This window comes from Magallana gigas, chromosome 9, assembly GCF_963853765.1.
Source record: "Magallana gigas chromosome 9, xbMagGiga1.1, whole genome shotgun sequence".
NCBI lineage: Eukaryota > Metazoa > Mollusca > Bivalvia > Ostreida > Ostreidae > Magallana > Magallana gigas.
The window spans coordinates 5,132,425-5,355,205 of record NC_088861.1 but is presented as its reverse complement, the minus strand read 5'-3'; the positions used below and the strand labels follow the sequence as shown (position 1 = coordinate 5,355,205).

At 32.5% G+C, this 222,781-nt stretch overlaps 7 protein-coding genes, 5 long non-coding RNA genes and 1 pseudogene across 17 annotated transcripts; 6 read left to right on the top strand and 7 right to left on the bottom strand.

Annotated features, from left to right (window-relative positions):
• Positions 1–6,901: 6,901 nt before the first annotated feature.
• On the bottom strand, positions 6,902–10,092 carry LOC117692169 (cyclic GMP-AMP synthase-like receptor 2). The gene is made up of 2 exons (XM_034479272.2): positions 9,694–10,092; positions 6,902–9,505 (listed from the first exon to the last, which is right to left on the bottom strand). Exon 2 carries the CDS (start codon positions 9,377–9,379, stop codon positions 7,769–7,771), a length of 1,611 nt encoding a protein of 536 aa, XP_034335163.2. The 5' UTR covers positions 9,380–9,505; positions 9,694–10,092; the 3' UTR covers positions 6,902–7,768.
• Positions 10,093–12,511: 2,419 nt separating this feature from the next.
• On the bottom strand, positions 12,512–14,755 carry LOC105334210 (cyclic GMP-AMP synthase-like receptor 2). 2 transcript variants are annotated; one of them, XM_011437574.4, is made up of 2 exons: positions 14,649–14,755; positions 12,512–14,360 (listed from the first exon to the last, which is right to left on the bottom strand). In XM_011437574.4, the coding sequence occupies exon 2, from the start codon at positions 14,343–14,345 to the stop codon at positions 12,744–12,746; it is 1,602 nt and encodes a 533-aa protein (XP_011435876.3). In that variant the 5' UTR covers positions 14,346–14,360; positions 14,649–14,755; the 3' UTR covers positions 12,512–12,743. The 2 variants fall into 2 exon arrangements, with proteins under 2 accessions (XP_011435876.3, XP_034335156.2); XM_034479265.2 differs by having other exon boundaries at positions 12,512–14,354; positions 14,649–14,719.
• Positions 14,756–16,630: 1,875 nt separating this feature from the next.
• LOC117685368 (synapse-associated protein 1) lies at positions 16,631–32,658 on the bottom strand. Of its 2 annotated transcripts, XM_034459722.2 has the most exons (9): positions 32,285–32,658; positions 30,930–31,012; positions 29,658–29,804; positions 29,089–29,228; positions 28,073–28,164; positions 27,387–27,449; positions 19,081–19,266; positions 17,876–17,947; positions 16,631–17,155 (listed from the first exon to the last, which is right to left on the bottom strand). In XM_034459722.2, exons 1-9 carry the CDS (start codon positions 32,547–32,549, stop codon positions 17,013–17,015), a joined length of 1,191 nt encoding a protein of 396 aa, XP_034315613.2. In that variant the 5' UTR covers positions 32,550–32,658; the 3' UTR covers positions 16,631–17,012. The 2 variants fall into 2 exon arrangements, with proteins under 2 accessions (XP_034315613.2, XP_034315614.2); XM_034459723.2 differs by lacking the exon at positions 17,876–17,947 and having other exon boundaries at positions 32,285–32,657.
• Positions 32,659–32,877: 219 nt separating this feature from the next.
• Positions 32,878–39,066, top strand: LOC105334213 (proteasome assembly chaperone 1). Its single transcript, XM_011437577.4, has 6 exons — positions 32,878–33,015; positions 36,184–36,293; positions 36,620–36,831; positions 37,077–37,275; positions 37,668–37,804; positions 38,082–39,066. The coding sequence occupies exons 1-6, from the start codon at positions 32,927–32,929 to the stop codon at positions 38,154–38,156; spliced, it is 822 nt and encodes a 273-aa protein (XP_011435879.3). The 5' UTR covers positions 32,878–32,926; the 3' UTR covers positions 38,157–39,066.
• Positions 39,067–39,994: 928 nt separating this feature from the next.
• LOC117692166 (uncharacterized) lies at positions 39,995–122,606 on the bottom strand. Its single transcript, XR_010709006.1, has 4 exons — positions 122,587–122,606; positions 41,187–41,251; positions 40,881–41,033; positions 39,995–40,479 (listed from the first exon to the last, which is right to left on the bottom strand). It is a non-coding gene; the product is annotated as an uncharacterized lncRNA (long non-coding RNA).
• On the bottom strand, positions 46,419–47,987 carry LOC136271607 (tigger transposable element-derived protein 4-like; annotated as a pseudogene).
• Positions 62,416–75,159, top strand: LOC136271622 (uncharacterized). Its single transcript, XM_066072003.1, has 5 exons — positions 62,416–62,608; positions 67,574–68,361; positions 72,757–72,964; positions 74,687–74,800; positions 74,951–75,159. Exons 2-5 carry the CDS (start codon positions 68,299–68,301, stop codon positions 75,043–75,045), a joined length of 480 nt encoding a protein of 159 aa, XP_065928075.1. The 5' UTR covers positions 62,416–62,608; positions 67,574–68,298; the 3' UTR covers positions 75,046–75,159.
• Positions 122,607–128,599: 5,993 nt separating the features above from the next.
• On the bottom strand, positions 128,600–129,791 carry LOC105334208 (uncharacterized). The gene is made up of 3 exons (XR_010709046.1): positions 129,371–129,791; positions 129,173–129,234; positions 128,600–128,769 (listed from the first exon to the last, which is right to left on the bottom strand). It is a non-coding gene; the product is annotated as an uncharacterized lncRNA (long non-coding RNA).
• Positions 129,792–132,472: 2,681 nt separating this feature from the next.
• On the top strand, positions 132,473–141,320 carry LOC117692164 (uncharacterized). 4 transcript variants are annotated; one of them, XR_010709485.1, is made up of 8 exons: positions 132,473–132,839; positions 133,084–133,145; positions 133,313–133,465; positions 134,546–137,523; positions 138,074–138,135; positions 138,335–138,487; positions 140,285–140,389; positions 140,510–141,319. It is a non-coding gene; the product is annotated as an uncharacterized lncRNA (long non-coding RNA). The 4 variants fall into 4 exon arrangements; XR_010709486.1 differs by lacking the exon at positions 140,285–140,389 and having other exon boundaries at positions 140,510–141,320; XR_010709487.1 differs by having other exon boundaries at positions 133,313–133,444; positions 140,285–141,319.
• A 5,280-nt stretch (positions 141,321–146,600) lies between these two features.
• Positions 146,601–149,021, top strand: LOC117692163 (uncharacterized). The gene is made up of 4 exons (XR_010709760.1): positions 146,601–146,730; positions 148,267–148,328; positions 148,508–148,660; positions 148,755–149,021. It is a non-coding gene; the product is annotated as an uncharacterized lncRNA (long non-coding RNA).
• Positions 149,022–152,439: 3,418 nt separating this feature from the next.
• On the top strand, positions 152,440–153,654 carry LOC117685371 (uncharacterized). The gene is made up of 3 exons (XR_010709837.1): positions 152,440–152,532; positions 152,772–152,833; positions 153,257–153,654. It is a non-coding gene; the product is annotated as an uncharacterized lncRNA (long non-coding RNA).
• Positions 153,655–168,906: 15,252 nt separating this feature from the next.
• Positions 168,907–215,391, bottom strand: LOC117685375 (uncharacterized). The gene is made up of 17 exons (XM_066071989.1): positions 215,308–215,391; positions 209,911–209,986; positions 208,664–208,727; positions 208,220–208,384; positions 207,966–208,060; positions 205,100–205,315; positions 204,355–204,570; positions 194,551–194,763; positions 191,704–191,919; positions 191,189–191,404; positions 179,639–179,836; positions 179,203–179,418; positions 178,484–178,684; positions 176,008–176,047; positions 175,518–175,923; positions 175,258–175,436; positions 168,907–172,131 (listed from the first exon to the last, which is right to left on the bottom strand). Exons 2-17 carry the CDS (start codon positions 209,937–209,939, stop codon positions 170,701–170,703), a joined length of 4,101 nt encoding a protein of 1,366 aa, XP_065928061.1. The 5' UTR covers positions 209,940–209,986; positions 215,308–215,391; the 3' UTR covers positions 168,907–170,700.
• Positions 215,392–219,161: 3,770 nt separating this feature from the next.
• LOC136271426 (uncharacterized) lies at positions 219,162–220,358 on the top strand. The gene is made up of 2 exons (XM_066071451.1): positions 219,162–219,723; positions 219,862–220,358. Exons 1-2 carry the CDS (start codon positions 219,162–219,164, stop codon positions 220,356–220,358), a joined length of 1,059 nt encoding a protein of 352 aa, XP_065927523.1.
• Positions 220,359–222,781: the final 2,423 nt, after the last annotated feature.

Here is a 222,781-nt window from a genome sequence, read left to right as displayed (position 1 = left end):
TCCTATACTTACGTGGGATGCTATTGGGCTTTATGATTAGTATAATACATCATTTATTAAGTAATCTTCTTTTACTATGGGATCAGTCTTCACGGCATAAATGGATAGAAAGGAGTCACAAAACCATTTCAAAATGTCTGTGCCAAAGCTATTGTTTTTGAAACAATAATTCCTTAATACGGTACAGCTCTGTCTGTCTGTCTGTCTGTCTGTCTGTCTGTCTGTCTCTCTCTCTCTCTCTCTCTCTCTCTCTCTCTCTCTCTCTCTCTCTCTCTCTCTCTCTCTCTCTCTCTCTCTCTCTCTCTCTCTCTCTCTCTCTCTCTGTTTCTTTCTTTATTTTCCCTAAAATAGTGGTGATGCAATTCAGCATTACGTTTCTATGCATAATTTGTTAAGTACGAATTAATTGCTTGAAAAAGTACAGCACAAAAAAACCCTAAGTATATCTTGAACTTCGTATTACGAATTGAACGATATCCCATTGTTTACTATTGCTGTTGATAGTATGCATGAATTAAGATCATACGTTTTAGTAAAACAATCAAAAAACACTCGTGTTCCTACAAAAACACTCACGTCCTGGCTAAACCCATTGTAAAAGTGACCTTGAACATTTCACTCCGTTGTAAAAAAAAAAAAATCAATGAACGAATGTTATTCTCTGTTTTCCATTTAATTTGATTTTTTTATGCAGCAAACACTGTAGCAACCTCTAATGATACAATATCCACTAATTATATCAAGCTCCATTTGCGGTCAGAATCCTAACCATTAAAACCATTAAAAATAGTGTTTATCTAGTCGTCCAATTTCAACAAAGTTCACATCCTCTTATGATATAATGAATAAAATAAAAACGCAAAATAAGTACATCGTTGACCTTTAACGATAAAATATTTAATTTATTAGCGGATGAATTTCAACCATCAATGATACAATTACATGTATGTATGAACCAGTACAATTTTAAACACATGCATTTTTACATGTCCCTTTGTCTATTTCTCTGTTTGCTAAAAAGAATTAATAGATAAATCATTTGATCAGTTTCTAATCTGCTTTCCCCTTTCTTTTGGTTTAATAAAATTTAATCTCCTATGCACATTTTTATAAGACCCATGATGTCTTACACGTCTGCAAACACATACCTTTTAGCTTTACGTAACAGAGGATGCAGAACTGCATACCGGTTCTATCAAAACAGTGCTATTTTTTCACACATAATTGTTACAGTTATGGTTGAAGTCTCTCTACCAGGCAAAATCAATGCAAAATCCGACCAAACACTTGGTTTTATGCAATATATAAAATACATGTATATCACTATTGGTCAACGATGTACTTACTTGGAATTATCTATTTTTGAATAATATATACAATACTCTTTAAAGTGGACAAAGAGGCATGCAAATTGCATGCTTTCAAAACGGCACTAGTTCATACATAAAATTGTATCACCTATGGTCAAAGTCCATCAACAAAAACAATAAAAATTTTTTTATCGTCAATGGTTAACGACATACTTGCGTTTTCATTTCATATTATTAGTGGGTGTGAATTTTGACCATTAGTGATATGGAATCGGCAAAATCCAAAACCAATCATGTATGGCATAATATTATGGGAATTTGGAGGATAATTCCTGATATAATAACCTTTGAGTTTGCCTGGTGGAAGGAAGAAACTCGTTAAGTTTGAAATCAATCCATTTAGTTTTGAGGTGGGGCTCAAATTAAAGTTTATTCAACCATGTTTGGAATATCGCCTTGAAAAATGCTGAAACTCTCTGTATCAATTTACTTTGTTAATTCTTAATGTTAAATAAACAAAAAAAAATCAACGTTTAGCTCAAATCGAAAATTAAAATTAAACATTAACGGACTTTTAAGTTCGGAAATTCAATCTCTAAATACAATCTTTTGTTAAAAACAAAACGCTGAAAAACCAATATATTCAGAATCAGATAGCAAAATGTAAAAGTTGTGTTTTTTTCCCGTATCATTCGTGCAAGCTGGTAGGTTTAGAGTTTTGTAGCAGAAAACTTTGGCAATTGAATAGATGAACTGATATTAATTGTATAGATCTAACTCAACCTCATATTACTATTGATTTACCAAGATGTATTGCCGAGTAAAACAAAGTAGAACAAACTATCAGTTAATCTCGAGTCTGAATATTGCATGTTTAACACTGCACAATGTCATATGTACTCTCATATAATGGAAGATAAAAATGATGATAGACAAAGAAAGCTCTGATCAATAATTTATACTGTTTTTTACAGTAACCACAAAAACAGCAAATTCGACACCCTGTTTTACCGAATATTCTAGACGACCAATATCTTTTTTAGCAGGATTTTGTCACTAACTACGCAGCCGGCACAATTTATGTACAGAGATAATCTTAATGACCTTTTGCACCTATTAAAATTAGGATACTTGCAGATGTTACGTGCTACAATGTAATAGACATGGCTCCATGAACGTACCTTAAATGTTTGACCTTGCACTTTTAACTCTTAACGCCTTAGTTTACTTTATGACAAATACATACATGTATAAACTGGTATATACAATTGTGAGGAAAAACTTTGTTATGTTTTCTCCGTCCTCACAACGTAGAAATATGATGTATGAATGAGACATATACACTGTAACGATAAAACTTTAATTCAGTATGTTGTAATGCACGCTACATTGCCATCGCCATATTTGGGAATGTATGATTGCCGAATCTATTGCAAAACAAAACAAACAGCATGTATATCTTATTACCTCCACAGATACACAAGCTTTCTGGAGAATTTCTGCTCACACGATAGAATACGTGATAAGCGGCACAGTTGAGTATTTCCAATTGACTCAAGTGCGTAAACAAGTTTATTTCCTCATAGTGATACTACACATAAGAGCCTTCACCCTTGAACAAGATATGTGTTTTCTGTCGCTAGACATGTTAAAGGTTATCGACATATTTTTACATGTAGTCTTTGTTTACATGGTATAATTCGGTATATATCTGAATTTGACATGACTGGTTTTTATTCTAAAATAATAAAATAAAGAATACACATTTACATTGTGTTAAGATTGTTTCACTATAAGTTTAAAAACGTTACTAAATGAATACTGTTAGCAATGCATTGATAATGACGCATTTATTGATACTTGAAAACCTATAATTCTGGAATTTAAAATTACTTTATTTGTAAAGGAAAACGAAATAGGAATATTTGAGAACTGGGCCAATTACTAGACAGGATGTTTTTAAGACAAGAATACTTGACCATAAAATTCGTACATACCATTAAGCTCTCACACTTTTTTGTAATTTGTCATTTGTACACTATCTAGTATAAACTTAGTGCTTCAAAACAAATCCCCCCCTCCCCCCCCCCACCCCCCCACACACACATTTACACACCCTTGTCACACACATATCGATACATAGAGACTAACAGCTAGGCAAAAGGATGTAGAAAATATTGCATAAAAGGTACTCAGAGTTGTTTCGCTTATTCAAAGAATAAATTCATGCTATTCTGGAATAGAGAAAGTTTAAAAGTATGAACTACTTGGACTACTTTACATAATCACTGCAAAGAAGATCTGACACAACTAAAGGAAAACAAATTATGTTTAAATGTAGGACATTTCATTTCTAAAAGAACCTTTTTAACAAGAGCTTGGATTTTGGCTAGTTGTGTCAATCGGCAATGTGACGTAGGCCTGTCTATTTCATTGCTGGCTACTCAGTCATGACTCTGATTTGTCTGGCTTTTGAGCAAAGACTACGCAATCGGTGTATATTTCGCTTCAAACCAGCGTCATTTTAACTTTGTTTTGACGCAAGAAATAGATAGTTACATCTTACTGAAAGTCCAAGTCCTTGTTTAAATGGTTCTCGAGCATCATTATGACCAAGGACGTATTATAATGGAACTGTGGCCGACATGTTTTCTGACAATAAATACTTACTGAATAAAACTATTATGCATTATACCAAATGAGGAATAAACCTGTGTAAGATAGATCTTATTATTTAACCGGAAGCTTCTTGAGATATGTTTTTAACAAGACAAGGAAACATTAACACTTGAGAGACACGAACAGTCTGTCTGACACAACCTTGTACTTGTTTTTCCCTGTCTGATCACTGCAGTGGTATTAACGTCACCATATGTGACCTCGAACTTGATATTGAGAATAAAAAGGAAGTTCAATGGTAAAAAATATACCTATTAAAGTGGGGTATACAAATAGTGCTGTCATTTATAGCAGAAAAAAAATTAAAATTACACAAGACTAATGTGTGCAAAAGCATATTACATTGCGTACACTACATTGTTAAACGATAAACACTGTTTATTCAAATCAAAATATTAAGAGCAAATTTTCACAATTGAGTTGACAAAGAACATAGGGAAAATCTGGTTTATTGCATTTGGATCATTGAGCCTATCACAAAGTAAAATAAACTGTTATACGAAAATTACCTTTTTGCATATACACTGTATTTATTGAAGTTTGCTTGATGCAGATAAAAAATGATGAAAAAAACCCAACTATCAGTTATAGACAAATTATTTACATATTTTGAACAAAGAGGTAAAAAATGAGTCGAAATACCTTAATTGACTGCGTGTAGTGATTATCAAATTTATATGGTTCCAGACATTAGGAAAAATGTTCCAGCTTTACCTTGCTAAATTACATTTACATTCTTACGCTTTATAAGTAATTTAAAAAAGAGAAGAAAATTTATATTTTTTGGTCAAACAACAAGAGGTATACATAGGCCGTTGAAACTTTTATATTCAAAGAATGCGCTGTACATGTTAAAATCGCAGGTACGTAAATTGATCTTTGATGAACTTTGACAAAATACATGTACCAAAAAATAAAAATGAAAGAAAATTCTATTGAGCAAAGTGGCATTGCCCAGTTGATAAAATAAATTTTGAACTGAATGTGGTTCAAAGATTATTTAAGACACCAGCAAGGTTTAACATTTACCATTAACTATGATTGTAACCATGTTTAAAACATACGTGCATTTTATGAGACTGAAAATAACAATGACCATGAAGATATGTTGCGCAATACCACTGTAAGAAGTAGGTCGACATAAATGCCAAAAAATGACAGTGTATAAATATGAAAAGGTAGAATAAAATACACGACTTTAAGTAAACTCGAATGATAAAGTATGTATGCATGTAAAATGTTCACTGACAGATTAATAAGATACGCCATTGCCCTCAAACTTTATTTGGTCTTTATATAAGACAGGTGGATAAAGCTTTTCTCTTTGTAAGTCAACAATATAGACGTTTTAATATAAACGTTTTTTTCTCATATTTTTATTAAATATGTGAACTAAAAAGCAAATATACTTATTTAAAGAAGTCTAAACTCTAAGTGAAAAATCTTAATTTAAATGTAATACTATACAGACCACACCTTGATTTAACAAAATGTAACTGAAAAAAAATGAAAAAGAGTTAATAGATATAATAATTCAATACAATACAGACCACACCTTGATTTAAGAAAATGTAAGTGAAACAGGAAAATAATAAAAAAAATAATATATGTAAATATATCACCTTAATTGTTTTTGGTTTAATTATTAATAGATTTACATATGATTAAAAACAATTTTAACACACCTGGTAGATTTAACATGCTAGATATATATATGGTAGTGGTGCAGTGAAGGTAACTCTATATTGTGATAAAGCAACGGAATCATTAATCAATATGTTTTTAATGCATAAAAGCAAATGGAGCAAAAACACTATACACAGTAGAAGTGTTTTTATATAAGACAAAATGTAATCCAAATGAATGAACCTAATTTTGGTTGTTTTGTATTCCAGGAAACTTCTGAGAATGATTGATCAATTCATATGCAAATTCTATCACAAACATGTAGCAAAATGTCCTTCTTATATTATTTATGAAGCTCTATTTATCTGTTATAAGTTATAAACACATGTCATTGTGTACTTTAATGAGTTTTTGCGTCATACGGATTGGACATTTTAGCGCCATTTAAATGACTTGAAGGATATATATATATATATATATATATATATATATATATATATATATATATATATATATACACAAATGAAAATGTATGACATCAACTTGAAAGGTACGGGTATTACAATCACTATTATGTATATTTGTCGTTACCAGTATAGGATATGCTTTTGTTTATTGACAATGGTTTAAAACAGCTCATTTCGAAAAAAAAAATATGGAAAAACAATAGCAAAAATAGTAAACAAGATGTCTACATTCTTATAGTTATTTGTTATGTTTACCAAAAGTTAAGAAAAAGATTAGTTTTGATATTTGCGATCTGAAATTGTTAAAATGTTACTATTTGATAAAATTATGTCAAATTTTCCTTCTTTCGTATGTGTTTATTACTGTCGCCTCCTTTTCCTTAATTTACCTGTGGCTCTTAAATAAAGTTCATTTGTATTTTGTAGAATTTAAAGCATTGTGAATTCACATTAAGATGCAAAGGACATCAAATTGATGCTAATTTGTTCTTGTGAGATATGTTTTTGAGCAAAAATAAAAACGCCCTCCATTCAACGACATAATCTGAATACACCTATTTCGAAATGAAAGGATCACCGTGCATTCATGTGGTTTTCCTTTTTTCTCGACAAATGTTACATCAAAAACATACTTTATGAATTAGAAATCGATGTATAATTCCTTGTTTTGATTTAAAACCTATGTTCAGTAAAAGTTATCAACATTACAAAAATGGAAATAAAAAATATATCTGTAACCTTCTAGTATTCAATACAATAGATAAAATCAAAATTCTAAGAAAATGATATAATTTTTTTTTGGGGGGGGGGGGGGGGTGAAATTTTTATTTTATTTTACCCATCATTTATAATTATACAACTAGATACACAAATTTTTCATAAAAGTCATATTAAATATATCATGTACAGTTAAGTTTCACATTAACTTTATAAAAAAACATGTATAAATAAAATGTTGTTTTAGTCGTTGGCGTAAGAAACACATAAAACATGGAATCTTGTGTACAGTTCACATACATGGATTTTTCAAGTTGGGGATGTTTACAGTTTTTAAATATTAGGTACAATGCTAAAATTTAGACTGATTTAATGATATGACTGTTTTAAATACAAGTGCTATCTCCACAAAGCTAAATCTTCCTCATTGTTGGAAAACATATTTCTAAATTAAACGTACAGATGGTGTCATATAAGTCAAAAGAGTGTGAAAGCTTAATGGATTTATTTTTAAAAAATCATTTTGTTACGGTGCTGGTTTTATATCAATCAATAGTTTCACGATCTAACGTTTTGTCGCATACATCTTAACTTTTTATGGTAACATTTTGTAAAGAAACTCACATTTTAATGCTCGAATTGATCCAAATTGCATAATTACAGTAAGTAATGGTGCAATGAGAAAGCGATGCAGAGCATGACATTTAATGTTTTGATTCGCACATTATTAGCATCAAATTACTATCAACGCTACTATAAATCTGTCAAGCCTTGTTAACAACATGATATTGATAATTCTTAAGACGTTCGTGCTTATCAACAGAAAAATCTGAATATCAATTTCATACAAAAATTAAATATCAATATTATTTTCTGGTATATGATTAAAAGATTAAACACCTTTTTGTAACGTGTAATATTACAAGTAAATAGAAGAATTAAAAGAAAAACATTGCACCATTGACTGGTTTACATCACACAACAGTAAGTTTTGTCCGCTGTCATTGGTTGTTGCTCCAAGTGTTTTAAGTAACTTTTGCAGCAATCAAAGCTCTCATCCTCTTTGAGTTGACAAGTCACATAATTCAAAAAACACCTTTCTGCTTTACTGTCTTCGATTTCAACGACAGCAGACAGGACAAGTTTGGCCAACGTTTCCTTTTCCGAAGTACATTTTCTTGACAAAAAATGAACATGTTTTGCAGTTCTTACTGCCTCCTTGTAATTTTCACTCTTTATATATTTTACCATAATACTTATAGAACATGGTCTTAGTACCTCCTTTAGAGTGAGATCAAAATTACGAAGTTCACAATAGAAATCCATGTCATAAATCACAGGAGAAAATATAGATGTATAATCTAATTTTACACCAATTTCCTCTACATATTTATGGTCAAAAAATGCCAATAATTGATCGAGTGGTTTAGATCGAATCTCAGTCAATTCCACCTCTAGAGTGGTAAGTTCTTCTTCAGTCAAATAATCAATTAGATTGTTTTCAGGAATGAAAAAGCTAGGAATGTTACCTTTCCTAACACATTTTATCAAGATATCCAAAAAGTATAGGATACATGATCCCATATTATCTCTCCAATGCGTCGCATGTATCCTTTCACACACATGAAAAAAGACCGTTTTCATGTGATATGACGACAGCAATTCTAATTTCTTTAATTTATGGTGGTAGAGAACTTTGATAGCAATGTACGCTTGCTTCTGAAAATCCGTCAAAGCTTCCCTAGCAATGAGCCGCTCAGATGTCGCAAATGATATTCTCCATTCATCTCTCCGTTTATCACCAACAACTGCTCTGTGATGAACGGGGACAATATGACAGCCTCCTTCGATGATCCTTTTCATCAGATCTCCTTTAAGCCATGGCCAATTATTTGTTTTAAATCTTTCTTTGAAAGAGTTTGCTGTTGGAGGCCACTCTTGACATGGCAAAGCAAGTACTTTGTCTAATGGTAAAGATTTTCCGTTTATACGTCTGTCAGAAGCGGACACTGGTATGGTCAATGCTGGACCATTTATTTGAATCATGCCAACATATTCCTCCCTGTCTGTATGATGCAATGCAAAATTCATCAAAGACATCTCTCGGTCGTGGTATACATCGGATAGAGAGGATTTAGGTCGGTAAAGCCGGGCGTATCCTGGGTGAATATTATTTGTCTCTGCTAATGCGAAAAAATCCCAAGGAAAAAGTTCTCTAACATCATAAGTGATCATCAATTGATGCCTTTTCGATTCATCAAATGTAATAGTGAACTGATTCATCACTTGCAAGATGTCTAAGTCTGACAACTGCAAAGATCGCGAGCCTTTATCGGTTACTTCAACCAAGTCTGGCATGTTAAGACCTTCTGAGGTGCTACCAACTGCAACAGGGGTGATGTCTTCATACGCGCTGATCTCCTGTTTCTCTTCAAAAGCTTTGTCGAATTCAACAATTTTGTGTCCATCCACCACAGAAAGCGGTATTATGTTTTGAATTATGTATGAAAAATGTAACATTGAAAGGCCAGATGCATCATCTGATTCTGTTGGTTTGAACTGCATGTTAGTGCCCATCATTGTTGCTTACTCCTTCATAAATCAATACAAGTATTGCATTTGGTAGAAAAAACTGTCTACTGAATTGTATTGTGATATCGATGTGTATGTGTTATAGTAAATACTTCATATGCATCCCCTGATAATCTTGAAAGTAAGAAGAAATCGAATGATAGACATGACGACTACATTGTACATGAAGATGTAGTACATGTACATATGACTGATCGTAAGTATAACCTCAGATATTTAACAACACAAAACTTTCAGTTCTGTTATAAAAATGGAATGATAAAATAAAATATATTGTTTAGGATGGAGATTATGAAACGTACCTCAAACTGGTTAAAATTATCACCTTAGATGTACAACAAGAGGAAAACATGTCGGGAAATCTAATAGCGGAAGTTTTAAACCACTTTAACTTTGCAAAATATTTAAATTTCATTAATTACATTTCATCAAAATTGCTTTAAGGCTGAATTAATTTTGATGTCATATGAGTGAAATGTTGATATATTTCACGTCGCTAAAATAAAAAAAAATGTAATTTTCTTTCAATTTCCCGCCTGTTTAAACGTCTATGAATTGTCAAAAAGCACAAAAATATCAAATGTTTAGCAAACCTTCCACAAAAATTGCCAACAATATCGGTTGCCTTCCATTCAAAGACACTGTGAGCTTGATACGTTAATTCATATGCATCGTCTTTCGCAGTACAAATACTGGTATACACGAAACATTGGTTCTCGTCAAATTATTATTAATGAACTAGTTATATATCTGTAGATAAAATAATTAATCTATTCCTTGTACCCTCATATTTCTCTTGTTTTGCAAGAAAAAAACTCCTCGGTTTTTAAAAACTTTGTTATTGTCCATATGAATTACGATTTACAAGACTAAACAATATAAAGGAAGAATTACATAGTGACAAAACGGTTCACGGTAATATAAAAGGTGGTATGGGACACCTCCATATTGTGACGTACACATCTACTTTCAAACGAAAGAAACAATAAAATCAAGTATTATTTTTTTCTTTTCAAAACGTGTTACTTAAAAGCGAAGCGCAATTAGTTAGAACCTTAATAATTAAGTCATAGTTCATTTGTCAAAACACCGTATATAGTTAGCTGATTTGGTTACATTTATTGTAATTTTTAATAGCAAAGTAGCCCGAGTTATGTATTATACATATAGTTTTCATACAGTGATAAAAGGCGATGTAGATCAATATTTATACTTGGTTTAATCACGTGTACCGTCCTTGGAGAAAACATCGTGCAGATAGATAATTTTCATAATCTATATAACCAACTGTTTGAAATCGGTATAAATAGAAGAGAGTGATTGATAGAACGACTTGTATACCGTTTTAAATGCATGGACTTATTGTTCAAGATGCATAGTTTTATCACAAATCTAAGCATTGACAATCTTAAAAAGATTTTTCCCTATACATTCCCATGCACTGACCTTGTTGCTCATTAACTACCCTGAATCACGATTGGTCAATTAAAATTCTGAACTATATATGTAAAATATTCTAATCTATAGGGTCAAAGGTCTTGAGAAGCAGAATTTGAAAGATGTGTCTTTTTTGAAATAATGCGTTCAACTATGTACCCTTAATTGTACCCAGTTAGTTACAGTGTAGTGTCACCTTTCAAATAAATAGCAATATCAGGGTGCTTGTCCGAGGTTCAGTCAAATATAATGAAGACTGTTGCCATAGTTTTTGTTCTTTACGTCAAGGTGCCACTAAATTTGATAGATATAATTCAGCAATTAAGTCAATCGAATTAAAATTACCAAAAAAATGAATAATTATATTTTTATAGTTATCTAAAATTTAATACTGAAAAAATTAAATTTGCAAAAAATATCGAGTAACAAAGTACGTCAAAGTGTTTTGTCATACAAACAAGAAACCATACATAGTAAAGAGTCATTTTTCCACAGATTGGACCTTAAACCAAATAAACTGTAAACCTCAAACTGAATATGGTATTTATATTCTATATACCAAATTATATTAGAACATATTATCTCCTTTAACAAAAATCATTTTACAGAAGATTGATAGCCTTTACTGAAATTGACTAAAACATATTGCATTCCCAGACGTCAAGGAGCAACCTATCTAAAAACAACCATATCAAAAGTTGTAGATATTGTATTTTGGACGCCAAACAGAACATAAGAAGATAATGAATTGGCAGTAGATATTGTCATAAAAGTTAGTAATATTAATGTAATATGATGAATAATGTTAAACTACTGTGAACAAAAGAAAAATCACTATAAAATGCATCTAAGAACGAACTTATGACTTTTAAACAAGGAGTTGTAGTATATAGTTTAATCCATATATACAGGTAGAAAGAGACCAAGTTTAAAATGTAGATATGGTATCAAAAAGGCGCTAAAATACGTCGTTTTGGTGTGGTGTCAAGTTTTTGACTTCACGTAATCCTTGGTTAAAGACAAGATGCTTTTGAGATCGGGTAACTAAAATATATACCCTTTGATGAAATGATTTGAAATAAATAGACGTGCACGAATATGTAAGTTATAACTTTCCTGAAAAAAAAATGGGTGGCTATATTTCTGAGGATTGACCCTCGAATAATCATTTTATCAAGGGTATCATTTTACTTCTTTAAGTAAAAAAAAGTGTTTAGATATTTTTCTTTATTCCTTATATCTACCCATCTCAGGGCCCCAAATACTGTTTAAGGTGTCACGATTTGCAGACGAAGAATCTATCCTTTATTAGAATGCTTCCAATAATTTATCGCAAAATGAAGTATTGTAGATCTTGAGATGAATAGTCTGAAAGATTCGTAGGGATTCATACGTTGAACGTTGCAGATTTCCAAAGGCACCATTACCAGTCGTGGGGTCATGGTCTGGACCATTTAGGATACACAGAATATTAGAATAATTGCATAGATACATGGATTTCACTAACTGTGTTTGGTAGTCATTACAAAGATTTATAAATTTATATTTTTGATTTAGAACTTTGAATTTACTGAAGGTCGGGAGAAGACTGGATCTCCTAAGGTACAATTTAAAGTACTTCATAACGCTTTGATTTTAATATAGAAACTCTATAGTCCGATATTCACATTTTGAAAAAAAAAGTTTTAAAAAGATAAGTTAATTCTCTGTGTCAAGATTGGTTGAAATCGACCAACTAATGGCTCCAGAAAAAAATACAAAAGGATAGACAGACGGACAAATGGTGACAAGAGACTTACAGTAGGCTTGCAGTAGAATGAGCTTAACCCGAAGAATGTAATTGTATTACGTGTTTGATACAGAGTGATGTTATAATAATACTTTTCAATCTAAAATATTAATCAAATCATATGAATTACATCACACAACAGTAAGATTTGTTCATTTCTTGTTGCTCCAAGTATCTAAGGTAACTTTTGCAGCAATCAAAGGCGTCTTCCTCTTCAAACTTTTCTATCAGGTACCTGAAAAAATCCAATACTATTGCCCTATTTTCAATTTCGAGGGCTGCAGACAAGACAAATTTGGCCAGCGCTTCCTTCTCCGAAGCACATTTTCTATTTAGAAAATGAACATGCTTTGCGGTCATAATTGCCTCCTTGTAATTGCCACTTTCTATATAGTTTACCATTATCCTTATAGAACATGGTCTGAGAACCTCCTTTAGAGACAGATCGAAATTACGAAGTTCACAATAGAATTCCATGTCAGAAATCACAGGAGAAAATATATCTCTATAATCTAATTTTACCCCTATCTCTTCTAAATATTTATTGTCAAAAAATGCCAATAATTGATCAAGTGGTTTTGTTCTAATGTCAGTCACTTCCTTTTCCAGAATTGTTAGTTCTTCTTCTGTTAAATAGTCAATTAGATTGTTTTCAGGAATAAAAAAGCTAGGAATGTTTCCTTTCCTAACACATTCAATCAAAACATAAAAAAAATACAACATACAAGTTCCCATATTTTCTCTCCAAGACTTTGTATTTATCCTTTCACAAGCAAAAAAGAAGACTGTTTTCATGTGGTATGACGACAACAGGTCTAATTTCTTTAATTTCTGATGGTAGATAATTTTAATAGCAATGTATGCTTGTCTCTGAAAATCCGTGAGAGCTTCCCTGGCAATGAGCCGCTCAGATGTCGCAAATGATATTCTCCATTCTTCTTTACATCTTGTTTCAATAGCTAATCTGTGGTGAACGGGAACAATATGGCAGCCACATTCAATAATCTTTTTCAGCAGACCTTTTTGAATCCAGTCATTATCTTTGAACCTTTCTTTGAAAGAGTTTGCCGTTGGAGGCCACTCTTGACATGGCATAGCGAGTACTTTGTCTAAAGGTAAAGGTTTTCCGTTCATTCTTCTGTCAGAAAAGGACACCGGTATTGTCAAGGCCGGACCATTTACTTCTATCATGTCTACAAATTCCCTTGAATTTCTTTCGAAATGATCCATTCTAAACCTCAGCAAGAGCATCTCTCGATCTTGATATTCGTCAAACAGAGTGGTATTTGATCGGTTGAGCCTGACGTAACCTGGGTGAATACCATTTGTTTCTGCCAACGCGAAGAACTCCCAAGGAAAAAGTTCCTTGATACCATTTGTGTATCTCAACAATGGCTTCTCCGATTCATTAAATGTAATTGTGTACTGATTCAGCACTTGCAAGATGTCGAGGTCGGACAAATCCAAAGATCTGGAGCCTGTATCAGTTATTTCGATAAAGTTTGGCATGTTGAGACCTTCTGAGGTGCTGCCCACTGCAACAGGGATGATGTCTTCAAACATGCCGACTTCTTGATTCTCTTCTAATGCTTTGTCAAATTCAGCTATTTTATTTCTATCTAACACAGAAAGCGGTATCAGGTTTTGGACAATGTATGAGAAATGTAATGTAGATAGAGCTGAGACATCATCAAACTCTCGGCACGTAAACTGGTGACCAGTGTCCATCGTGGATGTCTACATCTTTAAAGATTAATACAAGTAATGCATTATTGTAAAACGTCGAATGGATTGTATTATGATAGACGTTTAGCAAAGTATAATGAACGTTTATACTAGTATACTATCTACATTTGTAGATAACCTTGGACTAGTTTGTACTATTACGATTCAGCTTTAATATCTATAACATGTGACCAAACCAAAAGTAGAAGTGCCCAAAAATCATATTATCATATTGACCTAGTCTTTGTTTAGAAATTGTACGATCAAAACATGCAAAATCCCCAAAAAAGATTTTAACAAACGTACCTAAAACTGTATAAAATATCACTATTAATGTGCATCAAGCATAAAACAACATCCGGGGAGCTGAGAGCGGAAGTTTCGAACCACTTGAACCTCGCGCAAAAATAGTTTAAATTGATTAATAAAAATCATTATCCGTAAAGGCAATCTAAATACATGCCATAAAGCTGAAATACGATATGTCTATTTATGTCACGGTGGAAGAACTAGAAAAAGAGCCACGTGTGAGCATGGGTCTCTAAAGATTTTTTACTGTTTTATTTTCTTTTGGGTATTCAGACGACTATAAATCTGCGAAAGTTCGACGTTTTGCATCATATCCATCTAGGGTACATTGCCGAGACACAAAGACGATTTGGGTGTAGTACAACATATTTTGAAATTTCGCTGATTTGGTAGACATGTAACCAATCGTCGATTACATTATGAGGGAATCAGATTTTTCTATTATATATTGTTATACTTTCATGTTAAATACTGAAATCTGATTGGTTAAGACGCAGTTAATAATATTTACTATTACCCTCAGCGTTAGCAACGCACTTGGCAACGGGTAACATTAAAAAATGTTACATGCGCGAAAATTATGCGCGTACGGTTCGCTGTAGAATTCACGTTATTCCTATATAAAAGCAGTAAAATTTTCTTAAAAATTTTAAAAAAGACATTCAGTATAACAAAATAAATAGTGCCTGTTTGGGAGGATAACAGTTGAAATTGACACCCCTCGAAAACCATTGTCAACCTCCGCTTCGCGTCGGTTGACAATGGTTTTCTCGGGGTGTCAATTTCAACTGTTACCCTCCCAAACAGGCACTATTTATATAATAATAGTTAAAAAAAATCTTCAAAGAATCCCATTTCTCCAAAAAAAAGAATCAGTTTTAAAATATCTTTAAAACCAAACAATGGATCCCTGTACATGTGAAGAGAGCACTCAGTGTAACCCATATCTTATAATTAACGGCGGAGAACTATATCCAATGACCCGATTTCATTGATGTTCGATGGTTAGACGATTTTATCTTTGATTACGCGACTTTGTGTGGGCTAGCAATGAACCAAAAATATTAAAGGGCAAAATATTGTATTGCTCTCTATCAGTACATTGTATCATAAACATATCAGATCAGCTAGGGTAATTTGCTATTCATTTAGAAATCTCTGGAAAGGAGACCGATATGCAGAGCTATGCCATTCAGTCATATTTTGGTTAAGTATCGGCCATATTTGTTGTGTTGACTGAATGACAAAGCTTTAACCTTGGTAAAATTAAGTGAAACCACTTTTACCGTGAATATAGTACTATATCAAATCATAAATTTCCTGGAAAACTTTGTGAGCCATATTGAACAACTAATTGGAAATTTAACAAATTGCTCTAATGAGAGACATATCTCTTAAAATGTTTATGAAAACCAAAAAAACCTCTCCCGCCACCGGATGCTCTTTATTCGGTTCTGATATTGTACTTCAAGCGTGAAGTGTGTGAAATTTAAGCAAATTGCTAATAAATTAGCCTGTTTACTAATCATAATGCGTTCTTTTCTTAAAAACCAATTAAACTCTTCCTTGCCTGGGTATAGCTCTAGTTAAAACGCAAAATATTGATTCTTCGAGTCAGTGTTTAATAGTTATTAATAATTTGTTTTTGTCTCACAATTTTCCACTACCCGAGAGGCATCGTTAAACCTTGAAATCATACGTTTCATCATTTATGAGGTTTAGACCTCGAGTATATTTTATTTCTAGGACAAGGCTCTTAAGAGATATAATTGAATATCTAAAAACAAAAAGCGGGGCTGCTGTTTTCCTGATAAAAGTACAAACATTAACCTAATTCTTCACACAGTTGGCTTCTGGAAAGAATGTGCATACTGGGATACTTTCTATAATGCAAGTGGAGAATAACCGCATACGTATATTCATGCAATATATCACAAAGAATATACGTCAATCTTCTTTCTGACATACAGTAAAAAAGGTTTTGTTAGCATTAGTTTTATTTAACAAAAATTTACAAATAAATATCTGTACAGGTAACAAATCAGAGCAATTATTTCCAATTCATGGTAATAATAATCGAATTCAACACACTACATTATTTAGAGTCATTCACCAATGAAAGCATAGAAATAACACTTTCATAACAAATAGCATAATGAATGAAACAAAAAAAACAGGAATAACTTTATGTATATTTCTATCCTCTTCTAAAATGATTTCCATAGAAGATTATGTATCCATATGCAGAATATTTCAGAGCTTTGACATATGTTATAAATGTACATGTATATCCAGTTAATATTAGTTTTATCTGTTGCAGATAAACTGGTCCCCCAAAAGCCACATAAACTGGTGTTTTCATCACTTGGCGTCCGTTTCTTCCTCCTCTAACTGTTGTAGAATCTCGTTCTCGATATCAGCGTCATCAACATTATCGTCGACCATTTCGTAATCTTGTAGTTCCTGCTGGAGCTCTTTCTCCCATTGTGGAATCCCCTCAGTGTCTGAAAAATAAAGAAATATCCCATCACGTGACAGTCCTGCTACATATATATATGAACGTTAGTCAATATGATACTTAAAGCCATAGCATGTACTACAATAGTGTAAAAAGTAAATAGATAAAGTGAAATTTAGATGTACGTGTATTAGAAAAATATTAGTGGTTCCACACAACACCTATAGATGAGCAATAAATATACTAATATACACAAGTAGCTTTTGAATTGGTCTATAGGATTTTGAGTACACAAATGCTTAGTACAACAAGCCATTACTTTTTTATAAATCGTCGATTCTCTTATGTGATAGTGTTTCTAAATACAGTTAGTTGCCGTCTGCAGCTGTTAACTATCGTTATCGTACGACAGTTCATCAAATTAAATTAAAACTTTATTTATATGGCAGTGTTTAGTAAAATTAAAAATTGCTGTAAATATATATGTGCGTTATACACCCTTAACAGCTGCCAATGTATAACGTTCTCATTTAAAGATTTCTTAGCTTACCAAGGATAATATATGATTTTTTAACAATTCTCGAAGCGATTCAAAAATAAATGATATGTGTATTAATGTTGTTAATTTGCAAACTACCAAAAAAAAAAAAAAGATAAAAAAAAAGACAAAAAAACTACATGAACATGATCAAGCAAGCAAGGATACAAAGCTGCATGCATTATCCTTCACCGGAAATATGTTTATGAATGGTCACGTGGTTCTTACTGGGGTTTAGATCGTTCTCATAACAAACTCTCCAGTAGTTCCGTTCATAGGGTTTACGACAACTCTCCTCCCCTTAAAATTAAAAAAAAAAATGGAAAAAATGAACTTTATCAGGACCCCTCATAAAGCGTTTTTTACTATTCATACGATAATCTTAATAGCTTAGGGATTTGTAAAGCATGCAGGCAACAAAATTCAGGCTTTTCAAGGACATGAACAGGCACAAAACGATGATGCATGGAGAAAGACATTAAAATCACTACAGAGTAAAAAAAAAACATTTAAAATTTCATAATTAGCTTTTCGACGATTTTTCGCTGATTTTTATAAAGATCTATAAAAAAAGAGTCTATAAAAGTCGCCATTAAGGAAGATTTTAAAATCAGATAAGATGTGAGCAAACGCCTCACGAGTGCATAGACCTAGCAGTATTAGTAAATATAAAGAGAAAACTGATAATAAAAAGTTAACTGAATAGTGAAATCGATTATGACAGTTAAAATGCAGACTTATTAAATATTACATACTAAGATGCCTTCTTCATCTAATGATTTATACATCTTCAAGTGAATTCTAAGCTACGCTTCTCAACTAAACATATTTTACATGTCTTTATCCGTTGTAAATATCTGGTACTTGCAAAGTTTTTTTTAAAAAAAATTATCAGGATATAGTTTGCTTTTATCATTTTCTTCAAATATTCATTTCTACACCCAACGTTGTATATTGACCCTTTTCAGTACCTATCAGATCCTGTTTTTTTAACGGATAAACTACAAAAACATGAATTATTCAATGCGATAACTAATCATCTTATAAAGAACATTGCGTATATATTTTTGCTCTCCATTTTGAAATGACGTGAATGCACATTTTCATATATAAATATTTGAAAAAGAGAAAGGAAACTATAGCAACTTACTGAGAAAACTAAATGATGTAAAGAAATAATCAAGGAGAGTATAAGGCTTTATCACCAGAATTTCAAAACCCTAAAATTCTGTATATAATATTTAACTATTTACTTCTCTGCTGATTTTATTTCTGTAAAAACATCAAAGGTTTTTTGGGGGGGTTACAGAATATGGCAAATCCAAGTTTCAAGACTATCAATAAACAAGAAACCAATTCCCCAAAAATAACACGGAAGATTCAGCAACAAGACCCAGAACCAAGCAACAAGCCTCCCCCGGGGGTTGACCTACCCTCGTCTTTCTCTGTTTTGGTCTCGGCTTTGTTGTCATCCACCCCGAGCATCTGCATCTCCTTCTTCAGATCTTCCTGACTAATATCGTCCGCCTGGAAGCTGTCACTCACAAACTCGTTCTCATTTGGACTGCTCGGGGCAAAGTCTTCCTCCTTGGCGCCTTGGTTTGACGACTTTGACAAGTCTGAAATTCAATTAATTTATTCTCTCAAAACCATATAAATGGAACAAAAGGTGCATGTTATATAAACATACAATATAAACATACACTGCATTTACTTATATACAGTCTGGAAGAACAGAACTAAATCATAATGTGTGTGGAGAACAGACAATTTCAGAAATATAACTCTTGATTTAAAAGTATTGTAAGTATCAAATAGCTGATCTAAATTTTTTTGGCGATTTTAAAACAAAAATATATAAATCGAATTCAAGTCAACTATCAAATGCATTGTCGCTAGTGTTTTAAGGTAAATGAAATCGCTTTCACTTTTACGTGATTGTATAAAAAAGGGAATCTATTATTCTTTTATTCCATTTAAATGCTTTCATTTAGATAAATTACTTCGTTCGTTAAAAGTCCCACTTTATCCTTATTAAAAAAAAGTAAAAAAGAATGTTATTCAAAACTAGACCATCGAGCTTACATAAATGGAAGGTATAAGTAGAAGCTATTGCTCCTAAAACGGGATTCACTCTGGTAGCATGTCAACAAGTTAGGTCAAGTGGTTTTATTTCTCATTACAAAGCAATTGATAATATGCGCAATACTTTGTATAAATATAGAATTTGCTATTAATAAAAGACCTTGAGTACACACTATTTTGTAAAAATAGCTGTTAAACATCTATGTATGTAAGAATGCAAGGTCTGACAAATAAGTCCACATTGATCTGGCAATATTCCAGGGTTGAACAAAAAAGAAATGCATGTTAAGCATGCGACAAAAAGATATCTGTGTCTGAACAAGCAATATTATGTAATCGCACAGTGCTTATTATATTCAATAAACAAAGAGGAAATTGGCCTTGCTGTCTGGCTGCCTAACATACTGTCTGTGAAAAAATACCAAAAATAATTTTTAAAAGATGGACCAGTTATCGAACACATATATTGATATAGAAGAAAAATATTGCTTCGTTGCACTCATGTGGGTATCAAACTTGTCAATAAAAAAATGTTCTTCTAGATGTAGATCTATGTAAAATAAGTGTCTAGTCATAGAAGGTCTGGCATAGAATCCATGAATTTTCTCTCAAGAAAATGGCAAGATTTCATGAACCCACGCATACATGATGAAGTGCATTGTAAATCCTTTTTCTCTACGTGACTCTTTTCATAAGGAAAGGCATAGGGTGACGGGGTAGGCAAGCATTAAGAGGGATAAGGAGCTTAAGATTTTTCACCCGTGCACACAATGGATAATTTTGTTTTATTTGGGTCATTTCGGATTCAAATGAGGTCACTCTCTATTCGGCTGACTGAGTTTTAAAATTTGTAAACAAGCAGGAATGTTACACCGCGACCTAAAACTTTATCACTGTTGTCAAACAAAACTTTGTAACAAGGCCAACCCCCTTAATATCGAACCCCTCGAAATTTCCACTTGGCACATATAAAGGAGACCCATCGAAAGTTCTTTTTGGCACGCTTTGAAAAGCAAACCTTGGGTATTGATCTCTGTGTGTGCTACTGTAAATAAACACTTCAAAAAGACTAAAAGTGCATAAAAAGATTAAAATATTCGATTTTAAAGATGGTCAAATATTGATTTCAACTTTACTTTGTTTTCTTTGTTACGCCAAAAAAAATGAATAAAAGATTTTATCTTTTACAGAAAGTGTACAAAGTACATGTGACTGCAAATAAACAATGTACCCCGATAAGTTATTATGAAAAATTCTAAATATTGATGCATTATTTTTTTTTTAAATTCATATTATACATGTAATTCAGATCTACATAAATTAGGAAGGTTGCACTTGCTGGTATATGGCCTCGATAAAGAAGAGGCACCCTTACAAAAGATTAGATAGAAGAGGAAATAAACAATGGAACGTGCTTAACGGCATAGTACAGTTCGCGCTCGTGCTCTCCTACATATATTTTTGTTGGACTACTTAAAATGGTCAACAATTCAAAACGCATCAGGATAAAATTTGTCATGAATAAACAGCCCCCATCCCCACTTCTCTTTTTCGTTAAGTGTCAAATAACTTGAATATACCAGCACAGAGATTTAGATCCCCCACATTGGAGATTCAAAATATGCAGTGGAGTACACAATTTAACACAAATATACTCATGTAACGCAAATTAACTTATGAAGTTGAGGAACAATTTGTCTAAATGCTCGTATATCGGTTTTTTTGTACTGCAGTACAAATAAGTATAAAGTATAATTTACTCTTTTTGGGGGGGGGGGGGGGGGGTGGTTCAATATAAACGCAACGTTTTCTTTCATATGCATCGTAGGAGAAATGGAACCACACATATATACCAAGAGGCATAACCTTTATTCCAGTACGCGTCACGCAGGGTAATGTTCCTTACAAATACCTCTTCCCAGACTTCAATTATTACATTCTATAGCCAAGAATTAGTGAAAACATGTGGGTGTAAGATGCCCTAGCAGTTCTTCCGAAGTGCAATTTTGTTTTGAATAAACTGCCAAAAACGCCAAGCCGCAAACTTAAAACATTGACCTGTTGCGTTTGCCAATGCAATCAAAATGCAAAGTCAGCCATCAGAAGAGACTTCAAAATGTCACTCAACGCGACCGGTTACGTAACAGTGCCAGGCGAGCGTCTGAAGTACAGAACGTTGCCATGTGATATAATCGCTGCATATTCTCTTACATCAGCGTTTAGTTTCCGCATGAAATTGACTATACATGTGATCGATGCACATTTTGGGTGAGATGAAACTAACAATGCAGCCGACAGCAGAAGGGAATGACTCATAGCTATAGTTGACAGCAGACGATTTCCTGCTGCATGTAACGCAATAGCAATTAATGCCTCTGCATCAAATGATCCAATCTCATATTACTAAACTAATACTCTATTTGCTTGTCCATTTTTACTCGATCAATTGGACGCTGTTTTTAATTTACACAAAACGGGGTATAATTAGGCTATAAGATACAATAGAGGCATAACTTTACTACAAAATGAAAATATCGATGGAGATTACTAAGCAAGCTTTTAATATCTAATATTAATTTGTTTTAAAATCATTTAAAAAACATAGGTAATCACAGATTACAAAGCTCACCGAGACGAGGCATCACCCTAATGAGACCACCTTTATCATATTATATGAAAATCATACTTTATGATCTTGGATATTCATGGATTCTGTTTTGACACAAAATCATATATCATCTGTTAAAAAATTGTATGATAATCATATGTTCATATATTAATCAATATAATAATATAAAATTGAATATTGCATCCTATCATACTTACAATATATATCATATAATACAATAAAATACTGTAATAAACAAAGATGATATTGTAAATATGAAATGACATTGTATTGTGTTACACCTTATTGTATTTGATCACATAATAATTTAATTATAGTTGTAACGCGCTTTCTGATTGGCTAAAAAATTATTTTATATCGTATAAAGAATGTTGCCTACGTCATAGTAAGAATAACGTCAAAAACGTATCAATACGCCTGACGTTACGTTTGAATTTTGTACAGTTTTACGTCATTTTAAAGGTCAAATGACCGTTTTCATCTACAATGAAGAGTAAAAAAATTAAATTATAAGCAATGAATTCAATATTTATTAGTTTTATACGATATAAAATGGTTTGAAACAGTTTACGCTTTTTTATAAACCGCTTCGCGGTTTATAAAGCGTAAACTGTCCCAAACCATTTTATATCGTATAAAACAAAAAAATATTGAATTCATTCCTTAAATACAACATTATTATATATAATACAATATTGTATTATATGAAACAATATCATATTACATAATACATCATAACATTGAAACATATGATATTATATTGTATAATAAAGTATGATATATTGTATTGTATGATATTGTATAATATTTGATAATTAATATGATATTGTATCATATGATACAGTATAATTTGATATAACATTGTATCATATCATGACAAATGATACAATATTATGTGATAAAGTAAAATATTATATAATACAATATTACACATACATATTGTATAATATGATACAATAATATATCATATTAACCAATATCATATTATACAATATCGTATGATACGATAATATATAATATTACAATATCGGAAAATACATTTTTGCGTGATGTAATTGTAAATTACAGAAACCAACATCATATTATACAATATCGTATGATACAATATAATATTGTATCATAATATACAATACTATACAAAACAATATCATGATACAATATCATATCATAAAATATCAAAAAATTGATACAATATCATATCGTATCATATACCTTTTTACAATATAACATATGATATTATATTGTATCATATTAAACAAAAGTGTTTCATATCATACAATACTTTATCATAGGAATCATGTTATATCATTTAACTGTTCCAAAAAAACTAAACCTCATCCAGCATCCGAAACCTATGGCTCAGATTCAGCATTCAAGTCCGTCAGGTGCATCAGTATACATAAGACGCATCTCCATGCAAGTTTGGTGAAGTTCAGACCAGTAATAAGTAAGATCTCATCATCAGAGGGCACTAGCAATTAAAACTTAACCTGCTCCAGCATCCCCAACCTATGGCTCAGATTCAACATCCATGCCTGTCAGGTGCATCTGTATCATAAGACACACCATCCATTCAAGTTTGGTGAAGTAAGGACCTGTAATAACTAAGATATATTTTTTAGCATCCTTGATAATGGAGATCAAGCTCTGCACCTGAATCTTCCTCTCTGATTCATTCATATTACAGTTAAGTCAACTATGCAAGTTTGAAATAGTACTATCATCTATTAAGCATGTGACCTGTTCCAAAAAACTTAACCATATCCAGCATCTGAAACCTATGGCTCAGACTCAGCATTCAAGCCTGTCAGGTGCATCAGTATCATAAGACGCACCATCCATGGAAGTCTGGTGAAGTTAGGACAAACAATAACTAAGATATAATCATCAGAGGGCACATGTTTCAAAAACTTTAACCAGCTCTAAAAACCTTAACCTCCTCCAGCATCCGAAACCTATGGCTCAGATTCAGCATTCAAGCCTGTCTGGTGCATCAGTATCATAAGACGCACCATCCATAGAAGTCTGGTGAAGTTAGGACCAGTAGTAACTAAGATATCATCATCAGAGGGACCTGCAACAAAAACTTTAACCAGCTCTAAAAACCTTAACCTCCTTCAGCATCTGTAACCTATGGCTCAGATTCAGCACCCAAGCCTGCCTGGTGCATCAGTATCATAAGACACACCATCCATGCAAGTTTGGTGAAGTATGGACCAGCAGTAACTTAGATATTGCTATCAAAGGGCACCTGCAACAAAAACTTTAACCTGCTCCAAAAACCTTAACCTCCTCCAGCATCTGAAACCTATAGCTCAGATTCAGCACTCAAGCCTGTCTGGTGCATCAGTATCATAAGACACACCATCCATTCAAGTTTGGTGAAGTACGGACCTGCAGTAACTTAGATATTGCTATCAAAGGGCACCTGCAACAAAAACTTGAACCTGGTCCAACAACCTTAACCTCCTCCAGCATCTGAAATTTAGGACTCAGATTCAGCATCCAAGTCTTTCAAGTCCATAAGTAGGTCCAGATGCATCATCCATGCAAGTTTGGTGAAGATAGGACAAGTATTAGCTTAGATACAGGACCTGCAACAAAAACTTTAACCAGGTCCGGACGCCGACGCCGACGCCGACGCCGAGGGTATAGCATAAGCTCCCCCTGACTTCGTCTCGGTGAGCTAAAAATATTCAGACACCTTTACAAAGAATTCTTTTATAAACATGCAAAAAATATAGGGCAAAATTTCTCGTATGAAAAAAAAAAAAGACAAAGAGAGATTTGCAATTCCTGAATATCCCAAAAAACATACAATTGTTTCAGAGTTTCGATTTTACATGACTGTATACATGTATAGTTATTTCTAAATAAAATTAGGTCTCTGTTAACCATATCGAGCAATGATATGTATGATATGATGCTGGCTATAAATCAATATTCGCAACACATGTTGCTGAGACCCCATGTGACAGTTAGTCATCCTCACATGGTTTAATATAACAATGTTTCTTCATATTTTTTTTGTTATCAAGAAGTTAAATTGCGCAGCCACAAACTAAATGTAAGACAATGTATAACTATTTCCCGAAAATAAAAAAAATAGAACACTTGGCAGAGTTTCTCCAAGGTCTCTTAGGAAATCTAAAGAAAAACAAAATGCAAATGAATAAAATTTTGTCCTTAAACTGGTTACATATAGATTGTTAACACACTGTAACTTATGATTGCTTGTCAAAAGAGACCGTTAAGGAAACTGGCATACTGATATTATTTTTAAGCAATTAAGAGATTAAGATACATGTATATTCATGCCCTGTAATATATTTAGCATTCTTTCACTTTGATGTGCCTTTCAAGCAACCAAAATCTCTCTCTCTCTCTCTCTCTCTCTCTCTCTCTCTCTCTCTCTCTCTCTCTCTCTCTACATTTTCAAATCATTTCACTTTCAGAAATCATGAATGACATGGGTCAGCACAGGTATGCAAAACAATATAAAGCCTCACATCCTTGAAATTGCAAGAATTATCAGTGAAGGGGTACAGAAATATGTCAAGGATAGGTTCTTTATGTTCTTGTATATATCATTGCATCGAAGTTCAACAAAATGTACGCCAACTCAAACAGCCAAACGCCCAAAGACACCAAATTGATTTTTCTCACCTTTTTTTAAGATGGAAATTAATAGATTTTTTCTTTGTTATTTGTTTATCTGTGAAGAAAGCCTGTACACAAAGATTATAAAACAAGTTCTGCTGCACTTTAAGATTAAAATTAGGTCATTTAATCATAATGCAACTCTTAAAAACACAAAAGTAATCTGAGCACTGGGGATAAAACTGGATTCTCAAAGCAATACTGAAAGCTGAGTCATTTCTTTATGGCTGGCAACTTAGTAATTATCTTGGCTTTGCTTGTCACATTTTCTTCGACTGAGGTACAAACGCTTGTTATCAAGACAAAGGTATGCTTATTGCATAATTCTCTCTCAGGGAAAATTATCTTACATAAAGTTTTTTTTTTCCTTTTGCACAGGAAGTTGTTATGTAACAAAATGCTTTGACATATCTCTCGTCATACAACTTACAAGAGCATAAATTGTGAAGTCCAGATACAATTGGGTCTTCATTTATAAGGAAGACAGGATATTTTAACAGAATGTTTAAAGCTAATATAAGATGAATCCTCTTTATAAGACTTTATAAAGATGTCAAGTTGTATGCAAGAACTTGTGCTGATTGAGAGGAATAACCAATTACACCAAATTTCAAATGGGGAAAATTTACTTCATCTACAACCTCTAATAATACCGTACATATCTGTAGAACGCACTTGTCCGTAGAATTTGTCAATAATAAGTTTTTTTTAATACTCTGCCAGTGCTAACCCCTAAAATGTGACAGAAGATATTAATATGTCCATATTACCAGGTAATATGCCTTAGATAACAAACTAGTTGATTTAAATACAAAATTGTAAAAAGCATTCGACTGTATCACAGTTTATTCCATTTAAAAAAAATCGTGCATGAATACCAAATAAACATGTATTAGAGATGAGATCTTCCAAGGCATATTCAATGCAAAACGCATTGCATTTTTATTCAAATATTAAAACCATATCAACACTTTAAATTGTCACCTTATATTATTATATCAACAGGCTGTCATACCCGGTAATACACTGTATAACAGTATACCTCCTTAGTCTGTACAGTTTTTTTAAAATGATCATTTCAGAGTGCAGCTTTGTTCCAGACTGCCTATTCTTAGTTGACAAATTTCAAAACACTTTAATACACATGGATTATTTTTTTTTTAGCAATACCAAAACATACATTCAAATCTTATAGCATAACACACTATTACAACATTGCCTATCAATTTATCCATGGATAACTTCCGCTATGGAGGACTAATTTTTTTGGAAGAAGATTTTTCTTTCCAGCAAGGTGGTAAAGAGACAGTCAAAGATGGATAACTCTAACAAAAATCGGCTACAATAAAATTTAAACATACTGACCTTTCTCTTGACTTCCTGTTGATGACCGCCGCGATCCATCACTTGATTTCTCTCCTGTACTTCCTGTAATGACATCACAAAGACTTTATACTAACAAAGTATTTTCTTTAATATATCTACTGATACAATTTTAAAATAACTGAACAGTCTTTAATCTTTAGCCCTAACAATTAATTTGTTATCAATCAAATTGTCTTTGTTTAATGTTCAAAACTGATTTTAAAATAAACCAAAATTTTAAAATGAAATAAAATAAAATTGATAATTAAATATTGTTGTTTTTCATTTTTTTAAAAAAAAAAGGTTATTAAATTTTGAATATGATAACGCCAGATAAAAAAAGAGTTGATCACTTGAAACATCAATATCTCTTGTACGATTGTAATGTCGAAGTGAGTTGGACATTCCCACCACTGTTTCCCCATTTATTTTAACCTCTTTATCTTAAATCTTTAGATACATGTACCTCAAAAGGTTTTTTCCCCTTGAGTTCCAAAGAGTTCAATATATTTATAAATTAATGTATCAAGATATATATTTTAGGTATAATGTAATGTCGAAGTGACTTGGAAATTCAAGCCACTGTTTCTCCATTTATTTTTACCTTTTTATCTCATATCTGTGGATATCTCAAAAAAAGTTCAATATATTTCTACATTTATGTATCAAGTATCTATTTTGCACACCTGTTTCTTGAGCCAGTGATGTGAGTTGTGTAGACTGTTTGATGAGTGACACTCTGTAGAAATAATTCCTCCAAAATGCCTCTTCTTTGATTCTGAAAACAATTGATGAAAATTTTCATTAATCATAATATACATCAAAAAATAAAAAGATGGAAAAGATGAATTCAAGTTAAAGGTATGTATATATATGTTGATTTCAACTTCATTGAAATTTAAGGCCAAGAAGGTGATGAAACTTTAATCTATTACTGTCTTAGAGGCTATGATAACATGGACCATACATGTATTACTGTCTTCTTAGAGGCTAAGCTAACAAAGACTGTAATACAGATGTATTACAGTTTACTCTATTCGAACATTTTCAAAATTGAGTACACCTTTTTGCAATTGCATGGCAAAAAAGGAGTGATAATTTAGATCAAAATACACGTATTCTCAGTATGACATCAAAGTCTCTTAAATTCCACTGCATCGCTAGTATTTAGATGTATAATGTCACCAAAACACACTAAATTTGCTACATGAAGTTGCTGAACGTGTTGTTCTTTTACATAACAAAATATATTTATTTAAAATATTTTACAGGGATACAAGTTTTACAAAAGTTTGCATAACTATTTAATATAAGAAAAATAAAATTGCAATTTGCAAAAATTTTCCTGAAAAATCTATTTGAGAAAATGCATATCAATATCAATTGATTTACTATTGCAATATTTCTAAGGATAGTTTTTTTTCTTTCACAAGATGCACATCTATTTCCTAAAAGGAAGATAATCTTTTTTTGACATGGCCTCAAAAAAATAAATCCCAAAATCTAGGTTGCATTTAATCAGTACATATAGAAACTTAAACTGATATCAAATTTTCATGAAATTCTCTGTCACAGAAATGAATAATGTCCCTTATCCTTAAAGGAAAGGAATTTTAATTTTCATGCAAAGGTACCCACTGTAAAATAATTATGAAATTTGAGTAAAATAATTCAACATGTGTAAAATGAAAAAAATACATACTGTTTTGGGACCAACTCAAATCTCATTTTATTTAGGTTTTCGTCTTCCTGTAGTGTTGCCATGGCAACAGGAAACATGCTTTCAAAATCAAACTGGAACTGTACACCAGCGGGAGGGTTTCTCAGGAAATTTCTCTTGTCCTGTAGTAAGAAAACAAAGAAAAGTTCTTGAGACAATTCCATTGTTATGTGGTTGTTCAAGGGGCTTTTCTGTAGATTGATGAAGATTCAAACACAAATATTGCAACAGATGTGCTGTTAAATACTATAATTACTTGTTTGTGTTTACACTGAAGATGCAAAAATTGTTTTGCTTTTTGATATGACAGTGTCCTTTTGATGGCAGTTAAGATTTTAATAAAATTTACCATAAATGCTACAAGGTAAAGACAAAACCGACCTACAATGTATATCATTAATGCTACCTGTTCAGTTATACATTTCTCAATGCCATTTCTCTTTGCAACCAACTTTATACTTATGCCATTACATAAACTGCTTACTATGTGGCACATATGTGTGTGAGAGAGAGAGAGAGAGAGAGAGAGAGAGAGAGAGAGAGAGTCTCACCTGTGACAGTGCCAGTATCTGGGCCTTCATGCTCTCCTCCTCGTTGTAGCCCACCCATGGAGGCACTGCTGCCTCGGCCTGTTTGGATTTCTCTTTCTTCTCTGTCACAAACTTCTCCTGTTCCTTGCTGAAGTCTCCAAGGAAGGTCTGAAAATAACATTTCTCATCAATAATTCCATTTCTACAAATCATAAATGTAGTTTTTTGTATGAACTATTTTGTGCAGAGTGCAGAACATGTGTGCCACCTTTTCATCAATTCAATAGAACTACCATTTTATTCAGTCATACTCATAATAAATGAAAAATAGGCTATAAAAATACAGGACTTTTGTTTAAGAGATATATGTACCGTACATTCACATGAGCTTCTTTGATTTTGAGATAAATTTTATATTTCCACACTTGATCAGTAGGAGATAAGTTCATACAAATCATAATTTTATCAAAACTTGACATCTAAAATTTCATTTATATGCATTTAAATGAAGCAAAAAAATTTTCTGATTTCATCTTTCCATAGCTAGTGAACAAAAGCTCAGAGAAAACCACTAAATTGAAAACACTTCTAAGAATTGAATTAAATGGGGAGTAGACTATCATAATAGTTTAGTTGAACAATTATGACTTTACCCTTTTTTTCATGCATTTCAAAACAAATTTAAAAAGATTGTAAACTTTTGGTATGATGCATCTATCTACTATATGTATCAAAACAAGACGAAGATGACCATGAAATATACATGCATTGATTACAAAGCACAACGTGGAGTTGTGCAAATGTTGTTAATTTCTATCAGCTGATAAGTGAATAATCAACGATGAGACAGACCAGCCTATCTTAAATTATTGTTTGACACTACATGCACTAAATACTCAAACTCCAGTACATCTTGTTTTAAAACTGGCTCTATATTTGCTCAAATTACATTGCTAGGTAACTGCTTACACTACATGCTTATAATCAAGAGAAAACATTAATAAAGTTTACGTACACTTTCCAATTGTCAACAAAACATTCATGAAGGGAAAAATAGATGGTTTCAAGTACTTAAGCTTCTCATTGACATTTTTAAAAATCTTTCTGGGGTGGAGTCAATCGAGGAAAGGCATAGTTTTGAGAATTCAAGCTTCTAAAACATGACAGACATTTTTTTTTTATTTCTTAGAAGGTGGAGTCAATTCGCTTAGGTAAGAAGGGAGTGAAAATGTGAGAATGGCCACTAGCTCCTTCTGTATTCATTACTTAATAATTACATCGTTATTGTATTACCTTGTCTTCCACCTCTTTACTAATCTGCTTTGCTTTTTCCACCACAGTCTTCCCGGCTGTTTTACTAAATGAATACAAGTAACCTGAAAAATAAAATTTAAGATCTTATTTTAGAACAAACTATGCCTAAAAAAAAATTTGAAAACCTTAATTTAGAACAAAGTATGATATTACTGAAGACCGAGCACAAAAATAATAGGTCAAGCAGACAAATTATTACATTACCAGTACATGTAATTTGTTCGATATTATATGTTTTCTTCTTTTTTATCAATGCCATGTCAATGCTGAACAATATGTACCATAAATTGTTTGGCTTTGAATAAGGATATATGATCAGGATACATGAATGTACTGGTATTCTTGAATTTACCCACTATCTATTAACTTGACTTCACATCTGATGAAACTGGTCAGGGCTAAGGCATAATATGTATATAATAATTATACGAACCTCAGTAGTCAATAGATTTTGCATTTTTGTTTATAAAAAAATATCTATCATATAACAGATATCTGTATTAATAAGTAATAATTAAAAACATTGAATTTTAATGTTTACCAAAATTTAGAAATGAAATTAGTTGTATCAGATGACAATAGAACCAATAAAAACAAGTCACACCCCCCCCCCTTTCCAAAACAAAAATTTCGTCCAAGAACCCCCTCCCCATAATCTCAAATACATGTACTTTGATGTAAGAGAAGTCTTCAGTCTTTCTCAAGCTGGTTGAAAGATTTGCATGAAATGTTTTGCACATGGCTTCTTTACTGCCAGAGGCAATTTGTATTGATAGAGTTAGGTTATGTTAATGGTGTTGTTAAACACAATGTGTATTTGACATAAAAACAGTGCAAAGAATGTTGAACACTATTCTACCAATTAAAAATTATGAAATATATTTGAAAACATCGATTTTCATGTCTGAGTTGTGTGTATTTCTGACATATGATGTCACAACCTTGTAGAAACAGGATAATGTATTGGTCAACAATAAACGTCACGCATGAATGAACGTGAACAACCTAATGTAAACAAACACAATTTATACCTTCTTAGAAAGGAGTTACAAAAAAGGGAATGATTATGAATGACAAAATGATAAATGATAATAATTGACAAATATGGATATCAAATGGGAATTACATATGCTAATTTTAAGAATATACCCATGATGTAATCAACACCCCCCCCCCCCCATCAAAGTAAATGACGGTGTGAGGTACAAGTTGAAACAAACAATTAGGCCCCCCTTCTCCCATTCCCAAGTAATTGATATTCATGTATTATTTGGGGTTGGGGTGATATTGCATAATCCTTATGTGTTAAATTAGAAGTGCGAGGTTGGACTTACTCCCCCATTGCTTTGCTGTGTTAATGGCAGCAGCCGAGGCGTCCTCTAGTGTCTTCTCCAATGAATCCTCCTCCTCTTCTTTCTTTTCTTCTTGCCCACCACCTGTTTCAGAAGAGTTGTCGGACTTAGGTTTAGAGTCTTTTGTTTGTTCACTCTCAGATGACGGGGCTATTTTCTCTTTAGATTCTTCATTTATCGCGTTTTCCTTCTCCTCTTCTTCTTTATTGTTCACAACTCCAAACCAATTACTGACAGAGCTAAACATTGCTCTGAAAATAGACTTGCCCGACCAAAGTTTTACGCAGCTCTTGTCTGTATGTTATGATTTTTTTCTTAACCTGCTGTTATTTCCGGAAGTGATGTATATTTATAAATATTTCAATCTTGGTGATTAGAGCGTTTAGGAAAGTTTACATTAGATAACTCAACAACTTTTCATTCTTAAATTTTAGAATCATTATTAAAACTAATTCTGTACGTTTATTATATATAGATTGTTGAATATTATATTTTTTAAATTTTTTGTATCATTTAGAATGTCAGTGCCCTCAAGAAAACTCTTTTATTTTTTAAAAGTGTATTCGTTGAAGTACGGGTTAACAAAACAATGTTAAGCACCAAATTTACATCGATCATTAGAAGATGGCAACTTTTTTTGGTGAAATTTTGCCAGTCATTTCTAGGGCAGTCGATGATGATGACGACGACGAATCTTTTGAAAATTTGGAGACGTAAGTAATGGAGTATGATATGAAAAACTGAAAAATTAAAGTAAAACATTCAACACATGTAGACATTCACATGTGCTGCAATTCGAATTTCCTCAGTATTGTTTACCAGTTGGCAAGTCGAGTTGTTGTAAAACTTGCATTCTTTTGGCTGTCATCAACTGATAAATTTTTCTTTTTTCGAAAAAATAGTTCACAATAGTATATTAGACTTAAAATTCTTGGAAAAACAATGCTGTAACGGTGCCTCACTACACCCTGACAGGGGTTGAAATATTCCAGGAAAACTCACTAGCCCAGGGGCTACTAGTCAGTAAAAAATTACTAGCCCAAAGCTGAAATCAGCTAGCCAAACCATTTTAAGATGCAAAAAAAAATATATGTATAACACAATTACAGCTGTTTAATTCATTTTGAAATAAATTCTTCTCAGAGATAACACATTTTATGTTTAAACTTTATTCATATCAAAATACAGTTCTGAATCCCCTGATTTGCTAGCCCGATGGACTATCAGTTGGTAAAAATGAGCATGCCCAAGTTTTAAACTGACTAGCCCCGGGCGTCGGGCTACCATATATTTCAATCCCTGCCTGAAATAGTTTCTCAAATCAGCAGAAAATTCCTTGATTATGATAGAAAGCATGATGGATAAGAAGTATATATGTCAAATGGACGGAAAAATGAGATAATTTTAGATAAAAATTGATATTTTCAAAAACATGAACAAAAGCCCCAGGCGGATTCGAACTTATGATTTGCAGTTCACAAGTCTGATACTTTAACCACTGAGCTAAGATGATATACATCTAAATCGATTGATACAAACAGTTTAACAAAACATTTAAATCGCCATCTTGTGATGTAGTGTCTTAAAAAGTACTATAAGTCTCGGTGTAGTGAAGTACCTTAAGTTATAATTGTTATTCTAAACTGCTGAAATCTGATTTTGTAATTTGTTTTTTTTCCTAAGCATATACATGTATAAGCATGCCAGAGACTTATATAGCATACTTAGAATATACATCTCTGGTATACTTACTTCCTATAAGATATCTCCTTATTTTGTTTCTTATGACGAATCTCTTCTCAATACTCAGTCATATGCATCTTGTTGTATAATATGTAAATTCACATCCATGGACAGTAAATGTCTAAGCAAAAATAAATTGTAAGATTTATAATATAAATTTCTTGATCATTATTCTTTTGAAATATGATATGCTGGTTTTAAATCAAATAAATCTTTTATATAACTTGTCAAAGATATTAATTTTATTATCAATAACTAAACTGTATGCAGGGAAATATTCCCCCCTTTACATTGTATTTTTTTGCCCCTTTTGCCCTCGTTGTCAGTGGGCAAATCTTAGCATCTTAGTATGGGTGAATTCCAATGTTTCAAATCTCTCCTGCGAAACTGTTTGCAAGTGTAGAAGGGAAAAAATTAAACAGGGTGCAGAATTTTCTATAATATATTCTTTTCAACATTCTGCAGGTCAAAAATTGGAGGATGTATAGAGTAAAAGAAGCATTATTTAACACTCACACTTGTTTTTGACAGTGTTTTTAAAAATTTGTTCACATTGAAAAGCCTATGCAAAGGACTGAAATCATAGCACACACTGTACTTGATCTCTGCTTCATTTCAGTACTATGATCTACAGTCCCTGAAACGCTTTATTTTCCCATTTTCTGTGCTTTCACCACGCGCTGTGTGCATTCACCGTGCATTCTTTTTGCGCTCTCCACTCTACTCTGATTGCGCTCACAGTTAAATTCACAAAGCGCTCATCATGCGCTCACTGCATGTGCATTCACAAAGCGTTCATATTGCACTTACCGTTCATTCAGCGTTTACTTATCATTCAGTCTGTTTTAATTTATTATCATTCGGAATTCCAAAGTAAAAGGATCGGTCTTTGCGAGTCACAACAAAATGAGAATAGAACGCATGCGTAAAGGTGTTACACATCAGAAACATCATATATCTAATGAAAAAAATGTAATTAAGGCTTACCTGTTTGTTTACATAATTGTGAACACTCCGCATACAATTTAATATTTCCGATGCACAGGTAATTAAGTTACTTTATTCTGAAGATTTTTTGTTTTATGCATCAATTAGACATTTTCATTATTACATTATTCAATGATTCGTTGATAATGTTATCATTGTTTAAAATTTTGTTTTATTTTACTCTTATTCGTCAATATAAATGGTATTCCTAAATATGTATGGCATGGTATAGGATATGATAGGATAGAGATTATTTTCAAGATAGGATGTAGGATACAGGATGTAGGATAGGATTGTTTTGTTAACTTTCACGGTAGCAGTCCTGTACATGTAGTTTATTTGTTATTTTTTTCCAGATTACTGACAAAATACAATGTAAGGATAACTCCCGAGGTACTCCGAATAAATCATTCATCTTGCGTTTACAAAGTGTTCACATATCGTTCAGGGTGCATTCACCATTCACTTTGCGCTCCATTTGCGCTCTGCTTTCCCTCATCATTCACCGTTCATAAACGCTCAACGAATTCCGTTCAGCGTTTGCTCAGAGTGCGCTCACCATTCGCTCAGCATTCGATCACCATTCAGTTGGGAAAGTAGAACGTTTCAGGAACTGTAAGACAGTACATCTGTATAAGTATGACAAAAAAAAAAAAAAATGAACAGACAGAACCAACAGATTATTTTTTGTTTTGTACGATTGGCTGGTTCACCACACCTTTATTTCATAAATTACACCAGGTCATATTATTACAATGTAGTTTCAAAAGTTTAATTTCCGTTTTGTTAAAATAGTTGTTATGAAATTCTGAAGAGATATATATTTTAGCATATTAGCTAGATTACGATGGTCTTTATTTTATAAAGTCCAATATCTGACCCCATTTTTGTTAGTCATTAAATATTATGCTATCACATACATATCTTAATATATAAAATAAAATCAAATTTAGAATATATTGTTAGTCATCTTATACAACATATGTACTAAAATGATATAACATTTTCAAATATAGTCAAATTTCTTCTCTCTCTATAAGAAGAGACAGGTGATAAAAGTGTAGAGTTACATGTAAAAAAGTACCTATTCTTAATTGATTAAAATTTGAATACTAGAACTTGTGAAAATTAAAAATCAATGATCCATTTAGGTATGTAAAAATCAAATGGAAAAAAGAAGCCCAGGAAGAAATGGAATTGACTAACGATAAGAAACTCCAGGCGAATGCATTTGTGTTAGCTGTTGGACCGGCAGCTACAGGTAACTAAACTTACTTTGCTTTTTTTTCAACATACTTGATACTAGCTAGCATGTGCTAAGCTCTAATAACAAATGTAAGGTAGGGGTCTTTATCTATACATGTGATTTAGAAGAAAATGGATTTTTTTGGGTTTCATTTTATCTATATGATAGATAAAAATTTTTTTTTTGAATTATATACCAGATCAGGTAATATATACAATGTATGGATACTAAAAAAAATAGGATAAACTCTTTTACTTTTAATTAGGTCATAAAATAAATATTATTGTTTATGCCAGGATGTATGTTCAATATATCAATTTTGTATTGTTAATATTGAATAGGTTTTACACAGACCTATGTAACACACAAAAACTACGAGATTATTGGGGCTATGTTCTGTGGCATGAAAGAAGATGATGTCAACACGTTTGGTCAAATGTCTCCAACAGACAAAACGTGCTACATTTACAGAAAATGTGATTATCCGAGTGCTCTGGTCTGCGAGTGTAATTATGACATAAGGCCAGAGTATGCCCATTCTTTTGTTAACCAGGTAGGTAGATTTCACTGTTCAGCTTTTGTACCTACAGAAACATACACATGTACTGGTTTTTTCAGAAATCCCATTAATTAATATAGAATCAAATATTTTTACTGCAATTTTTAAAAACTCTGTATTGTTACATGTAATGTTGTAGTGACTGCAGCTGTGTGGAGTATGAAAACATTGAACAATATTACCATGATTTAATGAAAACTCATTGCTCCTTTCTTACTAAAATCTTTCATTTGTCACAGTTGATGTCTTGCCTTAATCTCTGTGAAGGACATGTTGTGATATTTGGTTCAACATTTACCAGTGAATACAAATCGGATGTCCCAACATCAGATATGAACCCGCCTTTTATGAGGGCCTTGAAGACAGCTTCTTTCCTCGGAACTCCAATGGCTCCCTATCTGGAGCAGCCAAATGTCGCAACTGGCCTCCCTGCCCAAAGTAATTAACATTGGTTTATGGAAGAAAATTAAGTTTTCTCTTGATTCTGTAAACACAAAAATATTTGATGTTTGACTTCTTTCAGAACCTTTATCAATCAAATTAGATCCCTAGTGAAGTTTTCTTAATATGATATTAAATCCCCACAATACAATATTGGATCTAAATTTTATTCCCAAATAAATTTCTACATTTATATGAACTTTTTTTTTATGAAATGTGAACCATTTTCATGTTATTTTTTTCCAAGAATAAGCATTGATATAGATTCTTGAATGCTATTTATCATGTATTTCTATGATGAGATAATTAGGTAATAAAACTGAGAAAAATGAACTAGCATTTTACATTAATCAGTTTTAATGGTTTCTCTCTCTCTCTCTCTTTTTCAGTGTTGACCTACTGTCACATTCACAAACTGAACGCTGTGTTGTACATGTGTTACACAGACTCCATCCATCTGGACTTTGCCACTCTGAAAACCTTTCAGCCCCTCATTGAATCTACACCTGTTAAATATATGCGCGAGGTAAGAGGATCAAATTTTAAGTGCAAACTGATTGACTATGTTCATTTCCTATAAAATGTAATCCAAATAGCCACAAGAGATCATGATATAATTTGTCTAATCTTGTATTTAGGAATGATTGGTTTGATTTTTAGGAAAATAAGGTTTTAAATATTTATGTATAGAGTCTTTGTTTTTTCTTACAAGTTTCAGTGTGTTTTTATGATTATGACGATTTAAACAAGTACATGCAGTTTAGAAAATAGTTATTAAAGATCTATGAATTTTTTTGTTGTAGGAAAATAAAAAGGCTAGTGAAACCCTAAAGAAAATTGTGGACTTGCATACAAAGCACAGTACTCTTTACATGTAGTGAAATTCAACCTAAACCCTTTGCCTTCTGTGTACATCCCTGGCACTGTGACTCTTCTTACCTTGAATGTGTTCACCCCCCGTCTTACCCTGAAGCAGCCATCACTGCGTGTGAGGTATATGTGTGTATACCATTTGTGTTGAGATTTGACCCTGCAGGAGCTGCGATCTAATTGGCTTTGTGCCACTAGATAATAGGAAAGATAGCATTAGATGTATACTTTTACAATATGGTTAAACTCGGTTATAGCCAAGTCCTAGGGACCAAGGATTTACTTCGTTATATCCGTAATTCGTTATATCTGTATAACGAATTCGTAATTACAACTGTAGTGAATTTACTTTATACATGTTTTCTTTCCCCAGACATCAATTTTGCTAATTGAGGCTTAGAATTAAAATACATTATTTTGATACCTTTAATAATGAGATTGTAAATTGAAGAATTTATGAGAAAAAAAATTTCATTCAAACCATTATTTCAAATGGTAGTGCAAACTTTTTAAAACTGTAAAGAAATTTGTTATTAAAGTGTTAAACATCATTATTCACCTCTACAGGACTCAAAATCAGTTCGCTCTATCTGTGAATTTGTTATATATGAATTCGTTATAACTGTAAAATTTTGTAAAGATTTGTTAAGAATTTTTACAGGGACTCAAAAAAACTTCACTATATCTGAGATTTTGCTATGTGTTTTACTTTGTACTAAACAAGTTTTACTATATTATTTTCAGTTCAGAGGTATTTATTGTAATTGTATGACATCTGCTATGAATTTGAAAAGCGATATGAATTGGTTTTTAATTGGGATTAAATTTATGCAGTTTTTTGTAATTTCTCAACTTAAATGTAAATTATTTTGAAAGAGGTTAACCAAGAAATAGACATCCGTTTGTTCACTATCAACATATACATTGTACATATTAATAAATTTTAATATGAGTCTTACTTATTTCTGATGTATTTATTTATATTTTTGTATACAATCATATTATTTTTTGGATACATGTACATGCAGTAAAATATGATTATCTGATAAAGTTGAATTTAAAAATCTTTTATTTAAAAGATTTTTTTAGTAACAAGTGTGCATTTAAAACACTTATCTTATCATAATTGATAGACTATCTGACCACAAAATTTATTTTTCTGTACCATTTTACTACCATATTTGATTCATTTTTTTAAAAAAAATCACTACAGCAGAAAAATGCTGCTCTTGATCCTTTTGATATAAAATCAAAACACCGATCCATTTGCTATATAAGCCTTTGTAATTTCTACGGATAATCTGATTGGAAAAATGTCATTGTCGGTTAATCTGATACGATTTCTGTCGGCCGATCAAATATCAGTTAACGTTTTTACACCTCTTCCACCATGTCCACACCTCGTGTATAACCTCTCACTGTGTAAACAGCTTGGCACGTGCCTAAAACTTGCAAATAACGGTGCTTCAGTGAATGTCTGTGACAAGCTTCTTGCGAATAGTGATGATGATTTATGACTCACTGGCGTCTTGGCTTTATGTTGATCTAAATCTACTTACATCTGAACCCAGAAGTCACAAATTGACTTAAGTACATGTAACTATTAAATTTAACACCAGAGATGTATTCATACTAGTATGTAGGTCCCAGTTAACACCTATCAAAATTCGTTATGCCTTTATCAAAGCTAAATGTATCTATACATCAATACAAGCCCAAAAGCCAGCCTTGTTCCGATATTGTGTAAATTAGCACCTCATGTGGGGCACGGCTTTTGAGTCTTCAGACATTTTTGTACAAAAAGTGTGCATATACACATATTAGAATACAAAACCATCACATTAAAGAGAGTAAACAATATGAACAATATATTTATAAAGTTCATTTTTTTCCAAATGATTTAAATCATTAAATTCAATATAATTTCATTGCATATACACACTGTACATTTATACATTGGCAAAAAAACCCACAGAGATCTATAAATAATGATAAATGAGTGCATTCACAAAATTAACAATTTTCGTGTTTCCCCAGCCATTGACACTTAATTAAGCTACTTCTACTGATTTTGGTTAATATAAGTAGCATCATTATTAGGTGTGTATATTTGGTGCCTTGGTAAAGTACCGTTTTCATGAAGATCCTCAATAACAGACTCTATATAATGTACGCGCTTTCTCAATTTGCGGACAAACCGCTTTCTGTTCAGAATTGTAACAATGACGAAGGAAATCAAAACTAGAAAGAATCCTGATGACGTCACTATTCCAATGATGATTGGGTCTAGTTTTATTGTATCAGGCTGATCACCCTTGGATTCTTTTTCCCCTAAAAAATTGAATTAAAACTTAAGCTATAATATGTGCAAAATATAACCGATTCATATTGTTACCATTAATAATTTTCATTCTTTGTTTTTGAAAATCTTGCCTATGAATACAAGTGCAATTTTTTCATAAAAAGGCTACATTTAAAAGATCTTTTTGCCGAAAAACAAAAGCTAGAATTTTTTTTCTGGTAATCTACATGTAGTATTATGGTACATGTATGTTATAAGAATTACTGTAAAGCAATTCTAGTATAATTGTTCTATTGTACACAAAGAATCATACCAAACATAGCATTAAAAAAATAAATAGCATACATCATGCTGTACAATTAAGATTGTATGTATAATGCATATTTTAATATGTAAACTGTACCATCCATTACACATAGCTCTAGTGTACCTATGCTTGTGATTGTACCAGTTGTCGGGCAACCAAAGGTCGAATTGCACGTCTCATTCCCACAATGAGAGCAATCGTGTTGGCATTCTTTTCCATAATTTGGATATCTGCATGGACTGCTACAGTTATTTCCAAAGTAACCAATAGGACAATCTATCAAAAACAATTCGGATATTATGTCTTCAGTCAACAATTTTAATTTGATTACGTGTAGGATGGTTATGAGAACAGGAATTCGTATACTTATTAGGGTAAACTTGCAGAGAATATTTCTTCATGAAAAGTATTATATTTACTGCAGCCGACCTATGCATTCGTTGTTACGTTGGATCCAAACGCAATCGGTCTTGCAATTATCCTGTTTTTCATGCCTATAATAGATTTAAATATCTAATTCTATTAACATTTACTTATTTACTAGGAACTTCCCTAATTTGATTTCATTCTTCAAATAGTTAGTTACACTGTATTATTTTTTAAAATATGTATCAAAATTATCATGTTGAAATCTGTACTTTTCTTACCTTCTGCACTTGTAAGTTTTGCAGAACGTTATGTTGCAAAGAAGAAAAATGAAACGAACACATTGATACTTCATTGCATCCATGATAAAATTAATTTCCGTAAACCATGTGATTTGCAATGCATGAACTATAAATATCACCAGAGGATGGAAACAAAATGCATGCATGTGTATGGAAACAAGGAAGAAACTTGATATTACACAATATACAGCTAATTAGCTGAATATTTTAAATGTACATGTAAACTAATGCAAATAGCATTTAATAGTGCGTGTATCTGAACTTATTAATAAGTTCTACTCCACTGTCTGATGATTCATTCAGATACATGCACTATTAAATGCCATTTGCAATTCGCATTAGTTTACATGTACGTAAAAAAGATATAAATCAATGAAAAGAGAACGATACAGGAAGTATCATTGACAGCTAGACTGTATGTTATACTTCGTACATAATGTGTAATTAAATGCGCCGATCCAAATGCATGGAGTACAAACTAAAAAACAAACGCAACATGTAGTAGAGAATCCGGGCAGTATAGAATTGAATGCTTCATTCAAAACATTAATTGGTTTTTTTTTGGTTCATTCTTTATTCACTAAAGGCTTTACAGTCCATCAGTATTCATAGTATTCATGAAGATCCACACATGTAAACAAATGGAACAGGATAATACACAAAATACTTAAATTAAGGTAACATCATTTTGTAATTTTAAACTTTTACTAGTCCGATGTATTTGTATAGTTTTCAAGATTGTTTAGATGTTATGCATTATCTGAGCTTAAAAGCCGTATATTAGATTTGACCATTGAAGGTCATCTTCTTAGGCATCGCGGCATCTTGTTTCCTTGGTTTCTTAACTTGATAATATGGAAAAGAATGTTGTAGCAATATATATACATGTATTTAACATTACGTTGGCTTTTTATGTAACAATATTAATTTGTGACATTTCACAGGCTTTATCATATTTAATTATGGAATTTCATTTTCAATAAATAAAAAAAAACCCAAAAAACTTTCAGATGTTTATCGGGACGCAGTTCTCGTTTAAGGTCCTCCAAATTCCATGAATTCTGTAGTACAGATGATAGAATGTTGATGTCTTTTTGGTATCAGACATGTACAGTGCTGTAACGTATATCTTTGATGTCTGTTAAAATACAACATATACAGTTGTGGTTCAAACACATATTGTTAGGATGTTCAAACTATCTTGGTCCTCGGCTTCATCCGTAGCGTCATTGTACCCTCGGCAACTCATTCGATCGGCATTACTTGAAACACCTAAATATATATATATATATATATATATATATATATATATATATATATATATATATATATATATATATATATATATATATATACACACACACACACACACACACACAGCCTACTCCGGATATATTGAAATTCAGGGGACCATGCAAATTATTTCAATATATCCGTATTTCAATATAAGCGAAATTGACTGACGTGAAGCCGCCATTTTTGAAGGTTCAATCCCGATGTAAGCATAGAAAACCAAACCTGAACAAATTATTAGAGCATCATTTATCTATTACAATAAACGGATTACATTGAACATTAGTCCTTGAAAGTTTGTTTAAAATTATATCCGAAAGTTTTGTAAGTTTCGTTTTATTACTATCTTAAACCTCATTTTAATCTCGGATCGCATTCTTTTACGTTTTAGAAAAACGTTAGAGAAAAATCACCACACTCAAACGCTTCAAATATTGCTGAACGCTGCTTGTATATCATCGTAAGTGTACACGCGATAATCTCAAAATCCTTAGCTATTTCGAATTTAGGCTTTGTTCTTTCATCAATAGCCATAACTATATAGTTTGTATTTAGCGTCCGGAGATAAGGTGTTTCTTTTCCGTGGGGTTTCCATATTATTGTTAAATAGTTAAATATCGATATCTCGAAGTTCGGGGGACAACGGAAAAACTACGAGATATCCGGGTGTTCGAGATATCCGAAGTCGAAATTCTTCGACTCCATTAGCGTTTTTAGCTCACCTGAGCTGAAAGCTCAAGTGAGCTATTCTGATCACATTTTGTCCGTCGTCCGTCTGTCCGTCTGTCCGTCCGTCTGTCTGTCCGTCTGTAAACTTTTTACATTTTGAACTTCTTCTCTAAAACTGCTTATCCAATTTCAACCAAATTTGGCACAAAACATCCTTATGGGAGGGCAAATATAAATTGCAAAAATAAAAGTCCGATCTGTATTCAAAGCGGAGAAAACCTTGAAACTGTAGAAAAAGGGGGGTGCATTTTAAAAATCTTCTTCTCAAGAACTACCGAGGCAAATTCAACGTAGTTTGGCATAAATTATCCTTATGGGAAGGAAAATATAAATTGCAAAAATTAAGGGGTAATTTTGTTTCAAATCTAAGTTATTACGAAAATAATAATAAAGGAAAGGCGTGTTTCAATCAGTTTAATAGCATCGGGCTCGGCATCCGATTAAATGGGTAGGCAAGACTTGGCCTGGGCAAAACAAAAGATCGGCAGTTATTAATCTGCCAATCTCATTAAAATTTCAGGATATTTGATGGACTAGTATATTTGTATTCGCTGTAGATATTGCTGCAAAATAATGCGTATTTGGAATTGACGATTGCCGATCTGCCCCGGCATTTATTTTGCCACGGCCCGGGTTTGCATACCCATTTTACCCAGACTCGTATTCCATACTTCTAAAACGAGCTTCTTTGTTTAAAGCAGCCATGACATTATACGAAAAAGGGTCGATCTGACTATGATGAATTTGCTTGTTGTGCAACAGTTCGCGTATGAAGGGAAATTTTGAAACATGAAAAATATATTGGTGCCGATTTTGTGAAGTAAATTGAGGCTAAATATTTCAATGCGTTGACAGTTTTCACACATGACGTTGGTGTTAGCTTGTTCTGATTTTCGTTTCGTTTTCATTATTTATGCTTTGTAACCTGGAAACTATCGTCTGTATTTCGTGATTTTTACGTATCAAATCAAACAGAGACTTCGGTAAATCAAACAGTTACGTTAACTGTTTACCTGCGCAAATTAAGCAAAATCTGATGTAAGGGTACTGAAATACAATTCATTCTATCGGTAATTCGGCATTATCTTTTGCGTAATGGTAGATTAATGCAATAGGTTTTGTTGAGATGCTCGACATTTTCTCTAGTTTATTCAGTTTAAATAGAGTTTGATATCGCTTACGGAAATATGTAGGTATATACATGTATATATATAATTCATTATACATGTAGTGCATGTTTCTTGTGTTTAATTGTTTACAATTTCTATTTACTAACCATATTTGAGTGTTAAGCTTCGAATTATAAGCAAGATACAGAGATTTGCCCACAATTCTATGTTTGTACACAGATCTTAAAAGCTAAAGATTAAAAAAGTAAAAAAAAAATTGTCAATATTTATTACGAAAATTTTCAAAATCTGTTCTTATTGAATTGTAAACTTAACCTTTTTAGCTCACCTGAGGATGGGGCCACAATGGGGGGGGGGGGGGTCGAAGTTTAACAAGTGAATATATAGATTAAATCTTTAGAAATCTTCTTCTCAGAAACTAATCGGCCAGGAAAGCTGAAACTTGTGTGGAAGCATCCTCAGGTAGTGTAGATTCAAAGATGTGAAAAACATGACCCCTGGGGGTAGGGTGGGGCCACAATGGAGGGTCGAAGTTTAACATATGAATATAAAAAGTAAATCTTTAAAAATCTTCTTCTCAGAAACTAATCGGCCAGGAAAGCTGACACTTGTGTGGATGCATCCTTAGGTAGTGAAGATTCAAATTTGTGAAAATCATGACCCCCAGGGGTAGGGTGGGGCCACAATGGGGGATCGACGTTTTACATAGGAATCCACAGTAAATCTTTAAAAATCTTCTTCTCAGAAACTATTCAGCCAGGAAAGCTGACACTTGTGTGGATGCATCCTCAGGTAGTGTAAATTCAAAGATGTGAAAATCATGACCCCCGGGGGTAGGGTGGGGCCACAATGGGGGATCGAATTTTAACATATGATTATATACAGTAAATCTTTAAAAATCTTCTTCTCAGAAACTAATTAGCCAGGAAAGCTAAAACTTGTGTGGAAGCATCCTCAGGTAGTGTTGATTCAAATTTGTGAAAATCATGACCCCTGGGGGTAAGTTTGGGCCACAATGGGAGGTCGATGTTTTACATAGGAATAAACAGAGTTATTCTTTAAAAATCTTCTTCTCAGAAACTAATCAGCCAGGAAAGCTGAAACTTGTGTGAAAGCATCCTCAGGTAGTGTAGATTCAAAGTTGTGAAAATAATGATCCCTAGGGGTAGGGTGGGGCCACAATGGGGGGGGGGGGTGTCAAAGTTTAACAAAGGAATATATAGGGCAAATCTTTAAAAACTAATCAGCCAGATGATTCTTTATAATTGTTAAGATTTTGGCCCCAGGACAATTCTTTGGCCTCACGAGAAGGTTCAGAGTTTGATGTACGTTTATATCCCATATATAAAATATTGTTACGGATCTTTTTTAGAACTGCAATACTCAACATATGATATGGCTATAAAATCATCCTGTTAGAAAAAGGACTAATGATTATAAACATAAGAATATCCAGGGGAAAATGGATTTTATTTATACAGGATTTACATGAATTATTGTACATTGTCCAGATAGTTTGTATTATGACTCCATTGAGCTGATTTTATCATACCTATTGTTCCTCAGGTGAGCGATGTGGCCCATGGGCCTCTTGTTGTTTTTGTCCTGACATGTTAACACAGGAAGTTCTTATATGCACTATAATTTGAGAACCGGTATGAACGGAAAAAAAAGACGGAATATTGAAACGATGTTTTATTTATAGACATTTATAGACATTGCACATATACACTTAAATAAGAATTTATATGAAACGTTACAATTATTTTAAATAACAGTTAATCAAACATACAAGCATAATGTACATGTATACAACTTTTCAGAATATAAATAAATCACGTTCACACGATTGTCAAATCACATAACACACATGATGATATTATGGAACATTGTCAGTCTTTAATTCACATCGCGATCATTGGCACAGTCACTGAGGAGCGCGTGAGGGTACTCTGTACTAAAACAGATGCACGTACTTGTGCTGAAGTCACTCGTCGATGTATCTTCTGATAGCTGGGAAGCAGGTCCTCTGTGTCTTCTGTCATCTCGATCCAGTCTTGAATTACTTCGAGGGCGGCGTCGACTTTCTGTAGAGTAGGCTTCTTCTTTGGTGGCTCCGTGGGTTCTGATACTTCTTCTTCTGCTTCTTTGTGTCTAGCTGCGATGATGTTGTCCACGATGTCTTTATCTGAGACTGCTTCTGTCGTTATCACTGTCTCGTCGATCTGGGCGTAGTCATCAAACGGCACACGAAGGCGGAGGGCGGCTAGGGGGATGTCATCTTCTGGATCTTCCTCATCGCTGTCAGGGGAATCTGCATGCTCATTGGTGGCGGCACTTACGAAGTTGGCGTGACGGAAGCAGTTTTTGATGGTCTTCTCTGTGACTCTGTCCCAGGCTTGGTATAGCATCCGTAATGCGTCGAGTACTGTTATCTGTAGTTCTTTGTTTCTTTCGATGGACTTTAGCTGCTTCATGATGACGAGCTTTCGGTAGTGGATCTTCAAATTCTGGATGATGCCCTGGTCCATAGGCTGGGTCTTGCTGGTGGTATTCGGCGGCAGGAAGAACAGGGTGATGGCTTTCAAGTCTTTAACCTTGGGGTGGGCGGGGCAGTTGTCAACGATCATGGCGACTTCTCTTTTCTGTCTCTGGAAGCGGCGGTCAAGCTGCTTCAGCCATGCGGTGAAGAGCTCAGACGTGATCCAAGCTTTCTTGTTGGCTTCGTATGCTGTCGGTAGGGTTTTGATGCCTTTAAAGCATCGCGGCTTCTTTGACTTCCCGATTACGAGAAGTGGCAGTTTTTCATTACCTGACATGTTTGAACACACCATAACAGTAACACGCTCTTTACTGTTCTTACCGCCGTGACAATCTACCCCTTTAAACTCGAGAGTTTTATCGGGGAGAAGACGGAAAAACAACCCAGTTTCATCTGCATTGAAGATGTCACTGGGACTGTATTCCGCCAAGATGGTCTGAAGGCTTGAGGCCCAAGCTTTCATAGCATCAGTACCATCGGCAACGCTTAAAGGTGATGCTGTGACGCTCCTTGAAGCGCTCCAGCCACCCAGTAGTACACTTAAAATCATCACCAAGCTGAGAAGCGAACTCCTGCGCTTTGGCGATGAGTAGGGGCCCGGAGACTGGCACGTTCTGGTCCCTGGCTGTCCTGAACCACTGGAGGACGGCTTCTTCTGGATCTTTGTAGGCTGCTGTCCTCATTTTCTTCCTCTGGGGTCCGAAGGTGCTCTGCTCATATGCTTCTTTGATCTTTTGGGCATTCTTTATCCACGTTGACAGGCTGTTGGGGGGATCTCGTATTTCTTGGCGATGACCGCTTTACTTTCTATACTTCTTTCGACATCGGCAATGGCTTGAAACTTTGTTTCAATGGTGTGGGTCTTTAGCTTGCGCTTCCGCTCGGGAGTGGGGAGCTTGTCTTTGCTATGTTGAGACATGTTGTTGAATGATGTACAGAATTCTGTACCATCTTTTATAGCCAAAGACAAATGTGTTAATTGTTTAGTTTTTGTTCACATTAGAAATAAAATTTGTTATATTTGTATCAGCGCGTTGGTAATTTATCATGATTTAGTGTGTGTTATTAAATATATTTTTGGTATATTATTCATTAAGTAGAAGTTCACTTTGATCATGCATCGATATCGATTACATGTATACGATAATTTACGCTGCGCTATTTGGTAATTGAGTGACCGTGAACTTGTTTGCTTTATAAGTAGCGTGCATAATTATTCATATTATCGGTAATGTTAGGGGTGCTTACTTTTGGGAGCTGTGAACTTGTTTGTTTTATCAATCACCGGAGTATATACCCAAGCTGTTATAACAATTACCGTGTCATCGATAGCTGCACTGGCTAAGCGTGGAGTTAATAGACTATCAGTCTTGAGAAAAGGTGTGAATTACCGCGGGCGAGAATAACGAGGACACGACATGCGGGGTGCGATTAGCAGACCGGAAAATTGACTTCACTTCGAGATAACCCAGGTAAAATTTGTTATTGGGACCGTAAACATACTTCGACATAAGCGGGGTATTCAAGATAACCGTATTCGAGATATCAGTAGTTTTTTAAATCATATATATAGGGAAAACGGCCGGGCCGGCGGCCGACTTCGACATAACCGGGGTATTCGAGATATCCCATGTTCGAGATACCGATATTTACCTGATTTATCAATTCAAATGCATATTGTATCACAAATATGTAGCAAAATGTCCTTCTTTTATTATTTATGAAGCTCTATTTATCTGAACAAGTTATAAACACATGTCATTGTGTACTTTAATGAGTTCTTGCGTCATACAGATTGGACATTTTAGCGCCATTTAAATGACTTGAAGGATATATATATATATATATATATATATATATATATATATATATATATATATATATATATATATATATATATATATATATATATATAACTTCACGTGGGACGGATGTAGGGATCTTCAATGTGCATAATTGCCTACCTATGAAGAAACGATGCTCAAAGTAAACTGACATAAAACCTACCAATTTACGATTTAACTTAGTTTTGATAAATTTTATACTGAAAGACTGGGGCGTAAACGATGGCATACTGATTTCACTTCATCTGTTGTGTGCATTGAGGAAAATTTCGAATACGAAATTGAGGATTATTTATACTAAGTGAAGATGCAATATACATGTATTGTGTTTTGTTGTACTTTCATGTTAAATACTGAAATCTGATTGGTTTAGACGCAGTTGATAATCTGTTCTATTACCCTCAGCGTAAGCAACGCACTTAGCAACGGGTCACATTACGAATTGTTACATGCGCGAAAATCATGCGCGTACGGTTCGCCTTAGAATTCACGTTATTCCTATCTAGAAGCAGTGATGTTTTCTTTAAAATTAAGACATTCTGTATAACAAAATAAATAGTGCCTGTTTGGGAGGATAACAGTTGAAAATGACACCCCGAGAAAACCATTGTCAACCGACGCGAAGCGTATATTGGGACAAACGGAGTGAGGGGGAGTATAGTAGGAAGGGCTTTCTGTATTTTGCATCTTTTTAAAAAAAATTTGATGCAATACACTGACTAGCTGAAGGAGAAAAATGTACCTCCATTGTACTTGCGCTCCTGTATTTAAGAACTTTCAAATGTTTACACAAATACCATGAAAATTCTGATCCAAAATTCAATCTTTCGAGTTATCTAGAGTGTGAGATAAAGTAAGATACAATGTACATGTATATTTAGTTGAAAGGTCAAATGAAACAATTTTTTAAAACTTTGAATTATCTTCATAAACTAAAAGCTTAATTTAATAGAATATTAACAGTTTGTAGTAAATTTACATTTTGTCATTACTGAGAAATCTACACAAAAACTTTTGCACTTACAGTTCTTTTTTTCAGTGTTTGCTCTATTAATGTAAAGTTTTGTAGATACGATCACGTTTCTGTTTGTAGACGAGTGACTGTATTTGACTTAGTTTTAACCAGTAGTTGATTAGTAGAAATACACACTTTTTATCCTATAATAACCTTTGCTGTAATTATGGAGAAATCTGATGCTTAAGGAGACTTTATACAGGCTTTATACATGCACCGAGTGTTTATTACAATTTTCAATAGAAGACCACAAAACATATACTTATAAAATATTAAAAAGATAGGTATTTAAAAAAAAAATTAAATATTTTTTCGTGTTTCTGTAAAAGAATTTTTAAAAAGTTGACCATTAAGAAATTAAGCGAATTTTTTTTTTCATATGAAGGATATTTCCTTCAGACACATAAAAAAATATAACACTTCATAACATTCAAAAATTTTATCATTGCAATTTTTTTTTGTATTTCCCCAAAACATAATTTTTCATATCTTCTTACTCTGTTGACAAATCATCTGAAAAATCTATTTGATGTTATAAGAAAATGTATTTTAATAAATGTGACCTAAAAATTGAATGAAAATCATTGCAAATAAACACCAAACATTTTTTAAAAATTTATTTGGTATGAAAGTTTCTCAGGTAGAAGTTATCGTTCCTTAGTCTCAGGGCCCAAACACATTGGGGACTTTTCAATTTTTAAGTTGAATATTTCCTAAATATTGTGTTGGAATGATAAATACATACATATTTCATTTTAGGCATATATAAGTAACTATATTCGCTTTAATGCAAAACTAAGTCAAATAAATAAAGGGGAAAATTAACTCATACGATCTGTGTATCCTAACCAGAGAGAAATTCAAAGCAAGGTAAAAATTTTAAAATCCCAGCGGGATTCGAACTCATGATGTGCCGGTCCTTAAAGGTAGCTCGCGGGTTTACCTGCTTGTGAGAAAACCTACCTTGAAAATTTGTCCACGTGATCCATAGGTTTTATAGTTTTATTTCTAAAATTTATTTAAGATTCGTCTGCGCGGTAATAATGTTATTGTGTTTCAAATACAGTGTCATTGATAAAATCAAGCAACGCCATTTCAATGAAATATATAGTAAAATGCACATTTTAACCGAGAAACGCATTACAAAACTATGCTCCATACTTTTAAACGATTCAGACGAAATTAATCATACTCAACACAAAAACAGAGGAGATAACTATGAATCAATTCATGAAAAAATATCAGTATGTGTTCTCGGCCAATTTTTGGCAAAAAAACTTTAAAGATTTAAAAGTTTTCTCAAAACCTTATATTTTCATTACGACGTTAGCCTGACGTCATCATTTCCTTACTTCTTAGAACACCAAAACTGGAATGCATTTATTGACAAGACTAGCTGTTTAACACATTTTAGAACATGTAAATGCTTATTAGACATTATTGTGAATGTTATCAAATGCAGTTAATGTAAGGCTGTAAAGATACAGAAAATTGCTATTTTTGTTTTTATGAAACTCTGAGTCAATCAATGCAAAAATAAAATGCTAGGCAACAACTGACATTATAAGTAAGTAATCGAATAAAACAGTTATCTCAAGTCAAAAGAAATTTAAGAATTTAATCGGTAGTACAGATAATTACGGAAATTATAATTGTAAAAAAAAGCGAAGTTAATGCATTCATTCTATTTTAAAACATGACTTTAAATGGAAGAGTTCTAACGCAAACTCATTCTTTATCTTTATAGAACAAAATGTGACAATGTATGTGACATCTTTAAATTTTCAGCACTTGATATTATAAATCTCTGTATAAACAGTCATAAACCGCATATATAAGCTTTTTAAGATATTATCTTTTATACTTCTAAATATCTCATTTGTCATTTTAAAAAAAAATTATGAGTTTACTATGACGGTCGACTCTTTACATCGATTCCTATTGTGACGTCAGCAAACCCGCGAGCTACGTTTTTTAAACCCTCTAACCCACTGCGCTACGCTATAAGATGACCATAATGGGAAAGAAAGTATTTATAAAATTATATTTGATTTTATTGATTATTTCCATAAATAATACGACACCACATAAAGGTGACATATACCACCTTACATGTTAATGTGAATTTTCTAATTATCAAATTAAATCTATTCATTTAACATTTTTTCAAAAGAGCGACCCCCATACAATTTGCCTCAGTTTAAATCAGCCAGTACCAGAATTGCATGCTTCCAGATTTACTTTTTTGCGTACTGCGTCATCAAAAACTGGTGTATAGAGCCACCTTAAACTAATAAATGCCTTTCACTGCTTTAGAAAAATATGCACCGTACAAAGGAAAAACTAGTAGGCTAATTGTTCGAGAACAATTAGAGGTCTTTCCACCTAATATTTTAATGAATTGCTAGATTGCTCTATAAGATTTACAAAACATTACTATACCTATGATATATGTTGTACTATAAAATGGGAAAACCACAAGGCCATTAATTGATAAATGGTTTTAGAAGAGATTTTTTATTTTTATTATTATCAAGCCATTTTTTTTTTAAATTCCATGTTGTATATAACGGTAAAGATTTATCTAATTACTTTTCTGAATTTTTTTCCACTTACTATGAACAAAACTGAGCCAAGTGAATATTCTTTACACAATCGTATAAACAGTAAAGCTAACAATAGAAGAGAGTGTTCTACAGGCTAGCTGTCTTTGTACAAAATGAATAACAAGTTCCACCTGAGTAACCACAGGACTTGATGTGATACCTGGCTGACCCAATTGAATACCTTATTGCGCAATCCAGCAAGCTATTGAAACCCTTACTATAATTCTGTATTTCAAATGATATGAAAATTCATTAATTAAAAGACTTCTAAATGACGTTGACCTTTGACCTTTATGTCATTTTGTTTGGCCAAGGTAGACGCTTCTATTCCAAGTGGTCCGAAGTCTGTACGACAAATAATAAAAAAGTTGGAAATGATTTTATAGAAAATTAAAAACTTTCAGGGGGAATAACTACTAGAAGAGGGCCTCAGATCCTTTCGGTATGAATATAGATTGAAGAACCCTCTAAGTATACTGAATACATTGGTAAAAGTTCCAAGTCTTCATCTCTTATGGTTTCAGAGGAGTAGCGATAACAAGCATTTCGTACAATAGGGGCTATAACTCTGTAATTATTCAAAGGTATGAGCCAAGGGGCTATATTTTAAAATGTCTTAAGATGTCCTACTACATCCATAAAAATGTTTTTCTCTACCACCCTAAACAAAAGAGATATAAAAACTCGTTAATTAACAGCTTCTCAAATGACCTTGACCTTTGACCTTTATGTCATTTTGTTCGGCCAAGGTAGACTCTTCCATCCCAAGTGGTCCGAAGTCTCTATGATAAATAATAAAAAAGTTGGAAGTGATTTTATGGAAATTTAAATACTTTCAGGGGCAATAACTACTACAAGGGGGCCTCAAATCCTTTTGGTATGAATAGATTGAAGAACCATCTAAGTGTAATGAAGACATTGGTAAAAGTTCCAAATCCGTATCTCTTATGGTTTCAGAGGAGTAGCGATAACAAGCATTTTCTTCTCAAAGGGCAATAACTCTGTAAGTTCTGGGTGTTCTTTGACACAGGGTCAATTGGTACCATAACTTTTAATGAGCAATTACATAAAGTTTAAATTGTTGGGATAACTCTAATAATAAAAAAGCCACCCCGAGCTAAATAGAAAAAAAGAAGAAGAAGAAAAAAAACCATAAAGAAAACAAGAGGTCTTTCACCTGAAAGGTGGAAAGACCTAACTAGTCGTTTTGAATGTAGACTTTAACTTTACAAAGCTAATACTAGTATCTGTCTGTCTGTCTATCGACTCTAAAGTCCGATGGACACGCCAAAGTCCGATTGTCTGTGCTAAAGTCCGATGGCCTGCCACGCCAAAGTCCGATGCTGTCTGAATACGTTTGTTCTTCACATCATTGCTGAAATCACGACAGGTACCGACAGCTGAAGAAGTAAAACAGGCCATCAATCTCTTAAGAACTGGAAACCCCCAGGGATCGACCACGTTTGTGCAGAAATGATGAAAGCTGGGTAAGTGCCAATACCTAAACTTTTAACTGATATCCGACAAACCATTTGGCAGACAGAAACAGCACCCGGGCCCGTTTCTCAAAAAGGCCTACGTCCAGGCGTAAGCTTAGTCCGGACTAAATCAGGGACTAAACCTCAAAAGAGGACCAAGTTGCGTTTCACAAAAAGGCGGAAACTTAGTCGGGAGTAAATTTGGGTTTAAGTCTACGCCTTCTATTGGGTAGGCGTAAGTCCTTAGTCTGTGCACAAAAATGGCGAGTGTTTTGTTTTTAAGGCAAAATAAACAGAGAATTTTAATTTTTGGTTTGTTTTACGTGTTATTAAGGGTAAACATTCTCATTTATTGAAATATTTGTACATATACGTATAACTTTCAAAAATACCTATTGTTCGATAACTGTTCCTATTTCTAAATAAATTAAGATTAAATCAATTTGATAATTAAGTAATGGGCTTACCTTATTTAAAACGCGTGTAATATACATTACTACTCGTTAATGAAATCTAATTTAAGTATGAAGAATTAAAGATGGGTATACCCCGATAAATGATATAAACACAATAATTAAAAAGATGCTATAATTCTAAATTAAACATGTATTCCCCAACAAGATAGACGTATACATAAGTACGAATAGATTATTGATTTTTAAATCAATACTCAGTAAGCATATAGACTAGAATTTAGAACCATTTTAACAAGGCCTTGGACTTTCGGTAGGATGTAGCTTTCTATTTCTTGCGTCAAAACAAGTTAAAAATGACGCTGACTTCAAGTGAAATATACACAGTTGTGTAGTTTTAGCTTAAAAGCCAGACAAATTGTGTCGACTTCAAAGAGCCATGGCTGCGTAGCCAGCGATGTAATAGACTGGCCTACGTCACATTGCAGTTTGACACAACTACTCAAAGTCCAAGCTCTTGTTAAAATAGTTCTAATGTTTCTAATCAAATTTGAACCTATGAAACGAAACTGATTTCAAAATATTGAGAATACTCCTTTGAATACGAGCAACGCAAAACGTTTACAGTTGTAATTTGTCCTTGTGTGTGGTTGTATGTTCTTTACCTATATAACTTATAACTTTACAACACATATGTATTCTCATTTTCATTTCTTTTACTCCTACATGTAGTACATGTATTTTTATAAAACCGCATGAAAGCTACATGTAATTTTGTTTATGAACTCGCAGTTATATACAATTAATTTTTGTTTGTTACATCAATTTTACATCTATTGACAAGCGTTTTTCAAGATTTTCGAAGATTCTAAAATTTCGCATGCACACCTAGAATTTTTGAAAATCAAATTCATTAATCTTATTAATTCTAGGATTAAGTGATCAATTGCCTTCATATTAAACATCGATTGTAATTCTTTTAAATAGGTATGGTTTACATGTACTATCGATGATCTTCGTGCATATGCATATGTGCTATTTATTTTTATCATTTACCTGAATTGATCTTTATTTACTGGAGTTCATGATAGTTTTGTTTCATCATATTTAAGATGTATGTATATCAAGGGATGTTTTTTTTTATTTCGAAGTCGTCGACTTGCAATACAAAAGCGTTGTTCTAGCAGTTTTACAACAGTGTGAATTATTTACACATTTAACTAGCTTGCATTTGTCATACTTATTATATAAACAATTGTATACACCCCCACCCCAATAACCCAAAGCAGATAGTGAAAAAAGTAAAACTCAAATGTACTTGTTAAAACCGCTAAGATGCAAAATGTCTTATCCGGAGGGGGTAGGGGATTTTTAGATGCCTTTTCCATTAAACTTTTAGAAACCTTTTATTTATATAACTTTCTTCAGATAGGTAGGGCGATCTTAGATGACTGCTTTTATATCTATATTTTAATCAATATACTGTATAAGGGTTATTTTCGTCCCGTGTAACTTCCGCCCCTCTACACTTGCAAACAGCTTCGCTCTGTCGTGAATTCGCCAAGTCACAGTTGTTACTTAAATTACTTAATATTAGACAGTAAAAATCAACAAGTCTTAAATTTGCCCGCTGACAACGAGGGTTGAATGATTGAAAATTAAACGGGGGCGAATAATTCCCTTTATACTTACAGTATATACTACCTTCAACCCCCCCCCCCTCCCAAAAAACCCCCCAAAAACAAAACAATCAATCCATTAAACCAAAAACAGGAAAGGGAGTTGGGGAGACCCCGGCCTCAAATGTTGATTATTCCTGTCTTGTTAATTGTTGACAATATCTTTCAAAACTATTATCATTTGAATCGCAGAAAATCAAGAATCGTTTCCATGCATGGCATTGTCTACATTCTTTCGATATTGGAACAAATGATGGAACTTTTCTTCCTTCTGTAGACATGGACAAGGTTCATGTAATGTTATTTATGCAGTAGATATTTTCGATTTCAGTTTGTTGCTGTTTATAACTCATGGTCATTTTATTTTATATAAATAATATAGTGATATGGTATAAAAGAATCAAGCCTTATCCCAGCATTTGAAAGTGTCTAAATATCTATATGAAGCATGACTTATCATTCTGCAGATTTATGCGGGCACATCTATACTGTACCCTGTCCCTGTATTCTATAAATATTTGAAGTTTACACGAACATTGGAGTTAATTTCTATGGATTGTTTCGTTCAATTAATATGTACGATTGTGTCTCAATATCATCTATCATGCATTTAATTGTCATATATTTGGTTTCTGAAACCTTTTAAATATGCCTCTTTCATATCAACTGTTTTTCCCTAAAATTTCATTATGTTATGAAGTGTATAGGCATTTGTTCTACTCTCATTTATATAAACTGTTATGAACAACTTGAACTATGCACATTCAGTGGTAAAGTATAACATGCGTACTTTCGGGTACTACTTTCGGGTTTTTTTGTAAGAAAGTTTTGGGTGTCAGAAAAAATACTTGCAACAGTGCAGTTTATTATGAAGTAGGTATATTTCCATTAGAAATTTTCAGGAAACAAAAAAATTTTAAATACTGGTTTAAATTAAGAAACAGTAAAAACTGTATTTTAAAAGCATGCTACGAAGACATGGTGAAAAATAATGACATATGGATTTCAAATATTAGGAAAGAATTGTCCATCTTAGGCTTAGCCGATTTATATCAAAGTACTATGAAAGAGTCTGTTATTTTAGATATTATATTTAATAGAATGTGTGATGTCTTTAAACAAAAAGTTGTTAACGATATAAGCAATGCATCAAAATGTATATTATATAAACATGTTGTTGATCATTTTTGTTTACAAGTTTACCTAAAGAAACCAATTCATGTAAAATATCGTAAATTAATTACACGCTTACGGTTGTCCTCACATGACTTAAAGATTGAAACAGGGAGGTATGGTAATTTAACACGTGATTGTCGAAAATGTGAATCTTGCAACTTAAATGTAATTGAAGATGAGTTCCATTTTTTACTTATTTGTCCATCACTTTGTAGTTTAAGAGATAAGTATATTAAAAAATACTACTCCCGAAAACCAAGTGTCTATAAAGTTATACAGTTATTATCTACCTCTAATACTAAAGAACTGTGTAATTTAGGTAAATATCTATATTATGCAAACAAGCAACGAACTCTCCATGTGAATTATCCAAAGTGATTATGTACACTTTGTTTTTCTTACTGTTTATTTAATATGTATATGTTCATATGTATAACCTATGAGACATTTGTCTCTTGGAATAAAGAACTTGAACTACATGTACTATGAATTGGAAAATTGATCATAGCCTCAAAGCAAAACAAAATACGATATGCGCATGCTTAGTGCTCAGCGGCGATGTCTAAGTTCTTCGACACTTACGCCTCTTTCATATTGGCGTAACTTCGTTAGCATGGTTAGTTGGACTAACTTAGGCCCAGATTTACGCCTTTTTGAGAAACGGGCCCTTGGGGCTCGGTTCATAAAGGGTCTTACGCCCAGACTTAGCGCTACGCCGTTGTAAATACGGGACTAGTTCGAATATTTGCGTTTCAAATTTATCATCTAAGGTGAGATATACATCTACTTTAAATAACGTATATGAAAAACAAGGTGCCTTTCTCTTCTTGACATACCTTTCACAAAACATTCAAAACATATTCATGTTACATGTAATCAAAGGCCTTCATATTACATTCATAAGTTGCATTTTACAATTTTGCATTATATTTTCTTTTCTACAACATTTACCCTGGACAAGTTAACATCACATTTAGAAATAACTTTACCTTCATAAATTATTCAGGAAAACGTATGTGTTGAGTCACGTTATGTCCGCCGTCACGTTATGTCCGCCGTCACGATATGTCCGCCACTTTTTTGAAAAAATCGTCACGTTATGTCCGCCATCACGAAATGTCCGCCACTTTTTTTTAACATCGTCACATTATGTCCGCCTCCTTATAAATTTCATTATTTTTACTTTTAATCGCCATTTAAAGTTCGATGTTACGAAATATTCGTCTATCTTAAACATAAATAATCTTTATGTCCACCGTCACTGAACATATTTGCCAATAATTTTAATCAATAAGAGCGTCACATTATGTCCGCACTGAACATACTCGCCATTAATTTTAATCAACAAGAGCGTCACATTATGTCCGCACTGATGAAGGTACTCTTAAAAAAACTGATCGTGTTTTAAAATTAAATTTGTCGGCTTTGTAATGTGTTTATTTTTACTTTAAGATTAAAAGATAAAGATTTTTCGAAAAGCTACCTCTTAACAGCAATCAGAACATGTCTGACAACGGCCAAAAATGGCACACCCATCAAGTTACAAAATCTCGAATTCCTAATAAAAACAAAAAAATCATTTCATAACATTTAAGACACCAACGTCTGCCATCAGGTCCATGTACGACGTAATACAGATTTGGTCATATATTTATCCTTATAACTATTAGTAATATTTATTTAAACGTACATTCCTGTTGGCAGACATTTTGTCACGTTCTTTCACAATATTCAGCGTGGGCATAATACGATTTCTTTAAATTTTAAATGCGCAGCGTACATAATGTAAAGACTTTTAGAAACAAGGCAACCTTTTTTAATTGCGGACATTAGGTTTCGACATACAATTAGGTAGGCGGACATTTTGAACAACGTTCACAATGTTTAGCGTGGTCATAATACGATTTCTTTAAAATTTCAGTGGCGGACATAATGTTACGACGATTAAAAAATAGCACTTTTTAAATGGCGGATATAGTGTTACGACTTACGATTGAAACATACATTTGTGTTAGGGATGTTATGCCATTTTTTTTTTCAATGTTAGCTTTGTCATTATATAATCCCAATAAAAATATAACGGCGGACATAATATTACGACTTTTGGAAAAAATGTGAATATTTGAAATTGCTTATATAATGCTATGACATACATTACAGTCGGCGGACATTATACCACAATTTTTAGCGTGGTCATAATCATTTATGATTTCTTCAAAAGTTAATGCGGCGTAACTTTAAAAATAGGATAACACTTTTTTATGTCGGACATAACGACTTATGGTTTAAACATGCATTCATGATGGCGGACATTATACCACAATTTATAACGTGGGCATTCAAACGATTTTTTTTTTCAATTTATAGGCGACAAACAAAAATTTACGACTTTTTAAAGAAACAAGTGATCATTTTTTTTATTGGCAGACATAATGGTGCGACACATTTCCTGTTTGCAGACATGCATAATTTTTCACAGATTTTAGCGAGGACAGAATACGTTTTCTCCAAAAGTTAAAGCGGCGGACATTATAAAGCGACATTTAGAAAATTGGAGTGCACTAAATAATGTCGGACATAAGGTTTAAACATGCATTCCTGTTTGCGGACATTTTGTCCAGATTTTTCACAATTTTTAAGCGTGTGCATCGTGTGCGTTAAACGAACTAATAGTCTATATAATGCGGCGTGCATAATGTTCCGACTTACGATTTGAACGTGCATTACTATGTGCAGACATTATGCAATAAATTTTCGCGTCGGACATGATACGATCTTTCTGAATTTTTGACGGACATACGTTTCAACGTTATGAGATAGTGTGTACATTTATGTATATTGTTTAATACGATCAATGTAAATTATAAAATAAAGTGTATACATGCATATAATTCTCATTCTGAAAATAATTTCAGATCAATAAATGGCAAACATAATATAACACAATGGGATAGCAAATATTATATTTAGAAATAATAGAGAGAGTAGTGTGTTCAAAACTGGTGGCGGACATTAGCCCATACATTTTCCAAAAACAATGCTGACATTTTTAGCGACGTGCATGCATTTAATACAATTTCTCTGAAATTTGAAGGCGGCGGACATATGGTAATGACTTTTGGGGGAATATACGGAATTTTTGTAAAGGCGGACATAACGATGATTTTTTTCGAAAAAAGTGGCGCACATTTCGTGATGGCGGACATAACGTGACGATTTATTCAAAAAGGTGGCGGACATTTCCTGATGGCGGACATAACGTGACGATTTTTTCAAAAAAGTGGCGGACATTTCGTGATGGCGGACATAACGTGACGATTTTTTCAAAAAAGTGGCGGACATATCGTGACGGCGGACATAACGTGACGGCGGACATAACGTGACTCAACACGTATGTTTCCCGAGAAAACAGCTACTATTTTTTGGCTGTAATTTATATATGAACAGTATAAAATATTTTTATGACTTACGATGTATGTACTGGTAGGTGCATTAATATTGAATGCAAATGTTACTGAAAATCGAAGCCGATTAAACTCACAATCTTAATTTGTGATTCTCTTTTTAAAGTCAAAATATATTATTGATACTTGGTTCTTAGCTACAATAATAAAAACACATTCAAGTTAAGACAAATTTGCAATTAAATCTGATTTGATTTATACACTAGCTTAAAATATTTTTAATACTTGATATACAGAATTGTCCCTTGGAAAATGAAACTTATTATAAAACATACTCATGTATAATAATTTATCATATTGCGCTAAAATACAAAACATCGCGAAATGACTGAAAACAGAAATGCATTAATTTTGCTTTAGAACCTTTTTGAAATGTGCAATGCAAAAGACCGACAAAGGTCCGGAATTTGGATGTTAACACAAAATTTACAATATGACAACTTGTAAATTGACAACGACCCAGTATGATAATAAATATGATAAAATAAATAAATTAACATATATTTTTTGGACTTGCTTATTATTTGAAATGAAATATTGATAATATTGAGCACATTACACAAGTCATGTACTTCAACCAAAATAATGCCGAGTAAGGACCCGCGTTTTGGCTAAGTGGGAATAAACCCAAGCTGGGCCGGTAAATATACATGTATACTGTATAACTATAGTATATTCTATGTTATTTGCAAGGACTCACAGTTTCACACCTTTCTTTGTGATACACACTTCAAAGACTATATGGTTGACAACACCAGCATGCAGAATAAATGTAAATATGTCACTTGTTAAAAAGCTTGTCTTAGTGAAATGTTTATATTCTTTCTGGATATCCCCCCCTTTTTTTTAAACAATGTAACTCACAGTTTATCCAAAAAAACTCATGGAAATAATCTTAATTATGAATTTACTTTGGATTATCTTACTTAACTCTCTCAGGTAAGGAATGCCAATATAGATCAGCAGTAATTTTTAAATACATTGTCAAGCAAATTTTTTATATGAATTACCATTAAAAATTATTTTACCAAAAGATGTGAATAAACCTGCAATATATATGTCATAAGAAATAGATATTTCTATTTTGTACATATTTTAAAAAATGCACCTACAATATTGATTGATTTTAATAATCATGTGGTTTTTAAGCCCATTAAGACTATACAAGTAAGAATATGACTTTATAGACAATTTACTTCCTGCAAAAACTAGTACTTACATGCATATCAAATAAAGAGAAATGACCCACCTAGAAATTAAAACTAAAATCAAGTTTTATTATCCATAACAGATAATATCAATATTAAAAACTGGAAAGAGGAAATAAAGATTGAAAAATGGAATGGCATTCAGTCATTATGTTACCATTGTACCCTCTGTACCCTCTTTACCTTGGTAACCTACAAGTATCTTTGGTAATTTGCTACTTTCATTTCCCAATGCTTTTAAACTGTACCCTTTTTGTTACCCCTTTCTCCTTAAAGATATAGGAAGAGTACATTTCGGGTACAAAAGTATCACCTCAAAACATAGTCCTAAATTCTGGCCCTATACATGTATGTAATTTCCGGTACTAGCTCATTGCCTTATATGGGCATACTACACTCATGACCATATAAGGCAAGGAAATCGTAAAACCCACCGAGCCTTCAGTTTATTGGCACACTGTTTTAGAGACTTTCAACTCTAGTGGTTGACTTCTACAGTATACAGAATGAAAATAAAATCAAAATGGACAACCATGGTGTTAGAGTTTTAGGTATCAGAAAGCTGGGCTATGCAAGGACACTTTAACAGAGACGACGCTAACAGAGGTAGATATACATGCACAGTCAGTTATGTACCTTTGTTAAACAATATTCCTTTCTACATCTTGATTATATAATTGGATTTTTAAAAACAGAAATTATACTTGTGAAGATTTGCCTTACGTAAAAGTACACAAACTTACTGCTACAAATACAGGTCACTTCCGGGTAGCCTATGCCTAGTCCGAATCAGAAGCCAGATCGGCAAAAGACACAAGTAAGATATAATCATTTGTGAATATTTTCTATTCTAATAAACATGCAATTCTATCTAACCGTGAACAATTTCTGTGCTATCTACCCATGGTGAACAGTCATCGAAACTTTCCACCAACGACATTGTGGTAGTGGTAAAATCCGAATCTCTACGTAAAAGCAAAGTCCAATAACTCTTTAAATTGTTTATCATCAAAAAAATCTGCATTGTCGATCAATAACGTTTTCTTCGGTATAATACAATATGCTAAACTCGTCAATATTTTAACAACCGTTGGAATAGTATTTTAGTAACTTTAAACGTTATGCTTAATGATTTCGTGAATGAACTTGTAAACAAGTCACGATTCATAGGCGTCGGAAGCAAATTGAAAGTGGGGGGGCTATACTAATCCTCAGAAATATTGAGAAAAAAGTAATTCCCAAAATCATGGAAATCCTAATCCGGGGGGGGGGGGGGGGGGGGGGCTATACTTCCAAAAAAACAATTACTTAACCAATTTTTTTTTTTCCAAAATCATGAAATTCCTAATCCGTGGGGGGGGGGGGGGGGGGTATGCTTCTGACTCTAACTTCTCAATCTTTCAAGGTAAATTAGGAACGATAATCTTTCCTGCGAAAAAAGTGGGGGGGGGCTGAACCCTCTATCATGCTATGTTTCTAATGGTTAGGTATAACTTTGCAAAAAAAGTGGGGGGGGGGGGGGCTAAGCCCCCCCTAGCCCCCCCCCCCGGTTCCGACGCCTATGCGATTAAATGTATGTTTTTGTTCACGCGATGCATTAATTTATTTAAGGACCTTTTTATAATTTTTGAATTGTTCGGTTTTGCCTTAAAAATGTTTCTGAAATAGATTCCTAGCCTAGGTGAGTGAAATTTATACCCGTACCCTCACATAAGATATATTATCGTGAACTACTTTAGACTTTTAATTAGCACTACAGAAAAGTTTCAACTTAATGGTTTGACTGACTCTTGTCCAATCAGATCGTAGTATGCAGCGATGAGACATTGAGAGAGAGAGAGAGAGAGAGAGAGAGAGAGAGAGAGAGAGAGAGAGAGAGAGAGAGAGCATCCAAGATTCACTGTACCGATTTTTTCAGAAACTGCCCTTGAGAAACTTTGAAATACAAATAATAATATTCTAAATAAAGTATGCCGGATTTTTCTAGAATTAAACATAGTCATTTTGCTAGTAGAGACATCGGTTAAGGATGTGACTGCGATTGTGCAAACTGTCAACAACGATCACGGATGTATATGCAGCAAGGGTAAAAAATCTTACTATGCACTATCTGACATTGGATCAGAATATCTTATTCTTAATGACACTGTCCCACCTTTATTAACGCATAGATTTCCCGTCAATTCTCTATGGATTCATCTTCGCTAGCCAAGGGTTTTTGGTCCACTTCGCTCCCCATAAACCCTTGGCAGGTCTCATTACGAAAGCTCGGTGATGCGGTGCATGTGGCGCTATCTAGCGAGCAACTTGAGTTGCGCCCATTGTATATTTAGCATTTTTACCGAATGATTTTACGGGTAATATGGACACTCTACATAATATAGATACAACTTGAAAACATGATGACTAGCAAGAATCAGATCATGACATAATTAACGATGCGTTCGTTCGATCTTCCTGAACTATGTAAATCAGACATATTTGAATCACTCTTTAAAATTACTCTTCCATAGGATATTATGTCGATTGGACCGTAATACACTGCCAATAACATTTTTCTGACCCTGTTGATGTCATTTTCACTTGAAATATCAAACAAGTTAAGGGCAATTCTTTTGACATTATATATCAATCCTACAAATTTACAATTTGATCATTACCTACAAAATTGGTTGGACTATAGAAGCTTTCCAAAGAAGAGTTCCTAGTAAGAATTGTTAGAAAGGAAGTTGAATAATCTCACGAAACACATATAGAGTGACGCGTGTGTAATGATCCTGACGTTCTTTAGAAAATTTTGCTCCAAAAGTTCACCTGCCTGAATATGGAAACTACCTACAAACCGCAACGAAATTAGCTTATGTAAATCCGTTTTTTTCCCTCTCTTTATCTCTTTTGTACTTTCTTATTCTGAATTTTTGTTATTTTTGTGTATATATTACGTTATAATCTCCCCGGGAAGGCAAACAGTATGCATGAAGAAAAAAAAACCCCCAAACAATCTCTTATTCACTGTCAATGCCTGTCTGATATGGCCGATATACAGACAGGTGATCAGTAATCTAAAGGGCCGTGTGGTGGCCGCGCCCATTGGCTGCTTAAATTATCGCTAACACAGAATTTAAATGTCCCAGGGAACCCAGAACAGATCATCGAGTGCAGAACAGTTACAAGTGTTTGCATATGGACAGTTATCAGTTTCTCGAGTTTTCTTCGAGTATCCCACACATAACATATGTACATATATTCCCTTTTTAATATTTTTGTTTCATCGAAGTATTAAATATTTCACGTACATGTACGCACAAAATTTTCTACATTTTCACACATAATGCTATTTCATTTTTGGGACGTTTACATTGTACCCTTATAATACAAATTGTAGCATTAATTCGGGTAAAAACCATGTTTTGCATGGTTAGTTTACATTTTCCCGTTATTAAGAAATTGCTGTCGACGTTCAAATAAATTTTGATCAATCTTATTTTAGAATATACCTGTAATACAGACCTTAATTTATTACTTATGATGATTTGTTCATCTGCATCACCTATAATTTACTCCATTAACTTTCTCTTTTTCTTCTCTCTCTCTCTTATTCAAGTTACGAGCTGATTGGCTTAACTTCCTCTAAAAATGATCTGATTGGACAAGGGTCTGTAAAAACATTACGCTAAACTTTTATGTCTATTAAAAGCTTAGTTCAGTGTATGTCATCATGCAAGAAAAGTATGTGAGTATGCAAAAAAAGTATGTCAACATACAAGATAATGATATCGACACGCAAGTTATCATTGACAATATATTAATAGAGCCTGTTTTCAAATTGACTTATTTCAATCTTATTAAAATATACTTATAAAGTTGCTCCTTAAGAATCCGTTTGACATGTGACTTCTAACATGCCAAAATGCAACTTTTTTTTTATCGGTATTCAACTTATTTATGTATATGTATTTTGATATGCGAGTTAAAATATTATGTTGGCATGTAACTACTTGATGTCAATGTTCGAAATAATTATGTTAAAATGTAGCATATTTTTATCAACATGCAGCTTATGAAAGTAATGGCATATTTCTGTATACATTATGTCAACATGCAAGATAATTATATCGAATGTAGGATAATCATGACAACATAATTATATTGATATTCAAAAAATTCGAAAATTAATCACATACAAATTTGTAAAATATCTATAAACAAATATAAAGTATTGCCAACATATTATTTTTTTAACATGCAAGATGCGTTTCAATATTAATGACAACGTACGATACATTTATGTCGACTTGCGCGTTTTTTATGACATGCAATTTTTTTTCATTCAAGATATATTTCGACACGCAACGCGAGATATTTATTGTCAACTTGCAGCTTATTTAAAAATGTGAAAATGCAACATAATTATGTTGAATTTAACGTATTTATTGTATAAAAAAATGGATTAAAATCAACTTTGAGAAACTTACGAGTTCTTCTCTATGGTGGCATACTTCTACCAAATATGTCGACATGTGAGATAATTATGTTGACATGCAACATAACTATATTGATAGGCAAGACAATTGCAATCACATAAAAATTATTTAAAACCTAAATAAAGAATCAAATATCGCCCACATGTGACCACCAACATGATATATGCTATTCATTAGTGCTGACCTGAGAGATAAATATTTTGACATGTAACTTATTTAATCTGACATGCAACTTAATTATGTTGACATGCAACTTAATTATGTTGATATGCAACTTCATAATGCTGAAGTGCACCAACTAAGTTAAGTTGATATGCAAGATGAATATGTTACATTGTAACGTGCAACTAATTAATGTGGACATCCGACATTTTATAACGACATGCAACGGTGTTATATTGAAATTCGATATCAGTATGTTGACAATATCTTGTTGACAATAATAAGTTGAACGTAAACATATTTATATCGCATATCAACATACGTTTGTTGTTTGTAAACATAAATAAGTTTATTGTTGACATAAATAATTTGCATGCCAAAATATTTTTCTTGCATGTCAACATAATTAATTTGCAAGTCAACATGAATAAAAAGGATGCCAATATAAATAAATTGCATGCCAACATACTTATCTCGTATGTCAAAAAGAACAAGTTGCATGTTAACTCTTATATAAGTAGCATCAAGCATGTAGATGATATTTGAGATTTTTGAATGTTTTAGTATTCTTGTATGATTGCATTTTCTTGCATGTCAACATAGTTATGTTTCATATATGTTTTATATGTCGACATATTTGATATAAAAATTAATTGCACTACTGAAAATTGAATTACCTGTATTTATCGAATGCTTGCAAATTTGAAACTTCACATAAATTAATTGAAGAGTTTATATAAAAATCATCGCCGAGTCATATGCTACAATGACATATACATGAAAAGACTATTACTTAGAAAAGCGGTCTGCCTTTGGACCTCTTGTATATATTCTTGCTACATTTGTATCTATACCTTAAAAAGCATTGTTTTGGATTGTTGTTCAATGTATTCGTAAATAATGTATGCTTATTGAACTCTTTTAGGCTTCAATAGCTGAAGAAAAGAAGAATTCTATCAAGAATGATCACAGTGTCAAGTTGGAAATCGGCTACTACAGTCACATTTGCTTACCGCCATTAAATCTACAGATCACTGATTTTTCATAACATCAACAAAGTTGCTTACTGACATCTATCATATGTTTTAAGATTTAACGGTCAAATGAAGTTGTACGAAACTTTGACAACAATGTCAATTAATTTGCATCGAAAGCAATGTGATGAACAAGCTAGTAAGTGACTTAAAAATTTTTTTAAACTAATCACAGATAGTTAATAAATGTTAATATTTTTTAAAACTGATTTTAAATCACTACTTGGCGTGAACGGATGTACAGCCTACATTGACCACACTAGGATAAAAACCCGGTCAGGAATATTGTGGTTGATACTGGAATTCTAACCTTTCAAAAAGAGTTGTTGATATTTTACACATTTTTCTGAAGTGATTCTAGCAATACCAGACGTCAAGAAAATGAAGAGACCAAACGTCGGTGATTTTATTCCTAAAAAAATCCCTTTTTTATTGTGAATTATAAAAAAATCAAGAAATTCTCAAAAACTCTTCTGACGAACAATTTATTCGATCTTCAAAAAAAAAAAAAACCAAAAAAAAAACCAACCAAAAAACCCCAAAAAACCAACAAACCAACAAACCAACAAACAATAAACAAACAAAAACAAGGGCGAGCGACATACCCAGGGAAGTTATGGACATCAACCTACTACTCAAGATAATGTGTTTCATAGCACCATGGTATAGTGCATCAATGGTAAGCAAAGTTCATATCAAAAGATATCCTTAAGGTGGTATGGGACACCTGTTAATATACATGTGGATGAAAGTACATTATAATCAAAATGTTTTCACCAATTTAGAAATTTCAAATTTTACATTTCTAACCAAAAACATGTTTTTTTTTAAATTTGTGAAAAGGTAAAAGCTATAAAAGACATATCGGGATTCGAACGCACGAATAAGTTAACGCTAGTTAACACTAAAACCCATTGCGCTACAATTTTAGGTAATATTTTTGGGAAAGAAACAATTTATAAAATTACTATTGTTTTTATTGTTTATTTCAATAAGAAATACAGTACCGATCACACCCAACAAAACACCAGAGTAAACCCCAACTAAACCCCGGGTTTACTTGGGGATTACTCTCGGTGTACCTTATGAAAATTTGGGTCCAAAAGGGGTTTTTCTTGGGGTTTACTCTTGATTTACTTTGAGTTTCCTCGGGAATTGCTTTTGGGGTCAACTGTACAAACTGAATTGAGAAGCAGAACCGTCCTTTATCTTACCATCTTACTGCCTGTAATTCCCACCCCTTGTATATTCCGAATACACATGTAGCGTCTGCTTTCAGGGAAGTACCTCTGATCGGGATTTACTATCTGTGTCCAATCTGGATTTAATCTTGGTTCACTCTAGTAAACCCGGAGTAAACCCAGGGTTTAGTTTGGGGTTTACTTTCTGTTAGGTCGCGTCTGATCAGTACTGTACGTCACAATATGGTATATACAACCTTAAATTGTAGAAATTAAAAAAATGTAAAATAATGTAACTTAATTGTTTCTACGAGGGAATGATTGATTGAACGAATGATTAATTGGTCGATTCAAAACAAACCGGGGCTGTGATCAAAATACTTCACTTATATACGTTATTCAAGAGTGGGAGCAAATTGAATCGAACACAGGCACGTAACATCGGGGGGGGGGGGGGGGGGGCAGGGGGGGACCTGCCCCCCCCTTTTATGGGACCATGTAAAAATTTAAATTGACAATAAGGAAATAATCATTGAAATTATTGAAGTTAAAGGTGTACTACCCCCCCCCCCCCCCCCCCCCAACGGATTAGAATTTTCAGAATTTTGGAAAGTAACCTCCCCCTCCTTTTTTTTTTTGCTTGTTAAGATTTTTTTGATGAGTCTGGCCCCCCACTTTCAAAAACGATGCTACGTGCCTGGAACAAATGTTTATATATTGAATGTTAATCGAGTTAAGTAGATGACATTTTTTCTCTAAGAAATATTCCATTTTGGAAGAACACTTTACTGTTAAACAGTATACAGTTATTTGATACTTGAGCAGTTAATAGACCAGAATATTTTTCCCGAGGTGCAGGGAACAGCTCAGTATGATCTATTGCCCGAGGCAACGGCTAAGGGCAATAGATCATACTGAGCTGTTCCCTGCACCAAGGGAAAAAATTCTGGTCTATTGACTGTTCAAGCATTAAATAATTGTTTTATTGCCTAATTTCTTTTTTAGTTTTCTTGGTTTACAATTTGCATATTGCAGATGGTTTTCGTGCCATTATGCAATAAACTAAGATTTTTTTTCATCTTTTACATGCACCAAACTTGTTGCATGCATTACAACATCTCAACTTAATATTAGTTTACACAAAGAAGGAAGAGTCTTCAACCCAGTAGATTTTAAATAGTTTTTGACGTTATATGGGGCTTTAAAACTGTTGATTAATTGATACTCCATTTTGATAACATTGAATTTGGTTTCACCAAGTACTAAAAACAGCGTCTATGTAAAGGAATATACATTCCATGAGAAAGGATGTAACATTATAACATACACGCGTTCTGATATACGTTGCCGGTCCAATAGATCACAGTCTATTGACCGGCGGTCCAATAGATCGCAGTCTATTGACCGGCAGTCTGATAGATCACAGTCTATTGACTGGCGGTCCAATAGATCGCAGTCTATTGACCGGCAGTTCAAAATAGACGCAAATATTTAATTTGTAATAAAACAACAAAATCCCTTTGATTAGGTAATAAAAACCAATAAACATGCGCACTTGGAAATATACCATATGTAAAACTATTTGGTCAGACAAGATATATTCAATACTCCAATACAATAACATAAGAAAGGAGGAAAAGGTCCTTATGGATAAAATGTTATTTCTCGAAAATCAATAAGATTTTTTAAAGTAAAATATTCTTAAAATTAATCCGATTTCATAATCATCATTATTCATTCAAAGGCAGGGATGGTATCCATAAAGTTTAAATAAGTCTCGATCAGGCTTGACCACGATTGCGAAAAAATGTAATAAATTAATAACCGATTACATAGCGGAATTTCGTGTGATCGATTATTAATCGATTGCTCTCATTTTGTCCTGTAATCGATCACTTAATGTAACATGTAATCCAATAATAATCGATTATTTCGGTTTTTAGCTCACCTGAGCTTAAAGCTCAAGTAAGCTTTTCTGATCACATTTTGTCCGTCTGTCCGTCCGTCCGTCTGTAAATTTTCACATTTTGAACTTCTTCTCTAAAACCACCCGGCCGATTTCAACCCAATTTGGCTCAAAGGACCCTTATGGTAAGATGAATATAAATTTTGGTTGATCATTAAAAATGTTTTGCTAATGGGATGGTATGCTGTAACTACTCTCTGAGGCTCCCTTCTTATTCGATGAATTATATGGAATCTACACCAATTTTGAAACTATAGTTTTTCAGACACGAGTTAATAAAAACCGCGTCTTTAAAACAGTTTCAATAGTGCTGACACATTACTTTTACGGGGATAAATGCATTATCGCTAATCTTAAGAAAATATTTCAGCGGAAAATCATCTTGGTTTGTTGCCATTTGTTGTTCTTGAATAAAGATGAAAATAATGGGTTGGCCTTAGTAAAATAGAGTGATATGCCTGTCAATACATCGATTATAATAGCTCTTTAACATATCACGTGACAACATTTTTCAATCGAGTGTATTCATCGATCAAGTTAGTAAGTTTATAAAACGTCACATGAGTTCACGTCAGTTGAACATCAATCGTTTATTGATGGTAAAGACCGATTAATTTTTTTTAATGTTTTTGATTTGAGCAAGTTCCTCTTTCACATATAGGAATTTTTACAATAAAATACAATAAAGAGTAAGTAGTTGAAGAAGAAAATGTACCTATATGCTCATATATTTTGATCACTTTATAAAGTTGGGGGGGGGGGGGGGCAGAACTAAAATAAAGGGAATTGGAAGTTTACAGTGTACCCCTACAAAAAATTTAGTTGAATATCATCTTGCATAAGATCTTCTTGCGGTACAAATGGCATTTCATAAAGGTATTAAGTCAAAGATTAAGTGTATATAACAATAAGTGTAAAATTTGGATACTTTACAGTATTAATTTTTTGTTATTCTATCGAGGGGCCATATGGCACAACATCCTTTGAACGCCCATATCAAGCCAATTTTGCTCAGGTGAGCGATGTGGCCACATGGGCCTCTTGTATAGTTTAAAGGGTATTTTCATTATGAATGGTATGAAAATTTGAGACTTTATGCTTCAATCTAGATTAGATAATAATCATAATTTCTACTGTTCATACCAAATCAAATGTCAAATTATGTGCAATATAGAAAGATCAGTCTTATAAATTATATAAAAGATTTTTTTCTGGAATTTTACGAAACCGGGCGAAATCTTAACCTTGCACCTAAATAATCGAAAAAGTAATTAAAATTACACTGAACATTTGAGCTGTAATCGACTTAATAACAATTAATCGAAAATCTCTTCGATTACTTGAAAAAAAGTAATCATTATACTCGATTACGATTACTCGATTACGATTGCCCCATGCCTGATCTCGATCTTACTTTGTCATATATGCATTTGCTTAAAATGAGAATTGGATCAAAGGTAAGTTAGTTTAAGTAAACAAGGTAGGTACACCACAAGGCTCAGTAATAAGAGTGTAGAGTGGGTACTGAAGACCTTGATTTTTTATGTTCAAAAACCAAAGACATTGTTCAAGACGTTGTTTGTATATGTTACATTTAGCTACACGTGTATACTTACAACTAGCTTTTGATAAATCTTGCACACTGTCGGGTACGTCTTTTTTCTCACTCAATATAATTGTTTTATCCGAGTAAATACATCATTTGTTCAATCACATACCTAATTTTGCTTGAACAAACATATCATATTTGTCGAAATAGATGCCATGTTTGTCTAAAAAACGATATGTATTTTATCCACTGGTCCTTTCCGGTGGTTAACGAAACATTTGTTTACTTGGAGACAATCCAATCGGCCACCTATATTTTAGTCTAATTTATGATTAATGTAATTGTGAAATGTGAAGGTATATGCTTTTTTTTTTACAGATGACAAAAGAGCCGGGTCACGTATGTGCAGAAACTGAGAACATTGTATCAAGTTGTCATGTAGCCAGTGAACTTGATCAAAAAATGATTCCAAGAAAATGCTCCGAAGTATGTGGGGATTTTGAAGGACTTTACGAATATCACTGCATGCGAGATTCTCTAAAAACAAACTTTATTGCAATATGTGCTATCCCCAAGCGACTATTTGGTAATTAGATCTATAATTTTGATTAAGTTACTGAGTATATATTATTACTTATTAGGTTTGTTACTGACTAACTACAGAAATATATCGGGTTGATTAGTCGCTTGGACGGCGAGGCAAATATATCGGGTTGATAAGTCTCATAGACTCGCCGTCCATGAGACTGATCAAACCGATATATTTCTGTAGCCAATCAATAACAAACCTTATTACAGAAATATATCGGGTTGATTAGTCTCATTCGCCTCGCCGTCTGTGAGACTGATCAACCCGATATGTTTCAGTAACAAACCTAAGTGTTTTGATTTTCCGAGGACTATCAAAAGAGACAATTATTTTACAAGAAGCGATGGTTTTTTTAAAAAAATTCATTCATTAAAGTGGTTTGCATCTCGTCCAATTTAAATCGATCTCTTCAAAATCTCACCTTTGAAATAGTCTTTGAAAATCTTTGCACCCTTGTTCTTTTTTAATGTTTTGTTGCTCTTTAATTTAAAAAAAGACCCAGCCTCTTGCTTCAACGCCTCAGTGACTTAGTTTTTGAAGATTTTTCAGTGTAATCGACATCATATTTCTACAACCAACTATTGATTTAAAGTGAATTTTGTCAAAATTACAAAAATGAAGGAAAACAAATAAGTCTTCAGTATTTCGATATAAGTGATTAAGCTCTACGATAAAAATATTTAGAGATAAAAAAGATTTCAAAGAAGGTCTATTTTAGTTAAACTTTACATTAAAACAGTTATATTAATCTCCGAAACGACGTACTAAATTATATTGCACAAGGTCAAAATAACCGCATAACACATCATCTAAAATGGATAAAAAAAATATCAATTCATGTCTTGTAAAGAACAGTCTCAAAAGCTTTGTAATAGAAATCAAATCGTACGAGATAAATAGAACATCTATATATAAATGAGTAATTTTGAATTGTTTTATCCAACTAATTGAAAAAATGTTATATACACAAGTTTATCCCGTTGGATAATGCAAATATATAATCACACAATATAGATAAAATTATCTTGAAGGATAAACTACCCAAATTTGACGAATAAGTTCTCTGAAGAAAAGAGCAAAATACTGATTCCCATCTGTGTGTTCGAGGCTACAAAGCCCACACAGTGCTATCTGCAATTGAGGAGATATCATAATTATCATTTAAACACACAAACAAACAAGGAAACCCTTTTGCAATACAAAAAGAAAAAAGTATAGAAGGGTTCCCCTTGTCCCAACTTATTACCCCATCCTCACGACTTTAAAAAATGAACTTTCCATTCTTTATATTAACGAAAGAATGCACACACACAAGCGTATATGGATAATCAGCTATTCCTTCTGTGTAACGAGTGTAAAACTTTGTCGACATTATCATAGTTTAGTACATGTATTTTAAATAACTTCCTTATGGTTATTATGAATAATTCAGATCATGATTCAGAGATAGATGTAAACATGAACAATAAATTGCTTTTCTTAGGTGTTTCATAGGGCTTTGTTGCTACATTGAAGCTAGCATTGCAGAAAAATGATTTTTTCTGCAATGTTAGCTACATGTACCTTCACACCTCCATGAAACTTAAGTGCATAATTAGCTACATTTGTCAGTAATGAATTTTGTTGTTTTGGGATGCTAATGTCTACTATACTGTTGTAAAAATTTGTAGATATTCACACGATTAGAACAATCGGATAATTCAAATATTGTTAATGCAGATTATTGTCCTGAGTATGATAGAAAAGGCAAGCGAATCCAAATGGACATGACTACCACCTGCAACACACCCCATACCTCACAGAGATACTACAACTCTTCAGACATCTCATTCTGTAAGTGTAAAAATTTGGAATGCTGTAGAAATCCTCAGATTAAGACACAGAAATAAAGTGATAGATGGAGAGGAAGAAATAGAGATGATGAAATTTAGATATAATACTGTTTAAAAAATCTTAATAATTGCGATGTCTATTTTTATGTAGGTGATCCTAAAAGATGCCTCAAATTAATTGAAAAAAGAGTAAATACTACTGGAACAAACATACCAAAAGAAGTTCCACCTAACAATGAAGGGTAAATAAATATTCATACAGAAGACACATCCTTATTTTCAATATTTGTATTGCACTTCTTTTTTCAATTTTCTCATCAATTGCAGGGGTAATCACCAGAACTGGATTTCCCAGAATTGGTATTATGTACTTATTCCATCAGTTCTTGGTGTTGTGTGTAAAATTCCGTAAAATTTTATGCAGAAAGAATTCAACAATAGATAAAGGTAAGAAAAGAAGGAAACTTCTGGAGGAGAACAACCTAATAAACAAAAGATGAGCAATCATCGAGAACATGAGGAGGAATAAACTTTTTACCTTCACATGCCAATTAAATGTGGATGAAAACTAGTGTAAATTAAACTCTAATTTGAGATACTTAATGGGGAATTTTACAAACAACGTTTGTGATTTTATTTTTGAACTGTACTGGAACTGTACAGTATGACAGTATAACATCTTTAATGTATCAATACAATTCCTTATTGCAATGGCAGCGCGCAGCAGGGTAATTCATGGAAATTCATGCGCATTGTATGTGTCCAAAATGCATAGTCTTGTTTTTAAAACACGTTATTAATAAGAAAACTAAAAAAGATAGACAATTTCTCGAAATTAAAAAAAAAAGAAACAAAATACCAACACTTTTGACAAAACGTATCGCGAAAGCTTTTACTTTGACGCTGTTTGGTTTTTTGTTTACTTTTGAATATGTGCTATTTATAGTAACATTGGTGATTTGCCTGCCTACAGCCAGAACTCTGCTCAGCAGAGCCCGACTTAAAACCAACTTGAAAAAAATTTCCGATCGGGTTCGATAATTCTGTATTACTCAAAAATGTATAAGCTTTCATAAAATTATAAATTTCTTCATAAAATCACTCTAATAATTTCATTCAAATTAATAATTATTTATACCATATAGATATATCAATCGCAACGTTTTACTGGGTTCCCGCCTTCTATACTCTTACGCATGCGTATTTACTATAAACAAAACACATGCAGGGCTCGTGAAGATTCTCCTGGACATGTTTGTTGATAGAAATATGTCTTTTCTACTTCTCTCGGGTAATAATTGTTCAACGTTTTTAAAATAACCAGAATTATTATTTTGTAATCATGTATTTTGCGTTTGTATCACATGTGTTGCCTCAACTTAAATTCATTTTGAAAGTGGGGCCCCTTGAGAGGTTATTTGACATATTTATTGGTAAACCATTTATAAATTATCGGAGAAGTGATGATGTGTTCCGTTTAGAGAGTCCCTTTTACACAATATTCCATGATGACTGTAGTCGGGCGAATATCTTGTAGTTTTCAGCACGTGTCAATTACTATCAAGAAAAATTCACGTGGTACAAATAAACGATATAGGAATAATCCGGTTTGTACATGTACGACCCTTAGAATTCTGGAAGCTCATAATTACATTAACTATGTATGTTAAAGGAATTTTTATGTACTTCAACTGTCACAATCACTGTTATATCTTGCTTCCTAACGATACTATGGGTAATTCTGATATTAAACACACATGCTGTTTTTAGCTGTACTGTCTCTTTAATCTGGATGTAAAAATCTTTTGATATGATTTTTCTACACGTGATGTTAAGCAGCATTTTTGTAGGTTGTGGGAAACAACATCTCCATACAAGATTCTTGAATTAATTCAACATAGAACAGTTTTCTTTACTTAAATCATTTATAGTCACTAAGAAATACGACGAAAGATGATTGGCAAGTTTTAATTGCTTGTGTGTGTACTGCATCTTACATTGTAAAATCATTGCAGCAAGTTAATTGCTTGTATTGGTAGAAAGTTGAGCAACTTTCCTTTACGGGCCTAATTTGTCCAAAAAGTTGTCTTCCTCAAAGGTGCTTGGGTAAAATATCAAACATTGTACATCTTATAATGTCACAATATGTAAAATATACATACGTTTGTAATCTAACCACTTATCAATATGCAAGTCAATCAAAACTAAATGAAATGCAGCCTGCGCATGAGCTAGCCTGGTTCCTGTGCGTAATGGGTAGCTCAGGGAACCAGGCTAGCACACCTTTATCTGAATCGGGATCGGGATTCCGTGCCATATGCACACATAAGTTCAAAGGCGCTGTAATTGTAAAGTTGTCAGGTAAACAGTACAGAAACAAAGTATTCCTTTTAAAGAAATGATTGGCATGTGATATGAACTATCAGTGTTATGAAATAAGTTAATGTTATGCCGAAACTACAACATGCATCAAATAACATAATTTGCAATGTTTTGTTGTTTTCCGAATACACATGTAACTTTACTTTTATAGTAGGCGAGGCTAGAGAACTTCCCGATTAAATTTTTTAAGCATTTAAGTATGATTGAATAATTATGTCGCTGTACAAAAGAAAAATGCATCAAAATATGAAATTTTTAATTTACACCAAGCTGTCACTGCATAGTAAACAAAGTAGTGCGAATCGTAATGTGTGCGCAAATAGTAGAATTCACCGAATGCCTGATAATATACATGCAAACTTAATTCATAGATAGATCATAATAGTTTTTAGAAGTATAAACCCTTTAAGTTCTGAGATAAAAAGTCAGGGTTATACATACATGTATACGTAATACAACGTACAAATTAAGAGGTTAAAAGCAGAGGGCTAGAGTCGGTGGAATCTCTCATAATCTTAAGGCTTTCACGTTTTCGTTGGAAACACATGCGAATGGTCCACGTATTGTAGTCCTTTTTTAAAGGACAGCAACTTGTAATTCAAATAAATCTAACATATATTTTTTCGGCTTGTAATTCCCACAGATATTCAGATACAATATTACTATCTTGTATTTGTTAGTTTCATATCATATACAACTAACAAAAACAGGAAAGTAACGAACTTTTATATATGTTCAGTTTGGAGGTGCTTTTATGAAACTCAAGAAACTAAAAATCCTTTTAACAAAATTTTTCTAGGGAATATGTGTTCATTATTTATAAAAACCCTAATATATTCGACAAGTATGCAGTCAAAAACATTGTTTATGAAATAAAATAGTTTTTGGCAAACTGTGGATCTGTATATTTTGTTAGGGTTATCTTTCTTTTTATGTGCAATCGTAGCGGTAGAAGATTTAGTGTTATGTGAATTGATTAAAGAGCTCATTTTCAGACTTGAGTGTAGAGGGCGCAAAGATTGTGCGGAAGAAAAAGAAACTTCCACTTTTACACATTGTTTATTAGAAAAAAGAATGTAATTAAAAAATCAGTATTTTGATAAGGGGCATGAAGTCCCACATCTTTGGTGGGCTCTGTACATTAGTAAATGTATGTTTATTTATATTATTATTATTGACTGTATTTACCACTGCTCATTTTATATCGTTGAAGTAATAAATGGCATTTTCACAAAAACCTATAATTTGTTATCATATCACAACAAACGGATAACACACATTGTAGATAAAAATCACGTTTTGTATTTTCTACTTATCGTCGGAAAGTACGGTATATAATAATATTCTTATTTCATTTACTGACATATATAGTACGTGGTAACATAGAGTGTAATAATTTAAAATCGAACTCGGCAATATATTTCTTAATATTTTTTTCTTTTTTACAATTGTTCTGATTTACAATGTATTTATTCAATTGACACAATACAATACATTAACAGTTAGTTTAAACTGATCTGTTTTTTGCGTTCTTGTAAACATTGATGAAAAGAAATCAAAATGGACGGGTTTCTATAAATAAAAAAACCCCGCAGTTTTGTACACAGAATATTTAATAATGTCCAAAAAAAATTGGAGAAACCAATAATAATTGTTGTTTTTTTTTTTGGCTATTGGTACTTTGCGGAACGGAACGGAACCAGTTAAGAGGCCCCAAATGGGGAAACAGATTTTTTCTTAAACGTCATTATTTCAATTTAACTTATCGTAAATGGAAAGTTGTTTTTCAAATTTTGATGTTTTAATGAACTGTGTATTACATAAAATATGCTACTCATTGCTCTTTAAGTCATTACACGCTTCTTTCCCGAGAAAACCTAAAGTCACTAGTTGTTTTAAGATGTTTGATTGACACTGTAAATATAAAGTTGAGGTTTAAACCAAACTCAAATAATCTGTGTGTGTAACCTCGATGAAAATTACTTAAGTAATTTTTCTTCTGAACAGATTTCTTCTGATTCCGTTCCGTTCCGCAAAATACCAATACCCGTGTGGATATTGGTATTTAACGGAACGGAACGCAATCTGTCAAACTTTTTAAATAAAGGAAAATATCATAACAACTTCTCGCCGTTCCTTGAATTTTTTATCAGATTCTTTAGAGATGAATGAGGCAAGCTTTCAAATCAATTCAGTCATCTTGTGTATGTGCTGATTAATTTCAGCGTTTGTGTGCGTGTGTTGTATACAAAAACAACTCTTATTTCATTGTTTTATCAATTTTATATCATTGTCACGGCAGAACTAACTAGTTTAATAACTAAGCTAGCAAAACACAATGCTTATATCAAGTAGAATTCATATCATACCAAGCTCATTCGCAGTGCAGGGATAATATCCATAACAATACTTGATAGTCTTATTTGAAATAAATTTGAATGAATGATCATATATAACAAATGTTGTTACCATACTTGTAAATAATTTTCTTTTTTTATTCCGTTCCGTTCCGCAAAATACCATTACCCGTGTGGATATTGGTATTTAATGGAACGGAACGGAATCTTTTAAAAATTTCAAATATAAAATATATCATAACAACTACTCGCCGTTTGTTATTCTATGTTCTTTTTGGATAAATGACGCAAACCAACAAATTATTTCATCAATTCAAACATTTTGCGTAAATGCATATCATTCCGGCATTTGTGTGCTTGTGTTATGTACAACGTCAATTTTAATTTAATTTATAATCCAGTATATGTTATTTACACGGTTGATCTTACAAGTTTGTTAATCAAGCTAATAAAACACAATGTATATCCCATATTAAGAAGAATTCTAAAATATACAATGCACATTCGCAAGGAAAAAGTTAAATATTCAGTACTTACCTTACATGTACTTCTGAATAAGTTTCCTCTGATTCCGTTCCGTTCCGCAAAATACCATTACCCGTGTGGATATTGGTATTTAACGGAACGGAACTGAATTTTTCAAAATTTTTAAAATGTGAAACATATCTTTAAAAAGGCAACATTGATTCATTATATAATAAATTATTTGATTTTTTTTTTAGGAAGAATTAGCTAGTTGGTTAATTAAGCTAGCGAGAGACAATGTTTACATCAGGTAGAAGTTTATATCAAATCCATTTGCAGGGATATTATTATTTTTAAAAATGAATACTTGATAGCCTTATGAGTGGGCTGACTTATTAAGTTGGGATTAAACTTCAATTGCGCTTCCGTAAATTGGAATTCTGGGAAGGAATTAGACAGTCCTTGTTAGAGAAACTCGAAGATTCTAGGTCAAACTGGATATCCTTGTTTTGAAAGACTGCCCATAACTATCGTCTGCATTCACGGGCCGGAGTCTTCGGAATCATAGTGAGATTGGAGAGAAAATGCATTGGTAGTAGTTTGCGACAGGACCATGAAAATCAGAGAGCAATCTTGCAAATTACAATTTTAAGTAATAAGTAGATTTGCAATCGTACAATGTAAGTACTTTGCTATAATATAAGCTTCTCTCCGCACATATGCATACAGTCATAAAAATAAGCGTACAAACTAAAAATACACTTGCCTATTATCATTGTTCTGAAAACTACATAACCCATATTTAAATAGATTGTGTATTCACGTTTGACCTAAAATAATATTCCGCTGGCTGACTTTCTTAACTTTGTTTTTGAAAAGCTAACATAAATAGCTTCTTTGTTATACATTGAAATGAATAATTATATAACAAATGTTGTTACCATACTTTTGAATAGTTTTCTTATGATTCCGTTCCGCAAAATACCATTACCCGTGTGGATATTATTATTTAACGGAACGGAACGGAATCTTAAAAAAAAATTAAATAATGAAAATGTCATAACAACAACTCGCCGATTCTATTTTGGGATATAAGAAGCAAGCTAACAAACCATTTCATTAATATAAAATTATAAATATCTTGTGTGCTTATCTTGTGTACGATGTTAACTTTTATTTCTGTTATGTCTGGTGCATATCTTATTTTGATTACTACATGTATTTTGTACGAAAGATTTTCTGTACGACTTGTTTGTCTTTGGATGGAGTACTACGCCATATTGATATTTCTAAACGCTCGATAACTACAGTTTTTTGTAAGCCTTGAATTCCACTGTGTAAGTGTTTTGACTGTTATAATTATGCATTATTAATCTTCTAGTGATGTAATTTACCTTTGTCGTTATTGTCAACTATGCTTAGTTTTGCATATCTTTGTTACCGATGGATTTTAGTTTACCATGTGCTTCAAGGATGGAGCGCCATTTTGTCGATAAACATTTAAACTTGATAATTACGTACTGTCAGTTTAATAAAGTCAATTGATTACGGTTTTAACTCATTATTTTCTATTCAATTTATGAATTTATTTATAGAATATATTTAATATATGTTGCATTACTTAATTCTATGTGAAAGGTTTATTTAATTGTTTTTTCTATGGAAACCAATACCTGTCATTTATATTTGTATTTTGTTTATTATAGATTCTTATCGCATTGCAGTTATCTGTCAATTGAAATCTTTAAGAGCAATTCTCTGGAAGCATTTAAACACTTGTACAGGAGGTTCGGCACGCATAGTCACCGATTTTTCTCAAATTTTAATATGATGCATATTATCATATACCTATCATAAAAACACCAAAAGTTGGTGGCTAGGCAACTCTGTTACCATGGATACACTTACCCATCATTCTCAGCACAAAATGGTCTTGATTTTTACTGAAGAACACACTTTTTAGCTCACCTGAGCTGAAAGCTCAAGTGAGCTATTCTGATCACATTTTGTCCGTCGTCCATCTGTCCGTCTGTAAACTTTTTACATTTTGAACTTCTTCTCTAAAACTGCTTATCCAATTTCAACCAAATTTGGCACAAAGAATCCTTATGGGAGGGCGAATATAAATTGCAAAAATTAAAGTCCGATCTGTATTCAAAGCGGAGAAAACCTTGAAACTGTAGAAAAAGGGGGGTGCATTTTTAAAAATCTTCTTCTCAAGAACTACCGAGGCAAATACAACGTAGTTTAGCATAAATTATCCTTATGGGAAGGAAAATATAAATTGCAAAAATTAAGGGTGTAATTTTGTTTTAAATCGAAGTTATTACGAAAATAATAATAAAGGAAAGGCGTGTTTCAATCGGGCTCGGCATCCGGTAAAATGGGTAAGCAAGACTTGGCCTGGGCAAAACAAAAGATTGGCAGTTATTAATCTGCCAATCTCATTAAAATTTCAGGATATTTGATGGACTAGTATATTTGTATTCGCTGTAGATATTGCTGCAAAATAATGCGTATTTGGAATTGACGATTGCCGATCTGCCCCGGCATTTATTTTGCCACGGCCCGGGTTTGCATACCCATTTTACCAAGACTCGTATTCCATACTTCTAAAACGAGGTTCTTTGTTTAAAGCAGCCATGACATTAAACGAAAAAGGGTCGATCTGACTATGATGAATTTGCTTGTTGTGCAACAGTTCGCGTATGAAGGGAAGTTTTGAAACATGAAAAAATATATTGGTGCCGATTTTGTGAAGTAAATTGAGGCTAAATATTTCAATGCGTTGACAGTTTTCACACATGACGTTGGTGTTAGCTTGTTCTGATTTTCGTTTCGTTTTCATTATTTATGCTTTGTAACCTGGAAACTATCGTCTGTATTTCGTGATTTTTACGTATCAAATTAATCAGAGACTTCGGTAAATCAAACAGTTACGTTAACTGTTTACCTGCGCAAATTAAGCAAAATCTGATGTAGGGGTACTGAAATACAATTCATTCTATCGGTAATTCGGCATTATCTTTTGCGTAATGGTAGATTAATGCAATAGGTTTTGTTGAGATGCTCGGCATTTTCTCTAGTTTATTCAGTTTGAATAGAGTTTGATATCGCTTACGGAAATATGTAGGTATATCCATGTATATATATATGATTCATTTCGAAAAAATAAATTGTGTTCTTTATTTGTTATACATGTAGTGCATCTTGTTTACAATTTCTATTTACTAACCATATTTGAGTGTTAAGCTTCGAATTATAAGCAAGATACAGAGATTTGCTCACAATTCTATGTTTGTACACAGATCTTAAAAGCTAAAGATTAAAAAAGTATAAAAAATTGTAAATATTTATTACGAAAATTTTCAAAATCTGTTCTTCCAGAAACCCACTTATTGAATTGTAAACTTAACCTTTTTAGCTCACCTGAGGATGGGGCCACAATGGGGGGTCGAAGTTTAACATGAATATATAGAGTAACTCTTTAGAAATCTTCTTCTCAGAAACTAATCGGCCAGGAAAGCTGAAACTTGTGTGGAAGCATCCTCAGGTAGTGTAGATTCAAAGATGTGAAAATCATGACCCCTGGGGGTAGGGTGGGGCCACAATGGAGTGTCGAAGTTTAACATAGGAATATAAAAAGTAATTCTTTAAAAATCTTCTTCTCAGAAACTAATCGGCCAGGAAAGCTGACACTTGTGTGGATGCATCCTTAGGTAGTGAAGATTCAAATTTGTGAAAATCATGACCCCCGAGGATAGGGTGGGGCCACAATAGGGGATCGACGTTTTACATAGGAATATATACAGTAAATCTTTAAAAATCTTCTTCTCAGAAACTAATCAGACAGGAAAGCTGACACTTGTGTGGATGCATCCTCAGGTAGTGTAAATTTTAAAGTTGTGAAAATCATGACCCCGGGGGTAGGGTTGGGCCACAATGGGGGATCGAAGTTTAACATAGGAATATATAGGGTAAATCTTTAAAAATCTTCTTCTCAGAAACTAAATCGCCGGCAAAGCTGGAACTTGTGTGGAAGCATCCTCAGGTAGTGTAGATTCAAAGTTGTGAAAATCATGACCCCTGGGGATAGGTTGGGGCCACAATGGGGGATCGATGTTTTACATAGGAATAAACAGAGTTATTCTTTAAAAATCTTCTTCTCAGAAACTAATCAGCCAGGAAAGCTGAAACTTGTGTGAAAGCATCCTCAGGTAGTGTAGATTCAAAGTTGTGAAAATAATGATCCCCAGGGGTAGGGTGGGGCCGCAATGGGGGGGGGGGGTCAAAGTTTAACAAAGGAATATATAGGGTAAATCTTTAAAAATCTTCTCAGAAATTAATCAGCCAGATGATTCTTTATAATTGTTAAGACTTTGGCCCCAGGACAATTCTTTGGCCTCACGAGAAGGTTCAGAGTTTGATGTACGTTTATATCCCATATATAAACTATTGTTAGGGATCTTTTTTAGATCTGCAATACTCAACATATGATATGACTATAAAATCATCCTGTTAGAAAAGGGACTAATGATTATAAACATAAGAATATCCAGGGGAAAATGGATTTTATTTATACAGGATTTACATGAATTATTGTACTTTGTCCAGATAGTTTGTATTATGACTCCATTGAGCTGATTTTATCATACTGCTTGTTCCTCAGGTGAGCGATGTGGCCCATGGGCCTCTTGTTCAGCTTAAATATTTCAATTAGATTAGTTTGTGATAAATCTTCATCAATCTCTCAAAGCATCACATCTAAACTATTGAATAATACATTAATCAAATCAAAGTATTTATTTTTCTTTATTGCACCAAGGGCTTAAAAGTACTTGGTTAACGACTTTGTAAAAAACCTAGAAATGAGGCAGTTTTGGTGATGTCCTGTAAATTCTTGCAGACAGGTTGAAGCAAACCGATATCAATCCTGAATTGACTGGGTCTTCTGTTATCAGAAACAATCAAAACATGATGGGGAAGTAACCTCAAAATTGTTGTTTCCTTGGAAACAAAAGTGTATTTTGACAACTTTCAAACTTCATAAAACCCTTACTATGGTTCATTTATGTGTAAATTATGTCCTTTTGAGAAAAAATATGTGAATATTTAAATGTGCAATAAATTGAGAGTTTTTGTAATATTGGTTTACAAATTATCGAATCTAGGTTAGATATGTAAACAATCGTTACCATGGAAACATGATAAACTATTTCGTTCAATTCTCTGTATAATAGACGGTTTATGTCTTTGTATCTCGTTTCATTATGTAACGATTACCAAACTTTGATGAAAAAAAGGAGAGCATATTTTATCAAACTTATGTTTTAGCTCATCTGAGCTGAAAGCTTTTTGGAGGGCATCCGTCTCTGTCTGTCCGTCCATCTGTGAACTTTCCACATTTTAGCTTTTTCTCCAGAACCACAAAGCCAATTCTAACCAAACTTTGCACAAATGATCCAAAAGTTCAGGGGGTTCAAATTTGTTAGAATAAGGGTAACACTCTCTTTCAGGGGGGGGGGGTGATAAAGGACTAAACATCTGCTATGATCTTAACACTTGACCTTGAAATTGGTTCAAGGTCACTGCACACATTTTACATTAAAAGTTCTGTTTATGAAAAGTAAGAGCCAGACAGAGCTTAAAGGAGAGTGTATATGCTTAGAATTTTTTAGAGTAATCTGATATGACCTTCATTAGATCGACAGATGTTTGGATGGATGAATGTACAGACAAACAGATCACTATAGGTCAGATACAGAGCACGACCCTTATTTATAATTATTAAAAATGTGTTGACATTCTTTAAAAATCTTCTTAAAAATCATTTGACTAAAAAAGCTTAAACTTGTGTGGAAGCATCCTTGGGTAGCGTAGACTCAAGTTTGTTTAAATTATAAAATCCTAGGAGTAGGGTGAGTCCACAATCAGAGGGGGTGAATTTTTTCATAGAAATAAAAAGAAAAAATTCAAAATGTTCTTCTCGAGAAAATAATTTTTGACGTTTAAAATGAGAATATGCGCAGAAAATTTTAAAGATCTTTTCTAAACAAGAATTACTTTACTAACTTGTCAAGATACAGTGTTCTAATTTCATCAGAGTTATGGATTCAGTTGATTAGGTGAGCCATGAGGCCCTCAGGCCTCTTGTTTGGATAACTGATTGCTTTGGTAATATTTTATTATATGGTAAAAAAGATCATAATATTATGCCCAGATAGAAAAACCTGATTTAGAAGCTCTACATCAGGGCATTCAATCTACAGTTTTTGAGATGTATCAAAACAAAACTTTAGACAAGGAAACCTATCGGTTTTTAAGCACAAATAAAAATGTCAATTTGAAATGTGGGAGTCTGTATTTGCTCCCTAAAATACATAAAATAAGCAAACAAGTGCTTGATGCACTTTTAAAAGGCCAATGCAGCCTCCGAAAAATTCCACCTGGTCGACCAATTATCTCTCAATGCGGCACATCAACGGAAAATATATGTCACTACTGTGATCATATCCTTGTGCCCATCGTTCAGAAACAGAATTCTTACATCAAAGACACGTCTGATTTTATACTAAAATTTGAATCTCTGATTGTACCTGAAAATGCCATCTTAGTTACTTATGACGTTATTAGCATGTACACCAACATGGGATTTGATGAATTACTGCATTCTGTCGAGAAAGCATATTTAGCAGACAATTCTAGTCTCGAATTACCTCGACCTTGCAGTTCTGATCTGATCTTTTTTCTCAGATGCATACTTGAAAACAATTTTTTTGAGTTTAACGGAAAATATTACAAACAAATTATAGGCGCGGCTATGGGGGCATGCCCGTCACCAGAAATTACAGATATACGCACGGGCGTCGGAAGCAAATTGAAAGTGGGGGGGGGGGGGGGGGGGGCTAGACTAATCCTCAGAAATATTGAGAAAAAAGTAATTCCCAAATCCATGGAAATGCTAACCCGGGGGGAGTATACCTATACTTCCAAAAAAAAAATTCCTTACCAAATCCCCCCCCCCCAAAATCATGAAATTCCTAATCCGTAGGGGGGGGGGGGGGGGGGTTAGTATGCTTCTGAATCCAACTTATCAATCTCTCAAGGTAAATTTAGCAACAATAATCTTTCCTGCGAGAAAAAGTGGGGGGGGGGGCCTGAACCCTCTATCATGCTATGTTTCTAATGGTTAGGTATAACTTTGCAAAAAAAGTGTGTGGGGGGGGGGGGGCTAAGCCCCCCCTAGCCCCCCCCCCCCCCCCCCGGTTCCGACGCCTATGATACGTATGAAAGACATCACGAATGATGTAATTTCTAAATTTCAACATGCCGACAAACTTATCTATCACGGCAGATATAGAGATGACGGCGTTATTTTATTTAATGGAAGCCCGGATGAAATTAAAGAATTTTTTGACATAGGTAACTCTTGTCATAAATATCTGAAATTTACTTATGAATTATCTCACACCAGTGTCAATTTCTTAGACACGACCATATACAAAGGAACAAGATTCTCAGACAGCCAGCGATTAGACATTCGCTCATATATCAAACTTACTAACAGCTTCCAATACCAGCACATACAAAGTGCTCATAGCTCATCAGTTTTCAAGGGCCTAATTAAAGGAGAATGTACCAGACATCTGAGAAATACTAGCGATCAGGCTGTATTATATAAATAGTGCCTGTTTGGGAGGGTAACAGTTGAAATTGACACCCCGAGAAAACCATTGTCAACCGACGCGAAGCGGAGGTTGACAATGGTTTTCGAGGGGTGTCAATTTCAACTGTTATCCTCCCAAACAGGCACTATTTATTTTGTTATACTGAATGTCTTTTTTAAAATTTTTAAGAAAATTTTACTGCTTTTATATAGGTATAACGTGAATTCTACAGCGAACCGTACGCGCATAATTTTCGCGCATGTAACATTTTTTAATGTTACCCGTTGCCAAGTGCGTTGCTAACGCTGAGGGTAATAGTAAATATTATTAACTGCGTCTTAACCAATCAGATTTCAGTATTTAACATGAAAGTATAACAATACTAAATATTTTCAACGATTTCAAAACTCATCTCGAAAAAACAGGTTACAAACAATCAGAAATTGAATCTATTATGCAAAAAACTCTTTCTGCAAATAGAATGGATCTTCTCAATAAACAAAAGAAAAAAAAAACACTAAAAAGGCTGGACCGAACGTTTTGGTGAGCAAATTTACCCATGTATTAAAGGGTTAAGGAAACGACTTATGAAATACTGGGATAACATACAACATGACGAAGTATGCAAAAAAATATTCACAACACCTCCTATGGTTGCATACAGGAAACACAACAATATAGGTGATCTAATCATTAGATCCAAATTAAAACCAAATGAAGTTCAAAGAGATTAATTGGTTTATGCATAAGGTGAACCCCTGACGAGGCGGGCCTTATTACAATTCAAAAATGACATGTGCTATTAATACCGCCGAAACACTCTTAACTAACTATGACATATAAGCAATTGACCAAATGCTTCATTAAGAGTGTCGGGTTCTAATAAGTTTAAGACATGTCTGGATGTTAGGATGTCGTCGTATTTTTGCACTTTTTCCCTTGGCATTGGTTTTCTAGGTGTTAGTGTTCATCCTTATCATTTCAAGCTGTCCAGTATGTCATCTGTAGTCTTCTGTCAATTAGAAACTTTCTGGCCAGCTACTGGTAACCTATAGAAAGGATTGCAGGAAATTAAACACATACTTGACTTGGGTTAACTCAAGATAACATCACATAAAGATTTAAGCTTCGATAAACATCGTGGTTAAAATAAAAGAAAATCATAACATTTAATTTTAACAGCTTGATTAATCTTATTATTAAACCGAAAATCGACTAATATTCCCGAAAATCGATTGACATTATTAGACATCTATTTTACAATTATTTTACCAAACAGTGAAATTATTGTGCCTCTACTGTACAGTGCTATTGTAACCTACTGTACCGCGCTGTAAACAAGAACTGTCTTCGACGGTACTCCATTGAGCAACATTGTACATATACACAGACCAGGGCTGCATTTTACAAAAGAACTTATGACAAAGTCTTAAATATTTTCAGTCTCATCGAAAAATCTTAAATGAACAACATTTTTATAAAACCATTTATTTACAAGTGTTTTGCTTTTCATTTTTATATTTTGAAGCTATCAGAATAAACAATTTAAAATAACTTCGTGATTAATTAGAATTCATTAATTTGGTCGCAAGTCATAAGTTTTTTGGTAAAATGCAGCCCTGGTCTGTGTATATGTACAGTGTACCCTACTGTTCCCCACACAGTACGGTGAAATTGACTAACACTGTACTCCATGGTACGGGTACTAATTAGGATTGTAACCCAGTGTTTGACACTAAACAGGGTACTGACCAACGCTGTATTATACTGTACCATGCAGTCTCTTATACTGTCATACAGACCCTGAAACGTGCTACTACACCTCTAAAACGAACCGTACCGTTCCGTGCAAGAAACGAACCGTACCGTTCACAAAACGAAACGTACCGTTCACAAAGCGTACCGTACCGTTCACAAAACGAACCGTACCGTTCACAAAGCGAACCGTACCGTGCAAAAAGCGTGCAAGATAATTTATGCAAGACCCGCCTCCAGACGGACAAAAAAGCGTACCGTACCGTGCAATAAGCGTGCAACTTCCATATACGGTTTACTGACCTAATGTCTTTCGATGAATACGGACGGAGATTATCGCTGACCAGATAAGTTCAATATTTTTCTAATTTTTTATACGGGATTAGATAACACATACTAAGATTTAAAACTGTTATTCTTATTAAACAGTAACAAAAATATTTCCTTTCCAAGACCGTAATCATTTCTTTGCTTTTCGACAAAACTTGCATCCCTAATTTCTTAAACATTGTAAACTATTAACGTTCACACAATTCGTGGTTATACTATTTTGATTATTTTTATGAAATGTTTGAAACATTGGGTACATACTGGACTTTACATAGCTTTAAGTGATTCTCAAGAGAGAGAGAGAGAGAGAGAGAGAGAGAGAGAGAGAGAGAGATCTCGTTAATCGAAACGTTAAAAAAGTAGCGTATGTTTAGAAATATATATATACACTATGGCTAAACAAGGGTTGAAATATATATATAATTTTATATCCTTTTTAAATTAAAAAAAAATGTCGACTTAAATTACGCAGACCCAGAAAATGTAAATGACAACCACATATTACCGGTGACTCGAGTGATTTGTTCTTGAGCTATTTATGTACCAATAATTAAACAAAAAAATCACTCATACATGTATGATAAATTGTAAATAAATACATGTACAAAATCTTAATAAATTAAATGCAAGCATTGAACGGGAAAAAGTACACGCATTCCATAAAATAACTTTCAACTTTATTTCCCGCATAGCTGGTAATGGCGTCGTGATTTCACCTGAACAAAAATCACTCGTGCGAAACACATGTACAGAAGCTGATCTTTGGTTCTATACACAATAGGTGTTATTGTCTTTCTTTGGTTTTTAGCAGTTATTGTACTTTACAACTAACTCTGTATATTTGGACGCTTAAACAGGTGTACACGAGATGCCGGTATTCACACCTTTCCACGGACATCTGTTAGGTTACTCATCACAATCTGTCGTGTGTATAGTCTGAATATATCTTACTTCTACTTTGTTAGATTCATGGCTTTTCTTAATCTCTAAAAAATAAAAGAACTATCCGTAGGTATGGACACAAACAACTACACGTAAGACTATCGGCGCGGGGGACAATTCAGCGACTCTATACATGCGGGATTTTCACATATTGCGATAAAAATATCATTTACCGGGTACATTAATGTACCAAAAAAAAAATGATTAATTACATCATAAATAGTTGAATGAGATAACAAGTACATGTAAGCACAAACACAGCTCTTTTAAAATTTATTTTCAATCTAATATGTGTGATGTATAATAGCGTCGAAATTTTAATCGTCGAGATGAATCTATACGTACATCGTCTACTGTACAAACTTTTAGTCATTGTGTTGAAATCGTTGTGAAAACCATTAGTCTTAAATAAATGAATTCAATTCATACAAATAAAAATCTAATAATTCCAAATGGTTTGCACACAATCACATACACCCTCAGAGAGAGAGAGAGAGAGAGAGAGAGAGAGAGAGAGAGAGAGAGAGAGAGAGAGAGAGAGAACTTGTGTGTTGATTATAATACTTAAATTTAAGTTTTATCACGGAACTTTATATTATTTCGCTATAGGTTTCTATAGTTGGTAATTTTAGCGGGATTTTATCTCAGGACTCCACGTGCTTCGCCTGTCAATCAGTTTAAGTAATATGGTTTACGGTGTGACCGTTGGGGCGAGCGCAGAAGGAACCACACATCTGTCATCATTGTTAAATGCAACCCGTGGACTTGCCCTAACCAAAAAACTTTGGCTTTGTCTCGAAAACTTTTACCGCCGCAAGGAACCCGAAATTATTAAACTTTTATTCCAATGGCCCCTTCCTAATCTTATACACTTAAACAAACTACCACTGAGCATTAATAAAATGTTAAACAGACTTACATGTTATTTCTCATTTTGTTCCTTGTTGTAACCCGTGTTTTAATTATTTTCCTCAGTGACATTAATTTTGTTTTAAATCTTTTTAATTTTTGTACGCTATATAAGCGTTGTAGACATGTGCCCTCACCCCTTTCTTAGTGTGTGATATCCAATATTATTTGACCACATATGCAACTATATAACAAATACATGTACCGGTAGATATTTTAACAGTTTAATTCTTTTCATTTATCTATTCATTACAAAATGACGTGGCTGCACGTAGATCTAATAATGATTAGACTTTTCTTTCTTAATAATTTTTTGTCACCTACCTAACGTATGCACATATGATTGGATCAATATGACAATAAATTTAGCATGGAACTTGCATGTGTATTTACTAAGCAAAAAAAAATAAAAATCATCAAAACAAAACTAATCAGCCAAAGAGTCACCGTTAACACTGATACTGAGTACTTCCTACATGATCCAGTACATATGCTTGATCCACCTCTAAATGTATCGCGGGAAATTAAAACGTGAGATCTTTGTGACGTCATAGTTAACATTCTTTTGCGCTCGACAGTTTTCGGACAAATTCGGAGAAGGAAATGACGTCATATGTCAGCAAAAGTTCAGTTTATGTGTTGTTTACTGTAATGTTTTTAGAAGGATTTTTTTTTATTGATAAATGAAAATGATGTATGCGATGTAGAGGTAAGAATTTTCCGTAGAAACACTTTCTGTTCCACCATGTTGCTATGCACCGCAAAGGATCATTGGGATAGTAGAACGTTTTCACGTGGCCTCATAAAATTTTCTTTGAACAATGTGCGGATTTCAACTCGAATTTCCTCCGTTCGTACACGTTGTCTATGGAGCTGCGCCGCCTCGCTGCGCTCGCTATAACAGTACAGATCACGCCATGCGCCGCGTGCTACTTGGCTCTTCCTATATGGCTAGAAGAAAATTATCGAATGAAACGTTTTTGTTTTATGTTTTCTAAAATCCCTATTGAAAAGCGTGTTCCTATTTTAAATTATTCAACAATAATTTCTCTCCGATTTCATGATTATAATTCATGTACTGGCGATAAGAGCCTTTTTCCCTCGCTGTCGTATTATTTTTGTTACTAGATAAATTCTTACATATTCATCACTTTTAACATTCATTTGTTGATTACCGGGTATTTTTTCGTGTCCTGTTTACAACAAGTATGTGTGTAAAAAGGTAAATAAAATATAAACAGGTTATTTAGCATTTGAAAAACGTCAGCTAAATTGCATGCATACAGTGAAGAGCGGACACTTGTTCAACAGAATGATAAATATCGCCATTATATAAATAAAAGTTATTGACTTATTGTGTATATCCAGTTGTGCACATATATAGTTTAACGGAAAAACAAAAACTAATAGTCAATTTTGACTATAATACACGCGATCTTAGTTCAGATACAAGAGGCGATGACGGTTTAGATGTAGGCATTATCTTTGTATACAAACAAGTGGCGAAAATCATAGAGTCAATATTTAAATGAATAAAACTTCGTGTCAAAAAACTATATAACAGTTGATTTCAAGATTTCTTATCTGAAATTCATTGTTTATCCTATCATTAATTTTACATCGTCTATTCACTAGGGCAATCGGCGATCGGCAATAGTACTACAGTAGTACGCAATGAAGAATGATCATACGAATTATGAATAATAACAACTAGCCGAGAATCAAGACAACGATAAAGGAAACTAAAAAAATATCGGAATAAAGTCGGGGCAATTTATCATAGCAATTTTAAATGGATTAGAAGTATTTAATGACTTCAACTCAAGTACTTATATAGAATTAAAAACTTAAGATGCTTTGTAAAATTATCGACAGCTGGCTGAATTAACAAAAATATATCGGATTAAAGTCAAACAGTTCTTTTAACCTATCTTAATGATTACATTAATCTAAATTAAATACTTATATTAACAGACTGATCAAAATTAAAATTACCCCCGCTTCCCGGTTGTCAATGAGTGCACGGTTCACGCAACGTGTCAAAAACGGGGGAACGGATGGTCGTTATGATTTTAAAAAGATCGATTGAAATACTTTTGTAATATATCATATAAAAAAAAAGAAAAATTCTTGTCATAATTACCACCTTGCTGAAGTAGATCGGGAAAAAATCAAACAAAATTATATCGAGAAAAATCAAAGCGTTCACGCCACGCGTACGTCATTAATAAAGCGCGCAAACCGTTCACAAAGCGTGCAGCTATTTTTAGCAAAGCGTACCGTGCAAGAAGCGAACCGTTCCGTTCACAAAGCGTACCGTACCGTTCACAAAGCGAACCGTACCGTTCACAAAACGAACCGTACCGTTCAAAAAGCGTAACGAACCGAGCCGTGCAACTGGTGTAGTAGCACGTTTCAGGGTCTGTAGTTACAATGATAATAAAGAAATTAAGAGTATACTTATATGTATTTAAATTAATGGTTACATGTTATAAATATAAGGTGTATATAAAGGAACAAATTCTAGACTTTTGTTTTCATTCTCTCCTGTCGTTAACAATGAAAAGAGGTTAACATTTTAAATTCAATCTTATATAAAACACCACAAATTCAGTACAATAAAAAAGATGATACAGCATGAAAAGTAGGTCTTCTAAATTTAGTTATGAAGAAATAACAAACAGAAAGCCATGCATTATTTATATTTATATCAAAATTATTCTAACATACACATGTTTTATTTTGTACAACGAAATATATTTCATTTCATCATTTTCTATGGAATACTATTTTTCTTCAAATTATTGTTTATAGAGAGAACTTATCAGAACTTCGAAGTGTCTTATATATTTTACTCCACAGGAAGATCAGCGAGACAGTCCTTGTGTAGAGTATAATTTTTTTTCTTCAGTAAATCAACAGTTGTGAAATTCGTTATCGTCAACCTCGTGAATAATGTTAGTCGGAAACCTATTTTTCTTACATTCACATTTAAAACGTTTTATAATATAAGCTTGGGGAATTATATTAAAGAAACTTCCAGATCGTTAAAGAAATTACTAAAATAAAAGTTAATCTAAAAAAATTGAAATTACATTCATATACGATTTTTATTGTATCAACTTGGAACGCTAACCAAGCTCTAGAAAACATTCTTATTTTTACGAGCACTTTTCTTTGAAATGTGTACTTTCCTAGACCATTTCAAAATTATAATAAAGCTGTGATGTAAATATTTGTGAGGAGTGCATTGTTAACTTCTATTTTTCATAGACAATAAGCTACACCCAACTTTGAACCCCTTAAAATCCCCTTAAAATCCAATAGCGTAATAAAGCAATGTTTTTATTAATTCTCGCTTTAGGGTAGTCACTATGTCTACCTATCCATGGTACGGGGTACTAATCAGGACTGTTACCCATAACGCTGTTCATATCTGCGAACATCCATAATTCTGCTTTGCCAGTTATAAACGGTTATTGTTCAGCTATTGTGAATTCGCTTGACCTTCTAACTGCAACTTGTAATAGTATGTAACTATTACTTATTTTTTAACTTTAATGAAATATTTTGTTGAATATTGTGTATTAGCTTAGATAAATTGATCAAACCAGTTATCTCAACTAAACTTTAATTTTAGTTTAGTAGTAATCATAAGGTAGGTATGAACAATCTGTCATTATTACTCCTCATCTTGAAGTGTGTATTTAATGATTCGTAAAAACAAATTCTGAGATAATATCATCGGCAAACATGTCTATCATTTCTCGCTCATTGAATTTGAGGTTAAAAAAAAATGGTGCTCTGAGGTGAAGACACATTTCAAGGTTTTACATTTTCACAAATATTTTTTTTGGTTATATTTTTATTTTTCACTCATGAGTGCACATATATACAATGTACATTTTTAACAACTATACAATTTGTGTCATTTACTATGATACGGTTCACAATTTACCTTCATTCTAAAATGTAAGTACATTTCAAAGACAGCTGATATCTACTAGTATTCAATTATACTGTATCTGTATCTACTGTAGTTCTGTAGTAATTTGTCCCAGTTGTTGCAATTTGTCACAGATTTTTCCCCAGGATCGTTTATAGTCAAGATATCTTCAGTTTTTTAAGAGAAGATAATTTAAAAGCTAAAAATTCTATCAACTAATACTTTTTCAAATATTTAAAATAGCAGTGGCGGAGATTTTTTTGTATTAACATGAAAATATATATTGTTTGGTAGTAAGAATTAACAAGATTTGCAATTTATAAATATTTCTATCACTAAATATTCAAATCGGAGTTGAGTGTATATAAAACTCGAAAATCAAATTTGTTGGAACCTTCTAATTATCTGAACAAATTTGTAACCTAAAACATTGATAGAAAAAATTTGAGAACTGTTTCTATATCTCCTTCACGAAAAGTGCAGTTTGGAGAGCTGATATCATAATCTTCAAATAATATAGATAATAGTAAGTAAGTAAATTATTTTTATGGTGACATGCGTTTCTTAAATAATTACAGACACATGTATACAATAAGGATAGGAATAAGCATCCGGCCTATTGGACCTATATGTCACTTTATAAACATGAATATACAAATAATAGGTTTACGCGTTGTTATTTTTAAATAGGACAGATTATCTGCACATAAACGCTGATAAAAGAATTTGGCAGTTATACTAGAAAAATGAGATAAAAGAAAACTAATGCAATCTGAGTCTGACATGTTTAAAATTATTCGATGGTTAAAGCCAATGCTACATGTAGTAAAGTTTAACATAGTGTGATAAGTTCTGGTTATTTGATTTTTCCAAATCCCACAGGAAAACTAATTTCGTAAGTCAGTCATCTCTCATAGTAACGAGACGATTCCACAATCGTAGCATGTTAATTGATGGCGATATAATGAAGGAAGCCAGCCAATTTCTCCTTAATATAGCTAAAATTGCAGTAAACCGATGCACTTCCAGAAAGTATCGCAACGCCCGTAGCTGATTTTGTGTACCCCCACACTCTACTGCTGGGGCCCGTTTCTCAAAAAGGCCTACGTCCAGGCGGAAGCTTAGTCCGGACTAAATAAGGGACTAAACCTCAAAACCAGACTAAGTTGCGTTTCACAAAAAGGCGGAAACTTAGTCAGGACTAAATGTGGGCTTAAATCTACGCCTGCTAATGGGTAGGCGTAAGTTCTTAGTCTGTGCACAAAAAAGGCGAGTGTTTTGTTTCTAGAGCAAAATAAACAGAGAATTTTATTTTTTTGGTTTGTTTTATGTGTTATTAAGGAAAACATTCACATTTATTTAAGTATGTGTACATGTACGTATAACTTTTAAAAATACCTATCGTTCGATAACTGTTTCTATTTCTAAATAAATTAAAATTTAATCAATTTGATAAATAATGGGTTCATCATATTAAACGTATGTAATATACATTACTACTCGTTAATGAAATTTACCTTAGGTATGAAGAATGGGTATACCCCGATAAATTATATAAACACAATATTAAAAAAAGATGATATGATTCTAAATTAAACATGGATTCCCCAACAAGATAGATGTATAAATTATAAGTACAAATCAATACTCGGAAAGCATACACTAGAATTTAACGTTTATAGTCAAATTGGAACGTGTGAAATGAAACTGATTTCAAAATTATGACTAGGAGCAACTCAAAACGTTTACAGTTGTAATATGTCCTTGTGTGTGGTTGTATGTTCTTTACCTATATAACTTATAACTTTACAACACATATGTATTCTCATTTTCATTTTTTTTACTCCTACATGTAGTACATGTATCTTTATAAAACCGCATGAAAGCTACATGTAATTTTGTTTATGAACTCGCAGTTATATACAATTAATTTTTGTTTGTTACATCAATTTTACATCTATTGACAAGCGTTTTTCAAGATTTTCGAAGATTCTAAAATTTCGCATGCACACCTAGAATTTTTGAAAATCAAATTCATTAATCTTATTAATTCTAGGATGAAGTGATCAATTGCGTTCATATGTAACATCGATCGTAATTCTTTTAAAATAGGTATGATTTACATGTACTATCAATGACCTTCGTGCATATGCATATGCGTTGTTTATTTGTACTCATTTAACTGAATTGATCTTTAATTACTTGAATTCATGATAGTTTTGTTTCATCATATTTAAGATGTACGTATATCAAGGGATGGTTTTTTTAATTTCGAAGTTGTCAACTTACAATACAAAAGCATTGTTTTAGTAGTTTTACAACATTGTGCATTATTTACAAATTTAACTAGCTTGCATTTGTCATACTTATATAAACAATTGTATACACCCCACCCCAATAACCAAAAGAAGATAAGGAAAAAAGTAAAACTCACATGCACTTGTTAAAACCGCAAATATGCTTAATGTCTTATCCGGAGGGGGATAGGGGATTTTTTCGATGCCTTTTCCATTTAACTTTTAAAAACCTTTATTTTAATCAAGATACTTTATACAGGGTTATTTTCGTCCCGTGTAATTTCCGTCCTTCTACACTTGCAAACAGTTTTGCTCTGTCGTGCCCAGTTACACATGTTACTTAGAGCTGCTTGGTCCGATTTTTTTGTTATTACAGTATCAAATTTTTTTCAATAGAAACCATTTATCTTAGAAAGTTATGTACTTTCTCCTATTTACACGAGCAGAATCAGTCTCCATTCAAAGTAAGAAATATTCAAAGTAAATAAAAATAATTTTTTGGGGGGCAAACGAAAAAACAAACCAAATGCATCACGGGAATTTTTAGAAAAGGAAACCGTTTTGTTTCGTCCCCCGAATGATTGGGGTTATTCAACCCGCATGCTATACATCGATTGCAAAGAAAACAGACTTCAGAAGTATTCGCGAACAAAACGTACACATGTTTATTTGTAATTTGTCTGATTATTTCGACCTTTATTTAATGCGATGTCGAAGTCGTAATACAACCATACCCGTCTCGTCGTCAGGGGGTGAAATTTAACACGAGGCGAAATAACGCGGTACCCTTTTATGTCGTTTGTTTGTTAGCAAATTGTGTACATATTTTTCTTCATTGAAATTAGGCTTAATTGACTAGAAAAAACTACTTCAATGTCTATTATGATACATATACTAAGCATAACTATCGTTTAAAAGCTTGCATAAAATTTGATATAAAATCAGACCAAGCAGCTTTAAATTCGCCCGCTGACAACGATGGTGATATGATTGAAAATTAAACGGGGCGTATTATTCTCGCATAATCACCGGTGTGAGATCGGTTTGTCCGGTGTGAGACAGCAGTGTGAGATTTTTCTGTCTTACACTGTGTATTACTACGCCGTTTTAAAACGTAAACAAACGTTGTCTTCTGTAGGGAAATGCAAAATGGTGCATTGAGATTATCCATTAAGTAATTGTGTTGCTTTATTAATTACAATTTATAATATTTATAATTAAAAAACTGTCGTATGCTCTCATTTTGACTTGCACTATTTGAAGCACGCGGAGGGATAAACCGAAAGTAATCGTTTGAACGTCATACAGAAAATTGTCAAACATCATTTTTAAGGTAATATAATGCGAGAAAAATAATCATTCATTATATACTCATGTGGGATAGTGAAATTCCACCTCGGGGCCAAGATTCACGGTCTAGGACTCGGCAAAGCCTCGTCCTAGACCGTGAATCTTGTCCTCTCGGTGGAATTTCACTATCCCACACTTGTAATAATGAATGATTCTATTATTCCCTTTATATTGTGTATATTACTTTCACCCCCCCCCCCCCCCCCGATAACAAAACAAAACAAAACAATCAATCGATTAAACCAAAAACAGGAAGGGGAGTTGGGGAGACCCCGGCCTCAAATGTTGATAATTCCTGCCATGTTAATTGTTGACTATTAATATCTTTCAAAACTGTTATCATTTGAATCGTAGAAAATCAAGAATCGTTTTGCGGTCATTGTCTACATTCTTTCAATATTGGTACAGAGGATGGACAAGGTTCATGTAATATTATTTTTACAGTAGATTTTTCGATTTCAGTTGGTTGTTGTTATACTCATGGTTATATTATTTTTTATATAAATAATATAGTGAATTAATAAAAAAGAATCAAGCCTTATCCCAGCATCTGAAAGTGTCTAAAGATTTACAATGTATATTAAGCATATTTATCATTCTGCAGACATATTGGGGCATATCCACTGTACCTTGTCCCAGTATTCTATATATATATTTGAAGTTTACACGAACATTGAAGTTAATTTCCATGTATTGTTTCGTTCAATTAATATGTAAGATTCTGCCTCATATCATCTACAATGCATTTAATTGTCACATTTTTTGGTTTCTGAAACCTCTTATATATGCCGCTTTCATATCAACTGTTTTTCTCTAAAATTTCATTATGTTAAGAATTGTATAGGCATTTATTCTACTTTCATTAATATAAAATGTTATGAACAACTTGAACTATGCACATTCAGTGGTAAAGTATAACATGCGTACTTTCGGGTACATGTACTATGAATTGGAAAACTGATCCACCACATATATTCATAACCTCAAAGCAAAACAAAATACGATATGCGCATGCTTAGTACTCAGCGGAGATGTCTAAGTTTTTCGACATTTAAACCCTAACTTACGCCTCTTTCAGAAACGCAACCTAGACCCGACTAAATATTGGCGTAACTTGGTTAGTCGGACTAACTTAGGCCCAAATTTACGCCTTTTTGAGAAACGGGCCCCAGTAGTCAAGAGCTGGCGCAACTCAGATTAGAAACATCTTCTCGTAGGTGTAAAATCATATCGATTTGTTTGAATGCATTTTAAAATATGGCCCTCTTATGCTCGTTAGTCGGAATTTTTGTTTTATTCTTAAATGTAGTACATGTAAATACATTGAATAGCACTCCAAGATACTTACAAGATGTTGTATAATCAAGACGACCCACTACCTTCCGATGCAAAATACGTGATCAATTCTCTTTCGCGGATGCTTACGAAAATGTACTACTTTAGATTTGAGAGAAATAATCCATAGCCGCCATTTTCTTCACCAATCAAAAACAACATCGAGCAATTCGTCATTATTATCCTCGTTTTCCGCAATCAGTGCAATATCTGCGTACAGAAGGACGTTCAATTTATTAAGGCCAATTGGAACCCCACCAGTTGCAATCAGCATGGCGAGGTCGTTGATAAACTTGGCAGTGTTGGAGAGAGATTATATCCTTATATTTACATCATCCAGTGTCTTTGTCTGTGATAACACTACGTATCGATTTTGTACTATATAACCCATAATACAAATGACGCCAAATTGAGGCGCCGGCGGGGTTTGCTTATTTATAGTTAAAGATTTAATTGTACGATGGCTTAAAATTATATAAATATAAGTAATAAGGAATCATTCTTTGAATATTATGAGGTGATAATTTCGGTCGGGGTGTGATCAAATCTATCATAAAGCCCTTCGGGCTTTATTGGATTTGATCACGCCCCGACCAAAATTATCACCTCATAATACTCAAAGAATGATTCCTTATTCCTTATGTCAAACGCATGGGGCCCGTTTCTCAAAAAGGCCTAAATCTCGGCCTTAGTTAGTCCGACTAACAAAGTTACGCCAATATTTATTCGGGTCTAAGTTGCGTTTCTGAAAGAGGCGTAAGTTAGGGTTTAAATGTCGAAAAACTTAGACATCTCCGCTGAGTACTAAGCATGCGCATATCGTATTTTGTTTTGCTTTGAGGCTATGATTATATGTGGTGGATCAATTTTCCAATTCATACTACATGTAGTACCCGAACGTACGCATGTTATACTTTACCACTGAATGTGCATAGTTCAAGCTGTTCATGACATTTAATATTAATTAAAGTAGAACAAATGCCTATACACTTCTTAACATAATGAAAGTTTAGAGAAAAACGGTTGATATGAAAGCGACATATACATGTACATGTATAAGAGGTTTCAGAAACCAAATATGTGACAATTAAATGCATTGTAGATGATATTGAGGCACACTCTTACATATTAATTGAACGAAACAATACAAAGGAATTAACTTCAATGTTCGTGTAAACTTCAAATATATATAGAATACAGGGACAAGGTACAGTGGATATGCCCCAATGCGTCTGCAGAATGAAACGTATGCTTCATAGAAACTGTAGACCTTTAGACATTTTCAGATGCTGGGATAAGGCTTGATTCTTTTTATCAATCACTATATTATTTATAGAAAATAATATGACCATGATTATAACAGCAACCAACTGAAATCGAAAATATCTACTGTATAAATAATATTACATGAACCTTGTCCATCCTCTGTTCCAATATTGAAAGAATGTAGACAATGACATGGAAACGATTCTTGATTTTCTGCGATTCAAATGATAATAGTTTTGAAAGATATTAATAGTCAACAATTAACAAGACAGGAATTATCAACATTTGAGGCCGGGGTCTCCCCAACTCCCTTTCCTGTTTTTGGCGATTGTTTTGTTTTGGGTTTTTTTCGGGGAGGGGGGGGGGTGAAAGTAATATACACCATACACAGGGAATAATTCGCCCCGTTTAATTTTCAATCATTTCACCCTCGTTGTCAGCGGGCGAATTTATGTTGATTTTCAATATCTCAATATGTAATATTAATTAATTTAAGTATCAGCTGTGACTGGGCGTAGTCACGACAGAGTGAAACTGCAAGTGTAGAAGGACGGAAATTACACGGGACCCAAATAACCCTGTATACAATATCTTGATTAAAATAAAAATATAAAAGCAGTTATCTAAGAACACCCATCCTATCTAAAGAACGTTTTATAAATAAAAGGTTTTTACAAGTTTAAGGAAAAAGGCATCTAAAAAATCACCTATCCCCTTCCGGATTAGACATTTTTTATCTTTGCGGTTTTAACAAGTGCATCATAGTGTGAGTTTTACTTTTTTCCCTATCTGCTTTGGGTTATTGGGGTGTGGGTGTATACAATTGTTTAAATAATTAGTATGACAAATGCAAGCTAGTTAAATTTGTAAATAATGCACACTGTTGTAAAACTGCTAAAACAACGCTTTTGTATTGCAAGTTGACAACTAAGAAAGAAAAAAAATCCCTTGATATACATACATCTTAAATATGATGAAACAAAACTATCATGAATTCAAGTAATTAAAGATCAATTCAGTTAAATGAGTACAGATAAACAATGCATATGAATATGCACGAAGGTCATTGATAGTACATGTGCCCCATACCTATTTTGAAAGAATAACGATCGAAGTTTAATATGAACGCAATTGATCACTTCATCCTAGACTTAATAAGATGAATGTATTTGATTTCCAAAAATTCAAGGTGTGCATGTGAAATTTTAGAATCTTCGAGAACCTTGACAGACGCTTGTCAATAAATCTAAAATTGATGCACACTCTGCCCGCTTCTAAAACATACTTTTAAGTAATATTTTAACAAACAAATATTGATTGTATCTAAATGCAAGTTCATAAACATTCCAAAATACATGTGTACATGTAGCTTTCATACGGTTTTGTAAAGATACTAGGAGTAAAAAAATGAGAATGCATACGTGTTGGAAAGTTTTCAGTAATATACATGTAGGTAAAGAACAAACAACCACACACAAGGACAACGTACAACTGTAAACGTTTTGAGTTGCTCCTATTTATAATTTTTAAATCAGTTTCGTTTTACAGGTTCAAACTTGATTAGAAACATTAAATTCTATTTTATGCTTACTGAGTATTGATTTAAAAATCAATAATCTATTCGTACTTACATGTATATACATCTATCTTGTAGGGGAATACATGTTAAATTTAGAAACATAGCATCTTTTTAATTACTGTGTTTTTATCATTTATCGGGGTATACCCAATCTTCATACTTAAGGTAAATTTCATTAACGAGTAGTAATGTATATTACATACGATCAATAATATTCTAGTCAGGGTGAGCCCATTATTTATCAAATTGATTTAATCTTAATTTATTTAGAAATAGAAACAGTTATCAAACAATATGTATTTTTAAAGTTATACGCACATGTACAAATATTTAAATAAATGTGAATGTTTTCCTTAATAACACATATAACAAACCAAAAAATAAAATTCTCTGTTTATTTTGCCTTGAAAACAAAACACTCGCAATTTTTGTGCACAGACTAAGGACTTACGCCTACCCATTAGCAGGCGTAGATTTAAACCCAAATTTAGTCCCGACTAAGTTTCCGCCTTTTTGTGAAACGCAACTTAGTCTGGTTTTGAGGTTTAGTCCCTGATTTAGTCCGGACTAAGCTTACGCCTGGACGTAGGCCTTTTTGAGAAACGGGCCCCTGATCTACATTCAAACCAGTCTGTGTAATGATCGCCTAGGCGAACCCATGACTCAGTGTCACAATACAGAGAATTTAACGCCTGCTAAAATTGGCCATCCACTCCGTTTTTTAAGTAAAGAAATCCATCATATAAAAATAAAAAACGAAGAGTTTCTTATTTTAATATTGTTCACAGTAAACAGGTGATCCAAGCATGATCTTTCGCTCCGAAATCCGTTCTGCTCATCGACTAGTAAGTTTTTGCTCTCTATGTGGGTGAAAGGCCTTTTGTTTAAAATAGAACCGTAAATTTCAGCAACGATAGAGAGAAGATTTATTCCACGGTCATTTAATGGAAAAAGTGGGTCAGTGGACGAGTATTTAAGTATGGGGCGTATAATAGCTTTGCGCCATATTGAAGGTATTATCCCGGACTCAAAGAACAACATAGACATTTTTGCTAGCGCTCTCGAGCGCAAGCAACTACGTTAGTCTTTTTCACTGGAATACGCATGCTCGACTCCATAGGGGGGGGGGGGGATTCTGGGAATATTGCACTATTTTAGATAAACTGTACCATTTGAGTTTCGTTTTATCATCTTCACATGAAGTTTTGTGTTTTATTGTAAATCTCAAAAAGTAACAGTAGCTTAGGTCTTATAAAGCAAAGTGTAATTTTAAATATTATAATAAATAGTTAGCTTTAACTTAAATTCCTCCAAGCTTGGAAAACATTCCGAGCTTGCCGGAAAAGCCCGAGAAGATACGATTGTTACAAAACAGTACCAATAGTTCTGAATATTTTCACCTCGAAATTGAAATTAAAGTAGATACATAATGATTAAGGCACAGTTAATGAGCTATGACATTGCCGATGTGAAGCCCAATCTATAAAAAAATCACAATTCTAAATTGAGACCCCACTCCAGCACAATTCCAGTAGGGCGTTGCTAAAACGCGGAACGGAAAACGAAACGGAAAGCGGAACGGAATACGGAAAATGATATGTAACATTATTTACTCGATAGAAGTGTAAAACAAGCTATAAACGAATTACTTAATGTAATTTTTTAATATTGTTAAAACTGTTATTAATATTCAATTTTATTTATTTAGAAAATGTATGATTTTCTCATAATTAACATTATATGCTTTGACCACTAGTCCCAGTTTATCAAACTGAACTCAACAACATATCCAGCGCTCTATTCGGATTAAGTTGCAGGACTGTACAATCACGTAGGTAAACGTAAAGAAACTGTCATACCTAAAATACTAGGAATAAGTAATCTTAAACGGTAGAAGATGTAGACAACGAACGGCGATATCAGAAGAAAGAAAAGAGACTTTGCAGGACATCTAGAGCGTTAATGACCCAACAAAATGATTCTGTTTTCGATTAAATGATCTTTAAAATGGTGATACGAAAAGGTTAGCAAACAGATGCTGCAACAAAACCTCTCTTGAAAATGATGGTGGATGTTGTTCGTCGGTCACGTTTTTGATATCAATATCTATTAATGAATGTTTTGAATAGTATGGATCACTAAAAGTTCAACGTTTGAATTTTAAAAAAAAAGTTTAATAAAATCCCAAGCAAGGTTCGAAGTCATGAAAAACACAACCAAACACGAGTTGTGCTAACTGTTCTACACTATTATTCCAACAATATTACAAATGGAAAAAAAATAAGAAGTTATTTTAATAGCTTATTTAATCACAATGTGTGTACATTTCATTTTCCGTTTTGTACTTTAGTAAGCAAATTGAATGCAATGATATAGTTCATGGCCATTCGTAAGAATGATATCAAATAATTAAGCTACTGTTTGATAATTATCATTCATAAAAATATGAATAAAAGATAAAGAGTACATATTTGGGTCCAGTCTATACGATATTCAAGCATTAAACGTTATACGCAGCACTGTTAAGGCTTACTATGAAAATATCAGCGGATTTAAACGTTCATAAAAAGATGCATCCTATATTTCAAAATATTTATGTAAAGTTATTTTGTCATGATATAAATGTAATATTAAATGAAACAGTATAGTAAATGCTACTTTTATGACACTAAGTATGGTCCCCTGAATTGATAGTCACGTGACAGTTGTTGATGATTCTCCCGAATGGAGGTCATAAACAAATTTCAATATTATTTGAATTAAGAACTTAAATGATAATTAAATGCTACTTTTCTTATAGATTCTGAAAAGTGCTGCCGCTTTGTAAAGAGTTCATCTTTTATCAGAATAAATATCAAATGAGCTCCGGTTGGAATTTATATGACCTTCGCTTAATAATAGATTTCATCGAAGCAGCAGCACTTTTTAATAAATCAAACATTCCCTGTAGTGTAATCTGGTAATTCAATGAGACCTTTAGTGGTGACAGTGGAAGTATGAAGGATTTGAAATTGCAACCTTTTCAATATTGATCTATGTGTATCCTTAAAAAGTAACTTAAATATTTTTCCAGATATTTTGATTAAAATAATCTGTACTGTCATGCCGTTTTGCTAAAGTGTTGATAAGTTCTCTTTTTTTACTAATTACGTACATCCCTACTTTTACAAAATATAGTTATAGTACCCGGAATTAGGGGACCAACTTCTTGTTTGAATTCAGTTTGGTTTGTCCTTGAAATATACTCCAAGAAACAGTTTTGACATTCAGATCAAGGGGTTTTTCAAAGCTTATAAAGTTCTCTAAGGATTAAAAAAAATCATTAAGAAAATTAAAGCAACCTTTGAAGTAACTGTCGCAAACATTAGCAATTTTCACAAATGATCACCGGGCCAACACTGCAAAATGGAGAAGGACCTTAAGGAGTAGGAGTAGCCATAACCAGCTTTTAAAGGGTTCTTTATAACGGTCATTTAGCTCACCGTAACTTTGAGGTCGACGTATGTCAAACTTACTTTTTTATTAAGCCACAAATCCATACTTGTATTCAACCAAAGTAAATGACCCACATGCTTTTATCTCTCGCTCTCAGAATTTATGCCCCTTACTGAACCATACACCTTTTAAATACCGAAAATATGTTGCTATTATGAAAAAAAATACATTAAAACCAATGCATTAAAGGCAAGTTTCAATGCTGTTTGACTTTCCATGAATAGTTTTTTAAGAAAAGGTCTGTAATTGTGTTTTTTTACAAATACCAATTTTATATAGTACACAGCAAAACTTTTTTTCACTTAGTTTAACATATTTAAATGCATGACGCATACTATGAATAAACATTTAACTCTAAGGTATGTAGTTCTTTGACAGATTGCAAATAAGCTTATATTTTAAGCCCACATTTCCTTTGATGTTTTTTCTCTAGCCTGAGTGCCCCCCCCCCCCTTTTTTTCTTTTTAGCTCACCTGAGCTGAAAGCTCAAGTGAGCTTTTCTGATCACATTTTGTCTGTTGTCCGTCTGTCCGTCTGTTCGTAAACTTTTCACATTTTCAACATCTTCTCAAGAACTACTGGGCCAATTTCAACCAAACTTGGCACAAACTATCTTTAGGCAAAGGGAATTAAAAAAAAAAAAGAAATGAAGGGCCACGCCCTTTTTCCAGGGGAGATAATTAGAAATAAATGAAAAATGTTGAGAAATTTTAAAAAAAATCTTCTTCTCAAGAACTTTTTACCCAGGTAAGCTGAAACTTATGTGGAAGCATCCTCAGGTAGTGTAGATTTAAAGTTGTGAAAATTATGACCTCCGGGTGTAGAGTGGGGCCACAATGGAGGGTCGATGTTTTACATAGAAATATATAGGGTAAATCTTTAAAAATCTTCGTATCAAAACCTAATCATCCAGAAAAGCTGAAACTTGTATGAAAGCATTCTCAGGTAGTGTAGATTCAAAGCTGTGAAAATCATGACCCCCCGGGGTAGGATGGGGCCACAATGGGGGATCGAAGATTAACATAGGAATATATAGAGTAAATCTTTAAAAATCTTCTTTTCATTAACTAATCAGCCAGGAGAGCTGAAACTTGTATGGAAGCATTTTCAGGTAGTGTGGATTTAAAGTTGTGAAAATCATGATCCCCGAGGGTAGGGTGAGGCCACAATAGGGGGGGGGGGGGGCGAAGTTAAACATAGGAATATATTGAGTAAATCTTTAAAAATCGTCTTCTCATAAACTCATCAGCCAGAAAAGCTGAAACTTGTGTGAAAGCATCCTCAGGTAATGTACGCGGGTATGATAAGGCAACTCACAGTGATCAAATTCCTCCGATATGACGTCACAATAAGCAGCATGATGTCATATTTTACTCAGAAACATGTCGATTTTAACTTTATCTCTGGTTTATATTATAAAAATTACAGACATAAAATATCACTAGAAACTCTTCTAACTGAATATATCTTCGATTTCTCTCTATTACGTATAATTATCATTGATGACGTCACAAGCATGTTTAAAAGAGAAGATCATGTCGGGAGACAAATTATCGGAATGCAGTGTAAACAATGCCGAAATAAGACTAATTTAATACAGATACCTAAGATTTAGATGAGTGTCAGTTCGAATATAATCAGGATAATACAGGCATGGATATTTTGTTTAATCAGCGAGTGTTATAAGGTAAGCGGATCGACATTTATATGGCTTGACCAGCCTTTCCTCTGTCAGTGTGTACAAAAAATGGCAAAAGTGTAACACTACCCTGGATATTAGGAAAAATGATTTTGGTAAATATCAACGGTATATGACCTAAACTACATGAAAAGTGCTGCTAGAATCCTGTGCTTTGTTGTTTTAAACGAAAAATACGTAGTATTTTCAATGAAAGTTTAGAAGTTGAGAGGGTTTCCGATAAATATTTATAATATTTATTTTATGCGATGTACAATAGGATTCTAGCAGTAATACTAATAAACATGAACTAATTTCCAATCGAATTATTGTAGAAAACATACAAATGAACTTCGGGGTAGTGTTACACTTTTTGATTTTTTGTTAAGGTAAAAAAGTGATCTATTTTTAACTGTCACGTGATACCATGGCACGGCAGCTTCAAAGATTGAGTCGATTCCGAAGTAGAAAAATAATATCTTTGTGAACTCTTTCACTTGGTATTAATATCCAGCGCTGTTTTCATAAAAATAAACATTTTTTAAATTGATCATAATTTTGACGGTCATTAAACTATGAGTTGCCTTAACCTACCCGCGTAGATTCAAAGTTGTGAAAATCATGACTCCTGGGGTAGGGTTGGGCTACAATGGAGGGCGGATGTTTTACATAGGAATATATAGAGTAAATCTTTAAAAATCTTCGTCTCAAAAACTTATCAGCTAGGAAAGCTGAAACTTGTGTGGAAGCATCCTCAGGTAATGTAGATTCAAAGTTGTGAAAATAATGATCCCCGGGGGTAGGGTGGGGCCACAACGGGGGAATCAAAGTTTTACATAGGAATATATAGAGTAAATTTTTAAAAATCTTCTTCTCATAAACAAATTAGCCAGGAAAGCTGAAACTTGTGTGGAAGCATCATCAGGGAGTGTAAATTCAAAGTTGTGAAAATAATGACACTCTCGGGAGTAAGGTGGGGCCACAATGGGTTTTACATAGGAATATATAGAGTAAATCTTTAAAAATCTTCTTCTCAGAAACTAATCAGCAAGGAAAGCTGAAACTTGAGTGGAAGCATCCTCAGGGAGTGAAGATTCAAAGTTAAGAAAATAATGACACCCTTGGGAGTAGGATGGGGCCACAATGGGTTTTTCATAGGAATATGTAGAGTAAATCTATAAAAATCTTCTTCTCAGAAACTAATCAGCCAGACGATTCTTTATAATTGTTAAGACTTTGGCCCCAGGACAATTCTCCAGCCTCACAAGAAGGTTCAGAGTTTGATGTAGGTTTATATCCCATATATGAACAATTGTTAAGGGTCTTTTTGAGAACTGCAATACTCAACATGTGATTTAACTATTAAAGCATCCTGTTAGAAAGGGGACTAATGATTATAAACATAAAAATATCCGATGGAAAAATGGATTTTATTTATACAGGATCTACATGCATTATTGTACATTGTCCAGATAGTTTGTATTATGAATCCATTAAGCTGATTTTATCATACCTAGTGTTCCTCAGGTGAGCGATGTAGCCCATGGGCCTCTTGTTTAAAGGATAATGTCAGTAAACTGAATTATCTAATATCACTTACAGATCGTGTTTAGATACCGAAACTGAAATGATATTCACAATTGCTATCCAATACTCAAAATTTTAGACATTTCCTCAGTTAATGTTACAAAATTAATGACGCCTATTTCAAACAATTGTATATAAATATACATGCATTGACACGAACGGGAAGATGGTATAATAATCCTTTTCTCCGAGTGGTGCCTCTTAAATAGTTTCACGCCGTTCCGCGTAGAGCATCCAATTGACTTATATGTCAAATGGATTATGATCAGGAAATAACGCATAAATCAAAACGTTGTTTATTAAAGTAAATCTGTGCATCGTTTTAAAAAATTAAAAGATGCATTTATTTTGCATAGTCATGTGCATTATTTTAGACAATTCCTACTGTGCTCGGGCATCTAGGCCATTGCGTTGCCAGAGGTAATGTAAAACATTTTTAACATTTTGTTATGTCAATTAAAGTCATTCCTTTATACATATATAATGGTATTGGAACAGAATAAATCTGTTTAAACAGATTGTGTTGCAGCATATAGTTAACTTTCTGAAGCGATTGTTTGAAGCTTGATTGACCGAAATAAAACGCATGCAAGCAACGTACTTATAACTAAGATTCTAGAATGTGGTAAAACGGACAGAAGAAAAATATTTTGAAATAGGGACGTTATATTACCTGTACATGTAGGAATTTCCGATAAAACCTCGTCAATCACATTCAATATTTCTAGATCAAATTAAATTGACGGGGCATACTAGTAGAACGAACTTAACACGAGGAGTTATTTATTTATAAGAAAATTATCCTTTACTGAAATCGAATGATTTGTTGTTTTATTTTTGTACTTTTTTCAGATTTTTAAAAATGATTTGTCAATATGAATAAACTTTTATTTTGTTTTTTTTTAATCTATCACGTACAATTTTTAACTGCAAAAATACAGTCTTAGAAAAACAAAAGTAGGACTGTTAAAAGGACTGCGAACAATAGCATCGCTTAGCCGCCTAACTAAAAGTCTTTTTTTGATAATTGTCAAATCAAATTTATTTTTTATAATAATGTAAACATTAATGTATATTTTCATGAAATATAAAATATTTGATCAAACAAAGAGATATAACTTTGTATTTTGGGGTAAAATACACATGTAGCTCATCTCATAATAGAAAGAAACGGAAAACGGGTTTATTAACCCTCCCCCAACCCCGTAAAACAAAAGTTCCTTTTCAGGGGTTTTATATATATTATTATTTAGCACATTTATACTCAAGGGTTTGTTGTTTCACGGGGGGTAATATATGTCTACAGACTAAAATGCATTACAAAAAAGTACATTTCAATTGTAATTTTTCAAAAAATAATTAACAAATATGAATTAAAATTAAAATTTACTTTGATATCTAACGAAAACAAGTGATTATTAAGTTTTTATGCACATATCGGCCACTAAATAATATTTTCTTCACTCATAGAAACCGATTTCAATGAAAAAAGCAAAACTTTTGTTTAAAAATTAATAATTTGACTACAGATTTTATTTAGATATAAATTAATAAGGATTTGATTGTGTATACTTTTTAGTAGATAACTTTGCTTTTGAATACTAGACAGATATTCCGAAATATCTGGATGTAAAATGTAGGCGGGAAACGGGCGTTAGCGTTCACAGTTCTTATAGTTGTGTATGCTCAATTTCTGTTGATTAAGGGTTCACCCCTTGCCAACGAATTAAAATTGCATATAACCTGACTTCTTACATCATTCATAATAGTTTATTCACTACGTGCACACTAACTTGTAAAAATATGTATATATACAACAAGTCATTAAGGTATTGAGTGTTTTAAGAATCTCAAGAAAAAAAGTTGAAAATAAATCCTTATTCATTTTCTGAGAGTTAGATAAAACCATGTACAATTTATTATCAAGTATACATGTATGAAAAAATGTCTGACCAATGTCATTTTTGAAATGCGATATATTGATTATGATCTTATTTCACAAACTTGTCGATTTCAGGCAATTTTCCTCCGTTTCTTAAAAAAGAAAAATATTGAACACATGCATGGCTGCTCCTAAACAATATTTCACTTTGACTTACAACTTAACAAAGATATTTTAAATGATGGTAAAATATTGTTGTTCTCTACATTTACGATTGCTTACTATACCAAGCAATCATTGTTTTTCATTTTTGAGAAATTAATTGAACTTTCCATTTAACTGATGTCACACATGCACAAAAAATAAACAATGTTGACAGACAGGTAAATTGTTGTAATTGTTTTATCATAATATAAGTATGATTTAGTGATCTAGAAAAATATTGTAAAAAGGGTGTAAAAATATAAAACGTTATTGAATATAGTTCTGTTAGTGAAATGACAGTGTAAATTAAAACAAACCTCATTCAATCAAAGCAAACGAGGATTTCATGAATATTTTAGTATAGAGTCAATTATATTGTTTTAATTACAGAACTCCACAGAACATACATGGCTGTTGTGTTGGATATGAATGGATTCCTAACATGGACAATTGTGTCGGTATGAATTATGCTTTTCTAAGCTTTAATACAAGCTAACAAAACAATTTATAATACCAGCAAAATAAGAATTGGATTCTAAACATAAATATATCTCAGATACATTGTGTCCAGATAGTGCTAAATACAAAGCACAACAGTGAGGTAGTCAAAACCATCAAGCCGCCAAGCTTCCATACAAAAGTGCTTTTTACAATACGCAATCATGAATACATGTTGTACAACACGACAGATAAGTTTTTGCTAAAACGAAAACTTTACACAGCATACTATTGCGCTAACTCAATTTTATACAACCTATCGTTGCGTTAACACAACTTTACACAACGTATCTCCGCAACATGCCATTGCGCTAACACAACGAAACCGTTAAATGCGCGACGAGTTATGTGAAGTTGTGTATGCGCAACGACTTATTGAATAACGATGACAACAGATATTCCAACACAAAAATTGGTTTTTACAATGAATCCTACGGACACCATACAGAACAAATAAATTTTTTTCTTTAAGAATGCAGTCCAGGCTACACAGGGCACAGATGTTCATTAAAATGTCCTTATCCAGGATATGGAAAAGAATGTCAGAAAGTGTGTGACTGTATTACAGAGTTGTGTGATTTTGTCTCTGGATGTATAAGCAGTGAGTATGTCATTTGCTTTTAACTATTAAATTTCTTGTTTAAAAGCAACACACACAATTATATCAGAAAGATTATGCTGAAAAAAGACCAGTTTGTAAAATTGTTGTTTCAGTTTGGCGCAAAACTTTTATTTGTCACATGCGTCCATCGCTGTGCCTTTTAGCGAACATTTGAGCAAGTTTCAATTTATGTGCAGCATGTAGTTATAGGGGAACATGAATTGTAAAATTCATGTCACTAACTTTAATTTATTTAACAATGTACAATTAAGGCAAACATTTTTTTCAGTCCTTTTATTGAATGAAATTTTAGAAGACAAACTAAAACACTATAAAACACTATATCTTCTCTGTTGAGTTAAAAAAAATTCCCTCTTTTTTCAGGTTATAAAAATAAAAGTATGATTGAGCTTTTCAACCCTTTTGGGACTGTTTGTTAAAATGCAAAAATTGCATATTATTTGAGAAATGTTTTTAGAAGTTATGTTTAATAATGCTTCAATTTTCGAAAAGACTACTTTAAAAATGATTTTGTTTATTGATTTTAAAAAACTTAAATGATTCATAGAAAAAATAGATAAATCAAATTGTGTTTTCTATTTTGCGCGGATCGTTTCTTTTCGCCACAATTCTAAAAAACCAAAAAAAGTTTATATTTTATGTATCATTCATCTATCTTGATCTCACGTTTATACATGTATACAATAATAGTTTCAAAAACTCTCTACAAAAAACTAATATAACTAGAGCAAAGCTCGTTGCAAAGCAACGAGTGGGTTTTTCGTTAATGTCGAAAGTAAAGCTAAAATTTTCTATAAGAAGCAGAGTTCTTAAAGCAATAAACATAAGTAAATAAAACAAAAAGAAAAAAAATCGAATTATTTTTGGTACGAGTTCACAAAATCCGCATGATTCTAAGTACGAATTAACAAAAAACATTATCAATTTCAAGAACGACTTAGCAAATACAAATCCGAATGTGTAAAGGTACGATTTAACAATTATCGATTCTTTTTTAAATTCGAGTTCATTTAATCTTGAACATAACACTATTTTCTTTACCAAGAATGTGGAATCAAAAATTCCGGAAAAGTCAATTTCTAACACCTGTATCTCTGTAATGCATCGGCCGATTTTAAAACAGATTTCAGTTTAAATAAACTTAATAAACTCTTATTTTTGCTTTTATGATTAATAACAAATTATCGCTTTAAAAAAGGTTACTATAAAAAGACTTTGTAGCCCTCCCTGCTCCTAATCTAAGGGGTCAGCCCCTTTTTCTTGATATCAAATGAAAGTTCTCAGATATATAAACATATTTTGTTCAACAAGTGTTCACGAATTGTTAACCGTTTTTAAAAATTTTTCGCTGGTGGCCCCAGTAAGGAGTTGAAGGGTCGGCCCCTAAAACACAGTTGTTCCGATATCTCTATAACGGTTAACAATTCGTGAACACTTGTTGAACAAAATATGTTTATATATGCAAGACCTTTAATTTGATATCAAGAAAAAGGGGCTGACCCCTCAAATTAGGGGCCAGGAGGGCTACAAAGTCTTTTTATACTAACCCTTTTTTAGAGCGATAATGTGTTATTGATCATAAAAGCAAAAATAAAAGCTTATTAAGTTTAATGTAAAACTTAAATCCGATTTAAAATCGGCCGATGCATTACAGAGATATGGGTGTTCAAAAAATGACTTCTCTGGAAATTTTGATTCCACATTCTTGGAAAAGAAAATAGTGTTATGTTCAGAGTTTAATTAACTCGTACCTAAAATAATTCGATAATTGTTAAATCGTACTTTAACACATTCGGATTTGTATTTGCTAAGTCGTTCTTGAAATTGATAATGTTATTGCTAATTCGTACCTAGAATCATTCGGATTTTGTGAACTCGTACCAAAAATAATTTTTTTTTCTTTTTGTTTTATTTAGGGTGATTTCACCATGCATCGGACACCTTTCGATTTTTCCCTTTGTTCACGCATCAAATATCGTCCAAATATAAATAAAACTTGTTTTAAAAGCTACAGGTTTTCCCCTTGCTTAATTAATGCAGAAAAAAATGTGGAATTGTTAAAAATGTAGAAAATAAAGCAAATTATTGAAGTGTTGAACTATTTCACCATGGATCGGACAATATTTACCAAGCATCGGACAGCTATAGCAGTACAGTAGAGATTAAAAATAACAACATTTTCTGGTTTTAATGCAAAAATACAAAGGTTCGGACAAATTAATTTATTCAAATGCTAATCATATTTCTTTTAATGTAAATCCTCAAATCTACATATAAGAATTTAGACTAGTGCTTCTGTTTAAAGGAATATTTATCATAAGGGGTTCTTTATCGTGCCAGCTCCTACAGAATTTTGGACTAAAAAGGCGGTGTCCGTAAAACTCGATTTTAAGTGGTCCGGGGAAAATGTTTGTATCAATTATTTTTTAGATTTTTATTTTACTTCACATTTAAAGTATATCACAAGGAATGGGCACATAATCTCCGTTTTATTAGAAGAAATCATGCAGTGAAAACTGTCCGATGCATGGTTAATTTGTGTCCGATCCATAGTGAAATGAACATATGGTGCAAAAATGACCTTGACATTAATTGTTCAAATTTCTTGGACCTATTTTAATCAAATTTTGTTTCAAAATTTACTTCTTTCTAATTATTTTATGCAGAGAGTGCATTTTCACTAATTCACAATCAAACGCACAGCATTCAAATAACGCTTTAGTGTAAAATCTTCGTAACTAAATTTTCAATAATGGCGTATTTGACGTCATTTTACGATGCCTATATTGCGATTTCTTTGACAATGTGACTGTCAAATTCTTAATTATGATAAAGTTCATTTGTTGTAATTCAGGAATATACGAAACAACACATGAGCGCATGCACATTTATTTGTATATTTATAAACAAAGCTGTCCGATCCAAGGTATGTGTCCGATGCATGGTTAATTCACCCTACTTATGTTTATTGGTTTAAGAACTCTGCTTCTTAGAGAGAGTTTTAGCTTTACTTTCGACATTATCGGAAGACCCACTTGTTGCTTTGCAACGAGTTTTGCTCTAGTTATTATTTTATATTTTTCCTCTGACATTTTTCGAGATCTATAATTCAAAAACTATTTGGTCGATTTTCACCAAATTAACAGGACTGATAGAACATAGAAAGTATTTGCGATTATAAAATTTTTAGCCGATGACGTCACTTCCGGTTTGAGATTTTGAAGATTTTGTGAGTTTTTAAGGACCATTTTGTCCACGTAACTAAAGGGTTTAGAAACGTGACACTTTCAGAAATATGTAGATGGATGTCTGTAGATAATCCTCTGTATTTGACATTGTGGAAAACGCGCACGGCGCCGAAGCTCGCCCGAGGTCGAAAATTAGCACCAAAAGTTTTGGCAAAATTTTAACACGTTTTGCAAAATATCTTTTAACCTGTACAATGAACATTTTTGCTTCTCTAATAAATGACAAATTATTGCTCAGTAAAGAGTTAATATTTAAAGACTTTAGAGCCCTCCTGGCCCCTAATTAAAGGGGCCAGCCCCTTTTTATTAAAACAAAACAAAAGCTCGTGTAAATCTTTACAACTTTTGCATTACATGTTTTAACAAATTATCTACAGGTTAAAAGATATTTTGCAAAACGTGTTAAAATTTTGCCAAAAGTTTTGGTGCCAATTTTTGACCTCAGGCGAGCTTCGGCGCCGTGCGCATTTTCCACAATGTCAAATACAGAGGATCATTAACAGACATCCATCTACATATCCCTGAAAGTTTCACGTTTCTATACCCTTTAGTTTCGGAGGAGTTACGTGGACAAAATGGTCCTTAAAAATTCACAAAATCTTCAAAATCTCAAACCGGAAGTGACGTCATCAGCTCAAAATTTTGTATTCGCAAGCACGTTTTATGTTCTATTAGTCCTGTAAATTTGGTGAAAATCGACCAAATCGTTTTTGAGTTATAGCTCTCGAAAAATGTCAGAGGAAAAATATAAAATTATAATAAAAAGAAACCGTAGAATAACAAGAGGGTCTTCCGTTGGAAATAAATTACACAATTAAAATCATATGAAATGCAAATCAATCGAGTATAGTTATTGGCCAAAATTGACTGCTCAAGATTTCCTGGGGGATATTAAGCGAAATACTCCCCACTTTTCAAAGAACGTAATTAATCAAGTTTTAGGTTACGTTTCAAAGGACAAACTTTATAAGAAAATGATCAAAACGTTGAGGAATACATGTATCTTTAAAGAGGGAAACAGTCAGAAAATAGTTTTATCTTTCATGCCACTGGATTATTGATTATCATAAAACTAAATTTTGTTAATGATCATATGATAAACAATTTAATATTTTTTCAAAAAACTTGAAAAAACTCATGTTACCACTAGAGTCTATGGTGTCATACATTTTACTAATAGTATTAAGTGAAAACTGACTAGAACGCAATTCATATATAGGCTTGGGGCGAATTACATTGTAAAGTAATGCATTACATTACCATTACTTCATGAATTTGGGCACTGAATTACCATTACAATTACTTAATTGTCATGAATAATGCATTAAATTAACATTACATGGGTAAAGTAATGCATTATCATTACGGTTACGTTGTGAATAGTAAATACGTTTTAAAACAGAAAATCTTAATAAAGAGGTTTTGCAAATTTTTCAAATATAAAACAAACTTACACATATCTACAGGTTCATGTTTATTATCAGGTTTAAATTTAATGACGTATACAAGATTCATTCTCTTTTTGGTCAAGATATTATTATCTAATGGCATAGACGACATAAGTAAATAGACATTTAAAGACATTTGGCATGGTACAATTTAAGGTATGAAACAGAGGTGCAGAAGTATAACAGAAAACAAACTTTGGACACTTAGGAATTGTATTAATTCATAAACATAAGGTTTTCTTAATATATTTCAATTGAATTTTGATTCTTTATATACTGCATGAGGACACTTTAATGCAAAAGATTGCTGTTGCACTTCTGTTGTGATTTTCAAGTTCCTAAAGTTCATGGCTGGACAGTGTATTCATTTTTGCTTCTAAAGATGTACGTAGGTCCTCTATTCTATTGGAACACAGCCAATAAAAGGAGATTGGGGTCATATAACAATAGGTGGTTTCGATACTTAGAATATCCCGAGGGCATAGCATGTTGTTGACACAATCTTCACAGTAAATAAATAATTTAAGTACAAATTAAACTAATTTGAGTAATTTTAAAAAATGATTCTAAACCCTTTGTAACAACAGTTATTAAATCATCAAAATTAAAAAAAAAAACATGGATAAATAAGCATAGTAATGTAAAGGAATGCCATTTATAGACCAGATTTTATAAAAGTAATGCATTACATTACCTTTACTTGTGATGCTAAATTTGTGGCATTACATCAATTAGCTTTGGTCTTTTTCATTTTGTGAATTTATATTTTACAAGAATCACGAATAATGACTGCTGTAAACAAGGAAACAACCGTTACCAGTTTAACATTACCTAGTTACAATCAACAATCAAATCATACAAGTAAAGGTAAAGAAGAGGTTACTTCAACAGTTCAAGAAAATCATAAAACATACGGTGGGGAAAACTTGAATCAAGGTCTTGAAAACCGGATACAAACAAACTGGCAATTGATGATAATTATATTAGCAGTGCTTATAGTGCTCACATCTGTATATTTGGGAAAATGTGTTCAACGTTATTGGATATCTAGAACTCATCGAGTTAGAATCAGCAACACAACACCAACCATACCTTTGGGTGAAATACACCAAACCGAGAACTCCTACAACAGAGTTCAAAACAGAGATTACGAGGAACCCAAACGATATCAAACAACTGCAGGCGACGCTATAGGTCAAAACAGCGATACCTTAAATCACGAAAATAGTACAGAATATATGGAAGCAGTATCATGTAGCTCTGAGAATGAACCGAGGTCCAAAATGTTGCTGAATTGGATAAACACAAACAAAAAAGATCAATACGAAAACAAATCGGATACTGAAGAACTAAACGATTTATATATTACTCCATGCATGTAAAAATGTGTTTCATAAAATAATGCTCTTCATATCTACTTTTTCTATTGGTTTTATAGTTTTGACTGACGTTTTGCTGAGTGTGTGTGTATCCTCACGATTTTGTCGTTAAAGCTAACATGAATTCCTAAATACGCATTGTTTCCCTTTTATTTCTAACTACCACCATATTATTTGTTGATTTTTATTATTTTGCTCATCGCTAAACACCCCTATATAAGGCAAAGAGCACTATTCATGCTTCACTGCATTGTGTTGGATGAGTGCCGCCGGGGTTTTCAAAAAGATGCAGACGTGTTTTGCAATTTGTATGAACGACACAAGTAAGGCAGCACTATCTGTGCAAAATAATACGGATACCTTGGAGATTCTTTCAAATAATAAATATATTTTGTATTTCATTGATTGTTTTATTGATTGTTGTTTCCCTTATAATTTATTATAAACAGTTTACTACAATGCGTAGTTCTTGCATTTAAAGTCCGTGCAACCTGAATGCCTCGATCGGAAAGCAACTGACCGTAACTTTCTCAACCGGTATATATACACAATTGACAGTAGAGGAGCGATCAGAACTAATATCACACCGTACATTTCATTCAAGTACCGTGTGATACATTCAAAATTGTTTGTTTACCTGGCAGCAGACGTTAACCGAGGAAAGAAATGTTCTTTATTATCAATCATAAACAAATATTAATCTCATAATATTTGGTTTAAAGTAGAATTACATAGTCTTGTTTTTTAAAAACCATTGTAACATGAATCATTTTGAGCCATTTTCTAATGCAATTTTGGGGCAAAAATGAACACTTTGAGGTTTGGACACTTAGCAAACTAAAACAGCGTGTGCTATCGAAATAATACAATATCAGAATAGTAGCCTGTTATCTAAGCTTTAAATTGATATTTGCAAAAGTTTCTATAATTCATTCCTGTAGCAGCTATTTTAATTTAAGCTACTAACCCTTGAAGAAAAATGATACGTTTAAAGTCATTTGTCCTTGCTACAATGATCCATTTAAAAGTTGTATGATGATACATTCAATAGTTGTTATGATTAAACTTTAATGAAATAGTTCTGTTTTACAGAGATAAATATTAATTTTCGGTGTTTTTGACAAATTGCACAATTGCTGGTGATTTTTCTTAAATATCTGATTTTTTTTTCATTTTGAATAAATACCTCTGTTGGACGACCTGCTTGTATTATTTTGCGGAATATATCTTTGGTGGAAAATCAAATAAACAAAAATGTCTAGTAAATAAACTTATTGTACGATTGTAATGGCAAAACAATTAGCCAATACTACATGTACTTAAATAATTTTTTAAATGAAATCATGATAATATTAATTTTAAATACACGTATGGTTGGTATTAAGAATTAAAAACACAAGATTTATTTTTATAAATGAAAACTTATTCATCTATCAGCTAATTCATTTAATATGATAAATTCATAAAAGTTATAGTGTACGTAAGTGTTATGGTTTTTTTTAAGTAAATGCTATTTAACAGCGTTTTTCTTGAAACTACAAAGATATAATATTTCAAAATATTATTTATCGAAGATCTGGTTTGCCATGCTTGTAATTGTACCAGTTGTTAGTTGTTCTAATGTTTTAACCGAGCAATCAATACTTAGCGTGTAGGATGATTCACAAGTGTGTGACTGTCAGTCAATATATCGGGTTTCGATAGCTCAGTGGTTAGAGCGCTGGCACGATACGCAAGAGGCCCTATATGTAGCTGGATTTGAGTACCGGTTAGGACTTGACTTTTCACCAACTATTAAATTTGGCGCACAAAGTACAAATCCCACAGTCACTCCCTAGAACATGTTTCACAATATTTCCTTAACTCTAAGAATTCCACTTGATAATTCGAGGACAAATTTCTAACAAGAGGGGAGTATGTCACTGGGATAACAAGTGTGTGACTGTTAGTCAATATATCGGGTCTTAATCGTTCAGTGGTTAGAGCAATACGCCAGAGGCCCTGAGTTCGAGTATCGGTTGAGATTTGACCTTTCACCACCTTTTACATATTTCCAATTGAAAAGTACTGTCACAACTGACCTGTTGTGATGGGTTCTTTTAACATTTACCCCTTATGAAATCATATGGATGACTCTTGTTTTCCAATAAACAACAACAATATGAAAAAATAAACAATAAATTTATCTACATATGTACAAAGAAATTATTAATCATAGTTCTCAACGGGCCTCCATAATCTTGTGCATAGTCCACATCTTTCTACCACGCTCCACCACTTTCCACCATGTTCCACCACGATCCACCACGCTCCACCACGATCCACCAAAAGCCACCCTGTCCCCTAAGGTTAACAATAACTTAAGAATTATAAAATTGGTCACTGAGTTGTGGCAATAAAAATACAAAAAATGTAGGCAATCAGGTCTCGCAACGCCAGCGTCAACAAAATCCACACAGGCTACATGTTCCCTAGATCACACAGCAGGGGAGACACAAGAGACACACCCAAGTTCACACAGCAAGGGCTTAACATACACGAAAATACTGCTCGGCGTCCAGACCTCTGCTCCCCAAAGTCAGCCCACACCCCATATATATAGTCATCAAAACTAACCAAACAAGTTTTACTACTCTAGATACTAAATATAGCGACATCCGGCAACACCCCTCATAAGCTTCTACGTAAACCTGCCAAACAGGTTCGAAGAGAATCCCAATCTAAACATAGTAACATCGAGAACGGAACAACCCAGTGACAAATAAAGCGTAAATAAATGAACGATAACTTAGATCTACATGTATAAACGATAACTCTTACATTAAATATAGTAGACAAATATAGAACCAATTATAATAAAAAAAAATATCATTGGCATAATGTCTATTGTGACAAGTACTTACTTACAAAAATAAGATAACTTTTAATTGTTTTACTGCAATCCGTGCGTTTAAATGTAATTAAAAAGTATTCATCGACCAATTCATTCGTTGTTTCGTTGGCTACAAACACAATCAACATCACATTCCTGTTTTGACCAATGCTATATCTAAATGTTTATTCGAATCTTCTGTAATCTTAAAAAATTAAAAGCTTTGTTTTATACTGTAAAATCTTAAATTATATTGATTTTAAATTATTATTTAGAAGTACATGCACATTTTACCTTCTGCAGTTGTAAGTTTTATAGAATGTTATGTTGCAAATAAGAAAAAAACCCGGATACTTCACTGCATTCATGATAAAATTAATTTCCTTAAACCATTGATTTATCATGTAAATTCTATAACCATCACCAGAAAAAAAGAAAACAGAAAGCATGAATCTGTGTGGAAACGAGGAAAAATCTTTAAATACCCAACTTTCAGTTAAGAAGTTTTACTCCACCAATTGATGATTTATACAGAAGACACGTGCACTAAATCACAATAATGTTATACTGTGGTTTCCTTAATTTTCGTGGGTATAAATTTTCGTGGATTTTTCTAAAAACCACAGTTTTAAGGGTACGTAATTTCGTGGCCAATGATCCAATCAATACAAAATGTTCGTTGAAATTGAACTTCAATGAACATTTAATTTCGTGGATCAACTTAACAACGAAATCCACGAAAATTGATATTCAATGTACGTACAAAAGATAAAAATTAATGAAACCAGAACAATACGGGAAGACTATGATTGACAGCTATTACGGCTGTATTTCATACTTTGTACATTATGTTTAAATGCTCCAAACGAATTGATTAGAGTACAAAACGAACGCAACATGTAGTGGTGAATACGAGTAGTAGAAAAGTGGGTGTTGCGTTCAAAACATTTGATAGAAACAAACTTTCAAATGTTTAACGGGATACAGTTTTCGTTTGAGATCCTCTAAATTCCATGAATTATGTAATACAGATGTTAGATTGTTTGTCCTTTAGGCATCACACAGTTCTATGACGTATCTTTTTGATGTCTGTTTAACAACGTGTACAGTTGTTGCCCCCCCCCCCCCCCCCCAAAAAAAAAAGAAATATCTAAACATTTTTGTCCTCAGCTTCATGTATAGTATCATTGTATTCTCGACAACTCATTTTATCGGCATTCCGTGACTTGAACCACATATACACATATTATATCGTAACGGATTGACGACCTTTAATGTGAGTTTTTATCAACATGTAGCTAAATGATGCCTAGTTTAAAATAACACAAAGCATACCATTAAAATATTAAATATAGTTTTGATGAATTAAAAAACTGAAAAAACTGATGTCTTAGGATTCTACTTGCTCTGTTGTGTGCACTGAGAGAAAGGACTAAGTGCGGTTTTATGCAATTTTTGCCCCCCAAAATCAAAGTTTTAGAAAGAGCTTAAAAATAAGGTGAAAGATAGTTAAAATCATATTGAAAATAAAGGTGTAAAAGGTTATCACCACAGTGACGTCATAATGTAGAAATGACGTCATGAATATTGCATTATTTTGATAAATTGATGTTTTGTAGCAAAATATGGGTGTTTTCCGATGGTTTTTCGACTGAGAAACATCGAGCGCAGGCTTGCTCAAGTACCATTTTTTAGTATAATATGTATAACTATCTGAAGAAAAACATATGTTAAAATCGCACTTGAGCAGACCTGCGCTCTATACTTCCGAATGCAAAATATAGAGCAAAAATGAGAATATCTTCATTTGTTTGCAAATTTGCGGGAATTAGGTCATTTAAGTGACGTCATAGATAAACAGCGAGTGAGCAATGATGACTAAAATCAAGATTAAAGTTATAGGCATCCTCTTTACAATGATTTGGGAAGATTTCATTTTCATACGATACTATTTAAAAATTGGTTGAAATCGGGGGCAGATATTTGACCATACCGCACATAGTCCTTTCTGATATTAAAATGATGATTATTTGCACAAAGTCAACATGCTTTGAATATTGTAATTAATTGCAAAAACTACCTAAGTACTTTGCTAAAGGATAGATAAGTTACACTTAATTAAGCGTAAAATAAGGCATCTGACACTAGACCACAGGTAAATATTTGATTTGGAAAACCTAGTATGTTAACGAATATTTTATCAATGATTTTTTTTGCGGTAAGTCATAATCTTATAACATTAGCTGTCTATTCCGGGAAAAGAATGCATATTATAAATTTTATAAAACACTAAGGATGTAAATTAAGGATGTGAAATACATCGAGGTATTTCCTTTGTCATGTTTATCCTCTTGAAACAAGATTACTCCAACTAATGGGGAAACAAATTTTACAATAGAACATGTGTGTTAAAAATTAGATACAAAATGGGAAAATTTTTAGACCGTGCAAAATCAGAGGAATGAAATGCCAGCCTCTTCAAGCATATCTCGTCCTTTGCTGCGTCTCATGGTGTTCATCTTCAGACTGCAAAAAGTAAGTCGAGCATAAATTTTCAGTAGCTATAAAGTTCATGTACAAATAAAGATAATGTATTTAGAAAAACGCATCTGCTGTGTCAATATGTTAGGCTGAGACCGATGAATTAAATACAATTTGAGCTTTCCTTTCCCATTGTCACCTGACTTGCTCATTTTAACTTATTTCTGATAGTTCTTGTATATATGTATTTTGAAATCTTCTTTAATTATACTATTTCTAAAATGATTTTATTTCTGAAAAGGAAAGTCAAGGAAAATTGCCGAAAAGATTGTCATTGGAGTGATATGAACAACAAATGCATTGGTTTGTAGAAAACCGTACATATATCATATAAGCATATACGTAGTAGTACAACATAAACAGTTATACAAATGTATTTTTAGAAAATCAACCCATTATGAACATGAATTGTACAGTTTGTTAAGAAATAGTTTCTTGTTAATATGATTTTACAGACTGTCCGCGTGGCTTTTTCGGAAAAAACTGATAAAGTCCATGCAGATATCCAAATTTTGGGAAACATTGCCAACAGGATTGCTCTTATTGTGAGAAGGAAGTGTGCAATGCATCGTTTAGCTGTTTAACAAGTGATATAACAACTTACAAAGGTACTCTAAATTGATATTATGACAGATTTGCAGGTATGCAGTAAATTAAATGCATGCAGTTTGAATTAATTCGACAGAAAATAAAGGATGATGTAAGGTTTCCACTGGCATGCGATATGTGACCTGAACCGAAAATTGACAAATCGTAACTGATCGTGGAACTTCACTTATATGATTGACATAGGTACGAGGTGATGCGAGTCGTTACGTCCTTATGTGTTGTGTTGAGCATTGAAACGGTAAGGCCATGATAGACATATTTCAAAGGACGCGTTCTGTCACGATCCTATTGCCTGTTTAGATATGACGAAATTCGTTCTGATATGATTTTTCAGATGGAACTTCCGATAGGATTTCGATCTGATACGAACATCACGACACAATCCTCCGATTTGGGCTGCTTGTGTACGTGCAGGTCGTTAGTAAACGTTACCATACGTTTTATACGAGCAAAGTGCAATGGTTCGATAGAGCATAATAATGATTGTAGGTTTTCACGATCATGATAGAAGATTAAAACGATTTGAGCAACAAATTGACCCCGAAAGATATACCTATCTCGTACGAATTGTCATATTGACACATCGCATATGAACATAGCGCAGTGTGTTGTTCTACTCATCTTAGGTTGATCCAGATCACCTCAATTAGAAGCACGATTAAAAAGGAAATGCTGCTCTAACTAACGATACAATGCAATCTAATACAATGGTAACGAAAATTAACGATTAAAAATAATCGTTTTGATGGTATACAGTCAACATGTTTTCTACGATTACCATGATTGCAACGACACACCTCAAGAGCCAGTGAGATTAACAACAATTACTACGAATAGTCTACAATTAAGACCGCGATTTCAATAGCGCTGCGAATCGTGATGGTAGGAACGTAGCATGGAAATGACAATAAGAATATTTTATTCAAGTTTCTCCAAACACTTGCTTTGGTCGCGTTTTCAAGCCTAACAAGGAAGGCACGATTCCATAATCCTCCCCCGAAGGAAATCTTTAAAACCTGTATATATATCCGAAATCAACAGAACAAGAATAATGCTTTTTTTCCTTTTAATTTTAAAATGTCAGATTAAAAAGCTTTCCTTTTTTCTAGAAGACAAGGAGGAAACGAGTTCGGATTCAGATATTGCAATGATTATCGGTTTTTCTATCGGATTTGGAGTTGTGGTGCTGATTGCAGCTTTCATTACTATAACAATAACAAACAGAAGATTCTACACGAAACATCTAAGAGAAAACGCCCACTATGTTGGATCTGTGGTAACAGAACACACTATTTCAACGAATCATAGACCCACAGAGCAATATTCCATACTTTGTGATAATATTGAACCTACGGACGGCAGAATTTACATGCTAGCAAACACACTTCGATAAGAAAACGTACAAGTCTAATGAAAATAAGTTATTCCATTGACAATACTATAGATTCTATCACCAAAGACCATTTTTATGTTGTAAATAGGTGTAAGGTTTTCTAAGATTATGAAAATTAATGTAATGTTTTCTTTTACCAGTCTACTTAAAAGTAAAAAAAAAACCAAAACTAAAAACATCTATATTTTGATGTTCTTTGTAAGTATAAGGCTTACTTGAACAATGTGTTTCGTTTTAAAAAATGTGGTATCATTTTTTATGTTATTGAGGCATTTGCATTTTTAAATTGTATTAATAATTTCAAATTGTCCTCTTTTAACAATCGAATGTTATTAAGTCATTTAATATCTAATTTCTGGAAAATTGCAAATATACATCTAGATATTGTGTTTTTACATTCAGTTATTTGAATGTTCCGGATTTCATACTTTTCTTTTATTACGATATTATTTGCAAAATGATGTTAAACTCCGACCAAAAAAGAAGTTAGTTATTGGGTTACTTTGAAAATTTTATAAGTTCACAGTGCAAGAGAATGAACACGCATTTAAAGCTGATTTTACACGGATTCAAGTTCGCACACCATATCAGTTTAACGTGGAGTTGTGTTCCTAGGGTGGTATGGGACACCTGTCGAGATTAACGCGGATAAAAGTACATTAAAATCCAAATACTTCCATCGGTTTAGAATTTCACAAAAAATATGTTTTAAAATTTGTTGGAAAGGTGAAAATTATAAAACCCTTGTCGGGATTCGAACTCATGACTAAGAGATCCATGGTTCGCGCTGTAACCCATTGCACTATGTTATTAGGTATTAATTTTTGGGAAGAAAATGTTCATAAAATTATACTTGATTTTATCGTTTGTTTCGATCGGAAATACGTCACAATATGGAAGTGTCCCATACCACCTTAATGGGCTACTTACTACTTAAGGTCAAGATCTAGTAAATGATTCCAGACGGTCCTTTTGGTGCTAGAACGTCATAATTAATTTGATGAATTTTTCCCGTATGCTCTAAATGAATAATGTAGAAAAAAAACCCAATAATTTGACATTGCATATTTAATCACGGGAAAAGTAATCCCAGTACCTATATTCTATTTGACGTCATTTTAAAGAGGAGGTCATGAGCTTGTTTAATGCCATTTTTGGAGAGACTGTAGGCATTCTAGATATATTTCATTAGTCAAAAATGGACAAAACTCTGATATTTGTTACTTTTATGCGTCATATTTTATAGAAAATGATTGTTTAAAATATGATTTTTCATTGTGTTTACCAAAAAATTAAGCCCCGGTACACCCCATGAAACAAAGCTATTATTATGAAGCATCATTAAAAGAGTTTATATCTTAAATTTCATAAACCTGTAGGCACCCTTCATTTACTAGATGTTGACCTTAATATATGTGACTATTTACTCTACTACTAAATTATATCTAATATTGTACATCTACTTATAATTGACTATATAAGATTATTTCGATAAATTTTGGTGATTCCCTGAAAATCACAGCAAAGCAGACTGATTCTCACCATAAAGATGCATCATATTGTTGAACTGATACACACCTATTCGAAACACCTTGCATTTTCTTTTTATCTTAAGAAAAGATCCAAATTATTCCGAAAAAATTCTAGTATAATTGATCTATTTTAAACAATTGTACCAACGATAACAATAAAAAATAAATAGCATACTTCGTGATGTACAATTAAGATTGTATATATTATGCATATTTCTATACCATCCAGTACATGTAGCTCTAGTGTACCTATGCTCATCGTTGTACCAGGTGTCGGGCAACCAAACGCCGAATTGCACGTTTCTTCCTTACAATAAGAGCAGTCTTGTTGGCAATTTTTCCCATAATTTGGATATCTGCATGGCCTCGAACAGTTTATTCCATAGTAACCAATCTGACAATCTTTCAATAAACAATTTTAATGTTATTAATTAACAATTGATATTGTTGTGTTTTTAGTTATACTTTTTGAATGTGGGAAAAGAATCCATATTAACACTTAAAATTGTGACAAACGCTAGGAATTGTTAATATATCTTAAAAACGAATAGGCAGATAAAAAAATCATTGTAAAAAGAATTTTACGCTAATATTGTACCAATGTAATTTTAAAAATGTGCCAAGAGCCTTGTATTGTGAGTTCTGCATCTTGTTTATAACTCAACGATTGACTTTAAACTTTTGGTTGATCATTAGAAATACATTAGAGAAGCATTGTAAACAATAAAAGGAGAAAAATAAGGTGTGACCAAAACCGTGACCGTGCCCCTTTAATCCTTTCGTTTAAATGCACGTATTCACTGACCCATGCATTTGCTGTTCCGATCGCTCCAAATGCAATCTTCTTGACAATATTGTTTTTGATGCCTATAATACAATAGATGAACAGTCTTATAACGCAACTTTCCGAATATTATTACATTTTTTTGAAATGTTTAATTATACTCTATCATTTTAAAGTCATATATTAAAATTATTATGTTGAAGTCTGTCCTTTTCTTACCTTGTGCAGTTGTTAGTTTCGCAGAACGTTATGTTGCAAAGAAGAAAAATGAAACGAACACATTGATACTTCATTGCATCCATGATAAAAATAATTTCCGTTAGCCATGTGATTTGCAATGCACGAACTATAAATATCACGAGAGGATGGAAACAAAATGCATGCATGTGTATTGAAACAAGGAAGAAACTTGATATTACACAATGTACAGCTAATTAGCTGAATATTGTACATGTACATGTAAACTAATGCAAATTGCATATGGCATTTAATAGTGCATGTATCTGAATGAATCATCAGATAGTTGAGTAGAACTTATTAAAGTTGTATATTAATGCATTTATATTAATTTGTATATTTTGCAGGATTGTTATGAATTTTTGCATTATCTGAGCTTAATAGTCGCATAGATTTGACCATTGAAGGTCATCTTCTGAGGCACGGCAAGTTGCATTGCGGCATCTTGTTTCCTTTGGTTTCTTGACTCGATATTATGGAATAGAATATTTTTGTAACAATATATTTAATAAACGTTAGTGCTGTCATTTATCTCTTTGATGTCTGTTTTGCAACATGTGTACTGTTGTGCTGCCACCTTTTGGTAGAATGTCCAAAATATTTTCGTCCTCGCCTTCATCCATAGCGTCATTGTATTCTCGGCAACCCATTCCATGGATATTTCCACCTATATATACATATTATATTTTTCTTTTATTTAACGTACATGTACATTTACAATGATTTAGTTAATGTTCTTACTTTTTGCGATCAATTTGTTCATTGTTAAGAGAGATGTATATATAAACAATAAAATGCTTTCTTTGATGATTCATGCTAGTTATGAAGATAGCGATCAGGTAGCGATCACGCGGGTTATGTGCTTTTTCTGCAATGTCACCACCTTCCTAATCCGTATTTACCACCACCACAAAAAAAAATCTTGAACACAAATATTAACTAAGGATGTCAATTTTACTCGGCTGGCTTAGTCGATAAATCAGGGGATTTAGTCGAGAAATCAAATCAAATAATGCTACTGTCACATACACCGTATCGTAACTCAAAACTATTTCAAAACTTATGATAATATGTACTAAATATATTTGATTTAAATGAAATTAAAAAAAAATATTTTATCTTAATATCTGTCAGCAATTGTCTCTAAGTTAGCCTCTCCTTTTTTCTGCGAATCTTACACCTATAATTGAGCTCAATATTATCTAAAACAATTAAATATGGCCTGTTCTATGTTATGATATTAATGATTATAAACACAAATGCCCTGAGACGATCATTGATTTTTTTATTATTTAAACATCTAATCCAATAAATAACTTATTAGAGGTAACACATATTGTTCTCCTCAAGTACATGTCTTCCTTATAAATACTGCTATTCAAAACAATCAATTGATCTACAAAATCAAATATCAACTATTAGCCGCTGAAAAATACACCAGGAACACCAATGGAACAAAGTACATGTATACAGTGGTAGCAACGTTATTGTTGACAAACGACACGCACGATTATGATACACGAACGATCACGCACGATACACCGACGATCACTAACTTACTGAATCTTCACGATACACGAACAAAAACGATAAAACACGCAACCGAACGATTCTACACCATTAAACACGCAAAATCAAAATTAATTTTTAAGATCAGAATTAAGGAAACGTATTACTTTAATTTGTATTGCTTTATGTTTGTGTGTTATTGAAAAGCGGCATGCACTTTAGTTATGCACTGTTTTGTATCTTACGAGTTAACACTTTTACACATCCATACACAAATATAATTTTTTTGTCTCCATAACGAATATTAACTTCTGTCATAAGTTAAAGAACATTACGTGCAATAGAAATGAAGATAATGCATAAACTACACGAAATTATTTACATACGAGTTGACTGTTTATGTAATTTAATTCGCTTACGTACGATTTAATTATGCGGGATACAGGTAAATTTGTTACCTTGTTCCATAGAATTTCGATTTTTCAGATCCAATATTTTCATAATTTAAGTACATAATTGATTTATTTCTATTTATTCTAAATTTTAAAGCGTCTAAATAAATTTTATTTCAAACAAATGTGTATACACCCAACTAGATAATAATGCGTATCGTATTCTCATTTGAAAGAAAAACGTTGGGAAAAATCGTTTAGTTTAAAACGGGGAATGGGTAAGCTTGGCCACTTTCATTCAACGTGTCGCTTTTGCTAATATGATTGAAATTATTTGTCAAGACACAATTGATGCTTGATATAGGCTGATTATAAAATTAAGCAAAACCAACTCTACCGAACAAAGGATTGAATGATCTATTGAAATAAAAAAAATGTATTTAACGACGAAAAATGTCAATGTTCTTATATAAAAAAAGTTTTGAATTCACATTGTTTTAACAAAAACTACTTGTCTTTGTTTTAAGAATAAATCCTGGCATTCCGTAAAAAAAGTTACAAAACGAAAAAACCGCACGATCACGCACGAACACGCACGGTAAAAAACGCAAACCAATATTCCTGATACACGCACGATCCCGCACGTTACACGAACGATCACCCACGTTACACGAACTATAAAACACGATTGGCTTGTCAACAATAACGTTGTTACCACTGTAACTGCCGAGAAAAGAAAACTGTTATTTTCATTCATAGCCTAAAAAACTGCTATGAGAAAAAATAAAAAGAATGTATTGAAATCAATTTTCACTGTATAACGAATGACCGATTTTGAAAAGTTTAGTCGATGATCGTCATTACAGAGCGTAATATTAACAAACAATTACACTATCACATGTAAACATACATGTAGCTTTGATGAATTTAAATATGTTGAAAGAGTTACTGATTTCACTTGATCTGTATAGTGTGCACTGAGGAACATTTCGGATTTGAAAATGATTATTTGTACAAAGCAAAGATGCCTTAAATATTGTGATTTATTTCATAAACTGCATATGTGCATTGCTAGTCGATAGATTCATTGCATGGAAACAGGCATAAAACAAGGCATCTGACACGTGTGCTCAGGGGAATATTGGATTTGCAAAACCTATATTGTACGTTAGAACATTTGTGAACGAATGTTATATCAATGAAATTTTTTTTGCGGCAAGTCGTCATAATGTAACACTGTGTGTTTTCCAGGATATTATATATTTTTTAAAGAAATTAAGGATATCAATTAAGGATGTGAGATGCATTAATGTATTTCCTTTGTGAAGTTTATCCTCTTAAAACAACATAACTTCGACTAAAGGGGGAAATAACTTTTAGAATAGGACACGTGTGATAATATATTATTGTTAATCATAAAATGAGGAAATTTAAAACGCACATTTCAACGGGAAGAGACAGTACAAAATCAGTGGAATGAAATACCAGCTATATCTTGCAGTTCTCGTCCTTTGTTGCGTCTCATTATGTTCATCTTCAGACTGCAAAAAGTAAGTCAAGCATACAATTTCGTAATGTTTTATTTCTATGTACAAATAGAAATAATATATTTAGAAAAATACAACTATTGTGTCAATATAAATTACATAAACCAGCAGAGTTGAATCTATTTTCTGGTGATTTCCTCCGATTAACCTATTTCTGTAAGTGATGTATATTTTCAGTAAGTTTAATCAATTTTGAATTTGCCTTATTTATAAGATTTATCAAATTACCGTTGATATTTCTGAAAAGGAATGCCAAAGAAAAGTGCCAAGAAGATTGTCATTGGATTGAGATAAACAACACATGCATTGGTTTGTAGTAAATCGTACATTCTTCATGTGTGTCAGCATTTACGTAGTAATACAATCTATATATTAGTGAAGTTATATGTAAGAAAAAAATCAACCTAGTAGGAATATCAATTTTCAAAACCGCGTAGTTTGTTAAGTTTACGTTTCTAGTTAATATAATTTTACAGACTGCCCGCTTGGATTTTATGGAACAAACTGTTCAATTCCATGCAGATATCCAAATTTTGGGAAACATTGCCAACAGGATTGCTCTCATTGTGAGAAGGAAGTGTGCGATGCATCGTTTGGCTGTTTGACAAGTAATGTAACAACTTACAAAGGTACTCTAAATTGATATTTTGACTGATTTGCAGATATGCAATAAATAATGTAAGCAATTTGAATCAATTTGACAGAAATAAAGACTGATGCAAGGTTACCACTGTTGTGCGATCTGTTTTTACAAACACTGATCGTGAACATTAACTAAACTGATTGGCACAGGAACGAGGTGATGCGATTAGATACGTCCTTATGCGATTTGTTAAGTATTGATACGGTAATGCAACGATAGACATATTTCAGGTGACACGATCTGTCACGATCTCATTGCCCGTTTGGATACGACAAAATACGTTCTTATTAGGTTTTACAGATAAAAGTTAATTCTGTTTGGATCTTGATCTGATCGAACATCACAAAACGGGCCACGACACGTTCGTATACGTTACGATACATTTATCTCGAGCAACGTTCTCTGTTGCAGTAGGGCATGATAATTATTGCGATTTTTTTCACGATCAGATGGAAGATGATCACAATTTGAGCTATTCGATCCCGAAAGATGTATCTATCTAGTGCGACTGGCCATATTGACACATCTTATCCGAACGCAGCGCTGTGTGTTGTTTGTCTCTTCCAACATTGATCCAGATCGTCACGATTAGGAGAGTACGATTTAATATGACATGTTGCGCTTAGTAATGATACAATGCGATCTGAAAGGATGATAAGTAATTACGATTGAAAATAATCGTGTTGATAGTGAAAAAAGAATTGTCATTCAAATTTTTTCTACGATTTCCATGATTGCCAAGACAGACCTTGAGAGCCAGTGAGATTTAATACTATTTCTATGAATACTCAACGATAAGGACCGCAAATGCAATCGCGCTGCGAATCACTATGGTGGGAACGAAGAATGGAAATGGCCAAATTAACCTTTGTCTAGAGAGTGTGTCAAATAAAAGGTTTGGCCGTGTTTTCAAGTCTAGCAAAGAAGGCAAGATTTCATAACCCACCCACCGCCTCTGAAGGAAATGTCAAAACTTGTATATCTATCCGAAATCACTAGAGCACGTACAATACATTTTTGATTCTATTTTAAAAATGTCTTATACAACAGCTTTCTTTTTTTGTAGAGGAAAAGGAGGAAACGAGTCCGGATTCAGATCTTGCTTTGGTTATTGGTTTTTCTGTCGGATTTGGAGTTGTGATGGTGATTGCAGCTTTCTTTATTATTACAATAACAAACAGAAGATTCTACATGAGACATCTAAGAGAAAACGCACACTATGTTGGATCTGTGGTAACAGAACACACTATTTCCACGAATCATAGACCCCCAGAGCAATATACTATACTTTGTGATAATAATGAACCTACAGACGGCGGAATTTACATGCTAGCAAGTACACTTCGATACGAAAATGTGCAAGTCTAATGAGAATTTTACTAACAATACTATATATTCTATCACCAAAGACCATTTCTAAGTTTTCTAAGATTATGAAAATTAATGCCATATACTTTTTCATCAGTCTACGTAAAAGTAAATAAAACAAAACAAAACTAAAGACACCTCTATTTTGACGTTCTTTGTGAGTAGGCTTACTTGAAAGATGTTGTGTCTAACAAAGCCGTTCCTTTTAAAAAATGATTTTTTTATGTTTAAGAGACAGCTACACTTTTAAATTCTATCAAGAATTGTCTTCTTTTAACAATTCGAATCCTATTATGTCATTCATTTTCGTATTTCTGGAAAATTGCAAATATACGTCTAGATATTGTTTTTACATTCAGTTATTTGAATGTTCCAGATTTCATACTTTTCCTTTATTACGATATTATTTGCAAAATGATGTTTAACTCCCCCCAAAATAGAAGTTAGTTATAAGGTTACTTTGAAAATTTTATAAGATCACAGTGCAAGAGAATGAACACGCATTTAAAGCTATTTTAACATGGATTCAAGTTCGCACACCATATTAGTTTAACGTGGAAATGTGTTATTAGGGTGGTATGGGACACCTGTCGATATTAACGCGGATAAAGTACATTAAAATCAAAATACTCCCACCGGTTTAGAATTTTTTAAATTTTACAATATTTCACCAAAAATGTTTTAAAATTTGTTGGAAAGGTGAAAATTATAAAACCACTGTCGGGATTCGAACTCATGACTTAGAGATCCATGGTTCGCGCTCTAACCCATTGCACTATGTTGTTAGGTATTAATTTTGAGGAAGAAAATGTTCATAAAATTATACTTGATTTTATTGATTTTTTGATCGGAAATACGTCACAATCTGAAAGTGTCCCATACCACCTTAATGGGCTTGTTACTACTTAATACATGTGACTATCTACTCTACTACTGAATTATATTTAATATTATACTTCTTATTTTTGACTATATAAGATTATTTCGATATATTTTGCTGATTCCCTGAAATCATAGCAAAACAGACTGATCCTCTGCATAAAGATGCAGCATATTGATGAACTAATACACAACTATTCGAAACATTTTGCATTTTTTTTTATCTAAAGAAGAGATCCATATTATTCCGAAAAAAATTATGAGTATTAACTAATTTAACATTTACAAAGCTTTTCAACAGAGTTTGAATTTATCTATTTATTTATTTTAACTGAATATCGTAATCAATTTTAATAAGGATATCCAAAAAATCATGAGGAAATTTAAATGTCTAGCTCCTTTTTCCAAAATTTCCACTCATTTTTGATTAACTAAGACCTAAATAACTGGGATTTGTGAATATGCATATATCTAAACCCCAAAAGATTTATAATGTCCTTATTCTGCTGGAATTAAAACCACAAGACCAAGTCAATGAGCAAGTTAACCCCTGCCCAGTAAATGCCTTTGTTTATATCTTATACATTTGCTATGCAACTCTTGTACTAACTTTAAACAATATATTATAGATATAATCAAACAATATCTAATTGTAACAATATAATAAACTTTTTATGTGTAAATGATTTTATTGTTCAAATATCCTCTGTTTTACAATATGAATAAATATCTGCTAATAATGAATATTTCTGTTCTACAAAGTTTTTATGTTTTTATGTAAGGCCATTGTTCCACTCATTCAGTCCTTGAGTAAATTTTATTCTGAACCTTGTATACTAACAACTGTTAGATGAAAAGAAGGAACATTTTTTTTTCTTTTAGTTAAGATAATAAACAGAACAATGTAAATTATACATAAGAACATACATATACGTAAAAGTTAAATGTAATGAACAAGTGGTGTTTTAAGTCAGTTTATAAATTGATGTCTAGGCCTAAGATGTACATTCAGGAAAAAAAGAGACTTTTAATATAATGTTTTGTTAAATGAACAAGATATGATACCTGTTTTATTTCGGAAAGATCTACTCCACTAGAAAAAAACCCACCAAAAAAACCCCGTTAAATAATTAGGTCTTCAGGTGATTTCTTTTCTTTGCTAGATGAAAGCTGTAAAATGACTTTATTTTGTATCATACACACTGTTCGACTCTTCTCAGTATATAAAGTTACATACCACGACCTCTTTCACTCGGCCGAATAGTAGAATATTGGCTTTTTGATGAATCCTTTGGTTATTGAATTTCAGTCGGCATAAAATATGTTATGAATTGCTCGTATAGGAAACGCCACGGTGTGTAGAAAACATAAGAACGTAAAACGAAGGAACGGATTATTTATGATTGACTTAAATGTGCTGATTCAATCTGCGTATGTAACAATTAAATGTAAAATTGAGATTCTTACTACATGTACTTTTTTAAAGATAAGGAATGAAAATGTGGGGTTCATATATTTTGTAGAATTTATCATTTTTCAAAGTAAAGATCTATTTCGATAATCACATGACTTCCGGTTTCGGTAGTATATTTCTAACCATATATCTTATATTAGTGAGATTAGTGAGATTAGTGAGAAATGACAAATGCCATAGCGATTATAAAGAGGAAATGATCGAAAAATGTTCCAAGGACAAAAAATATCAGAAATATTTAGAAGCGTTATGGTATACCAGCTTTCGGTTTCCATTTTTTTGTATTGCTGCATCTTACTCTGTGCATCTTTAAATTGCGAAAGGTAATGGTTTTTTATTGTATCAAATATAACTATTTTGTGATATGCTTGGTAAAGATATAAAAAAGTAAGCGAAAACGAAATAACCGCAAGAGATATGACATTTTAATTCAAATTCATTTTTCATTGCAAGCATTGCATGTACATTTATCAAGTAGCGTACCACAGTAACGAAAAAACCCAACAAAGTATTGAGAGTTTCAGATTTAAAACATTGACCGATATCATACATATGAAGTTCAAAAGCAAACGATTAACATTGTTTTGTAACATTTTTTTGTTATTTTTACTTGAAGAAAGGACAACCTCAGAACAAGCCTTTTGACCAAGCTTTTAGAAATGCATATCCTGAATATTGCAATGTCTTTGCAAAAACGTGTTTATAATATCAATGAAATCTATTTAGATCTTTGGTTTTGGACAAATCATGAAGTCATAATTTATAATGAATGCAAACTGTAATTAGTTTTGCTTTTGAAAACTGAGAAATAAGTAAGGAAACCTGAATAAAACTGCGGCATGTATTTATTATCAAAGTTTTATTTTTAAAAAGATTTGCAGAACAGAGGTGTTATGAGGATTGCCAGTGGAGCAAAATTATCAACAAATGCATTGGTTAGTTGAAATTTATTATTATATTTTCATGGCGTGTCATTAGAATACGTTTTCATTTCACCTAATAACATGGCGTAATTTTATAAAAAAAAAAAATGAAATGCTATTTAATTTAGCTTTGTTCATAATTGTATTTATTTATTGTCGGTAAAATGTATGATCATGGCTATAATGGTTGTTCTTTCCTATCACTTGACAGAATGTGGAGCTGGATTTTATGGAATAAACTGTTCAACTCCATGCAGATATCCAAATTATGGAAAAGACTGCCAACAAGAGTGTTCAGAATGTGGTCAAGAAAAGTGCAATTCAACACTGGGTTGTTTGTCATCCGATGTACTTACTAGTCAAGGTACCCTAAAGATAATTGCTAATGGTATTGTTTAGCACTTTTCATCTACTAGATTTATTTAGTTTGAAAATAGTTTTGCTTTAAAAACTTATAATACATCATCATAGGACTTATAGCATTTGGATTTTTTTTCTACTTTCATTAATATTATGCCTATGTGTTGAGAATGAGAAGACGGTCTTTTGAAAATGAAAGGAATTGGTCCTTACTTGTGCACATACTTTATTATTAACTTTGCATCGGTAGTTTTACCTAAAAAACACAAAACAAATACAGTTTGATATTTAAAAAAAACATGCGTATAATGAATGTTTCAAAACAAAAGATTTATTGATTAAAAAGAATGTATATTTATGGAGAAAAATTTTCATAATGATGCGTAATAATTCAATTTTATAAACACACACACGAAACTTTTATCTTCCAATGTACTTTTTATGATCTTTTTATTCCTCTTTAAGATGTTACTTTAATAACTTATTGGCTACATGAAAACTGACGAGTAAATGACGGAACAGTTTTCAGATTAGAGAGTTTTCAGATCTCTGATAAAATATTTAACATATTTTGGGTTTTTTCCGGGCACTCTCGCTTCCTACCACAAAAATGACCCCTTGCGCTAACATACGTGCGAACAAAAGATGATGATACAAGTTTTAGAACTTGTTTATCAATCGTTGTAAAATAAATAAAGTTCAGTTTCAGGAGTACTGCCGTCGTTTTAGCGATTTTCACAGGTGTATTTTACCTCTCTGAACATCGCTAAAACGACGATATCTAAAAAAACCGGAAGTGACGTAATCAATAAAAAAATGTAATAAGGTTCAGATCATTACCTATCATATTTCAAAGTTTTTCTAAAATCGGTCGCGTAGTTTCCGAGAGCTCGTGTGCACAAAAATTGTAAGAAAATATAATAAAGAAGAGTAGGGAAAAAGAAACAAAGCAATAACAAAAAAGTTCTTATAGTAATAATAAACAAAACAATCACGTACAGTGTTCCAACGGAAGACCTTACGAAGCTTAACTATGCGATAATATTTGTAAGTTCTCTTATTTGTAACATTTTTTGCTTTATTAACTACAACTACAAAAGATTTATAAGGAAAAAATAAATGTGTTATTTATTTCCCGCGGATCGTTTCTTTTTGCCGCTATTCTAAAATACCAAAAAGTTCAATTCTATATATCGTTCATCTATCCTGAACTACCGTTTATATATCATAAATTATTTCAATTTTTTTTTTACACAAAAAGGATTTTATAAAATCAAAAATTGATTAAAATCAATTAAAATGCAAGTCATATCTGACAATCTATGAAAACAAGTTGGAATCAATCGAACATTGTGATTGTTCAAAATTAACTGTTCAAATAACGAGGGAAATGATAAGGTAAAAAAAAAAACCGAGAATGTAAGCATTCAAGTTTTGTGTTAGTTTTCAAAGGAAGAACTTTGCAAGAAAATGTGGAAAACATTGAAGAATATTTTTAAAGAAGGAAACAGTAAAGAAATAGCTGTGTCTTTCATGAAAACAGATTCTTGATTATCATCAAACTTTAGTTTGTGTTATTTACGACGTTATTATCAATTTAATTTGTTTTTATTTTTGAAAGGAATATAAACCACTAAAGTCTATGGTTTCATGCATTTTAATAACAGTATCTTGTGAAACACTTACTAGAACGCACAATAAATTTAGTTTTTTTTATACAGAAAACATGAACATATACTTAATGCTAATTGTCCCTTAGAAATAAATGTAAGCTTTATCATTTTGTGAATTTTTTTTTTAGAAGCACGAATAATGACTGGCGAAGACAAAGAAAAATCCGTTACCGGTGTAACTTTTCTAAGTACCAAACAACAGTTAAATCATACAAGTAAAACTAAAGACGAAGGTACCTCAACAAATCAAAAAAATCATAAAACAAACGTTGGGGAAAACTTGAATCAAGGTCTTAGTAATCGGATACAAATAAACTGGCAATTGATGATAATAATATTAGCATTACTTACAGTGCTCACATCTACATATTTGGGAAAATGTGTTCATCGTCATTGGATATCCAGAACTCTGCGAGTTAGCATCAGCAACACATCACCAGCTATAGCTTTCGGTGGGATAAACCAAACCGAGAACTCCTACAACAGATTTCAAACCACAGAGTACGAGGAACCCAAACGATATCAAACAACTGCAGGCGACGCTATTGGTCAAAATAGCAATACCTTAAATCACGAAAATAGTACAGAATATTTGGAAGCAGTATCATGTAGCTCTGAGAATGAACCAAGGCTCAAAAAGTTGTTGAATTGGATAAACATAAAAAAGGATCAATACGAAAACAAACCGGATACTGGAGAGCTGAATGATTTATATATTACTCCATGCATGTAACAATGTCTTGCATTATAAAAATACTCGTGACATTTTTTTTTTTGGAAAGGGGGGGGGGGTTATAGATTTGTTTACTGATGTTTTCATATGTACAAGTATCATCGCATTTTTGTCGTAAATACTGCGTTCAGTAGGACATTTTATCCTATGCCGCTTATATTGCACTTTTAAACAGACAAAATCTGAAATCGTTTTGAATAAATACCTTTGTTAGACGTACTACTTTTATTAAATTTTTAAAGGAAAATATGAATAAATAATGCATTTTTCATTTGTGCGAGCATATACTTAGTAGTATACCCTATACAGTTAGTTTAAAAAAAAAAACCCATTATGAACCTCAATTGTATTGTTTGTTAAGAAAACGTTTCTCGTTAATATAATTTTACAAACTGTCCGCTTGGCTTATTCGGAATAAACTGTTCAACACAGGATGAAGCTCTGCCATTCAGTCAATTGAATGATAACTGAATGGTCTGGAAAGTGGCTGAATGGCATAGCTATGCCATTCAGTCACTTTTCAGTTACCTTTCAGTCACCTTTCAATTGACTGAATGGCAGAGATTCATCCTGTGCAAGTCCATGCAGATATCCAAAGTTTGGAAAAGATTGCCAACAGGAATGCTCCCACTGTGAGCAGGAAGTGTGCAATGCATCGTTTGGCTGTTTAAGTAATGTAACGATATACAAAGGTACTCTTAATTCATATTATGTCTAATTTGCAGATATACAATAAATTAAATGTATGCAATAAAATCAATTTGACAGAAAATAAAGCCTGATGCTAGGTACCCACTGTAGTGCGATTTGTCGTCTGACACTACGATTGACAACTCGTAGCTGATCGTGGAACTTCACTAAAATGATTGACCTACGTACGAGGTGATGCGAGGCGATACCACCTTATGCGTTTTGTTGAGCGTTGAAAAGGTAAGGTCACGATAAGCGTATTTCAGGTGACGCGATCTGTAACAATTTCATTGCCCGTTTAGATACGACAAAATTGGTTCTGATAAATTTTTTAAAATAGAATTTCCGATTGAATCTCGATCTGATCCGAACATCACGACATGATTCTCCGACTCTTGAATACTTGCAGATACGTTAGTAAACGTTACGATAAGTTAATCATGAGCCAATGAGCTCTGTTGCGATGGGACATGATCATGATTACGATTTTTAACGATCAAGATGGAAGATGAGCTACGATTTGACCCCGACAGATATATCTATTTCGTACGACTGGCTATATTGACAGATCGCATCTGATCGTAGCGCAGTGTGTTGTTTGACTCCTCTAAGATTGCTTCAGATCATCACAATTAGGACAGCACTATTAAATACGACATGCAGCGCTCAGAAACGATACAATGCAATCGAATACAATGATAATGAAAATTTAGTGGAAAATGTTTTGACGGTCAAATTATTTTCTACGATTACCACGATTGCACGACACACCTTAAGAGCCAGTGAGATTGAATGAATTACGAATAATTAGCAATTTAAAGACCACAATTTCAGCCGCGCTGCGAATGGTGATGATGGGTACGTATCAGTGACAAATAAAACCTTCGTCTAGGGATTGCTTCAAACAAATGGCTTTGGTCGCGTTTTTCGGTCGAACAAGAAAGGCAAGGATCCACAATCCTTCCCCCGAAGGAACTTTTTAAAACTATTATATATATCTGAAATTTACAGTACAAGTATAATACATTTCTCATCACCTTTGAATTCTAAAATTGATAAAATAGGGTTTTTTTTTAGAAAGCGAGAAGGAGGTTTGGATTCAAATCTTGCTTTGGTTATTGGTTGTTCTGTCGGATTGGGAGTCGTGATGGTGATTGAAGCTTTCTTAATTATTACAATAACAAACAGAAGGTTTTTCACGAGATGTTTAAGAGAAAACGCACACTGTGTTGGGTCTGTGGTAACAGAACACACTTTTTCCACAAATCATAGACCTCCAGAGCAATATACTATAATTTGTGATAATAACGACCCTACGGACGGCGGAATTTACATGCTAGGAAGTACACTTCAAGTCTGAAAAAAATTTAATGTATTCCTTTGATGATACTATCGATAAAGTATTCAAAGAGCAATTTGATGCTTTAAATAAGAGTAAGGTTTTCGAAGATAATGAAAACTAATGTAACATTTCCTATTATCATTATACTACCTAAACGAAAATAGCTCGATTTTTATGTGGTTTTTAAATACCTTAAAGCTGAACAATAATACAGATTTGAGTCTTACATTTTAATAATTTTCTTCATAGTCTTAAAACTACTCAGTACATGGAACTATCCAGTCTGATATTACTGAATTACAATGTATATCTAAATATAGCATTACATTTGATTTCATTCCGTATATGTTTTATAAATAGAGCTTCAGTGTAATTATACTAGGTATATATCTGCTATTTTGTACTATTATATTAAGTATATTTAAATAAAAAGAATATTAATGCTCTTTCAAATGAATGATGTTTTTGTTCATAGAGAAATGCGAGGTGTGTCCGAAAATAGCGTATACAAGTGGCGTTATTCAGTTTAACGAAGACACAGGAAGATGAAACTTCTGCCACAAAGGGTTCACGTAATTTGCGTTATATGCTTTGATATCAAATATTGTATGAAATTAAATTAGTAAAATGAAAGCATGTTTGTTCTTAATTTTGACACGCGGCGCAATGTCATATTAAAATGAAAAGTTAAAATCAGCATATAGAAATGAAAATCGCGATGACGAATACTTTTCGAATAAAAATTCAAATAAAAAGGGATTTTGATTTGTTAATTATTCTATCACATGTATTAGGATATGTATAAAGGATTTTGCTTATAACGAAATGTTTAAAGATTTTATATCGCGTTTAGTGACAAGTTAAAGTGTGAACTCGTATTAAAATGACGACATCAGCGTTTGAGGCAGCGCACCCATAAATACTAAAAGTTTGAAAAGACCTTGAATAAAATCTTAAGAAAGTATCTTTATCTTGAAAGTAAATAAAATTATAATATAATAGTATAATGACATCAAATGAAATTGAAACCCCGACCGATAAAAAAGGATGACAAAATGCTGAGCGATACATTTCAGGAAGAAAGATGTTATACAACAAGTAATACAGGGCAAGTTGGAAGTCGAAAGATCGTTTTTTCTTAGGAAATTTTTTTAAAACAAAGCTAGAAATGCATAGTGAATGTAGACTCAGAGTACATGTTCAAAAAATATTATTTTCAAATATATTTTCGGAAAAAGAACGTGAATGTTCCCGTAAACGATGTGATGGGTTTAACAACGACGGCTGACGTTTTTTCTACGTCACACATTGCGCTGCTTGGCAAAACCTGCTGATATAAATTATTTTGTTTCCTCCAAAAATTATTATTGAGCATGCAATTGGAGTTTGAGGTACTGTTTGTCAAAGGGTCTTTGATCAAAATACTGTTGAAATTATAGTGAACAGAACCTAAAAATTGCCCTCGTAACATTTTTCAATTTTAAAGAATGACGTTTTGTGTTACATAGGATACAGTATGTCAACAGTTTATGACCAAGAAACTCCTCAGAGGGACTTTGGACTAAAATGAAAATATAAAGAATAAAAAAATATATAGAATCATTTTAACAAGTGCTTGGACTGTGGGTAATTGTATGAAACAGCAATTTAACGTAGGCCTGTCTATTTCATTGTTGGCCACTCAGCCATGGCTCTTAAAAATCAATAAATTTTTTCTGGTTTTTAAGCTAAGACTTACGCATTCTATGAATAGATCATTAGACCAGCGCCCTTTTTACCTTGTTTTGATGCAAGAAATAAACATTTACGTCCTACCAAAAGTCCAAGGTCTTGTTAAAATGGACCCGTAACTAAAGAAATATAACATTAGTAACGTCAAAAACTTTCGCCATAGATAAAAATCATGTTTTCCTTTTAAAATAGTAAAGTTTCTAAATGTATCTAACAACACTTAGTTTCCAAATGCTTCGTAATTTAGAACAACTATTCTATTTTGAGGGTTGAGGCTTTTTGCACAGATTAAATACAGGAAACAGGAAACATTGACAATTTCCTTATTTGTTATATGATCTGCTGTACAAATGCATTTTTATCGAAGCAAAGATGCTTGTAAAAACAATTTTGAAGTCTTAGATATTTAGTATTGTAAACGGTTTTGAATTTTCATAATATCCACAAAAATGATAAACAACGCATATTCTCTATATCACAAGGTAGGAAAAAAGTAAAAAAAAAAAAGGTAAACATTATGAAAATTAAATAAACCAGATTTTCTTGTAAGTTGCCTTGGAGTATTTTTTTAATAATATAATACTAAAAAATATTTTCTGATTGATTTCTAATGATATTCAAATAAATCATGATGTAATTACAACGTTGTTTAATAGATTACTAGATACCCTCTCCCTTGTCTCCAAATTGTCCATCCATTTGGGATAAACTAAAACCTAAATATTGGAAACAGCCTTGATTATCTAAGCCACAAAGTATGTATGTTGTCCTCATTCTTCTGGAATTAGAATAGTAAGACCAAGTCATGAGCAAGTTAACCGCTGTCCTGTAATTGCCTTTGTTTAGATCTCCTATGTTTGTCATTGTACGCCATAAACATACCTTAGACAATACAATATAGATATATGATATAGATATATAACAGAAAATTTAAGCAAATATCATAGACTCAACAATACTTTTGTTAAAATATAATTACAATTTTGGTGTGTGTCAATGAAAAGTTCTCTGTACTAGAATATAAATAAATATTTACAAACATTGGCTAATTTATGTACAAAGAACTGTTTTTATTGTTAGGCCATGTATTCTACAGTTACAATGTATCTTGAGTAAATTTGATTCTGTATACTGTATACTTACTACTGATATATGGAAAGTAGGAACATGATTTTTGCATATAGTTAAGATAATAAAGAGAACAAAATATAAGAACATAGATAAGAACATAGATACACGTAAATGAGAATTGTAAAGGAGAAGTGGTGTTTTAAATCAGTTTATTAATTGATGTCTACGATGTACATTCAGTAAAAAAATGACTTTGAAAAAAATAATTTGCTAAAAGAATAAGATATGTTTATTTCTAGAAGATTTATTGCACTAGCAATTAAATATTAGATAATCAGTTCTTAATGAGACTTCTTTTCTTTACCACAGGAAACCAAAAAAATTACATTATTTTGTATCATACATTCTGTACGTGTTGTACTCCTCTTCCGGCATATGGTGTCACATACCACGATCTTTTTCATTCGGCCGCGAAGTAGAAGATTGACCTGTGATGAGTCCTTTGGTTATCCAATTTTAGTCAACATAAAATACATGTATGCTATGAATTGCTCGTATAGACCAAGACCACAGCAAGTAGACAACATTAGTAACGTTAAACGAAGGAACAGGTTATTTATGATTAACCCAATTGTTGCTGAATCAATATGCATATGTAATAAGAATTGATATTCTTACTTCATGTACTTTTACAAGACAAGAGAGTAATAATGTTGGTATATATATTTGATAGAATTAAACATTTTTGAAGAAAAAGATCCAGCTAGAGAGTCATGTCTGACTTCCTCTTTTGATAATATATTTTACGCCATATATTTGGTGTCAGTTGGATGTAACCATTTGTGGAAATGACGAATATCATTATGATTATAGGGAGGAAATGTTTATCAAATGTTATAAATACAAGAAATATCAGAAATTTTTAACAGCGTCATGGTATACCAGCTTTCTCTTGCCATTTCTCTGTTTTGCTGTACCATATTCTGTGCATCTTTTAATTGCGAAAGGTAATGCTTTCTTACATTGTGTCAAATATTTATATTTTTGTGATATGTTTGATAAAGATATGGAAATTAATTGAAACGAAATGGCCGCAATTGAAGTAATGATGATTCAAAGAGATAATTCTGATATTTTGTTCTAATTTCCTTGTATTTTAATTGAAGTACTATTTGTACATGCATTACATAATATACTGAAACAACAAATTAAAATGAAAGTACATTGATTTTATAAAGGTCACATTCTAAATTCAAACACGATTAGATGTGAAACTTGTAAACTGTTTATGAATTTTGTAAAATTAAAAGGAGTTTTACTTTTCATTCCTTTTTGTTCACATTATGTGATTTAAAATCTCTATGTTATTACATTTAAAATAATATTCTAATTTTAAAAAATTAAAATTTATTTAAAAGAATTTGACACGTTATCGTCTTTAGTTGTGTTACATATAATCCTGATTACTGGCGTCGGAAGCAAATTGAAAGGGGGGGGGGGCTAGTATGCCTTTTACTCCAACGTCTCAATCCTTTAAGGTGAACAATTACATTTCCGACGAGAAAAAGTGGGGGGGGGGGCTAAACCCTCTATGCTGCTATGTGCCTAACGGTTAGGTCCAACTTTGCAACCCCCCTAGCCCCCCAGGTTCCGACGCCTATGTTGATAGGGCAAGTAGATGGTCCTATCCGGAATCCATTGTAATATCATTGACATTTTTTATATAAGTACGCTGCTTGTACAAAAATATTCATAAAAAGATTGTAATTTAAATGTTTGTGGGGTGAAGTTCTCTGGTTGCTCTATACTGCCAGGTTCTCTATTGTGTTCAAATAATTATATTTTAACAAAATATATTTCTCCCGTCTTAAAAAACCATTGACATAAATTTCTTTTCGACATTAAAAGATCTTTATGAGATGAGACGTATGTAATTAATCAAGCCCCGACGTTTAAAATAAAACAACTTTTACGTTTTTACAAAATTAATTTAATTTTTAATTTTTGGTTAAATCTTGGGTCGATTTGAGCTTGATCTCCCCTATCACATATCACATAACTATCATTCTAGCTAACGTAAGCCAAATAAATACAAAAATGTAAAAACAATTCGAAGATATTGGGACTTAAATCTTAAGAACAGGAATGTCGTCATAAATAGTTTAGTCAAATTTTCCCGAGAAAAACGAAATATTGAAAGATTCAGAATAAAAAACATTGACCGATAACATATATATGAAGTTCAAAACCAAACGATTTACATTGTTTTATAACATTTTTTGTTAATTTTACACGAAAGGACAACCTCAGAACAAACCTATTTACCTACTTATTATACATGTGTAAATGTATATCTGGAAAATCGCAATGTCTTTGCAAATACGTGTTTATACCATATATGAAATCTATTTATAAAAATGTTTTTGCAAAGATTGTGAAATCATAATGAAACAAAACGTAATAAGTTTTGCTAATGAAATAAATAAAGTAACCTTATTAAAAGTGTGACGTAAATTCATTGTTAAAGTTAATTTTTCAAATAGATTTTCAGAACAGAAATGTTATAAAGACTGCCAGTGGAACGAAGCATTCAACAAGTGTATTGGTCAGTTAAATTTTCAAAATTCATTTTCGTAGCCTTATGTGTTCATTTCACCGATTAACAGGACGTACTTATAACAATATAAAATGATATTTGATTTTGCTTTGTTCATATTCGTATTTTTTGATCGTTGGTAAAATGCATGCTCATGGCTAATGTTTATCCTTCCTCTCACTTAAAAGACTGTGAAACTGGTTTTTATGGAGAAAACTGTTCAAGTCCATGCAGATATCCGAATTATGGAAAATATTGTCAACAAGATTGCTCACACTGTAACCTAGACGAGTGCAATTCAAAACTTGGTTGTATGTCATCCGATATTCCAACTAGTCAAGGTATAGTCAATTAAGATATTGGTAATTGCTAATATTATTTTTAAGCACGTTTCATATGCAAGATTTATTTAACCTAGAAATATTTGTTCTTCAGATTATAATACATCAAAGGAAAAATCCATTCAACTGAAATACATCATCATTGGATTAATAGCATTTGGATTTTTTGCTACTTTCATTATTATTGCTTATGTGTACAAAATGAAAAGACGGTCTTTTGAAAATGAAAGGACTTGGTCCTCATTTGTGCAGAGACTTCGTTATTATTAACTTTGCTTTTGCAAAACTAAAACAATTTGCTATTTTTAAAATCATTTCATATAATAAAAGTTTCAAAACAAATATGTGTCTAAAATTTAATTTTTCATAATGATGCTAAATAATTTGACTTTATTTTGTCACAGAGGAGAAATTTAATCTTCCAATGCACGTATGTTCTTATGTTCTATTCATTTGTTAAAACTTACAACTTATTGGCTACAAAAAGACTTGAGAGTAAGTGACAAATTTTTTTTAAGATTAATTGTCTTTAATATAATAGTTATCACGTTTCCTCTATGTGTTATTAGTACATCATATATTAATTATATAAAATTTATGAAAGATCCCTTATTTATATAATTCATTTTTATGACTGCATCATACCCTTTGATAAGTTTTCATGCAGGCAATTACTTCTTGTCCTACGTCGTAATGAATTGATATAATGATCCATTTAACAATGTTGTAAACTCTTTATGAATTTTGTTACAAAATTCTACTTGAAATTGCATTTGGGACTTATTGATAGAAACTTAATAGTTTAAATATACCTTAAACCAAACAAATATTTTCCTGGTTGTAACAGGTGGCTCTTAAAAAAAGCTTGTCGGTTATGAACGTTTAAAAAAATGCCACAAGTATACTTTCAACTAATTTTAGTCAAGTGCAGCAATGTACAGCAATTTTAAGAATCCAGATTGTTACTGTTAAATAACCCCTTCCCTGTTCAATTTAATTCTTTTAAAATATTTTTTTTAGTATTTTGATAACACAACTACATGTATTATCGAACTTAAATTACCAAATTTTAGCGCGTAATATTTGGTATAGAAGAAATGGCGACATATATTGAAATGGTAATCCATTGTCGTCCAGACAATATGGTAAATGCTGTGTTTCAATTAATTAGCATTAACATTTATGAGAAAATATTACGGTTGGTATTGTTTCAAAATTATCTTTGAAAATCGGTACTGTGTGATCCCACACATAAAGAAAAGGAGTGACAATTTGATTTTCATTTTTTTCATGCGTTTTAGTGATCACATCGAATCTTCTCTAATAATAATAGTTGACATAAAGACTTTTCAGCTACGACTGAATGCGATCCAACCTTTCGGAATGCACTGCACGATCATAAATACGAACATCTTACAACGTTTTCTTGTACTTGCAAAAGAGATGCACGATTTCTAAAGATTGTAAGATGAATCGCAACTGTCTATGCGTGTGGGTTTTTTTGCAACCATGCGACTGTTGCTTAACGTGTGTCATGTAAATTACAACGTTTTATTATTATTGCACGATTTATAATGCAGCTTCAATATGCCATACTTTTATCCCAAAGTATATATACCATGATTAATCATCTCTGTTGCAGACAACAGTTAACCATGGATGCTGCTGCATCAAATACCTAGCTACTTGCCGTCTGCTGTGTTTATACATGTATATACCTTTTATATATCAGCGCCCATATCAATCGGTGCATACTCTATCGTCCGATCATTTGATCACTCGTGCTACCCTATCGCATTATTATTTAACAGTCGCATTCATTATAAAACAATCGCATGTAGACCTGAGATTTATCGCAAGATTTAATCATTTGTATCACATTATAGTCGTTTTAGATCGTGTGAATTTCATTCGAAGCTTCTTCTTATGCTATTTTTTGGCAAAAATTGACCATGACAAGAAGTGATATCGAAACGTGTACAATAATTTAAAGTCTAAACGTAAATTTTATAACAGGAGCAGAGCAAACACGGACCTCTAAAAAATAGGAGGAGAATCAGGTGTTATGTAGGAGTGAGCAATCTCTGCAGACCGGTCACAACCGCCGTGTGCTTTTTGTTATAATGGGGTAAAACGGAGAAATCAGTAGACAACTACATTATAGGTGATTAATTATGGTCTAACAATAAGTATGAAAAACGCCAGTCAGGTGCGACCCAATGGAAGATTGTATTTGCTGACTGTATAGTTAATCTAAATCTAAATTTTTCGGTTGCATGAATATTTTATAGCTTCTGGTTTTGCTCCAGTTGTGAAAGGGCCTTTATGAAATGTCATACATCATAAACTATCATAAATTCAATTTAATATAGAACATTTGAGAATGCTTGTACATGTTATGTAATGCTCATGTCTCTTTTTGAAACATAAACCTTTTAAATTACGTTCTATATTAGAATTCAAGCTTAATTTGGTCATGACTCATTAACTTAATAAAAAACCCAACAACAGTATTCTTGTGTGACCCAAGAGAATTGCATTATATGACGCATACAATTTTAGTCTTTCATTGAAGCAGCCGTTAATAGGGGATGGCTAATTAAATTGCCAACCGTAAACACCCATTGTTTCCTATACCATTGTTAACCGGAAATGTGTTAAAACACAAAGTCCGTATGTGTAGTCTGGTTACAGCGCGAAAAATTATAAATTTAAGTGGGAAAGTGACATAGTTGACTCGGAGTATCATTAGATGATTCAAACTATAAACAATTGATAGAAAATAGAAGGGAGCATTAATATATAGAGTTGTTCTTTAGAGGACATATCCTTAATTTGTATCACGTTTCTCATTATGTAACTGAGTACATGTATTAACATGACTTGTCTTAAATCCTAGAAATATAAATGTTGAAGTAATTATTATCGGAATCATTATTTTCATTTCATATAAATTCTTTACATTACAAGATTCTTACTGTAAACAAGCGCAATAGTAAATAAATTCTATTCGACATATTCAAGACACCATGCCTCATTATCATTATACTATTGACCAGAAGGGTTTTGTTAGGAAGGTAAGGTAACTTTTCGTTTGGATAGATAAATATAACATAGAACTTTTTTTTAAAACAAAACGTAACCGGTAAAATGTTTTTATGCCTACATTGTCTACTCTAAATAGCTGAATTGCATATGTCCAATCAAGCATTATACATTGTATTTGTCTGATGACCCTCAAGAACAATGTACACACCATTTAATCACGAAGAACTGCAATATCAATGTTTCTATTATTTTACTATTGTTTTCACTGCTTCAAACTTATAATCATATACCAAATTAACTTGCTTATAGATACTACATATACTGTTACTTCAAGCATTCATATATCCTCATTAACACAAAACTATGGATGAATATAGCATATTATGACAAGAAATATACTCAAATGCCATCGTTGCAGATAACAGTTTGAACAGGCTTGCTTATATTCAATTTTGTATTTGCCTAAACTATCTTATATCGTATTTATTACCATGTAATAAAAGCTGTAATATGATTATTTTTAGTTTTATTTTCAAATATCAAAAAATGTAGTGCAAGTAACAATATACAATCTATTCTAAGTTAACTTTATTTCACTCATATTAAACAACTGAGTCAAGCGATTGATGGTATTTGACTGGTAGGAACTACTCTTTTGAAATTAAAATTTGCACATGCCATAATTAAACACGAGGAAATGTAAATCACATGCTCAAGCATCAGAAAGTATCAAAAATTCACTACAGAGAAATGATGTTCCATAATTCTGTCGCAGTTTTTGTGATCTACAGCACCACATTATGCACGTCTTTAAACTGCGAAAGGTAAAACTTTTAGATATTAAAAAATGATGTAGAAAAAAAGAAATCTATGTATTTTCATAAATAATCCACATAAATGTTATGTCCAAAGATAAGGCTTAAAAAAGGATGCTTCTTACTCTCCATTTTTAATCGATTTAAATGAATTTATTGCTTTTATTGTCAATTTAACATATACTGTTTACTTCTTTAAATTGCATGTTCTTAATTTTTTCCAAACAATTGCTCTTAATGTCAAAAAGGAAATCAGAAGAAAACTGTACGGAAGATTGCCAATGGATGAAGGTGGACGATAAATGCATTGGTCAGTGGAAATTTTTTGTTTTTCATTTTTGTTTACTGTGGAATCATTTTTATTCGTTGGAATCAATGTTCGTGGGTAGCAAAAGTTTTCCTGGTTCGAGGGGATGTAATTTCCTTGGTAGTGTAATCGGGATAAATTTAATAAATATAAAACAGGTGATTGTAAATAGGTTTGTGGGGATGTAAATTCGTGGGTATGGGTTACCCACGAACGCCTCGTACATTGGTCCCCCATGAATAATGATGATTTCACAGTATTTTAGTGGTACGTTTTAAATCTACACAATGGAGAGAAGCAATTACAAAATTGTTTAATGACGTTAAATAATTTTGCTTTCCCTATTACAATCTGTACATGAAAATTCAATATTGTTTGTTTAATATTTGGACATAGATTTGTTATTAATTTTCTATGACTTGGCAGATTGTCCGGTTGGTTACTATGGAAGACACTGTTCGAGATCATGCAGATATCCAAGCTATGGGATAAATTGCCAACATGATTGTTCAGAGTGTGGTCAGGAAGCTTGCAGTGTGATCTTTGGTTGTATGACAAGTGGTAAACAAACTCAGAGTGGTACAATTATGATTTCACAAATACACTGACTACCAATTCATTCTTCCCTATCGTTATACTGAACAATTCTAGAATAGATGCAGATTAAACTATTAAAATAGTCTATACTGTATCAACTTGAAATTGACGAAAGTTTCCATTCATTTATTTTTATTTGTTTGCACCAAAAAAAAAATTGTATACCTTTTTTCATTCATTATCATCATCATGTTGTCTTATTCTAAATAAATAATATGTCAATTGACAATAATCAAAAGGAAAGCATGGATTTAATGAGTGAATTTATTCGTATATCTTAGTCAGTACTATTTATGTATGTATTGTTTTGGAAAGATTTGTTCTTCCGATTCCCTGTAATGTTTTTATTCGTCCTCTGTCTAAGAAATGTCATTTGACTTGCAATGTTCTGATTTTATTTCTCACCGGTCCAATATGGATCAAATAAAATCCATACATTACTTGTATATAATACAAAATTTAAAAAACCTGTTTCATATAAAGGCTGTAGCAAATCTCTGTGTAAAACCATATCCAGAAGTCTTGTGTTTCTTCGTTGCCACTATCTTACTCAAACCAATCAGGAGATAACCATAAGCTTAAGCTCGAAATATATCTGGGTGATATCATTTTATTGTAATTGCATAGATTATTTCTACAATTCTAAACTTTACTGATGTTCAAGGACATTTGGTGACATTAATCAATGTCAAATATTTATGCATAAACCATTTTTCTAACCATACCTGGTATTCAATTCACTCACAGAGTGCGCTTTTGCAAAGGAAGCATATCAATACTGAGAAAAAAAATGATAGGTTGGATGAAATGATCATAGCAAATTTTAATAGAATCCTTATTTAGACCATAATTAAGTCGTCTACTCCTGCTCAAATCTGGATCATACTTTGTCAAAAACTCAAATACTGTGGAATTATCAATGTTCATAAGGGACCAATGTTCGTGGCATTCGTGAGTTACCATTGCACACAAATTAACATCCCAACGAATGTATGTGCAAGCATTTATTTAGTACTTGTTTGCAAAATTGAACCTGCTACCTACGAAATTACGTCCCCACGAACTAAAAAAATTTTGTCTCACGACAAGCATTCACCCGAATAAAACTGATTCCACAGTAAAAGTATCCATGCACTATTTGTCTTCGTAATACTCACACATTTCAAAAGAATTAAAAGGTTTTCTAAAAACAGTAGTCGTATTTACCCTTTATTTAAAACGAACCCCGTGTGCTGTTACGTTATCATAATATAATTATATTTAGCTCGACCATGGGATTGGCCCTTTTTATTATTTTGACAGATTGCCCGGATGGCTACTATGGAATAAACTGTTCAAGACAATGCAGGTATCCAAACTATGGGAAACATTGTCAACAGGACTGTTCACATTGTAACCGGAAGATGTGCAATTCAGCTGTTGGTTGTCGAACACAAAATGGGACAATTGACAGAGGTACATAAAAACATGAGTTATAGCATACCAAATGAAACATTTATAAAAATTAATTTAAAAGCATCAAAAAGTATACTTTATCATCCACAAGGCAACAGGTGAGCAACTTTTTTTTAAATTAAAAAAGATAACACAATATATTCTTTCTTCACTTGCTTAAACGTGTATAACAAAGCGATACGTTGCATGCTAATAACTAAGTATCCACAAGCTCGATGTCCGTTACCGTAGACTTTGATTTTTTTATTATTTGAGATGTTTCAATTTTCTAATATATTTAAAAGCTTGAATAAAAAAAATCAAATAATTCAAATACACAAAGAAATATTTATAGTTTTTTTTTATAAACCCTATTACTATTTGTCTTTACTATCGTTTAAAAAATGTTACAACAGTCTAGCGATAAACAACTGCACTAAAATCAAACATAAGTCAAAATATTTATGTCCATATCCCGTCTGTCTTTATTCAGAATCTTCGAAAATGATACAAGGTTTGAATCTACCATTGGTTATCGGAGTTTTCGTCGGGGTTTCAGCCATTGTTGTGATTGCAGTCCTCTTGGTCATATCTTTTGCAAACAGAAGATTCTACTCGAATCAAATAAAAGAAAACGCCTATTATGTTGGATCCGTCGTGTCAGAACACGTCACTACCACGCTGTGTAGAGTACCTGAACAACGCAGTGACATTTGCGATGAAAATATACCTACTGACAACAACACATACATGCTAGCGAGCTCATTGCGATACGAGAACATGTAATTTTAGTACTTGTAAATATGCATTCTTTTGTTAAACACTAATTGTATATAAATTTCTAATTATTGCATGAGTAAAAAAATGATGTCGAAAGCAATGTGAAATAAAGGCTTTTTCCTGCTTAATATTACAGATTTTTTCTTCTACATTTGAAAAATTATTTATTAAGTTCAATAATTTCCCAGTTCTCCTATGCAGTATAATTGTCTAACGGTTTTACATGTGTATATTTCATTTTACAATTTATTAAAAATTTCATGTTTTGCTTTTATGATTTTATTTTCATAACGCCACGTACATCTAATACAATATTAAAGTATATGTTTGAAAGGAATAGTAAAAGGCATAAAGACGAGTATTAGGAAATTTTAAAAATTATTTAATAACTTATTTTGCTATCACCACAGCATATTTCATGTACAGTTTGCGACTTGCGCTATTTTCTTCAATTTTAGAAATTTCATCAAACTTACACATTATTTGTTCCCCATACTTAAGACTTTCAAATTGGCACACGGACACTTTACAAAACTTTGCTATTGAATTATTTTAGCTTTGCACGAGCTCTCGCATACGTTGCATGGTATTTCACATTCGTTGCATGCACTTTAGTGGTCGCACCAGGTCTCCTCAAAATAGTGGACATGCACACTATTCAGTCGCGACCGAATGCGATCCAAATTATCACAATGCAAAGCACGAACATTGGTACAAACGTCTTTTAACGTTTGTGCAGTCACAAAATGTTGCATGGTTTTTAAAAGTCGTCAGGTGAATTTCAGATGTCTATGCATGTGTTTTTAACCTAAGAATGTTGCTTCACGTGCCTCACGTAATTAGTATCACGTTTTATTATCATTGCACGATTTATCACCTTCAAGTTGCCATGCTTTGCCAATAGTATATATACCCTGTATGAGTATCCCTGTTTCAGACTACAGTTGGCCATTGCCTTTAGGTATGAAAATTGGTTTGGATAAAAATGATGTTGCCCGATCTAATTTATTTACTCTAAGAAGTCAAATGTCATGATTTCAAACTACCCTTTTGATGAAGACATTAAAAATTTCTTTGAAATATTTGTGAAATATGTAGGTTGAGGGTTATATAGATTTGGAACCATGACGTCACCGTTTGTCTTGTGATTAGTTTTCATTAATCTCTAAGGAATAATGCCTAAAAAGGCTAAAAGTGGACACAGGTCAACATTAAGGACTCCTACCATTTAAGAGAAAAAACCCAAACCTCTCCAAATACTACGATTTCGTGAAAAAAATGATCTTATTATTTGACGAGTAACTTGGTGTCTTTTTTAAAAAGCTACATGTAACATACGTTATTGAGTCCCATTTTATCCGAATTGATAAATGCATGATTTTTATCTAAAACTGCTGAAACTGAGATTAACAAACTCTCATGATCAAACATGGCTGTTGATGCATTGATAATAGCGTGGATATTGTTTTAATTGCGATTGTACATCTAGCTCATTGCTCATTGAAAAATTAAAACATGACACTGTTTAACACTTTTTCCGTTCTCATTTATATAACTCGTGAATTTGAAACGAATTATATCGATTTGATTGATATATCAGTTGCATATAAAACACAGTTGATTTAAATTTCCGCTACGTATGAATCTTCCAGCTATAAAAATTAATCAGAAATTGATATAGTCAAGGAGAAAAAACAGTTATCATAATTAGAAACCGGAAGAAAGCTGTTTCAAGACCACGAGCGATCAAATTTATAATTCAGCAGAATGAGACTCCAGAATTATGTTGTAGTCTTGCTGCTGTGTATTTCAACTTTGCACGCATCTTCAAATTGTGAAAGATAAGAATAAAAAGTTTGTAATGATATAATTAGGAAAAAATGAATATACCTTTCTCTGAAAAGTATTAACTTTATTACTGTGAAATTATCATTATTCGTGGGAACCAATGTTCCTGGCGTTCGTGGGTAACCCTTGCCCACGAATTTACATCCCCACGAACTTACACAATCATATATTTTAGATTTTTTTAAAAAAATATCCCGATTACACTACCAACGAAACTACATCCCCTCGAACCAGGAAAATGTTACCCACGAACATTGATCCCAACGAATAAAAGTGATTCCACAGTATCTATTTTTTTCATAGATAGGTTTTCTGAATTTCTATGCCAACATTTTCCAGGGTCTTTGTCTAGATCTGTGATAACAATACGAATCAGGTCTGTAATTTTGTTATGCATCGTTTAATACATTGCATCGATGTCGAAAATAACAATGACGGGGTTTGTTTAGCTATACAAATTAAAAAAAACGTACAAATATCAATAATGTCATAATTTTTAAAAAAAAATTAATAAAAATTATATAATATAAATAATTAGGAATATTTTTCTAAAAATATAATTAATTTATCAAATACGGTTGAACATGATCAAATCTATCATAAAGCCCTTTGATCGTTCCCAACCTTGCTTTTCCCCCTCATAATACGAAATGATTCCTTATTCCTCAAACAAAACAGTTGTTCATTCTATAAATTACAGCCAAACATATTTAAAACAAGTGAGGGAAGGTAAATTGAAAATATGCATTAGAAATCTTGTATTGCATTTAGATTTATTTCTTATTGGTTAACTCTTGATTCACTGATAGGCTTTTCGACTGTTTTTTATGGAACTAACTGTTCAAGACCATGCAGGTATCCAAATTATGAATCAAACTGTCAACAAGATTGTTCACACTATGATCGTAAACTGTGCAATGCAACAATTGGCTGTTTGACAACTAGTATCGATGTGCCATTTCATCAGGGTAGATTTAATCTATATAAAAACAATGTATTAATGTATAATTTGTAAGTAATTTCTTAAAGATGACTGTCTTTACCTGAAAATATTTTCTGAACCAACATTTATTCATTAATTATCAAATATTAACATCTACCAAGTATTTCTTATGGAAAATTATAGTTAATTCATTGCTCTATAGAAACAGCCAGACTTATATCTAAACGCCCTGTTTATCGATAAGTCGTAATCAACAACTGAAACTAACAGGAAACTGACGGGACGGAAATTGATACGCCCTGTTTATCGATTGGGCGAAGCCTACAGCGACCTTAAAAAAAATCACGGACTGCATGAAATAATCATGATGATGTCTCAGTCTCACAGGAGACGATTTGACTGTTTCTTTTAACTAACGTACTTATGGACATTAACATTAATTTAGTTATTTTTACTTTTCATAATAAATTTATTAATTAGTTAAAAAAAAGATGTTAATGTAAACAACGGTTTGTAGAAAATTGTGAAAACAATGCACTATTATGCAGAATATCATTCTTACCGTCTTCTGTACCCCGAATCAACACACAGGGGCTTGGTTGTTGGATAGTGAATTTCCTAATTATTTGTTCCCGAAGAAAACATTGATTCAAATTGGTAATCTTATGTGTATTTCTGTGTATTGCAATAAATAAATTCACTGAAACCCCCCGTTTCAGTGATGTTAAAAAAGTGTATTCAATGTACATTAAAAAAAGTAAAGGGACGACGCTCGCCTTCTTGGATTTATAGGGGGGCTCGTTTCAAGCTATGTTTTAAACAAAATATTTAAATTACTTATTCCTATCGTCTGACTACATCTGTATACTGCATAATAAACACATCGTTCCGAAATGTACTAGGTACTTGCCAAACTTATCGAAAGCAACGGAAGTTTACTTCTGAGTGACGTAAATTCTCTATATAATCACTGAGATGTTCCGAAAATGTATGATAAATCTAGAGAGAACATTAATTCCGCGAAAAGATATTCCTCTTGGTTTATCCAATGCTTTCGGATCTCCTCAGTGATTACATGGAGAGTTTGCATCAACTCCCGTTGCTTTCGATAAGTTTGGCGAGTATCTAGTACATTTCGGAACGATGTGTTTTTTATGCAGCGTATATATGTAGTCAGACGATAGGAATACAACCTAGATCTCGTCAGAAATCGTTGGAGAAACGGAAGAACTTGTTTAAAACATAGCTTGAAACGAGGACCCCCTATAAATCCAATATGGCGAAGGTCGTCCCTTTACTTTTTTTTAATGTACATTGAATACACTTTTTTAACATCATGACTGGGGGTTTTCAGTGTATTTATTTAATGTAATACACAGGAATCCATCTAAGATTACCAATCTTAATCAATTTTTTCTTCGGTAACAAATAATTAAGAACTTCACTATCCAACAACCAAGCCCATGTGAATCAACAGACCAACCCGATAACGAACCCGATTGTAATGATACAAAAAACCCTGTCGATTAAATTAACAACACAACGCTTAAAACTATTTTATAGAACCTATTTGTTAGAAACAATAAAAGGAATGGTCCAAGTAATGCACGATATTATTACTGACTACATACTTTCCTCGTTTATTCAATACACACCGAACCCGAAACGCATAAAGAAAAAAAAAGGGTGGAAAACTGAAGTGCGACAGACAGACGGACAGACAGACAGACAGACAGACGGACACAGAGGAAAGCTATAGTCCCCTCCGGTCAAACCGGTAGGGGACTAATAAAATGCTTTCTTTGATAATTCATGCGGGTTATGAAAGGAGCGATCATTGCAAATTTTTTTACCATAACCCGCTAACGCGCGTTATGTATTTTTTCTGCAATGTCGCCACCTTCATATCCCGAATGAATCACCAAAGAAAATCATTTTATTGTTTAAATATAAACAAATGCTGGCGGATTCGAACTCGTGATCTGCAGTTCACAAGCACGATACTTTAGCAAATGATCAATGATGATATTCAACCAAATCTATAAATTCAGACAATTTAACAACACATTTAAATTACCATCCTATGACGAAGTTTCATCAAAAGTGTAAAGCTAATGGAGTGAGCCACCTTAACTTATTAATTGTTTCTTTTCAGGCTCCATTGGCCTTGATTTTGTCATTATCATTATTGGATTAATAAATTTAGCGTCTGGTTTTTTTTGGTCACGATGGTTTCCATGATCTGCCTATTATGAATTTAATCTACAAATGTAATGTTTGTTTATTTATGTTTACCTTATCACACCGTCCTGTCATCAAATTTTGCTATTGCGACATTTGAAATATGAAGATCGTTTCATTAAGTAAATAGTTGTTTGGTAAATCAACTATAGCTACAGACAAAAAACAAATTATTTTGATTTTTTTTTCAAGAGTAGTCACTAGAGAGTTTCCTGTTCTTTATAATCGAGAAAAGTATTTTTCAGCTGTACATGATTGTGGAAAACCCTTTAAAACAAATCTTATAATAAAAGTTAAAAAATCATAAAGCTTTGTAATAAATCTGTTTTTGTTTTTTAAAATTAATGTGTCAACGAAGATATCTTCAATAATGTTCCCTTTCATCGATTTCAATTGCACTTTTCACATATGTGGGGTGGGAATTTTAATCAAAAATTGTTCAGATGTGCTGCATAAACATTCTGGGGCAGACTACAGTTATGTCCATGAATTTTGATATTCGCACCTCATTATGGAATGATGTTAATAAAGAAAAAATAAGTAAAATATCTGTATTTCAATGATGTAATCGACACAGGCGAGTCCCTAAGTTTTTATTCCGTTAAGTTATGTGATTGCAGTAATCAGTGTTCAGTATCCAGTACTCAGTATTTTTTTGATAGAATTGTTGTAATTAACTAGATCAGGCAGGGATACGACGTATTCTTTTGTGACGTATAAAAAATTACCTAATCTGCTGGAGACGGTATATACTTATCGTTTAGATATTATACATTTATTGCATGATTATGAGGGAAATATGAAGATTTATTCCCCTATGGAAAATCACAATTCCCGAGAGCAACACCCTAGAATAAATCTTTATATTTTCCGATCATTCATGCAATCAATCGTTTATTTTATCGAACGGCAAGTGAGAATTTAGAACACAGCGGGTTCTAATCGTTTTTCATTATAGTAAAGCAAATAACTTACGTAGTTAATGTTTATCGTTTTCTTTCTTATATCATTCATCTGATATAAAAAAAAACAAATTTTTAATAGAATTATACTTAAAACTAGATTCTTGTTGCTATAGCAACAAAAAGGTCTTCCGTTCCTCATGTTTAAATTTGTAAAAAAAAAACCATTTCTCCTGTTAACAGAAAATGGATATATAGTATATACTGTACTGGAATTCCAAAGAAATAAACAAAAGAAAAAAAAAGGTCAATTTCTGAGTACTTTCTGTGACTACCGGAAGTTTCGCCGGATCAAACAGAATATTAATATAGTAAACCTATCTTTATACATTTTTTGTCTTTCCTCAAAGTTAGGATGTTCAAGTTTTTGTTAGTTATAATATCTCGTTGAGAAAAGGTTTTTGTAGATTTTTGGCTCGGGACCGGAAACGAACAAACGGAAGTGATTTATAAGAAATTAAAAGTAGATATTGAAAAGCATTTACCTACGGTACGTTACTATTCATCAAATTGAAAAAAAAAGTTTAAAAAATATAAAGTTAAAAAATGAAAACGTCTATTGTTTGAACGCTTCAAGTGCGAACTGGAAGTGACGTACGACAAAATAAAAGCCTTAAAAGACATGTTCAATCAAATGTCCATTATCCATATAAATTTTGTGTCTTGATCTCCCACAGTCTCTGAAATCTTCTTGGTGCTTTGTTTTTTATAAAAGAAAGCTACCTGAGATTTTTGAAATGTCTTACCGGAAGTAGAACTTTTTTTTTATTATGTGTAGATGACCTTTCGTATTTCTATTGCTAAAATGTTTCTTCCATGCTAAATAATCAAAATATATTAAAAAGACAAAATTAGAAGTACTTTCTTTAACGACCGGAAGTTACGCCGGATAAAACAAAATAGTGTTAACACATGTACATACATAAGTCTATCATCTCACGAAGTTTGGTTGTTCAAGTCGATCTCGTTTCAAAAACGTCATTTTCTTTTTGCAGTAGCCAAATGATCTTCTAGAATATGATTGGGGGTGTCATATTGAAGTGTGATCAGGTTCCAGATTTTTTTTTTTTATTAAGGGGATCAGTGGGCAACAAAAAGTGACGTTTTTTTTGGAAAAAAAGTTTGGTTCCCAGAACTCCTCTTACAACTTTTGGGGTAGCTACGTCATCTCTTGGGATATAATTGGGGCTGTCCTATAGATGTGCAATAATCTAAATTTCATCCAGGGAGTCAAATAGTAGCAGAAAATTGACGTTTATCACTAAAAAAAAAACCCATAGATCCAACAACTCCTCTTATGATTTAATGGATAGACACATCATATCTTGGGATATGATAGGGACTGTTCTATAGATGTGCAGTAAGGTTTTAAAAATTTAAATTTCATCCAGGGAGTCAAAAAGTAGCAGAAAATTGACGTTTATCACTTAAAAAAAACATAGATCCTAAAACTCCTTTTATGATTTAATGGATAGACATATCTTGGGATATGATAGGAACTGTTCCATAGATGTGCGTTACGGTTTTGAAAATTTTAATTTAACCCTGAGCCCCATTACCTACCGGTACATACATGTTGATGCCCTTTAAGGATCAAGAATATATATGGTTAAGGGGTAGGGATCTCAACCGTTTTCGAGATATTCGTGCACTTCCTGTTCAAGGGGGGTCATGACCACCCCCGGGGTCCATGACCTACATACCGTTTGATGCCCCTTGACACAAGGAACAAGAATATATATGGTTTAAGGGTGGGGATCTCAACTGTTTTGAAGATATTAAGGGACTTGCTGTTTGAGAGGGCCAGGACCACCCACAGGGCCCATGACCTACATAACATTTGATGCCCCTTGACATCAGAAACATGAATATATATGGTTTAGGGGTCATGATTATAACAGTTTCTGAGATATATGGTAATTTCAAATTCCTGGGGGGTGGGGATGGCCCCAGGGGTCAGATCTAATAAACCCTATATATTGCCAGTGACAGCCAACATATGATTATGAAAACCCTATATTATTATCTTTGTCCGTTTTCAAGTTACCATTTACAATAGAGTCTACGATTCTTCCTACAAGGTTCAATGTTAGACCCCACACCCTTTTAACCCCCCCCCCCCGAAAAGTGATTGTCTAACCCAAAATGAGAAAAATCAAACCATGGTGCACAACTAGATATACAGGCCTATCATATCCTAGAGTTTTGTACAATTCTGTTCAGCCATCTCTGAGAAACAAGTTCAGAGCGGGAAAGAAGAAAAAGAAGAAGAAGAATACATTTATTAGGAACCATACAAATACAATAAGTCTCCAAATTTCATTCGGGAGACTTAATAATAAAGATTAAATAGAGATAGGATCATCAAACATCAATAATTTAAAGATAATTGACAATTTCTGATTCCAAGGGGGTCAGGATGACCCGTTAGGGTCATGACTTACATGCCATAATGATCTGATGCGCCTGCATGACTAAGGAGGAATAATATCTTTAGATTAAGGTGGGGATCTCAATGGTTTTTATGATATTTAATAATTTCAGGAAGAGCACTTGGGATCATGACCTACATACCATCTTAAATGCATTGAACAAAGAAACAATAATATAATATGTACATGATATATGATTCAATTTAAGAACCCAGATATAGGTCAATCATCTGTTTTGTAATACTTCCTATGTATATATACATGTACATGTATTAGTTCGTGTTTTGTTCTATACTATTCATGTTCATGACTGTAGTATGGCTTAGTCTTATTTTAAATTACATTAAAAAATTGTCAAATATATGACTTGGAACCCCCACTCCCAAACACACTCAAATATAAACTGTTCTCCCCCCCCCCCCTCCCTTGTCGAATGATCTATTAAAATCAAAATATAATTTGGGTGTCTAAAAACTTTTATAAACTGGTAAAAAATGTTATTCTTAAAAAAACATTACACCTTGCATAATTGACAAATGATCTATTGAGATATGATCAGAGGTCATATTTCTACCTTGGGATCAATAAGTAGTATTCATTGACAAGTTAAAATTAATAACAATAAATGATTCAAATTAGAAATGTTTATATATATATATGTTTATATATACTCCACATTCACCCCCCCCCCCAATCTAACCTGGTTATAAAGATTCATCAGTCTTCTTAATACATTCTTACATGTGTACAGTAGCAAATTTTAAATCATTTCTTGATTGCTTTTTCTCTCGTGATTCATATTAACATTTTGGAAATTGCTTAATTCAATTTTTAAAGATTTATAAACAAAATGTCATATGCATCACTGCCATGTGTATTTGCCTATTTGGGGCAATTGTAAAGTCTCCTAAACAAAGCAGTGACATCATTAGGCTGGGAATTACCCACATGGATCAAACACTACTGTATAACATATGAATAAGATAAAATACATTACTATTTCGAGTTCTAAAATGTCAGGGTGTCTCCAAGGGGGCATAATCTATATATAAATTTACGCGCAATGACACAAAGAGCAAAAATAAATTATAATAGGTTTAGGGATGAGGATCTCAGATCTCAGAAGTTAACAAAATATACAGTGTAGCATATCATTTCCTATTTCATAAAGGCGGTGGGGGGGGGGGGGGTTTAAAGACAACACCTGGGGGTCATTAATGTACTTTACACCATTTAATTGATGCATCATAATGACATTAGAAGATATTTTGATGCATTATAATACATTAAGAAAGAAATACTCCTTCCTTCCTATTATAACTCATATAAAAATGATAAGTGTTTACACCTACTTACATGTAATACACAAATTTAATAAGAAATTGTTTATACAGGGTCAACATGGGGTCAACTCAATAGTGCAAGTCTGACAAATGAAAAAAATAACTTTTGCGACTAAAATGACAGAAACTTTACAAATGCAATAGGATAGGTAACGATGATAATCTTATTTAACTATTAAAAGTTGATGATACAGTATGTTGTTAAAGAGAGATCACATTTAGAATGTGAAAGTAGAACTTATTTATGAATGCTGGCATCTCATTATATTGTGCTACTGCTACTACATGTATTATGCTTACCTAAATTGGTCAACATCATAATGATAATCCAATTAAAACACAATAATGAATTCCTTTACCTGATCTTAACTAATCTTTTTCTGCATACAGAAAACACAGACATGTATGTATGGGTGTTGCTAAAACGCGGAACGGAAAACGGAACGGAAAGCGGAATGGAATGGAAAATATCATCACGTTTATCGCTTAAAAGGGTATAGACTGGCCAGAAACGATTTACTTTGTATCTTTTATTTATATCTAATGAATGATTATCAACATGTTGCTATCTTATTAATATTCATATGAATGTCTATCAATTATAGCATTGTATTCATTCGGCTTTAGTTGAGTACGAAACGGAAAAATCAAATGTATACGAATTGTGAAACATTAACATGATTAAACGAGCAAATTAGCTATAACTTTTTACTTTTTTTTCTTATATGGTATTGCTGGCATATAAGCGTAACGTACGCAGTTAGTGAAAGCGTTTTATGCGTGTTTTGAGTATTTTTATATTTCAAATATGATGTACATGTATATACTTACATCAAAATTGAATTTTCGGTGTTCTAGACGATCTTTTATCATACAGACGATACAGTATCATTGAGATGGAAGAAAAAAACCGTAGGACTGACGACATTAGAAATTAAAATACAGTAAACATTAAAATACCCGGTAATTTGTGAAACTAGTAATTTGTGAAACAAGTATTTTTAGCAATGCAAATTTGTTTACGTTTGCATTACTAAGCAGTTGTTTATTCCAGCAGCTATATATATATATGATCCAAATAGAGAGCTCTAGACGTTGCCTGGTTTGATTTTCCGATTATATATTGGGACTATAGTCTGTCGATCCAAAAATATTCATACAGCACATTTGGACGATTTATAATGGAAAATGTTGACATCTTTTCTCCATTTGGAAGTCACTCAGAAGACCTTGCACAATTTTGCAACACTATCATCCGGGTCTGTTGAAATGCAAAACCCCGTAGACTTCTTTATTTTCAGCCGTGTATTTATACCAGCTGATAAGCTAGAGAGGACGTTTTAAAGAAAGAATAATGAGAATGTTTAATGCTTCTAAAAAGAGAATCGCTTGAACCCTGAGGTATATATAAATATACAGCAAAATGTGAATCGAGGATATTTTGGGACAGAATATAGTGGTCAATGCATTTACTGTTAATTTTAAGGAAATAAATATTCTTGAATAAATAATCTAATATCGCTAATCTTTCAAAAATAAAATAAAATAAAAAGGTACATAAAGTATATCGTTTTAGAATGATTAACAAATCTATGAGGTAAACAACATTAGATAAGATTTTCCGTTTTCCCTTCAGTTCCGCTTTCCGTTCCGTTTTCCGTTCCGCGTTTTAGCAACACCCATATATGTATACGTATACACGTGAACCCATCTAATCGAAGAGCTGGGTAAAACTAGTACCCGCTAATGAGACATACAGACCTGTGTTATGTATGCAACTTCAGACAAAGATCATTCATTTGTAACATGCATGTATTTTTATGACCTATTCTTCAAATCCACTTGCACTATTTTATTAGGTAGATAACAGCTTTAAGGTGGTGCAGGACACCTGCATATTGTGATGTACATGTATACTTCCTATTGAGATAAACAATAAAGTATATTAAATATTGATTAAATATTTACCCCCCAAATTATTTTACCTAACATTGAAGCGCAATGGGTTAGAGCGTTTACATGTCTGTAAGAGCATTGGGGTCCAAGGTGTATTTTTGGTAATTTTACAATTGATTAAATGAATTTTCATGGGGAGGGTGGGAGGGGGGTCTGGACCCCTCACTCCCACCCCTTCTCTAAATCTGTGCACACGATGATGTTCATGTAGGCACACAGAAGCAAATCTAAAACCGGCAACCGCCACGGGGAGGGGGCATAATTTAATTTTTAATTTTGTTTGTAATAAATATATGGACCATTATACTTTCTATGACATAAAATGTTAAGATTATTAACTGAAAATTCACTGCAAACAGTTCTACCCCAAATTGCACATAAAGTGCTGCTCATGTCACGATGTGTATTATCATATGGGAAGGGATCTCATCCTTCAGTTATGAAAATTATAAATTTTAATTGTACATGTGTTACCGGAGCTTGCATGTAGCCTTTATTTTTAATTAAACTGGTACAAAACAGTGTTATTTAGGGGCAAACACATGGTGCGGTTATTACTGTCTAATGACAGCATCTAATTTTTATTTCCTACAATTTAATCTGTAAAATTCACACTTTAAAGTGTAAAGTTCACACTTTAATCTGTAAAATTCACACTTTAATCTGTAAAATTCACACTATAATCTGTAAAATTCACACTTTATTCCGTACATTTACACTTTAAACATGCGACTTCCTTATGATAACGCCCCAGCACATAAATTTTGCCCCATCCTCCCTCTTTATCCTACTTGTCTCCCTGTTACTTTTTTCTCTAACTTAAAAAAACATATTAATGAATTCATAGCTTGGATAAATCGGTTGAAAGTATGTGTGTATATTAAAGGAGAGTATTTTGAGGGTAACCATTGACAAAACCCCAAAAATATCTGATTGTGTTATTTCTGATACAACGATGAAATGATTTATTGAACGCCTCTCGTAAATGCACTTTTCGCCAAAGATTGTGAATAATCAGAGCTGTAGTGATAGATGTCGAAAAAATCTTTTTGTTGATAAAAAATGACAAAAACAAACCGTCAACCATCTCAAAAATCCATTAAACGAAATACAAATTCAAAGCAAACCTCCAAAAAGATAGAGGTAGGATCAGGTGCTAGGAGAAATGAGCATCCTCAGCCGACCGGTCGCACCCGCCGTGTGCCCCTTGTCACAACTTGGCATGTCATAATCGAAGTAAATTTCAAAATCGGGAAAATGTCAATATAGGGAAAATACGAAACGTTGATGATTTGGTTTGTGATGGTTTAATTGTGATTTAATTCGGGAAAATTCATGGCGTCAAATAAAGTAATTGCTTGTTAAGTTGCAAACAAATATAATTTTGGAGTAATAATCTTAAAATGGATGAATAATTTTGAAAATTAGAATAAATAAAAAAAGAACGCATAAAAACACATTTATTCTAAATTTAAACATTTAAACATAAAAGGAAACAATATGCCACCTAATGTGGAATTGTCCAACTGTACAGCAGCTTCCTAATAACTTCATAAACAAAAAATATAGATATTGAACTGAATCAAGATATGTTTAAGTTTGGAGAATACAAAACTAGAGAAAATATTCGACAGGGCAATGTTATATTTATGCTAGTTAAGCAATACATATACAGAAGCAGATGCTTTAAAAGTAACTTATTAGTCCTTTGGGTACGACATGAGATAGAATCATATATTAAGGCAATAAAATATACTGCAAACGTGGAAAACAAAAAATGAATTAATATAAACATTTTTTGTTTACATACGCAAGTTGAATCCAAGACTCTTCGGCTTAACATATTTGGATATAAACACATATACTGCAAGTTATGTTCTTTGGTAAAACATGCATTAAAATCGAATACTTCATAAATCTGATCTTTGATATAATATAACTGTGTGTCAAAAAGAGGGTAGTTTTCAAACAGAAAAACCAAATAAACTTTAAACGACTCAATTTTTAAATGAATGATTAGGTGATTAGGTTTATCCTTTAACAAATCATTAACCAATTTTTATCTACTTGTAGCACATAAAATGTTTTTAAATTGGGACGTGCCGGTAGGGAAGAGGAATAGCTTGTCATACTTTTAAATTGCTTGTTGACATGGTGCGTCGCAATAAATGATCAAACTTATGTTTGATCAATTAAGTACACTTATATATAGACCATTTATTGCATAATTTTTATCTCTGATATCAGTCCATACATTCCGTGCTTTAATATTTGGGCTAAATTTCGTTTTATTACAAAAACTCATAATGCTAAGCCCAAGAAGCAAAATTCTTGATGTTCCATATATAAAATACAGAGGAACTTATACGGGGGTGCATTTAGATATGTCATAAAAAATAAAAAAATAAGTTTATTAGTTAGTTTACTGGTTAATTAAACATAGCACTTAACATGACAAATATCAAATGAACATCTCCTCAAAATAACACTGCAACTCGATTGGTTTTCATTATCTTCATCAAAAAAGAAATGCTCCTTCTACCCTTTTATAAGATACTAAAGGTCATTTTTACAATAAAATATTTGTACAAGTGATAATTCACTTATCATATTATACTTAAGTACAGAAAGTGTCACTGGAGGTCTAGAGAAGTCGATGTTACTAATGTTGACACAGGTTATCACTGTACACACTTTATTTACATTCCGTTTTTCTGTACTGCGAATATTCAGTTCTATTCCAAATGTGTTAATCTATTTCTTTTATGACTTTCAATCAAAATTCTATAAAAATAATTCAGAATAATAAAATACAATTGAATTTGCTGCAGTTTCGACGAACTTGCAACATTAAGCAATAAAGCAATCCGCATATATAGTATGAACGTACACCAAATAACATATATCCATCACACATATTGAAATAAACATGTATGGGATCTACAAAAATTAAAAGAATGAAAAAAAAAATGTATCTGAATATAAAAAAATTAGATCATTCTTTAAATTGGCCCATACATTTTAACAAAACATTACGTTATAAACAATGCTATTTAAAACAAAGTAGTGTACACCAAAGAAAAAAAATCTACTACTAACTAAAAATAATCATATGCAAATCCAATGTACAAAGGATGACTGCACTTAAAAAAACCCAATGTAATATTTGGGAGAAAATAAACTTTTTAATCAAGCATGTCTCTTCCAGTCACAGGAATGATCAACATCCAGAAAGTTGGAAATATAATATATTTCAAAAGCTGAAGTACAACATATTCATAACATACGTCTCATAGGAATCTCTGGGGAAATTTTAAATCCTTATGCAAATGCATTACCACAACTTCTTCACATATTGAACTCCACGGGCAAATACATTCTTTTTTCGAGGTCTAACTCTAGTTTGTATAGTAGTTCCCATGGCTAAACCGATGTTTCCATGGTTTCTTCTTGGAAAGGTTTTCCCCGTGATTGACTTTATATTTTCTCTTGTGTGTCGAATATTTTGGCCGAAATTCTCTACGTCCTGATCTACGAGTGCCATTCTTTTTATCTCTTTTAACATTTGTACTCTGTTGAAATAACCTGGTTGTTTTTCTGTTTCCTCTGATTGTATCATAAGGTCGATATGTTCTATTGCAGACAAAGGATCTGGCCTTAATGCAATTTCTTTTAATCTTGTCTTACATTGGTTCATTTCATTCATCATCGACATTATTTCTTCAAAGAGATCTTCGACATCATTAGTCAATTCTTCTATGTATGTTTCATGCGTAAGAGTGTGTCCTTGAGCAGCTTCATATCTTTCTTTCATTTCAGAGTACGTTTTTTTAACAGTTTCCGTAACATACTTGAAAATATATGGAGTGTTTTTGTGATCTGACCATATGCATTTCCCGGTACAAATTCTACAATGCCCAGTATTTTGATCCATCGCCCAACAGCCGCTTTTCTTGTCGTCATCTGCAATTTTGCATTCCTCATGACAGGTGGTATTACATTGAAGACAGTTTGTCACATGCTGTCCTTTGGGTAGGTCTACCAGTTCCTGTCTTGTTTCTTCCACTTCGTATTCAAAATTTTGATTATCTTCTATTTCATTCTGATACCTCTTAAAAATATCCAACTGTTGCTGCAGTTCTGATAATTTGGATAAACCTGCAGTGACTTGTGGTCGAATATTTGATATAACTGTTTTTAACTGCTCCCTCTCATCTAAAACATTTTTCGTTTGACAAAGACTTCTTGTTTGTAACCTACTTATGTGCGCAAAAAACATTTCAAAACTGCTACAACCCATCTTCCAGAACATGGGAGATAGTGTGTTATGTATCAATTCATTGTTTTCAGCAAATAAAGCTGAATTGTTAAAGCTAAATGTTAGCCCAAATGGAAGCCGAGATTCTTTCAGTGAAGCAAGTACAGGGGGCTTTGCACCATCAGCAAAGGTGATGAGCGTGCATATGTTTGATTCAATATCTTTTCCGAATAAAGACATGATTGAGCTAAATATGTATTTTTGTACCACTGTGAGACGTGCGTCTGGAGCTTTGACAATAAAGCAAACTGCATCAATATATAAAACACCTTGGTCCCCTTTTGCTGAAAATAATTGCCTAATTTGATCGACAATGGCATTATCGCGTTCAATTCCTCTGGTGTCTCCAAATCCCGGTGTATCTATGATATTAAGCGTGTAGCTCAGCCGACTTCCCTCTGTTGGATATATTTTATATACTGTTATCCATTCCGTTTGGGAAATTGCCTGAAATAACAATTTCATACACTCTTCATACATTTTGCATACATCGTTGGAACAGCTTATTTAGGTAGAATATTTTCTGTTTCTTCTGAAAATGCATTAATTTAAAGAAACACAGTGACACAAAAACAAGACTTAGTGAATTTGATGAAATATAATTTTTATGTGGCTTTTGTAAATTGTGTTCAGTTCTTAAAAATATAAAGTTTTCTCAAAATTACACGTTTTAAATAAATATTCAATTGTTACGGATAAAAAATATAATTACATGTTGGCCCTACACGAAATTATTGCTTGCTTCTCCTTCTACAATTGTACGCATGCGCAGAAACTATATAAACAATCATGACCTCTAGCCACAAAAAATGAATAGTCAGTAGACCGGGGGTTTTGACTGATTCTGTGAAGAAATAGGATTACCCGAGAAGGGAACATGGTGGCCTCATTAAAATCAAACGTATATCCTTGCTATCATTATCAGAGATGGATGTTAGGAAAGTCACGTGACGCTAAACGTAAACTTTGAAAAATTATTCCAGATCATGTAATCTTCGTTTTTCCGCTACATGAAATTTGCATTTTTGTCTGCATTTCGGTGCAGATGAATGCACAAAAACTTGTCTATGATCATCTTTCCTCCCGATATTTTGAATTTATGAAAAATATCTACTAAACAAATATGTAAGTTTGAGTCACAACATTTCTTTCAGGCTATTAATTTTCTTCAGAATGAGTCGATGGTCATTTTTATACGTAATTGATAACCTTTAAAAGAAGAGCTTTATATGAAAATAAAGGAAAATATACTAATTTATACTCTGTCCCGAGTTTTTGCTTCCACAACTTTTGCTTGATATTTTAATAATTATAAATACAAAGAAAGATCAGATAATTAATTTGTCAACCATTAATCCTCCTTAACGATTCATTTTTATCTCGTGTCAAAAGTTTCAGTATTGAACTGGATCTAATGAATACGCGGGTATGTTGCGGCAACTCTCAGCGATCGATTGAGTAAAAATTCCTCTGATCGATATGACGTCACAATAAGCAGCATGATGTCATATTTTACTCAAGAAACCTGTCCATTCTAACTTTATTACTGGGTTAAATTATAAAAACTACAAGCATAAAATGTCACTAGAGACTTCTCTTTCTGAATATATCTTTGATTTTTTCTGCATTACGTATCATTAACATTGATGAGTCAAAAGCATCTTTAATGGCGAGAGACAAATCATCGGAATGCAGTGTAAACAAAACCGAAATAAGACTTATATAATAAAGATACCTAAGATTTAGATAATTGTTAGTTAGGTTATTATCCGGATAATACAGGCGTGGATATTTTGTTTTACCAGCGAGTGTTGTAAGGTAAGCAGATACAGATTTATATGACTTGACCGGCCTTTTCTCTGTCAGTGTGTACCAAAAAGGCAAAAGTGTAACAATACCCCAAATATTATGAGAGATGAATTGGCAAACATTAAAATCATATGGCCTAAGATACTTTAAAAGTTCTGATAGAATCGTTTGCTTCGTTGTTGTAATGAAAAAAATCAAAGTACTGAAGTACTGTCGGGAGTTGATTTTATCGATTATTATCAATTTTAAAATCAACAATATGTTATTTTGCAAATAGTTTCTAATCTGTATTTAAATTACGCACATTTTTATAATATGAATTCTCGAACTTTTCCGACAAAAATTTCGAGAAAACCCCATATTAATCATGTTGTGTAATATTTAAAGGTATAAATCATTCTATCAAACTCTGAATTAGTAATCGAAATATTTAGATCTAAAAAATGTAAACGTCTGGATCTAAGCAAGATTGAATTCTAGTCTTGTTCAACCAGACGCTCCGCTGTCTCCGTTAATCTCCGACTGCTTTTCGGAGATTTACGGAGACAGCCGAGCGTCTGGTTGAACTAGACTTTGTTGAACTCTGGTGTAGGGATACATACGACTACAAAAAAATAAATAAATTGTTCGTACTATATAAAATCTGACTATTTTCAAGGCATTTATAGATATGTTTCCTTGAAAAACAATGGTACAGCATACAGTACACCGAATTTATCTATTATTTTCAAGATCTAAGTCTTTCCAGCGGTGATGATTTGTGCTTAGGTCCAAACACTGTTTCAATTTCGGTTTGCCAGGGTAACTGCATAGGAGAGTTGATTAAAATCAACTCCCAAAAACGTATTATTTTCAATGAAATTGAAGAAGTTGAGGGGTTTCCGATAAATATTGACAATATTTATTTTATGCGATTAACAATAGGATTCTAGCAGTAATACTAATCAACATGAACTAATTGCCGATCGAATTAATGTATCATACATACAAATAAACTTTGGGGTAGTGTTACATTTTTGGATTTATTGTTAAGGTAAAAAAATGATCTATTTTTAACTGTCAAGTGATAACATGGGACGACAGACTCGATTCCGAAGTAGAAATATAACATCTTGGTGAACACATTTACTTGATATTAATATTTAGCACTGTTTTCATAAAAATAAACAATATCTAAAATGACCATAATATTGACGATCATTTAACCCAGACTTGCCTTTACCTACCTGCGTATCTTAATACATCTTAACTATAAAACATATTTCAAAACCTTTTCAGTTTTTAAATGATATATTCTATTTTGCATTCACTGTTGATTAGATACATGTACAGCCATTAGCAATTAATTAGCTTTAGCAAATATGTTTCCGTAGCAAAAACCTTCTTTTTTGTATATTTTTGATTGCAATTTTAATTCTTTAAATCTATAGGATACCGAAAACGTTCTGTGTGAACTTTTTACATGACGTCACAATGATTATCGCTTATCGTTTGACGTTTGCTATATTGTTAACGTTAAACATTGTATGATTTATCATTCTAAACAAATTGTCAATCTCAAACGTAAATGTAAGTAAAAAAAAAACCAACAATGTTAAAATGTTTGCTTGGATACAAATTAGGTTAGAACGTGATTAAGTCTTTAGCCTCTATCAAAGGCTTATAAAAGTAATAAACAGCAATTTTATAAATCTAATCGGGATATGAACATGGTTATTCCAGGAAACATTTTAACTGCCCTTTATTTCTCATATGAAAGTTTACCTGATTATGTGTTTTCTTTTCCTCTTCTTCCAATGTAACCATGGTGAAACGAAATGGGTCCTCAAAACTAACACCCATTATGTAGTTTGCAATGCCATCAACTAATGTACTTTTTCCAGAGCCCGTTGCTCCAACTAACATTATAGTTTTTTCGTCATGATAGTCCGATGAGGGATTGCCTAAAAAATATGAAAATATAATATTTTGTTTTGTAACGCAATTGAAAAATTAAGTTAAGTTAAAAAAAATTATCAACCTACCGAGAATTAACTGTCTAGTACGAGCAGACTTATTTCGAGCATTTCCATTTTCTTCCACCGGAAGTAAATATATTGATGGATTAGAACTCTTGTTCTGAAGTTGTGAAAAACCCAGTAGAACTGTAGCTAAAGACTTCTTTGTCTCAATGTTTTCATTAACTTGACCAAATGGACCTTCCTGGTCTCCAAATATTCCACGAACTTGAAATTTGTATTTTGTATTTGCCATCAGTCCTGGTACGACTATGTGGTTTTCATCTGCATCGGTTTCGATAAATTTCCATTTTGCATTTGCTTTGTTAGTTTTATATCGAACCTGATACTGATTTACACTTTCGCATGATTTCTCCCAAATCAATGAGACGGAATCAGATTTGATGTACATAAGTTGTGGTTTTCCAGGGCACTGCAAAATTATATAAAATCAAATAATGCTAAAATTTCAATTTAATCTTCTTTGTTAGATCAACAATTGCAATCAAAATTTTACCTTGTTATCATATGATCCTTGTTTCTTTTTTTCCAAGCATCTGAAATCCAAGCAAACAAACATGTAGATTGTGACTGCTTTTTAAACATAAATTATTCACAATTAATAGCTTTTCAAAAGCCTTGCCTGACTAAAAAAATAATTCAGTGGAAACATATATCATTAAGGCAATCTTATGAGAAACGAATATCGATTTTCATTCGATACTGTTTATAAATTCATAAATAAAACGTGCAAATTTGTAAAACAATTTCATATTTTCTTTCGATCTAGTGCATGTATATATATATATATATATATATATATATATATATATATATATATATATATATATATATATATATATATATATATATATATATATATATTTGCATGTGAGGTGTTAGTGAAAGATAAAACAGTAAAATTTTAAATTTGTGTTTGTGTTTTTAAGATGCAAAATCGAACGCATTTTTGTCATTTCTAACGGCAGGAAATTAATAGGTCAGGATAAAGCTGGCTACATATGTACACCCGGTGTGTTCGGTGTGATGTGGAGTAACTCATGATTCCAATTTGGACTCTTTAATTAAAAGGTACGCACATATTACGGCGCGAAGTCCTGCTTTAACTTTCATGGAAAGGGTGAGATATCAGATGCTTTGAATTAACTAATCAACATATCCATGGGGAGGTGGTCGAATGAATGTTTTGACATTTGTTTTGTAACATCTACATGCACAAATATAATACTCTAGATCGAATGTTTTAGAAGATATTAATTAAGGCACGCGAGTTATACACATGTACCTTTTTTTAAGATGAATGAAATCGCCTTATTGGTCGAAACCGGGGCACGCGATTTAGTTCTTAGCTATTCCAGCTAAATGAATATACATTTGTTTTAATCCAAACTGATGTTTTTTTAAATAATGATAATATAATACCTATTATTACTTACATTGTACCGTTAAAGAAATTATGTAACAACTTGTCGCAATGACACCCCCCATTTTGACAACTCAATTATGGCTAATCCGTTTTCAAATCAGGGTTACATGTATATGTACACATGAGAATGGTTATCCTTCCTTTTACCTGAAAACTCTTGCATTTTGCTTATTAAATAACATATAACATGTTCATCAATTGCGAATGTATAAGTGACACCTTAAATATAGATTGGTTTATTTTTTTTAATGAAAAATATTGATATTGCTTGCTTCCATTGCCTGCACTGTTTTGGAGAAGGCAACTTTCAAACCTTAGATTTCCCTGACGTCCTAACGTAAGGAAAAAAACAGAAAACCACATCGCATTAGCATAAGATCAAAACAGTTTGTTATTTTTTATCTAACAAAACGTTAAGATAAAATTCATGCTGTACAACGTAAATGCATGTTTTTTTAATCATGAAATCACAAACATGGACAAAGTTGAAAGAATATAGAGTAAAAAAGAGGAAAGATTTACTGCATCTGAGTATCTAGCAGATTAACTGGCACTTGGGTGTTATATACAAAGAAATAAAATATTTGCGCTCATATAGGTCGTAGTTTCTTTGGTTTTCATGAGTTCTTAATTTAACGACACCGCCATTTAGAGTCTAATCGTGGACACATTAAATTGCCAGTACTTGACTGCCAACGGCGTTTATTTCATAGAATTATTCACTTTTCAGTTTTCTTTTAATTTATTGTAACCTGGGTGTTTTTTCTTCTAGATAATTTTCGTCTTTAATCAGTTTGATGAGAAACTGATGTTCATGATCAGATTATTGGAATGGTTCTATTGATAAGTGTTTCCAAAGAATTTAGCAGGATCTACCTTTCAGACAATTTTATACTTCTAATATGAAAATAATTTAAGACTCAGACTGTCGTTGAAATGTTAGAATTGAATTCTATGAATTTAATTTGCAATTTATTTTCATAAACAAATTACAGCGAAAAAAAGATATTAAAAATATAAACTAAATAAAATCTATCAGTTAGAAAACAACCACCAATAATTATTCTTAAAATAAATTGATATTAACACATATGACATGATATGTAAACACAAATCTGTCTTCTTAACTATGATATCATTAGCATCCTGTTTGAGTATGGTAAAAACCGAATTAAGGAATCTTTGGAACAATACAATTTACATTGCATTGCATTCTATATATGTTCTATACCTCTTAATGAGGTAAAGAAATAAATATGCATTTTCACGTCAACAAATCAAAACAATAATGCAAAAAATATATTTCCCTCAAGAAAATAATACAAAGTATCTTTTTGAAAATATAATTCAAACGATAATACATGTACATATGAAAATGTGCAACACATTCCGTATCAGACCTTGATCATAGGTAAACATACCTTAAATTTAATTTGTTTAAAACAGTTATGGAAATCAGTCATTTACATGGTCAGCGGTTTCACTTCAGTGTTTGGATGTAACGTAATAAACTGATGACATTCATAAAGAAGAGGTAACTACTTACTGTTTGAAACTTTGAAGTTTTCCAGCATCCTCACATATTTCATGGTGTCTGCTAACTCTGTTACGAGTATGCTGCTGGGCACAATCTTTACATAATGCTTCAGGCACGTCGCACGTTTTGCAGAAATGAGTTTGTTTTCTTCTTAAGTTTTTGCGGAGACAGAGGTCGCAAAATTTAATTTTCTCATCTTGTTTATGTTGACTAAAAAGAGAACATAAACCCTAAGTTTAACTGTCAGTCATAATTTTCCATAAAACTATTGGAAAATATCTAAATAATCGCTTCAAAATCATTGACAATATTTCTGAATTAAAAAATGTGTATTAATTTCCAAAAATGCATTTCTATTTATCCCGTTTGTATCTCAAGATGCTTGAAATTTGTTTGATAAGACCATGAAGTATAATATATTATGAATACCTTTCCACATATTGCAAAAAGAAAGATACGGGCATAGAGACTGTTATTAAATCGCCATGCATGTTACATATGTAAAGGATGATATATTAATAACGTGTTTAATGTTTACAGATATGTTTCAAGAGGACCATTTTAATTTCATTTTAAAATTTGATGTTACAGCATAACTACAGATACAAATATGGTCGAAACCTTCAACTTTTGTGATACTATTTTATGTTATATATTTTTTGACTAAAGAGCAGCTGTGATATTTTTCATTAAAAAAACCCCATGTTTATTATTTTCTATTTACTCACTCAGATATCAAAATTCTCAGCGAAGTAGAAAAGTTTCCAATTTCATCGCATAATGCATGACCTCTACTTAATTTCTGCCGAGTGTGGTGTTGTGCACAATCTTTACAAAATGGCTCAGGAACGTCACACGTTTCACAAAAATGCGTTGCTTTATGACACACGTTTTCGTTCAGACATGGAACACATAATATATCCTTTTTGTTTGATTCATTATTACTAAAAACAGAAAATATGTACTTAAATTATCTGAAATAGGGCAAATTTACCGATAAACATCAAAACACATTCATGATTTGTTTCCGTTTGCTTGTCCCTTAAACAACTCTATTATTACATTCAAAACTAAAAAAGGTAATAGAAGAATTTAACTTTTGTAAGGACTATTAACATAAACATAGCTAATTTCGTTCTTTGTTTGTAATAAATGGCTTCTTACTGTTTTTGAATGTTCATTTTTTTCATTTCGTTGCACAATTCATGACCTCTACTTAATTTCTGCCGAGTGTGTTGTTGAGCACAATCTTGACAAAGCGGCTCAGGAACGTCACACGTTTTGCAAAAATGCGTTGCTCTAGTTTGTATATCTCCATAGCCACAGGGATAACAGAAAATTTCCTTTTTTGGTATATCTTCACTGAAAAAAAAAACCGCCAAGAACATTCACTACTGGCTCTATAAAGAATTGAAAGCGCCATTCTTTACTGGTAATATGTGAAATTTACTGATATTGTACCATTATTGTTGAGAATTGCTGATACTCGCTGATAATTGTAGTGTTGTTTCTGATAATTGGTGTTGGTTCTGATATTTACTCAGGTTTTTGCTGGGAGTTCAGATATCTATTGATACATGTATTTACTGAGATTTGCTGTTGGCACTGAAAATTGCTAATATTTACTAAGAATATACTATAATGGCCAGGGAATTTTCAAGAGATAAAATAACATACTCAGGTATTATTTCAATTAAACAAAAAACAAATACCGTGCATTGTTTCACAACCAAACAAATTTAGGTTTGATTATTTTTCTAATTATTTGCTTATTTGTTTTAATGTATATTTTTTCGTTTTATTCCTGTTTCAAGTTCTATTTAAGCCGACTAACACAATTCATCACATAAATAAAATATATATAGTAATCGAAGAAAGCCACCCCCCTATCCCCGCACGCGAATCCATTCGATACTACAGTGTTAAGTCAAGAACAATCCATGCTTAATAGATCTTTTTTTGAAGATTTCAACATTTATATGTAATTGATAAAAACATCTAATGGTTCCCCATTTTGAGCGATCACATTCATGTATTGGACCATATAAAATAATCACAAACCTGGCCATGATTACTAATTTTGTTTCCAAAATAAAGTCAATCACTTTAGTTTCACGGTGTTTTGCCCGGTCATTTACATTCGTTTATTTTAAGGCTACAAGACATATACCAATGTGGCCAGTTTTCTACCCTGTCGTGTGTATAGTCTGAGCGTTTTCTGTTAGTTCTAAAGGTTTTCTTGATCCCAACATACAAAAGAATTTGTTCTGCATGTTTAAGCGTGGACTTTCACTATATAATCGTTGATTTATTAAGGAAAATCAATTGAATTGTGTGTCTTTTTTTTAAATTAGAACCGATTGTACGAGTGTGTGTGAAAGAGACACACACAGAGAGAGAAACACACACAAAGAGAGAGAGAGATAGAGAGAAAGTGAGAGAGAGAGAGAGAGAGAAAAGAGAGAGGAATTAATAAATATAATTATATCTAACTTCATCTAAATCGAACGCATCTTATTGATGAATATATATGAAAATTATTAGGTTATTCATATTGTTGTCAATTAAATACTCATCATTTTGATTAAATATTTTCATTATCATGGATACCTAAATACGGATATTATATCATGTTCTACACAAGGTGTCAGACTAACACTTTACAAGGTTGATGATTGCGACATTAACACCTCTTTATACATTGAAAGTATGTATATTATACACAGATACTGCCTCGCTAATCTTTCTGTGAAGTGAAACTTTGAAGACATTATGAAGTCCTGACCAGGTTTCTTTTATATTTTGAAAAGAAATCATCATTGTCAGAAATGTGTGGGTTTTTTTTATTATTAAAAAAAATTGATCACCACATTTAGAAATTAAATATTCTTGTGGAGTCTGCCTTCAGTTAATAATTTTCGCGTGCCTTTCTAACATTAATCTAAAATGTGGTCTGTTTGTATCCTAAGTTCAAAAGAACCTATCAAGTAAATAAAAAACAATTATATATTTGAAAAAATCTCTAAGTTAAACACATACCTACCGAATATACACTTGAAAATAAATTGATTTAAATTTGTATTATGTGTTTGTTAATAATTTAAAGACAATATTTTAGGCTAAAAAATATTCTCAGTATTTTTCAGCAATTGTCAGTACCAGCAGTTAATCTCAGTAAATATTAGTTATTATAAGAACTAACAGCAATTATTAATTACAACAGTAAAATGATCAATAAATATCAACAGTTCCAAGCAATAACAGTACAATATCAGTAAACGTCACAAGTTATCAGTAAAAATGTCATTTTCAGTACTTTTTATAGCCATTAGTGATTGTTTAAATTGTTTGAACAATAAGGGATTGAATGTTAAATTTATTATGCTTGTCGTTTATGGTCAATATCTAGTAACTGATTCCAGAGTGTCTTTTTGTGTTAGAACCCTTATGATGACATAATTGATTTGATGAATTTTTCTCGTACTTTACGGCTTAAAAGGAATTATGTAAAAAATAAAACAATTTCTTGCTTTTAAATTTCAAAAGTAATCTTGATACCTATAATTCATTTGAAAATAATTTTAAAGAGGAAGTCAAGAATTTGTTGAATGCTGTTTTTGAAGAGACTGTAAGACTGATGATTCTAGAAATATTTCCTGGTTAAAAATGGACAACACCTCTGAGATTTGTTAGTAATTTCTTCCGTATGTCATGAAAAATGACATGATTTTTCATTTTTTTTACCTCAGGTTTTAGCCCCGTTACACCATTTCAAACAAAGCTATTGTAATGAAGCATCATCAAAGAAATTTATATCTTGAATTTTATATACCTGGAGGCGCCTTAAGTTTACTAGAGGTTTACCATATAAAGTAAAAAAATGATAAGGCTGTCATATATTTCATCTTCTTAAAAAAGTGCTGTTCTTTTAAAGATGGAGTCATCTGTACTTGAGAGTTTATCTATGAATTTAAATGAAGGACATTTTAAAGTTGTTTCCATGTAAATAAATGAGCTGCAAATGTACTTGCTCGAAAGTATTGTTGAAATAGAATACAGAAAAACATTAATTCATGTAATTGTGTAAAAATATGTAGAAGTATAACGATATTCGTCAGCCTTGAGCACACAAATATTAATAAAGATGAATTGGTAATGTTTTCCTGTTACCGAGCTTAAGGGGTTGTGCTGCCATCTTGTACATTTGAGAATTGAAAATGTAAACATTTCATGAACTTACTTATTTCTACCAAAAACTGTCCATAACTGTTGTCAAAAGATGAAAAAGAAAATAATATGAGGTTCTACATGTTGTTGTGTGATATGTGAATTATGCATACACGTGCAGAACAATCTCTTTTTAATCACTTAAAAAAACATAGGTAGAAGTGCGCAACTGTAGAATTATTTTGAAAGTTTAAAAATCTGATTTATAATTAAAAAAACAGGGTTTATTACTGTACTCTCTACAACCATTAATTGAAAAAAATGTAATCTTGTACATTTTAACTTTTCCTTAAAGTAGGGTACCCTAATTTTATCAGTCGGCCTCGGATCTAGTTTTAAAACAAAAAAATCCTTAAAATTTTAGTGTGTATGGGTTCACTTAGACGTTATTTATTAAAAAGAATATGAATCAAATATGACAGATGTTTCTGTAACAGTTTAAAGGTGTATTTTTCAGTTATATAGGGATATGAAAAAATCAAAATTGAATCTTTTAAAAAGTAGGAAAGAGGTCCAAATAAATTGTCTGAAATATATAATAAACAATTTTTTCAATGAAAATATTACTTAAGATCAATTCAATGTAAGAATCAAAATTCGGTGGCCACTCATAGTTACATATTTTCTTCATACTTATCAATTTGATAGACTTTGGTAAGTAAAAAAGTATAACACCATTTATTTCATGCAATGTGGTCCCGTTGCCATGGTAACGGAGGGTCAAGATGTAAAAATGGCATTTTAATGCTTCTTTGAGAACATATTGCGAGTAATGTGCACAACTTAGGGTTTCCAGGGCAGAATATATAATTAAAAATCGTTATCGTTTTTCAACAGAAACAAAAAAATTCACGGAGAAACGTATATTTTTAGAGCGTTTCCATGGTTACTATCAGGCTTGGGGCGAATAACATTGTAAAGTAATGCATTACATTACCATTACTTCATGAATTTGGGCATTAAATTACCATTACCATTTCTTGATTTTCTTGAAGTAATGCAGTACATTACCATTACATGAGTAAAGTAATGCATTACCATTACCATTACTTTGTATTAAAAAAGTAAAGCTAATAAAGAGTTTTTACAAATGTTTCAAATATAAAACACTCTTTAACATATCTACAGGTTCATGTTCAGTATCAGGTTCAAATTCAATGACTATATATACAAGAGACATTCTTTATTAGCTCAATATATAATAATCTTGTGGCATTATGAACAACATATTACATAAGTAAAAAGATATTTATAGACATTTGGCATGATACAATGTCAGATATGATATAGAGACACAGAATTAATGCATAATAAAAAACAATTTATGGAATAGTGTTGGGGTTATTAAAAAGCTATATAGAGATATTTCTTCAGATAACACAAATCTTTATAATTTTGGACACTTAATTGTATTAATTTATAGACAGAGGGTTTTTCCCAGTTATATTTCTTAATATATTTTAATAGGATTTCTTTATGCTGAGTACACTTTAAGACAAAAGATTGCTGTTGCACTTTATGATCAAAGTTTCAAAGGTTTCATCTTTTAACTGCATCCTTTTAGTTTGAAAATCTTCCCAGCTATACTAAATAAACGTTCTACAGGTGCAGTGGAAGCTGGGACTGAGAGATTGTTTGACAATCTTTATCTTAGGATATATTAAGTGAAAAATAGAAAAAATACATTAATCTTGTGTTTTCTATCAGTCCAAACTAATGTATTATATACATGTACAACAGAAGAGAGAGAGAGAGAGAGAGAGAGAGAGAGAGAGAGAGAGAGAGAGAGAGAGAGAGAGAGAGAGAGAGTAGAATTATTTTCAATGGGTTATAATATTGAAAGTGATTTTGATTTTCATCATGGATGGACAGTGTATTCATTTTGCCCTTAAAGGTGCATGTCTGTCCCCTATTCTATTGGGACATGGCATTAGGGAAGGGGATTGGGGTGTTTAGCACTTCGAATTCGTATAACAATAGATTGTTTTGATACTTAGGTTATCCTGGGGGCATAGTGTGTTGTTGACACATCTTTATTGAAGTGCAAATTAATTGGAGTAAATTGTTTAAATGATTTAAAACTCTTAAAAACAACCCTCATAAAAATGATATGAAACTGTGTTGTTATATCTAGTAATATGAACAATTAAAAATTAAATTTTATAAAAAAAATTTAATACAACTAAAACATTTTTATTTCAAGAATTATTTCTTTCTTCTTTATAATAAAGTTAATCAAATTCAACTTCAACTATTCATTTATTCATCACATTTTTTAAAGTGAACATGCATAAATAAACATAGTAATGCAAAGTAATGCCATGTAATGCCAGCATTACACTAAATTTTGGAAAGTAATGAATTACATTACCATTACTTGTAATGCTAATTTTGTGGTATTACACATTACTAGCATTACATTGAAAACATGTAATGCATTGCAATGCATTACCATTACATTTAGCATTACCCCAAGCCTGGTTACTATACAGAAATTTTAAAATCTTTTTTCTTCATTTAATTATGAATGTACAAGTAAGAATTTGAAAATTGAGTACCGTTGCTAAGGTAACAAGCTTTAAAATAAGAAAATTATAATATTTTAGGCATCCTTGAATGAATATTATTCACTTATAATGAATAAATATATAAAATCAATTGGTGAGGAAAAATAAAGCATAATGACACTTGAAAAAAATCTGAATTTAAAAAAAACAACAAAAAATGCCGTTGCTATAGACTTTTCAAAAAGTAAAAAATGTTGTGTGACTTTTTACGCAACTTAATTTTCCATAGCAACAACATTTCTCTATTGCATAAAAAAGCTTTTTGTGGTATATAATAAAAATTTAGATATATTTTTACAAGTTCAAACTTAAACAATTGCAAAAAAATTCTAAAATCAGGAATTAAAGCATATCAAAATCATCTTCAATTTCTCAGTTTTTCCTATTTTTGGCCTTGTTGCCATAGCAACGGATGTCAATTTTCATTTTAAAATAAAGATTGCATGGACATTGATATGGATGTAAAAATTTAACAGTTTCCCATTTCGGCTTATTAAAAAACCGCAAAAAACTAATTTAATAAAATTGTAACGGTTTCCATGGTAACATTTTAAAAGTATTGGTTTCTCCATCAATTTTCTGATATAATTAAAAAATTGAAAATAGAACAAAGGCTGTTTTATGTCTTTGATAGTTTATATTAGTGGGCAAAACCTTCTAATATGGCTTCAAAGTAGGAAAGTTTTGCTATTTTTCCATCTTTAGCCTCGATTACCATGGTAACGGTTACCACCAGCAACCAACTTTTTGTGTAGGTGTGTCCATATATGAAATATAAGGAAAATTGGTGACTATATGTGGCCAGACCCTTTTATAAATCTTTGATTTTTACAAAGTATTGATCTTAAATTTTACTCCCATAGACACAATTTAAATTTAAATCTCGTGCGATTGATGGTTTATAAGACCCGTTTTAAGAATATAGAACACTTTTTTGAGACAATGTTGTTCAGTATTTTATTTCTTGAATTTGATTCTGTAGCTGCGCAATCCAATTGTGATTAAAACAGGCCTTGTTCTGCTCTTGTATGCGTAATTTACATACACCACGAGAAACAAAATAGTTCACGTTTTTTTTTATTTTTGGAAAACAGTTTTTATTGGTTTTGGGCAGAAACAACCCAGTTTGAAGAATATTTAAATTTTTATCATCAATGTATAGGATGGCCGCGCATTTCCCTTAGTGTTACATGCTAAAGTCACCTAAACTTTTTTTTTTTTTTCAAAAAAAAAAAAAGTCACCTAAACTGATTATTATTAGAATGTAAAAAGTCCTTTCTGCAGTATTTAAATCTATAACACAAACAAATGCTATGATTTAAAGATCTTTAACCTACTCAGATAAATGCCGGCAGAACAATATATTGTAAAGATTCATTTTAAAATCGGTAAAGCAAAGAAAAACAAATTGCTGATTAGATAAAAATCACTGTAAAGAGAAAACTGGTGATTCTAATTCTAGCCCGAAAAAAATCAAAATTCTATGATTTCTCAAACTTTAAAGGGGCATGGTCACGATTTTGGTCAAATTTTATTTTTATGTTTTTATTATTTACAATGCTTTAGAAATGCATTTCTAATGATCAAATCAAATTTGAGAGTCATTAGTAGAGTTATAAGCAAGATACAGGGCTCACAATTCTTTGTCATATAAACAAGGCTCGTGCCCTGTTTTTGTTTACATAGGTTCCATATACCAGTAAAAAATCTTTTTCCAGCTTATTTGTCTATCTTTTTATTTATTTTAAGCATAGATATACAGTTCCTAACGTTTAACACATTCGATTTAGGTTTAAAACTGAAATTTTTACTTCAACGTTCAAAATGTAAACAAACGCTTTGTTTACATAGCAAATAATTTCAAGCTCTGTAACTCACTTATAACTCAACAAATGAGACTCAAATTTCGGTTGCCTATTAAAAATGCCTTTCTGAAGCATTGTTAATGTTAAAATCGGAAAAAATAATTTTTGACCAAAATCGTGACCATGCCCCTTGAATGAAAAAAAATAATGATCACTTGAAAACTATCAACCTTATTACCGAACATTAAGCATCGCTTAAAAATCTTGTTTTATCTTCTAAAAGAAAGAAAAAAATAGTAGAAAGGTTGTTCTGGAACAATTTGAGGTCTTTTCACCTTATTTACTTTATGTTTGAAACATTTAGGTTTTGATAGGATTAATAAAAAGCTTTTTCTGCCTTACTTCATAAAAGAAATGTATAAAAAATTGACCTTGAACTTTTACTTTTATGTCAATTTGATTGGCCAAGGTCATTTTTTAAAAATTTTAAGGTGGTCCGATGTCTCTACAGAAGTTGCAAGCGTATTAACAAAATTTTCAGGGGTAATAACTGCTTTAAGGAAACATCGGATCGTTTGGTCTGATAAGATTGAAAATGTATCAAATCAACTAACGGTTCTAGAAGTGTATCAATAACTAGAGGTACTGTGAGCAAGCTCACAATTGATACCCCCCGCTAAGAAAAAATTATATCTGATGTATTTTATCTATTATAGAAAATATTGGATCAATCTATTTCACCGTCCATTTTCTATAAATAACAACAGCTCTTTTTTTTTTAAATGTTAATATGAGTACACAAACCAGTTTCTATACTTTTAACTCCATTTTATTTTAAGGAGGCCGACTTTAGTTTGCATTGCGCATGTTTTTGCGCATTCTAATATAATAAAGTTGATTTATACTTCTTATGATTTTTTTTTCATATGATTTATAAAATTGAACACAATAAACAAAATACAGATAAAAATATTCAGATTGTTAAAGGAAATTTTTATTTTTAACACGATTTTTACGTTGTGCGGTAGGGGAGCATTGCCATTGCGCTTTTATGACGTTATGATAAAATGAAGCTTTGTGGGAGTACGTTATAAGAAATAACATGAAAGAAAAAGTAAAAATTGTACGCTGTTGAAATTTTATATACAGACCGATGCTATCCTCGAGGACAATTTCCTCATTTTTGGAATGAATCCATTATACCAATCATCATTCGTGATGATCCAAATATACAGGAAAATTTGGTGCATCTTAATATTTTGAGATGGCCCCCACTAAAAATCAGACGGTATAATTTTTTGTTTTTTACATATAAGGTAGGAAATTATATTACTAATCATATATAACAATTTGAGGAAAAAGCTATTGTAGTATTTTTTTTAAAAATGCTTTGATGCGCGGAAAATGACAGTTTCCTATATATTCCTTTAGTAAATGTACCTCTATTTTGAGATGGTCCCTTAAAAGAACCAGACGGTCGATTTTCATGAACCTTCGCAAATTAACTAGAGTTGGTTTAAATTACATATGGTTAAAAAATAAAGAGTTATGCTATTGTAGTTTTTCCGCAAAAAAACCAAATCGGCCTCCTTAAGTTAACTGTTAATGCATGAGGACGTTGGCATTCTTTTGTTAACAAACATTACTCGAATCAAATGAAAATCCACAAGTCAAGCAGCCATTTAATATAAACATTTTAAATTGTTATATTCAGTAGTATATTCTTACTATATAACTCTTTATAGACGAACAGTCAATAATTGTAATATAAGCTCGTCCAAAAAATATTGACCGGTCAATATTTTTTTGATATTGACCGGCTAGGAATAATATCTAGAGAACATTCCCTCTATTTTAAATAATCGCCTCTGTTTTGTTGATTCGTAAACGATGACGTAAATAACTCTTCGCGACTCCAAAACAAGATGACGTCATAATAGACAGCCAGTCAAGGCAAGTAAACAACGGACGCGCAATGCGACGATTTGCTACATGTATCATAACGGATAATATAAGGATTTGCGAATTACCGTGTGAAGTAAAATCAGGTAGAACATCTGTATGTTAATTTTTACGGTCGGCAGAATATCACCAGTGACTGTTTGATGCTGAGGATATTTTGGAAATGAATTGCGCACAAAATTGAATTCGTGAATTCTTTGTTGAGCTGAGGAAATTACGGCGATCTGTTTTCAATTACTTTCTTAAATTTTTGTTTGTTTCTTCATATAACAAAACAAATCTTGACTGTGTTTTCGGACAACATTGATTATATTAGCCCCCTTGGGACAAAAATATTGCCCTCCGCTTCGCGTCGGGTAATATTTCGTCCCTCAAGTGCTAATATAATCAATGTTGCCCCCAACCCCAGTCGATATTTGTATATTATTGGTATACTGATCCCGATTTTTTTCTGATTTTATTTCCCACACATTTTTTTTCCAAAAAAAAAAATACATCGAGGAAAGCCATTTTCAGAGAGACGGGGATGAGAAACTAAGAACTATCTTATGTGGTCCGGGACAAGCAATCTTTGTGTCAAATTTTAGGTTCTAATTATTTCCATTAATACAAGATGTGACGCAGCGGAAATCAAGCATTTTTTAAACAATGACATTGAACTTGCTTAATTGAAGTTGAAGTTCTGACAGTGACCTTGACCTTGCTCAAATAACCTTGGCTCAAGGTCACGACACACCCTTAGGTCAGAAGCGATCTTCATTTGAAGTGAAAACTTCCAATGTATCTCCATAAGAAAGATTTGGACCGGACACGAATTTTGCACTTTTTCTGCCAGTGACCTTGCCCGAATGACCTTGGGTCAAGGTCATGACACAACCTTAGGTCAGAAGCAATCGTTGTGTGAAGTAAGAATAACTTCCATAAGAACGAAATGGACCGGACACGAATTTTTCACAGACAGACGGACGGACGGACAAGGTGATTCCTGTATACCCCCAAACTTCGTTTGCTGGGGGTATAACAAGTATTATGTACAAAAGGGGCAATAACTATATAATTATTTCAAATTTGGGACTGAAGGGCTGTATTTTAAAATGTCTTATGAAGTCCTACCACATACATGGAAAAGTTTGTCTATACTACCATAAACAGAGATATGAAAACTCATGAACACACAGACTTTCGAATGACATTGACCTTTGTGTCACTTTGATCGGCCAAGGTAGACGCTTCAATTCAAAATTGTCAAATATCTTTTCTACTAATGGTAAAAAAGTTTACCAGAAAGTGTTTTTATTAAATTGTTGAATTTCTCAGGGGAAATAACTCCTAGAAAGGGCTTTTTGCCCTTTCAGTATGAATAGAAGCCTCTAACAATATAAATACATTGGTAAAAGTCTCAAGTCTTTACCTCTAACGGTTAAAGAGTAGAGATACCAAGCATTTTGTAAAATAGGGATAATAACTTTATAATTATTTCAACGTAGGGACTTAAGGGTAATATTTTGTAATGTCTTAGGAAGTCCTACCACATGCATTAAACATTTTCTCAATACCATCATAATAAAATAATATGTAAAATAATAATTACATATATTTTTCGAATGACCTTAACCTTTGACCTTTATGTCATTTTGATCGGCCAAGGTAGGTGTTACAATTCCAAGTGATCCGATTTCTCTACGAGGTATGGTAAAAAGTTGAAACTGTTTTTATTGAATGTTTGAAATGTTCAGGGGCAATAACTGCTAAAAGGGGCTTCGGGCCCGTATCGGTATGAAACTATTGAAGGAGTCTCTAAATGAACTTAGTACATTGGTTTAAGTTTTAAATCTCTATCTCAAAATTTAAAAGAAGTAGCAATAACAAGCTTTTCATACACAAGGGTAATAACTTTGTACCGTCTGGGATTTATTAAGCAAAGGGCATTTGGTACCATATTAAATGTCAATTACATAAAGAAAAAAATTGTTTCAATATATTAGGTGATAAAAAAGCTGTCCAGAGATAAAAAAGAAGAAAAAAAACATACATAGGAAATACAAAAGGTCTTTCATCTAAAAGGTGGAAAGACCAAAGAACCTTTCTTTTTCTTTTTAAAGTTCATCAAATGCATTTTCTCAAAACTGAATTTAAAAACCGCTACAACTTACTTTGTGTTTAAATATCTTTGATATTTCTGAAACTCTTCTATGTTGTCACATAATTTGTGATCCCTGCTCAATCTTTGTCGAGTATGTTGTTTTGCGCAATCATTACACAATGGCTCAGGAACGTCACAGGTTTTGCAGTAATGTGTTGCCTTACTTTTAAATTCTCCATAGAGACAAGGATCGCAGAAAATTTCTTGTTGGTCTGTTTTGCCTGCACTGAAAATATGTTTTTCTCTTTGTTCTTAATTTTAACATTAAAACAAAAATTGGGTCTCAAGACATTTGGGGAAATAATCTTGTTTTGGTTTTTAAATTTTAAGAATACAGATGATATTAAAATAAACAAGGTTATTGGCAAGTTTCTAAAGCTTAAGCAAGTTAATTTGATTTTATCAATTTTTAACAACCCCCCCCCCCCCCTAAATGTATCATTATATTTCTGTTTTAAATTTTAGCAAATATATTTTCAAGATCAATCATTATTTATACGTGTATACCTCCTTTTGACCACTTACTTTGGGTTTGAATCTTTTTTATTCTTATCAAATTCTCCTATATTGTCGCATATTTTGTGATCTCTGCTCAATTTTTGACGAGTATGTTGTTTTGCGCAATCATTACACAATGGCTCAGGAACGTCGCAAGTTTTGCAGTAATGCGTTGCCTGGATTTTTATGTCTTCATGGAGACATGGAATGCAGAAAATGTCTTCTTGGTTTGGTTCGTCCGCACTGAAACAGTTATGAACAGTAATTTTCTTTTTATTAACATGAGTACAATAATTATCATTCCATATGCTAAAATATGGATCTTTTGGCAACAGATTGTGCGATAATGTAAAGCTAAATTCAATGATAATTTGTTTTTTCTTATTTTTACAATTTTTTCATTATATAATTTCGCCAACACAGTGAAATTACGTCGCTAAGATCGTTTTGCCATTTAAAATAAAGGCATTGTAAACATTTTAAGTTTTTCTAAGACGTTTTTCAAAATTCTGCTAGCATACCGTCATTGGCTAAAGATTTATTTTGTTTAATATTGTAAACCGAAGATACTTTTAAAAGTAGGAAAATATTCATTATTTCTTTTTCTTTACCTGTTATTTGGTTTTCAAACTTTATTTCACTTAAGTCGTTTTCAACATTTTTATAAAAAAAAGAATGTCTACTCGAATTAAGAAGCAAGAAATCATCTTTTTAATATTATGAGCTGATAATTTCGGTCGGGGCGTGGTCAAATCCAATAAAGCCCAAAGGGCTTTAAAATAAATCTGACCACGCTTCGACCGAAATTATCACCTCATGATATTCAAAGAATGATTTCTTATTGCGAAAATTTATATTTTTTCAAATTCATACAGTTTAAAACAACATTTTAAAATCCCTTTTTTTCACATGTAGCACATGCTATGTATTACTACGGAGCACAGCCAAAGCCGTGTTTCGGTTATGCTATAAGACACGCCTCAGCTTTTCTGGAAACTATTGGGTTATAGGCTTCAAAATTGATTCGTAATATTATCACAGACAAAGAAAGTTGAAAATGTAAATATTTAAAAAATAAGCGAAGGTGTTTTGAAATAATATCTGTTTTAGTGTTTATGTGTCCTTATTGATTACATTATGAGATTGGTTGTTTTTCCTACCTAAGAAAATAATCCTGATTTATGCGCTTTATATTTGTATAACTCGTCTAACTCGTTTCCTAGTTCTTTCCTCTTTTTTTATATTGTGCACAATCACTACACCCAATCTCCTCAATATCCTTTTCAATTAATTGAATTTTATTTCTGGTTATTTTACCTTTTGGTGTCCAAATTGTTATGTCGAAATTTCTTATCTGCATAAATAAATATATTTTGTTTCCTATGCGGATCATTCTTATTTGCTATTTCATCTGACAAGTCATTCAAAAAACTCATTTATTGTTTTAGCATAGTTTGCATCATGTTAAACAGTTGAATTTAATTTCCAAAAGCCTTTTCCTTTAGAGTTACACGATAATTTTAATTAAAAAACTATTGACAGGTTATCCCTCAATTTAGAATAATTCACATTGTTTGCTTGGCGTACATAAGATATTTTCTGGAGCATAAAAAAGTTTCTGCTCACTATTACATTATCTATTCGACCTTTTGCTGTACCATTACCATCGCAGACGATGTACCTTCTTTGTCGGGCTTTAATTACGACCACTTATCCAATACTATACATTTGTTGCATGATTTAGGGCGTTGCCCTCGAGAAATATGATTTTTCATGGAGGAATAAATCTTCATATTTCCCTCACAATCATGCAATAAATTGTTTATTGTACCCAACGACAGGTGATCATGTTGAATAAAGTTTTCTTTTTGCACATGATTGTCTAAACCAATAAGATATAGCATTATACTGAGGTATAATAAATTAAATTTATGTCATCTATCAAGGTATTTTTCCCCTTTAACTTTTACCATAGTGATAATTTTGTTGTCCAGCTCAGCATTCATCGTTGGTCATAACCTATTTACAGTGCATTGCTCTTCTGAAGAAGAAACATTTTTCATTACGATATGTGGGAAACATTAGATTTTCAAAGCTGGCATGTATGTTAGTTCCTCTTGATGATTATTATAGGAATTAGAGTACCAATGCAACGGGTGTTGACAAGAGACAAGTGTTAACACAAGATTGAGCCGAGCATGAAAAGGTAAGGCCTAGGTTGTTGAAATAATGATCATTTTAACATACAATTATCACTTTTTAAATTCAATTTAATTTCAATTCGATAGAATGAAGAAGTAGTGCAGAAAGTAGAGAAATCAGAGGGGTTAAAAAAGAAAGTGGATGTCATTTCAGAGACTTGGGTTAATTTGCTGCGAGTCGCTATGAGTTGTAAACAAGTTCAATTTTATATATCTATAAATATATTTTTGTAGTATTCTGTTAGGGCTTGAAATGAACTTTCATATTTTACCAAGGATATGTCTGAAAGAAATATAGCAAAGCAGCTAGAGGTGTTTAGGTTTATATTAAGTTCTATTGAAAATGTATTGGTACTTTTTTCTCAATATTTAATCTATAGCTTAGCAATTTTTTTTTAACTTGAGCGGAAATCAGCTGACCGGACAACCCTCTTTAAACAATCTAAATCATAAAAAGAAAGCCTCTTTTGTATTGCTTGTAATATCTTTTAATGTTTATATATGACTATATGACAATTATATATATTTTCCAAATATTTGTTTTAGCAAGAACATTAAGTATGATTAAAAGAAAAAAAAATATATGATGTGAGTTTCTAATTGTATATTTTTCCAATTGCGAAGACTTAACATCCTATTTTAAAAGTGAAACAAAATATCCTTGACTACTTACTTCGCACTTGCATCTCTTTGATGTTCAAGAAATTCTTGTATGTCACATAATTCGTGATCCCTGCTCAGTTTTTGTCGAGAATGCTGTTTTGCGCAATCATTACACAATGGCTCAGGAACGTCACATGTTTTGCAGTAATGCGTTGCCTTAGTTTTTATGTCTTCATAAAGACAGGGATCGCAGAAAATGTTCTCCTGGTCTTTTTTGTCCGTACTGAAAATAATAAACAGAGGAAAAAGTTAGTTTTCCATTTTTATTCAGATATTAAAAATATTAAACTCCGCTACCATTTTCTTGTTTTTACCTCGTTTGTTGGTCTATTTGGTCACACTGTAAAATCATGAACCGCTATTTTTCTTATTAAGTTGATAAAACAAACTAGGGATTTCAAATTCACTCCAAAAGATTATTTCATTAAAGTAGCCTTATACTCTGTACTAATTTGACTCAATAATCAAAAGCCTAGCTTTAAGTAATAGATAAACATTTTAACAATAGATATACGAGGAAAATTCAAATATTTAGTAATATATGCTTTATTTGTTAATACAAGTATGTTTTACGGTGCGACCGTTGGGGCGAGCGCAGCATGTGATCAAATAATGAATTATATTAAAACAATAAAAATAAACGAAGCAACGTGACGTAAATGAATTTGAATGCAAAATAAAAAAAATATACCTATTTTTTTCAGTAATATTTCAATATTCATTATTCATAGAATATTTTATTTATTTATAAATAGAATTTATCGCAGGTGCAATGCATGTTTTAAAACTTACATATAAAAAAAAGACTTATCATAGAGTCCCCCCCCCCTTTAAAAAGAAATTTAAAATTTACATAAAATTTGCTGATCATAGAAGGAAAATAGATAAATGGACATGTAATAAATGGAAGTGAAAATAAAGAAACCATTGAGCAGCTAAAGAGCTAAAGGCATACTATGCACTCTCCATTCCTCACCCGGGTTGATTTTGAGAATTACTTGTACTTTTTGCTTGTGAAGATTTTTTGAATAATGCTGCCAGGCCTCCTTTTATTAAACGTTCCTTGAAATGACCGTAAATATAGTGAATAAAATAAATGTGAGCATTCATCCAAATAAGAGCAAGATACAACTGTTTCCAATCTTTGAAAAAATGTCCAAATTTGTTAGCTCTGCAAGATTTTGAAAAGATAATGGTATTTTTATTTCAGCAGATTTAAAATAACTACTTATAGTAATTTCCCCTTATTGTGACGTCAAAGTTCACGTCGGTCAAGTGTCGCCTTTATCTTTGAAAACACCCTGAATAAAACTACGCAAAATATACTGTTTTGTTTACTTAAAAAGCATGATGTTCTTAAAATTATCAATTTTTCTGTTTCTCAAAAGTTTTACTTTGATTCTCGCGAGAAGGTATCCAGTCTAGTGAGATCAAACGCCACTGATGAATTGTATTGTGGGTCGAAATTCACTGACGCCGAACAATTCTGTCGGATCAATGTGAAAGAATCCCATTGTGACGTCACTCAAAAAGACGAAAACTCCGTTAGTCTTATGTAATGAAATTACGTTGTCTTAGCAGTATATTTACAATGCATGTACATATACTTTTATCTTGTTCTCGTGAGAGTGTGAAATGGGAAACCATATTTACAGGAAACTGCTGGTCCGATAAAAACAGGGCATTACTGGTCTGAGTAAATGACGCCAAGAAAAACAATGTGCAACTAGTCCAAATTTTCTATTCACACACGCCTTGCCGGTAGAGCTCGCTTTGCTCGCGGGCGCTGCGCTCGCGATCACCTCTCAATAATGTGTATATACCCTCTTTTGAAAATTATTGTCAATAACGAAATTTGCAAGAAATCCATTTTCTCAAAAATTTATTATTGATTTTTGGGAAATTAAAAATGGATATACAACTAGAGCCGAGCTCGTTGCAAGCATCGAGGAGGTCTTCCGTTACATCTGCAAGTCAAGAAAGGATTGTCAATCAGTCTTAATAAAACCATCCATCTTCTCCTTACACTTGTCAATGTCTGACATAAATTGATAGGATCGAGGTCATTTTCCCACTACATAACTGCTGACCAATCAGGGCTTTAGAAAATCAATTTGAACTCTTGAAAATTAGTTCATGCTTATTTTCTATATATCAAATAAATGTATTCCCCAGACTACAGAATTTTTTAGAGTTAAACCTCTCGTAAAACAGATAAAGGCATGTCTATGATACTGGGGATATATTTAGACAAGAAAGGTATTGACTGCGACTTTAAAACACTATTACGCACATAAAGCTATTCCCTATACTGTGGAATCATTAGATTTCGTGGTGGCTCAATTTTCGTGGAATTCGTGGGTACCTCTCATGCACGAATTAACATCCTCCACGAATTATATATTAGGATTAAAAAGCCATATTTCGTTTTGTAGGTATAAGAAAATACTCGAAATAACGTCCCCACGAACCTATAAAATTTCAGCAATCCACGAAAATTGGCCCCCACGAAATTTGATGATTCCACAGTAAACGAAATGAAAGCTGGTATGCATGTCTTCATGTGAAGCTTTTAACTCTCTTATTACGCAATATCCAAACAATACTATATTACAATTAGATTGATAAAATAATGAAGAACAACCTTTCTAGCGACATCAATATCCTAGCATGTATCGTTTTTAGTTATACAGCAAACACTTTCCGGGCGCCTAGATCACTTTTTTAAGAATCCAGCCCCTTATTCTGGTCTCACATGAAAGCCCTTTAAGCATTTGATCTGTATGCATTTAGAATTTGTTTCAAACTATAAAAATACGAAGCAAAAACAAGAGTAAAAATTAGCAATTTTTAAAACATATAAATTTCGATTATATAATTCAAGCAGTACAATTGGAAAAATCTAAAATACAAAAAAGAGGACAACATTCAAAGTGTCAATTTTAACGATTTCTTACATTTAACTATTTGTTACGGACCATTTCAGAGCCCTTGTCCGGAAACAACTGCCCTTGAAATTTTTTTTAAAAAGGGGAATAACTCGAACCCGGAATATACGATTTCTCATTTTTTTGTTTTTTTAAAAACTAAATCAAATTTACAATACACGCTGCAAATATGAATGAAATCGGATGACAAACATAATTAAGGTTTAAAAAATGTCTAGAAGAAGAATAACAATAATGAAGAATTACCATCAGAATCAGTACAAGGTTTACCGTTGGAAACGGAAGACCTTAAAAAGAGTCGTAAGATTGGATTAATTTACAGCTATATAGGTACATGTAAATGAAACCGATTTGTGGACCTAACGTATTGGAATACAACATAAAAATGAGCTTTCATTTTAAAAATAATGGTATTCATTCCATTGAATGTCAACTTTATAAAAGATAATGGTAAAATAGATGATATGTTGATAAAAAACATATATTTTGTAACTTATTTATTTTTATCGTGATCGGCTTCGGTGGATCACAGTTTTGTCAAAATGAGTCATGTCGTCCGGCAAATTTTACTATTTGCGCACGCATTGCGCCTTGCACCGCTTTATTTACTATGCAATGAAAGCTTCATGTATTATTTATGTATTAATTACATGTAGATTTCTAAAATCGTGATGTTATTCTTATGCATTTGCCTTAAGGATTACGTTTATTCAGGGGCGAAAAAAAAATCCACTAATAGGAACGACAAGTTGCTGTCCTTTAAAAAAGGACTACAATACGTGGACCATTTGCATGTGTTTCCAACGAAAACGTGAAAGCCTTAAGATTATCAGAGATTCCACCGACTCTATCCCTCTGCTTTTAACCACTAAATTTGTACGTTGTATTACGTATACATGTATGTATAGCCCTGACTTTTTATCTCAGAATTTAAAGGATTCATACTTCTAAAATAATTTTGATCAATCTATGAATGAAGTTTGCATGTATAGTATCAGGCATTCGGTGAATTCTACTATTTGCGCACACATTACGATTCGCACTACTTTGTTAACGATGCAGTGACAGCTTTGTGTAAATTAAAAATTTCATATTTTGATGCATTTTTCTTGAGATTCAAACTTTTATAGTGACATAATTATTCAATCATACTTAAATGCTTAAACAAATTTAATCGGGAAGTTCTCTAGCCTCGACTACCTTAAACATATATTTAAGTTACATGGTTACATGTGTATTCGGAAAACAACAAAACATTGCAAATTATGCAATTTGATGCATGTTGTAGTTTCGGCATAACATTAACTTATTTCATAATACTGATAGTTCATATCACATGCCAATCATTTCTTGAAAAGGAATACTTTGTTTCTGTACTGTTTACCGACAACTTTACAATTACAGCGCCTTTGAACTTTTGTGTGCATATGGCACGGAATCCCGATCCCGATTCAGATAAACGTGTTAGCCTGGTTCCCTGAGCTACCCATTACGCACAGGAACCAAGCTAGCTCATGCGCAGGCTGAATTTTCCCCATAGCATCCGGTTTAACCTCGCTTATATATTTTCTGCGTGGACCTCAGGGTCCACGCAAAAAACTACTTATTGCACGTTGTAGCCCCACTATTGTGATGCTATTTTTCACTTTCAAATAACTAGGTCAATGACCTACTTTTTCTGCTAATGACCTCTGAATGTTTTTTTTTAAATTGTCAAAATTTGTCAAAATTGTCCACCATTTTCAAGGTTTTCTTTATTTTGTATTATTAGAAATAATAAAACAATTTGTAGTTTGGGAAAAGATAAAATACGAATAGTTTTACTAATTTTATATTTGACTGAATCGTTTTAAGCTCATATTTTAAGTTTAATTTAGTCCGAATTTCCTCTATCAATTTCCAAAATTGTACCCATTTTTTATCGAGTTTTACAAAAAACGGACTAATAGGAGCTCCAAACCATTGATTGCCTAAAACTGTGTTTGCTGTCTGTATTATGTTGACATTAACATTATATAAGGTCAATGATCAAAAAAAATTTCCAAACGCGTGCCAGCCAGTGATATAAATTTATAGACGAGTAAATACAACCAAAAAATATGTAAAATGATATGAAAAAACATAGAGAAACTTAACTTTTGCAATTACATTGCAACAGAAAGTTTTTAAGAGAAAAAAAGAATTTGTAAAAATTAGTCCGAATTTCCTCGGTTTTAATATTTATCTACCTTTGTCGGAGTATATTTTCCTCAAATAAACAAATCATTGATATCAGTATCGATATTTGTTAATAACGTTGTTATTTTATGTATTTAAAACAACTTGGTACTTCAGATATTAAACTTTGTAAAAATATTTTTTGAAATCTCAAACCCTGAGTAAACGTAATCCTTAAGGGTAAAACATATACATACTCTTATACCATTCTCTCACCATGGGCCAGAGGTAGTTCTACACAAGCTTCGCTTATACCTCTGTCAACACCGTTAAAATAGTCGGTCACATGATCAAAACAAGCATGGCGAGAACATGGCGTTGTTAATTTTCTTCTCCTGTACAATCAGATTGAAGAAAAATATTAACGGGCAAATACTAAATAGGTAAGTTTAAAACTATCATAGTGGATGGCAGTAATATTGCTGCATATTTGTGTAAAATCAACCATTAATCGGGAGCGTGCAAAATCATAATTTTTCAAAACTTTCAAACATCTGTCAAAATAGATCAGATGATCAGATTTTTATTTTTACCTCCGCAAAATAGCTCTCCCAGTAACTTTAAAATAAAAATGATTTTTAAAGATTTAAATTGAATTTACAGATAATCATATTTATATATCATAGAGATTGCTCATCGTTTCAGTTTGTAGAAGAATCTTGTACATCGGGTGTTGACAGAGGTGAAAGCGAAGCTTGTGTAACACGACTTCTGGTGAGAGAATGACACTTATACACATAATGATTCAGATCACGTTTTTTTAAATGCTTAAGAATATTTATCGGAAGTACAATTCGCCTGCTAATAGTAAAATATTATTCATGCCCTGCTATTTCGGATACATCACGAAAACGGTGGGATTTATCTTTTTCATCTTGTTTACTGCGTGTACCGTAATACTTTTGCATTACTTTAACAGAGCTGACCAATGACATCACATACCGATCAATTTTTTTTATAATCAGGTGATATTTAAAATTAGATGCCGAGTACCTTCTCTAAAATTGAAATGATTTTGAAAAAAAAATGATTAAAATGAAGAATAAATAAAATGACTTGGGGTGGGGTTGGGGTGGGAGTTGGGTTAAACACTTGTCAATCAAATCAAACAATGTTGATAATGTATCAGGGATCATTATGATGCTTGCAATATACTACAATCTACATGTAATAGCATACATCTTATTTTTAGTTTTTCTTGTAAATCAATATCATTATTATATTACTTAAATGTTATTTACTATTTACATAACCGGAAACGTGCTACTACAGCTTCAAAACGAACCATACTATTCCGTGTAAGAACAAAAAAATGTTTTAAAATTTACTGTTCTCATCAACTTTTTACTCATGATAACGATACCAAAACGTTTGTCAATTTTTCATTTTCTAATTACATAATATCACTTCACACACGGGTGATTTGAGACAATGAGGCAGGTATAAACAGGTAAACTAACGGAGCTGCCGATCCAAACACGAGTACATGTATAGCTGGGGTATGTACACATGGCACAGGTGTCTGGTGAACAAAATGGGGATTTTACATTTTAGCCTGATCGATCGATTTGTGTAATTAGCAATTCAGTTATCATCTGATAAAAAAATATAGACTGTGTAATAAAAATAGGTGAACATAAGCTAACATATGTATATAGTACAATCACCAGTGGTTAAATAGTCATGGGACTATTAAAAAGTAATTAGTTAGAAATAAATGCCTTATTTTTTTCTTATTTTTACAACAGTTTAAAAATGACAAAATATAAAGTTCAGCTATCTTTTTGTAATCTAAACAATTAATTGATTTCAGAAGTAATAACGTTGGTCATTAAATAGGTCTTAATTTCGTATTTAATCACTAGACGTTTACCCGTGTGTGCACGGGTTGACATTGCATAAAGGACATTTACGAAATAGATACATCGACACATTGTATTGTTGACATTTACATAACCAATCTTTGATCCTACAATAATTATTTTTAGTAAAATAATTACAATAAATTACAATACCTATTAATTTCACTTCCCTATGCTTTGTTAGAAAAATCTGTGTCTTGGGGCACGACTTCACCACACTTAAAACGCCTCACATATACCCGTAATATAGCAGAAATTTGCAGAATCGCTCCGAAGAGATTTTGGAGAAAATTAATGAAGTTGCATTGAAAATAACATTCAAATTTGTAATAGCAAACAATTCTTCAAATACTAATGATGTTTAAAATGTATAAAACAAAAGACAGCAATCTTCAGATTTATCGGTATTAAAGACCAACAAGTCGGTCTATTATTTTAATATAGTAGCATAGAAGTGCAACTTGTTTCGAGCGCTTAGTTCAGAAATTATACTACAAAAAGCTTAAATTGTTGTATTGACACATAATCATCATGGAATATGAATAAACTTAGAAAATTGACAATGGATGTAAAAAAGTGTTCAATGATATTTCATCATCGCATTTAAGGACAACATGCATTTTTTAAGAAACGTTATCAGTCGTTCATGATCCGTTTGTGATTTTTTGTTTGATTCGTATGCATGCGTTTTGATCGTTTATTATTTTGGGTCCCAAATCAATAATAATGAATAATGGGGGACATACATAATTGTAATTTTATGTCCCTAAGAGGAAGTAAAATCCGCCTCATCTTTTACACAGTATGTATTATCAATAAGAGTTAAAAATGCTACGGAAAATCAAATATATATTTTTTATATTTTTAAAATTCTGCTAAATAAACTCAGAATTTAAATGAACAGTGTGTTACATATTTGACTGCATTTATGAAGCATACAGTTTTCCGAATTTGGTATTTTTGTACAATAAAATACGGTTTGAAACTCAAACAACAATATATAAGGTAATCTAGGGTTGATACCAAATCGGTTGATTCAAAAACTAATCATGTGTGAACATAGGTATTATCCAAACATATCGAAAAGGACTTATACAATCGCACTCAAAATGTTAAGGGTTCTCGACACCCACAAACTTCTACTTTTTCTGACAGTACCTCACACAATTAAGTGTTATTTTCTCTGTGACACAGTTGATGTAACTAATTATAAGGTCTACCAACCGCAGGTCCCGAGTTCGAATACTGCAGGGAATTTTATTGTCATGAAGAGCGGTAAAATTCAGCCCCCCCCCCTCCCCTAAAAAAATGAAATATTTCTTGGTAATTTTCAAGTCGAACACATGCTGAAAGTCTATATCTTTGAGTAATTTACACAAGTTGGCGTACAATGCATAACTTTCCAAATGTACTTTTTCACACAGATCTCTATTTTATTAAAATTTGACCGGCATTATATCTACCCTTTAACAGTAATGCACAAAACAAAGGTACAATTGTATTTTAAATTAATGCAATATAATATAATAGTTAATAAAATGTGTTCATGTGGAACCATAAAAGTTGCACACCATCTGTTTTCTGTATGTAAAAGTTATTTATTAGTAAATCAATACCTTATCAATATTCTTTAATCTTTTTAAAGTAAAATGTTCTTTTCATACTCATGGGTGATGAATCTAATATGTCTAGTGATGAAATGATGAAAATTTGTAGTTCAATCAGTTTTATAGACGTGTGGAATATTTATCTACATGATTTAATTTTATCTGCAAAATTTTCTAATTCTACTCCTACACAAGTGTTTTTTTTCTGTTTCGTTTGATTTTGTACAAAATCAAAACCGGAGATAAAAATGCTACGTAAAAGTCAAATAAAAATTGTAAAATCAAAAACAAAAAATAACGTAATTTGGTACTCGGACTACTTTAAGGGGGGTTAACTGGCCATCTTGTACAGATATAGACTATGTAAACATTTTTAGAACTGACTTATTTATACCAAAACTGGCCAAAACTGTTGTTTTAACAAGAATAATATGAGGGTTTTTTTGTTGCAAATTGCCTGCGCATACGCATGCAAAATTATCATGCCTATCCGTCTATTATTGAAAGGTATTCATCAGTGTCCACTCTACAATCAGTCGACATACGAATTATAGGAAACGTATACTAAGAAATCCTCTGTCTTTGTGGGGGAGGGGGGGGGGCAATATTGTTTTTTTTTCATAGAAAAAAATTGTTTATTCAAAACATTAATTGTTGAAAATGAGAGATATTTCCATACCAGTCCAAAGTTTTATTTTTAGTTCTTATGCATGATTTAAAAGTAGGGTAAAGATCCAAAAATTATTGTCTTTTATAAAAAATATACATACATTTTTTTCAACGAAAATATAACTTCAATGTACCTTTTGTTTAAGACAAAGACTAATATATGTCATGCCAACTGATAGTTTCTGAGACCCATTTTACAATGTAAGAATAGGGTAGTTTAATTCGCCTTGAACAAACAATAGTCGAGTATTGACAACCCTTAAAAATTAAATCACAAAAATTCAGCGACGGTTGCCTTTTAATTTTTGAAATAATGACGATTTAAAATATATCGAGCTTATTATCCGACTGAATTATTCTGTATAACCAAAAAAAAAACAAACAAACAAACAGAACCCCCCCCCCAAAAAAAAAAAAACCCCAAAACATATACGCTATTGAGGTTAACCGATAATATTTTTTCTATTTAATTATGAATTGTACAGGTACATTGTAATACGTCAAAACTTACTTTGCGTTTAAATCTTTTTTATTTTTATGAAATTCTTTTATGTTGTTGCATATTTCGTGATCCCTGCTTAATTTTTGTCGAGTATGTTGTTTTGCGCAATCAATACACAATGGTTCAGGAACGTCACAAGTTTTGCAGTAATGCGTTGCCATTGTGTTTATGTCGTCATAGAGACAGGGATCGCAGAAGACTTCTTGAGCGTCAGTGTGTTCCGTACTGAAAAAAAAACCATGTGCAATTAATTTTCAAAATTTCAGCGGGCGTATTGATCGTAACCTTTTTACACTATATACATTTTAATATTTTCAACAACAACAATTCCTTATTAGAATATATAGGAAAACATCAAAGTTTTAAAGCCAATATATAAACGAATGTGTTTTTTTTTAAACTTTATGACAGAATATAGTTTAACGAAGTAGTTTGGTGTATGAAGGTAGGTTTGGTGTATGAAGGTAGATATGATGGGTAATTAACAGACCAGAAAACCTGAAAAACCAGACAGATAGTAAGCCCTGTTTACAATATTCTTTATTTTTCTTTTTAATTTTGCAAATTCAGACGAGTTGACAATTATCATTTTTTAAATACATGTATATATGCATCTGCTCCAAAATATACCAAGATTAAATGAAATAAGATACGTTGCTTTGATTTTATTTAATATTGTATATTTCCACAGTTGCCGAGATTACACATCATCTTTTTATACAAGTATGTATATGAATGCTTTTTGACAACTTACTTCGCAGTCAAAACTTTTTGATGATCAGAAAATTCTCGAATTTTGTCGCACAATTCGTGATCCTTGCTCAATGTTTGTCGAGTGTGTTGTTTAGCGCAATCATTACACAATGGTTCAGGGACCTCACACGTTTTGCCGTAGTGCGTTGCCTTAGTTTTTATGTTCCCATAAGTACGGGAATCGCTGATAGCTTTTTGTTGGACTGTTTGGTCCGTGCTAAAAAAAAACATCAACAGTTATTTTTCTTTGTTTATCAAAAAATAAGAATATCAAATTTGAACACAGATACATTGAACTTTCTTTTAGTATATAAAAAAAATGAGGAACGTCAAGGAAAGTGCGTTTTTAAGTTTTAAAGATATATGCTAATTGCTTTGCATTACGTTACGAAAACTATAAAACTATTACGCAGCTGAATGCTTCGTCATAACACTAATTAATATAAATAAAATTCTTGGGAGTACAGAAAGTAGGGAAAATCTAATATTGGCCTTTTTAATCTTTTGAACTCAGATAAATATTGTCCTTTTAATGATTTATTGAATTTCATTCTGGTTAGGCAAAAATCAACTAAATCAGTAGTTTGAAAGAAAAACATTTCAAGATAAAGTAATTTTGTAGCACATTCCATCATAGTAGGGCATCATCTTGCATTAGAATTTAGTTTGCATTAGAACCATCGACGAATTACGATAAACATATTTATTTTTGTTTGTATTATGTGTATATGGTATTAAATTGATGTGAGTTCAAACTTCTTTTAAAAAACTGAACTTTCTTTATTTTACAATTGATAAAGAAGTTATATAACTTATATCAATATCTCTCTCCTTGTCACGGATGGTAGCGTGAAGGGTCATTGGTGTGAGGAGAAGTCGGAGTACGCGGAGAGAACCCACGTGTCCCAGCGGGCGACCGCCATACCATATCACAAACAAACACGATAGATATATGCGATGCTATGAACGATGTTTTAGTTCCTTATTTCGATAAACATATTAGGATTTAAGGAAAGAAGGTTTCTTACGCTACAACGTTGATTTTTTTAGCTTCTACTTGAACTCTAAAATACTCTTAACGAAATCCGAATACAAGTACTCAGTATGGATTCAACGAGTAAATTGCAAGGCCGAATAAAATACAAGGATCTGGTAATGTCAATGTTGTTTTTATAATTTTTATTCCAGTACATCACTGAAATGGGACATGCAATATTAAAAATAAGCCCATTTATATGATAGGTGTATAAAATTCAAGTCACGAGCGGTGACGTCTTATTTCCACCTTCTTCAATCTGATTTAAAAAGGTTATTTAAAACACTGCGGTAAAACGTTTCTAAATTTAACGACTACCGCCTAACTGCAATCGAAAGTCAATAAACGAATTAAACGATATGAAAGAACTCGAGACGGAAGTGAAGAGTGGAGTATGTACATGTTCGTAGAACTTCGCTAGGCAAGTTTCCGATTATTTTTTCTAACTTCTAATCTTCACTTTTTGTGTAAATAATCTTTACAAAAATATCCTCATAAATCTTACCGCTGATGTCATTTTTTCGCTTGTCTCCAAAAGTCATTCAAACGCCATCATAAGCCTCATAGAAAGGCTTTTTACATATAAAACTGACAACTCCGCTTTTGTTTATTTGAAGAAAGTTTTGGGCAAAGCGACATTTACATGTAAAAACAGTAGCAAACGGAATAACGAACATTTTAATTAATGATTTTCATAGAAGGAAGTACGATATGTTAATTTGTTCAAAACTAGCGTATATTTCGTGCAACGTAAATAGCAAGTTTTTTATTAAATATTGTATACATGAACAGTAGCTATATATAGTCTAACCGAAACTTTTTTCGCAGAGCTACAGCTAAATGTACTGTATATATGTTTTGTCACAGGTATACACTTTCAAAAATACCCCAATTCAAAGTAACCCAATTATTTTTTCATTCCCAAATATGTTCACTGTTGTTTTGTCCGTGCATATAAAATTAGTCTCCACCGGCAGCTAATCAGCGATGAGCTGAATCCACCAATAAGAAAGTTTGTGGTAAGGTGCGGGTATTGTTTATGCATAACGTTGCTAACAGAAATGAACGCGACGGTATCGGAAAAAGTTTTAAAAATCTGCTCTAATAAAAAATTCTTAGGTACAAAATGTGAGGCAAATAAAATAGAATCATTAAATTTTTTTTAATTTTCAAATTATAACATATAAATATTTCATGGCAACTTTCTCGGCATACAAGGGGGATACTACATTAGGAATCACCCCTAACCTTAACCTCTCGAAGTATCACTTTTTGTGACAATTTCTGTTTTGAACCATCAGAAAAGCAATACATTTCCTATATTTATTTAAAAACACCAACAGAATAGATAATAATCAGAATGTATCTATGATTATATTAACCACTTATAATTTTGTACATTTATATTTCTAAAATCGAAAATGTTAAAATTCCCCAAACTCATGCATTTTTAATTAGGACATTTTGCACTATACAACTGTTCAAAATGTCGCTTTACTAAGAAATTGGGTGTTTTGGAACATAAATAAAAAAGAAATATCTATTTTACCTAATAAACGATTCAAACGGTTTAACGTTCACAATGCTTATTGCATTTTACTATAATATTCTAAAGTAACAGTCATGTGATTAATTAAAGCCACATGACCAACGTTATGTCTCCCCTTAAGAGCAATTCAAAATATGAACACATTACTGCTTAACAAACACATTTTGACGTGAACTTTATTACTGAAGTCGTTATTTGAGAATAATAAAAGGTCTTGCAGAATAAAAGACAATATCTCCATGCTAATGTAACAAGTATCTATTATCAAGAATTAACCATTACCCCTCTCTATTATCCACCAGGGAAAAAATCTTCTCTCTACTACTTTCATCACTGCCGTTTTCATCAGGAATGATAATGGTCTCACTTGACGTTTTCTAGGTATATAACAAGTATTTGTTAATCAAGTGCCTATATTTTAGTCCGTAGTTGATATCAATATGTCACAGATATCTCTAATATTGTTGAAATTGAAAAGTGAAATTGTAAATGTAAAAACTCTTATCATGAATAAATATTTTGCAGTTAAATCTTACCTGCAATTGTTGATAATGAGCATGCGAATCCTCTAGTAGGTCACAAACTGCATCATCATTTCTCTCGGTAATTATGTCTTCAGATTGCGGAGAAATCCCCAAATTGGTCGCTTTTTCCTCGGTCGGCACTAGTGGCTGAATGGCATGAAAAACATCTTTTTCCATCTATTAAGCAGAACCATTTTGATAAAATAAGCAAGAAAAGAAGCCTAGGGGAGAAGATATCAAATATCGCTGTATGGGGCATGTATGTCATCTTTGGAAATAATGTAAGCTAGATCATTTAATTTTCTTTCTTTCCAGCAATTATGATTGTATGTACAAAGACTTTTGTAAATCTTTACTTTCAGTTTACGAAGTTACATGCAATTATTGTAGTAACAGGTATATACGATTAGCGCTACTATTTAATTTCTAATATTTGCTTTTGTTCAATTTACTAACCTCTTCAACTTTTATACTATGTTGTGAATTATTTAAAGGTGTGTTATATTCTTCATCCTCAGATCTGAAAGTGAAAAAAAAAATTCTTTGAAAAAGTTTAAAGAAGCATTTGGATAAACTTGCATTGTATTGTTTTGTAAACAGTGTCAGATTAGAAAAATTATAACAATAATTTTATATTGGCATGTATATGCTTAAATATGCATCAAAAATATTACGAGGGGCGTTCAATGAATAATGTCATTGATGTTGCAAAAATAACAAAATGAAATATTTTTGTTATTTCTTTTAATTGTTACCTTCAAAATACAATCCTTTACAGACACATAATTTAACCGATTTTTCCAAGTTTTGAATGCATTCATACAATTTTTTTGGAATGACATTTATGTACTTATAAATTACAGAGCCTAAAGCATTCCTTGAATCATAGCTTCATTCTGACAAGTCACAGGGAGAAAAGTCGTTTGGATAGGGAGGATCGGACTAAACATGAACCTTTTCTTCTTCAAAAGTAATCTCCCAATCAGGGATTGATATGCTGGGGTGTTGTCATGAAGAAGTCGAATGTTACGAATTTCAATTTTTGTATACATATCCGATGGTTGATCAATCTTTTGGAATAACAACTAGACATACATGACATTCACTATCAAAACAATGCGTATAATAATTTCTTTGTATAACAGGGAGTTTTGCTTTTTAAATTTGTAAAGCGCATGTTCGAAATAATATCCATGTTTCATCACCTGTAACAATTTCCGATGAACGTCGTCCATTGCTATTTTTAGATTTTAAGTAATTTCCTACACATTTCAACACGCAATCGTTTTTGTTTTTCTGTAAATAGATGACGTATCCATCTTGCACTAACCTTTTGGAGGCCAAAGTTTGCTTAATCACCTGTAAACGTGTCTCAATGACATACACTTGTTTCAATACACATCACACAGATCTTTTAAGCCTTTGCCTTTTCTGACACATGCTTCTTTGTAGTCTCTATTATCAGCCTTATTGGATGACGTGTTATCAGTCGTATTTTCATACAATGTCTCGAGTAGGGGCTATATATCAGACTCTCAAAGAAGTATTCGATGATGGAACGTCAAATAAACGGGCATAAATAAAATATGAACCAAATCATGCCTGCAAAGAAATTCAAAGGTCAATCGAACACTGTAGTTTATGCAATCAGATAAGTGGCTATATTTTTTGAACGCCCCTCGTATTTAAAAAACAAAACTTACAAAATTGTCTGTTCTGCGAAATCTGCCATTCTTTTTTTTTTTAAAACATTAAGCGGAATTCATAAGGTATCAGCAGCTTAAATGTAAGAAAACATTCATTATTCAAAATCATCTATACCTCTCTTCAACACAAATAATTCAAAATGTTAGTTGTTTAATCATTGTTAAACACTGGAGTAAAACAAACAATGTTGCCCATGACCTCCTCCTTTAAACTTAAATTAATAAAGTCTTAGTATCCCAGAATGATTAGAACCGTTATACTAATAACTTCATGAAAACTAGAACCGTGATTTACATAAACATTTTCACTATTATGAAAGTAGACTATCTTTATTAAAATACCCTGCCATTTTTTTGCAATGTACTTTATAATGTCTTTGATTCAAGAAGGGCATGCAAAAAATCTTCTTAGTAAGTTGTACATATATTTTTTTTTACAATTAAGCTTTACAATAGGGATTAGTGATTAGAATTTAGTGGTAAAAATTACAAGTGGTGATAATGAAAAGTGTTCAAAATCAAAAGTCCAAGGCAAGATACAAAACAGTAGTAGACCGAAGATTAGAGTTAGGATCAGGTGCCATGGAGGAGTTATCATCCTCTGCTGACCGATAACACCCGTCACGCACTCTTTGTCGTACTCGGGAAAGCCAAAAAATTTGTATATATAAGGTGATTTATTAGGGTCTAACAATAATATGATAATATGAAAATGTCAGTCAGCATGCGACCAAGTGACCCATGAATCATGAAATGTTAATTAATTTATGTAACTTCAATTTCTGATTAATGACTTGAGGAATAAAATTATTCTGTGATGTTTCATAACAATAGCTTGGTAAAAGAAGTTGTACCAAGGTTATCATTAGAACCGCTTTGCTTGACTTTTTCCGATAGCGTCACGATCAATTATGTCAGCTAAGTCTAGCATAAACAATACACGCCATCGGTGTGAAAACTTTATGATTTATCAACATCTTTTCTTTGGCAAAATTATTTGTACACGCTTATGCAGTGCAAGAGCTGAAGAATTTCACGAACAGTTCATATTTGTCCAAAAAACGACTATCCCCTTGTGTTTGAACTCTATGCAAAACTAACTCTGTCTTTAAGCGGGAGTTAAACCATAAGATACGGTCCAGTGTACAGCGTTAAACAAAATACGTTGTATAATTAAGATGTTGGATGTGCTCTGCGTTCACCTCATGTATATACGTATATAATGTACAAGTATTACCTACTTACTTACAATGAACCAGTCGAAGTGATAGAGATGAATTCCCCGATTTCTACATCTTTTGATCAGCAATTGACAGTCAATACACGAATTGAACCATGATATGAAAGAACTTAAGACGGAAGTGGAAAGTGCAAGGGGTTATGTACATATCCGTCTATGCTAAGCAAGTGCCATATTCATTTATTCTTCTTTTACCTTACCGCATTCGGTATTTATTAATGTATATGTATCAAAATATTCCCAAACAAACAACCGCAGATATCATTGCTTGTCTATGAACCACCGATCATCAGCTCCAAACAGTACCGTGGTTGTTTACGTGTAAAAAATGACGGCTCTTCATCCGCTTTCCGATAGATCCTGAAGGTTGTTTTAATAAGAATAAGATTAGGACAAATAAACCACAATCATTAACAAAAGTTAACATAATGAAGAATTTTAAAAGGATTTTTAGCATGTATTCTTTTGCGTTGTAAATCGCACGTTTTTCGCAAGTATCGTACCCACTGTAGCTTTTTATTTACTAACCCACATTTTCGTAGAGCTACAGCTATATGTATCGTATGTATACATGTAGTTTGTCACAAGTAGACACTTAAAAAAATATCAACAATACACAAGTAGCCCGGTAAATTTTTCATTCTTTGATAAATTGTTGTTATGTCTGCCCATAATGTAGTCTGAACAAGCAGTACCTGTAAGCTGAATGTTTAGGCATGACATATCTAAAAGAACTTAAAGCAACGCTATCAGATAAAGTCATCCAAACCGTGAATAATAACTTAGATAAACAAGGAGAAAAAAATTATCATTTGCTATAAAAGAGCAGTACCGCACGTAGGTTTTTGGAGTAGTAGTTTTTAAAACACCATGCAGTCTTGTCTCCAAGATAAAAATATATCGGACGGATGAAAAGAAACGCACATTCACTCTAGATGAAAAAATCTCAGTTTCGGCAACCCTTAACTAAATTATCCCTTTTTGTTTCAACTTTCAAATCATCTGAAGGTAGAACTTCTCTATACAAGACAAACAGTGTTTATTTAAGTATGCCTATAAATTGTAGACATTGATAATCCATCAAATGGTTTTCAACCTGTATTTCTAGGATTTATATGTATTAGTGATTGAGTTTAGTTTAATCTATCAAACTTTTTTATGTTTACACTAGATATGAAACTAGCCAGACAGACCAACGGACCCCGGACAAAATCCGATCAAAAAGCTCTCTTGAGCTTTCAGCTCAGGTGCGCTTAAAACATATAATTTGTGAAGAGGTGTGTCTCAAATTCGGTTACATTTAATGATTTATTTTTAGTAGGCTGAAATTTTCTATGGGGAGATTCTTAATAACTGTTGAGTCAGCATTTTTAATATTCCTACTGTGTACCTCTCTGAGTAGTTTTCCAGGTATTGGTCAACTCCATTGTCCATTGTTATTACACTGATTTATTATTATTTAAACTTCCGCATTGCAGACCTGGCAGAGAGTGGCCACGATGTTAGCAAGATGACAAGTAGCTAGAATGTATATAACCCTTTCTTCCACTAGGGGTAAGCTGAACTATTTGTATGTTTATGAAATCTATACTACTATATTAAAATAATAGACTGGATTTTTTTTAGCTTTAATACCCAGAAATCGGATGAGTACTGTCTTTTGTTAAATATATTTTAAATATCATTGGTACTTGAAGATTACCAATTTGTTTTTATTTTTTCTCAAATAAGTTTCGCTAATTACTGTAGATTCCTTATTTTACGCGAGTACTTAATTCCGCGATTCAATAATTTACCAACAAATCGCGAGAACATAAAATTGCGAATGCCTAAATTTTATCGTAGTAGTATGTAGTTTTCATGTGTCCCAAAATTAAAAGCGAGATTCTAGAATTCGCGAGATGGGCTTCTCGCGATTTTACGCGGATATTAATTCCTCGCTTTTAATTAGGAATTTACAGTAATAATCAAAGAAAATTCCTTTAAAATATCCGGAAAACATCCGATTTTTTTGGATTTTACAATCTTGCGCATGCGCATTACATTCACGCTAAATCACGGGAGGTTCTTTAGTTTATGTTTCCAAAATATGACATTTGTATGGATAAACTCAAAAACGATATTTCATTGAAAATTTGTCATATATTTATCAAAGGAAATACGGGAGATAACTCTAACCCAGTGCATTTAATATGAAAAACCCCTAGAGTTCCGAATGTGAACTTGGTGTGCAAAAAAAGTTAGTGAAGTGTTCAATTCTTTCTAAGTATGAATTAAATTTTTAGATGAAAGATATTTACGGCCTCAAAATAGTTTTTTGTGAATAATTTGACTGTTATTTACAATGCAGCTTCATTAATTTTCTCCAAAATCGTTCCAGAGCGATTCTTCAATTTTTTTGCTACATAAATACAGTTGTACATATCGGAGGCGTTTTAACTGTGGTGAACGCCCGTCCCGAGATTTTTCAGTTAGATTTTTCTAACTAAGCAGGGTGTAGTGAAATTAATAGCATTATTGTAGGCTTAAAGCTTGGTTATGTAAATGTCAACAATACGGCGTGTCGATGTATCTATTTCGTAAATGTCCGATATCATATGTTATATGCCAACCCATGCACGCATGGGTCAAAGTCTAGTAGTTAATATTTATACAGGGATATGAATCCACGATATTTAACGTACTTTTCTGTTTTGTTTTACAGTGTTATTCTATAATTGAAACTCAAGTTTCATATTGTTAAGCGGTGTGATACTCTTAACCTTCTGCATTTAGTCTTCGTATAAACTGTAGTTTTGTGCCTAATATGAGTGGCTAATACGACCATATTGTAATATGGTTGGTGAACGTATGTTTATGTAAAATATATATATTATATAACAGAATACTTTACGTTTCCCATTTATACATTTATCAGAATCCTGGACATTTCCAAGCCAGTCCATTACCTGTACCATGTCAATATATATATCACATTACGCCAAACCTCGTCATTACCAAACATCACATTATACCAAACGCCATTTCGCAGGACCCATAGACGCTAAAATCGTTAAACTGAAGCGTGTATCTTGATAAATGTATAACTTATATATATATATATATTTTTTTAACTTTTATAAATACTGTAACTAGAATATATGTTTTGACTGAGCAGACGCGACGGCTGTCGTGATATGATTTTTTTTTAAATTTCAAACATAAATGTAAAGGACAGGTTGAGATACAATGTCATCACGATTTTTTGGAGTTAAATTGGTTGCATTCGCAGAAAAAAATGAATGGTATTAAACTTATATTGTTATTGACATTTAATGGAGTTTCACTTAATGTAAGAAAAAACTAAGAATCGATTCGATAAAAAAATAAAACACTGACTAATATGAAAAATATTTTACTCAAATAGGGAATAGACTACTTTATTTAAGGATATGTCAGAAGCAAATCTAAAAACAAGCAACTGCCCTTAGCCTCATTTAAGACGCTTCTTATTCAAAACTAGATTCGTTATCATATTTTCCTAACTCCTTTTCATTATCTTTCTAGCAAAAATAGGTATTTCGTTAATGAATATCACATAAAGGTACAGGTAACTCTTTACTAAATATTGGCACTAGCATTTAATATATATGGGTCGTTTAATGCGGAAGGTTTAAAACTATAAATAAAATCGATGTGTATATGATAACAGTTCCTTTTCAAACCGCTATTGATCGTGCACATTGTATGACCAAGTATTTGCTTGACATTAAACCAAACAGATCACGAATTGGAATACTGCCAACCTGACAGGCATTAAATCAATAATCAGAATTTCGCAAAACGTTCTCATTATCGTTATCATTTATCAATTTATCATTTATCAAATTTATTACGTTTCTTTAAAATCGAGTTTAAAAAATGCATAAATAGTGAAACACACATAAATCTGTATTATCAACATTTCTATAATCAACATCACCTGTCTTGGAATGAACAAGCTAAAACAAGAAATTTGAAATAATTCACAAGGATCAAACCAGCCATGACATACATAAACGTATTTTATATAAAATGAAAATCGTATGTACATCATAAAAAAGGAATGCGAAAAATCAAATATCATAATAAACTAAAAATATGTGTTTTAAAAAGGGTTTAATGGAACATTTTACCTTATAATCTTCACATTGCATATCAAGATAATCCATTTCACAAGCTTGTTGGAAAAAAAAGTTTCTACAATGTATTGATCTGACGTGGCAGTTCTGTTATGCGCATGCTTAAGACTTCTCCGAATCCAAATGAAAAGTAGAAAATGTAAAGAAGCATTTTTTAAAAATCTGATAAACACGAAGCCCTAAGAGAAGTTCAATTTACAACATATATGATATAGAGAAAATTAACTATTATCTAATTTACAATGACGAAAAACAAGTTCTTCATCTTATACTATTACCTTGGGTTGGAACATCTGTGATGGCCTTAATGTGTGAAAAAGCCAGAGTATACCCGGAAAAAAACCACGAGTCCAAATTCATCGTATACAATCCATGACTTGGGCGAGTCGCCAAAATGTATGGAGTTGTCGCTTCCTTTCTAGGACATTGGACTAAAAATATAAAGAATGGAAGATTTTATCCTCATTTTTGTGTTGAACCATGTGCTGTTCATGATTCATTCCTTAATCATAACTTATAGCGTATAAGCTACAAGAAGACTGGTGAGTAAGTGACGAAACAGTTTTAAGATAGTCTCTTATAAATTATTTCACAGAATAATTATCACATCTTTCCTTCATGTGCTATTGGTATGATATATAGTGGATATCTATATTGTGTGATTTGCAGTTGCTTTACCCAACGAGTTGAAATGGTGTATATATTCGCGAGACTTGCCGAGCGAATATAACCATTTCAACGAGTTGGATAAAGCAAATATAAAATTACACAATTATGGATGTTTTATTTATCTCATACAATTTGATTTGTATTGTAAAGCTTTTGAGACAGTCCTTTATATGACTCAAATTTATTTTTTCAAAGATTAAACAATGATGCAACCATGTGTTATGCGGTAATTGTGACCTTGCGCAATACAGTTTAATACGTCTTTTCGGATATAAATCTAACAGGTTTAATATAAAGTTTCTCTGAAGTAAATCTTGAAATAATTTTTTTTACCTCTAAATAAATACTTTTAGAGCTTAATCACTTGATTAAAAAGAAATACTGACCAAAAGACTTAAATAGTCAAGTTTGTTGACATACACAAAGTTGCGAATGCTCGTTAGTTTGAATTGACTATTTTTTTGGTAGTAGATATAGTTATATGGAAAATGCAAGTACTTGAAAATCTTCAAACATAGGTCATTGAAGCGTTGAAGCGAGGGACTGTGTCAAAAATAGTTTGGACCAGAGGTATTTAATAAAGCATCACCTATTTGATAAAGCAAAGGTTTATCATACGGGTAGTATACACCACACGTATGAAATAAATATGAATATAAAATTCACGATAGATCTTCATTGATTAATATGCATCTGTAATACATTTTTCTGACTGTAACATATCCTTTGGTCAGGTATATGATTTTTTTATTCAAACTTATACAATGTACTTCTTGTCCTATGTCGTATTTCATTGATATAATAATCCAAATAATAGTGTCGTAAACTCTTTATAGATTTGAAACACAATTTTTCCTAATATTGCATTAAGAACGTATTGAATAAAACTGGTTTAGAATATACATTTACATGTACCTTAAAGGGGCATGCTCACGATTTTGGTCAAATTCTGTTTTTATTTTTTAAATTTTCATAATGCATTAAGAATGCATTTCTAATGATCAAATGAAATTTGAGAGTTAGTTTTAAAATTATAAGCGAGATACAGGGCTCACAATTCTTTGTCATGTAAACAAAGCTCGTGCCCTGGTCTTGTTTACATAGATATACTATACCAGTAAAATTCTTTTTCAAGCTGATTTGTCCATCTTTTTATTCATTTTAAGCATGAATAAACAGTTTATAACATGTATCACATTCATTTTAGGTCTAAAACTGGATTCTACAGTAAAACATTCAAAGTGTAAACAAAAGCTTTGTTTACATAGCAAAGAATTGTAAGCTCTGCAACTCGCTTATAACTCAACGAATGACACTAAAATTTTGGGTGTCTAATGAAAATTCCCTTCTGAAGCATTGTAAAAATTGAAATTGGAAAAATAATTTTTGACCAAAATCGTGACCATGCCCCTTTGAATTTAACAAATATTTACTGGGCTTTTTAAATAAACCGCTTGGGGTTAACAACGTTTAAAATGACAAAAGTATACTTATATCTAAATTTTAGTTAAGTTCAGCACAAAACAGCGATTTTTATCACTCAGATTGTAACTTTTTAAAACAATAACTGCTGTGTAGAAAAAATCAAGAATCACACTATTGTAATAACAATTCAAAACAGAAGTTGAAAGGATTGATTTGTTTTACAAATAGACGTACATTTCATGCATGCATTAAAGATAAAATGGTTTAATTCTTTTTTAAATGATTGTTTTTAAGTATTTTGTGATACACAACTATCATGAACCCTACATTGTATTAGCAAATCTTACCACGAAATAATTTGGTAGAAAAGAACCAGCGACACATATTTAAATTGCAATCCATTCTCGTCCAGGAAAAATTCTAAGTGCAGCGTGTTTCAGTTATTTAGCATATACCTTTTATGAGAAATTGTTTGGGAAGGTAATGTTCTAATATTATCGTTTAAATCGGAACCGTTTGATCCCAAACAAAACAGAAAGGGGTGACAACGAGTTTTATAGAAACGAATCTTTGGATAGAACATAATAAATTTAAAAAAAAATATACAGTAAACCAAATTGCCAGATTGGCAGAAGTGACCTCATTAATATATCATAAAAAAAATTTAACAATGAAGAATAAATCGGAAAACATTTTTTTTTCATTCACCGATATTGTCCTCTCAAAAGAAGAGTAAATTCGATAACTAAGTTTGAGACAAGTTGAACTTATTTTTTAAAAAAAATCTGTTATCATTGTCTTTGTTATTAAATGGCGTAGAAATGAAATGAAGGTAAAGGCCCTTTCACAATTAATACACGAACACTTTACAACACTTTGCAATCGGAATGTTTAAGCTTCGAACGAGCTCTCGCATACGGTGCACGATGTTTTGCATTCTTCGCATATGTTTTAGTCGTCGCACTAGGTCTGCGCAAAATAGTGGACATGCACACTATTCAGACACAACCAAATGCAATCCAAACCATCGCACGAGCGCATCATGTCCAATCGGTGTATATTCAATCGTCCGATCACCTGATCACTCGTGCGAACGTAACTATCTTATAATACTCGCATTCATTGATCAAAAAATTGCATATGGACGTTCTAGTGAGATATATTGCAAGATTAAATGCATGTGAATCGCACAACGGTCGCTTTAGGTCGTGTGAATTTCGAATCAATACTTCATCATATACTATTATTTCTGCAACAACTAAAAATCTAAATCTAATTTTACTGGTCGCAGGAATATTTTGTAGCTTCAGGTCATGCTCAAATTGTGAAAGGGCCTTAAGAAATACCATGCATCAAATACTATCATAGATTTGACTTGATAAAAACATGAATATTCATGTACATGTGATATAATATACTTGACAATTTTTGAAAAAAAATACGGACCAGTTAAGAATTAATCATTATGTGATCATCAATCATTATCTAAATTTAAAAGTAATATAATCGTATACTTGTGTGGTCCAATATGATTGTATCATATGACGTATGGTTGAAGGACCTATAGTCGTGCGTGCCCTGTAGTCGTGCGCCATCTTGTTTGTTGTCGTATTTGGTTACGTGCCAAAATATTACGTCATAAACGGCTGATTTTGAAAGGTTGATATCAAGTGCGTATAAACAGAAACGAAGAGTTAAATATGCGGAATAAACAGGTAGGAAATTATAGAATTATAGACCTGGAGACGGTAACTATGGGGCCAGCACCATTGCTTGGACAAGAAGAGGAGGCTATGCTTGTTTCGCATTTGAAAGCAGTGGCCTCATTTGGTTATGGGTATACCCGAAAAGAGGTGACCAATATGGCATCTGACTATGCCATTCAGCTACGCAAGAGAACCAAGCAACAGAAACCTCCCCCATTAAAATGGTTTAGAGGGTTCATGAAGCGTTGGCCAGATCTGAAGGTTGTTAAGCCACGGGCATTGGAGTATCAACGCGCAAAATCATCGAATCCAGGAAATGTACAACGATACTTTGTTGAACTGTCGTCGATCCTCACAAAGTACAACTTATTTGATAAGCCCCATAGAATTTTTAATGTGGACGAGAAGGGGATCACACTCAACCATGCACCTCCTCATGTGGTATCCGGCACTGGAGACACGCCACAAGCTGTAACAACAGGAAAGTCCTCTACGGTTACCATACTGGGATGTGGTAGTGCCTCTGGGGTTGCCATTCCACCATATTTTGTCTTTCCTGGTATGCGGATGAGGTCCGAGTGGATGGAAGGCTCAACACCTGGAGCAGCTGGTGATGTCACAGAGAGTGGATGGTCAAACTCTGTTATATTTCTTCAGTACTTACAAAGCCACTTTGTTCATTATGTTCCTGGTGGACTCGATGAACCAGTTTTGCTGCTATTAAATGGGCATTGATCTCACGTTTCAGTTGCAGCTGTTGAATGGGCAAAGAAACACAATATCGTGTTGCATGTTTTGCCAGCGCACACTAGTCATATTCTTCAGCCCATGGATGTTGGTTGCTATGGCCCTTTACAGAAAATTTATAACAATTTGTGCCACCAAAAGATGAGAGCAACATCAACAGTAATCACCAAACAGGATGTTTGTGCCCTAGCATGCCAGGCATACAGCAAAGCTTTATCAGCTCAAAATCTTCAGTCTGCCTTCCGCAAGTGTGGAATTTATCCTTTTAATGCTGATGTGGTGCCAGCAGAAGCTCTTGCCCCTTCTTCGGTATTGACTCAAAGGAACGAGGAAGAAGACAAGAGCGACTCTGATTTGGATGCAGATGAAAACAACAACAGTCAGGATTTTTTTGCAGAGCAAACAAGAGAGCTTGTTCATATAAAATCCGTGGGATTAAAGGCCAAAAAAGAACGCAAAACCTTGAGCAAGATTACATCAGGCAGAGCAATTACTTAGCCGGAGGTATCAGCAAAAATTATGGAGCATGTTTCAGCAACAGCAGCCCCAAAACAGAGAAAAAACATAAAAAATCAGACGCTCCTTACCACCTCTACGAAGAATGGTAAAAGTCAAAAGTGTGGAAACAAGAAGAGGAAAACATCAGCTCAAACAAAAGGTCATTCACAGGAACCTGGACCCTCCCATGTGCAGCCAATTGACAACACATCTTCAAGACAATACTTCCTATCCGAAGACTCTGAGGATATCTCTATTTCTGAGGAAGAATTGTGTTGTATCTGTAAAATGTTCACACCACATGCTGTTCGAAATAGCACATCCCTTATTTTTGTAAAGTGGGTACAGTGTGACAAATGTAGACATTGGGTGCACTTAAATTATTGCACTGACATCAGAGTAGTCCGGATAGGGGATCACTATCTATGCCCTCACTGTAAATAGAGTAGAATTTGAGTTTCAAATTTGTGTATACCTTGATGCTGATTAATTAATGTGATTCTTAAGATAGTATCAAATATCTGTTATCTTGAAATACAAGTTACGCTGTATATGACTGTACCATAAGTTGTGAAATGATGAAATTCACCAAGATTATGAAACATAGTTTATTTAACTTATTGTTAAGTTTTCATAGCATTTGTTGGAATGTGTTGATATTTATGAATATATTTGATATGTTATTTGTGATATCCAAATGAAAAAGTTACAAACCACACAAAATTTACTTTTCTTGGCCTCATTCTTGCTTACATATCCGGGTGCACGACTACTGGTTTCAAACAAAGATGGCTGACAATGAATCCTCGCTTCGTTTCGGCCTCGATAATAAGCTGTTTAAAGCACTTTAATGTATTTTAGATACACAGAAAATCAGAATACAGTTCAGTTAGTTTAATTATCGTGATAAATAACCCTTAATTTAATTTAACCGCTCAATAAATCAGATTATTTCTTAAGCGCACGACTATTGGGCACACGAGGATATACAATCTTAGTTGTACACCCAAGCTGCCGTTTATAGGGCAAGTTTATTTGCATTATCAATACAGATATGTATTATTTCAAGCATTCATATATTCTCATTCACACCAAAATAAAAATGGAGTATAGCATATCATGAAACAGACCATTTTCAAATGTCATTGTTGTAGATACAATTAACAGTTTAAACAATTTTGCTTATGTTCAAGTTTTGTATTTGCTCAGACTGTCTAATACATTTTCCATTACCATGTAATATGAGTTTTTAAGTTTTAATTTAAGATATTTAAAGTGTAGTGCTAATAACGATATACAATCAAAGACCAATTCTTGATTAATTTTATGTCACACATATTAAATAACCGAGTCATGCAATTGAAGGTAAGTGTCTAAAAGGAATTAATTGCCTATCTAATTGCCTATCTAATTGCCACATGCCATTAATTGAACAGTCATGATATTCGATAGCAAAGAAATTTTGCCTGACTGTCTGCAATCCTGCTATTTATGGAGTTGCACCAGTGTTCATCAGAACACGCTCCCACAGCTTTGCTAGTTTGCTATTATTGAATACAGAACAAGATGGGCAACAATTCACACAACCTGCCAACACAGAATCAATACACAAATAAATGACAATGACTTTATGACAAAAGACAAACATGTTAACCACAAAGTCCATTGGTGGTTAAGAAAGGCCACACTGTCCTTGCTCAGCTATGCAAAGGTCTGGGGGTCCATCGAAATACCAACACGCAAAAAGGTGCAAAAGGGGCAAGACGGGGGCCTTGTGTTGATCACAAGTGCCAGAGATGTCCCATGCTTGATGAATGACATGTTGACGGGGATGACTCGAGACATGACTGTTTAACCTGTTTTCCGGTGATTGCACCATGGTATATACTCCTACTCGCTAACCTTGAGTACACCCGGTGAGCCATTCCCCCTCCCCCCCCCCCCCCCCTTGTTAGGAGGTAGAGGGGGTCCCGAGTATGGCGTGATACCTGTAAACCCCGATCATTAGCACATGGAATGCCAATTTTCCAACACATATACACCAGCCCTCCACCTAATTGACAGATGCTGGAAAACGCCAGGCATGTCCCGAAAAGACCTCCCATTAGGTCCCCCAGGACCCGCCACGATTATTGATATGATGGTCTCCATTACCCAAAGAATAACAGTCTTACACACATGTACCCAAACAAGAAAAGAAAAACAATTTCATCCCCGCCCCTCCCATGAGATGCGTAGTTAAACCAAGATTGTCTTATGAGAATTCTCTGGCAGTGTTTGATAAAAATGAGAACAAGTCCCCTCCAAGTTTTGGAGGTACAATTCATTCCCTGTTCGTGACAGGAGTGTGCCGTCGTGTCTAAATAATTGCGTAAGCTTTGCTAAGATGTTTCGGTGTGAAATAACAGCCCCTCCCAAATCTA

Excerpts from the sequence above, each read along its gene's own strand:
- LOC136271426 (XM_066071451.1), top strand. The coding sequence starts at position 219,162 with ATGGGGCCAGCACCATTGCTTGGACAAGAAGAGGAGGCTATGCTTGTT. Across the intron at positions 219,724-219,861 it reads CTCAACACCTGGAGCAGCTG|TTGCAGCTGTTGAATGGGCA; the intron begins GTGATGTCACAG and ends CTCACGTTTCAG.
- LOC136271622 (XM_066072003.1), top strand. The coding sequence starts at position 68,299 with ATGGACATCAACCTACTACTCAAGATAATGTGTTTCATAGCACCATGG. Across the intron at positions 68,362-72,756 it reads CATGGTATAGTGCATCAATG|ATGACAAAAGAGCCGGGTCA; the intron begins GTAAGCAAAGTT and ends TTTTTTTTACAG. Across the intron at positions 72,965-74,686 it reads TATCCCCAAGCGACTATTTG|ATTATTGTCCTGAGTATGAT; the intron begins GTAATTAGATCT and ends TTGTTAATGCAG.
- LOC105334210 (XM_011437574.4), bottom strand. The coding sequence starts at position 14,345 with ATGGACACTGGTCACCAGTTTACGTGCCGAGAGTTTGATGATGTCTCA.
- LOC105334213 (XM_011437577.4), top strand. The coding sequence starts at position 32,927 with ATGGCAACTTTTTTTGGTGAAATTTTGCCAGTCATTTCTAGGGCAGTC. Across the intron at positions 36,294-36,619 it reads TGTTGGACCGGCAGCTACAG|GTTTTACACAGACCTATGTA; the intron begins GTAACTAAACTT and ends AATATTGAATAG. Across the intron at positions 37,805-38,081 it reads CTGTTAAATATATGCGCGAG|GAAAATAAAAAGGCTAGTGA; the intron begins GTAAGAGGATCA and ends TTTTTGTTGTAG.
- LOC117685375 (XM_066071989.1), bottom strand. The coding sequence starts at position 209,939 with ATGGCAGATTTCGCAGAACAGACAATTTT. Across the intron at positions 191,405-191,703 it reads AAAAAAGATTCAAACCCAAA|TGCAGGCAAAACAGACCAAC; the intron begins GTAAGTGGTCAA and ends ACATATTTTCAG. Across the intron at positions 179,837-191,188 it reads CAAAGATATTTAAACACAAA|TGAAGATATACCAAAAAAGG; the intron begins GTAAGTTGTAGC and ends TTTTTTTTTCAG.
- LOC117685368 (XM_034459722.2), bottom strand. The coding sequence starts at position 32,549 with ATGTTTAGCTCTGTCAGTAATTGGTTTGGAGTTGTGAACAATAAAGAA. Across the intron at positions 27,450-28,072 it reads ATCACTGGCTCAAGAAACAG|GAAGTACAGGAGAGAAATCA; the intron begins GTGTGCAAAATA and ends ATGTCATTACAG. Across the intron at positions 17,156-17,875 it reads TGAGAACGATCTAAACCCCA|ACACTGAGGGGATTCCACAA; the intron begins GTAAGAACCACG and ends TTTATTTTTCAG.
- LOC117692169 (XM_034479272.2), bottom strand. The coding sequence starts at position 9,379 with ATGATGGGCACTAACATGCAGTTCAAACCAACAGAATCAGATGATGCA.